Genomic DNA, 288,358 nt, shown 5'->3' on the forward strand with positions numbered 1-288,358 from the left:
GGGGTGGTCTGTGGGGTCGAGAAGGTGGCTTGTACACACTAAACATCTCTGGCTGAATCTACAGTCTAAACCCAAAATGCGGCGACATGGGCATCGGTGGCACGGGAGCCGAAGTGCGGGGATCGATCGGCCGCGCGCTCTCCCCTCCCCGACAGGCCGCGGCTTGCTGTGATTAATACCCGTCTCTGAGTGCCTGTCCTCTAGGTGTGAGAAGCAGTTAGTGTCTGAGCACCTGCAGGTGTCCTCAGCAGGTGAGGGTCTGAGGAGGGGGGCTGGGGTCGGAGGCCAGAGCCAAATCCTTACCTGGTTATTCAGCACCTGGGACCCGACGACAGAAGCATAAGTGTGAAATGTCACTGAATGTCGAGCCCATCCTTCTCCAATTAAAAGTGACAGGGTGAGTCCAATTAAACTGAGCCCATCAGACAGAGAAGGCAGTGAAAGAACGTGGGAGGAGGGTGGGGGGGGGCGGAGAACTTGTTGGAAAGAGATTTAATGGCGAAAATATGTTGTTTGGAGAAGTGGCGAAGCAACACCCGGACTTGAGCAGCAGAGAGGGCAGACAGCGAGGTCTGGTGCTGCCACGGTGCCCGATACCAACTCTCTTCCTGTTCAAAGGCAGTGGTGCTCTGTGAACTGGAGGAAACACATCCGCGTTGAAGAAGAAAAAAAAAACACGCCCGCGAGTGGTGCGCGCGCATCACAGTGAGCCATATGTGTTTTCAATTATCGTGCCCGTGTCTGGGCACAATAATTGAAACCACATGGGCTTTGGTGCGTGTAACAGACACCAATAGGCCATGGGCAGAGCAATGCGTCCGCCTTGGCCTATTGCATGCTCGGTTTAAAAAACATGCACGCAAAACCCAATTACGGAACCCAAAATGAAAAGCACACGCAAGAGCGTGTGCGATTCCAGGGTCCGTTTTGAAACCCCAGACAAAAGGGCTCTCGCCCCTGCGCAAGCACTGCTGCGCAGTGCAACCCAGGACGCGAGCCCTAAAAAGGTAAACAACCACCATCCCCTGGTGCCTTGGTTCACTGAGAAATTAAAAATGGAGAAAACTAAATGAAAGTTGTTGGAAAGATGTTGGAAGATGAGCTATGCACCAGATTCTAAACTTGCTTATAAGAGGGCCAAAAGAGAATATCATAATCTCTGTAAGTCCGCTCGTGCGGAATGTGTATCTGCAACCATCTCCAGTGCTCTGAACTGCTCCAAGACATTATTTAAAATGGTCAAGGAGCTTTCTGGCTCGGAATCTCAATCTCTGCCCGCTTCTTTGACCAATCAGCAATGCGAAGACCTAGCTACATTTTTTCTCCAGAAAGTGGAGAAAATGTATTCTGAAATAGAGGGGATGCAGTCTGACAATTCCCCCAGTCGCAACTGGACAATCCCCCCCAGACAGCATCTACACTGTCTCTAATAGACGATGCCTATTCTGATCACAATATGGCGACCTATGAATCCATGACAAAATTGAATACATGTTCTCCACTAGATATGGACTCTTTTAAACGTATTTTAGAGTGTTAAATCAGGCTTTCTTATAGACCCGCTCCCTATCTCTGTGCTCCAGCAGATTGAGCCGCCATCATTGATGATTATCATGGAACTCTTGAATGCCTCCCTACAGGAAGCAATAGTTCCACCAGAGTGGAAAAATGCTATGGTGCTCCCCTTCTGAAGTAGGCAGATCCTGATCTGCCCTCTAACTACCGGACTATGTATTTGCTACCAGCTTTTTCAAAGATTTTAGAGTGGCATATTAATCTACAGCTGTCCCAATTTGTAGTCACAAACGTTTTTACACCCATCTCAATCTGGCTTTTGAGCCAGCTTTTCAATGGAAACAACACTCCTTGGAGTCACAGAAAGACTGCGTTGCCACCTAGATTCTGGAGACACAGTGACCCTCATATTGCTTGATTTAAGCACAGCTTTCGACACGGTGTTGTACACCGTGTTAGGGAAAGCCTTAAGTTCAGTGGGCATCAGTAGGTCGGTTCTCAACCAGCTCATTTCTTTCCTTGCTAATCGGACCTTTCAGGTCTTCTCTACCACGTCCAGTTCCGATACCCATTCTTCATCTTATGGGGTTCCTCAAGGCTCCATTCTTAGTCCCCTATTGTTCAACTTATATGTCAGACCTTTGGCTGATGTTGCAGAGGAAGCTGGGCTGTCCTTGTTGTCTTAAGCAGACAGCACCCAAATTATCTTTTCTCTTTCAATGAAGAGAGTCGCTGGGATTTACCGCTCCTTAAGATGGGCTTGGGTAAAATTGCTTCATGGGTGCAGGCAAATTATCTCAAGCTCAGTGGAGAGAAGACCGAGGTCCTGGCTTTGAGGAACAATAAAGATCATTGGGGTCCCCAGCACTGTCCTATTGAAATGGGTGCCCTTCCTCAGCCCTCCCGCCAAGTTCGTAATTTAGGCTTTATCATCGAGGACTCATTAATTATGCAACATCAGTAGTAAAGGTAGCTGCTACATGTTTCACCATCTTCAAATGGCTTAAAAGGATTATTTGGATGCTGCCTGATCATACCCAGAGAACCGTATTCCAGGTTCTTGTCACCTCTAGACTGGACTACAGCAACATTCTGTATCTGGGAACCAACAAGGAGGTGACTCGTAAGCTGCAGATGGTCCAGAACTCTGCCTCCAGATTAATATGCCAGGTTCCTAGAATTGTTTCGGTCTCTGGCCACCTGCGTGATCTTCATTGGCTCAGGGTGGAGAACCATATTAAGTTCAAAGCCCTGAGCTATATAATCAAAACTGGAGTGGCCCCTCAGTATCTGCAGTCCTTGGTTTGTCCTTATGTGCCTTCTCGTCTTCTCCGCACATCGACTCAAGTGAAATTCTCGGTGCCCAAAATTAGACTGTCACAGATGCGCAGTCAATCCTTTGCATTTCTTGGTCCCTCCATATGGAACTCTCTTCCCATATCTATTCACGCTGAAACAGTGTATACCCAACTTCGCAAAAATTAAAAACGTCCTGTCTCGCATCGATTATTTCCTGCCACTGGGGGAAGCCCTTTGTCATGTAGACACCCTGGTGATTCACCCTCGCGGTATTTTGGACCACTCACCGCTCACACTGACACTTTCCCTACAGACGAGAGCACGTAAGCGCACATACCCCATGCACGCATCTTACTTTAAAATCCCACAGGTTCGCAAAGCACTCAAACACGCCACGAAACACTACTTTCTTGAAAATACCCATTCAGTGCGTTCCCCGGCAACGCTCTGGGAGGCCTATAAAACGGTTCTGCGGGGCCAAGCCATTAACACCGTAACCGGACATAAGAAACAACAGTCTCAGGAACTAGCTGACCTAAAGATTACGTTGAGGGAACGGACCGCGGCACATGAGTCTCACCCCTCACCCGCTGCCCTGCACGCACTCACTCTCCAGCAACAGCTGTACAATGATCACCTACGGGTGGTAGTCAAGGGTTTCTTAACCGACACTCAGAACAGGATTTATGAAGTGGGGGACAAAGCTGGGAAAATGCTGGCGTGGCTCGATAAACGCGATGGTAGCTTCAGGGGGATCCAACGTCTAAAAGATGAACAGGGAGTGACACACACTGATCCGAGGCGTATAACAGAACTACTTGCGACCCATTTTGAACGAGTGTACACCCCGGCGAGTAAAATTACACCTGAGAGTGCCAGGGCGCTCTTGGCACCGATCGAGGTTCGGACCCTCTCACCGGAGGCGTCGAGCGAGCTGGAGGCGGACATCACAGCCGATGAAATCCAGCTGGCCATCAAAGCACTAAACCCAGGCAAGGCATTGGGACCGAATGGGATACCCATAGAATGGTATCAAGTCATGCCAGACACCCTCAGCACACATCTACTGGGGATGTTCAAGGACTGTTTGGAGAGGGGTTCCCTTCCACCGGACCAGCGTGAGGCCACTATAGTACCAATCCCCAAGCCGGGTAAACCCCCAGAGGACTGCTCCTCCTATCGACCAATTTCCTTATTAAACGCGGAGGTGAAAATCTTGGCCAAGCTTCTGGCACAGAGGATCCTGCCCCATCTGTCTTCGATTATACACCCGGATCAGTCCGGGTTTATGCCGCACAGGAACACAGCGCTGAATTTGCGGCGACTATATGGTATCCTGGCCAGAGCGGACACCATCACCACGCCAGCAGTAATCCTGGCACTTGATGCCACAATGGCATTTGACCTGGTGGAGTGGGAGTACCTTTTCGAAACGCTGACACATATGGGGTTCGGGCCTCGCTTTCTAGCGTGGGTCAAACTGCTGTACAAAGCCCCGGTAGCTCAGGTGGTGGCGAACGGCCACATTTCCTGCACTTTCCCGCTGGGACGGGGCACGCGACAGGGTTGCCCTTTGTCACCCCTGTTATTTGCCATCTCGTTGGAACCCCTCGCGACTCTCATACGAGCCTCCCCCTCCTCAAGGGTATACCAGGGACCGGGGGTTGGGAAGACAGTCTGTCCCTCTATGCAGACGACATGCTACTGTATCTAACAGACCCCGAGGAGGGAATACCGGCCTTGTTACACATTTGTGACACGTACGGCAGGATTTCCGGATACACGCTAAATTGGTCCAAGTCAGAGATATATGTCCTACGGGGTCCGGTTCCGGACCTCGACGATAATTGCCCGCTGCGACTGGCGGGATCCTCTTTTAAATATCTAGGCATACACGTCACTAAGGACCCGGCTGAATTCATAGCTAAGAATCTGAAGCCGCCCCTGGAAAGACTCAAGCGGGATGTGGAGTTCGGGTCCGGCCTGCCGTTAACACTCCTCGGCAGGGCGGCGCTTTACAAGATGATGGCGTTACCACGCTTCTTGTACGTCCTCGACAATTCACCCTATCCTGTGCCACCCAAATTCTTCCAGAAAGTAGCGGCATTGGTCTCTAACCTACTTTGGGGTAACCTACCGGCGCGAGTGGCACAATCCAAGCTACACAGAGACTGGTATAGCGGGGGCATTGCACTACCAAATTTAAAACTGTATTATTGGGCTGCACAATTGAAACCCATTAATCAATGGATACACGCACCGCAGACTGAGCCAGCATTTCATTCGGACAGGGAGCAGTTGGGCGCTGATAGTCTGTTGGGTCCACTGTATGATCAACGCAAGATGCGCACTCTGCTCGGCCCCACCAAGTTAACGGTGCAGATATGGCACGCAGCTACGGCAGCTCTGGGCTGGAAGGGGAGAATCACAAGGATGACTCCGCTGTGGGACTCTCGCGCACTGGGCAACCTGAGGAACACCAAGGGGTTCGCACAATGGGACACAATAGGCATCTCCGTGGTGGGTGACCTATGGGAGGGAAATGAAGTGATCCCCTTTGCCCGACTAAAAGAACTCTACGAGCTCAACGACAGGGAACTCTACAGATACATTCAGGTCCGCCACGCATTGCTTAAAGCCATTCCAGCAGACGCACCACTACCAGAGTCCTCACCCTTGGAAGATCGCCTACTCACAGATTAAATGTTAGAACGGGCGACATCCCTCACCTACCGTAAGCTACTCAATGACAGCCCTGAACCCACATCACACCTGAAGGAGAAATGGGAGGGGGAGGTTAACGACATGGATGAACATGAATGGAACGCAGCACTTGGGTCCCCTAAAGAAGTAGGCATCTCGGCACGCATGCGGCTGGTGCAATTTAAGATACTGCACAGGGTTTACTATACACGGACAATGCTGCATCGCATACACAGGGCGCCCCATCCCTACTGTCTGCGTGGGTGTGGGGCGGAAGGTACGTTCTTCCATACCATATGGGACTGCCCCAAGATCCAGGAATACTGGAAACAAGTACTCCGCACAATTTCACAGGCATTAGAGCACTCCATACTACCTGACCCGAGGAGGTGCTTGCTAAATATATGGGAACCTACTGACTTGACCCGATACGAGCAACTTTGGGTCACGGCGAGGCTAATGGTAGCGAAACGTGACATAGCACAGCGTTGGGGGACAGCAGAACTGCCAACTAAGTCCCAGTGGTGCTTGAACATGGATCGGGTGATGTTGATCGAGCGAGCGGTGTACATCAACCGAGCCTGCCCCGGGAAATGGAATAAGATATGGTTGAAATGGAATGAGTACAGGGGGGTCATCTGCGAACCCTTGCGAGAGGAGGATCTGGATGAATCCGACGATGAGGGGGGAGAGGGCTAAACTTGGGCGGGAGGGGGGAGTGAGGTGTAGGCCTGGGCTGCTGCAGAGGGTTTCCTCGTAGAGCGTAGACAGATGAGTCAAAGGGGGTAGGGACGGGTGGGGTGAGTTGAGGCATGCGCGCACTGTGTAGGGCTGTCAGGTTCCCATACTTCCGAGAGGCACTGAAGACTTGAAATGCACTGATTCAAGTCAGACCACACTGTCATTCCTAACTGTTGTTGTTACGAGTTTGTTATTTTTAAAAAAAAAACGAAAAAACTCCATCAAAACCTCAATTCCTGCATTGAATAATTGCTTGATTGGCACTTTTATTGGTTCAGTATGCTCCGTCACAAATTCCTTGTTACTGTGGTATTGCTATCCTTTTTGCTGAAAGTCTATGTATACAACGATCCTCTGATAGCGGCCGGCCCTCAGGGTTGTAGGCATTCCGCTGTGTACTATGCAAAGTGCAATAAAGGTTTTGGAAAAAAAAAAAAAAAAAAAAAATTAAAACGTGGCTTTTTAACCAATTACCTTCAACTTGATTTGTTCTCTGTTCTGGCTGGCGCCGGGAAACCCTTTTTGGGTAGCTGTTGCACCTTATAAATTAAATATAACATAAGATAACAAAGTACTCTGGGATTGCATAGCAAGCCCTGGCCACTAGTAAGGGAACTACTGGACTCTACACAATAGATCAGATTATTGATATATCACATAAAGAGCTAGCTTTCTACAGAGTGAAACAAACATTTGCTAAACTCATGGTCTACTGCCACCGGTACCAACTTACCAAGACAGCGCTTTTACTGATGGTCAGGTTGGTGTGTGGGGTGAGGTTTGAGCACGAAGGCCAACAAACGTTTGCATTGTTCTGTTTTTTTCTGCATTGTCTGCACAATTATCGGTTTTGCACTCCTATATGATGGAGGAGTGCTTTCTTCACACCATTGCCTTTTTACTTTTGTTTCGTCACCTTACATGGTTTATCTACAACTAGTTGTGTCTGAGCCAACTTAGACCTTTAAATAAAACACTGATAACACATCTCTACTCTCTCTGGTCCTTGCCCATGGATGAGTTTACATATCATTTAAGTTCTACTTTTGCAACATGCTGCATCTTTTATAGCTTTTTTTAAAAAAAAAATCAGTATATATTAACCACCTAAAGTAATGTACTAGCCTTGCAATTTAATCCTCTAAATTAACTATCTTGAATTTTAACCACTTCTATGCTCATGATGGAATGGTTAAGTCATGAGCCATGGTGGGCGTGTACTCATGACGGAACGGTTCCGTCATGGAACCCACCCAAGGGGAAAGCACTGGTGCTCCTCCATGATCAGCCCATCTACACCCCCCAAGCAGGGATGGCAACCCCCTCCCTGGTGTTTCTGTGACATCAGCACGCAGAGTCATCAGGAGCAGCCTGATGTGCTGAAAGCCATTTGCGGGGGTTCTCGTTGCATTGGGGGGGAGGGGAGTGGGGGGGGGGGGGGGGGGGGGGGGGGCGAAGAAAGTTTTCCTCTCCCCTGATGTCTCTTTGCAGGGCATTTCTGCTGCACGATCGTGCATTGTACTAACGAACACAGTGTTCAGATAGATAGTTTTTTTAATCAATCATACGTGACTTCAGTGCTTTGTTCTAAAGCTTGTGTTTTTATTTTACTATTTATTGTACTTTTTTCAAACAATATTGGGCCATTATTCTCATGTCATCTTGTCAGGGCAACACATTTTTAACAGTAGTATTAAACATTCAAAACAGTAACTAGTAATGTAACACGAAAAATGCAAAACACAGTTCACAATACACTACGCATTCGGCGTAACTGCACCAGATGCGAGGATTTTGAACTACATGCAGACGTGCAGACTAAAAAAAACTCATTCAGAGAAGATACCCCAAAAGACTCCTCGAACAGTCGATGAAACATGCCTGATTCACACCCAGAGAAAATTGCCTAAAGAAAGAAAAACAGCCACCGAAGGACGGCATTGTATGCGTTACCACTTTTGGTCCTCACACACATGCTCTCAAGAAGATAGTCTGGAACAACTGGCATCTGATTGAAGGCTCGATACCTGGTGTAGGCCTCCTGTTATTCGCACTAAAGAAAAATCGTGGTATTGGTCAGCAAGTGATACGTACCCCTTTCCCTAAAGAAAGATGCAACACATTGAGGACAATGCTCAACCTACAACCAGTGCAGGGGCACCATAAATACGGTAGCTGGTCTGTGTGTGGCACTACAATAGAAGGAAACCTCTTCAGCGACGGTCAGAGACACTGGCGCCATAACGATTTCACCAACTGCAAGACTAGAAACGTAGTATATGCAATCCTTTGCCCTTGTGAAAAGATGTACATAGGAAAAACCAGTCAGGAAGCGAGACAAAGGATTATACAACACCGTTCTAGACTAAAGAACAAGATCTTAACTGCTCCTATGGTGAATCACTTCTTTGCAAACAACCACTCTGAGAATGAGTTCAAATTGACAGTCCTATGTTCCATCAAATCAAAGTCAAGAGGTGACCATGACACACTGTTTACTCAAAGAGAAGTATTTCTGATTATGAAATTTGATACAGCAATAAAAGGGCTGAATGAACTATAAGAAATCGCAAGGCAGTAAGACACCCGGCAGATACTACCACTATGTGCACTACGATACCCAGAATGCAATGAATCAAGTCATTTGTTTTTAGATCCAATCCGGGCTTTGTTTTTTGCTGACCTGATTTTCAAATCCAGCAAAACTGCAACTCAGCTTTTGGAGCTGAACGAGGGAGGACCGGTGAGCTGAAGGACATTCATGCAAAGATTTCCACAGGCAAGTGATTGGGAACTATGTGGGGATTGTGAAGGATGCAACAAAGCATACAAGTACTGAGACCCAATGCGAAAAATGAGAAGATTGCGCGTTCTCCACATGCTGAAAAGGCAGACGAATGTGTCTAGTTAAATCCCCCAACCTCATAGCAATCCCACGCTGATGAATGCAGGGACCCATTGTTTTAAAATGCGCTCAGATAACATGCGCTGATATGCTTTCTCAACTAAAAGGGAACAGATAAGCACATCGTATCCGTAACAGACCCCTGGTCACGTTCACTTGACTCCTAGCACATAAAAAACCCACACAGAATGTTTGGCTTACCATAAAGATAGCACAGCAACTTTCCAATCTGGAAGCCTTTCTCAGAAGTGCAATCTCTTGGTTTTTAGCAATGAGGACAGATCCTACAGAAGTTAGAGTGCCTCAAAGAATTGTGGCATCGACATACAAAGAAGGATTATGGTACAGGTCATATGTCCCTTTAAACTATCGATGATAACTGGCTGAATGTGCTCGGTCCTAGAGTATAATTATCTCTCATTTTAATTCAACAGTGATAACTGGAGAGAAACTGTGTCACAAGAAAACAGCCCACCAGTAGCTGAAACAAAGTAGGTTCTATTTTTTAATATACACAGGGTGGCTAGGTGTGTGTTTGGAGTATGGGGACACAATCCTAAAAGACACATTCTTTGGTTTTAATTTTTTAGTTGAACAAGCCCAAGTCCAGAGGGAAAACCCCCAAGCAGGACAAGGTTCGAAATGCGTTGGCTTGTGCTCCTGGGATAAACAGCTGGGTGTGCCACGAGGGAATACATACAGCAGAAAATCCCACTAGAGCCAGGGATTTTGTTTATATTGGGCATGGGGGCGATCCCTTAGGCAAGGATCGCCCCCTATTTTTTGGGAGGCACTTGGGGCTGTTTTCTGCTCCCCTTGGAGGCATATTGGCATGTTTTTTATGCCAATCTGCCCCCCAAACAGTCACAATCACTGGATCCAGTGATTTTCTTTTGTTTATGGAAGCAACCCCTTGGACAAGGGTAGTTTCCTAGGGACATATTTTATGTGTGTTTTTCCTGCCCCCCTGGGGGCAGATCGGGCCTTTTGGCCTTTCTGCACCCCCTCCCCCCCCCACTTCCCAGGGGCAAATCAGCCCTATTTGAAGATCCATCTGCCTCGGGGAGGAGGTTTGAAAACCCACTAGCACAAGGGATATGTATATATTTGTGTTTCGGCGTGGCCCTTTCAGTAAGAATTGCCCCAATGGGATGGGGCATCAGTTATTTACTTTCGGCTGTTTTTCTGTCCCCCCTGGAGGCAGATTGGCCATTTGAGTAGTGACATAGCGTGTTATAATGTTACTTGTTTTTTTTCTTGTGAATTGCGATTGTAATCTTTTACTTCTAGCTCAAGGCTTTTGACTGAAGTTCCAGGTTGCGGTTTTATCACTGGTGGTTCTGCAGTTTGCATGTGTTTGGTAAGAAAATGTTTTTTTGTACTATTTACTCATTTCCCTGCATGAATGTGTTTTTGTAAATGGTGTAATAGCAGTATGTTTAGCTTCTGTTTTATTGTGTGAAAAACGTTTTGCATTTGTGCTCGATGAGGAGTTGGTGAGTGTAGCTGTCTCTTGCAAGTGAATCGTATAGTTTTTGAGTACATAGATCATTGTGATAAAGCCACACTTTGTTTACTTGCTTATTTTGCAGTGTGGCTTGTTGACTTGTTTGTGAAGTCTCCTTTCTTAGTAAGGATTATGCCTAGCCACAGGATTACTGCTCTAGCAGGTTGTTGGTATGCTTTTTGAGTCCTCCTCTGACCATAGTTCAGAGACTGACTCTGCATCTGAGAAGGTGGAAGATTCAGGCAGTGAGTTTTCTGTGCACGAGGTATCATGGGATGAAGAAGCTACTCTCAGTGCGGATGAAGTGCCTGTTTTAGAGGACATTGATGTGCCGATAGTGCAGCAAGAGGCATCTGGGCTGTAGCCTGGAGCTGCAAGTCTTCCTGTTGGAACTGCTGACCTCTGGGTTGCCCCAGGCATGGTGCAGCAGGCATTGCCAGACTGTACTGATGTTCCAGGGTGTAGAGTGGATATTGAAAACGTTTTGCCTATAAACTTTCAGTTGTTTATGGACTATGTATTTTTGGCAGAGATGGTTGAGCAGACTAATTGGTCTGCTGAACAGTATTTGAGACAACACTACCAGCCTGAGGCCACACACTGGAGCTACCCAGTGGACTCCCACAAATCTGGATGAGGTGAAGTTCTTGGGTTTAACTTTTTTGATGGGCTTGCTAAGGAAGCCATCAATGTCTTCATATTGCTCTACTAGTCCCTTGATGGCAGCAGCTAAATTTCCCACAATCAGGAGTCGTGATCGGTATTTTCTTCTGCTTCAGATGCTGCATTTTGTCGAGAATGGTTTAGTGTTGCCACAGATCACCCTGATTGGGGCCTTCTTTTTAAGATTCGGCCTGTCATTGATCACTTTGTAGATCGATTTTCAGAGATCTATGCTCCAAGGAAAGAAATAGGTGTGTATGAGTCTTTGATCTTGTTAAAGGGCTGCTTGGTTTTTAGGAAGTACATTCCTAGAAAAAGGGCACACCATGGAATGAAGATGTATATGCTGTGTGGCTTAGGACTGGATGTCTCTAATTTCGGGGTGTACACCAGCAGGGATTCCAGGACTGACCCCCTGATTGTCCGTCCACTTTTGAAGTGAGTGAGAAAATTATGTGGGAACTTTGTAGAGGACTTTTTTTTAGACAAAGGCCACCATTTATATGTAGATAACTTCTACACTGGGTTGCAGTTCAGGGAATTGGCCAAAGCGGACACAGTTGCTTATGGCACAATCCACTCTAACAATAAAGGTTCCCCAAATTAACTTGTTTGTCAAAAGCTTGTACAGGGACAGCGGAGTGTGTTGCGTAGTGAGGAACTTCTAGCTGTGAAGTTTCCAGACATGAGAGATGGCTACATGCGGACTACCATCCATGATGAAAGCACTTCACCTGTGACTGTTTAGGGTCAGGTTGCTGAAGTGTTCAAACCTGTGTGCATTTTAGACTAGAATAGGCACATTGGTGGTGTTGGTAAAATAGATCAGAGGTCGGAACCTTACACTTCTCTTTGTAAGCCTTACATTTGGTATTAAAAAGTTGGCTATCCATCTTTTCCACTTAGAAACCTTTAATGCTTTTGTTGTATTTAAGGATTGTTGTCCTGGGCCAACAATGCCTTTTGTTAAGTTCAGGAGTCTGTAATAGGCAGCTTTGTTGTAATGGAACAGGCAAGTGTTCCTAGAGTTGGAGTGGTGGAGGATGTGGCTAGATTGAAAGATCGCCACATTCCTCCCAGGCCCTGAAAAGACTTTCCCAGTAGGAGATGTAGAGTTGGATTGTGAAAAAGTACACGGAAGGAGACTCAAATGTACTGCCCATGTGTTCTAAGCGTGCGCAGAGAGTGCTAGGCTGGCGGTGTGAATGGACTGGCGCTCGGCTGGCGGTGTGAATGGACTGGCGTTTGACTGATGCTGTGCGTGGCCTGGCGTTTGGCTGGCGGTGTGCGTGGGCTGGCAGTGTGCGAGTAGTGACTTGCTGCTGGTCACTACACACATAGGCAGCCACATGCCATTCCACACTGTCCGTCAGCTGGTGTGGTTGTTGTGTCAGGCATGTGGGAATGTGAAAGTGATAGGCCCTTGAATGGCGCGGTCTGCTGATGCGAGTATTGTGATGGGCCAGCAACTGGCGGAGTGAATGGTTTTGTATGTGTCACACGTATGAAAGGTGTATGAATGGCCTGTTAAAGAGGTTGGAGCCTTGACACTGCTTTACAGCTCACGAGCTGTGAGTCACAGGTTATGTTTTTAGACCTTTCAATTATTCACAGTGCATTTCATTTTTGTGATATCTCTTGTTAATAAAATTGTATATACTGAACCATCACTCACCCTCGTGATAAATCAAACCAGTATATGTGTGTGTTTGAGGAATAGATGGTTGTGCAGTAATATTTGTCTTTTCTGTCTTTCTCTGCCAAGGTCATTCTATCTAAGAAAAACCTACCAACTCTAGATATTCTCATAAACTAAAACACCTAGGGGAGTACATGGTGATGTCTCTCTCGTGGATCCCATCAAGTTATCTTACATGCAATGTCCTGCAAACCTCAAAATGTGACTCACATGTTCCTTTATTACTGTGCCATAAATTTCACACTTCAGAAAGAAACACCACATTTCCTACCACCCAGCATTTCCTCAAGTCTCCCGATAAAAATGGTATCTCTCTTGTGTGGGTGGGCTAAGTACCTGTGGCAGGGAAGGGCCCTAAACGCATTGTGGAGACATCAAAGTTACCAATCACAAAATTACGTTTTTGCAACAGGGGATTGGGGGGGTCCAGGGCACCAGGGTTTTTGGCCCCTGGTTCAGCGGCCCCCACACATTTCTGAAAACTAGACACCAAGGAGGCATGGCATATGTGGATCCCCCAATGCTTTCCTACCCAGAATCCCCTGCAAACCTAAAATTTAACTGAAAAAACAGTTTCTGCGTGGCAAAGGTGTGGGATCACCGAGTTGACACAAATGTCTTATGACCCAGCTTTCCCCCAGGTCCCCTGAAAAAAATGGTACCTCACTCGTGGGGGTGGGTCAAGTACCCACAACATGCAACGGCCCAAACCTATTGTGGAGACTTACACATTACCGATCATAAAACCTGGTTTTGCAGAGGGGGGGTTTGTCACCTGAGTGTTTGGCCCCGGGCTCACGTCCATCCCCATTTTCGTGTGGGATCACCGTGCTGGCACAAATGTCCTACCACCTAGCATTCCCCTTGTTCTCCAAAGTAAAATCATACCTTACTTGTGTGGCTGAACCAAAGGCCTGTGACTGGGAAGGGCCAAAAACATAGGGATTAAGGGTATAGCAGAACAAATTCCAAGCGCTATTTTTTTAAATAAAAAAAATACGTTTTAAGCTAATTTTGCATCGGGCAGCCACACAAGTGAGGTATCATTTTACTCCGGAGCTCAAGGGGAATGCTAGGTGGTAGGACATTTGTGCCGGCACGGTCATCCACACAAAAATGTGTGGGAAAAGTGAATTTTTTCAGCTAAATTTGAGGTTTACAGGAGATTCTGGGTAGGAAAATGTTGGGGGATCCACGCAAGCCCATTCCTCACTGGACTCCCCAGTGTCTAGTTTTCAGAAATTTGGGTGTTTGGTAGGTTTGCCTAGATGACCGCGACCCTGGGGCCTGCAAAACCAGGTGCCTGATCCACACAGATTCCAGAACTTTCCATCACAGAAATGAGGAAAATGTGTTTTTTTGGTAAATTTTTCTTATTATTATTATTATTATTATTTTTTTTTTTACAAAGTTTGAGGTTTGCAAGGGATTCTGAGTAATGGAACCTGGTGAGAGCCACACAAGTCACCCCATCCTGGATTCCTCTGGGGGTCTAGTTAAAAAGAAATGTATAGGTATGCTAGGTTTCCCTATGTGCTGGCTGAGCCAGGGTTCCAAATCCACAACTAGGCACTTTGCAAAGAAAGGGTCTGTTTTCACTGTACAAATGTGGAGTGTCCACGTTGCAGTTTTCTGTCGCAGGCACTAGGCCTACAATCAAGGTACCATTGGTATCGTGAGACTTAGGGGAACACAGAATTGTAAAGCAACTGCCATTACCTATTGGCTTTTTATGCATTTCTGCAAATGTCAAGTCAAGTCAAGGAATTTATATAGCGCACTACATACCCAGAGGGTCTCAAGGCGCTTAGGGAGGGGAGGAGGATTACTTGTCAAATATCCACGTTTTAAGTTGCTTTCTGAATGCTAGGTGGTTCTGGGTAAGGCGAAGGTAAGTGGGGAGTGAGTTCCATGTTTTAGCTGCCAGGTATGAGAAGGATCTTCCTCCCATGGTGGTCTTGTTGATGCGGGGTACAGTGGCGAGGGCTTGGCTGGAAGAACGTAGTTGGCGGGAGGGGGTGTAGAAGGACAGTCGTGAGTTGAGGCCTTCTGGTCCGATGTCGTAGAGTGATTTGTGTGCGTGGGTTAGCAGTCGGAAAGTGATCCTCTTATTGACGGGTAGCCAGTGGAGGTCTTTCAGGTGGCCAGAGATGTGTTCGTTACGCGGGATGTCTACTATGATCCTGGCTGAGGCGTTTTGGATTCGTTGGAGTTTCTTCTGGATTTTAGCGGTAGTACCTGCGTAGAGGGTGTTTCCGTAGTCCAGTCGGCTCGTGACCAGAGCATGGGTGACTGTTTTTCTGGTTTCGGTGGGGATCCAGCGAAATGTTTTTTTGAGCATGCGAAGAATGTTGAAGCAGGATGAGGATACGGCGCTGACTTGTCTGTTCATTGAAAGTGAAGAATCCAGGATAACGCCTAGGTTCCGTGCGTGGTCTGTCGGGATGGGTGCTTTTCCGAGGGCTTCCGGCCACCAAGAGTCGTCCCATGCAGAGGGGGATGTACCTAAGATGAGGACTTCTGTTTTATCTGAGTTCAGTTTCAGACGGCTGTGTTTCATCCATTCGGCAACTTCTTTCATTCCTTCGTGTAGGTTGGTTTTGGCGGTGCTGGGGTCATTGGTGAGAGAAAGGATCAGTTGAGTGTCATCCGCGTAGGAGATGATGTTGAGATTGTGTTGGCGAGCGATGGCCGCAAGGGGGCTCATGTATACGTTGAAGTGGGTGGGACTGAGTGAGGATCCTTGTGGTACGCCACAGATGACTTCAGTGGCCTCGGACTTGAATGGTGGAAGGCGGACTCTCTGGGTTCTTCCGGTGAGGAACGAGGTGATCCATTCAAGTGCTTTTCCTTGTATTCCGATGTTTCTGAGGCGTTGTAAAAGGGTGCTGTGGCAGACTGTGTCGAAGGCTGCAGAGAGGTCGAGGAGGATGAGGGCGACTGTGTCTCCATTGTCCAGTAGAGTTCGAATGTCGTCTGTTGCTGCGATGAGGGCGGTCTCAGTGCTGTGTTTTGCTCGGAAGCCAGATTGTGAGGAGTCGAGGGATTTGTTGGCTTCGAGGAAAGCGGCGAGTTGGTTGTTGACAGCTTTCTCGATGACTTTTTGGCAGGGAAAGGAAGGAGCGATATGGGGCGGTAATTTTTGAGTTCGGTGGGGTCCGCTGTGGGTTTTTTCAGAAGGGCGGTGAGTTCAGCGTGTTTCCAGCTTTCCGGGAAGGGGGCGGAGTTGAAGGAGCAGTTGATGACGTCTCGGAGGTGCGGTGCTATGACGGAGTCTGCTTTGTTGAAGATGTGGTGAGGACATGGGTCTGTGGGGGATCCTGAGTGGATGGAGTTCATCAGGCGGATGGTGTCCTCAGTGGAGATTGGGTTCCAGTCGTTGAGGGTGTTCAAGGGGGGAGAATGTTCAGCATATGGTTGGGTGGGTTGATCTCCGGGTTGGTTGTCGAAGCTGTTGTAGATGTCTGCAATTTTGTTGTGGAAGAATAAAGCCAGGGAGTCGCAGAGTGTTTGAGAGGGGGTGATGTCGTTGGAGTTGGCCGAGGGGTTGGTAAATTCCTTGACGATGTTGAAAAGTTCCTTGCTGTTGTGGGCGTTGTTGTCTAGTCGATCCTTGAATGCTGTTTTCTTGGCCTTTCGGATTAGTTGGTGGTGTGTGCGGGTGGCGTTTTTGAAGGCATCCTTGGTGCTAGTGGTTGGGTCTTTTTTCCAGGCCTTCTCAAGGGAGCGGCAGAGTTTCTTGGACTTCTTAAGATCATCGTTGAACCATGAGGCCTTCTTGCTGCCAGGTTTACTTTGACGTTTTTTCAGTGGTGCTAGGATGTCAGCGGTGTTGGATAACCATAGGGTGAAGTTGGCGGCGGCTTGGTCTGGGTTAGAAGAGTGGGCTGGGGTGTTTAGAAGGAGCGATGAGGAGATCTGGTCGATGGTGATTTTGTTCCAGTTTCTTTGCAGAGTTGGTTGGAGGTGGTTGATGGGTTTCGGCTTGTTGTAGGTGAAGTGAACGCAGCTGTGGTTAGTCCAGAGGAGATCCGTAGTGTGGCTGAAGGAGACATGATTGCTGGAGGTGAAGATGGGGTCGAGTGTGTGACCTGCGATGTGGGTGGGGGAAGTGACCAGTTGTTTAAGTCCGAGGTTGGCGAGGTTGTCTAAGAGGGTGGTGGTGTTGCGGTCGTTGTGCTTTTCAAGGTGAAAGTTGAGGTCTCCCAGAAGGATGTAATCTTTGGAGGGGAGCGCGTGTGGAGTGATGAAGTCCGTGATGTCTTCACTGAATTTTGCGCAGGGTCCTGGTGGTCTGTAGAGGAGGGTGCCTCTGAGTGTGGTCTTGGGGTCGATGTGGATCTGGAAGTGAAGGTGTTCAGAGTTGGCGAGGTTGACGTCAGAGCTGGTTGAGATGTGGATTGATTTTTTATGGACGATAGCGATTCCTCCTTCTGTGTGGCCGGTACGGTCCTTGCGTGTGATCTTATAATCTTCAGGGATGGCAATGGTGATGTCTGGGGCGGAGGAAGCGTTCATCCATGTTTCTGTTAGGAAGGCGACGTCTGGAGAGATGGTGTCTAGTAGATTCCATAGGTCAATGGCGTGTCTGTGGACCGATCGGGTGTTGAGAAGGATGCATTGTAGGTGGTTGGGGTCGGGAATCTGTGGTGTGGTCGTAGCGGAGATGTTGTCGGTGCCGCTGAATTTGCAGGAGTAGCAAGAGAAAGGTCCATGGGTGTGTCCAGGAGCGGCTTGGACGCAGTTGGGGACGCGACCGGGGTTAAGGGCTAGGAGGGTGGCGGCATCGTAGGTAATGCGAGAGAGCTGGGCAGCGCGAGGGGCAGGGGGTCTGGCGCTGGGCGCGGTCCAGGCGCGGACGGGCGTAGACTGGCTTACCTTTGGCGATTTACTTTTGACAATGTGTAAAAAAGAGGTCACTACAATTCACATGCTAGTATGGGTACCCACAATTTTGTGGATAGAAGTGCAAATAGCTACTGTTTCTAAACTCTATGTTTTGTTCTAATTTCGGAAAAAGATAGGTGTTGTTCATACCCATTTTTCACTCTATATATTTTACCAAATGAGTTGCTATATGCCAGGTACACAATGACAAGCACTGGCGTTGCCAATAGGTCTCGTAGTAGGAAAGTTGGAGCTATTACAATTGCAAATAACAATGCCTTTTATTTTTGTTTTCATTTTAAAAACATAAAGGGCTTTGTCATTTACAAAACCAATAGCTCCAACTTTCCTACTGCGAGACCTATTGGCAACGCCAGTGCTTGTTCTTGTTGGAATATCGCCAGCGGCCCAGTGGGTGTCTGAGTGGCCTTTCTAGTGGCAGATGGGCGCTCATTACCCCCGTTTAGCAACAGGAAGAGGTGTCACACTCCCGTTGTCTCGCTGAGCCGGCCCATTAATGTGTGCACATATTGAGCGGGGGCAGGGGGCCTGAATAGAAGGGGCCTCACTTGTTTTCAGGTGTGTTTCTCTAGTGCAAATGAATGTGTGCATTTTTTTTTACCCCCTTCTTTGAGGAAAGGCATTATGCAAATGTGGCCGATTTTTGTGTGTGCCCGGGCCGATTTTCAATCCCAATCCGACCCTGCCACTACATGAGTGACAAGAATAGAGCAACAGGGTTTGAGCTGCATATGTGATTAGAGGCAGGTAACGCTGTAAGAAACTGAGACCAGCTGAATAATGCCAGGACAGGACTCCGAGACAAAACCTTACATCATCACTAGTTACACAAGACTGCATGCTGTACCCGATCACCACTACAAAGGGGTCCAGCTCAGATCATTTGTACGCGCATGTATTTGAACAGCTGCGGAAATGCAACCACACGGAAATACTGGTGAAAACACGGACACTGCACTTCAAGCTCCAGGAGACACACCATTCCACCTAGGCACCGTCACATCTGTCTGCTTAGACCTTTTGCAGACGGAGAAATATTCTCTTTCATGGTATTTGTTGTTAATTTCCCGTCTAGAATTTCTAATATCCATTTTCTCAACATTCATCTTCCTTAAATCGCGTCCAATAGCATTCTGGTTTTCCGTCCTAAACCACATCGTCCGCGTTGAAATAATAGGCGTTGACATTAGTGTACTTTTCAGTGCAATGTGCGCACTGTGCTTTGAGAGCACGAGAGCTAAATGACGGGAAATAACCACAGTAAAATGTTGCTGCTCAGGGGTGAGAAGCAAAAAAGCCACAGGCTCGTGGCACCTGGAGAGCCCTCTGATGGCGCCAAGTGCACGACGGGAGCTCCATCCTGGTGAATGCAGATGTGTTAGTCAATCTCAAACAGCAATCACAAACTGTTAGCAACACGAACTCAATGTCAAAGCAAACCAACATAGTGCCTGAGACCAGAAAACCACCCGCACTGAAGTCAAAATGGACTGGAAAAAAATGTCCCTTGGATTACTGCAGGGATGTCAAAACCGCGTGTCACCCAACAATGTGAAACGTGAATAAAATGCGTACCACGCAGTATGTGATCGAGTAGCGTTGTATGGTGGTTATTGGCACTAGCGCCCCGTGCTCAAACCCCTTAAAACCTGGCCTAGAAAACAACGACAAATGAGATAAATCGACTGCGTGGAGTTCATGACACATAAAGAGCGGCTCCAGATGCCCAGCCTGCGCGGACGCCATGGTTTATTCAAGTGCGTGGACGTGGCAATTAATTTCAATAGTATACTTTGCCCTCGCGCTTTCGTGCGCGCCATTGCTCTGTTCATCATCACACGCATGAAAGCAATTTGTCCAAAAATGACACTTCAAACAATTGCTCTAAAGACCATTTGTGCTGAGATAGAAACGCGTTTTGCATGAGTGATGAGGCTGCGGGAGGTGCTGCATGAACGGACATGCATGAAGAGGCAAGGTGTTACAACCGGATTGGAAGATGAATGCACTAAAACGTTCGAGGCAAATGTGACGCTAAACCTCACAGTAATATACATATGGATTGCCTTAGGAGGATGTTTTAGGTGAGTACTGTTTAAGCCATGTTGTAAAGTGTCCTAAATGTACCAATTACAAGATTCTACAAGAAAATGTATACAAGTAAACTATTCTGAGACTATTTATTTAGAAATACAGTAACAGGGACCAAAGAGGCACACAGAAGCGAATGCAATGAAGCGACATTGCTTAATCTGTTATGTCCACAAGCCATCTTGGTCAGCTAAAGGATACAAGCTGGACAAGGAAAAGGGTTATCAGATGTTTTTCTTATGTGTCACTCAAATGCAGGCAATGCAAACACAAGCATGCACGTTTCGACAACAGCAACATTTTGTCAGGTGCACTATATCCACACACTTCAAGCTTAAGAAGAAAATATTATAGAAAACCTGATACATTCTCGCTTCAGTGAGCAACCGAGCAACTATCGGGGGCCGGGTGCAAATGCAATGCACGAGGCGTCTTGTGACGGAAGCCGGATGGGGGCGGGAGAGCCTGGGGCGTGATTCCGAGTGAGGGGAGGCAGGCGGATTAGGAGGGAAGCTGTATGGGGGCGGGAGAGCCTGGTGGGGGGGCGTGAATAAACAAGCGTTGCCGGGAAACTGAAAGTACGTCCGGCCTGCGGCCGGTCATGATTCAATTAGGGGAGGAGAAGCCGCAGAGCGCACGCTGGGCGAAGCCCTTTGATGTGCTCTGCGGCCGTGAATGCGCGTGCTTGTTTGGTCATGTGATTCACGTGAACTCAATGAAAACCGCAGCGCAAGAAGCCCTTGGTTTCACGAGGATTTTCGAGACATGAATTCTCGCTCCGCTCAATGCGCTTGCGCGCCTTGATAGGTCACGAGACCTAAAAAACCATTGCAAGACGCTGCTCAGTTATTGGCGAACCTACAAGTCCTACATATCCCCACAGCCAGAAGTGTCCAGCAGATGAAACTGTATATTGCTTTAAAACATCTGTCTTAGTTAGAAGATACAGAAGAAAACTGTGGCACAAATGTCAGTTGTTTTCAGCTCATTTTCAGTTTCTTATTTTCAATTGTTAGTTTCTATATAAAAACTTGAAGGATCTACACAAATGACCCCTTGCTGAATTCAGAATTGTGTCTACTTTTCTGAAATGTTTAGCTTTCCAGAATCCATTATTGCTTTCATACCCATTTATACTACTAACTGTAAGGAGGTTGAAAGCACAGAAAACAAAAATATGCTACGTCCCAGTAAAATGCCAAAACTGCCTTAAAAATGTTTGTTTTCTGACAAAAGTCTGTCAGTTCCTGAAAGCTGGGAAGATAGTGATTCCAGCAGCACAAACACTTTGTTGACACCATTTGCAGGGAAAAACAAACATTTTCTTCTGCAGCACTTTACAATTTTTCCAAATAAAATCAAAATGTAGCTGTATTTTAATTAATTTCTGGGTCCTCGAGGGGAATCAACAAACCATGGGTACCTTTAAAATGGCCATGATGCTGGAAGAAAAGGACGCACATTTGGCGTGGATACCTTATGTGGACAAAAAGTTACAGGGGGTTAAGCGCAAACTACCCCAAATAGACAGAAAAAAGGCTCGGGAGAGGGGGGCGGGTGGGCCTAGCAGCCAAGATATTAAGCGCCTCTAGTTATCTGTAGAGTGAAGGCATCAAGGTTGGTAGATCTACTTCATAAGTCCACAATACACTTCTGATCTCAGCGGGCCTGTGATTGAAGTGGACTACTAAAACCACGGTCCATTGAGGTCAAAAGTGCACCACTTTGGGGGTGGACTTTTTCCCTTGTTCTTCAACCTTTTGTTTAAAGAAACAATGGCCTGAACATTTTCGCCAAGCCTTTGATCGAAAGATGGGACCATGGGCACATCCACACACTATTTAGGAGACACCTTACTACTTGGGTTGATTTTTTACATTACTTTGACCACAAATGTTCTCCACTGCTGTACTCCTACCCCTATTGCATTAGTCACGTCTTGCCCCTCACCTCTTCTTCACATGGCATAACTTGCACTCGAGCTCACAGGAATGGTCTAATTCGCATTAGATTAAAACCAATACCATTACAATCTTAACTTTAGTTGACAACCTCTGTACAGCTACACAATTTAGGAAAAAACAGTTTAAGAAAATAAAGTTATGATAAGGAATAGTAACACTACAAAAGTTTGTGCTCAATGCAGTAAAATAACAGTTCTCAGTTGCATAGTCCCTACCACTGCACTATTGAAGGCCAAATAATCATTTTGTAAATTTACAAAGCATGTATTTATTGGCAGTACATACAAATCAATGATTAATTAAAAAAATTGACACCGCACTCGAGTAGGCCAAGCCACATTTTTTCCACTGCATTTATTGTTCATAATGCTTTTGCAGTAATCTTTCATAAGAAACTGTTCCTACAAAAATATAAATTAAACAATATAAAACAAAATTTACATCTGTGCATATATTAATAGGAAACATTATACAGTTATTTACAGGTACAAATACAAAAGTGGAAACAACGCTCACTATTTTCCCTGATTGGCTTATAGTACTGGGGTGGAGCATGTACAACTGTACAGTTTTCTTTTCTATTTTGTTCTTGGAAGGATATCAATAAGAAATCTGTTTCCAGAGCAACACATTTACCTTAAAGGACATGTTAAAAATGGACAAACCAGGCAACTCTTAAGACTAGTTTCATTGTTGGATGCCAATTATTCACCTAGTTATATTTCATTCTACCACTGTGACGGAATGCAACACTACTTTGATCGAGGAAAAAGACAGCAGTTGGGCTAAGCTGCCCAATTTCATATAGGTGTGGTACTTGTATTAGGAGTCTTGTGTAGACAATGTGCCTTGCATTTCAGCATGCAGCAGTCAACTGGATAATTTAGTTTCTTCAGTGTTGAGCTGCTGGACTAGCAAACAACATGAGGATAGAGGAAAGGCAGTGAAGCTTGCTTTTGATATATTCGGGTAACTTGTCGTTTTCACCGTACCTGCAAAAGAGTATTAAAATAGTTATAAGAAAAAGTCTCTTGTAAGTTACTTTTAATCCAACCTCTTGATAGGGTTGAATTGGGGGGTAGGAGGGGTGCGGCGGGGGCAACGTAAGACTATGGCAGGTCGCCACTCTGAAAATGGTAGGAAGCTGGCTTTGTATATGGTATTATCACAAGGAGGTTATACCAGAGTACAGGGATCCTCAAAAGTGTACAGGGCTCAGGGTAAAACCCAAAGTGCTCTATTAGTGGTAGTGTGGGCGAGCAGTCTTCGGCTTAACAGAGGAGTGTTAAGCATTTATTGCACAACAGTAATCAATAATGGACACAACTCAAAAAGGAGATTCAGATGAATTTTGTAAAAATATACTTTGCATTTTATTTTAGGACCAAGATCTTTGCAATAAGGTAAGTACATTTTTATAATAAAAATATTAATCACTTTGAAAAATCGACACTTGGAAACTTTTCAGAACAGTTCAAAGTTATCCTATGGGGAAAACATTGCGGTTAAACAGGTAAGTAATGCACTTACAAATCCAGTCTTCGAGACCAAAAGTTGCCACGGGTCAGGGGAGTATGATAACTGCACAACCAGCAGCACAGGGGCGTCCAGGTGCAGAGGTCAAAATCGGAGTTCAGACTAATGCTTTTCAATGGAGACTGGGGTTGCCTAGAGCCACACTGATTGCAGGTAAGTAGATTGGTTGCACGGAGCAAGCTTTGGGGGATAGATTAAGCACGAGGGCACATAGCAGCACAAAAGAACACCACCAGGGGCACTGGGGCGACCGGGTGCAGGGTGCAATTTCGATGTTGGGCACCCAATGCTTTTCAATGGGGATTTTTCTTTTGGCTAACAGGCTGAAGGCGTGGCACCAGAGGTTGCAGAAGGGAGACTAGCAGAAGTAAGTATAGATGTGGAGGGTACAGTTGGTTCAGCTCACCAAGGCCCAGGGGCTTCGGATGAGGGGGTGCATTCGACATCGGAGTCTTCTTACTGGAGCTGGTCGCCGTTGGGGGGAGCCTCTGGATTCACACTGCAGGAGCCCAGGAGAGGTAAGTCAACTTTTGACACAAAGTAAGGATCGCAGGGGAGCCTTCACTGCAAAGGGGAGCTACTCAGACTCGGGCCGTCTGGTGCAGAGCGGACAGGGATCGCAGTTCCAGCAGGATCCTGATTCCTTGGAGTCGGTTTCTTCTAGACAGGTCCACAGTCTACCCAAATTAGTGTCTTTGTTGAAGGCAGCAGTCCTTCCAGGGTTTTCAGAGGTTGCTGGCTGCAAGACAGGTCGTAGGTTTGCAGAAGCTGGAGACAGGCCTGTAGGGTTGGGGCCTAGGCAGTAGTATTTAGTCTTTTCTGCTTCTTAAGTCGTTGCAGATCTAGTTTCCAGGTCTGGGGGAGCCACCTAAATACTAACTTTAGGGGTGTTTTAGGGGAGTAGCAGGTAGGGCCAATAAGCACCTTATGTGGAGTGACTACACCCCCTATTATGCCACCCTCCTGGGGGAGGGGGCATAGACCGAGCCCTGATGGGAAGAGTCCCCTCATCTTCAAGATGAAGAGGACTAAAAAGTGTGCGTAACTTTGCCTCCTCCACCAGAGGCGTGGAGTCGGCAAAGGTGGGCACACCTCCTAGCCTTTTTAAGTTTTCCCGACTGCTTTCCCAACCTTCAAGCACTGGCCCATCCTGGGGGAGGAGGTTTGACCCCTCTGCCCAGGATGTGCATTGTTTCTGGTCCCAGAGAGCAGAGGCTCTCCACCCAAGGGTCCAGAAACATGTCTGTGTGGCAGGCTGCCTAAAGGCAGTCCGAGTCCACACAAGGGTCGGTAGGTTTTCAGGGGGCACCAGAGTACACAGTTTAATAAATCTCACACTGGCATTAGTGTGGATCTATTACAAGAAACTGTTTGGTACCAAACATTCCTGGGTCCAGTGAAGCAATCATGGTGCTGCGGAACTCAAGTTGTCGAGTTGAGTGGTGTTTCCAGCCCACCCTTTATGGCTTCCCTGGAACATACAATATTAAGGAATTGACCCTAATATTGTAGGGGCATATCCGTTCATGCAGATCTGCCCTCACCTGTGGAATGTTAGCAGACTCCCCAATAGTTCTAACAGGTTGATGTTCGCCTCGTTCCTCCACCAAACCATTTCAGCCACAGAACTGGGGGAGATCACGATATAAGAGGACAGGTCCCCCCCCCCCTCCAGTAGCCACCATCTGCGGAGGCACCATTGCCGGGCCCTCATGTGCCAACATGCATGCGTGGCTAGGAGAATGTAGGAATACAAGAGACCTAGGAGTCATAGTACCCTTGGGGCTGGAAAACTCATGCCTCTTTGGAAGGGCAGGACCATCTCCTTTATTTCTGCAATCCTTTCAGGTGAGGAAAAGCGCAGAGAAGGGCGTTGTTAAGCACTGATCCTATTAACTGAAGTTGTTGAGAGGGGCTCAGGTGAAATTTGGGCTCATTGATGGAAAAGCTCAGGTTGTACAGCAGGAACTAGGTTGACTGCAAAAGGTGCAACACCAGCTCTAGCAACCCAGCTTTAATCAGCCACTTGTCCAGGTACATATAAATTGGGATGCCCAGCCGTCTGAGATGGGCCAGAGCCACGGCGTTCACCTTGGTGAAGACTTGCGGTGCCAATTTCAAACCTAAGGGGAGTACTGAAAAATTGTAAAAAACAGAACCCGCTATAGATCACAAACCTCTGATGCAACTGTAGAATGGGGATGTGGAAATAAGCATCCTGCAGGTCGATTGACGCTATCCAGTCTCCAGCTTTAAATGCCAGCAACGCTTGGGCTAGGTTCAGCACTCGAACTCCCTCAACAAGGAGAAGGGAACTCGCGGAGGTCCAGGATCTAATGCAGACTGCGGTCTTTTTTGGCATTAGAAAATAATGAAAGTAAGCATCCTTGGCATTTTTCCTGCTCCAGCACTAACTCCATTTCTCCTTTCTGTAGGAGTGCTCCCATCTCTTGCTGATGGATGGCAAAATGGTCTGGAGTAACAAAAGCAGGCAGGGTTGGGAAAGCGGATGCTCTTGTTGGAGGGATCCATGGCCCTCACCTCAGCCTCTACCCTTGTACTAGCAAACTAGCAGGTTTAGAGCTGTTGCAGATAGGGCCGCCTCTGACCAGATGTAGAAACCCCTGGGAATCCGCAACAAGTGACAAAATTGCCTGTGGCCTCTTTGCGGTTGAGGCTGCTGAAAGATTCAAAGAGCAGGCACTTGCTTTGCTGGATTTAAAAATTCCAGGGTAGCATCCACTTTCTCTCCAAATAGACTAGTTATGTAAAAGGGCAGGTCCATCAAATTAAGACTGCAAGTCTGTTGAAAAGCTAGAGGTCCTGAGCCAGGTGCGGCCTCTAACAGAGCCTGAAGCACCCTTTGCACTTGCAATAGAGCCCTCCGTATCTGCGCTAGACTTGATGTTCCTACAAGCATGCTGCCCATCTTTCATAACGTCCTAAAAAGGTGCCTAGATGTCTTCTGGAACATATGGCACCATTTGAACCATGTCCCACAGGGCATGTACGCAGGAACTAATAGGCAATTAGCGTTCAGCGCCTTCAGGGCCATGCTTCCAACTGATGTTCTTTACCCATGCCTATTCTGGGAACAAATTGTGTTAGGTATTACGAACTCAATCGCCAGCCTCCTTTCACGGCCATCTGCTGCGAACGTGTCACTGCTGGAAGTGACACGTTTGCAGCAGATGGCTGCGTGGCTGGGTCTCAGCTATCGTAGGCTGCGCACTTGCGCAGTCTCGCTGGCAAGATTTAATGACTTGGAGTAGCGAGGTTAAGCCCAGCCCCTCTTCTCCATTGGCTGGCCTCCTAAACGGTGGCCAGCCATTGGAGAAGAGGTCCCAGTGACGTTATTTTTTCGATCTGGGGGCGTGTTTTTGACTTTTTCTCCCCTCTTCTCCATTGGCTGGAATGTAACAACAGTCAAAAACACGCCCGTTGTTTACATTCCAGCCAATGGAGAAGGGGGGCGAAAGAAAAACACGCCCCCCAGTCTGAAAAGGACGGGGCTTACAGACTCCTGCTGCCCGTCTCGCGGTTTAGTCGTGTCCGCTGTTTAGGCGTGAGCCTACACAATGGTTGATGGGTTTTTGCCAGAATCATTCCTCTGGATCAGCTGCCTCCTGCCTGGCACCAGAGCCTTAGCTCCGCACCCACCCAATGCCCCTACGCCCCCTTATGGGCAATATCGAGTTACCACGGTCATTGGATGAATACATTGTCATTGTGAACCACAAATGCATGGTGTGCGCAGCTCGAGGGGGCTAAGCCCCTGATCTGTGTGTTCAGGCTGCGATGCAGGAGTGACAGTGTTCAGATGGCTCTGCGTGTGAGCAGGCTCGGCTCCCCTGCGGGGACCGCTCTGGACTCCGGGAGAAGCGTGCAGACCGCCGAGCATCCCAGGCCCCTGCCCGTGCTTGAACTGCGTTACGGGCGCTGCAGTTGAACACATCTTATTTAATATTACACCTTTGCTTGTAATATAATTAACTAAATGGTGATATGTATTCTACTCAAGCATCACATGAAGAAAAGTGCTTCAATATATTTTCTAGTATTGAACGCTTAGGAATACTCTTACTAAATTATATGTAAAGTAAAATAAAAATACCATTATACTTTTGATTTGACTCCGTATTATCGGTTTTATTGTGTGCGGGATATGAAACTGCGCTATGAAATGGCCCGCGGGCTGAGGGCGGCATCGCAGCATTGATTTGGTCCCTCGTTGATGTCGCCAGTACTACCTTCCCAGTTTACCCCCTCCGTCTTGTGCAAAGGGAGCTAGAGCACATGCCACCAGCGCGCGCCGCGGCTGCCAAGGGGACAGCCCAGGATAGCAGCGCGAGACCAGCAACTCCAGCAGCGGCGAGAGCGGTGCGTGCAAGAACCCCCGGGGCGCACCTGTTAGGTGAGAGCGGCTCACGCCAGCGGTGTCCCGTCACCGACAGCTGGTCCCCAGGAGCGCTGTCCTGCAAGTGGGAGAGTGAGCATTAGTGTCAGCAATGCCCTGCAAGGAGGAAGGCTGAGCTGTCAGTGTCAGTGGGGAGGGAGGGCTGCGTCATCAGTGGAATGCTGCGACACCCTTGTAAGTGCCCAGTCAGTGAAGATGGCAGTGCGAGAATGCCTGGTCAGTGAGGGAATGGCATGCCAGTGGGGAGGGAGTGTGCTACAAGTGTGATAATGCCCATCAGTGCCCTACAGGGGGGAGACGGACCTGTCAGGGGGAGGGGGGGGGGGGGGGGGGGGGGAAATCGGAGAGCTACAAGTAGGAGAATGCCACTCAGTGTAAGCAGGAGGAGAGAATGCCATGCCAGTGGGGAGGGCAGTGTGCTACAAGTTGGAGAATGCCCTCCGTGTTAGCAGTGCCCTGCAAGTGGGAGAATGCCCTGCAAGTGGGAGAATGCCATGCCAGTGGGGGGCAGTGTGGCTGTGTGTGTGTGTGTGGGGCTCTGTGTGTGTGTGTGGGGAGGGGGCTCTGTGTGTGTGGGGGGGGCTGTGTGTGAGGGGGCTCTGTGTGTGTGTGTGTGGGGGGGGCTCTGTGTGTGTGGGGGGCTCTGTGTGTGTGTGGGGGGGGCTCTGTGTGTGTGTGTGGGGGGGGCTCTGTGTGTGTGTGTGGGGGGGCTCTGTGTGTGTGTGGGGGCTGTGTGTGTGTGGGTGTGGGGGGGCTGTGTGTGTGGGGGGCTCTGTGTGTGTGTGTGGGGGGGCTCTGTGTGTGTGTGTGGGGGGCTCTGTGTGTGTGTGGGGGGGGCTCTGTGTGTGTGTGTGGGGGGGCTCTGTGTGTGTGTGTGGGGGGGGCTCTGTGTGTGTGGGGGCTGTGTGTGTGTGGGTGTGGGGGGGGCTGTGTGTGTGGGGGGGGGTCTGTGTGTGTGTGTGGGGGGGGCTCTGTGTGTGTGTGGGGGGGCTCTGTGTGTGTGTGTGGGGGGGCTCTGTGTGTGTGTGGGGGGGGGGCTCTGTGTGTGTGTGTGTGTGTGTGTGTGAGGGGGGCTCTGTGTGTGTGTGCGTGGCGCTCCGTGTGCGTGCGTGGCGCTCCGTGTGCGTGCGTGGCGCTCCGTGTGCGTGTGTGGCGCTCCGTGTGCGTGTGTGGCGCTCCGTGTGCGTGTGTGGCGCTCCGTGTGCGTGTGTGGCTCTGTGTGTGTGATTGTAGATTCCCAGTATGGGTTCAGGAGAGGCAAAGGGACAACAGAACAATGTCTGAATTTGGCTCTAGTGATGGGTAAGTACATGAAGGCCAGGGGTGTTTCAATACACCTGACATTCATGGACTTATCCAGTCCAGTGTAGAGAAAAGTTATGGCGGATGATGGATTCTATGGGTTTTGAGGAACCTTTGGTTACCTTGCTTCGTAGATTACACGCTGCCACTACCATGTCGATTAGATATGGCCCGGGTGGGGGAAAAACAAGATCAATCCCTTCGACTGAAGGTGTACGTCAGGGCTGTATTTTGGCACCCCTTCTTGTTTTTAGTTTATACAAATGGTTTGGAAAAGTTTTTGTTAGAGAATTGTTCAGATTTTCCTAAAGTAAATGGCAGACAGTTACCATTGTTATCCTATGCTCATGACACTGTATTAATGACCCGAACAGCAAATAGTATGCAACAGTGTTTGATTGCATTTAATGATTTTATGGAGGACCTAGGTCTTCGGGTAAATTTCACAAAGTCCTTTGTAATGGCATGTGGCCCTAGAGCAGTGTTCTTCAATCTGTGGGGCGCGCCCCCCTGGGGGGGCGCGACACCTTCCCAGGGGGGGCGCGCACTCCACTTAAATCTCACCTTTGTTCCCATGGTCCGTGCAAGAAGACTCCGGTATGTGGAAGGGGGAGGGAGGGGAGATCGATGGGGCAGGAGGTGCCCGTTCTTTTGTCCTGTTAACTCTCCCAGGAGGGGGTTAATTCAACGAGCTGACAGATTCAGCTGCAGTGAGAGGCGAGGGGTCTCCTCTGCTAAAACAGAAAGCGTGTCTGTTTGTTTGCTTTCGGTTTTAGCAGAGGAGACTGCCTCCCACTGCAGCTGAATTAACCCTCTCCTGGGAGAGTTAGCTCTTCTCAGAACGGACACAAAGTTTCCAGAGTTCGAGTCTCTGCAATGAAACTCAATATCCTGTGATTCTGGGCAAATCACTTAATCTCCCCGCGCCTAACAAAAACAAGTGGCTAAAGAATCAGGTGACAAGACTAATACAGAGCCAACACATGCAGATTAGGTTAATGTATCAGAGGGATGCTACTCGAACACAGGGATAGCAATATACACCAATGCCATAGACCAGTCTTTGATTTAAGTAGCTTGATGGGCCTACATATGTGCACTGAAACTGGCTACTGAGAGACTGGTAAGCCTCACCAGTGGCAGCAAATAAATGAAATAAGGGACCAGAAAAGCACCCAAAGACAGGGAGAAAGATCACAAATGCCACTATATTATGCTTCATTTTCTCCCAGCCAGGGCTGCAGAGAACCCATTATTTTTTAATTTTTTTATTTTATGCGATTTTTAAAGCGCGCAAATACCCTTACGGGTGTCTCGGCGCTAGCGAACAGAACTCTCTCTTGAGGAAAAAAAAAAAGGTATTTTATGCTGAAAACAACCAGGTCTAAGATTCTTTCTAAAGTTAAGAAGCGTGGGAGCGGTTTTAATGTGGAATGGTAATGTATTCCACAGTTTAGCTGTCGCTGTGGTAAAACATCTGTCTCCCCAATTGGTCTTTCTAGTGCGTGGAACCTTCAGCAGATGGGCTGTTGATGATCGTAAGGTTCTTGAATTCTCAAGTGGGCAGAGGGCTTTTTTTTAAAAACAGTGGGCCTGGATTATTGATGGCTTTGTAGGCTATGCATAAAGCCTTAAATTTAATCCGACTCCTAACTGGGAGCCAATGCAGCTTTCTGATGTAGGGGGAAGTAGATGTGAATTTGGGGATGGTTAATAGAATCCTAGCCGCGGCATTTTGCACCGTCTGTAGTCTGTTGAGGACCTTTTCTTGGGCATTCAGAAGGAGGGCGTTACAGTAGTCTGTTCTCGAGAACACCAGGGTGCTAATTAGCGTTTTGCCCGCAGACGGCGGTAAGTATGGAAGTAGTTTTTTAATCCTTTTTAGAATATAGAAGGATGAAGATACCACCGAGTTGGCATGTTGGAGAAAAGTCATCTTGTTGTCGAATAAGACTCCCAGATTGCGTACCTTGACTACCGGTTGGGGGGGCGCTCCCATCTGAGGTGGCCACCACTGAGGGGACCAGATAGGTTGCAAGTTCCCGAATGTCATCACCTCTGTCTTATCAGAGTTTAATTTGAGACAGTTAGATGACGTCCAGGAACTTATTGCCTTCATTCCCTCTTGAAAGTTGGCTGCGACTGATGTAACGTCGTTGTGTACCGATAACACCAGTTGGGCGTCATCCGCATAAGTTGTTAGGGCAATTCCATAGGATTTTATAACCCTCGCTAAGTCCGAAACGTAGATGTTGAAAAGCGTCGGACTTAGCGAGGAGCCCTGTGGTACTCCGCAAGGGAGAGAAAAGGTCTGGGATGTATAATTGCCCATCTTAACTGTCTGCGGACGGTTGTCCAAGAATGAGGCAAGGAGTTCTTTGGCTTTGCCTCTTATTCCTAAGGCCGAGACACGGTCGATCAAGGTGACATGATCGACCGTGTCAAAAGCAGCGGAGAGATCTAAAAGTATTAGGACCGCAGAACCTCCCTTGTCCATTGTTGTCCTTATCTCATCTGCTGCTTTGAGTAGCACTGTCTCCGTTCCATGACCTTGTCTGAACCCAAATTGGGTGAACGTGCATCTGCATGTACTCAATCTGCTCCAAGCGGGATCCAAAGATAAACAAATGTTGCCACTCAATCCTTCAGAAGGACACCCAAGGCCGTTCCGAATAGTACAAGATACACTTCAAACTTGCCTGGAATTAAGTCCAAACTCCACATCTTTAAGATTTATGGGGGCTGTTCCAAGCCACAGGCAATGGAACTGGAATATAATTTGTGAAGCATAAGTAAAGATTTTGAGAGCCTGGTACATAAATGCCACGTGTTCAGGCTGCTCAGACATGTTCGGACTACTTCTGAATGCGCCAATTCATACATCTCAATTCTTTTCTCTCAGCATGAAGCCAAAAGTACAAAGGAGGAGATGGTTGGTAGTTCAACAGAGGACAATAGTGTGGCTTGAATTTAAAAGTGCACTGAAGTCCCCAAATTTGTACTGTTGTAAGTGGACAATCAAGGTTATTAACAGCAGCAGACTGGGGAAACCCTCATAAATGCCATGTAGATTCCATCCAAGGGGAATGGCAATGCAGAACAAGGTTGGGGAGACAGCTGCCTGAAATAAGCAGGAGGGCCAGCATGAGGAGACCCAGGGACTAAAATAAGAACAGGGCCAGGTAGTGCCATAAGGAGAGGGCCAGGCTGAGCCAGCGGCAGGTACAACTGCTAACTATCCCTGCTTTGTAAAACCTAAAAAACACCTCCCCCCATTTTTAGTCGACCCTCTCCAAAAACCGGGACATGAGCTAAATATGCCCGGAATGTGCGCGTGGCGGTCGAGTCCAGAAATTTTTGTCAGGTGGTGGGGGGGCCCCAACATCTAAAAAAAATTCAGCTGGGGGGGGCTCAAGCTACAAAAGTTTGAAGACCTCTGCCCTAGAGGGATAAAAACCCGGAGGTTTGTCGTAGACAACCTGACTATTGATAAAGTTGATAATTGTAATTATTTAGGCAATTTATTCAATAGAAACTTGAGTTGGGATCCACTAATAACGGCCCGTGTTCAAAAAGCCACAAGATCTATAGAGGCTCCGTTTCGCGAGCAAATTGGGCCAAAAACCAATTGTGGAATTAAAGACCCTATATAAAGCCAAATGTTTGCCCGTCGCTACTTATGGGGCGGCGGTGTGGGGGACACATAAATCTACCAAGATACAAGTTATGGAGAACAAGTTTTTAAAGCGGTTTTTATCACTCCCAACTAGTTCACCAAACAATTTCTCCCATATGGAAATGGGTATTGATTATGTGAGCGATACAATTCATCTTTCCCCATTGCTCTTGTGGGGGAAAATTTGGTTATCGGAGGATTTGCAGCTCAGGAAAGAAATTTTGAAAGATTGCCTAAGGTTGGATCACGCTATGCGGATCCCATGTTTGTCAATTGGGAAGGAAACTTTTCATAAAATTGGTCTAGGTCATATTTATGAATTCCCAGACTCTATTCAGCAGGATATAAAGACTGTACTAGGAATGCCTATCATGATACTTTGGGTAACTCAAAACACAATGAACAACTAGTATACCAAAAGGGTAAAATGCAGCACCAATTTTATTTATCTTTCACCGTACATACGCAATGGCGTTTTTACTTGACACGATTCCGTTTAAACACATTGAATTTTCTTTTAGCTTTCCCGACACAAGGGGGTTGGTGTGAGAGGCTACCCCTTGTCCATGTGATAAGGCGCACCAATGCACATTGCACTTTGTTCTCTTTTGCACCTTATATAAAAACCCAAGAAACCGGTTTATTAAACCTATATTAATGAATATTCGTCCCTGTAATTATAAAGAAGGCTATGAGTTTTTAAGATCGTTGCATACCGCTGCTATTTGTAGTGCTACGCTTAGCTTCATTAAATTGTCATTTTTTATTAGGAAGCGTTTCTGAAACTATTGAATTTACCGGAAATTTTGATACTCTAATGGGAATATTGAGTAAACATCCGATGTAATGATTGCAGGTTAACATGAAAGGTTTTATCGGTTGCTGTAGGTGATATTTAGAATAAGCAGATTGCACTTCACTAATGCATATTAGTGATTTTATATTTTTAGGATTGATTTTAATTTTTAGGGATTGTACATTTATTTTTTGGTGACTTGACGAAATACGGTTAAGAAATTTATTGTATATCAATAATTTGATTTTATAGACTTGAACACCATTTGTAGAACATGCATTATGAAAATGTATACATTTATGATTCTTTGTTTGAATCGAAATAAAGTTTTATGACTTATGTGTATGTGTGTGGCTGTGTGTGTGGGTGCAAATGCAATAGCTCTCGCATTTGCGAGAGATTAAGCTATTGCATTGTAAATGACAATGCCATTTATTTATCTGTTTTCAAAACCAACACATAAATAAAAATGTTGTCATTTACAATGCCAACAGCTTTAACTTTTGCAAAGGCGAGACCGTTGCATTGTATATGCTGGTTTTATTTTAGGAGTTGGTCATTCCATAGTGCTCCTAACAAAAGCCTCCAAGATTTAAACAAGGATTGGCAAAAAGGTCTCACCTTTCTAACATATTGGCTTTGCCAAAGCCTTTTAGCAATGCTGTCGAACAGAAAGCAAGAGGGTAGGTTTTGAAGCAGCATCAAAGGACGGATGGAGGAGCAGAAGGGGCAGGCAGGAAATGGAGCAGCAGCAGGAGCAGCAGCAGGGGCGGGGAGGGGAGCAGCAGCAACGGGTAAAGGGAGCGGCAGGTAGGGGAGCAGCAGCATGGGCGGGGTAGGGAAGCAGCAGCATGGGCGGGGTAGGGAAGCAGCAGCATGGGCGGGGTAGGGAAGCAGCAGCATGGGCGAGGTAGGGAAGCAGCAGCATGGGCGGGGTAGGGAAGCTGCAGCATGGGCGGGTGGGCAAGGGGAGCCGCAGCAGCCGGGAAGGGTGGGCAAGGGGAGCCGCAGCAGCCGGGGCGGGTGGGCAAGGGGAGCCGCAGCAGCCGGGGCGGGTGGGCAAGGGGAGCCGCAGCAGCCGGGGCGGGTGGGCAAGGGGAGCCGCAGCAGCCGGGGCGGGTGGGCAAGGGGAGCCGCAGCAGCCGGGGCGGGTGGGCAAGGGGAGCCGCAGCAGCCGGGGCGGGTGGGCAAGGGGAGCCGCAGCAGCCGGGGCGGGTGGGGAAGGGGAGCCGCAGCAGCCGGGGCGGGTGGGGAAGGGGAGCCGCAGCAGCATGGGCGGGCGGGGAAGGGGAGCCGCAGCATGGGCGGAAGGGGAGCCGCAGCATGGGCGGGCGGGGAAGGGGAGCCGCAGCATGGGTGGGGGGGAAGGGGAGCTGCAGCATGGGAGGAGGGGGGAAGGGGAGCTGCAGCATGGGAGGAGGGGGGAAGGGGAGCTGCAGCATGGGAGGAGGGGGGTAGGGGAGCTGCAGCATGGGAGGAGGGGGGAAGGGGAGCTGCAGCATGGGCGGGCGGGGAAGGGGAGCTGCAGCATGGGCGGGCAAGGGGAGCAGCAGCATGGGCGGGCAAGGGGAGCAGCAGCATGGGCGGGCAAGGGGAGCAGCAGCATGGGGGGGCAAGGGGAGCAGCAGCATGGGGGGGCAAGGGGAGCAGCAGCATGGGGGGGCAAGGGAAGCAGCAGCATGGGGGGGGCAAGGGAAGCAGCAGCATGGGGGGGGCAAGGGGAGCAGCAGCATGGGGGCAAGGGGAGCAGCAGCATGGGGGCAAGGGGAGCAGCAGCATGGGGGGCAAGGGGAGCAGCAGCACTAGGGGGCAAGGGGAGCAGCAGCACTAGGGGGCAAGGGGAGCAGCAGCACTAGGGGGCAAGGGGAGCAGCAGCATGGGGGGGCAAGGGGAGCAGCAGCATGGGGGGCAAGGGGAGCTGCAGCATGGGCGGACGGGGAAGGGGAGCTGCAGCATGGGCGGGCGGGGAAGGGGAGCTGCAGCCTGGGCGGGCGGGGAAGGGGAGCTGCAGCCTGGGCGGGCGGGGAAGGGGAGCTGCAGCCTGGGCGGGCGGGGAAGGGGAGCTGCAGCATGGGCGGGCGGGGAAGGGGAGCTGCAGCATGGGCAGGCGGGGAAGGGGAGCTGCAGCATGGGCGGACAAGGGGAGCTGCAGCATGGGCGGGCGGGCAAGGGGAGCTGCAGCATGGGCGGGCGGGCAAGGGGAGCTGCAGCATGGGCGGGCGGGCAAGGGGAGCTGCAGCATGGGCGGGCGGGCAAGGGGAGCTGCAGCATGGGCGGGCGGGCAAGGGGAGCTGCAGCATGGGCGGGCGGGCAAGGGGAGCTGCAGCATGGGCGGGCGGGCAAGGGGAGCTGCAGCATGGGCGGGCGGGCAAGGGGAGCTGCAGCATGGGCGGGCGGGCAAGGGGAGCTGCAGCATGGGCGGGCGAGAAAGGGGAGCAGCAGCGGGGAAGGGGCGCAGCATGGGCGGGGAAGCGGGCGGGCAAGGGGAGCTGCAGCATGGGCGGGCGGGCAAGGGGAGCTGCAGCATGGGCGGGCGGGCAAGGGGAGCTGCAGCATGGGCGGGCGGGCAAGGGGAGCTGCAGCATGGGAGGAGGGGGGGAAGGGGAGCTGCAGCATGGGCGGGCGAGAAAGGGGAGCAGCAGCGGGGAAGGGGCGCAGCATGGGCGGGGAAGGGGAGCAGCAGCATGGGCGGGGAAGGGGAGCAGCAGCATGGGCGGGGAAGGGGAGCAGCAGCATGGGCGGGGAAGGGGAGCAGCAGCATGGGCGGGGAAGGGGAGCAGCTGCAGGGGTGTGTGAGCAGCGGCAACGAGTGGCAGGGTCAGCGGGGAGGGGCCAATGGCAGAACACGAGGGGCCAATGGCAGAACATGAGGGGGCAACGGCAGAGCAGGATGTTGGGATGGGAAGAGCAGCACTTGAGGGAGAAGCACTTGAACATGAAAGCAATGCAGAGAGATGCATGCAAGGACAAGTGCAACCCAAAGGGGCTGGGGAAAGCACACCGGTGAGAGATCGCAGCATGGAGCACTGCAGGGCTAAGGGGCGGGAAAGAAATTCACAAGGGAGACCGCCGCAAAAGTGCATGTGCTCACATGCAGTGCTTCATCAAAAAGAAAAACGTACTTCCTGAATAGTGAGCAGTGGAAGGCCACAAGTAACACAGAAGAGGAAGGCAAGCCCACACAAGGCAACTGATAAATAGCAAGTTAGTGACGTCCTAACTAGTGAAGATAGTGAGTGACGAAGTCAACCAATGGTAAGCAATTTGTGAGCTCTTAGACCAATTAGTTCACAACAAGGACTAACGCACCCAGACAGCTTGCACTGTCTGGTAAGCAAGACCTGAAAAGTGCTAAATAGCCTTGTAAATTGAGCACTGAATTAAACAATCCCAAAAATGTTTTCTAGGATTCTTACATTCTGCTCCGAACTTACTCATGAACTATGCTTAAATGTTAGTAGTTCCCCTTAAAACCCAATTGCTTTTTATTGTTGAAGAGGTGGATTATCATTATATATGTGGAGGTTAGACCTGCTACGAACGCAACATTGTGAAAACCCTAAACAGAGTCATTCAATTTTAACTAAAGATTTTCAAGATATATATTCGTGTGCACACGCCATAACAATGAAAATAAATGTGCGACAATAACACATGCTATTTAGGGCAACTGTACTACTAAACGCAATTCAAAACTGTATTACTGAAGTGGAAGCGTCAAATTTCAAATTATTACCAAAGTACAACAAAACGTACATGAGAGAAACGGTTTAGTGATACAGATTTCATGCAACTTACTGTACAAAATGAAAAAATGAAAAACTTAAGTCACGCGGCTCTTTCAAAGTGGTTTTACCTTACTGCAAAATCTTATACCCTTGCATCTAGGTTTGTAAATACCTTTTGTCAAAGCAGATATACATGAAAAACTGCCATGGCATAGACATATATGATATATGCAGAGTATGATATGCAATTCATGAGGGAAGAGATATCCTGACCCCCTTGAGGCTTGACTGTCAAGTCATGGGCTCTCAACAAACAAACAAACAAACAAACAAACATATACATATATATATACACATATATATATACATGTGAAGAAATCCCCGCCTGTCAATGGATGACAGGCAGCAGCAGGGTGCAGACCTCACAGCGCCACAGCAGACAGGCAAGTGAAGCTCTCCAATAATCCAACTCGAGTGAGTAGCAGGTTCAAAAACATTTATTAAGAGGTAACGCGTTTCACTCCACTAGGGAGCTTGATCACACCTATATATACACATATATATACATATATATATACACATATATACACATACATATACATATATACATACATATACACATACATATACACATACACATACATATATATACATATATACATATATATATATATATATATATATATATATATATATATATATATATATATATATATATATATATATATATATATATATATATATATATATATATATATATATATATATAATTCCGCAGTCTAGTGGTTGGGTCCGGAATCGTAGTCTTTTCTTTGTTTTTTGAAGCCCAGGTGGGCGTTGACGTCTCACCTTTTGGTGTCCTTCCTGTGACGTCGGCACGCTTCCTGCGGAAGCTCCCATCCTTGGGCGCCATCTTCGGATTCTTTTTTTCTCGTTTGTGTTCTGTTTCCGAATCCATGGCAATGTTCAAGTAAGTTATTTACCCACTTTGACTTTTAAGTAGTCTGTTTCAGCATTGTCCTTGTTTTTACCACCCGTTTCTCCAGCCTCATCTTTCTGGCGGAGGTGGGTGGGTTCGCTAGTGAATCCAGGAAAGATCTTCAAGCTGCAAACCTACACCAACAGGTTAGAAACTATTAGTTTTGCAGCGTGAATCTTTCTGGTTTCAATATGCTGTGCATAGACTTTGTAGCGGTTTGTTACTTTTGTGGCGGCTGGGTGGAAGATGAGCGTTGGCTGTTGAATATATGTCTTTCTGTCCTACTTGTGCTTCCTTGTTCATTTGTATATCCACACAGTAGTGCTTTGGGAAGGTGTGCACTGAAGTCCATGTTGCCGCCAGGCATATGTCTTGATTGGGTGTGTTAGCCAGGAAGGCTATAGTAGCTCCCTTTTTCCTGGTGGAGTGGGCTTGTGGCCCCTCTGCTAGTTCCTGCCCTGCCTGCTTGTGGCAGAATTGTATGGTTTGCGCGATCCATCGTGCAATGGTTCCCTTAGTTACTGGTTTTCCCATGAAACAGTTTGTGAAGGACACAAAGAACTGTTTTGTTTTCCTGTGTTCCTTAGTTCTTATCTACGTAGTGCATGACTTCCATTCTGGCGTCCAGAGTGTGCAGTGCCCTTTCTGTGCTTGTTGCTGGTTTCTGGATGAAACTTGGAATTTGTATTGTCTGGTTGATGTGGAACCCTGACACCACCTTTGGCATAAAGTGTGGGTCCGTTCTCATCACCACCCTATCATTGTGAATTTGGATGTAGGGTTCTTGTAGCGTTAGCGCTTTTAGTTCGCTCACCCTGCGCAGCAAGGTGATTGCCACTAAGAATGCTGTTTTCATAGTTCGCAATTGTAGGGAGGCCTTATGAATTGGTTCAAAAGGCGCTTTCATGAGTTCCGTTAGGACTAAATTAAGGTTCCATGCTGGTGGTGGCAACCTCTTTGGCGGTGCAATCCTCTTTGTCCCTTCCAGGAATCTCTTTACCATCAGTGATGTAAAGCAGCTCTTGCCTGTTTCTCATCTTGTGTAAGCGACTATCGCTGCCAAGTGTACTCTTAGCGAGGATGAGCTCAATTTTGCTTCGAGCAGGTGCATGAGGTATTTATGCACTGTTGATTCCTTTGTCATCTTTTTGTGTAGCTTTTTCTTTTTGCACCATAGTGTGAACCTCTTCCATTTTGCCACATAGCACCTTCGTGTGCTGGGCCTTCTTGCCTCTCGTAGTACCCTTAGGGTGCTCTCCGGTAGTTTTAGAAGTGCAAATTCTATGTTTTCAGGAGCCATGCTGCTAGGCTGAGGCTCTCTGGTTCTGGGTGCAGCACCTCTCCGGTTTGCATGGAGAGTAGATCTTTTATTTTCCTGAATTTGTGGGGTGTACTCTGTGTCATCTCCATGATCTGCGAGTACCATGTCTGCCTGGCCAATTGGGGTGCGACCAGTATCAGGGTCATGTTGCTGGTTCTGCACTTGCTGAGCACTTTGTGTATCAGGGGAATCGGCGGAAAAGCGTAAGCAAATGTCTTCGACCAGCTTATCCATAGGGCATTCCACAGGGACCCTTGCCCTGGTTGCCTGGATGCGAAGTTTCAGCATTTTGCATTCTGGCGTTTTGCTAACAGGTCTATTGACAGTGTTCCCCACCTACCGAACAGCTTCCTTGTTTCCTGTGCATTGAGCTCCCATTCGTGGGATGCCGATGTTTGTCTGCTGAGCCAGTCGCTTCCACATTGTCCTTCCCTAGTAGGTGTATGGCTAGCAGGTCTATTTTGAGTGGGATGGCCCATCTCCATATTTCCTGTGCTAGTTTCGATAAAGGGCTGATTGTGTTCCTCCCTGCTTGTTGATGTAGAACATTGCTGTTGTGTTGTCTGTTTGGATCAACACTTTTGTCGTACAGCTTCGTCTGTAAGGCCTTTATTGCGAGGAAAACGGTCTTCAGTTCCAGGTAGTTGATGTGTTTGACCGCATCCGCTGGTGTCCACAGACCCCTCACTGAGTTTTTTCATGTGTGCTCCCCATCCCTTCTGGGATGCGTCTGTGGTGATTGTCACCGTTGGGGTCGGTGGTGTTAGAGGCCTCCCTTCTGTTATGTTCCCCTTGTTCCACCATGATATCTCTTCTTGCACTGAGTGCGTTACAACCACTAGATCTTCCCAACGACCTGTAGCTTATGACCATTGGTCCTGTAGCCATTCCTGAAATGGTCTCATGTGGAGCCGTACGTTTGGCACTAGATGTATGCATGAGGCAATCATACCCATTATTTTGCTCACCGTCCTCACTGTCAAAGCTCGCCCCTTCTGGTTGAGGCTTGTCTCCTTCAGCAGTGCCAGTGTTCTTTTCGCTGGGGAACACCTTGCTCTATAAGGTGTTGATCTGTGCTCCCAGGAACATTTTTACTTGTTCTGGTTTCACTGATTATTTCCCCCCTTGGATGGAGAATCCAAGGGCCATTAGTGTGCATGTCACTCACTGTGCGTGCTGTTTGCATGTCTTGTATGAACTTGCTTTTATTAGCCAATCGTCCAGGTAAGGGTAAACGTGGATCCCTTCCCTCCTTAGGTGCGCCGCAACTGCTGCAAGGCACTTTGTGAAGACCCTTGGGGCGGATTTTAGTCCAAAGGCTAGGGTCGTGAACTGGTAGTGATCTTTGTTGATGGTAAATCTCAGCAGATGTTTGTGCCCCCTGTTTATTGGGATGTTGAGGTAGGCATCCTTGAGGTCTATGGTGACCATGAAGTCTCGGCTTTGTATCTGAGGAAGTACCTCTTGTAGGGACGTCATCTTGAATGTTTGTGTTTTTATGCATTTGTTTAGGAACCTTAGGTCCAGGATGGGTCTCATTGTTTCGCCCACCTTTGGTACCAGGAAGTAAGTTGAGTACACTCCCCTGTTCCTTTCTCTGTAAGGTACTGGTTCGATAGCCTCCTTTTGCAGGAGTTCCTTTGCTTCCTTTTGAAGTAGTTCTAGCTCCTTCTCTGGTAGCACCCTTCTTTTTGGTCTTTTGTTTGGCGGTGTTCTTTCCAACTCCATCAGTACCCGAACTGAATGATGTTGAGTATCCATTTTCCTGTGGTTATTTTCTTCCAGTTCTGGAATAAAAGGTTTATTCTTCCTCCAACCGGTGTTACATGCTCGCTGATGTTTAGTCTGTGCAACTCCTTGTTGTTGTAGCTGTGCTCCACCCTGAGAGTTTTTGCATGGGTGTGCACCTGTTGCGTGACAGTCAATTGAAGGTGAGTTATTGTCCCCCTCTTCTATTCTGTCCAGGTTCATTCGCCCTCCCGCAAAAAGGATGGCCCCTTTGCTGGTATTGCCAGGGTTGCTTCTGTTGCCCTTGTTGTGTTTGGGTGTTGCCTTGGTGGGACTGCTGGAATGTCTGGTGGGACTGCTGGAATGTCTGGTGCGACGTGCCTGGCTGGTTTCCCCCTCTCCTGTTAGGTCTCCGTGACGGGGTGCCCCTCCTTGCTCCTCTGAATTGCAAGGCCCCCATGGATGTTGCAGTTTCGTTCTCTTTTTTCAGTTGGGTGAGCTTTTTATCCACTGGTGCCCCGAACAGTGTCTCTCCGTTGAACGGGGTGTTCAGAATGTTGTGTTGCACCTCCGGCTTGAAGCCTGAGATCCTGAGCCAGGCTTGTCTTCTCTCCGTGATGCCCAGCATCATTAGCCTGCTGGACATGTCATTTGAGGCAAGAATTTGTGACATTCTTCCCCTCCTCCACAAGGTGTGAAGCCCTCTGTTGGTATTCTTGTGGGAGGTGCTTAAGTAACTGGCCCAGCTCGTCCAGGATATGGTACTGGTGCCTGTTCAGCAGAGCTTTGGAAATCGCCATGGGCCAGTGCATTGCGGCATTCCTCTCAATTTTTCTGCCTGTCAGGTCCATCCTTCTGCTTTCCTTGTCTGGGGGTGGCCCTGAAGTAGTTGGCACATTGGCACTCTTCCTTGCAGTCTACGCAATAATGGAGTCTGCAGTGACCGATCCCTGAATGTAGGGTGGGTCCTTGGAGGAGTGCTTGTACTTCTCCGTTCTGGGAGTGACTGACTTGCAAGTTGCAGGCTCCTTGAAAGCCTCTCTCCCCTGTGCCTTGATGCTTTCGAGCATGGGTAGATACTGGCTTCTAGTTTGTGTTGGTAGCAGTGTTTCCAGGAGGAAATCCGCCTTAGGCTTTTCCTTGTCGAGTTTCACCCCGAAGGCTGTTGCTGCGTTTCTGATGACTGCATTGTATATTCCAATGTCATCAGGCGGCGAGGGCTTCGACGGATACGGGTCGACGCCTTCCTCTGGATTCTCAGTGTCGAGGGCCTGCCACTCCAGGTCCTGTGTCTCCGAGGATGCCGAGCAGAGTTGTCCTCTGGTCGTCATCTGCCTCCTCCTCGTAGTAGGTGGCTTCCTCTTCTGGATCTTCCAGTGGTTCTGGGGTTTCCGAAGCTCCTTCGACGTCGTATTCCTCTTCCTCGTCTATCTTGACGACCAATGGCTTTGGTTTCGACAGAATTAAAAAAGCTCTTCATCCTTTCGTCGAATTCTCACTTTCTCTGCAGGATGTTCTCCATCTCGGCCTCAAGCCGTCTCTTCTTCTTCTCCATTTGGACGGCCTGTTCGGCGTCAAATGGTTCTGCCGTTCTCTTCGGTGGCTACGTCGGTGCAGAGATGGGCTTCGGCGCCGAGACGGGCTATGGGTCTTTTATCGGCACCAAAGTGTTCTTCGGGTCCTTTCCTTTCAGCGTCGAACGTTCCCTTTCGGGGACGCTTTTCGACGACCTTGGCTGTTCGCCGGTCTTCGGCGCCTGGGAGTCCTTCTCGGAGGATCCGCTGGGCCTGGGCGCAGCCACGTACGCGAAGCTTTCGGCGCCTGTGCCTTCGAGGGCTTGCCCTCGTGTTTGAGAGTCTGGTTCAGACTGTCTAGAGTCTTTCGGGGCTTTATGGGCCGTCGAGTCTCCTACCTTTTTAGGAGTCTTCTTATCGGTCTCTACGACCGTGTAGTTGTCTTCTCCGGTGACGTGGTCTTCCTCGTCGGTCGAGAGCCCCAGGTCTCAAAGGGACAGTGGCTGGCCCTTGCCCTGCATGCTAAAGTTAGCTCTTCGCTGGCGCTATCCAACCCGGAGAGTCTTCGGCGTGAAGGCGGAGCAGGTGTTGCAGTCCTTGCTCTCGTGGTCGACCGGTAGGCAGAGGTTGCAAACCGGGTGCTGGTCCTTCTGCGCGTATTTGTGGTGGCAGTTACGGCAGAATTTAAACAAAGTGTTGTCCATGTCTTGCGTTCAGGGGGCCCCCTTAGCGTGCATTCTCCGTCGGGCGTCAAAGTTCTCCTTCTCATTCGTCGCCCCCTTCGATGGTGTAGTCTTTTGTCGTCTTCACAATCCCCTTCGTCCAAAAACTGGCTTTTGGCTTCTTCTTTTCTCCAAAACTCTGGAGCCCTCTCGGGAACGATCCAGACCCAACGGCGGAAAAAAGTATCTGAAGATGGTGCCCAAGGGTGGGAGCTTCCGCAGGAAGCGAGCCGACGTCACAGGAAGGACACCAAAAAATGGGACGTCGACGCCCACCTGGGCTACAAGAAAACAAAACAAAGAAAAGACTACGATTCCGGACCCAACCACTAGACTGCTGAATAATGCATAGCATAGTAAATCTAGAAAGATTCACGCTGCAAATATGTATATATATATATATATATATATATATATATATATATATATATATATATATATATATATATATATATATATATACACATACATATATACACACACAAACACCAGGGGTCTCTAACAAGTAGCTTGTTAGGTACTGTAGCTCTCCAGCTACCTCCGAGTAGGTCACCTGTGTGCAGCACAGCTTATTAAATTAGAAAGCTTTTGCTTGGTTGAAATATTATACACATACAAAATTTAAATTCTACCGCACTAATATATTAGCAGCTGTCAATGCGTATCATTGAACATAAGTAGCTCTTAGTCCAGAAAGGGTTAGAAACTCCTGATATATATACACATACACACACACACACCCCTACATACACATTTTTAAATATCAAAGACTAGTACTTACCTAGTTGTCTGACCATTAGGCGTTGTGTAAATAATCGAAGAGACACCCGCTTGCACCAATAATTGTGTTCCATCATTGAACTGAACCCATACAGCTCCGCTGCTCAACTGTAAAAACATTTTGAAAATTAGTCTTTTTTCCACTGCTGCGATCTGCTTTTAAGTAGCAGTGTATTATAATAAAAAGAGTGAAATGGAAACCAAGCATAGTAATTATCATGCTTTTTGATTATATGCCTTAGCAGAATATGCATCAGAGCTTCAGGAGGCCGATCCAGGAAAATTATTATTTACAATTAGCAAAACAGCATCCAAGTTAGAGTATTCTCTGCGGAAATAGGTTGTGATTTTGTACCCACAACCAGCCTCGACTTAGAAACACTTATTTAAAAAGAAAGCCTTAAAAAAACAAAATCAATCTCACCACCAATGAACAGGAAATTTGACTATGTGCCTTAAGATTTTGAGCATCACAGAGAAGCACCACCTACAAAGTTCAACACCCAACACTGCCATCTTTGTTTACAACACAAATGCAACACACTAGCAGAGCGGGTTGCACATGTATCGGATGATACCCTTGCCAAATAATATGTATAATAAAAAAAATAACCTTTCCTTCGCATGCAATCACCCCAGACAGTAGATGAAGGAGCTTAACCATTCCTTGCCCAATTTAGGGGAAGTTCAGACAATAATACTACGAAAATAAAAGGACTGAGGAAACTGCGAGCAACAAGGGGCCATGGGTAATGGAAGACCCAGTACAGTTCACTGGAATTAATAGCAGATTGAGCATGCAAGGCTTGAATGCAGCAGTTAACATGCAACTCACAGAGACAACCACAGGTTGCTGTACATCGCACTTCAGTTAAGGCAGTAATACAACAAATGTTGAGATCCCCTTGCGACACTAGTCGGGCCCATGGAGTGCATACAGAAGCGATGTCCTGCATGACTATGAAAGAATTTATTAAGCCTCTTGGGAGACTAATAACCCACAAGGTTCTCAAATGCCGGTAGGTGGACACGAGCTGTGGGAAAGGAACCTTGCAGAGTTTTGCACTTGACCTAAAGCATGTGGTGCATGAAGATGTCTAAAGTGTGCAGTGTAGGCGCTCCTGAAAAGCCTGCAGTGAGACGAATCTGCCATTGGAGATAGTTCGCTGAGGGAGGTTAATTTCAGGCACCTCGTCTGGGTGCCTACACCTCGATCCACAGTTGTGTTGTGTTCTAGAGCAGAGGAAGTCCTGCAACGAATAGGCAGTCTAACTTCGCTTGCTGTCTAAGACGGTTGCAGGCCCATACAGTGCACCTGGCCAGGCCAATGCTCGCTCTCTGACAACTGGCAGGGGAACAAAGTGCGGTGTTCACGGAGCATGATGCCATACAGACAATTGTGTCGAAAAGGCATGGGATGGCGCCAGAAGTGCACAAATTGTGCTTGAGCGCAGTAGTTTTGCAACTCCGTATCCGGAATGCACATACTCTACTCTGCCCCTCCATACAAAGCATCTGGCCATTTTGATGCCCATGTTGGGCGATTAGCAGAGAAACAAAGGGCGATGTTCACTGGCACATACACCATATTGTCAATTTCCATGTAGGGTAGAAAAGACATGGGTTGGTGCAAAGAAGAAATGCGTTGCTTACCTGTAACTGCAGTTATCCAGTATTGGTATCTTTCATAGATTCACATGCCTGAATCATTCCCCGTCGTCGGGGTGGGAGTCCCCGGTATATAAAAAAAGTAATGTCATAAAGACATATATACTCTAATAGGCCGGAGGCCTCACATTAGTAACCCGAGTCCTTTTGTAAAAAAGGACCAAACTTTGGCCAGGAGCCAATCAGCTACTACCACCCTCTAGAACCTTCCTGGAAGGAGCCCTAGTCCCTCAGATTTTCTACTGCACGTCATGCTAAGGGAGTCTCCACTGAGCTGTGCTCAGGTTTCTGGTATTTCTGGATTTATTCCATAATTTTCTCTTCATATTTACTCTTGTGGAGGAGTGCTAGTAGTACTCAGTGCACAGTGCTAAGTAGTACCTACTGAGAGAACCAAGGTGAGCCCTTCCAGGGGAGGCGGGTGGGTTGCATGCGAATCTATGAAAGATACCAATACTGGATAACTGCAGTTACAGGTAAGTAACGCATTTCTTATCCAGTATTATGGGTATCTTTCATAGATTCACATGCCTGAATCAGAGTAGCAAGTAGTAGGCAGCACATTTCGCATAATATAGCATGTAAGACACTTGATGATACCTTATCAATAGTGAAACAGAATAAACTGCAAACAGTAGCAGGATAAGAAATGTGCAATCAGGCAATAGGAAAGGTGGGATGAAAGGAAGAAGGCTCACCTCTAATGAAATAGATGACGGAGCACCGCCTGTCCACTGCTGAATCCTTCATAAGTTCTGAATCCAAGCAGTAGTGCTTGGTGAACGTATGTGGTGTCTTCCATGTCGCCGCTCTGCAAATGTCGACAATGGGCACCCCAGAAAAGAGCGCCATGGAAGTGGAAACCGCTCTAGTGGAATAAGCCGGAACTTTGGCGGCCAGCGGATGTCCCGCCTGTTGGTGGCAGAAGGCGATGGCCACAGAGATCCACCTTGAAATGCTCTGCTTTGTCAATGGTAGGCCCTTCCTGGGCCTGCTGAAGGCAATAAATAATTGGTTGGACTTGCAAAATTGTTCCGTTCTATGAAAGTAGAATTTCAGACATCTTTTCAGATCTAAGGAATGTAGAGATCTCTCCGCTGTTGAAGATGGATTAGGGAAGAAACATCTCAGGACAATAGGTTCGTTTAGATGAAAAGCAGACGGAACCTTTGGTATGAATTTGGGGTTAGTCCATAGAATGACTCTGTCCTGTTTAAACTGAAGGAACGGGTCCTGAATACAGAAAGCCTGCAGCTCACTCACCCTCCTTACTGACGTGAGAGCCAGCAAGAGAGCTGTTTTCCGTGACAAGTATTTGAGATCTGCTTTATGCATTGGCTCAAAGGGGTGTTTCATCAACTGCGCCAGGACAATATTGAGCTGCCATGTAGGTGGTAAAGGTCTCACCAGAGGATAAGTCCTGAATAAGCCTTTCAGAAACTGCTTGACCAGTCTATTGGACCATAGGGTAACACCAGACAAAGAGTGTCTGAACCGAGATATGGCTGCCAGGTGGACTTTGATTGAGGCATGAGCCAATCCAGAGTTGGCCAGGTGAAGCAGGTAGGGCATAAGTTGTGCCGGAGATGACGAGAAAGCGTGCAGTTTGTTAGCTTTACACCATAAACAGAATCTCTTCCACTTAAGAGAATATGTCTTATTGGTACTGTCAGCCCGGGCCCGGGCTAAGACAACCCTGCAGTCCTGCGTGATATCTAGGTCCTGGAATTCTCTGAACTCAGGAGCCAAGCCGATAATCTGAGAGATGTCAGATCTGGATGCTGGACTTGCCCCTGGTTCATAGTGAGGAGATGCGGGTAAGGCCTGAAAGGAATCGGAGGCTCCAGCGATAGAAGGTGGAGTTCTGTAAATCAGTGTTGGCGTGGCCACGCGGGGGCGACCAGGATCAGTGTGCAATGCTCTGCTTTCAGTTTCCGAGGGACCCTGGGGATCAGGGGAAATGGAAGAAAAGTGTAAGCAAAGACGTTGCACCATGCGATCGAAAATGCATCCCCTAGAGATCCTTTCTGGGGAAGCCAGCTTGTATAATGTTGGCATTTTGCGTTGATCTCCGTCGCAAATAGATCCAGGTGAGGTCTGCCCCATGGGGAGAATACTGCGCCGAGAGCATGTTGGTCGAGCTCCCACTCGTGGCAAATGGAGCGTTGCCTGCTTAGTGAGTCCGCCAGGGTGTTGACTGCTCCTGGGACGTACTCCGCCCTCAGCGAAATGTTGTGTTGGAGTAGCCACTTCCAAATTCGCTGCGATTCTTGAGACGTCATGGATCGAGTTCTCCCTTGCTTGTTTAAATAACGCATTGTGGTGGTGTTGTCAGTCCTCACAAGCACTGGGGAGTTCCTGATTCTGGGCAGGAAAGCTCGAAGAGCCAGGTATACTTCCCTCAACTCTAACAGGTTGATGTGGAGCAGTTTTTCTGCTGGCGACCACTGACCGTGTATCTGAAGTTCCTGCAGGAACGCACCCCATCCTTCCAATGATGCATCTGTTGTTATCACGTGTGGGGAGATTGGAAGCAGGAATGGAAGGCCCTGGTTCAGGTTTTTTGTTTGAAGCCACCAGTGCAAGGCCTTCACCATGAACGGAGTGATCCTGATTAGATCGTCGAAAGATCCCGTACACTGGATCCACTGAGATAACGCCTCCTGTAAGGGACGCATACGGAGGCGGCAGTGTGGTATTAGGAGGATGTTGGAGGACATCATTCCTAGCAGTGACTTGAAAAGTCGTACCTTGGTCTTTTTGACCTGAATGTGGGCTGCCAGCGACCTCAGTTTGCCCTGACGCTCCTGTGATGGAAAGGCCTTCTCCTGATGTGTGTCTAGAATTGCTCCCAGGAAAGTGAGGCGTTGAGAGGGCTGCAGTACTGACTTTTCCTGGTTGAGTGTAAGTCCTAGACTCTCGAAGAGCCGAAGACAGGCGTTGGAAGATCTGTTCACGCCTTCTAGAGTGGGAGACTTGATGAACCAGTCGTCCAAGTAGGGGAATACCTGGTGATGGTGCTGGCGAAGGTAAGCTGCCACTGGAGATAGGCATTTTGTAAAAATGCGTGGCGCCGACTTCAGGCCGAATGGCAACACTCTGAACTGGTAATGTCCGCCCGCCACAGTGAACCTTAGGTATTGGCGGTGACTTTTGTGGATGAGTATGTGAAAATAGGCGTCCTGGAGGTCTAAGGACACCATGAAATCCTTGGAATTGAGTAGCTGTAACACCTCCTGAATGGATACCATACGGAACGATTGTTTTTTTAAGTATCTGTTGAGGTTCCTTAGATCCAGTATAGGTCTCCATTATCACGAAGAACCGTGAATAGAATCCTTTCCCCTATGACCTCTGGAACTCTTTCTACGGCTCTTTCCTGAAGCATTAGTGAGAGTTCCGGTTGAAGGAGATGAAAATTCTTGTGTGACATGGGGGGTTCGAAGGAGGAGTGTCCACGAACTCCAGAGTATGCCCGAACCGAACCAGCTGGAGAACCCAACGATCAGTCGTTATTCTTTGCCAATTGTGGAGGAAGTTGGAAATTTTCCCTCCAACTACGTAACGTGGGGAAGAAGTGGAGGCCTGTTGGAGAAAGAAGTCATTGCCTTCTGGCGGAATCTTTCTTTCCTCCTCTGCCTCGAAAGGAAGACTTATTGTACGAAGACTGGCCTTGTTGCTGCCTCTGTTGGTATTGAGGCTTGTATTGCTGGGACGAGCCGTAGGAGGATTTGTATCCCTGATAGCCACCTCTTGTCTGCTGGCCTCTTCCTCTGGAGCCCCGAAAGGAAGTATTCTTGTACTGGAGGGTACTCGGGATTTTGCGGTCTCAGTATCCTTCTTGATACCCTGCAGCATCTCATCAATATGCTTCCCAAAGAGAAGCTCTCCGTCGAACAGCATGTTCAGTACCTTTGCTTGGACTTCCGGCCGGAAAGATGTAGCTTTCAGCCAGCCTTGGCGTCTAAGGACCGCTGCCCCCGCCAGCTGGCGAAATCCTGTAGAGGCGATATCCATCGCCACGCCAATAATCTCCGAGGCGGACCGCTCTCCCTCGAGGAGGATCTTCTTTACCTCTTCTTTCTGCTCCTCTGGCAGTGTGCCTAGGTATGGGGCAACATCTGGCGATTGTAACGCCCCAAGAGCGCAAGCGAGTTTGCCGCCCTGACATTAATGGCAGACATCGACAAGAACCTCTTCCCGATGTTATCCAGTTAACGGCCCTCCTTATCCGGAGGCGCAGTCAGTGCAGCAGCTGGGTTGTTGAATTTCCGCTGCGCGGCCTGTGTAATCACGGAGTCCGGTTTAGTATGGCCTGTAAGGCATGCCGGAGCCGTGTCCGGGGCCTTATACTTCTTATCAAGCCTGGTCGGCACTGGAAGTAGAGATGAGGGATTTTGCATTATCTTTACCCCCTGGTCCCAGATGTGTTCAATTATAGGGATTGACCGAACGGTCTTCTTGAATGGCTCCTTAAAGTCATATAGGAAGGAGTCCTGAGGTTGCGTGGTCATCTCTATTTTGAACCTTGCTGCTGCTCGCTCTATAACATTATAAACCCCCCGCCCCAATATCTTCTGGAGGTGAATCCGCCTGTGCCTGGTCTGGGGATGCCGGATGTGAAATGATATAGTCATTCCACTCATCATCCTGGATTTCTCCCTCTTCCTGTTGACCTTCGTCTTCTTCCACTGCTTCCTCTTTATCCGAAGATTGTTGAGGAGGCAAAGATACAGGATCCGGAATAATGACCAGCGAAGGTGGTCTAGGGTGAGGTGGAGGAGCTGGTGTCACAAGTTGTGGTGGCACTACTGAAGGTGGCGGAGTAGGCGGAAACCGCTGTTTGTAGTCCGCTATGAGTAATTGGAGGTCCGTGACTATTGAGGCCGGGAGGCACACCATAGGTTGTGAAGGAGGAGGAGATGGATATTCCTCCTGGTATGTGACTTCTGCCTGACCCATATCTTCGTAATCCGAACTCTCATGGAGCTTGACATTTAGCTGTGATGGACTTGTTTGTTTCGACTACGTCGACGAAGAAGCTGTCGTCGACGCTCTTTTGACAGGAATAATAGATGTTAGAGACCTACCTGACGACGACGATGTTGAGGTAGATGTCGTCAAGGTGGTGAAGGCCGATACTGTCGACGTAGAGATGGTTACTGTCGACGCTGTTACAGGCATGGCAGAAGACACCAGCACAGGCTTCTTGAAGGTGGCTTCCTGAAGAGGAGTCTTAACTGCCATGGCTTTTGGATGAGCCTCTGAAGACTTTGGCGTCTTCTTTTGAGGTGGCATATTAGACGGACCTGGAGATGTCTGTCTTGGCCTTTTGGAAGAGGAGTGTGAGCTCCTGAAGGAACACTCGCTCTCACCTGAAGAGACTGTTTGATCCTTGTCCTTCAGTCTCTGAAGCCACAGAAGCAGGCGTCCCTCTATCTTTTAGAGTCTTGACAGAGAAAGTGGGGCAGACCTTACAATCCTTGGCAGAATGGTCAGGGTAGAGACAGTAGAGGCAGTCTTCATGTTTGTCATCTACATGCAGTCTCAGCTTACTACACGAGGCACAAGGTCTAAAGAGCCCTTTTGTAGGAGTGGTAGACATAGTAGACTCTAGTACTCCTCCACAAGAGTAAATATGAAGAGAAAATTATGGAATAAATCCAGAAATACCAGAAACCTGAGCACAGCTCAGTGGAGACTCCCTTAGCATGACGTGCAGTAGAAAATCTGAGGGACTAGGGCTCCTTCCAGGAAGGTTCTAGAGGGTGGTAGTAGCTGATTGGCTCCTGGCCAAAGTTTGGTCCTTTTTTTTTTACAAAAGGACTCAGATATGTTACTAATGTGAGGCCTCCGGCCTATTAGTGTATATATGTCATTATGACATTACTTTTTTTATATACCGGGGACCCCCACCCCGACGACGGGGAATGATTCAGGCATGTGAATCTATGAAAGATACCCATAATACTGGATAAGTGGCAGCGTCAGCACTTACCATTTCAGGCTGGAATGTTTGCCCGCCCAAGGAAAGCTTACAAGGCAGGGATAGACATGCTGGGAGAAGTGTCTAGTGAGAAGTACAGGCACATTAACAAAAAGGTTTTTTGGCAACGGCGATTCTGCTGGCCATGGATAGGGGCAGTTTAGTCCATGCGGGCACTCTATCTTCAAGCCATGAGTACCCTGCTATATTGTTCAAGGCTAATGTAATTGAGCTCTGCTTATCCAGATGCTGAGGCACTTAACAGCAGTATCAGACCATTACAGCTGGTAGTCAAGAGTAAGTGTTTGTTGCTTCTGTAAGGAGGAAGGGGACTGATTTAGGCCAATTGATAGTGACGCCAGTGATACATCCAAATTTGATAAACTCCCTGAGTATTGGCAAGGTTTCAGCCGTCAAGTCCCTAATATAGAGCATGACTTAGTCCACGTACATGGAGACTATGAAGACGCCTAGTTGGGTAAATTAGACTTTTCTTATAGTGGTGTTGCCATAATCTGCCACCAGTGTTTCCATAGATATCGCAAATAGAGGCAAACGCAGACAGCCCTTAGAGGTGCCCCTGGCAAGAAGGAATGGAGAGGTCACTGCACCATTTATCCTTAAGCGGGCCGAGGGCTGCGCATAAAGAATCTTAATCCAATTAATGAATTAGGGACTGATGCAGAGTCTCTTCAGCAGAAAAAATAAGTTGCTTCCATTAGAGGTAATTAAACGCGTTAGTGACGTAGAGGAAGATGGCAGCGGACTAGGTAATGTATCAGCGCAAATAGGGAGCGCTGTGGAGCATCCCAGTATAAAGCCAGATTGGTCCGATCTAACGATGTTAGGTGATAATGGGAGTAACCTATTAGAATTCAGTTTGACCAGGATTTTATAAATACATTTAATAATATTTCTATAGGAGTCGCAGCTGCTGAGGGGCTTGTCAGGTTTCAAGATAACTACCAGGGCTTCTCGCTGGGATGTCAGAAGCGTACCTGCCTCGCGGGCCCCTTTATACATGGTGAGCACCAGCATATGCGAGTATTTTTTTGTAAAATAATGGTCAGACCAACTGAGCCTGGTGCTTTGTATCACCTCTCTGCCTTCACCCGTGAAGGGGTCCTCAAGATGCTGCCTGTGTGGGTCTTCTAGCCAAGGAAGCTTTATGGAGTAAAAGTACTCTAGTATGTATTCTGTATCGGAGTGTGAAGCAGTACGGTGCAAGCCAGTGTAATAATTCAAGAATGTCCAGTATTCTGCCGCCGATATAACAATGAATTTGCGCCTCACTACCAGCTTTAATGCTTCCCATACTAACAATAAGGGAGTGTACTCCACGCCATTGGTGCAGAGATAATCCGAAAGCACCATGCGCACTAGTGACATCGTTGTCAGAGACTGCAGCAACATGTCGTTTAGGTGCGGGCTGGAAGATGGCAGCCAGTCCATCCGTCCGTCCGTCCTGCCACAGCAATCTGGGACCCCCACCCCACTGCCAGAGGGGGCCCTTCCTCCCCAATGCCTCTGTCTCAGCTCTTGCCATTCTGTGGGATGACCCAGGGCGTTTCGCACCCCAAGGACCTGGCCTTACCAGCACCAGGGGTCCATTTGAGTCCCATAGCAGAGCCAGACTCTGAACACACCCTTTGGAGACAAAGTGCAGGCAACATAACCCTGAGGAGGGCCGCTCAGGGCAGAGCAGCTACAATCCAGGCGCCAAGTACTTGGTAGAGACCACTGCCGTTAGTTGTCTTGATAAGCCCTAAAGCCTGGCAGGGCAGTCTCCTTCAGTCGGGCCATATCCTCTCCGCATTTGACTGTTCCACTTGGTGCTCTCTCCCTTTTCCAGGTCAGGCACCACAGATGTTCAAGCGATGTGAGGGGCCAAGTCCCACCCCAAATTGTCCCACGGGGCATCCTTCCGGTTAGCCTATGTGTAGGAGCTGCTCGCCGCTGCCTCCGGCTGCACTGCTAGCACATGCGCCTAGTTGAGCACTGGGCCACCTCTCCTCTACCGCCTAGCACTAGACGGGGAAACTCCCGACCTGAGGTCTGTGCTCGATCCGGGTTGCTTGTGGGCACGCCAGGAATGGGGGGCGTCACAGTCTCACAGTTCTCACCCCCCCGCACTGTACCTGTGCTGCGGCCTACCTTCGTCACGTGCACAGCTGAGGGCCTCTCCACCTCCTCTTCTCCACCACAGTCTCTCCCGAGGCCAGTCTGACCATGCAGCCGCTGCAGGGCCCTGAAGGCTGTCCCCAACGTCAAACACGGCAGCAGCCAGTCCTCTTCAGGGCAGTGCCTCAAAGGCTACGCTACCGGCCTACCCCAGCCGCAGAAATCACCGTCAATTGGGTTGGTTGGGGACGGACGACTACTCCCTTCACACCCGGAACTGTTCTTTCGTGTCGGGACATTAGCCGGTCGGCGCAGCCCCCTCAGCCGGCCAGGCTACACGCTCAGCAGTGCCACTCGCCAGTCCAGCAGCTTCAGTGCTCTCTCGCTCATGGTTGCCGACGGTCCCTCCTGCCGCCAACCAACCACGCCGCCTGAAGGCCTAAACCCTGGTTCCCACTGCCAGGCTACCTTGGCTGCTGGTCGGCTCTCACTGTCAAGGAGGGGTGGGACAGACAGAACCTGCTCTCTGTTTGTTTTGTAAAGCGCATTGGCTACCCAAAGGCTTTCCCGCGCTGGTGAGTACTGTGCTGAAAGTACGGCTTCTGGTACATTAACAGGGAAACAGCCACGTCTTAAGTTTCCTCCTGAAGGAAAGTTCAACCATGCCAAAAAGGGGAACTTTCCTACACCTGGTAACTAATCAGTAGTCTATCCTGGTCTTGTGTTCATGGAAGATACAGGTGCCCTCTCGGTCGTCCAGGTATCTTAATCTGCAGACAATTGGGAGGTCATTGTCAGACACGATAGTTCTAAGCTGAAGTGCAGCAAGTGGGTGCAGTATTCAACCCAAGCCAGATTCATCAAGTATCCGATCTAGCACAACATTAATATCCCCAACGAAGAATATGGTCCTGGGACAAAGGTTGAATATATGCCCCCAGGCCTACAAGAAGAACTGCAGGTCACCATTATTGGGCCTAAAAGTGGTGGGAATAGTAACTTTATGACTGTAAAGCAGCTCTTTAACTATAGCACAAGTTACTACTTGTGTAACGATATATCTGTAAGAGACATTAGTTAGTGATAGATTCCTTACCTTAGAATATCCCCGGGCGTCAGACTGGATCCGGAAATTTTTGCGTAGCAATACCCCTGCGCGCTGGTAGGCGTCGTCTGCGGCTCCGCGTCCGTCGTCGGCGTCGTGAGCGCCGGGATGACGTCGTCGGAGTATATAGACGGCGCCCATGCGCGCTGACGTCAGTTCTGATAACACAGCTTTTCCGCGCCAGATACGCAGAGCCATGATAGAACTAACACTGGTGCCATGAAACTAGGGCCCTGAAAGGGGATGACCTTAACCCTAAATATCGGTTCGCAGAACGGGGAGGATGGGAGGGCGGTAAGGAATCTATCACTAACTAATGTCTCTTACAGATATATCGTTACACAAGTAGTAACTTGTGCATCTGAAAGAGACACGTTAGTGATAGATTCCTTACCTTAGAATAGATACCCCAGCAATACCAACCCCGGTGGTGGGTCTGCGAACCAATATCACACCAGAAAGTCCTGGAGGACGGAACGGCCAAAGAAGCCATCCCTCCGGACTTGACTGTCCAGGCAGTAGTGTCTTGCGAACGTGTGCAGCGAGGCCCACGTGGCTGCCTGACAGATGTCCTGCAGGGGGACACCGCGGCCCAGGGCAGTTGTCGTTGCCGTGGCCCGAGTGGAGTGAGCCCGCAATCCAGCCGGGGGCTCCTTCCTCGCCATGGAGTAGCATGCTTGGATGCACAAGATGATCCACCTGGAGATGGTCCTCTTGTGTACAGCCTCTCCCTTCTTCGCGCCCACGTAACCAACGAAGAGTTGGTCATCCACCCGGAATTGGCGAGTGCGGTCTAGGTAGTAGGAGAGCGCACGTTTTGGATCCAGACGGTGGAGCCTCTCCTCCTCTTTCGAGGGATGCGGAGGCGGAAAGAAGGTGGGCAAGGTGATGGACTGCCCGATGTGGAAGGCCGTGACAACCTTGGGCAGAAAGGAAGGTCGTGTACGCAACACCACCTTATCAGGATGAACAGACAGGAAAGGTGGAGAAGAAGAAAGAGCCTGGAGCTCACTCACCCTCCTGGCAGAGGTGATGGCAACCAGGAAGGCCGTCTTTAGAGTAAGGAGACGAAGAGGGCAGTTATGAAGTGGCTCAAAGGGAGCACACATCAGATAGGTGAGAACAAGATTCAAGTCCCACTGGGGCATCACGAAGGGAACAGGAGGGAAAATGTGCGTGATGCCCTTCAGAAATCTACTCACAATAGGGGACTTGAATAAAGAAGGCTGATCTGGTAGCCTCAAGAAGGCTGAAAGGGCAGAAAGGTACCCTTTAAGAGTGCCCAGAGCAGAGCCCTGCTGGGCAAGGGAAAGAAGAAAGAGCAGCACTTCCGAAAGGGGTGCAGAGAGGGGATCCACAGCCTTTGCTGCGCACCATGCCACAAATCTATTCCACCGGCAGGCGTATACCGACTTCGTGGAGGGACGCCTGGCTGCCAGAATGATGTCACAGACTTCGGGAGGCAAGTCAAATGGCCTCAACTGCCGCCGCTCAATCTCCAAGCTTGTAGGTGGAGACTGGACAGGTTCGGGTGCAGGACCGTCCCCTGCTGCTGCGACAGAAGGTCCTCTCGAAGAGGCAGACGAATCGGGGGATCGACTGACATGCGGAGTAGCTCGGGATACCAGTATCTTCGTGCCCAGTCCGGAGCCACAAGGACGACCTGGGCCCGGTCGCGCCTGATCTTCTTCAGCACTCTGTGCAGAAGTGGTATAGGCGGAAAGGCGTACAACAGACCGCAGCTCCACTCGCGACGAAAAGCGTCTCCGAGCGAGTGCCGCCTTGGAAACTCCAACGCGCAGAACTGCTGACATTGCGCGTTCTCTTCTGTGGCGAATAGATCTAACCAAGGCTCTCCCCACTGTAGAAAGAGACCTTGCGCCACGTCCGAGTTCAGACGCCATTCGTGATCCATCATGCACCGGCGGCTGAGTTCGTCCGCCCTGGCATTCAGAGAGCCTGCCAGGTGTTGAACCACCAGGGTCACGCCCTGATGTTCCAGCCACTGCCAGAGGCGCAGAGCCTCCTGGCAAAGGGTCCACGACCCCACACCGCCCTGTTTGTTGCAGTACCACATGGCGGTGGTGTTGTCGGTGAACACTTGCACCACGCTCCCCCTGACAGAGGGGAGGAATGCCTTCAGTGCAAGACGAATCGCCCGCAGCTCCAGAAGGTTGATGTGGAGCCGGGACTCCGCCGGAGACCAGAGGCCTCTGATCTCCGCCTCTCCCATGTGGCCTCCCCAGCCCTGGAGGGACGCGTCCGTCACAACTACGTGCTCCGGCTGGGGTAGAGAGAGGGGTCTGCCACTGACCCAGTCGCGGTCCGTGAGCCACCACTGCAGTTGCTTCGCAGTGCCCTCCGAGATCAGGACATGATCGGACAGGTTGCCCTGATGCTGGGCCCACTGAAACTTCAGGTCCCACTGCAGAGCCCGCATCCGCCACCTGGCGTGACGCACCAGAAGGATGCAGGAGGCCATCAGTCCCAGAAGCCGCAGCGTCAACCTGACCGAGACCCGGGATAACGGTCTGAAGACAGGAATCAGAGCCTGAATATCCCGAACCCGCTGCTCGGGTGGGTAAACCCGAAACTGCGCCGAGTCGAGAACCGCTCCGATGAAAAGGAGCTTCTGAGAGGGACACAGGTGTGACTTCGGCACATTGATGGAGAACCCCAGCAAGTGCAGGAGGTCGGCCGTAGTCTGGAGGTGGGTGACGACTGTCTGGGGCGAGCCCGCCTTCAACAACCAGTCGTCGAGGTAGGGGAAGACTGACACCCCTTGCCTGCGCAGATGGGCTGCGACCACCGCCATCACCTTCGTGAACACCCGTGGGGCGCTGGTAAGGCCGAAGGGGAGCACGGTAAACTGAAAGTGCTCTAGGCCTACCGTTAACCGCAGGTAACGCCGGTGGGCCGGCAGGACGGGGATGTGGAAATAGGCGTCCTGCAAGTCCAACGCTACCATCCAGTCTCCTGGGTCCAGGGCAGCCAGGACCTGAGCCAAAGTGAGCATCTTGAACTTCTCCGTCCGGAGGAAGCCGTTGACGTTCCGCAGATCCAAGATAGGGCGTAGGCCCCCTTTGCCCTTCTTGGGTACCAGAAAGTAGTGGGAGTAACAGCCACGTCCTACTTCTGGCCCAGGAACGCGCTCGATGGCCCTCTTGGCCAAGAGGGCCGAAACTTCCTCTTGCAGAAGTTGCAAGTGATCCCCCGACACACGGTGGTATTGAGGTGGCATGGATGGAGGGGAAGACTCGAAGGGGAGGGAGAAACCCCTTCGGACAATTTGCAGCACCCACCTGTCCGAAGTGACTGTATGCCAGTGGGAGAGGCGATGGCGAACCCTGCCTCCCACAGGCGTCACATGGGCCTGAAAACTCGGACTAGGAAGGTTTTGAGGCAGGGGCTGCTGAGGGAGGTGTGGACTGGCCTCGCCGCTGACCCCGACCACCGCCGCGGCGGTTCCCACGTCCGCCACCGCGCTGCTGGATATTTTGCGGCGTGTGGCTGGCGGTCCGTGGTGGGGCGCCCCTTCCGTGGCCACGAAAGGAGCGAAAGGCACCCGATTGCTGGCGTGGGGCCGTAAGGCCCAAGGACTTGGCCGTGGCTCTGGAGTCCTTGAAACGTTCCAGCGCATGGTCTGCCTTGTCGCCGAAGAGGCGACGGCCATCAAACGGCATGTCCAGGAGGGTGGCCTGGACATCGGCCGAGAAGTTGGCGGACCTCAACCAGGCGTGGCGTCGAACCGCCACCGTCGTTGCCATCGCCCTGCCCAGTGAGTCCGTGGTATCCAGCCCACACCGGATAGAAAAACGTGCCGCATCTCGGCCGTCCGCAAGGGTTTGGCTGAGTTTAGCCCTGACCTCCTCAGGGCATTGTGGCAGCACCTCCGCAACCGTGTCCCACAGAGTGTGGGTGTAGCGGCCCAAGAGACAGTTGGTGTTCACTGACCGTAGCCCTAGGCTCACAGACGAGAAGACCTTCTTCCCGAACTGCTCATATCTCTTGGATTCCCTGTCGGGCGGGGCCGACGGGAATGCGGTCTGGGAGTTGGAGGCCTGGATGACCAGACTCTCGGGGGTGGGGTGGGTGGACAAAAAGCAAGGGTCGCCCGGTGCCGGGCGGTAGCGTCTGGCCACGTTCCTGTCCACAGGGGGGCCTGTGGCGGGCTTGGACCAAGTGCCCAGAAGAACGTCACACAAGGCCTCGTTGAACGGCAGGAGGGGCTCCGCGGAGCCGGACTGCTGTTTGAGGACCTCAGTGAGGAGATTAGTCCTCACGGCCGCGACGGGGAGCTGAAGGTTTAAGGCCTTAGCTGCCTTCGTCAACACTACACTGTAAGCAGAACCCGCCTCCGAAGCCACAGTCGGGGGCGACGTAAATCCAGTGTCTGGCGAGGTGTCAATACCACTGGCCTCCCCAAGCTCATATGTCCAGTCCTGATACGACTGGCAATCACGTGCCAGAGGGTCCTCGGACCCCTCCCATTGCTCCTCGTCACCTGGCTCCTGGAGACCAGGATTAACAGCCAGGGCCTCCTCGTGGAGATAGAACTCTCCTAAGGCCGACGGAATCGGCGCCCAGCGGCGCCCCTCCGACTCCTGAGTAGGACCGTAGGAAGCATTGGGGTCGGCAACCACATCGGCTGCCGGGGACGACACCTGAAGGGACGGCGCCGGCGAGGTCGTAAGGTCGACCGGCGAGGTCCCGGATCCGGAGCCGGATCCAGCGAGGTCGCGCGGCGCCGGGACCGAAGTCGCCAGCGGCGCCGGGGCCGAAGCGCCCGACGTAGTCGGGGCCGAAGCGCCCGACCCGGAAGGACCTCCAGACGGAGCCGATCGGCCCGAAGGCGCCACGGGAACCGACTGAGGAGGGAGGGCCCTCATGGCCATGAGGTACCTCTCGACCTCCTCCTGCGACGCGCCGTGCCCAGGGACCCGAAGGTGTGGGGCAGGCGGCGACGCTTGCGACTCCCGCGGAGCCGCGTGGGCGGTGTCGCCCGAGTCCCCGGTCGCATCGTGCGAGCGACGGGGCGGGTCGGAGGACCGATGGTGTCGCTCCGACCTCTCATGCCTCTTACCTGAGGACTTGGAACCAGACGATCGGTGTCCACTCCCGGAACGTCGATGACTCCGACCTCGCGACCTGTCCCTCGACCTCCCGTGGGACCGGGACCGGGACCTGGAGCGGCGCGGGGCCGACTGCCTCAGCTCGAGACGCTTGCGGGACCGCTCCCGCCTAGCCTTCGACGTCAGGGCCCGGCAGTCGGAGCAGGTTCGATCGTCGTGGTCGAGGCCTAAGCACTTCAGGCACCGGCGATGGGGGTCCGTGACCGACATGAGTCGGCCGCACTTCGAGCAAGGCTTGAACCCGGGCATCCCTGGCACCGATAGTCGAGAATCGACTAAATAGAGGATCAAAAAGATCAAAAAAGTTTTCAGTCAAAAAGTGACTGGGGGTAGAGCTTCTTCCGGATCTGCGCTAGCTGGCGCGGAAAAAAGAAGAACTGACGTCAGCGCGCATGGGCGCCGTCTATATACTCCGACGACGTCATCCCGGCGCTCACGACGCCGACGACGGACGCGGAGCCGCAGACGACGCCTACCAGCGCGCAGGGGTATTGCTACGCAAAAATTTCCGGATCCAGTCTGACGCCTGGGGATATTCTAAGGTAAGGAATCTATCACTAACGTGTCTCTTTCAGATACATACCTACCCTCCCTGTACCAAATAGCGGCTAGCATGCGCCAAGGTTTGCCTTAGTGTATCACAACACCTCTGGCACAGTGAGTTTGTAACGTGGGCTTCTGCTATCCAGCTAGCCCCAATCCTAGTTTGTGTGTCAGGTGCCAAGTGCACTTCCTGAAGCAATCTTATATCTACATGATACCTAGAGGAAGACATGTCTAGCGCTACGTGGATTGTTCAAGCTGCGGATGTTCAACGTCATCAGTTTAACAGAGTGCATTTGAAAGGAATAATGGCATGAGACCAGGGGACCTTGAAGAGAGCAAACTTCAGCAGTTCCTGGCACAGGAGTCTTCAAAGTGGGAGGTGGGCCCCCTTGGGGGCCTTAACTGGCCCCAGGAAAGGGGCAGGGGGGGGGGGGGGCGTTTGGGTGCGCCAGGCTCTGGTTAAAAGAGCCATCAGGCTGACAACACTGCTTTGTTTTAATCTGGAAAAAATGAGCAGTAGTAAGCCTCTCTGTAATGGGCCATTTTTAACATTGTATATTATTTATATCTGGCTGGGAGTATGTGTCAATGTGAAGGGATTCTAAATATTCTTCAAACCTTCCCGCCCCAATTTCTGATTATCACACTGTGAATACTTTTACACCATCATGTATTTGATTGTATTTTTAACAGGGGCAACAGAACTTTACTGCAATGTTTTAACAAGTTTAGACATATTTAAACATCACCAATTTAATAAAATTGTGAAAACAGGGGCGGCAAAGATTTATTTTTTACACTGAGAGGGCGCGGCATTAACAAGTTTGACGACCACTGCTCAGGTGTGTGCAAAAGCATCTCGCATGGCACATATTCAATAGGTGTGGCTCAGTAGTAATGTTGTGGCATAGGAGTCCAGGTTGAAGTAGCAACTAGGCCCCCCTCCCACCCACACCATCATGCAAACTTGTAGAAGAGCTTGTACTCACCTTCCCAACCACAACAGCAAAAGCAACAAACATAACGGCAGCAAGGCCATGGTCAAACAAACCAATAACCAGTCATCGGTATGCATTCCTGATGTGGCCAGAGAGGCAGGAGGACATGCCATCTCACCAAAAGAAGCCAAGGTATAATGGTCTCAAAATGCTTTGCCGTGTATAACAGAGCATTTTTAAGGCCAACCTTACGTAGAAGCAGTTTGCCTGGAAGAAACTTCCACAGCACAGCTTGAACAGCTAGAGTTAAGTTGGGGTAAGTGGTTAGGCAGCAGGTGCAGTACAGTGTAGCTGTATAGTTTATCACTTTAGCGGTCTAACCCCAGAGGGGTATGAGAGCTCAGGAAGCGGTCTGCGGGCTTCACAGTAAACATGGACGTGAGCACCACCCAAACAGGGAACGGAACATCCTCCATGTAGTCTTCAATTCTGTTCATGGCTGTACACTCAGGGAGGCACATTATTGCGTCGAGAGCGTGCCTCCAAATCCTCATTCTTGGGCTTTGACTACAAGACCTTTCTCCATGTGTAGCAGGTGCTCGTTCTGAGATGTTGCCCCATCTTCAGCTTTTGATACTCCATGTTCTAATTGGCTACGGTGGCCGTCAGGATTGTCAAATCTTTCTTTCATGTGGTCAAGCCTCATAGTTAGAGAGTGAGTTTTGGATTCAATTGTGCCAAGGCTGAGCTTCACATCCACTATTGGGATTGTAATGCAGTCAATCGGGGGTGGGCGGAGGGAAGGGGGAGATAAGCTGGCAATGCCTAACCGGCTCCCACACACTCCCAAAAGGTTGGGATGATACATATAAGGGCCCCAGGGGCAGGTTTCACGGGTTTCTAGTGAACCAAGGTCAGGGAACACTAGCAACCAACCCCCCCCCCCCCCCCCCCCCCCCCCCCCCCCCCCCCCCTTATCCTCTGCCCTCAATACTTTAAACATGATAAATTACTATCCATTCTCGAACAAAGGATGGAGCTATCAGGGCCTGTACTGCAATTGTTTACACTATTCCTACAAAATAGAACCCAAAGAGTCAAGGTAAATCGATCCCTCTCTCAGCACATCAGCTGTCAATATCAGAATATCTCTGGTGTCTGCCCTTTCACCCAATCTCTTCAATGTATTCTTGGAACCACTTGCAAATGCTCTGAACACTGCAAACATTCTTTATAACATGTACGCAGATGACACAACTATCAGAAATGTCCGCCCCTGAAGACTTAATTTCCCTCAAATCTACTTTATTAAACACGCAAAATTGGCTCACTAACCAACTTAAGCTCTACACGGCCATAACGGAATTCCTCCTCATCGATTCCCCCAACCACACTCCCAAGATCGACGTCTGGAGGAAGCATCTAAAACCCTTCAACTATACACCTTACATTATGGAGTCCGCTAAATCTCTTGGAGTCACTCTAGACAAACACCTGAAAATGCAGAATCATATCAGCAATGCCACCTAGGGAGCTTATCACCAAAAGAGTATACTAAGGAAACTCAAACCCTTCCTACCACACGACAACTAAGATGGCGGTCCAAGCTCAGGTATTGCCTAGACTACAGTACGGAAGCCCCACTCTTTGTAGTCTTTCTAAATACAATACGGCCTCCCTAAAGGCCTCCCTTAATGCTGCAGCCAGACTGATAACCGGTACAAAAAGAAATTATTGCATATCTCCAGCTGTGAAATCTCTAAAATGACTTCCGTACAAAGAAAGAATTCAGCTAAAGATTGCTCGCATGACCCAAAATGATAAGAACCTCATATCTGGCACAAAATCTTGAGTTACCAGGGGGATGCAGACCCTCACAAAATGCAAATTCATTACTACTGAAACAACATATATATTTTTTTTTGAAAGAGGAACGAGCTACAGAGACTGGTAAGGCATCGACCGAAGATATGGAACTCTCTGCCACTGGATGTCTGTCGAATCGCATCTACCTCTTCATTCAAAAATGAAGTGAAAACAATACTAATGAACAAGTTTCTGCACTTAGATACATTATGTTTTATTGTTTATATATCTGCCTATTATTCAGACACCAGCTTTACCATGCTACTCCCAAATATGTAAGAAGTGTCTGTTCCTACTACTGTATCCTACATACCCTATAACGTGAAGCACTCCGATACCCTCTAGGGGGTCTTATTCGCGCTATACAAAACTCTATAAATAAATAAAATAGGGGCCGATAGTTTATGAGTTTATTCTACATCTATATATTGAGTCTCGTAAACTCAAGAATCAAATGTCCAAGTGGCAGGGGGCTTCATTTATGCCCCAAGCTCTCGGGTGTTAGTACACTAGCAGCACTACCATAATCAAGGCATCGGTGATCCAGGTCCCGCCTCAGGCGTGTGTCCAATAGCTGGATAGCCTAGGGAGGAGCCAGAGCTTTGTCCTTTCCCAGAGGAGTAAGATTATCCATCTTGGTGCCCTTCCCAACTGCTCCAGCAGCCCAAGAGGGTGGGGTGGGGGGGGGGAGAAATTAAATGCAGAGCCGAGAGATCTCCATGAGCGCAGCAAGACAGGGCAGCGACGTATCAAAAGACCTCCGCCTTTATGGCAGTAAACACCACAGCTCGCCGCCCTAGAGGTCAGAACTTCACCTTCAGATTTCTCAGCACAACAAACTCTGGCAGGCTCCACGCCTCCGACAATGTCAGGAGCACAGACACCAGTCCTCTAGCTGCTTTACACAGCCACCCCAGTCTCCTAAAGTGCCCTCAACGGCTTTACCGATGGACAGCGCTCACGCAGCCACAGAGTCCATGGGTCATCAACAATAGCCACCGGTGCAGGAGCACACAGGCTTGCATACCAAGGGACAATAGGCTGCAGTCGAGACATGGCCTCAAGGTTGACAAAGATAGCAGCATCAGGTTGCGAATGGCCTCACCAGTATCTTGGCCCCATAATCAAATATGCCCCAGCATGGGGGTGCAGAACTGGGCAGTTAAAGGCAAAATTTCTGTCCTGACCGACTGCTGACTTGGCCAGGAGAGCCTCACCGAAAGGTGGCCATCTTGCGACCCAGCTCTCTAGCTTCTCCTCGGAGCCATTAGAACCTTAGACAAACAGGGCGCTTTCAAATCAATACAAAATAGGCTTGTCAGGCAGTTTTTTCCTCCTAATTTATTTAGCGTGCAAGGCAACCGCTGGCCCTTCAGATGCTGCAATGTAGTTTTAAGAAAGAAGTTCTACTATTAAACAATCGAACATTCCGAAAATTTTGCTTTGAACAGGGTTTTGATGATTCTATTTCACACTCCCCTGATGCTAGATGTGAGTGTTCTGGGGTCACCGCAAGTAGCAAAGAATTATTATAACATTTATGACCATCAGTGCAGATCCTACGATTGGGAACACATTTTTATTATGCAATGAAACAGTACTCATTTTATCAACATCACAAGGATGAAAAGGCTGAATGAATCCACCAGGATTTGAACAGGTGACTGTGGAGTCAAACAGACCCATGCAGTGGCATTAGTCTGCTAAACAACCAGACCTAATAGAATTATTATTTTTAGCCCTTTATCAGTAATTCTGAACTTACCTGAGAAGCCCAGCCCACATTTTCCACAAAAACCGACTTAAGAACTTGACCTGGATCTGGAGTGCATGTGTTTTTGGGAGTGGATGAAGTGCTGCTTTTTGCTGCCACAGATGAACATACAGATCCTTCATACGAAATCATCTATAACGAGAGAAAAGCTGGTAAAAAGATGCTAATATTCACCCCTGTGAGTATAAGACGTCAATTCATCAAAATGCCTGGGGTAGCGGAAATGAGTCCTGACACACTGACCCCCCCCCCATACATCACAGGAAGTGACCTCACAAACTTTGACGTTTACATCATAGGAAGCTATGTCACATGAACCTTGGTCCTGTTAACATTCCAGAAGAGATATTTTTAAAGATATAAAAGTTAGGCAAAGTTGAAACATTTTACAGTAGTTAAAACTGTTAAAATTCCACCCATATTTTAATTACAGTGCAGTAATAGTAAACCAGTGGTGCAACCAAACTAGGCCAAAGGTAAAGCGATCAAACACTAGGGGCAACAATGAGGCCTGGTGCCATTACATTCCCAGGTATAGCCTTAAATGCCCCAGAAACAACATCTATATGCTCCGTCACAACCATCATATGGCTAGGTATAGCAACACAAGAGCAGAGTCATTGTTTAGAGACTGACCTGGATGGTGCTGTGCCTCAGTCGGAATTTCTCTCTTGGAACCAGTATGTGCACATGCTTCGAAATTAGTCTGTGTCCCACCCTTAACAATTGAGTGTGTTCTGGAAATTGTGTTGTTCTAGCAAATCAGAGGAGTTGGAAAGGCGGAGACTAGGAATGCAACTTGTGACTTCATGTTCTACACAGTTCCTCCACAGCATTTTCAGTGTTAATCTTATGAACTTCTGTTTCCACGCCAGAAGGGATCACACATTTGTATCAGTATCTTTCAGCCCTAACCATCAAACTCAAATAGTTATACAGACAAAGCAGCTAAATAGACTAAGACTGGACACGCTGTTTTGGCCGTACCTGACTCTCGTTGTTCTGACCTGCACTGCATTGCGCCGAAAGGGGAAGGCTCCCCTCAACAAACCTATCTTTGGGCTGTAGAGACCCCCCACAGTCTCCCTCCCGCCGTCCTGCTGTTTCCCTACACCTGACAGCGGGGCCGCCGAGTGGAGCGAGGCGAGGGGCTGCCTACAACCCCCGGCAGCCCTCGAGGTCTCCAGCCACACCCCCAGCACGCCGCGCCAGGAGGCGCATAAAGGGCGTCACTGCTACATGGAGCAGTGACACGCTGTTTTGGCCGTACCTGACTCTAGCTGTTCTGACCTGCACTGCATTGCGCCGAAAGGGGAAGGCTCCCCTCAACAAACCTATCTTTGGGCTGTAGAGACCCCCCCACCGTCCCCCTCCCGCCGTCCTGCTGTTTCCCTACACCTGACAGCGGGGCCGCCGAGTGAGGCGAGGGGCTGCCTACAACTCCCGGCAGCCCTCGAGGTCTCCAGCCACACCCCCAGCACGCCGCGCTAGGAGGCGCATAAAGGGCGTCACTGCTACATGGAGCAGTGACACGCTGTTTTGGCCGTACCTGACTCTCGCTGTTCTGACCTGCACTGCATTGCGCCGAAAGGGGAAGGCTCCCCTCAACAAACCTATCTTTGGGCTGTAGAGACCCCCCACCGTCTCCCTCCCGCCGTCCTGCTGTTTCCCTACACCTGACAGCGGGGCCGCCGAGTGGAGCGAGGCGAGGGGCTGCCTACAATTCCCGGCAGCCCTCGAGGTCTCCAGCCACACCCCCAGCACGCCGCGCCAGGAGGCGCATAAAGAGCGTCACTGTTCCCTCTCGCGGGACGCTGGGCGAAGCCTGGGCCAAGGGTGGGCCCGTCCTAGCCCGTCACAGACCGGAGGAGACTGGGCTGGGTCCACCCCCCTAACATCTGCTATCAGGTAAAACAAATCCACAACCTACACGCGCTTTTTGGGGAGGAACTGCTTAGCACTCACCTCTCCTCATTAAGAGCAATCCATCATCTATCACTTACCTGGTCAAACCAAACATAATGTCTACAAGAGGCTCCAGGAGTAAAACATTGAAAAATATGACGACTTCTACAGGCCCCATAGATCAATTCATCACCAAGGTGAACCAAACAATAGATCACACTGTTATGCTGATCGACAGACGTGTTTCTTACGAACTTGAGCAAGCAAGACGCTCATCAATGGGTCTGTTGGCACAAGCACGAACACCAAGTACACAATCTCATAATAATATCACTACATTAGATTCACAAGTTGATATTCAAGTAATTCCAAATACTGTTGATTTGTCGGTATCCTTACAAATGTCTGACTCACAACTGTCCCAGGGCCTTGAACAAACCCCTGATATTTTTGCAAGTCCGCAGTTACCTCAAAACGATCCCATACAGAGCGAAACTAGAGGGATAAGGGAAGGAGCAATCCCGAAACATCCAACGTGCAAAGAAACTCAACCAGGAAACCACGCAAAAACAGATGCTGTGACCTCTGAATCTAATCTACCATCCAATCTCTGTGACACAAATAAATTCCAGAGTTCAAACAATATCACCACCACAGCAGTGACAGTACATAACAGTAACATCAATACAAACGTACTTACAATAGAAGATCACAATAATGGAACCAATCCTAATCAAACTCATCATAAAAAAACAGCACCACCGCGAGTCAGAAACTTGAACAACGATAAGACTCTATCCTCTCTAACAAAAGAAATAGCGGAAATAGTAAAATATCAGCTACAACCTATCCAAAAAAGCTTAGAGCTGATAGAAAAACAAGTAGCGATATTAATCGCCCTTTCAAAAAAACCCACAATTCCAAGACTTTTAGATCCATCAACATCGGCAGGGCCTAAAGCCCCAACTGGAAACCCTAGTTCTGCTAATAATTCAAAACAATTAGACAACAACTCAATCACAGCAAACACTCTAAATACAAAAACAGGTAAATCAGAGAAAAATTCCAAAAATTACACCTCTTCAATTAAAACTGAGCCTCTTCAAGAACCCCCTAAAACAGCACCAGGCAGACAAAACCAACCATCAGTAAGTGCTCCCTCAGCTAAAGCCCCCCCCCCCAGTAATTGCGTCTCCCAGACCATCTGCATCTTCAGCCTCTCAGCCCGACCGCACACAAAGGCACTTTAACAAACCAGAACGACCAAAAAAAGATGGACCAAGTCAGCTAACCTCCCCACGGAGGCTGCCCCCTTTGTAGTCATTCTAACAGGGGTCCCAGAACTAAGCAACGATACAGACGAACCAACCTGGTCTCTGTTAAACAAAACCCGGTACTGGCTGAACATCAACAGACCTAATCATCCCAATAATATAACCAGAATCACCACAGTTAGAAGGGTTTCATGGATAGGTCATCAACCAAAAACGATCCCTGGCGACTGCATTATAGTCAACCTTGAAAATCCCCGTGCCGTGGACTACATATGCTCCTGGGATTCATTGGAAGGTAGTGGCGGAATTAAAACCAAACGCTTATCTTTCTTCTACCCTCGACAAGGTCATCATGCCGAGGACTCTAACTGGCCATCAAATTGGTCCTGGAATCACTACGAGCAAAGTAGCAGGAATCAGGGCGACTGGGGCTTTGGAAACAACCAAGGGAGCAGATTCCAAGGAGATTGGGGGTATGACCATAAAGATCGAGATGAATGGAACACCTACGACAGGAGGGCTCACCAAATACAACAGAGGGAACCATGGGCCGGAATACCAACCTTTAACACCTATAGTTGTCTAGAGATGGTCGACTGACCATCACCACGGATTAATGATAAGACTTTGTCGGAAAACAGTCTTCCACCAAACAACGTAGCAAGTCTCCCCTCAAGCAACTCACCTAATAAAGAACACCCCATGCTAAAGACTAGGACAAACGAACTAACTACGATGCAAAAACCCCAAATCAAGGTAAACATGGCACATGATTTACAATGCCTTTCCAAGGTGTATACGCGACCCTCATCAACAATACAAGCACCCCAAAAGATGCAGGCAACTGTCCTAAATACGACATTCGATCTGCAATCCATCCAACACGAAGAAACTACGGCTCAGAATTTGACATCTACTGCAACCCCAGAGAACCCCGACAAGAGGGTGCTCTTCTGGAATGTTGCTGGACTAGCGACCAAACATGCTGAAAAAAGCTTCCTTGACCTGATTAAATCAAATGATGTAATCTGTCTTCAGGAGACATGGCTTAACAATCCAATCCATTTATTGGGATATAAAACATTCTTCTCTCAAGCAATAAGATCAAACTCAGGGAGAAGCAAAGGAGGATTAACAGTATACGTTTCTAACCTCTGGCCACGTCTTGAAACAACTCTCACAGTACTTCATCAGAACTTTCAAATCATCAACCTTCAAGGAATCAATCGTGAGGTCTATACCATCATAAACTTTTACAATAATATGAATACGACGGAGTTGACCAACACCCTAAATGAAATTCTGAACCAGACCAACGATCTCAAAATAAAGCATGCCAAGGTATCTCATACAATAATCTGGGGAGGAGATTTTAACCTTCACATATGCAATGAAAACAACACCTTCATTTGTGGGACCCCAGACGAACAAGGACACTGCCTCACCCACTTCTCCCATACCACCGAAGGTAACAATATGCAGGCCATCATGGCCGAACTAGATATAGGGTTTGCCAACCTGTTAAAAACTCCTATAACTCAATTCACTCCCACTTTTCATGGAAGAGGTCTCGAAACTTTAATTGACTATATATTAATATCTACCAACAAAGCCACACGTATCAAGACCTTCAAGGTGCTCAATAACGTACTCCGTGACCATTTTCCATTAAGATTGACCTATCAAGAACTGATACACCGAACGAAAAAAGACAAGGTCAATTTCGGTTTGCTCAATCAGGAAGTTCTAACATTGGATAGACTAAATGGATATACCCTCAAATGGAGCAAAATAGATCAAGAAGCTGTCAGTACACGAATAATTAACACGTGTAAAAATCAAATTGATAAGTGCCTAGATCCCTTGACATCTTCATCAGAGATCATGGCTAATTACGAAGAGATTGTGCTGAACATAAGAAATGAACTAACTAAACCTTATAATTCCAATAAGGCAATAAGAACGGGATGGTTTGACACAGAATGTACCAAAGCCTACTCAGAACTAAAGAGGGCCCTAACAAAAAAAGACAAACAGACAAGAGGTAATAAACCTACGAAAAATTTATAAGCTAGCAATCAGGAAAAGGAAAAAGGACCTTAAAGCAAATCTCTGGATACAACTACTGAAAAGTAGCTCCCTAAAAGACAGCTCAACTTTCTGGGAGATAGTAAAAAAACCCTTCTTAAGAGACAATAATGATGATCCGTCCCTGGATGTAGCTATAAATGCACAGGACTGGGTGCAACATTTTTCAGGAGTATTTGGTGAGGATACATCTGCAGACCTAACCGCCCAGAAGTCTCGTCTTCCCGTGAATTACCCAATAGCTATTCACTTCACATTGAGCGAAACGACAAAAGCCATAAAGATGGCCAAAACAGGAAAAGCACCAGGACCTGATTCGGTCCCAATGGACTTATATAAGTTTTTACCTGACCTCTGGTCCCCCCTCCTTACCAAAGTATTGAACGCGGCAAAGAACACTAACCTCCCCGATTCCTGGTCCACTTCGATACTCGTCCCCATTTTTAAGAAGGGCAACAGGGACAGTCCTTCATGCTATCGCCCAATTTCCCTCCTGGACTCGATAGGAAAGATGGCGGGGCGTATACTTCTCGATCGTCTCCAGGAGTGGTCGAAAGAACATGGCGTGCTCTCAGATCTGCAATACGGATTTAGGGCAGGACTGAGTACAGTGGATCAAGTGCTAAACTTAACACTGTTGGTCGGAAAATACGTAAACGCAAAAAAATCTTCCCTACACATGGTTTACGTCGACCTAACTGCAGCATTTGACTGTGTGCAACATTCTAAACTCTGGACAATAATGCTGCAAATGGGGATTGAACCATCAATAGTTGACTTTCTCCGCGAACTATATACAGGAGCCACGGGAAAGGTTAGATTCGGGACAGGTGGACAATTGACAGACAGCTTTCCCATACAGAAGGGGGTCAGACAAGGGTGCGTACTGGCCCCCTTCTTATTCACGCTTTATACCAATGGCCTCGAGAGCGCAATGTTAAAGGATGTAAAAGATCTCCCTGAAGCCGGTCGTCGCCAGATTCCTGCGTTATTATACGCCGACGACGCGGTAATCCTCGTACAAACTCCTGTCCAACTTCAACGGGCTCTAAATCATTATTGCTCCTTCATGACCAGCTTAAATTTGAAAATTAACATAAAAAAAACGTATGTGATGCATGTGGGCACCAAGGGGAAAAAAGCAAAAACTATCTACGTAGACAATCTACCCCTTGAAAGAACAAACACGTACCCTTACCTAGGCATCACCATGGACGAGGCTTTCAACTGGAAAGAAGCAGTCCACTCCCGTAAACTGTCCCTCATAAGAACAGTCGGTGCATTAAAAGCCTTCTCTCTTCGTCTCGGAAAAAGACCTCCGACCGAAATGATTAAAATCTATAAAGCCAAATGCATAAGTACTGCAACTTTCGGAGCAGGGGTATGGGGAATGACAAACGTCGAACAAATCCAAAAAGTGGAAAATTCTTTTCTCAGATTTTTACTGGCCGTCCCGAGAAGCACAACCACATATGGTTGTCACCTCGAACTCGGGGTTGACTTCATCTCCGATATCATCAAAATCCAACCCATCATGTTATGGCGTAGAATATGGGCCACGGACGAGTGCCAGCTCACAAGAATAATAATTCAGGACTGTCTGAAATTAGACAACAAGAGAAAGATAAAATGGTTGGCTTACGTGGAATCCTTTTTTACAGACATTGGTTTCCCGAGGTTTTTTGATGATCCACCGTCAGTAACAGACATATCAAAAAAAGATCTCAAAATACTTTGTATGTCACATTTATCTCAACTTCGGCTGCTGACAGAAATAGGGAAGCCATCAGTTCAGCATTGTTTATTAATTCAGCTGGTTCCTACCATCCAACCCTATCTGCAGTATGATTTAACACAATTTGAAAAACTTCTTCTTACTCGTTTTAGGTTGAATTTATATCACTACTTGGTTTTGTTTCCCAAACAAAATGACTGGACACATAACACCTCAGTATGCCCTTGTGATTCAATGTCATCACAGTCCACAATCCATGTTTTATTCTTTTGTAAATTTTATACTCCATTACGCAGACGATGGATATTACCAGTATTAAAAGTTCTAAAAATTCGCAGATGCCGCCCAGCCTATTTGGCATTACAATTTTTGGAAAACAACATGATGACTAAATCGGTTGTTCAGTATCTCAAACTTTGTATTAGGCATCGATTGAACTTATAATTCCTGATGGTGAACCCTGTTTTGATATCTGATATAAGATGGAAGTCTAACAATAGTTCCTATGTACCGTCCGATTCAAATTGAATGTAACTTTTAATTATTTATTGTGTTTTTATGTACTTTTATGGTCTTCAAAAAAACGGAAACCGAATAAAGATGATTTGATTTGACTAAAACTACTAAACTCAAACTACAATGAGTTAAAACTGGCTAACACAACTTAATACAACTCCCAAATGTATTCATCCTAGGTCAGTTTTGCACTAGCTGCTTCGAAGAAAAGTATCACAAGTGTATTACTTTGTACATCCTTTCGTCCTTTCAGTTGAACAGAACCGTTTATTTACATAGCAGTACCAGGAGCAACTGCCTGAAAAAGCTGACGGGATAATAAACTTTGAATTACTGTACAATCTATATTTATGTATTGCATTACAAAGACAGACACTTTTTTCAGCCACTAGCGTAGTTGTCATTCGCATGTCAAATATTTCACTGCAGTGGAGATTGCTGCCACCCAAAGGGCATATCAGTGCAGGCATCTATGACAGGTAGGTACCTCTTTATGTAGCACACAACCCCAGACTGAGAACGCCAGTCTCAAATGCTAGGATCTGCACAGAAATGTCTTCCTGGGAAACACACCGCAAAGATAGCCATATCTGAGACACCAGGCTATTAGTTAAATGATTCCTACTTAGTCTTCACCTCCTTTTTTCCCACAATGTGGCTTAAAATGAGACTAAAAACTAGGCCTGGATCGCACCAAAGGAGTTCCATTTCTCTCTCATGTGATAACCTTTTGGTATAGCAGTTAAAAAACACAAAGATCTGGCTTAATACAGTCGTGTGCTGTTGATTTTACTTATATTTTTTTTTTAGCAGTTTCCAAAATCTTTGTAAAATAAACATCGCTGAACACAGTTCCCTTTCCGATCCTGGTGCTGCTCAGGTCTCCTTTGAGCTAGGTCGCAAGAGCAGCTCCAGGCGCAGCAAAAGGCAATCAAGGATGTTAGTTACTATTTAGTCAATAGTTCAACCAAGCGTATGTGCCTTTCCTTTTATTTCTCTTTCGTGCACCTTTAGCATCAACTTTGTTGGGAGCTAGGCTTGCAATGAATTTCTGAAGGAGGCTCTAGTGGTCTGGTAACATGGTTAACCATGCTCTTGTAAGAAATGTGCATTTCTAGCACGATTAAACATCTACCCTCCCATGGAATCAGCACAGGATAACTCCAGTCCTAAAGAAATTCATTTGTGGTGCAGCTATATCCAAACTGCAATAAAGTTAAATAATATTTCCAAATCTGAATGTCAACTCTCATTAAAAGTCAAAGTACTTTTTAAATGAATTTTCCATTTGGGAGGCCAGCATCTGACTTTTCAATTACACCAGCATCTTGATATTTTTCACTTCAGTGAAGTACAGAGCATAAAATAGTGTTTAATCTGCATACATTAACACCATGTGAAATGTTAACATTGTTGCAGTAATGAACATAAATAGTTGAGCCGACCTGAAATATAGGAGTCTACTTGTATGTTATTACAAATATATTGTTGCACTTTAGTCTCCATTGCCCCTAAAATGCGGATGATAAAAAATGCTCATGATAAAGTTTAGGAGGACTCGTTTACTGACCGAGGGCGTCTGGATGGGCGATTGGCCAGGGGATACTGAACTGCCTGCAGATGGACGATTCGATGATAGGTGTTCTCTCTGTGCCGACTCATCTTCAGCCACAACCTTTGGAGAATCTACGTTAATGGGTCTCCTGGAGAAATAAGTTGCAGACCAATCAGCATAAAAAAGTCACACAAAGGCTATAATAAATGTTGCTATTAAGGCAACTGCTTCATTTTACAGGACAGCAACCTGAAAGTTGAATAACTTCTAGAAGAAACTCCTCCAAATGCTACTACATTACTGTATTCAGGTCACAGTTTCTGTCAGACACTTAAAGATCTAACACAAAGCAAGTAATTAAGTAACATTTTTGAATACCCAAATGGCGCAATTTATAAGATGCAAAATATTTTTACAATCTGGGGAATTAGACCATACTTGCACGATGAGTTAATGATAGTTTTAAGTAAGTGAGCTCTATCTCCGAATAACAATTTCAAACAAAGAAAATGCAGTAGTATTTTCTGACAGCGGTCTGTAGATTGGTAAATAATTCAGAACGCTCAGTAGACTGACCAATAAAATGATTTGCAAAGGTAATATGGAAGCAAACGAAGAGGAGAGTTTTTACAAACCTAAATGGAAAACTAAGCACAAATACTTAACCTTACTTGCCACTGAAATAAAATATAGCTGTAGCAACCAGAACAGGGAATTTTCAGACCTTCAGAGAATCTAGTTATCTTCCTGAACAAGTTGATATAAATCCATCAGAGCGGAACTCTAGCACTACAGCATTTTCCAGCACGATTGTTTCTGAAACGGCTCTTTTTTTTTACACCAATGAAACGTTTGTCTTTGTGCCTGTTTTTATAGTTACTGTTCATGCACTAGTACACATTCACCAGCAAAATTACTTGTATGACTTTTATTCAAGCACTGATTCAGGTTACCCTTAACAGCACTACTATAGCCTTATAGCCTGCCGTAGAAGGCTATACCAGCTATTAAAGGCCCTCTCCAGCGTTCGGTTTGGGCCTTTAACAAGGGAGAGGGACTTTAATAGTATAGCCCAGCTACGAAGGGCTATAAGGCTATTAGAACATTCTTCCACCAGAAGGCAGAATGTTCTAACAAAAATAAAACAAAGCCTTATGGGAGCGTGAGGGGATTGGAATCCCCTTAGGCTCCCTGAAGCCTTTTTTCACAGCCAGAGCTGTGAACAAAGAAGCATTGGAATGTTGGAGCTCCAGGCTTATACCAGCCATTATAAGCCCCGAGCACTCCATTGTTTGCAATGGAGCATCCAACAATTCAATGTTCTAATAATACATCTAAAAGTAACCACAATATAATATGCTTGATCTGTGATCAACTGTTCTTCAGCTACTCATACAAAGCTCCCTTCAAAAGTCACCCCGTCCTCTCTCCTCTGCCTGGCTCGCATGTAGTCACCGCTGAGAGTAACCAAGGGCCTGGTTTGATAGCAATCTGTGCTTTAGCATAAGGCACTGCTCCTTTGGTCACATAATGCTGTATTGGCACTCTAATGCTGAAAAGTACAGAGCGCTGCTTCACATGTATATTTTAGTTGCTTCAAGATTGCTTCCTAAAAATTCTGTAAAAACACCAAGCATACTGCTATGGCTGCCAATGTCACTTTACACAATAACAGGAGCCCATCGTAACTTACAAAGAGAAATAGATAGGATTCATGGTGGTTAAAGAGAAGTTTTAGATTAAATCAACATTGGTCACCGCAGAATGAGTGATGTATGTCAAAGTGAATTAGTGAGAGGTACAGGGACATGGGCAGTAAAAAAAAAAAAGGACATTTCGATTTCTCTCGCGCAGGAATCTGAAGACAAGGTGTCTACAGAAAGAATGGGAACAGGGTAAAAAAAAGCATTGGGGATGCCCACATGTGAGGGATGAGGATAGAAATTTGGTTGGAAGAGGTTCTAGTCTACAGCCCATGTTAATGATAGAGGTCAGCCACCAAGGTAGGAGTACAAACCAGAAGACTAGTGCTAGTGATACCTGGATGAAACATAACTGAAGGAAGGAGTAGTTTCTGTCCTGTAACTCCAGTTCTGTAGTAGGGGTATCTCTGTTTTAGTCATAATCTAGTGAATAGTCCCTCCCATGTGCGTGGACCCGGCAATCAAAAATAATCTCTTAAGTTGTCAAATCATGCAGAAACTGCAAGACACTTAAGAGAGAATTTAAAGACAAATAATGCAGCCTATATCCACAGGCTACACTGTCCAGTACTTCAACTAGAAATTCCACCAAACACCACCACACACAACCCAGCCTGCAGTTTCTACCATAGAGAAACTTGCCTCCACCAGTAAAAGACTGGAATGATAGAGAGGAAGGCATGGACAGACAAGCCCCATAGGCTGTCATTATGTGGCTTAAATAGGATACTGTGCCTTTAAGAGAACTTTCCAGAACTTTCTCCCAGTATCCCAGAATGCATAGCAGGTCCCTCTTACTTTCAGTTCTTTTTGAAGGCGTAGCACGCCAGACCTGTAGCATTCCTTACAAGAAGAATCATCTCCACCGGGGAGTAGGGCGGGCGCTTATGACTATAACAGAGATACCCCTACTACAGAACTGGAGTTACAGGACAGAAACTACTCCTTCTGTAGTAGGGTATCTCTGTGTATAGTCAATCTAGCGAATAGAATGGCAAGCCCATCCCCACACCAAAGCGGCGGTGGAGAAAGAAATTAACACCACTATTGTGCGAACAAATTCCGCAGCGAAGCCTGTCCAACCTGAGCATCTGCCCTGGCATCAATGTCCAGACAGTAATGCTTAGCAAAGGTATGAACCGACTTCCAAGTGGCTGCTTTGCAGATTTCAGCTATCGGGACGTTACGGAACAAGGCTGTCGTGGCAGCTTTGCCCCTGGTGGAATGAGCCTTAGGCTTACCTCCTAAGGTCTTATTAGCTTTTTGGTAACACAATTGTATGCAGGACACAATCCACCTAGAAATGGACTGCTCAGAGGTAGCAAGACCCGTCCTGACTGATCCATAATTAATAAACAACTGGTCAGACCTACGAATATCTTTGGTTTTATCCAGATAAAATTTCAACACCCTCCTAACATCCAGGGAATGGAGAGACCTTTCCGCTGGAGATGAAGGATTCTGAAAAAACGTAGGCAAAGTTATGGTCTGGTTGACATGAAAATCAGAAATAACCTTGGGAAGAAATTTAGGGTGAGTACGCATAACAACCTTAGCAGCATGAAATACAGTATAAGGTTCTTGGCAACAACGCCTGAATTTCACTCACCCTGCGGGCCGATGTAACGGCCACGAGGAACGCCGCTTTCCAGGACAGGTGCTGCAACAAAGCCTTATGAATAGGTTCAAAAGGCTCCTTCATCAAATTGGACAGCACCACATTCAGTTCCGATGAAGGCGAAGGAAGCCTGACAGGAGGGAATACTTTCTTCAATCCTTCCAGAAAATCTTTGATCACAGGGATCTGGAAAAAGGAAGTCTGTGAAGGGCATTTTCTGTAGGCAGTCAATGCAGCGAGATGAACCTTAATGGAATGAACATCAAGTCCAGACTGCGCCAAATGTAGAAGGTAAGGAAGGATTACATCTTCCTTACACGTCGTCGGGTCATGGTTCTTAGACTGGCACCAGATACAGAACCTTTTCCACTTGTAAGCATAGGAAGTCAGAGTGGAAGGTCTCTTAGACTCCTTCAGTATGTTCATGCAATCCTCAGGCAGATTCAGATGGCCATATTGCACTATCTCAGGAGCCATGCCGCCAAACTCTAAAGACAAGAGGTTGGGGTGTAACATCCGTCCCCCAAACTTCGTGAGAAGGTCCGGCCTGCACGGCAGCCGAATGTGAGAAAGGAGAGACCGGTGAAGCAGGTCCGTGAACCACCACTGTCTGGGCCATTCCGGGGCAATGAGTATCATCCGAGCCCTGGACCGGGCCAGCTTGATGAGCACTGCCGGTATCAGGGGAATGGGAGGAAAAGCGTACAGAAAGCTGTTCCACCAGTTGATCCATAACGCATTCCCCAGCGTCCCCCGCTGGTAGTACCGGGAGGCGAAGTCTCTGCATTTGCTGTTTTCGGCAGTGGCGAACAAATCTACGTCTGGAGTTCCCCACCTTGCCAAGACTTCTCCTAGTACTTCGTCGTTTAGGACCCATTCGTGGTTTTCCTGAACCAGTCTGCTCAACGCGTCTGCCTGAACATTCTGCACACCTGGCAGATGGGTAGCCATTATCGTCAGTCCTCTGGCTAGGAGCCAGTTCCAGATCGCTTGCGCCTCCTGCGACAGAGTGCGTGATCTTGAGCCCCCCTGCTTGTTGAGGTAATACATCGTGGTGGTATTGTCCGTCTGTACAAGCAGAGAGTTGGTCTGGAAGGACGGAAGAAAGGCCTTCAGTGCCAAGTGAACAGCTCTGAGTTCCAGGAAATTGATGTGATACGTGGCCTCCATCGGTGACCACGTTCCTTGAATCTGTAGGTTCCAGGAGTGCGCTCCCCACCGCAGGAGAGAAGGATCCGTCACGACAGTCTGCGAGGGAATGTTCTTGTGAAAGGGAACCCCTCTGAGGAGATTCTCCGCTGAACACCACCACTTTAGAGACTGAAGAGCATGCAGAGACAGTCGCATCTTGTCGTCCCAAGATCCTTTCCTCTGATCCCACTGGTCTTCCAAGCACTCCTGCAGCAGTGTCATGTGCAGCCGTGCGATTGGCGTCAGGAAGATACAAGAGGCCATCGATCCCAGTAGAGAAGATACCGTCCTCACTGTTGTAGATGGAGTGGTCATAAGAGCCTGAGCCTTCCGAAGGAGAGATAATCGTCGCTCTTCCGAAGGAGACACGCTTGCTGACAGCGTATTGATGGAGGCTCCCAAGTACTGTATGCATTGGACCGGAGTCGGGACAGACTTGGACATGTTGATGTGCAACCCCAGCTTGTTCAAGAGAACGCATGTCTTCTAGAAGTGTGCTCGCGTTTCCGAGAAGGAGGATGCCTTGATCAACCAATCGTCCAGGTACGGGTAGACAAACACCTTGTTCCTCCGTAGGTGTGCTGCTACCACCGCCATGCACTTTGAGAATGTTCTCGGCGCAGACTTTAGTCCAAATGGGAGTACTGTGTATTGATAATGATTGGCGCCGACTTGGAACCGCAGGAACTTCCTGTGTTTGTGTGCAATGGGCACATGGAAGTACGCATCCTGTAGGTCTATAGCACATAGCCAGTCTCCCTGTTGCAACTGAGGATAAATCTGATGCAATGACAACATGCAAAACTTTTCCCTGCGAATCCATTTGTTTGCCTGTCGCAAGTCCAGAATGGGCCTGAACTCGTTCTTGTCCTTCTTGCGAACCAGGAAGAACCGGGAGTACAGACCTCTTCCTCTCTGAGACAGAGGTAAGTCTTCTATCGCCCTTTTCTTTAACAGGATATCCGCTTCTGCCTGAAGCTCGCGCAGCTGAAACTGCGAGCTGACCAGTGGAATTGCCGAAGGCGTGCTGGTAAACCGAAGACTGTATCCATTGCAAACAATATTCAGCACCCACTTGTCCTGAATAATTTTTCTCCACTCTGCCAGAAAAAATGTAATGCTTCCCCCTACCGGAGTGGGTAAAAGATCCGGGGGAAGTAGGTTCCTAGGGCCTAGACCCGGCCTGGCCCTTGGTCGCTGGAGCCGACTGCTGGCCTCCTCTGCCCTTCTGGCGTTTCTGGAACGGCTTACGGAACTGTTGTTGTTGTTGCGACTGTCCCGAAGCTTGGCCACGTCCTCTGCCCGCCGTTGGAATGGGCGGTACGATTTCTTCGTTTCTTTAGGCTTCTCCAGACCCACAGCCGTCACGCGTTTCGGCCTCCGCCTTCATGCGGGCCATCTCGTCATCCGCATGTTTCCCAAAAAGGGTCTCGCCAGAGAATGGAAGGTTGGCTACCCTCTGCTGTGCGTCCGGTTTCAGTGATGTAAGGCGGAGCCAGGCGTGACGTCGCTGGTTAACCCTATTGCAAAAACCATGTGCCGCTAATAGGGATGAGTCTGCTGCAGCGCTGATAATCTGATTCGCCACCAGCATCCCTTCATTCAGCACTTCTTGGAAGTCCTCCCGCTTCTCGCGAGGCAAGTGTTCCGCAAACTGCTGGAGGGAGTCCCAGAGGGCGTGGTCGTAGAGTCCCAACAAAGCCGTGGCACTCGCAGCCTTCATAGAAGTCGCCGATGTTCCACACACTTTCCTCCCTGCTGAATCCATCCATCTAGACTCCTTATCCGGGGGAACCGTGGATGACGGGGTGGTGGCATGTTGTTTGCGGGCCGCCGTCACAATCACAGAATCCGGAGGAGGTTCCGCCCTTAGAAAGGCCGGGTCCGAATCGGGAGCCCGGTACTTTTTCAGCAACCTCGATGGAGTCGCCTTCGTCACCGCAGGGGTGAGGAAAAGGGCCATGGCCGGTTCCTCCAGGCCCGGCACCAGAGGCAGCAGTGGACGAGACAGGTGTTTCTGATGCAATGTCTCGAAAATGACTGATGTCTTGGGTGTAGGCACCGTCAAAGATATGCCCAACTTTGCAGCGCCTCGCAAAAGAACATCATGGAACGCCACCAGGTCATCAATCGGAGACACCCTCGTGTCCGGTGATCCCGACAAGAACGGAGAGTAGTCCCTGAGGACCTCGTGTGAGAGCGAGATCTGTGCCTCCTATGGCGGCGTCTCGACCGCATGGACGATCTGTGGCGCGATCGCTCCTTCCTCCTAGAGCGAGAGCGAGATCTGCCAGCCCGTGGCCGCTCCACAGGTTTCCGTGGGGGAGTCTTCCTCGGTTCCTCCTGGGGTCTAGGTTTCTGTGTCCCCTTAGGAGGTGTTGGCAGAGGAGGTAATGACGTGGACCTCATGCGGAGGGACCGGAGGTATCACCGACCGAGGGGCAGGCCCACGCGGTGGAAGCGGTGGCAGTGGTCTGCCTGGTGGAAGTGGAGGGTTGGTGGGAGGGTCCTCCTTAGGTACAGGCGGAGGTGGCGACCTAGGCCGAGATGGTGTGTATACCACCGAGTACACCGAGCCCGGCGAAGGGGGCTGAGATCCAGCCCCTTCAGCAGGCGATCGCTTCCTCTTGCGTCCTCCACTAGATCCAGTCTGACTTCTGGGGCCAGAACTCCTCTTACGCCGTTTAGGAGAGGTGGAGCGACTCCTAGACGCCCATCTCTTCTTTCTCGACGCTGAGCATCGCTTTTCCGGCGTCGAACGCCGCCTCCGCGACTCCGGCGTCGAACGCCGCCTCCGCGACGTCTATCTCTTCTTCCACGACGTCGAACGCCGCCTCCGCGACATCGACCTCTTCTTTCGTGACGCCGTACGCCGCCTCCGCGACGTCGAACGTTCCGTTCTCGACGACTAGCGTCGATTCCTTCTTCTTGAGGTCCTCGACGTCGAGGAGCCCCTCGACGTCGACCGTTGTCTTGATGGCGATCGGCGGTGTCGCCTCGCCGGCGAGCGCCGATGCTTGGCGCTCCGTCTTCGACGTCGATCGGTCGACTCCGACGTAGACGACGATGCCGTCGACGGTGGTTTCGACGGCGGCCTCTCCAGGCCCTTCGACGTCGAGTCGTCACGCCTTCTCGACCCGGAGCCCCGGGGAGACAGGGAACACACCGTCGTCATCCCTCTCGACGTCGTCGATGCAATTGACGCCGACGGAGATCGGGACCGTTTGCTGGCCTTCCTGCCTCTGGGGAGCCCCCCAGAGGCCTCAGCAGAGGGAACCTTCCCAGCCTGCCCAGACCCACCTGCAGCCTGCAGACGTCTCTCTTCAAGGCCTTGAAGCCTAATCTTCAGCCTGTCCCTCAGGGTCCTTGCTGAAAACTGCTGGCAGATGTCACAGTCTTCAGGGACATGTTCTTCAGGGAGACAGACGATGCAGACGCCATGTGGATCACTCTTGGCCTTCTTCCTTCCACATGCTGGGCACTTGTCAATAAGACCAGGCCTCTTAGAGCCCTAAAACGCCTGAACCAACACACAGGAGAGAAGAAAAGCACCAAGAAAGCTAAACTCAAACACTTTTATACACAAAAGTGACAAAAATCCAATAAACCCTTGAAACAAGGGAGAGCTCAATGCCAGGGTCCTGTTAGCAGGCGCCGTAAAAAAGAACTGAAAGTAAGAGGGACCTGCTATGCATTCTGCGATACTGGGAGAAAGTTCTGGAAAGTTCTCTTAAAGGCACAGTATCCTATTTAAGCCACATAATGACAGCCTATGGGGCTTGTCTGTCCATGCCTTCCTCTCTATCATTCTAGAGTCTTTTACTGTTGGAGGCAAGTTTCTCTATGGTAGAAACTGCAGGCTGGGTTGTGTGTGGTGTTGTTTGGTGGAATTTCTAGTTGAAGTACTGGACAGTGTAGCCTGTGGATATAGGCTGCATTATTTGTCTTTAAATTCTCTCTTAAGTGTCTTGCAGGGTCTGCATGATTTGACAACTTAAGAGATTATTTTTGATTGCCGGGTCCACGCACATGGGCGGGACTATTCACTAGATTATGACTATACACAGAGATCCCCTACTACAGTAGCGAATATCTCTAGCAAAGTGACATGTTGATGGTTAAGAGTGGGTTGAAGGACATTTTGCAAACAAGCCAGCCCTAGAACACAAATTGTGGAATTCTTAAGTTGCTGGATTTCATAGAGCACTACTAGATAGGGGTTTGAAGTTAATCCATGCAAGGAAAGGCAGAGGTGAGAAGAGCGGTTATTTTCCAACATGAATAATTATACGAGCTGGAAGGGTCGGTGACAAAGTATAAAGGATCCTTGTACAAAGGAACACTGCAGGAAGACACAAGCCCAGACGTGCAGTACAACAGCAGTGTGCTGTGCAAGAGAAGACTGCACACCCTAAGCAGTCACAGCAACGTAAGAGGTCAGAATAGCACAACCTAGAGCTGTTGTGATGTATACTGCAACACTCAAAGCGGTTCCAAATTTCTCCTCCATAGAGTAGCAATTCCAACACCCTACATAAATGTGAGGTCAGGACAGAGTCACTGTCTTAGGACTTGTGCTTCTAGAAGTCAGTGTAAAGGCTGATCCCAAATTAGTTACTACAACATACCACAAGCCTGTTTTGGTTTTCAACTACAAATCCCAGAAACCTAAGAATGGTTCCAAAGTTGTATTTAAAGTCAAACAGAGGAAAAGAGTACCCTTGATATCTTTAGTGGTCATATTAGAGTTTTGCCTGCTGAACTGTCAGATGGGCAGAGCTATTTAGAGTTGGGTGACAGTCATGCTTTAGCTGGGAGTGATCTCACTGGAAGAAACCGCAGATCGGCAGCTCCAGAGACATCAGATCATTGGCCTCTGACTGACTGCTTTGTTCAGGCAAGACACTCTGATGTCCTTTAACAACAAATGGGTTCAGGCTCTTAAAATCAGTAAGGCTGAGCCTAATCAACAAAATTAACCACCAAACTGCCAATACGGATATAGATTTTTCTGTTATCTTTACTACGGCGCAAGAAATAATTTTATGCTACCATGGGATGTTTATTTCCACACCTTATTTATTTTTTCTATAAACTTTTTTATCTTTTAACTCATGTTTTTCAAACATAGTACAAAATTACAATATAAATTACTGTAAAACACCACATCAAGTATTTTGTATAAACTTTTATTGAATACATTTCTTAAAAATCTGACAAACATGTAACATTAAATGATAACATTCAATGACGTAGACATAAAGTAAACATTTAAAAGACAACGCACATTTTACCCTATACGGTTTTATGACCTTGCTTTAATTATCTATAACCTTATAATTACGGCAATTACAAAACAGTGATTTTGATGTTTTATTCAAACAAAGTATACCACAAAGACACAATAAATAAGGTAGGTGTGCGCGGTGTAATAGATTAACTTCAGCTTTTGTAGATTCAGTGTTATTGCAAAAGTGCCGTTTTGCCTACAAAAAGCCAATTAGGCGATAAGGAGGATCGGTTCAAGTTGTCCTTTTCATTTGTGGTCTGGAAAAAGTGAATACAACATTAGGCAATAGACATAAGTAAATCTAGTTTTGCTTTTCAAATACAGAAGCAGAAACAAGACCTGATAAAGGCAGCGTCCCGATGAAAGAAGAATCGAGATTCAGGGCCAGATGTATCAAAGGGTTTTGCCCATTCTGTGTCTATGGGGAAATGTGTTGATACATATGGCCCTCAGAAAGGTATGCGTAATTAAGAAAAACGCATTTCCTATTTTTATCACTATCCAAGATTAGTATACTAAACAATACCTCTTTCTCTCGATTAAGATACTGCTGTGATCTTCTACACAAAACTGAGCTGCAATATGAAAAAACCACGTCTAGAAAAAATAAGTCAGTAGGACTAATATGCTAAATTTAAACTTAGAGATTATGGACTGCCATAGATTTGAACTATCCTTTTATTTTCTTCCTTACTGTGTCTTTAACTAGGTCATATTTGATTGCATGATGAAGCACTGCGCACAGAGGAGATCTGTTGATCTCAAAGAATAGGAAAAAGTTATGTGAAACGTTATGAACATATATGAAAGAGGTGCAGTATGTTTTTAAAGTAGAGTAGTTTCTAATATTAGTTCGTGTTATTGTGTTCACAGTATTTGTTGGTCCTGAGGCAAAACCCTTGAAGGAAAGGAGGGTTCGAAACGTATTTACCTTTGTTAACCCAAACAAGTGCATAGGCATACATGTAAAGTACCCGTGGTTGCGTTTGGATTAGAACATAAAAAATAAAAAAAATTATAGGAATTCTACTGATGCTCGCAGCAGGGAGCTAAAAGTAAAACATCAAAAGCACTGTTTGGTAATTGCCCTAATTATAAGGTTATAAGCAAGGTCATAAAACTAAACGGGGCAAAATGTGTGTTTTATAAATGTTGTCATTTAATATTAAGTTTCTCAGATTTTAAAGATATTAATTTGATAAATGTACAAAATACTTGATCTGGTGTTTCACAGTACTTTATATTGAAATGGTGTATTATGTTTGAAAAACATGAGTTAAAAGACATAAGTTGATCGAAATAATAAATAAGAAGGTGTGGAAATAAACATCCCCATGTAGCATTAAATTACTTCTTGCGCCGTAATAAAGAAACAGAAAAATTAATATCTGTATTGGCAGTTTGGTGGTTAATTTTTTCTGATGTCCTTTAAGGCACAGACATCTCCACCAGGCAGGCAGAGATTTCCAAATATGTTTGTAGTAATCCGCCAGTGTGGAGCAGGCTATGACCTCTGCCACACTGACGGAACAGCCATAATTTAAATAATCCTCTTTGCAAGTAACTCCTTTGCTGTGACTTTAGGCAACAATCTTCACAGGTTTCTGCTGTAAAATTTGCGTGCTAATTATTACAGATCTCATCTATCATTTGCATTATGGTACATTGTAATCTATATTCTCGTTTCTAGTCAATGATGGGATTAAATGAATGTGTAATTAATTTAATTCTCACCTCGCTTGCATTTCTTTTACAGTGTTCTATGCTCATGAGATCAACAGCCAGGGGTCGAAGAGTGAATAAGAGGGGATTTCAGTACCTGTGGCATAGGTTTCTCAATATAACTTGGCATAACAATTCTCCACCGTTTCAGCTCTTTTTCCTGACTGTTTCCAGCCGTAATTCCTGTACTCCCATTTAGGATTCTGAACTGCTGTGCTCTAATAGCCAAGGAGAGTCAGAACTGCCTGAAGGTGGGCCTTTACGAGCATCAAGCTTTTAAAATGGAGTGGAATATGGCACAGCAGAGGATGTCTACAGAGAAGAATAAGTTACTTGTCTCTGGTAATGCTTTTTCTGGTAGAGTATTTAACCGCAAATTCCTCACCTTTTAAATAGTCACATTAGACTGGATCAGGAAAATAATCAGCAGTACCCTGTAAGCCGACAGGTGGCACAGATTGCTCTGCATCAAAATCTTTCTGTGCTGAAAGTGACATATGCGGGTCTATATAGGCCCCCTCCCCCAAGCGCTCACACAGCTGCTTTCTGATATGTTTGCGCCCGCAGACGCGAATCGGACTCGTAGTGATTATTGTGCAGTTCAGTAATTTGCGATCTTTTGAGGTGAAGACTCCAGTTCACAGAATGGGGAGGAGGGAATGCTTATGAGGAATCTGCGGTTAAATAGAGTCTCTACCAGAAAGAGTTACTGAAGGCAAGTTAACTGGTTCTGCTGATTGAGACTTCTAACCACAGCTTCCTCACCTTTTGAATTGGTAACTAAGTATATTCACAAGTGGTGGGTCTGTGAACGGATTCAAACAACATACTCCTGCATGACAGAGGAGACAACGTGCCCCTCTAAACAGACTTGGCTGTCCAGACAATACTGCTACATCTGTAGCCGCCTAACAATTGTCCAAGACAGGCACCTCGCAAGCCAGTGCAGTATTTGCACTGGCAGAATGAGCCCGCAAACCTTCAGGGGGCTACTCTTTTGCCAATGCATAACTGATCTTATTCTGGTTGTATGACCCAGCGAAGGATGGTCCTCTTCTGCACAGCGTTGCCTTTCTTTACTCCAGCACATCCAATAAAGAACTGATAGTCCATCCGGTGTTCTAGGTTACAATCAATATAGAAGCGGAGAGCCTTTTTCAGTTCCAGCTAGTGGATGTTAGAGCGACAAAAAGGATGGTTTTAAAGGTAAGAAATCTGAGAGAACAGCTGTGTAGTGGCTCAAAAGGGGCTGTGAGAACTAAATTTAGAGTCCCAGTGGGGCTATAGCAAATGGAGAAGGGGGAAACAAGTAGTTAACTGCGGAGTTGAACGTGGGCTGATCTGGCAACAGTAAAAAAAGCTGAAAGAGCCTACAGGTTTACTTAACAGTGCCCAAAAGCAAGACGTTGCTGGGCCAGGGACATGACAAACAACATACATGAAGTGGGTCGATCCGTTTAGAAGCCAACAAGGTCACAAACTCACCCCAACAGCAGTAGTATAAAGATTTTGTTGAGGGACACCCAGCTGCCAAGATGACATTAACAACTTCAGGAGGGTCGAAAGTACTTAACTGTCACCGCTCAATCTCCAAGCATGGAGGTGTAGGTTGCACAGGTTTTGGTGCAGAACCCTGGCCTGCTGCTGCAACAGAAAATCCTCTGATCGGAGGACAGATGATCACGAGTCCAGGGTTCCCCTCGAAGTGTAACACAGCTCAGATCAAAAGACGCCATGGACACTCAAACATGCAGAAGTGCTGCCATTGTGCTTTGTAATAGTGGCTAAAAGATAAGAGTCAGTGTTCCTCCCACTCACAGAAAGGACTGTGTGCCAACTCCGGATGTCAATGCCATTTGTGATTTGCAAGGGATCAACGATTGAGTTAGTCCACACTGGCTTTATAGGAACCAGTCTGATGGTGCATCACTAGAAAAGTTCTTAGATGGTCCAGCAACTTCCAGATATGCAAAGCCTCCTGACGTAGGGTAGACCACCCCTCCCCGCCCTGGTTGGTGCAGTACCACATGACCATGGTGTCTTCGAGCATCTGCATCAGCTTCCATTTGATGGATGGCAGGAAAGCTTTCAACGCTAAGCGAATGGCTCTCTACTTCAGAAGAATGATACAGAGCTGGGCCTCCACCGGAGCAGAAGCCTCTGATCTCCACTTCTCCCGGGTAGCCTCTCCAATGCACAAGCGATGCCTCGGGTACTACTATTAGCTCCGGGCAGGACAAGGAGAGGGGTGTGCCGCTGACTCAATCGCAGTCCCGCAGCAATCACTTCAGATCTTTTGCAGTCTCCTCCGAAATTTGGATCAGATTGGAAAGATGCTGTTAAGGGGTTCGCTATAGTCTGGCTGTGATAACGGACTGGAGCGAGCCTGCCTTCAACAGCCATAGGCAAGGTAGGGGGAAGAATGGGAACTCTGATATTTGACAATGTGCTGCAACCACCTCCATCCCCATCGTCAACACTGAGGGGCACTGGTGAGGCAAAAGGGTAACCACTGAAAATGCATCTAGCTCCTGGTGTACTGCAGGTAGTGCCTGTGGGCCAGAAGGACGGGGATGTGTAAATAAGAGTTCTGCAGGACCAACGCTACCATCCAGTCTACAGGGTTGAGGGCAGACAAGACTAGGGCCAAGGAAAGCATCTTGAAAATTATCCTTCAGCAGGAAACCATTGAAAGGGTGGAGATCCAAGATGAGATTGAGGCATCAGTCCTTTTTTGGTACAAGGAAGCAGCAAGAACGACCACCACAACCAACTTTTGGCATTGGCACCCTCTTTGGCTCCTGTGACCAAAAAAGCCTGTACTTCCTCCTTCTACAGAGAAAGGTGGACCTTCGTCAGTCGTTTTAGGGATGGTGGAAGGTGTGGTTGGAGTTTCGAGAAATGGTAGAGTAACCCCGTAAGACAATTTCCAGGACCCACTTGTCCGACTATCACCTGCCACCCTGGAAGAAAATGTCAGACCATGCCAGGGTGACTGTATGCCGACAAGGGCACGCTAAAGAGGCTTGGAGCTGGAGGAGTGGAAGACTGGATGCAAGCTGCCCTGGTTATCCACATACTCCGTTTCCCGTGGCTGCTAACAAATTGGGTCTATTACTATACTGACTGGATTGGTTGGCTATACTATAAGCCCCTATCATGGCCATGAAGGGCGAAACTGTTGATGTGGCTGGAGTGGCAGAGTGGATAGGCCCAGAAAACGGACTGTGGCCCTACAGTCTTTAAAGTGCTCCAGACCTAAATCTGCTTTGCCCCTAAAAAAGGCGGGAACCGAAGGGTATGTAAATAAGCCTTGCCTGAATATTCCAACAAAAGCCAATGGACTGCATCACGACTTGCCTACAAAGGGGCACACTGGTGCCTATAGCTCTACCAATTGAGTCCGTGGTGTCCAGTCCGCAGCAGATGTTAAACTTTAAAAATATATATATATATTTATTGAGCATTTTCATTAATGAACAACAACATTAACATATCAATGTCTAATACAGAGTAATCTGTTGCATTACTCATATGAAGCATCAATACACCACTCCAAAGTCTTTTACATCAATGGCATAACATGCAGAAACCACTACTCTTGATATAGATTTCACACACTTATATTATACAGCATTTTTGGTCAACAAATACGTAGCAAAAGGTTCCCACACATCCTGGGGCCTGGAAGACTGTGGAAGTTATTCAGCATAACATGTAGGCTGATCCAGACAATAAGTCATGTCTCAAATCCAATGATACACACCCCCTCCTCATCTCCCTTCGGGAGTCGAGACTCCCCGTTTTGACAAGAAGAGGGCAATAGCTATTAGATTACTGTGGGATGGGTGCACATATCCAGTCAATCCCAGCAGGCAGGCCTGCAGGTCACACTCCACCAGTTCCTGAACCATTGCATTAAGAGTGTTTAGGATTTCCCCCCCAGTATGTCTGTATCTTATGGCATACCCACGCTAAATGCATGAAAACTGCTTCTGGTGCTTTGCACCCAATACACTCCGCTGTCTCTCGTAAGCTAAATGTATTGAGCTGTACTGGTGTACAATATAACTGGTGCAGGTATTTTAAGTGTATAATTCGAAGGTTACCATTCGCTGTCAATTGCCCTGTCGAGATACAGCACTCGTTCCAGTTCTCCATACTAAGCGGTGTTGGAAGAGTGGTGTTTCACTTGGCCAGTGGGCCCTCTGCCAGTACTTGTGTTTCAATTTGTGACACACTGTATAGGGGTGTAATTAAGTGATACCGCGTAGGTGTTGTGAGTGCCAATTGAAGCGCACCTAAGGCTATCGGTTCTTCTGGGAACTGTGGGTATAATGTACAAAGTGCTGCTCTTAGTCTACTAAATATGAAATGGATAATAGGGGAGATAGACTCCTCTGAATTGCAAGTGGAAGGCAGTATGAACTTGTTATCATTGTAGACATCACCCATCGTGAAGAGCCCAGCTGCCTTTAAAGCTATTAATGAGCCCACCTCCCGTGACTGAAATATCCGAGTGATGTTCAAGTGGCATGGCGGGAGCATATAATGGCTCTATCTGTACTCTACGCCAAAGTGCTTTCTATGCATGCACTGTGCACTGCACTGTAACGATTTCACCACGTGTGAAAATAGTGTTGTTGTTAGAAATCATAGCTGTAAGAAGAATCTGGTGTACCGCATCGCTTCCACAGCTAAAATGCAGGATGTCATTCGGACGTTGGTACCAATAATAAATAAAATTCACTTGCACACAAGTAATATAATTGGAAGTCAAAGCTGATGTTAAGCTTGGCTGCATCAGGACTAACATGCTTCTTCTGAAACCTTAGTGAATAACCAAGCTACAGATCTCCACAAAACGCAAGAAGAGGCCTAGTAGACAGCTGTCATTCACTGAACGAAGGGCCAAACTTGCAGAGGAGAACCACCATTTCCCAAAGGTCTCTATCCAGTCAAGGGGAGTTGTTGAAAATGAATTTGGATGAGCTTTGGTCGCCAAAGTCAGTACCATGAGGTTTTCTGGAGTAAGGGTGTTGGGTGACAAAATCTGGGAAGTCAGAGAAGGGAGACGCCCCCTTGAAACATGCCAATTAACCAGTAGCCTGCGGACAGGTCCTTGCCCAGATCCCCAAAAGCCTACTGTAAGATAATCATTGAAAGGAAGGAGGGACTCTGAATTTCTTTGCCCAGGCTGCAGCATGTCAGTCAACACATTGGTCTTTACTGCCCAGGTAGAATGTTCAAGATCAAGAACCCCGCCAACCTCCGGAAGACCATTGTGAAGTAGGCACTTTCCTCCATGGCAAGGCCTGGAGGAAAACACCAGTCCAGCGTCTGGGGAGGAATACATACCACTAGCGTCCTGGGGGTCCTCAAACCAAGTATCCTCCTGATAGGGCTAGGTATACACATCCAAAGCATCATGCCAAACCATTTGTGTACGACATAAGCTCTTCCAGAGATCAAGGGCACTGTGCCAGAGTCGGGTAGCTAACTAAATGTTTACGGCATAGTTAAAACAGTGCACAGCCTCAGTTGGGGCGGCTACATCTGTGTCAGACAGCACTATTACTCTGTGGGTCGCGTTTCAGTGTGGGCAGTGGCGCCAGAGAGGGCCCTGGCACGGGGGTCATTCTGGAACCAAAGGGCCCAACTGGTACAGAGAGTGAACCTGCTGGGGAAGCCTAGTTGGGATGGCCTCTAGACTCCTTGGGGCTCAATAGAATGCCAGAGGGTGTCAGTAACCTGCCACAAAGCCGAAGCAAGGCCTCACAGAATTCCTTAATCTGCTGCAGCATTGTTGCCAGTCTTGGAAATTCAGGTCACGTGGAAAAAGGATCGGAATGGTCTCTGAATTATAATGACAGAGCGGGACAAAGAGGCACAATGACCCCATTCGCCTTCTATGGAGATCAAGACTGGCAGGACGAGGACGAGGCAGAGACCCATTTGGACCTATTGCGTTTTCACTTAGAATTACCAGAGGATGTGGATCACGATGATAAACAGTGGCAGGATCGGGACCTATTTTTGTACCACCACTGGATTTTGTGGTGCTTTGCCATTAACAGCTTCACTTTGCGATCCCAAATGGCTTTGGGATGCATCAAGGCCCAGCCCCTGCAGTCCTTACGAGTCATGGTCCAACAGCAGGCACACCACATGCAGATCAGTGACAGACATTTTTGCAACACTCACTACATGGTTTGAACCCTGTAGAGTTAGGGAGTGAACTGGTCTCTTCCACACTGAGGAATGACTGTTTTCTGTGCTTTTATGGCTGTAATAGCCGAAATAAAATTAATAAATGAAATGACTGTCTTTGAATGAGACATGGGGTAGCTCCGGATCTGTTGACATAGAAAGAAAGGAACAGAGATAAAAATCGCTTGGGTGGCGCATATGTAGGCCTGTGTACGTCACGTTTGGCACTCAACATAGACATGGAGAAATTGGTATCACCTGTCAGCACACAGGGGTACTGCTTAAGATATTACGTTTTTAGTCGGACACCTGGGGGAATATTCAATAGGTGAGGAATCTTTGGTTACAAGTCTAGCAGAACAAGGGTCACATTCAGCTGAAAAGTAGGATGAAAAGCGGTCCATAAGGTGCCCTATTTTACTTGGTTGGGAGACTATGAGGACACAAAGAAAGCATTTGTTTGGTGTGAAAAAAAATAATGGTGTACTAGTAAGCCATAGGACACACTAAATAGTTAGGCTGGAGCGAGGAGCACACATGGAGTCAAGACGATGCAGGGCATTAAGCTGGAGACCGAAAATATGTAGGGGATGAAAAGTCCAAAGGTGCACAACTTGAAGAAATTAGGGGACTTCTGGGATTTAACTGTAAGACCCCCCAGGATATAGCGGCATGGATTCGCAAATTTAGCGGCACAAAAATGGAAATTTAGCGGCACAAATAGGGAAATTTTTCAGCATTTTTGCGGCACTTTATTTTACTCATAATCATTCATTTTCAGCCTTAAATCAATGGAAACTGTTTTCGCAGAGTATTCCACTTTGAAAAGGCAACCTGGAATATTGAACAGAGGAAGCAGCCCACAGGTGAAGGCTGTTATCCCATGGAAATGCAATTCTCCATTTGCTTAGGCTCCCGGAGCTTGCCCCCCTCCCCACCCACTGCGGGGGAGGGGGGGGGGGGGGGGAGGGGGGCTGTTACCCCACTCTGTCGAATTTGTAAGTGGATTAAAAATGGCAAGAACCCAAAGGGTTAGAAAGAATAGTGGTATTAAAGAGTTAAATAAAAATATAATAATTTGTAAGTGCTTTTTAAATTGTTGAGTAATTAATCATACAGAGCCTCCTCATTTTGTGTATGGAGGTAACTATTCCACTTCTAGACATGATGGTACCCCACTTTCTATTTCAATAAAATATACCTCAATTGGTTTTTAACAACACAGTAGAAACTGTTTTCTATTACTTGATAGTCTTATAATAAATGCACATGCCTGGCTTGATAGCTTACTGTTTGAAGGTGTTTCTTGGAAAACGCCCTCAGGAGTCTAAGGAGAATGGATGGCTCTCAGTAAACCTTACATATCCTGCACAACTTCATTAAGTTGCCGAAATGCAGTTTGATACAGTACTTAGATACTTTCAGGCTCACTGTGTATATTTACCTCAAAAGTTCACAGAGGTAGCTCGCCCATTTTATGCAAGGGCACTGGAATTATTCGCGAGGTAGGCACAAATTAAGCAGCTGCTTTGTCTAAATTATTCATCAACAAAAGCAAAATATGTGGCGTAATGTGTGACATTTTGTGACAGTTTTGTAATTTTTACATTTTAAACACTCCCCGGGCAAAGGTGTCATTTTAATACTATCAGTTCGGCACCTAAATACTGCAGTCAGCGACTAAAAAGGCCCGGAGCGACTGTATCTGAAGCACAGGCTGTGCCTCTCACGCCCAGCAGTAGAAAGCCTCTCCTGGTGACCTTTCCTTTTACTAGGCTCATCTACCTGCCAGACCTTCTACCTGCCCAGTCTCCTCCGTCACCCTGGGCACTACCTCAACTTCCTCCTCTGCCATCACCATCGCTCCACCTCAGCTCCCCACCTGTCCCCGCTCATTACCTCACCCCTCCTGTAGAAGCAGCATCTCTCTTTCACAGTCCCTTTTATTGCATCTCTCCTTCTCACTCGCCTCCTTATCTACTGGTCCCCCTCTCACACCAGGCCCAGTCTTCACAGCTCCCCTCACCAGCTCTCCTCTCCAGCACCTCTCTACACAGCTCCCCTCTCCTCTCCTGCACCTCCCTTCACAGCTCCCCTCACCTCTCCTGCACCTCCCTTCACAGCTCCCCTCGCCTCTCCAGCACCTCTCCTCATTGGCCCCTCTACCTACAGAAAAGGAGCAGAGGTTGAGAGGGGACCTGGGATTTCAATGGTCACTTAAGTGAAAGCCAAAGTGACATGCCTAAAATGTTTGACCTGCCTGCTAATTGATTAGCGGGATTGCCACACGCACAGCCAGAGATCAGTTGCAGAGGGCAAAAGAATGCAAATGCTACTTACCAGTATGCATCTGTTCTTGGCATGTAGGGCTGCTGACATTCATATCTGTGCATAGATCGCCGCCTAGTGTTGGGTCCGGATGATTGCACATTGTTGTCCTGGAAGAGTCTTCGAAGTATCACGAGATAGGTGGCTCCTCCCCTGGACTACAGTGCGCATGGGCATCGCCTCCATCCCCAGATTGTTTTTAGCCATTGGCCGAGATGGAGTGAACTATGTGAGTGATGCCCATGCTATGAGCATATATAAATATGAATACTGCAGCTGCTACAGGCGCCGGGGAGGAGGGCGGGCGATATGAATGTCAGCAGCCCTACATGCCAAGAACAGATGCATACTGGTAAGTAGCATTTGCAGTTCGAGGCATGTGGGCTGCTGAATTCATATCTGTGCATAGAATACATAGCAGTCCTCCTATCATTGGCGGCCGCCCGTGCCAGCTGCAGCAGTTTGAAAAAGTGTTTTGAGAACAGCCTGACCAACAGCTGCCTGCTGTTTAGAGTGCACGTCTACACAGTAATGTTTAGTAAAAGTATGTGTGGTAGACCATGTGGCTGCTCTACAAATATCCTCTAAGGGAATGTTCCCAAGGAAAGCCACAGAGGCCCCCAACTTTCTGGTGGAGTGGGCTCTTGGTGGAATTGTGAGAGTGCGTTTAGCCTTAGCGTAACAGATCTGAATGCATTTCACGATCCACCTAGCAATACCAGCTTTGGAAATAGCGTTACCCTTGTGGTGTGAGGCAAATGCAACGAAAAGTTGCTTGGTCTTTCGAAAATCCTTTGTCCTGTCAATGTAGTACATTAACGCTCTTTTAACGTCAAGGGTGTGGAGCATCCGCTCCGCCAGCGATTCAGGGTTTTGAAAAAACACTGGCAACTCAATTGTTTGGTTTATGTGGAATTGAGAAACAACCTTGGGTAGAAATTTAGGGTTAGTGCGGAGCACCACCCTATTAGCATGTACTTGGAAAAAAGGTTCTTGGATGGTGAGTGCCTGTAACTCACTAACCCTCTGTAGCGATGTAATTGCTACTAAGAAAGCCACCTTCCAAGTCAGAAACTGAAGCTCACAAGAGTGCAGTGGCTCAAAGGGAGGACCCATCAGCCTTGTAAGAACCACATTGAGGTTCCATTCCGGAGCTGGTGGTGTCCGTGGTGGAATGACCCTTTTGAGTCCTTCCAGAAATGCCTTGATAGCAGGAACCTTGAAAAGTGATAGGTGTTGCCTATTCTGGAGGTATGCGGCCATTGCAGACAGGTGAATGCGGATGGAAGAATACGCCAAATTGCATTGGTACAGATGGAACAGGTAACAAATGATGTTCTGAATGGAAGCATCCAGCGGGTCAATGTCGTGGTTTACACAATAAACGACAAACCGCTTCCATTTAGCCGCATAACATGCTCTAGTAGTGGGCTTCCTTGCCTCCCGAATGATGTCCATGCAATCGGGGGGAAGATTGAGGTAGCCAAACTCTAGGACTTCAGGAGCCAGATCGCCAGGTTGAGCTGTTGCGGATCTGGGTGCTGAATGTCGCCATGGCTCTGCGTCAGAAGGCTGGGTGTGAGATGAAGCCTTTGATGCGGTACCACGGAAAGTTCCAGAAACGTGGTGTACCATGGCTGGCGAGCCCACGTTGGAGCAACCAGGATGAGAGTCATCGACTGCTGCCTGAGCTTGCGTGCCACCAGCGGTATCAGAGGTGCTGGGGGAAAAGCGTACGCAAATCTGCCTGACCAGTTCATCCACATCGCATTGCCCTGTGATTGCGGGTGTGGGAACCTGGCGGCGAAGCTTTGGCATTTTGCGTTCTCCCTTGTGGCGAACAGGTCTATCTCTGGATGACCCCACCTTTGGAAGTACGGTTGGAGTACTGATGGATGTATCTCCCACTCGTGCATTTGGTGGCTGTGCCTGCTGAGCAGGTCCGCCATCTGATTGTCCTTGCCTGGGAGATGCTCCGCCATGAGGAAGACGTTCCTCTGAATGGCCCACTTCCACATGTTCTGAGCCAGATGAGACAGCTGCGGAGAGTGTGTGCCTCCCTGCTTCTGAATGTAGTACATGGCCGTCATGTTGTCCGTCCGGATCAACACGACCTTGTTGCACAGATGTACTTTGAATGCCTTCAAGGCCATGAAGATCGCCATCAGTTCCAATACATTGATGTGCATCCTCCTTTGCTGTAGTGTCCATAGTCCCTGCACTGTGTAGTGGAGTACATGCGCTCCCCATCCTTGGAGAGAAGCGTCAGTCGTCAGGATAATCTGTGGCACAGGCTCTTGGAACGGTCGGCCCTTGCAAAGGTTTTGTGGATTCCACCAATGCAGAGAGTTGTACGCCCGACCGCTCACCAACACTAGGTCTGTTAGTTGCCCGTGAGCCTGAGTCCACTGACGTGCTAGGCACTCCTGGCGCGGAGGCATATGTAACCTCGCGTGCAGGACGATGGAGATGCAGGAGGCCATCATGCCTATCAACTGCATGAACACTCTCGCTGGAAGCGAGTGCTGAGGTCTGAATCGTTGGATCAGCGTCTGGATACTGGCGATTCTCACTGAAGTTGGCTGCGCAGTGGCTGCCAGAGTGTCTATTGTCGCGCCCAGATACTGCCGTATATGGGCGGGTTGGAGATGGGATTTTGGGTAATTCAGCGAGAATCCCAGATCGTGCAGGAGATGAATGGTGCGGGACATGTGGTCGGCGCACTGCTGTTCTGACTTTGCCTGAATGAGCCAGTCGTCCAGATAGGGATAAACGTGGATGTTCTGGCGTCGTAGATGCGCCGCCACAGTCGCCAGGCACTTTGTAAAAACTCTTGGCGCTGTGGTGACCCCGAAAGGCAGAACCCTGAACTGGTAGTGCTGGTCTTGAATTGTGAATCTGAGGTACTTCCTGTGTGAAGGATGCAGGGGAATGTGAAAGTATGCATCCTTGAGATCCAGCGTAGCCAGGAAGTCCCCTTGCTGAAGCAGAGGGAGAACCTGCTGCAACGTGAGCATATGGAAGTGTTCTGACAGAATGTACCAGTTGAGGGGCCTGAGGTCCAGGATGGGCCTGAGGGATCCGTCCTTTTTGGGGATTAGAAAGTACAGAGAGTAAACTCCTGTTCCCCTTTCTTGCAGTGGCACGAGCTCTATTGCCCCTTTTTGCAGCATGACTATGACCTCCTGCTGCAACAAGTGCAAGTGCTCGCCGGACATAGGACGGTTTCTTGGAGGTATGTTCGGTGGAGTGGAAGTAAGTTCCAGACAGTAACCGTACTGGATAAGAGATTTGACCCACCTGTCCGTGGTGATGGATTTCCACGCGGGCAGGAACTGCTGGAGTCTCCCCCCGACCGGTGTTGTGTGGTCGGGGGGCAGTGACAAGGCGTCACTGTTTGTTGGTGGTGGAGGACCTGGAGCTGTTGTTTCCACGTCCCCTGCCTTTGACGTTGTTGCCCCTGTAACCACCTCTACCCTTGTTGGTGTATGAGGTCTGGGTGTTGCTTTTATAGTACTGCGTGGATTGCGATGCCTGACCCCTTGAGGTGCCTCTGTTATTGGAGCGGCGAAAGGAACCACCCCGAAACTGCTGGGACTGGAGGGCCCCCATAGACTTGGCAGTGTCCGTGTCTTTTTTCATTTTTTCAAGGGTTGCATCCACTTCAGGGCCAAACAGGTGGTCTGGATTAACTGTTTGATTTAAGATGGTTGTCTGTATGTCTGGTTTGAAGCCTGATATTCTAAGCCATGCATGCCTACGCAGTAACACGCTAGTGTTTATAGCCCTGGAGGCGGTATCAGCCACGTCCAGTGCACACTTAATGGAAGCATTGGTGATTAGCTTCCCCTCCTGAATTAACATTTCAGCTCCCTCCTTGTACTGATCAGGTAAGTGCTGCAGAAGTGTTTCTAGGGTGTCGTAGAGCGCCCTATCGTAGCGTGCAAGTAAGGCCTGCGTGTTTGAAATGCGCCAAATATTAGCTGCCTGCGCAGCAATACGTTTTCCTGAGGCTTCAAAGATTTTCGATTCTTTGTCTGGGGGAGGAGCATCACCCGTGGTCTGCGAGTTTGCCCGCTTGCGTGCGTTGGATACAACCAAAGAATCCAGTGGCAGTGTCCCTTGATGTACGTTGGGTCAGTGGGCGCTGCCTTGTATTTTTTGTCAATACGAGGATTGATGACTCGCGCCCGAGTGGGCTCCCTGAAAACCTCTGGCGCGTACTTCAGCACTCCCTTGAGCATAGGCAATGTCTTGACCGACTTTTCAGCCACTGAGAAAGTGTCAAACAGAAAATCGACATCCACTGGGTCCGCATGGAGGTCGACATGATTAGCCGCAGCTCTCTCAATTAGAGCGTTGAAGGCTGCAGAGTCCTCTGTTGGAGAAGTTTTCGCTGCAAAAAGCTGCGGTTCGTGACCTGACTGAGGGTCCTCAGGGTCGCCTCCAGCAGACCAAGGTTCGTTGACCTCCTCTGGATCCGAGTACGCTGGATAATTGTACTCGTCCTCCTCATCTCCGTCACCTTCCCCAACGTTGGAATGAGTTGGTGAGAGTTCTAGATTTTGTGGAGATGCAGGCTCTATAGGGGCCGAAGTACCCGCAGAGTCCAACTTCTTTTTGAGTGGAATACGAAAATGTTCTAACACTGGCTCCGGGGTGATCTTCCTTTTAAGGAGAGAGAGTTTGCCTGTGTTGGCGTCGATGACAACCTCTCGACGCTCCTCGTCCGCGAGTGGCTGGAGCCGAGGCTTCGGCACTACCAATGACGCTTTAGGCGTCGACACCAGCTTCGAGGGCACCCCGGCCCCATGTCCTGGAGCGAAAGCCTTCGGCGTCGTCTTCGGCGGCAGCGCGAAGCGGATCGGCGTCTGCGCCTTTGCCGGTTTCTGTGGAGGCTTCGGCACCACATCCTTCGGTTCGGGAGCCAATGCGTCCTTCCGAATACGTTGAAGGGATTCCGTGACCTTTTTGGTTAAGGACGGGGAGGGCTGGCCTGGCCCGAGCGATTCCCCCGAGTCCGGAATAGGGTCGGCGATCAAAGGCACGGTCTTCGGAGCAGACACATCACCACCCTTGGCCTTGACGACCGGAATCGGCGCAGCCAGAGCTTTGGGGTCGTCTTGACGCTTCTTCGAGGCTTTTTTCGGGTCATCGACCTCGACCATCTTCGGCGCCGACGCGGCTGCGTCGGTCGTCTTCGCCTTCGACACCAGGGTCTTCGGGTCGGCCATCTTGGCTTGGCTCTTGATGTCGGCGGCCATTTTGGACCTTTTAGGCGCTGAGGCCTCAGGAGCCTTCTGTCCCACCAGTGCGACTTTCACTTTCGGTTTTGATACCGTTGGTGTGGACCCTGACGGCTTCACTTTCGGTTTCTTTACCGGGAGTGGCGCATCACCAATGTCCGTGGCCGGGCCCGGAGGCGGGGCCGTGGGACGAGTATTGAGGTCTTGGGTAAGGCCCGAAGGCGATCCCTCGACCTGGGCCGTATAATGGGGATTGACCCCTGAGTCAGTCTGAGGATGCTCCTCCTCTGAGCTATCCTCCACGGTGGCAATGGCCCCGTCGTCGTCCCCTACCTCTCCGACGACTTCCTCAAACTCCTCTTCCCCCGCGTCGTAGTTTTCATCCTCTGACGCCGGGCTGGAGTCCGAAACTTGTAAGACGGTGTCGTCATCAACGTCTTCCTCGAAGATGTTGTCTGGCGGGGGCGCTGATAACTGGGCCTGGAGTCTAGCGGCTCTACGAAGCTTGAGAGTCTTCTTACACCGGAACTTGGAGCAGGCCATACACCTGGCCTCATCGTGGTCCGGCGACAAACACTTGTTGCACACTGGGTGCACGTTGAGGTGTGAATACTTTGAGGTGCACACCGGGCACCTCTTAAAAGGAGTTCGTTCCATGTTAAGTAGTCTGGAGCGTCGTGTAGGCCCGTCCGCGCCGACAGCACGCGGAAGGGCAGCAAGTGTTCGGAGCTGAGGAATAAACAAACCCGAACGATGGACAATACCGACGCTAATCCTAAAGACCTTTTGGTCTCAAGTAAGGAAAGTTAAACAACTATCGATTCCGACAGAGGGAACCGAAACACATCCGAACCCAATGGCGGAAAAAAACAATCTGGGGATGGAGGCGATGCCCATGCGCACTGTAGTCCAGGGGAGGAGCCACCTATCTCGTGATACTTCGAAGACTCTTCCAGGACAACAATGTGCAATCATCCGGACCCAACACTAGGCGGCGATCTATACACAGATATGAATTCAGCAGCCCACATGCCGCGAACACAATAATTAAAATTAAAAACAGCAATAGATGCTACCTTTCATTTCATTCTCGCAGTCACCGAGTCAAAATTAAAGTATGTAAGGGTTTCCGCTGGCATCGATTGTACACAGTTATGATATGCTTGACAACATATACTGAACAGCATTTGAATTCACCAATTCAGAGTTCGCTAATGAAGGCACAGCAAATTGCTGATATAGTTTACAATGGTAAAAAAAAATAACTAACATGAATTTACATTTTGTAACTGTTGAATAAAAAGATATGTTAACCTTTGCAAAAGTTGAAGAAAATATGCACCCGCTCACACAATTGTGCCATTCCAATATCCGTCGCTTTTCCCAGGAGAACCATTGTAATCTAACGCCGGAGACATAGTTGTGATCGAGTTGCACTCACAGGGGACCTGTGGCCCTCAGCCACTAATCTGATGTTTTTCACCACACAGGTAGGCAGCGAATTTACAGCCGAGCCGGGTTTCTACAACGAGACTAATTCAGGAAATGCTTTTTCTCCAAAGACAAGCTCATAGCGCGCGCCGTGTTTTCAGTCTGTGCAGGACTACACTTGCCCTCCTTTCTCCATTGATGTTTGTGGACCCCATGTGCCAAATTGCCTGCTACTCTTGTGTACCTTTTACTCTGCCCATATCTCAATGCTGTACGGAAACAGGTAGTGACGTGTTTACGTACATCCAACGAGAAGCCACCATTTTTTTTAAATTGCCGCTGGGACACCTTTTTCGCTGCCGAAATGGTAAATATCGCGGCCATCACGCTTCTCAGCTAATTTCGCGATTTTTTCGTTAATCGCAAAATCGCGAAAAGCTGGAGGGTCTGACTGTTTACAATTTTGGGTACATTGATGGATGGCTGAATGGTTTGTAAGGAAAGAAAGTGCACAGGAGTACGTGAAATTAAGGCTGGTTAGAGAAGAAATTAACTTCCTTTCCTTTGACTGCAGTTATATAGTATTGGTATCTTTCATAGATACATATGCTTGTCTCATTCCTTCTCGAAGTAGCAATTCCATGGTACTATAATCAAGCAGTATGTAAAACTACCATAGGCTATAATGGCACTAGGCCATCAATTTAAAGTCTATTTATGTCGTTAAAAAATTAATTTAAAAAAGACCACATTTCAAAAACAATGAACCTGCTGCTAGCACCCTCAAGAACAGTCCCAAGAGAAGCTGGGTCCCTCAGATTTACTAGAACAAGTGGGAATACATGATCCGAAGCTACAAGGTAAGTAACTTGTTCTTCTGATAGATACATCTGCAAGTGGATTCCTCACCTTGTGAATCGATTCCCACAGCAGTCCCCACTCCCAGAAGAGGGTGTCCACTCTTCTATTCCAAGAAATCCTGGAGGACAGAGCGTGCAAAGCGGCCGTCCCCCCTCACTTCGGAATCCAAGCAGTAATGCTTTGCGAAAGTGTGGAGGGAGGCCCAAGTCGTAGCTCTGCAAATGTCCTCTACAGGTACCAAAGCAGATGTTGCAGACTTTGCTCTAGTGGAATGAGCCCTTATACCCTCTGGAGGTTCCTTACCCGCCAGGGAGTAGCAGATCTTGATCCATAAAATTATCCATCTTGATAGCGTGCGCTTGTGCACTGCCTTCCCCTTCTTGCAGCCAGCAAATCTGACAAACAGCTGGTCATCTGACCTGAACTCACTCGTTCTGTCCAGGTAAAAGCTCACCGCCCTTTTAGGGTCCAAGCGGTGAAGTCTCTCCTCCTCCTTGGAAGGGTGAGGATAAAAGGTAGGAAGGGTAATTGACTGCCCCAGGTGGAAAGGAGTTACCACCTTGGGCAGAAAAGCAGCCCTGGTCCTGAGAACCATCCGATCAGCATGAATGCATAAAAACGGGGGCTTTGAACTTAGAGCTTGAAGCTCACTTACCCTCCTTGCAAAGGTAATTGCTATCAGAAAAACAGTTTTAAAGGACAACAGCCTCAAAGGACACTTGTGTAATGGTTCGAAAGGCGAACCCATTAGAAAAGTTAGTACAAGGTTTAAGTCCCACTGAGGTACAATAAAAGGAGTCGGAGGAAACTTATTGGTTAGTCCCTTGATGAACCGTAAAACAATAGGTGACTTAAACAAAGAGGGCTGGTCTGGCAAACAAAGGAATGCCGACACGGCCGACAAATAACCCTTAATAGTAGCCACCGCAAAACCCTGCTGGGCCAAGGAGAGAGCAAATTGAAGAATATTGGACAAACAAGCCCTTAAAGGGTCAATGGAGTTCTCCCCACACCAAACAACGAACTTAGCCCATCTATAGGAATAAATGGACTTCGTGGAGTCACTCCTGGCTGACAAAATGACATCCACCACATCGTGTGGGAGAGAAAATGAATTCAGGTTGCCCCGTTCAATCTCCAGGCATGAAGGTGTACGGTCTGGAGGTGGGGTGTAGAACCTGCCCCTCCATCTGGGGGAGGAGATCTGCCCGGTGAGGGAGACGGAGCGGCGAGCAGGAGGACAGGTGGAGAAGATCTGTGTACCACACCCTTCTTGGCCAATCCGGGGCAATCAATATAACTTGGGCCCGGTCTTGGCAAACCTTCCTCAGAACCCGAGGAATCAAGGGTATGGGGGGAAACGCATAAAGGAGCCGTGAGTCCCAACTCAACTGAAACGTGTCCCCCAAGGCTCCCTGCATCGGAAACTGTAGGCTGCAGAATGACGGGCAGGGAGCATTCTCGTGAGTGGCAAATAGATCCACCAGAGGAGTTCCCCAAGTCCGAAAGACCCAACGAACTACCTCTGGATGGAGCCTCCACTCGTGGTCGGCCAAGAACTGCCGACAGAGTGTCTGCACGTACGTTAAGTACTCCGGCCAGATGACTTGCCATAAGACTAATATGATGGTCCTGAACCCAGGACCAGAGACGCAGAACCTCTCTGCAGAGACACTGCGACCCCACTCCTCCCTGCTTGTTGACATACCACATCGCGGTCGTGTTGTCCGTCAGAACTTGAACTGACTGACCGCGTAGGGAAGGGAGGAAGGCCTTGAGTGCCAAACGTATTGCCAGCAACTCTAGAAGGTTGATGTGAAGCAACCTTTCCTCTGAAGACCAAAGACCCTTGACCTCCAGATCCCCCAGATGAGCACCCCACCATAGAGTGGATGCATCCGTTATCACCGTGGCCACCGATGGAGGTAGATGAAAAGGCTTTCCTTGTGACAGATTGCCTTCCACACTCCACCAAGTCAGATCCGCTGCAGCTCCTCTGGAGATCCTCACTGACTACCTGAGATCTCTGTTGTGTTGATACCACTGCCTGCGGAGGCACCACTGGAGTGACCTCATGTGCCAGCGTGCATGGTTGACCAGCAGAATGCATGAAGCCATCAGACCGAGCAAGCGAAGGACCTTCAGGACTGGAACGACCGCTCCATTGTGAAACAAAGGAATCATTTCCTGTATGTCGCGAATCCTTTGAGGAGGGAATGCACGACATACAGTAGTGTCCAGTACCGCACCTATGAACAGGTTGCACTGGGAGGGCACCAGGTGAGATTTGGGTACATTTATCGAAAAACCCAACCTGTGCAACAACTGAGTTGTCTCCTGCAGGTGATGGAGCACCTTCTCCGGCGACTCCGCCTTGATCAGCCAGTCGTCCAGATACGGGAATACAGGAATCCCCGACGACCTGAGATGTGCCGCCACCACTGCAATCACCTTGGTGAAGACTCGTGGCGCAGTAGTAAGGCCAAACGGAAGGACCGCGAACTGGTAGTGTTGCGACCCAGCCGTAAAACGGAGATACTTTCTGTGCGACTTCAAGATGGGAATATGAAAATACGCATCTTGTAAGTCGATTGACACCATCCAGTCTTCTTCCATCAGCGCCTGAAGAACCTGAGCAAGGGTGGGCATCTTGAACTTCTCCTGCTTCAGAAACAAGTTCAAGATCCTGAGATCCAGGATTGGCCGAAGCCTGCCATCCTTCTTGGGGATCATCAAATACCGGGAGGAGCACCCCTGACCCCTTTCCTGCTCTGGAACAACCTCTATCGCACCCTTTATGAAAAGCGCCAGGACTTCTTCCTGCAAGCGAAGCAGGTGGTCCTCTGTACAATAACCCTGGCAAGGAGGGTAATTTGGGGGAAACTCCCGAAAAGGAAGAGCATACCCATTCCCCACGAGATTGAGAACCCAAAGATCCGATGTAATCAATTCCCAATCTCGTAGGAAATGGGTAAGCCGGCCCCCCACTGGGCCCGCATGATCGTGAATGGCGGATCTAGGGCTGCTTTGCTGCGTTGGCAGGGGGCTGGGAAGGAGAAGAGGAAGAGGTGACTTGACGACCTCTGGGGCGTGCTCTCTGTCGGCCTCTGTACGCCTTATACAGAGTGTTTTGCTGCTGCTGAGGCTGCTGCTGATTGGACTTGAAGGAACGAAAAGAAGTTCTGTCAAAACCTCTAAAGCGTTTTTCAAAGGATCCCCTGGACTGAAGGCCCAACAACTTAGCGGTTGCCCTGCTGTCTTTAAAACGTTCTAAGGCAGCATTCGCCTTCTTGCCAAACAGACCAGATCTGTCAAATGGCAGATCCAATAAAGCAGACTGGACATCCGTGGAAAACTCAGAAGACTTTAGCCATGCAGCTCTCCTCGTAGCCACCAAAGAGCCATGACCCTAGCCACAGAATCAGCGGTGTCTAAGCCACTCTGGATTACCTGCCTTGCTGCAGCCTGAGTGTCCGAAATTACCTCCTGGAAGTCCTTTCTATCATCTTCCGATAACTTTGGCACCAATTGTTTCACAGTGTCCATAAGGGCGTGGATGTAACGCCCCATCAGACAGGTCGCATTTGTGGACTTTAACGCCATGCTGGCAGAAGAGAAAATCTTTTTAGCAGCCTGATCCTGTTTTCTCGACTCCTTTTCTGCAGGTACCTATGGGAATGCTCCTGTTGACTTCCTGGAACAGGCAGCCTGCACCACTAAACTCTCAGGTAGAGGGTGTGTGGACAAAAATTCAGGGTATTCTGGAGCAACTCTGTATCTCCTGGCAACAGCCCTAGATACTGCAGGAGCAGACAAAGATTTCTTCCAAACATCCAAAATTGGCTCTGCCAGTGCATCATTAAACGGCAGAATTGGTTCAACCACTGGGGATGGAGAGTCGTTTCTTTCTGTAAGAAAGTTCGATTTAAACTCAGCAGTTGGCAGAGTAATGTTTAACAAACTTGCCGCCTTCCTTATCACCATATGGTAAGGAGCCACATCCTTAGAGGGTGCATCCGGCACTGAAACTAAATCCCACTCAGGAGACAGTTCAAGGCCACTAGCCACTGTTAGGTCATCAAATGGGTCCTCAGACTCCTGTACCTCACCCTCCTCCAAATTACCTTCTTGAAACCTTTCTTCCTCCAAAAGCCTCTGGGCTTCACGCCTCGACCTGTGCTTCAAATACGAGGCCGATGGATCCACTGTAGACTCCGACGGAGTCGCGCCGGCATCGACGTCGGACGAGCCATCTTCGTACGAGGTCGATCAGGGTTCGGTATTGGAGTTGATTGATTCGGCGTCAACGGCTTTGGCGTTGATGGCTTCGGAGTCGAAGGTCTCGCCGGCGTTGGAAAATGCCAATGCGGTGCCGGAGCCGGCATGAAGGGCGCAGGAGCATAGGTCTGGGAAACACCCAAACCATACGCCAACGGACCCGTGGGACCAGCAGGAGCCCCAGTGGGATACATAGCCCTGTTATATATATCCCAAACATTGAGTTCAGGAACTGCGATAGATCCTGACCTGGAGCCGGGAAGGCAGGGTACATATCCCCGGGCTGCTCATGAGGGCGTGGAGTCGATTCGACGTCGACCTCCTCTTCGGGATCGTGCACCGGAGTCGACGGACTCGCTGGCAACGGAGTCTCTAACTCACCAACCCCCTCCTCCTCACCTTCATCCTCCCGACCTGAAGGATGGGATGGTGCCGGAGATGGATTTTCTACCTGCCCCGGTGAACCTGACGAATTCGCAGAAGACACTTCACCCTCGCATCCTGCTCTTCCGAAGCCGAAGACACCACAACCTTTTCAACCAGCTTCACCTGCGACTTCAGCTTTGAACCAGAGTCCTTCCTCGAATGATGCCTGGACTCATGGGTTCTCTTCTTGCGTTTCTTCTTTGAAGAATGTGATGCATGGGCCGAGGTCGAGTCCGAGCGTGACCTCGATCGAGACTCCGACCGCCGAGTTCGCGACCTCAAACTTCTTCTCTTTTCTGCCTTTTAGTTTTGCTACGAGAAGCTTGGTTTCTCTCTCTCGGAGGGCCTTGGAAGTCATTTTCCTACAAGACTGGCAGTCCTCGACATCGTGGTCGGAGCTTAAATACCATATACAGCATTCATGTGGATCCTTAATGGACATAGTCTTCCCACACTCGCCACAAGCCTTAGACCCGGTCTTCTTCGAAGACATGTCGAGTGAAAAGACAAAGAAGCACAATTATCACAATGTAACAAAGTTACAGCAATTGCTACGGACGATCCCTAGAAAACAGTTAGCGTCGACGACGCGGAAAAAAGGGAACTGATGTCATCACGCCGGCGTGGGCCTAATATGGTGTCGGTGACGTCAGCGGAGTCGTGCGCAATGCCGTGCCTCTATGGCGGAGTCGTGCGCAATGCCGTGCCTCTAGGACGTTGCCCACGTCGGCGCGAAGCTACGAAAGAATTTCCGAATGTTGCTGACGCAAAGGGACATTTACAAGGTGAGGAATCCACTGGCAGATGTATCTATCACAAATTGCCTTGTAGGCTCAGGACAATAATGCTGATATTACCCCCCTCCTGATCGAAGTCCTCCTCCTCCTCCTGATATTTAACATGCTGCTCCAAAGGGCTGTGAGCTGGCCCATATGGGCCTTCACTTTTTGAAAAACAGGGGACCCCTACAAATACTCAGTTTGCTAGATGTAGGGAACAGGTAAACAATTATGGAAAGAGAGAGTGAAACACTCAATAGCAAACAATTATTACAAAACTGCCCTTTAAACAATATTTATGATTTATCTTGCACCATTTGTTTATTAGTGAACAAACCAACATATTTTTTCTTTTTTCTTTTAGTTTATTTGTATATTCATTGATGTATAAAAATAGTTTTTTTCTTTTTCTCTTTTTTTTTTCTTACAAATATTAATTATACAAAGAAGATATTAGTTATACAAACAAAAATCCCAGTAATTATATAACACATACATAGATAAAAAAAAAAATCAAGACAGACATGAAATTTGGTCGATGGAAAACTGAGGTAGGCAACAAGATGGAATAAAGCACAAACTTGAGGTAGGCAATGCGGTGGAATAAAACACTACGCGCGTTTCGGCCTGTGGCCTTCGTCAGGTGACCATCATTCGTGAAGTACAGACATACCAGTGTGTAATGTGCAACAAAAATCTACAGATATGGGCCTTCATCCTCAGAATCCTGCAGGTTGGGGGCAAAGGCGAGACTTCGCTTGGTGAAGTTAGCTCTGGGCATAGGAAGGTCCTAGCTACTTTTAATTGGTACCCACATAGACTGTGGTGTCCGCAGGATAGAGCTGTCTTTAGGCCTTGTCGACGGGACCACCATCAACGAAGCGGTCGTCAACAGGGTCAGAGATGTTATCGACCGTGCTATGGTCAATGCAGTAGTCGATTTAGAAAAGGGGGTGGTGATGAACAGAGTGTCTGAGTTAAACAGACCACTCTTACCCAGTCCAAAGATCAGGGCTTGATCCATCACCGTTATTTATCTCACTGCCCCATCCCAGCTCAGAACCTGGCTATATGCAAATCAGTCTGTCCCTGGCCCAGTGCATCATGGGAACAGGGCAGACTAAACTACCAAGCCAATTCTTCACCAGAAAGGAGACAAGCTACCGGGGACCGGTTTCTGGCATTTCAGCCTTCTTCGGCCCGGCTTGCTTGAATCCTGATGGAGCAGTGAGAAAGGGACTCATGTCTGAGTATACCCTGCCACACCTATAGTGGCCAAAAACGATTTAGAAAAGGGGGTGGTGATGAACAGAGTGTCTGAGTTAAACAGACCACTCTTACCCAGTCCAAAGATCAGGGCTTGATCCATCACCGTTATTTATCTCACTGCCCCATCCCAGCTCAGAACCTGGCTATATGCAAATCAGTCTGTCCCTGGCCCAGTGCATCATGGGAACAGGGCAGACTAAACTACCAAGCCAATTCTTCACCAGAAAGGAGACAAGCTACCGGGGAGCCAGCAGCATTGACATGACTTTCGTCAACGGTTGGATTCTTACCGATGAGATTGGGAGGAGGGGGTCGATGGGAGCCGTCAATGCTGCCGCCGTCAATGCTGCCGCCGTCAACCTTCTCGACGACGAAAGTAAGGTCCAGTGTGCACAGGTATGGCAGAGGTTAAAGTTAGATATAACCTTACTCTCTAATGTGGTAGCTTAGATGAGCAGTAAGGCAGTATCAGAGGACAGTGTAAAGCATCTGTTGTACACAGTCAGCAAATGGTCTCGCACAGTTCAGAACTGATCTCTAGGCCAATTGTTTCCTATATCCATACTAATATAATAAAGAGAGCCCAAACCTTTGAGGAGGGTAATCTCAGGAACCACAGCACCAATCATAACACCCAATACAGCGTTGGAAAGGGCAGTTGCAGCAGAATGACATAGCCTATGCAGACGCCCACCATATACATTTAAAAGGTAAAAGAACCGTGCCAGCAAATTAGTCCCTTGTGGGCGTGTCTGCGTTGTGCTGTGGGCGTGTGCTGGGGGCGTGTGGTACGTTCCGCCCTTCATGCCATGTCTCATATCGTGTGCTAATCCCACCCTGCTCCCTTTAAATACCCCTGCACCCCATAATCATAACCCACCATTACTCCTTAAAATACCCCAACACCCTTAAACACTAACCCATCTTAACACTATAAAAATATCCTGTACCCCAAAACCCAAACCTACCCCATACCCTAAAAATACCACTGTACCCCAAAACCCAAACCTACCCCATAACCCTAAAATACCCCTGTACCCCAAAACCCAAACCTAGCTCTGAACCCTTAAAATACCCCTGTACCCCAAACCCCAACCCTAGCCCTGAACCCTTAAAATACCTCTGTACCCCAAAACCCAAACCTTCCCCTGAGCCCTAAAGATACCCCTATACCCCAAAACCCAAACCTAGCCCTGAACCCTAAAAATACCCCTGTAGCCCAAAACCCATAACCAACCCTAAAACTACTCCTGTACCCCATAACCCAAAACTATATCTGAACCCTTAAAATAACCAAACACCCCAAAACATATACCTCAGTACCCCAAAACATATACCCCTATACCCATACTAACCTTATCCAAACATTTTTTTAAAAAACATGTTTTTACCATTCTTGCATTTACAACGAATTTCGTTGTAAATGTATGCATGATAAAAGCATATAAAATGTAATGCCATGCGTTATAATGGCATTGCGGAGTCATGGTATGCGGAAAGAAAGTTGGGGAATAATGGGTGTTTACCCTCCCCCGGTAAGTACATTGGTGGCACGGCGGCCCACATCTCCAGCAACATACTCATATTTTTTCACCACCCATTTGAAAAATGCACAGGTCTCTCTCATTGATGGCCAACGCAGACATACACTTTTAGACACACCTCCCGCCACAAGTTCTAGAATTGAGAACTTTAGAGCTGGGTAGCCACATTCGAATGTCATCATAAGCTCAACATCCTGTGATTCCAGGCAAATCGCTTTGTCTCCCTGTGCCTACTACAAATGAATGTGTTCTTCTGTATGTAAATTGTGCTCATGCCATGTTGTCGAGTTCGCGCTATATAATATTGCAAGGAAAAATAAAGTAGGGAAACTCGAGTCCACACACTACTGAACGTGCACTCTTAAGTGCACGGGCAGTGCACTGTGAATCGGAGCGTTTCACAGGCCTGTTACAGATCAGAAATGCTATCAAAACGAAATCCTACAAAACAATATACTACTGGCCGTAAGCAATTCATACCAGGACAACGTCGGGACGGGCTGCTAGTAAAATATATAGTTACTTTATTTTAGAACCACAGTAGGTAACAAATACTTTCGCAGAATGAGATGTTGGAATTGAATACTTTCAAGTAGCAATAGACTTTAGAATGCAATAGTTACAGTTGCAATATGAAACACAAGTTAAACGCAAAATAACATTGAGCTCAATAGGAGTTTAAGTAAATGCAATAAAATCACTTTATGTATGTTTTTCCAACTCAGGGATGGATCCTGGATTCAGCCCTGGTGCATTTCATGTAAACAGTTGAAAGAAATCGTTTTTGTTACACAGGGTGTAGTGTAGTTCCTAGTTTCCCACTAGGCCCTGCGCATTGGAATAACATAAACAGTAGTATCGACGTGGAACTGCTTATGTTCCAGGCCTCCACTGACTATGCTAAACTTAATTGGGTTGTGTTACCAACTAGCTCAGAGGTCACTGGAAACTTTCTTCTCTGCATAGGAAGTGATCAGCTTCCTTGGCACAGACAAGAAGGGATTCAGCTTTCCAACAACCGTGCAACATGACAACTTTGCTCCTCAGATCAAGAGTCGATCTCTAGGGTCGTGTGAAACAATAGACATAGATTTCACTCAGTCAGTCTAGTGCAGTTTACTTTCACAGTATGTAGAGAATAGAGAGACGGGCGTGTATCAATAAAGGTTAACATTTATTGAACAGTCTTTCTTCTCGTACAAGAGAAATGTATTGCCACAATTGCAATAACTGTTATTATAAAAAGTACGTACAGTAAGATAAGAATAGCGAAATAGAACTGTAAAAGCATTGATATGGTTTCTTAGCCATACAATGGTTTAAAAGTAATAAAACCTATATACAGTCATATATACATTAGGCTAACATACTCAACTGGTGCTTCTAACTAAGCCTACCCCAGTGTGCCTGACCTAAGCCTAACACGTGAGAAGGGGGAGTAAGTAAGTAGCTTAAGTTAAGTTGGTTTTGCCAAGGTTTGTTTCAAGAATTCTCGTCTAAGGGTTTAGTCAACACCATACCTCTGAATAGAATGATGGAGGATTGGTATCTCCTTCAGGGGTCTCTCTCGATATCCCAGTCACCTGCGAGGGTAAACCGGAAGCGCCGGGACTGGATTTCTCTGCACGAGAAAGGCAGCGGCTTCTCTCAGCGCGTCGAGGAAGGAGGGGTGACAGCGTCTGCGGGCAGCTGGGCTGGATGTCTTCGCAGAGGACGGCTGCACGGCTCCTCAAGCGTACTGCACCATAGGTCGCGCTGTAGCGGCGATAATGGTAATCAGTAGCTTCACCACCACAGGATAGCAGGCTGCAGCGACAGAGTGCTAGTTGTTACCAACACGGGGTCATGCAGGCAGCTGGCATCAGCAACATGTTCGCTCATTGCTTAAGGCAACGTTGGTAATATTTATACCTGACAGGTGCCGGGTTTGACGCAAGTTTGCTGGACATAAGACGTCAATTAAAGAGGTCACTAGGAAGTGATAGTTATCAGTTGCTCATTAGAGTTCCATTACTAATCAAAACATAGCAAGCGGGGATTTCCAGGTTTGCTAAGTTTTTATCTTGTTGAAGAACTCGGAGTGTTATCTAGGAATATCAGATAGTGACTGCTGCTCTGTCATTGCACTAATTGGTCGCAAAGGAAGTAGCAGAGAGTCATGCTGGAATGTGGCTCTGTGGCTCTGCTCGTGTGAGGCCAGAGATGACTTTTCAGAAAATCGCACTTGAACGGTTATGCCAATATAGGGAATAAATGGATTTATAGCCGAATAGGGGCATAAGGTCACAGTATCGATCAGGAACCTAGATAAGCACATGACAAGGGGATTTTTAAGGAATATATGTACTTTTTGAAAATCGACAGAAGAAATTCTGGTAAAAACCAGGCAATGTATTCCTATAGAGGAAAAATTAGTTCACAGTAAATAACGGTTATAATTACTTTTCAAGTTCAGTGCTGGGCTCAAAGATACAGCACTGGGATCTCCCCTGATAACAGGTGAGTAGTTTGCTTTCGTTGATCAGCTGATTTTTTATGAATATTTTAAAGTTGCAAAACTGGACACTTAAAAGACATTGTGAGTGAAACCCAGCCAATGTTACCCTTTGGAGAAAATCAAGTTATCTGTCTTTGGGTAAGTACTCGGCTGGCAGAGTTAAGGTTCCGGGGGGTAGACTTAGTGGTCTCCTAGGGTCAGGTAAGTACAGTTGTTACACCCTCAGCAGCACTGGGGCAGCCAGCTGCACAGTGAGTAGGCCCAATTCTATCCTATGAACAATAGGGTGCCTTCGGTTGGTGGCTGCTAGCAGGCAGACCACGCGACTGTGGGAGCTGAGCTCCTATTCATTTACTCAGGGCAAGTGGGGAAGTAGAGTAAATTAGATGCTGCACTCCCAATGGCACTCGGGCGGCTGGGTGGAGGGTGCTTTTGGACCTTTGGGCGCCCAATGTACTTCAACGGGAGACTTGGAAATTGAACAAAGGCTGCAGGCTCGGGGATGGAGATTCTTCAGGTGAAACCACCACTTCGAGAGGTCAGTTGGGGTCTTGGAGGATAGGTAGACACACAGGAGTTGGGCACAGGGAGCCGTGGGGCTCCGGGTGCAGGGGTGTCTTTTGGCGTCTAGAAATCTTACCCTCAGCTGGTCACGGTTGGAGGGGGTGCCTTGTGAGGCTGCAGGCGTCGTCAGGTGCGCCGAGGAGGGTACTTGGGCACGGGATTCGTTGTCACTGTTGTGAACATATCTAGGACGCTAATTAAATATTCCCGATTTATGCCCTTATGTGGTTATAACAAATCATATCCTTATAAAGGCATAAGAATCATATCCATATTTAGTCATAGCCAATGCAGTCCAAATACGGCAAGGCTACTTCCCTAGACTCCTAGAAAGTACAACGCGTTCTGAGATTCCGTGACGATTTGAACCCGTGTTTTCAACATTGTCGTAAACTCATAATTTTAGTACCAGTGAACCGCAAATGGTCCATTTAGCATATCCTGGTGTTTTCGCTATGCTACGAGCAAGAGCACTCTTGTTATAACCACATTTCTGATTCACCCATGGCATCCATCTTAGATTATGGCAGCCATTTTGTATTCTTGCCCTCACATAGTCAATGGACACACAGTGACCTCTGATCAATTCACTTCACTTAAGGACACGTAAGCTTTAGCCGGCGATTCACCTTGCTAGTGACACGTGCACCTTAGGACAGAAACGCTGTGGCCGCATGACTCGGCAAGAGCTGCCTCCCCGGCCTGAGGCCAGTCCTGCTATACTGGTTCTCGTGTTCGTTGGCCTGATCATGATTAGGCGGCCAAAGCTGGTAGCCTTGCCTATTTACGACCCACAAACATCTCTTATCCTGTTTTTCTATCTTCTGCACCTGGCTCTGCTCCTTTCCTTCTGGGCCTTTATTAGGGGGAGGTAACGAAATTTACAATGAGACGGTCCGGCTCTTGAGTGAAAAGTTGACATGGGATTATGATGGAACAGTGGGAACCCCTCGTTCGTAATGTTTTGACAGCAGATATTGTTGACGATTCCTGTGTAATGCCAAATATTTATTGTTTAGGACATGAAGGTTTAGAAACGTACTAGCATGTGAAGAATGTTGCCCCAAGCTAAATAATTCGTATTTAAGGAGCAACCCACTTTGTACAATTCGAACAGGCTCCTAGAATCTGCCCGTGTGTAGTTTCTGTGACTTCTGTGTCCCTGCAGTAATAAACCTTTGGTCTTTGACGCCACCATTGAGAAGCCCGTGTTTCTGTTTATTTGTGCACCGAGACAAGTAGAACTCAGGGGTCTTCGGGTGTTGTCCCTGACACCTCTGGACAGTACCAAAAAGTCCAGAACTCCAATTGGCGCCCAACGTCGGGCGACGTCATTCGGTACCGGTCCAAAAGCCTGAAGAGTTCGAGAAGCTTCGTGTGAAGATTCCAGAGGGAGGCGCCCCACTTCATCGATCCCGGCATATCGCAAAAGTGGCCCGACGTTCTCTTCCACGAGGGTTCCCGTTCGGACGGCTGCAGTGGTCCGCTGCCTTGACTGTCGCACTGTCTTGGACCCGAGGTGCAGACCTTAGTACGGCGAGACGAGACGGGTTTCTCCTTGGTTACGTCTTCAGTGCCTCAGTTAAGTATTGAGTGGTTGCTAGTTGTTTGGTTACTTCGTAAGGGTTTGCTCCTGTTTGGAAAATCCTTTTAGTTCTTGGTTTGGTTTTGTTTCGTAAGATTATCACTGGTTGTTCTAGTTACGATAATCTTTTGGTTTAGTTTGGGTATCGATACATTTGTTCGCTTTGGTAGGCCTAAGTTCTTAGTTCGAGCGCGCATCTTTGTTTGTGTTTTGTTCTGTGTTCCGGTTTATAATATGGTAAGTCGGAAAAATTGTATGTTGTCGTGTTTTGGTTGCAACAGGGATTCCCGGTTGGAGGACTCATGTCTGGTTCCTCCGATTGGAACTCCTCTTTATGATCTGTACTGTAAACATGGTGTGGGTCCTATATCTTATAATGAGGTGTGGATCCGATACACGGAGAAAGATGGTGTCCTTAGTTGGCCACTACATGGTAGTTTTGAACCCGAAATTCTTGATAATTTAGAAATAAAGTTGTTTAAGAAGAAAGCCCGGCCGGCAATGTTTGATTCTTTCTGTTATTGGCGAAAAGAATCCAAACAGAGAGAAACTAAAAAGTTAAAGAAAGAACAGAAAGAGCAAGAGTTGACTTTAGAACAGTCTGCCTAGCAGCTGCAACTCAATGAATCTGAGAAAGCGATGGAGGTGGCCAATAGAGAGCGTAATTTAGCGATGGACAAGTGTAACCTGCCTTGCCATCGAGTACAGCTAGGACAGTAGAGGACCCTGAAAAGGATCCCCTGTTGTCTTACTTGTTGAGATCACCCCCACCGTATGCACAGGGTGCTACGGCTCCACCTTTACCGAATGTTCAATTACCGGCTGCTGGACAGCCTGGTATACCTGCTCCTGCTCCCCTGAATCAAGCTCCTGTACTTCCTGTGGTCAATATTAATGTTCCTCCGGCACCCCCTCTTCCAGGGTTGCCAGCTCCTCTGCCTATGCCTGTACCACTGATACCTGTTGTTTCACAAGCTACTTTGCCTGCTACCCCTACTTTTGCTGTTTCTTCTGTCCCGACTACTACTCTCCTTCAAACTTCTGCAAGCTATGTGACTCCGCTTTCTGTTCGTCGGAGAATCACTGATTCCGTCACTAATATTCTATCTCCCTTTTACAAAACTTTGATTAGGAGTCCTGTCTCTGACTCCGTTCAGAAACGTAGTCAGCTTCCTAGCAGTGAAGAACGTGGAATATTAGACTCCACTGCCCTTAGGTGGATTTCGAAAGTTGGAAGGTATAGTGTACGAGATGTATTAGATACATTCATGCAATGGAAGGAACCGACACAGCGCTATGTGTTTGATGTCATGTGTTCTCTTTTACGTGAGGAATGGGAGGAGAGCGAATCTGAACAAGTACCGGATGAATTAATCCAAGTTCAACAAAAATTTGCTGCAGGTATGATAGTTGGTCAGGAAATAAAAGCAGCAATGGAATTAATTTTAGATTTTAGATTCGATCCTTCCCTCCATTCCCCAAGAGATTTAGACAAACGGAGTACGAGACAAGGTCGTCAATATCCTATGAGAGAAGTTCCTCCAATTTGGCGTGAAGCTGTGCAAGCTGATGCGGCCCATGGTATTGCAGCCGCTCCGGCCCAATTCCAACGAGTGTGGATGCACATTCCGTGGAAACGAGCTGAAGTGTTAGCAGTGAAACAGGCCTTGCCAGATCCGCGTAAAAATCCAGCTGGATATTACAAAGAGTTGGCGCAAACAGTTGAAGCTTGCGTAATGAATTTAGCGGACATTGACATGCTATTTGGCAATGTAGTACCACAACCAATTTGGGCTAAAATTCGTAAAGAAAATCATCCAGTTGCATTAGGTGGTGATTGGGCAGCTATAATAGCGGCTGATGGTCAACAGATTGGTGGTTCTAAACCCGAACCTCTAATTGCTGATTTGCCTGGTAGAATAATCGATTTAATGAAAACTCTGATGCCAGCATTGCGCGTTAACTGGGACAAGTTGTCCGCATGCAAGCAGAAGAAGGACGAAAGCGTCTCCGACTTTTTCACAAGATTTGAGGAAACTTTTGTAGATCACAGTGGTCAGGATATGAGCACGGAAGGAGGACAGAGATTATTTGTTGATAAATTTGTGCACAATCTGTTACCAGAGCTCAGTAATAAATTAAAAGACTCTGAAAGTGCGTGGGCTGTCTCTACGACTGCGCAAATACTTGCAACTGCCCAGTACTATGAAAATAGGGATAAAGAAGAGAAGGAAAAGTCAGATAAGAAAACAAAAGATTTAAAAACTAAAGTCCTTTTGCAGCAGGCATATCCGCCTCGCACGAATCAGACAAACACACAGCAAGGGCCATATCAGAGGACTGACTATGGTTCTCAGAGACCGCAATATCAATGGAATCAGTGTGCTTACTGCAAAAAGGAAGGTCATTATAAAAATGAGTGTCCAGTATTAGCACAAAATAATGCTGCTGCAGCTCAGAGAGGTCGTGGTGGTTCTACGCAAAATTCTAGAGGTCGAGGACGAGGTGCTATGCCTCCACAAACGAATGATCACCCTTCTAATTATTTTGATCAGCGAAACGGACAATCTACACAGCCAAATAGATCTCAACAGTATCATGTTGAAGATTACTGTGAAGTTAGTGAGGAATTTCAGCAAAATAATGAGTACTAGGACAGCCATGGACAAAGAGAGGGAGTAGTATCAGTTCCAGTAGATCAGAGTGGGCCTTATGTCGCAGTAGCAACATCAGGTGTAGTCGAACCGTTTCTGTTGGATACTGGTGCAGCAAAAAGTTCTATCATTCATGCGAAACTCCCTGGCGCACCTTTGTCTGGCTTAACAAATGTTTCAGTAGGTTTTTCAGGCGCCCCTGTTCACAACCCCGTTTCTGGTCCTTTGTCTATTTCTGTTGGACCTCGTCAATTGAAAGCACCCCTGATTTTGACGACTGGTTGTAATGAAAATCTGCTTGGTTTAGACTTGTTAAAACGCCTGTACGCGACTTTGTACTGTTCTCCGTCAGGAGTACAGCCTACATTAGGTAAGAGAATAATCTCCCCGATGTTCTTATCAATGGATGCGCTCCCACTGGAGCTGCGTTCTCTCCCTGATACTCTTTGGGCGACTGGTCCTAACGACGTAGGTCTTTTGGAAATTCCACCATATGTAGTCACTTTGAAAGCAAATGTCAAATTTCCACGAATCCCACAATACAAGATCTCTAGTGAAGGTGAACGTGCGCTCTTATTGATCGTGCAAGATCTGATCAAGAAAGACGTAATAGAGGAAATGTCTAACAGTCCTGTACTCCCAATTTTAAAACGCACTGATCCTTCAAAACCTCCAGTCTATAGATTTGTAATCGACCTTAGAGAGGTTAACAAAATTGTGATCCCACAGTTTCCTGTGGTTCCAGACATTACTGCATTGTTAACGTTGATTCCTGCTACAGCCGCGTGGTTTTCAGTTATCGACTTGAAGAATGCCTTTTTCAGCATTCCGATAGCCGAAGAAAGCAGAGATATTTTCGGCTTCTCTCTAGGAGGCCGAAGCTTTAGGTTTAAACGTGCTCCACAAGGCTATTGTGAAAGCCCATCCATCTACAGCCAAGCATTAAAAAGTCAGTTAGATTCCTTTGTACTTCCTCCTGGTTCTGCTTTGGTGCAATATGTCGATGATCTTCTAATGGCTGCCGATGACAAGGAAACTTGCAAAACAGCTACAATTTCCCTATTGCATCATTTGTCTAATTTAAATCACAAGGTGTCACCTTCCAAAATGCAATACTGTTGTCAAGAAGTGACCTACCTAGGTCATCTCTTGTCAAAGGAGGGAAGAAGGTTGACCCCAGAAAGAATAAAAGCAATTACGCAAATGAATGTTCCTAGCACACAGAGAGAAGTGCGTTCCTTCTTAGGTATTACCTCATACTGTAGGCAATGGATCCCAAAATTTTTCTCTTTTGGCAAAACCATTGGTGGCTTTGACTGGGTGTTGGTCACAGCACTACAGCACGCGAGCCTACCTGCCCGCCGGACCATCCACCAGCCTGCCTGTTAGCGTCCAGGGACCAAGGTGACTCCTCTGCTTCACAGAACGGGGACCCAGTGCCTCCTCCACCGCGCCTGCTGTCTCCTCCCCCCGCTGCAGCCCTCCACCACCGGGCCTGCAGCTGAGCAGGGGGAGTAGAGACTTCAACTCCCAGCAGCCTCCGCGACGCGAGCGGAAGTCGCGTAGAGGCTTGGCGCCCGGAGGCGCTGCTTAAGGGGCCGGACTTCCCGCGTCGCGGGTCCGCGCGCGGGGCTAAGCCCGGGCAAAGGGCGGGCCCTCTGTGGCCCTCAGAGGCCTGAGGAGTCTGGGCTGGGCACTACCCCCTGGCTAATTTCGCAGTGACCATCAAGGTACTACGTTCTGTGAGTTAATACATATTGCAAATGGCTCCAACTGCATCCAAATCCACCACCAAGAACATGGTTTAAAAAACGCCTATTAACACACGTTCTGTCGCAAGGACCACCGCCCAAACAAAAACACCGTTACCAACGCTAACTGCTATTGATCGCATGCTTCAACAGACAATCGTAGTGGTAGCAAATGCTATCGAAAACACTGAGAGACGACTGTCTCTACCACCTAGCGCTTGTCTAATTCACCGCACACCACAACCTGTTGACAGCACTGTATATAACATTAACATGACAGCATTATCAAACGACTCCATTCTGATGCAATCTTACTCAGGCCTTCCTGGAACTGTGCCCCCACCCACAGAAGACCTTCCCACACCCCCCATAATATTCCAAGACAGGGACAGTCGTCTGTCCCTAACCCCTAATCTACAGATCAATGCTACACCACCCGAGGAACTGGGCCCTAGTATTGCGCCTAGCGCATCATTGATTACCTGCGACAACGCAGATACCATGCATACAATAGATCTAGCCAACAATAGCAGCGACAATAGTACAACCAACCAGGGCACTGCCCATCGTAGAACCAGACGCACTCATATTAGGAAACTACAGGCTCCTTTCAGGGGATGTATGAAACAAAAGGGCAAAAGAAAGAAGATCATTTTACCAACACCCCCCATAGAACAATCTAATGGAAGTGTACAACCGGTGCCAAATCCAGGACCTGCAGTTAATATGGAGTCTATACTGGTCCAAATCATGGATGCTATGAAGCTCCTCATTGCTCCCCTAAACGACAAACTTGAGCAAATAGGTAAAAAGGTGGAAAATCTGGAAAAACTGGGCCTAGCCAAATTAGACATCCTTGAACACCTAGGCCCACAAACTACACAAACTACCCAATCCATCCCAAATGTACCGTCCATGAATAAGGCTAATACGACTGTCCATACCGTATCTAAACCACAGGCTCCACAAGTGAGAAATACGAATGCCCTAGCAGCTACCGGTAAAACTACAAATTTACAAAGTAGCGTCACCAACGGCCCATCCACCTCTCACAGAGTAACTGGGGAGGTGCCCAAGGACTATACCCCAGTAAGCAGGAACCCACCGGCGCGTAGCTACTATAATAATATTATCCCCGCCGTGATCAATCTCCCACCAGAAAGTAGGCCTTTGGTAGCAATTCTTGCCAACGTACCAAAACTCAAACCCTCCCAATTCGAAAACAGCGAAACCCTTAAAAACAAAATATTACACTGGCTTGTCCATAATTGTGGTTTCCCCTTAAGTGGTGCAGGCCAGATTATTTCAACTCAAAGGGTAGGGTGGGTGGGCCCTAGCAAAAAGGAAATAAACGGGGACTGCGTAATTATAAATTACAAAACCACTGAATGGGCACGAGATTCCATCCTGAACGCGCCCATCCCTTCCGAGAATGACTACAACACAACCCTGTTTCCTTTGGATTACTTTTATAGAAATCTGGTGGGGTTTAAGACTCCGGTGCAGAATTTTAAACATCCTAGAGCAACTAACACACCTTACCCACCTGTACAGCAGGCACCTGTACAATTAGCCGGGTATCCTTTGTACCCTTCGACCCCTCATGTTTTTAGCAATCAGCATGTTCCACATCCACATATGGAACTGTACAGAATGCCTAACCCCAACTACCTCAATTACCACAATACAATTGGGTCTGGAAATAACATCTTTGGTCAATTCGCTGTTCCAACATCAAACAGATTCCAGGTGTTCAACTCCCTTGATGAAAACGACTGACTCCCGGATACACTTGTTGGAGAAAGTGAATCCCATATAGACACTTCTGTTCTAAGTTCAAACAATCTAACCATGACAGTCAACACCACTTGCAACTGCCCGGTTGAAATCCATCTTGCAAATGAACCTCCCATAGAGAACCCTATAATCAGCCCTAACAACCTGTCTACGATAGTTAACAGCACCTGTACTGTCGTAAACCACTTAGGCGACCAAATACCACCGACAGCCACAACAGAAATTATTCCATCTCATGTATCCAGGGAAAGTTCATTGAGGGTTATCACGTGGAACATAGCGGGCTTAGCCTCCAAGGTAAATACACCCGCATGGGATGACTTTCTTAAACAAGGCTATGACATCATATGCCTACAAGAAACCTGGGACAGAGCTGAAGTATATGTCGAGGGATATACCTCCTTCAACGTGCTGGCTGTGGCTTCGCAAGCTGGCCGAGCCAAGGGGGGGTTAGTGACCCTGCTATCCACAACATTGACCGAGTTCTGGGTCAGTAACCATGCAGTCTTGGGAGATTATGCTTCCGTTTTGCGCGTGGCCCATAATGGACATAAAGACTTAATAATTGTGAACTTCTACAACAACATCGCCGGCCATAGACAGGGGTTGTTCATCTCTGATATCGAGCAGGCCATTGATGCAATGTTATTACGCTCCTCTAAACCAGCTGTAATCTTGTGGGCCGGAGATTTTAACATCAAAACGTGCACTTATGCACTTAAGGGGGCTTGTGGCCATAGGGAGGAATACTCAGGAAGGGAAACTACATGTGTTTTCAATCATTTTCCGCACAACATCCTAGGCAGTGCCTTGAATAACCTACTGGCCAAATATGATCTGGAACTTCTTGAATGTAATACGAATGCAAACAATGTCAGATGTCCAACATTCCATGGAAGGAATAGCCAATCCTTTATAGACCACATCATCGTATCCAGCTCTGCAACATATATAAATGTTTGGGTAATTGAACAAACGGTCAGTGACCACAACAGTGTATCTGTCGAATTACTGGGCTGGGGGTCAAAAAGGAACTCCTATGGTCAACCTATTCAGAACATCTCCGTAGGAAGGCCAAATGGGATGAGGGTGAAATGGACAAAAGTTGACCCTGCTAAAATTGTCACCAATGTAATTACTAACTGCTATGGAGAAGTGGAGTACTGTTTATCCCCAACACCATGCACAGAAACTTTGCTGTCTAAATTTCTAATCATTACACAAACTGTCGAGAAATCACGGACACGTAAATCACGGGAGCCAAGAAAAGTAAAGACAGTGTGGTTTGATGATAATTGTGCCCAGTCACTAAAAAGGCTAAAAATTTCGCTAGATGCCAAACCGAGAGACCCCTGTAAGATAAGGGAAGAGCGTTACAATTACAAAATCGCACTAGCCACTCGGAAGAGAGAACTACAGGACGAGGCATGGGCTAAATTAGATCAGGCTGCGGAAACAAAAGACCATAAACTCTTCTGGGACACTGTAAACAGCCCGTTCTTAAAGAACGACAACATTCCCGAACTTACTTCGCATGTCAGCTGTCAAGACTGGATTATACACTTCACTGGGATTTTTAACTCTGATTGTTCCTTTGATTGTATTTTGGTACCAGATCCTAATGTTCTAACTGTAATGCCAATCAATTTTAAATGGGAGAAATTATTGTTTACAGTATCTTTAAATGAGGTGCGGGATGCTATAGAGAAAAGCAAGGGGGGGAAGCCCCGGGCCCAGATGGGGTCCCTGTGGACTTTTTTAAATCCAAGATTGATTTATGGGCCCCTATTTTAACACGCTATTTCAATGCTGCTATTGAGGACGAACTACCTACATCATGGGGTCAATCTATTTTGGTGCCACTTTTTAAAAAAGGTTCAAGGGCTGAAGCACGTAATTATCGCCCAATTTCCCTTTTGTTCTCGTCACTAAAAATACTGAGTCGCGTGCTTCTGGGAAGATTAGAGTCCTGGGTCGAGGACAATAATGTCCTGTCACCAATCCAGTACGGGTTCCGTAGGGGCATAGGAACCATGGAGCAGTGTGTGAACCTTGAGCTTATCATCGGCAAGTACACAAGAGCAAAGGAAGGGAATTTGTTCATGTGCTTTGCCGATCTAAGCTCAGCGTTCGATCTAGTGGAACATACACTGCTCTGGCCAACATTACTTGCTATGGGCGCACCCCCCGAAATCATTCATTTGCTGGCCAGAATGTATAGCAGCTTATCAAGTAAAGTTAGATTCGGACCAAACGGAGAATGCACCCCCTTTTTTAAAATAGGCAGAGGGATTAGGCAAGGGTGTGTTCTCGCACCCTTGCTGTTCTCCCTTTTTATTAACCAGGTCGATCAGTCCCTACAAGAGTCTTTTGCTGATGCCCCTATGATAAATGGTAAACAAATACCCGTCCTCTTATACGCGGACGACGCGGTCCAGATTTCCAGGACCGCGAACGGGCTCCAAAAGCTAATCGACAAATTTAATGTTTTTATAAAGGGCAGAAAGCTTAAAATTAATAAGGGCAAGACTATGACTATGACCTGTGGGAAGAAACTAAAGAAAAGTAAGTCATTCTTCCTTGATGGGGATAAACTTGAGTCTGTGCAACATTTCTGTTACTTAGGCATTACTTTCTCAGGGGATGGGAGATGGGTAAACGAGCAATCCTGCATAGGCATGAAGATGATTAGAAATACAAACTGCATCTTCAGATTCGCTTCCAAACTAGGGGGGCGTAGAATAAGGGAGATGATTTCTATTTATAATTCCAGGTGCATGTCCTCTGCTCTATACGGAGCAGGGATATGGGGATATAACTCGCAGATCGCCCTCTCCATTCAGCAGGAAAAAAACAAGTATCTTAAACGCTTATTATGTCTTCCTGCTTCAGCCTCCAACGAAATCACTCATAGGGAGCTGGGCATACACCATGCCACAGACCTGATTGCACTACGCCCCCTCTCCCTCTGGCGATCCATTTGGGCTAAAGATGAAACCAAGTTTACCCAGGAAATAATTTTAGACTGCATTAAATTGGACCAGCACTTAAAAATCCCTTGGCTAAAACACATTTTTCACTGGTATAATTTCCTTTTTGGTCAAGATATTTTTAAAGACACCCCAACCGAATCAGTTTTAACGAAGCGTGACCTTAAATCCACCTACATGGATCATGCAAAAGGGATTAGAATGAAGGGGTATGCTACACAAAGTACTTTTAAATTGTACCTGGAATATAATTTAAGCACAGGATTCCCATCATACCTTACATTTGTCAGTATTAACTCCCATCGCTTCGTTCTGGCACGCCTGAGGCTGGGTATAGTCCACCATCTGGTGGCCTTCCCTACTGTAAAGAAGCCGGGGTCTTGCCCGTGCCCATGCGATGGGAAATCGAAACAGAGTATCTGCCATTTTTTACTACTTTGTAACTTTTATACTGGTTTTAGAAAGTTTTACCTAAAGCAACTATTTTTAGAATATAGTACGTGTGATATAAGAGCTGCAATGCAACTGTTGTTTGACCTGTCGTCCCCTAAGGTGTGTTACCGGGTAGCCACCTATGTTCTTAAATGCATCGGGCACAGGAAATCAATCATTATATGATCCCCGTTGGAAAAGACACCTATTGACCAACAGTGAGCTACTGCCAAACCTTTTGCATTTCTCTTATACATGAACTTTGGTTATTATTATGTTTTTAGATCCGGATATCGATTGTTCCCTTGGTTCTGTACCTCTCTGGAATTATACTTTTTAAACTTCTTGTACATAATTGCTGCTAAAATACGTAAGAGATTTTTATAGACATTGCACTTTAGTTATCCCTGCATATTTTGCACATACTATTGCACTTTATGCCCAGTTCAGGCCTCTTTTTGACTTGTACATAATTGCTGCTAAAATACGTAAGAGATTTTATAGACATTGCACTTTAGTCATCCTAGCATATTTTTGCACATATTATTGCACTTTATGCCCAGTTCAGGCCTCTCTTCGACTTGTACTACCTCACGTGGCATGTTTTACACTAGATTTCAAAATTGCTGCTAAATACAACGTTCAATTTTTGCATATTTTGCACACACTATTGCACTTTATGCCCAGCATAGGCCTTTTGTCTAGTACCATCTTATTTGCATGCCCTGTATCAAACGTTTAAACGGCTGCTACATATAAGTGATTATTCTACGGTATATATTAATGTGATATGTTTTGCACTAATTTGCTAAATTACTGTCAAATACTATGTCCAATTTTTGCATATTTTGCACACATTACTGCACTTTACGTCCAGCATAGGCCGCTTGTTTAGTACTATCCCACTTGGCATGCCTTGCACCAAACGTTTAAATTGACGCTACATTTAGTGATTATTTTCTATTTTTCAGGTTTTTTAACTTGATTGGCTGAATTAATGTAATTGTTTTATCAAGTTTCATCATTCTTTAATCTTTTATAAAAGTGACTTCAATTGTATTCATGAATGTTGCTATATGGTTGTACCTGTACAAACCGAATAAAGCATTTTGAAACGAAACGACTGGAAAAGGTGTTCCGAGTCCGGTGCCATGGTCTGCCGAATGTCAGCAAAGTTTTTCTGAGTTACGAAATGCACTGTGTTCAGCTCCTGTGTTGGGTACACCTGACTACAGTAAGCCATTTACACTCTATGTCCACGAGAGAGAAGGTTGCGCGCTGAGTGTTCTGACGCAACGATTTGGTGATAAACAACGCCCTTGTGCGTATTTTTCATCAACATTAGATCCGGTAGCCAGAGCGTTGCCTAGTTGCTTGAGAGCTACAGCCGCAGCTGCAGCGTCCATTCGACAATCTGCTGGTTTGGTCATGAACAACATGCTAGTGGTCATGGTTCCTCACGCCGTGGACACGCTCATGAACCGAACCAAGACACAGCACCTTACCAGTGCTAGATTATCAGGCTATGAGCTGACACTGCTAGCAAGTCATATTCAGATTAAAAGATGCAATGTATTGAATCCAGCAACATTGTTGCCGACTGGTCAGGAGTCGAGTGATTCTGAACCACATGACTGTTGTTTCAGAACCGAGGAAGAGACAAAAGGACGGATTGATCTTAAAGACACTGCATTATCAGATCCAGATGGCACGTTGTATGTTGACGGGTCTTGTTTTAAATTAGAGAATGGTGATGTAACAGCTGCTTACGCAGTAACGACTTTGAGTACGATTGTGGAAACTGCAAGAGTGAGTCAGAATTCTGCCCAAGCTGCAGAATTTATTGCATTGACTAGAGCGTGTGTTTTAGCTAAGGGAAAGAGAGTGAATGTGTTCACAGATAGTCAGTACGCGTTCGGTGTAGCGCATAGTTTTGGACGCTTGTGGAAGGAAAGAGGTTTCATTACGTCCCATGGGGCTAAGATCCAGCATGGTCAGCTAGTCAATGACTTGTTGGAATCTCTAACCTTACCGACTGAAGTTGCGATTGTGAAGTGCAGTGCTCATCGAGCAATCACGGATGATGTTGGTCGTGGAAATGCTTTTGCTGATGAGACCGCTAAACAGACAGCTAGGAATACGACGAGTAGAATGTATGTTGCAACGTCTGCAAGATGGATTACTGAATCAGGAATGTGTGAGGATACAGTGGAAAGTGTGAAAGCAATTCAGGAAGAAGCGACTGAAGAGGAAAAGCTTGCATGGAAAGAGAATACGGGTAAATTGGATTCGAATGGATGTTGGATTGATTTGACGGAACAACAGCGTTGGATGTTGCCTGATGCGTATGTGCTTGCGGTAGTAACGATGGCGCATGGAGCAGCGCACATCAGTTTGAAAGGGATTTGTAAGATGTTGGCTCCAGCCTGGAAGAATGATGGAATTAGTAAGTGTGCCGAAAGAGTGGTGAGAAATTGCATGATATGCCTGGTGCATAATCCTGGCAAGGGAATCCCCACACCCGCTGGTCACTTCGCTCCTCCTTCTTGCCCCTTCGAAGTGATTCAGTTAGACTTCATTCACATGGATCGGTGTAATAACCTTAAGTACGTTCTAGTGGTAGTATGTGCTTTTTCAAGGTGGATCGAAGCATATCCACTAAAAGACAATACTGCTTTGTCCACAGCCAAAATCCTTCTAAAAGAATACTTCCCCAGGTATGGCATGCCACGGATTGTATGGTCAGATAACGGAAGTGAATTCGTAGGGAAAGTTATGCAGAGTGTGTGTGCAGGTTTGAGTATTAAACAAAAATTTCACAGTGCGAATCACCCTCAGTCTGCTGGTTTAGTTGGAGGGTACAATGGCACCCTCAAGCTGAAACTGGCCAAGATACAAGCCTCCACGGGCTTGTCCTGGCCAGATGCACTACCTTTGGCCCTGTTATCCACAAGAGCGACTGTGCATTCTCGAGTAGGGCTTAGCCCCTATGAGATTGTGTTCGGTCGACCTGCAAATGTTTGGGGGGTACCTAGACCGAGAGAGTTCAAGCAACTGGAATACCCAATGCTAATTGATTATCTTTTTGACTTGACTGCTAAATTGAGTCTTATTCACCAACAGGTTTTCGATGCATTACCAAAGCCACCGGAAAGTCCAGGTCATCAGCTGAAGCCCGGCGACCAAGTCGTTATTAGGAACTTTGGACGGACCAGAAATCTCCAACCCAAGTTCGTCGGACCATTTCAAGTTCTTTTGACGATGAGGACTGCTATACGTGTGGCTGGCAGAAAGAATTGGGTCCACGCGACACATGCTAAGCATGTACCCCTTCCACTCCCTTATGATAACTGGGTGAGAAAAGGAATTGGTGCCTCTGAAACCGAACCAGTTCCTAGATATGTTCCTTTCAGCGATGCAGAACTGATTACTGATTCACCAAACTCTGACTCCCCTTCTGAAACTGCTCCTTTGAATGTTGAACACTTGTCCTCTGCATCAAACGAACATTTGCCATCTGCGAACTCGAACATTGTGACCCCTGCTGAAAATAGACTATTTCCGGATCAAACAACTCCAGGAAAATTGAGATACAACCTACGTTCTCATTCTAAGAACTAATAAAGCAGGGAACTGCCTATTTTACATATTTTAATTTGATACATTGCCTCCAGCCAGGAAGTTTGCTAATATTTTGTATTTTTCTATGTATGTTTTAATAACCTTGCCGTCTGGGTAGCCGTAGGGTCATGGCTTTGTGCCTAGTTGAATCTGCAGGGGTCAGACACAAGGTCGGTCTTTCTGTTAGTTCTGGGAACTCCCAGGACTGATAGAGGCATTTTCAACTACGTACATATCATCAGTGGTCGCGAGCGGTTGTAGAAGATGGAGCTTCCTGGGCTGCACCGAGAGAATGTAATTTATGTTCGCAGAAATAGACTCTACAAGATTATTCATAACAAATGTTTTCTGATGCAATGTGCAATTACGTTTTTGATTGTTTTAATAACGTTGGTGGGTGGAATCGTCTTTGGTATACATTTAATTTTTGCACCGATAACAACTACAGTACCTCCCCTTGATCTTGTTTCTTCTACTGTTGCTTCTTTTCATTCCCTTCATCCATTCCCTGAACATGAGCAAGCTCGACGCTCAGAATTTATAATGCAAATGCTACTTACCAGTATGCATCTGTTCTTGGCATGTAGGGCTGCTGACATTCATATCTGTGCATAGTCCGCCACCTAGTGTTGGGTCCGGATGATTGCACATTGTTGTCCTGGAAGAGTCTTCGAAGTATCACGAGATAGGTGGCTCCTCCCCTGGACTACAGTGCGCATGGGCATCGCCTCCATCCCCAGATTGTTTTTAGCCATAGGCAGAGATGGAGTGAAGAAGTGAGTGATGACCATGCTATGAGCATATGTGTGTATATGAATACATACTGCAGCTGCTACAGGCGCCGGGGAGGAGGGTGGGCGATATGAATGTCAGCAGCCCTACATGCCAAGAACAGATGCATACTGGTAAGTAGCATTTGCAGTTCGAGGCATGTGGGCTGCTGAATTCATATCTGTGCATAGAATACATAGCAGTCCCTCCATTAGCGGCGGCCGCCCGTGCCAGCTGCAGCAGTCTGAAAAAGCGTTTTTAGAACAGCCTGACCAACAGCTGCCTGTTGTTTTGAATGCACGTCTACACAGTAGTGCTTAGTGAAAGTATGAGTGGTAGACCATGTGGCTGCTCTACAGATGTCTTCTAAGGGAATGTTACCTAAGAACGCCATAGAGGCCCCCAACTTCCTAGTGGAGTGGGCCCTCGGTGGGATAGTGAGAGTGCGCTTAGCTTTAGCGTAGCAGATCTGAATGCACTTTACTATCCATCTAGCTATTCCTGCTTTGGAGATTGCATTTCCCTTGTGTTGTGTGGCAAAAGCAACAAAAAGTTGTTTGGTTTTGCGGAAATCTTTTGTCCTGTCCACATAATACATCAAGGCCCTCTTCACATCAAGGGTGTGGAGCATCCGCTCCGCCAGCGTCTCTGGGTTTTGGAAGAACACCGGCAATTCAATTGTTTGGTTTATGTGAAACTGCGAGACCACTTTGGGTAAGAACTTAGGGTTAGTGCGGAGCACCACCCTGTTGGCATGTACCTGGAAGAAAGGTTCTTGGATGGTGAGCGCCTGCAGTTCGCTAACCCTCCGTAGCGATGTAATTGCTACCAAGAACGCCACCTTCCAGGTCAAAAACTGCAGCTCGCAAGAGTGTAGTGGCTCAAAGGGAGGACCCATCAGCCTTGTAAGAACCACATTGAGGTTCCATTCCGGAGCTGGTGGAGTCCTTGGTGGAATGACTCTTTTGAGTCCTTCCAGAAAAGCCTTGATAGCAGGGACCTTAAAGAGTGACAGGTGTTGCCTATTTTGGAGGTATGCTGCCATAGCCGACAGGTGAATGCGGATGGAAGAGTAAGCTAGATTACACCGATACAGGTGAAAGAGGTAACATATGATGTTTTGAATGGAAGCGTCTAGCGGGTCAATGCTGTGCTCCACGCAGTAGACGACAAACCTCTTCCATTTAGCCGCATAACAAGCTCTAGTAGTGGGCTTTCTCGCCTCCCGAATGATGTCCATGCAATCGGGAGGAAGATTGAGGTAGCCAAACTCTAGGACTTCAGGAGCCAGATCGCCAGGTTGAGCTGTTGCGGATCTGGGTGCTGAATGTCGCCATGGCTCTGCGTCAGAAGGCTGGGAGTGAGATGAAGCCTTTGATGCGGTACCACGGAGAGTTCCAGAAACGTGGTGTACCATGGTTGGCGAGCCCACGTTGGAGCAACCAGGATGAGAGTCATCGAGTGTTGCCTGAGCTTGCGTGCCACCAGCGGTATCAGAGGTGCTGGGGGAAAAGCGTACGCAAATCTGCCTGACCAGTTCATCCACATCGCATTGCCCTGTGATTGGGGGTGTGGGAATCTGGCGGCGAAGCTTTGGCATTTTGCGTTCTCCTTTGTGGCGAACAGGTCGATCTCTGGATGACCCCACCTTTGGAAGTACGGTTGGAGTACTGATGGATGTAACTCCCACTCGTGCATCTGATGGCTGTGTCTGCTGAGCAGATCCGCCATTTGGTTGTCCTTGCCTGGGAGATGTTCTGCCATGAGGAAGATGTTCCTCTGAATGGCCCACTTCCACATGCTCTGAGCCAGATGAGACAGCTGTGGAGAGTGTGTTCCTCCCTGCTTCTGGATGTAGTACATGGCCGTCATGTTGTCCGTCCGGATCAACACGACCTTGTTGCACAGATGTACTTTGAACGCCTTTAAGGCCATGAAGATTGCCATCAGTTCCAACACATTGATGTGCATCTTCCTTTGCTGAAGTGTCCATAGTCCCTGCACCGTGTAATGGAGTACATGCGCTCCCCATCCCTGGAGAGAGGCGTCCGTTGTCAGGATGATCTGTGGGACAGGCTCTTGGAATGGTCGGCCCTTGCAAAGGTTTTGTGGATTCCACCAATGCAGAGAGTTGTACGCCCGACCGCTCACCAACACTAGGTCTGTCAGTTGCCCATGAGCCTGAGTCCACTGACGTGCCAGGCACTCCTGAAGCGGACGCATATGTAGTCTCGCGTGCGGGACAATGGAGACGCAGGTGGCCATCATGCCTATCAACTGCATGAACACCCTCGCTGGAAGCGAGTGTTGGGGTCTGAATCGTTGGATCAGCGCCTGGATACTGGCGATTCTCACTGAACTCGGCTGCGCAGTGGCTGCCAGAGTGTCGATTGTCGCGCCCAGATACTGTCGCACGTGGGCGGGCTGGAGATGGGACTTTGGGTAGTTCAGAGAGAATCCCAGATCGTGCAGGAGGTGAATGGTGCGTGACACGTGGTCTACGCACTGCTGTTCCGTCTTTGCCTGAATAAGCCAGTCGTCTAGGTAAGGAAAGACATGGACGTGCTGGCGACGGAGATGCGCCGCCACAGTCGCTAGGCATTTGGTAAAAACTCTCGGTGCCGTGGTGACCCCGAACGGCAGGACCCTGAACTGGTAATGCTGGTCTAAGATCGTGAATCTGAGATACTTTCTGTGGGAAGGATGCAGGGGAATATGAAAATAGGCATCCTTCAGATCCAGCGTTGCTAGGAAGTCCCCTGTTGAAGCAGGGGAAGCACCTGCTGCAATGTGAGCATATGGAAGTGCTCCGAGTTGATGTACCAGTTCAGGGGCCTGAGGTCCAGGATCGGTCTGAGTGATCCGTCCTTTTTGGGGATCAGAAAGTACAGGGAGTAAACCCCCGTTCCCCGTTCTTGCAATGGAACGAGCTCTATTGCCCCTTTTTGCAGCATGACCAGAACTTCTTGCTGCAACAAGGTCAAGTGCTCGTCGGACATAGCACGGCTTCTTGGCGGTATGTCCGGTGGAATGGACGTAAGTTCTAGACAGTACCCGTACTGGATAAGAGACCTCACCCACCTGTCCGTGGTGATGGACCTCCACGCCGGCAGGAACTGCTGGAGTCTCCCCCCGACAGGTGTCGTGTGATCGGGGGGAAGTGACAAGACGTCACTGCTTGTTGGAGGTGGTGGACCTGGAGGCATTGTTTCCACGTCCCCTGCCTTTGATATTATTGCCTCTGTAGCCACCCCTGCCCTTGTTGTTGTTATACGAGGACTGGGTGCTACCCTTGTAGTATTGAGTGGACTGGGATGCCTGGCCTCTCGAGGTGCCCCTTGAATTGGAGCGGCGAAAGGAACCACCCCGAAACTGCTGACTTTGTAAAGCCCCCATAGACTTGGCAGTTTCGGTATCTTTTTTCATCTTTTCTAGGGAGGCATCCACCTCAGGGCCGAACAGATGGTCAGGATTCACTGTTTGACCCAGTATTGTGGTTTGTATGTCGGGTTTGAACCCAGAAATTCGAAGCCAGGCATGGCGTCTAAGTAAAACGCTTGTATTGATAGCTCTGGAGGCAGTGTCTGCCACATCTAGGGCACATTTGATGGATGCATTTGTAATGAGTTTACCCTCCTGAATGAGCATCTCCCCCGCCTCCTTGTATTGGTCAGGCAAGTGTTGCAGGATGGCCTCTAATGTGTCATAATGGGCCCTATCATAACGTGCAAGCAGGGCTTGAGTGTTAGAGATCCTCCAGATGTTCGCTGCCTGTACAGCAATGCGTTTGCCTGATGCCTCAAAGACCTTGGACTCTTTGTCTGGGGGAGGAGCATCACCAGTAGTCTGCGAATTCGCCCTCTTTCGAGCGTTGGACACCACCAGGGAGTCCAATGGCAAGTGTCCCTTAATATACGTGGGATCCCTGGGCGCCGCTTTATATTTCCTGTCGATGCGAGGATTGACCACCCGTGCCCGGGTGGGTTCCTTGAATACCTCCTGTGCATGCTTCAGCACCCCTTTAAGCATCGGTAGTGTCTTGACTTGTTTTTCGGCTACCGAGAAGGTGTCGACCAAGAAATCCGCATCCACGGGGTCTGAGTGCAGTTCGACGTCATGGTTCGCTGCAGCTCTCTCTATCAAAGCATTGAATGCCGCCGAGTCCTCTGTCGGGGACGTCTTTGCGGCGAAAAGTTGAGTGTCCTGGCCCGACTGCGGGTCGTCTGTGTCGCCTCCTGCTGTCCAGGGCACATGCTCCTCTTCCGGATCCGAGTACGCAGGATAGTTGTACTCGGCCTCTTCCTCGTCCACGTCAGGCACGGGGGAACGGGCCGGCGAGTATTCCAGAGCTTGTGGAGACAGAGGTTCCATCAGAGCCGAAGATTCCGCCGAGTACCCTTTGTTCTTGAGTGGAATCCTGAAAGGTTCCATGGCCGGCTCCGACGTAATCTTTCGTTTGAGGAGCGACAATTTTCCGGTGTTGGCGTCGATGATCACCTCACGACGTTCCTCCACCGCAAGCGGTTGGAGCCGAAGCTTCGACACCACTAAGGCAGCCTTCGGCGTCAGTACTTCCTGAGAGTGTCCGCTCTGCTTAGGCGCGAAGGCTTTCGGCGCCGACTTGGGAGGAAGGGTAAAACGAATGGGCGTTTGTTCCTTGGCAGGCTTCGGCGTGGACCTAGGCACTACAGTGTCCTTGCTGGGAACCACAGTGGACTGTTGGATCCGCCGTAAGGATTCTCCCACTTTCTTTGTAAGGGATTCCGAGGGCTGAACAGTCTCGAGCGACTCTTTGTCTCCGAGAGCCCTGTCGCCGGTAGGTCTCTTCTTCGGTGCCGACGCTCCATGGCCTGGCGCACCGTCGGCGTGACGCTTCTTTGAAGCCGTCTTCGGGTCCGCGACCCCTTTCGGTGCCGACGCAGCCGCGTCGGGTGCCTTCACCTTCGGCGCCGACCCAGAGGGCTTCGGGTCGGCCATTTTGGCGCGGCTCTTCGGGTCGGCCATTTTGGCGTGGCTCTTCAAGTCGGCCATCTTGGGTTTTGTGGAAGTTGACGCCTCCAGAACCTTCTTCACCAACGCCACTTCCGGTTTCGGTTTCGCATCCGAGGGTGCGAGACCAGTTGGCATCACTTTCGGTTTCTTGTTAGAAATGTCCGTGACCGGGCCCGCAGGCGGGGACGTAGGACTCATAGTTAGATCTTGGGTAAGGCCCGAAGGCGATCCCTCGACCTGGGCCGTATGACGGGGAGTAACCCCGGAGTCTGGTTGGGGATGCTCTTCCTCTGAGCTATCTCCCATCGTGGCACAAATCAGTTCGTCGTCCCCTACCTCACCGGAGACTTCGTCGTAGGCCTCCTCATCCGCGTCATAGGTCTCTTCCTCGGACGCGGGGCCAGAGTCCGACCCTAGTACGTCGTCCTCTTCCTCGACCGATTCCTGAAAGATGTCATCAGGTGGGGGCGCCGAAGCCGACAACTGTGCCTGGAGTCGATTAGCCCGGCGAATCTTCAAAGTTTTCTTACTCCTAAACTTTGAACACGCCATGCAGGTGTCTTCACGGTGATCCGGTGACAAGCATGTGTTGCACACGGGGTGCACGTCGAGGTGCGAATATTTTGAGTGACACAGCGGACACTTCTTGAATGGAGTCCGCTCCATAGCAAAGGTTGTAGTGTAGGCCCGTCCGCGTCGAAGCACGTGGAAGGGCAGTAGGAGATCGGAGCTGAGAGTCAGTAAGAAAACCCGAACGCAACTATACCGACGCCCAGCCTAAAGACCTTTTGGTCTCAAGTAAAAATCGAACAACTATCGGTTCCGATGGAGGGAACCCAAAACACATCCGAACCCTATGGCGGAAAAAAACAATCTGGGGATGGAGGCGATGCCCATGCGCACTGTAGTCCAGGGGAGGAGCCACCTATCTCGTGATACTTCGAAGACTCTTCCAGGACAACAATGTGCAATCATCCGGACCCAACACTAGGTGGCGGACTATGCACAGATATGAATTCAGCAGCCCACATGCCTCGAACATAACACTTTTGTACAGCTCTTGCATCAACACCAACTGGTAGTTAACACAACAGACTGCTGGGTATGTGGTTTGATACCACACACTATGGATAAAGGCATTCCCTATCTGGTCTTGCCTTTTAGCTATAATGGATCATGTCGGGCCTTCCAAACTGTATTTGTCTATGCTCTCGAGACCTATCCCCCGCGTCCTCCACGTTCCGCTAGGTATAGCTCCGTTAATAAAGCCTTGATAAAGGGAATAACTGACATGATTAAAGACGTCAATAACTCCCCATCTGTCCCCAGAGATGAACTACGGGTTTATCTGAGTTGGAATTCTACGGAGTATAGTATTAGTTTGGGTGAAAGCAAGCGTAAAAGCTCAACTCCAGTCTGGGTCGTACCTCACCGAGGTCAATTCTGCTTGCAAGGAAATGGGAGAAATCCAAGAGCTCGGCTAGGGAGGAGTGACTGTGTTGAGACTTACGTGTATCCGTCGAACTCCTCCCCTGCCTTCCTAACTGCTAAGGGTACCTACTTCATCTGTCAGGATAGGGCATATACATGGCAGCCTGCTGACTTTTCAGGTTCATGCTATATTGCTCGACTGCTGCCTCCGACATACACTGCTTCCCCAGATTATCACAAGACCAGAGTAGCAAGAGGTGTTTTCAGTAAAGAAGATACCGCTGGTCAGGAAGCCGGAGACTTCAAGGGTTTTCTTCCGTTCTGGGGGCCTATGGCCAATAGTAGAAATCTACGTCAGCTAACACGGGTAGTTGAATCTACTATTACAGAAACTGCTGGTGCCCTTAGTAACTTAACAGGTGAGCTCCAGGCGGATCGTCTCATGACGTTGCAGAATCGTATGGTTCTTGACGTAATACTTGCAGATCGAGGTGGGGTATGCAGAATGATCCAATCGAGCTGCTGTGTTTTTATACCCAATAATGCTCCGACTGTATACGAAGCGATCTCTAAGCTACACAAGATTTCCGACTCTATTCACGTAGACAAGGGAAGTTGGTCCTTAATGGAGTGGCTTTGGACTCCATCAGCGTGGGGATGGAAGGTTCTGATGGTCGTTGGTATTATCCTAGTATTCCTGTTCTCGTGCTGCCTTATTATCCAATGTGGTCCCGCTCTGTGTAGCCTCTGTGCTGCAACCTGTTTCAGAAAACAGCCTGTGTTTGGAGACAAGGTACGAGAAAGGATGATGATACAACAACATATCACTGACCTAATGAACATCGAGATAGACTCTGACATAGACTGAGTAATTGCCTATGTAAGGGCAAAAGGAGGGTCTGAGGTTCCGTGACGATTTGAACCCGTGTTTTCAACATTGTCGTAAACTCATAATTTTAGTACCAGTGAACCGCAAATGGTCCATTTAGCATATCCTGGTGTTTTCGCTATGCTACGAGCAAGAGCACTCTTGTTATAACCACATTTCTGATTCACCCATGGCATCCATCTTAGATTATGGCAGCCATTTTGTATTCTTGCCCTCACATAGTCAATGGACACACAGTGACCTCTGATCAATTCACTTCACTTAAGGACACGTAAGCTTTAGCCGGCGATTCACCTTGCTAGTGACACGTGCACCTTAGGACAGAAACGCTGTGGCCGCATGACTCGGCAAGAGCTGCCTCCCCGGCCTGAGGCCAGTCCTGCTATACTGGTTCTCGTGTTCGTTGGCCTGATCATGATTAGGCGGCCGAAGCTGGTAGCCTTGCCCATTTACGACCCACAAACATCTCTTATCCTGTTTTTCTATCTTCTGCACCTGGCTCTGCTCCTTTCCTTCTGGGCCTTTATTAGGGGGAGGTAACGAAATTTACGATGAGACGGTCAGGCTCTTGAATGAAAAGTTGACATGGGATTATGATGGAACAGTGGGAACCCCTCGTTCGTAATGTTTTGACAGCAGATATTGTTGACGATTCCTGTGTAACGCCAAATATTTATTGTTTAGGACATGAAGGTTTAGAAACGTACTAGCATGTGAAGAATGTTGCCCCAAGCTAAATAATTTGTATTTAAGGAGCAACCCACTTTGTACAATTCGAACAGGCTCCTAGAATCTGCCCGTGTGTAGTTTCTGTGACTTCTGTGTCCCTGCAGTAATAAACCTTTGGTCTTTGACGCCACCATCGAGAAGCCAGTGTTTCTGTTTATTTGTGCACCGAGACAGGTAGAACTCAGGGGTCTTCGGGTGTTGTCCCTGACACCTCTGGACAGTACCAAAAAGTCCAGAACTCCAGTTCTTTAAACAAACCAAACCTCCAGCAGCCCGGGAATTCCCCCTGCTTTTGTTTTGATTTGTCCTAGAACTCCTGAGAGTCTTGAAAGAACTGCCAGTTCTTAGTGACGTCTTATGTCCAACCTTACGTCAAACACGGCACCTTCCAGGTATAAATATACCAGCATTTGCCTTAAGCAACACACGGTGGTTTGGAGCAGAGCGGCTTTCTACTTACTCAAAGCCCAGCTGATGCGAGTGCCGAAGGAAGCCGACCCTCCCATTTGACGCACTGAGAGAGACGCTGTCTTTTCTCCTGCAGAGAAATCCAGCTCCAGTGTTTCCAGTCATCCTTGCGGGTTGCTGGGAGATGGAGTCCTGAGAACGAGATACAAGACCTCCATTCTAGAACCAAGGTACGGAGCTGATTAGATCCTTAGAGAATTCTTGATTCAGATTCTTGGCAAAACCAACTTAACTTAAACTGCAGCTCACTTACTCCTTCCCACGTACTAGGCTTAGGTTAGGTACACCGGGGTAGGAGTATTTTAGAAGCACCATTTGAGTAGGTTTAGTCAACTTTTATCATTGTATGTAATTGTATATATTTAATCCATTTTAAGTATCATATGGCTCAGAAACCATATAAATGCTTTTACAGTATTATTTCATAATACTCCTTTTACTGTACGCACTTTACTTTATGACAAGTATTGCAATTGTGGCAATTCACTTCTCTTGCATGAGAAAGAAGACTGCTCAATAAATAACTTTTATTGAAAACGCCCGTCTCTCTATTTCTCTGCACTCTGGTGAAACTAAGCATGCACGATTGACTGAGTGGAATAGCTATCTATTGTTTTCACACGACTCTGGAGATATACTCCTTATTCTGGAGGGAGCAAAGTTGTCATGTTTATGCGGTTGTCAGAAACTAATCCCTTCTTGTCTAATCAGGAAAGTTAACTCCTTCCTGTTCATTCGAGAGTTTCTAGTGACCTCTGAGCTAGCTGGCATACCTAATTAAGTCTAACATATTCAGTAGAGACCTAGTCGACCTCAGTCCTACGTCTAAACTGCTGTTTATGTTATTCCAATGCGCAGAGCCTATTGGGAATATAGGAACTACACTACATCACAATCGCTGGGGGGACGTCTTCGTGGTCTTTGTCTACACGGGCCGGGCTCGGCGGGTGCAGAGTGTGCTGTATTTGCGGTTCCTAACTGGCACCAGGGGTTGTTGCTGTTTGAGCAGAACCACTACTCATGGGAGTCCCAGTCTATAGATGAGCAAGGTAGTCCGGTCCTCCGGGGTTTTCAAGGTTACTGACCACTGGAGACGCCGGGGTTTAGCAGATGCAGGTTCAAGATCAACAGGCCGGTAGGGCTGGGGCCAAGTGTCGTCCTCTTGTTAGCAGCTGCAAGGCAGGTCTTCTTTCTTCTTCTTCTTCTTCTTGTTTCAAAATCGGGATATGAGGAAGGAAGGGTTCAGGGTGCCCCTAAATACAAAATTTATGGGCGTTACAGGTAGGTCAACGGCAGGGACAAAAGGGGCCACGTCCTGGAGTGAGTAACCACCTATCCTGCCACTCTCTAGTGGGAGGGGGGCAGGGACCTAGCTCTGATTGGGTAGGGCTCTCTATCCTCAAGATGGCGGAAGCCCTGAGTTGTGCTTCACCTCACCTCTCCCACCTGAGGGGTGGGGTTGGCAGAGGCTAGCACCATCCCATTCCTAACTAAGGGTTTCCCGCCTGTCTTCCCGCCAGAGTGGGGGTCTGAACCGGTGAGGGCCATTTGCTGAGTACAGCAAGTGGCCTGGAGAAGCTCACAAAGGCTGCATGCCTTTGAAGCTTCCCCTGCCCATCCTGGGGGAGGAGGCTTAGCACCTCGTACCAGGATGTGCATTGTTTAAGGACGCTGAGAGTGGCAAGCTCTCGACCCAGGGGTGCAGAAAAATGTCTGGTGGTGGCAGCCTCGGTAGCCACGCAATCAGAACACTGGGATTTGGTTAGGTTTCAGGGGGCATCTCTAACATGCCCTCTGTCGTGCATTTGGCATTAAATACCACACCGGCATCAGTGCGGGTTTAATGTGCTGAGAAGTTTGATATCAACCTTCTCAGTCTTCAGTGTAGCCATTATGGTGCTGTGGAGTTCGTAATGACAACCTCCCAGCACTGTATACTCTTAATGGCATCACTGCACTTGCAGTGCCCAGGAATGGCCCTGGGTACTGTAGGGGCACAGGGCTCATGCACATGTGCCCTCACCACTGGCATAGTGCACCCAGCTAGAGGGGTGACTGAGGTATTCCAGGCCAGTGTGTTTATGGGTATGGCACACAGGGATGTGTGCCATGTCGACTGTTTAGTTCTGCACCAAGACACTCAGCCTGGAAAAAAGTGCGTGTGTGTCTGCGCGTGTGTGTCTGCGCGTGTGTGTGTCTGTGTCTGTGTGTGTGTTGTAGATGCAGTTTTTTCTTCCCACTGGTCTTGCAGGGACGGAAAAGACCTTTTCTGTCAGACATAGAATTTGTGAATCCAAAGCTGTAGAAAACTGAACAGAGCTCAGAAAATCGCTTCACACACTTTGGGCGGTGAAAATCTGAGGAACTCGGCCTCTCTTGGACTGTTGTTGAGGGAGCTGGCAGCTAATTTGGTTGTATATGAAGTTTGGTCTTTTTTTTAAAGGACATAGATAGGCTTTAAATTGGTGCCATTATAGCCTATGATAGTTTTACATGCGGCTTGATTATAGTATCATGGAACTTACACTTCGACGACCTGGAATGATTCAAGCATGTGAATCCATGAGAGAGAGCATAATACTGCATAACCAGCAACTCACCCAACACCTAGAAGACCACAACCTCCTGGTACCCTCCCAATTAGAATTTTGAGCTGAGCACAGATACGTCCCTGATTGCAGCCACAGACTACATCTGGACCCCCTTGGACCTCAGAGAAATTGCAGCCTTCTTCCTCCTGGACCGGTCAGTCGCGTTTGACACTGTCTCCCATCACATCTTCATCAACAGACTCCACAACATCGGGATCCAGGGAGACACCCACAAATGGATCGCCTCATACATCACCAGTAGAACCCAATATATCAGTTTCCCATCATTCACCTTGGAGCCCAAGAAGATCATCTGCGGAGGCCCACAAGGATCGTCCCTCTGCCCCATCCTCTCTAAATGACACCCCTGGCTGACACAGATAACACAGACTCAACATCATCTTCTTGGCAAACACCCACCTCATCTTCTCACTGTCCGAAGACCCCTCCACCACCAGAGCAAACTCCTCAGATGCATGGTGAACGTACTGACTGGATGAAGAACAAGTGTCTCAAATGCAACACTGACAAGCCGGAAGTCTTCATCTTCTGAAATACCTATCCAGGGAAAGACGCATGGTGGCTCACAGAACTCGTCTCACCCCCTCCAAAATACACTAGTAATCTCTGCATCATTCTGGACAGCAAGCTATCTATGAAAAACAAAGGGAAGCCAGTCTCATGGTCAAAAAGATCCTCAGCTGGCTCCCAGTCAACACCAGGACAGTCAGAGGCCCTTGTCACAAGCAGACTGTACTATGGAAACACTACGTAGGAATCATGGAACACCTCCTGAAAAAATTCCAGATAATACAAAACTTGGCAGCAAGACTCATACTCCGCCTCCTCAGAAGGACCCACATCACACCCCACCTTAAGAAGCTTCACTGGCTCCCGATCCAGGAAAGGTAAAAGCTCACGATGCTAACCCACGCTTACAAAGACCTGCACAACGAAGAACCAGTGTACATCAACAAACTCCTGACCTTCCACCAACTGACCAAACACCTTCGATCTGCCTACCTCGCTGACACCCCTCAGATCTGCCGAACCAAGATCAGAGAATGCTCCTTCTCGCACCTTGCGGCCAAGGCATGGAAGAACCTGCACCTCAGGACCACACCATCGCTTCAGCAGTTTAGAACAAAGCACTTGATACAAAGTCATTGAACCTCACCGTCCAAAAATGATTGGAAAGAATGAAACATCTTCATCCTTCATTTCCTCTGTTGTTATAGCAGATTCCAGTGAAAGGCAAATGCGATGACCCTATTCAACAAAAATACAATAAGGTAGTGTAAGTAGAATTTCGTAAAAAATTTCATTAAACTGGGAAATGGCTGTCCGAGTAAGTTACCTCATTTGCATGGTCTACGTAAGCTTGAACATTCTTATTCAGGGATTTGACCTTTTCTTCTTTGACAATATAGGATTTCCCACATTTCTCTATTACTCGAATAGAGTCTGAAGTCTTGTGTATTTTTGACCCTATAATTGATGAGAAAAAAGTCAGCAACAGAATCATGTTAAAATAAATACTGGTGATGAGGTTTCAAAATTGAGGTTTTGTTGCGCGGGTCATCAAATGTGCTACCACTTTTAGTCAACACACATTACTTTAGTTAATAATAGTTGAAAGTGGAAAAATACCCATCATCTATTTCCGCCGAGCACCAAAAACAATGTATGCATCAATCTGAAAAAGCAAACAATGCATGACACTTAAGAAAAAGGACTACAACCACCTATTCACACTATTAGATACTCAAATATGAAGGCACTGTCTTCGGAATGTGTTGTTGGTTTCATCTCTATGGTAGCATCTGTCTGCGACAGTTGTTACTAGGAGAGTCGACCAGGCTGGCAGCTGGAGTTGGTGGCTATCTTGAAGCAATAAAGAAGCTAAACTTACCTATCGCCTCTCAACAGAATGCATTCTCTCCCAGTGTGCTACTTACAAATGCAGAAACTGCTTGCATTCAGCTGAAAGGACTGGGTTGATGAGGGGATTCGGCATGGACGTTGTTAAAGGGGGAAAACAGAGTAAGATTCTTCACGAAAGCACAACACATATATCATGGGGAGTCTAAACAGCAACTTTGTTTTGCAAGCCCTTTATGGACTTCAATTAATTATTTTTGGGGCTGACTGTGAGATGAAGGAAGGTGAAAAAACAGCATTGTGCAGAACTGATACAGAAAGTTAATTTTCTGAGAACCATCCACCTGAAAGGTTACGGTACAGTGGGTGAGTCTAGTGAAAAAGGCTTACAGGAACACTAGGTTGACATGTGTAACTGCATTACAGTTAAGCATAGTTGAGAAAACGGAGTAAACAAAACTGTTCAAAAAGCAGAAGTCACAGAGACTGCTGCAATTAGAATGCTCTGCTGATACATAAAAAAAGAAACAAAATAAGTTGAACAGCCGAGCCACCAAAACCTTTGGCAATACACCAACGTAGGGACCTGCAAAGCCGTCATAAATGTAACATTTATAAGAGAATAAGCCAAAAACATGATGGAGGAGCACAGGGGAGTCTAAAGAGAAGGGGTTTACTGGGAGAGTTGGGGGGTGTCAACACATGAAAACAAATGTAACCAACATTAAACAAACATTTTTAACAACGATTATAGAGAAAATTAGTACATTAAAAATTGCAAAAATGTACAAAGGTAGATCAAATTTCACCATAATTAAAAGATTTGTAGAGTGCTTGGTGGCCCCTAGAGTATCCAGGCACTAACAAACGTAGAGGTATTGGCTAAATGGAAAAAGCAGCTAAAGACAACTGAAACCATCAGATGAAAATGGTTAGATGCTCCACACAGTAGGGCAGGTGAATTAAGAGGTTCTTAGCATTTTTCTAAATGTATGAATCTTTGTTTCTCTTTAGCAGACCGATCAGTTGATTCCTTGGTGTTTATTTGCAGAGCAGCAAGACTCATCCACTCAGTTAAAGCCACCATGCCCAACTGGAACTGCTGCAGAAGTAATTCAACCTAGTCCTGGGCATTGACAAAGATCAACTGCTTTAGTTGTGACCTATAGAGAGTGAGACAAGCTTGGGTACTCCTATCCAGGAAAGAAACAATCACTGGTGCTTAGCATCCAACCAAAGAAAGGATTAAATAAGGTGCAACAAGCGCCTTTAATTAAAATAAATATTGGGTTGTGGGGACCAGACTCCCCAAACTATTTAGGGAAAGAAATTAGTCTGGGTGATAGTTGCAGTTGGAGTTAAGTTGCAAGGCAGCTCGATATATTTGTTGTTGAATTGTACACATACCCTACCAGCAGGAATCAACATATGCAGTTTGAACCAATGCTAAAAAGATTTTCCCACTTTTAGGCTACAGTGAATTTTGAATATGCAAAAATATATAAAACCTCTGGTCTCTTCGGAATTGAATTTCATGCAACCTATTGACATTAGCCATGAAAGCAAACAGTACAAGACTTAAAACACTAATGAAAGCCCAAGACTTTGTAGAGCTCAGGGTGTCCATCAAAAATGTAAAACTTCAGAAAACACTATTTAAGATGCTGAAGATTCCAACTGTCATTGCCTAACGGTATCCTTAAACTGAGATCCTTCCTAGATACCAAATCTAGATTTGTATTTGTATTTGTGAGTATTTATTAAGCGCAGCCTATCGCTCCGGAAGGAGCATCTTGGCGCTGAGAAATTGTGTGTGGATGGGATTGGATGATGGAAGCTCTAGATGGCGGCCATAACATAAGCATCAGATTGCGGATAGACCCAGGTCTTCAGTTGTTTCCTGAAAAGACTCTCAGTCTCAACCAGTCTGAGATTTAAAGGCAAGTTGTTCCAGGCCCTTGCTGCTAGGACTGTGAAAGTTTTTCCGCCCCTTGTTTTATATTTATACCTCGGAATCTTGGTAAGGTTACCACCGGAGGATCTCAAACTTCGTACGGGGTCATAGTGAACAAAGCGGTTGACAAGGTATTTCGGACCGATGTTTTTTAGTGCTTTGAAAACTGTTAGTAGAAGTTTGAAGAGGATCCTCTTGTGCAGGGGCAACCAGTGAAGACGATTTAATGCTGCTGAGGCTGAGGATTTCCTGGGAAGTTTTAACACTAATCTTGCAGCTGCGTGCTGTACACTTTGCAACTTCTTCAGTGTGGACTTTTTCACTCCAGCCATCAACCCATTGCAGTAGTCGAGTCGGGAGAGTATTAATGCGACCACGACCGATTTCCTGGATGCAATGGGGAAGAAGTCAAAGAATTTTTTTAAAGATTTGATAAGTCCGAAACAGCAACCTGCCGTGATCCTGACGTGATCATCAAAGGAAAGGGCTGTATCAAATTGCACGCCAAGATTACGTGCAGAGGTCACTGCACTAGGCGGGGCCTCTGAGTCTTTGGGCCACCAATCCTTAGGACAGAAGGGCAGATCTTTACCTAATGGTATAATTTCAGTTTTCCCACTGTTGCACTTCAAGTGGTTTTTGTTCAACCACTGAAATACATCCGTGAGACAATTCTGGAAGCGCAGCTCTGTGTCCGTGCAGTTTTTGTCGATAGAGACGACAAGTTGTGTGTCGTCAGCGTAAGACGTGACTAGGATCTCATGGGACTATCACAGCTAGGAGGGGTGCCATGTAGATGTTAAACAATAATGGACTTAATATGGACCCCTGCGGTACTCCCGATGTAATGGTTTTTACGCTGGATAGATGGGGGCCCAGTGACACAGATTGGGACCTATTGGTCAGGAAAGATGTTACCCATGCCAAAGCTGTGTCTGTCACGCCAATCTCACGCATCCTGTCAATCAGGATGGCATGAGAAATTGTATCGAACGCTGCTGTGAGATCAAGCAGGATGAGGACGGCTTTCCTCCCCTCATCCTGCAAGAACTTGATGGAGTCGGAGAGTTCTATAAGGGCTGTTTCAGTGGAGTGGCTGGGGCGAAAGCCAGATTGCTGTGGATGCAGAATGTTATGGTCCTCCACAAAGGCTTTCAGCTCCCAGTACACTATCTGCTCCGTGATCTTTCCTAGGGCAGGCAGGAGTGAAATAGGGCGCATGTTGGTCAGGTCTGTGGGGGGTTTATTTTGTAAAACTCATCCCAAACAATGGGTTAGTCCTCATTAACAGATCCTTCAAGTGCCATCTCCATCAGTGTCAACAATAGATGTTAAATTGGTTTATATCCTACCTCATCACACCCACCAAAACCCACGGTTTCCATTCTGTGCTACATCCTTGGGCTCACAATCACCAACCCCACTATGTCCTTCAATGACCATATTAAGAGATGGGAAATGTAACAAATAAGTAGAAAATTCACAAACGTGATAGTTCCAGTTTACTGCTGAAACGCAAGCATTTCCTCACTCTCAAGAGCATCTGTTACACAGCCCAGAGCAGTGCCTAATTAGAGACGGTGCTTATTTTTGAGGACTAGCCCTTATTTCTTGTAATCAGAGCATAAGACTGAAAAACCCACAAAGGAGAAAGAATGAGCATGCGTTACCCTTGCTAAACAATTAATGAAGAATGCAAGGTCTAAAAACGTACTTTTCTGCAATCTTGCTACCATAATGTACTATATAACTCTCCCCCACCCCCCATGCCCGACTCACTAGAATGATGATGGAGTTTCTGATTTACAGCTGCATTTGTATGCATTTACTCATCAAGACGGGGCTGCTTAGAAAAAGTGTAGACCGCAGCCTAAGACGCTGCTTGGTAAATATAATAGATAAATATGCCTCAAATGGGTAAAAATGGCCACTTTGCCTCTCTAAGCTTTTAAGGTCAGAAGCCTTCAGGTGAATGTTTCCCACTATCTCATGACACTACTTTATGCAAAAAGACTTCTGCTTCCTAATTGCCTTGCCTACAAGTAGGCCATCAAAGCTGATAATGGTTGTCCTTTAGTCTCGACTCAGCAAATCAGTGAATGTTATAGCTCAGTATGTTATTTGGACCAAATTTACGGAGACACGCCATCCTTGGAAGAATGTTGAGAAGGATGTAAAGGAGGCTAAAAGATTCACACTGGTGACATTTCAACTACTTTGTATGGAAAACATAGCTTGACTTGAATGAATAGCTCATCTTTCAGGAAAAAATTAGAGATGGAAAGTCTTCAACTCATCCACCCTCCTGGCCAAAGTCATTGCTTCTAAGAATGCGGTTTTCCATGGAAACAACTTTAAGGGACACAAATGCACTGGTTCTTAAGAGTCAAAACCAAAAAAAATGATATCGGAGAGAATTTGCTCATGAGACCAGCAAGGACCCTGGACACCAAAGAATGTTGGACTTGTGAAAAGGAACGGGCAGAAATTGCTGCCAAACATCTTGAGATAATGCCAGTATTGAGACCTTTATTTGCTAGAGAGAAACAGAGGACGCTTAAGTCCAACCTGTAGCAGAACAATACCGTTCTAACACCGGGATGGAAAAAAAAACCAGCTAGAGTACAATGCAACAGTGGAAGGCCATCTGACACACAGAATGACATCTAGAACTTGACAGGAAATCATAACATAAGGTCAACTGTCAAGTACCAGACAAAAAGTCTCTGCTTGGAAAGTGTGTGATAAAGTAGACATATACTGGGCTGATAAGATCTTTTTGCAGAGGAACGTTCCAGAGTAGATCAGCGCTTAGGTAAAGGGCAGTGTACTATACCCATCTTGTGGACTGTGGGGCAATGAACATTAGATACACCTTAGGGCTTCAGATTTTGTGCATTTATTTATGGATTGGGGATGAGGAAATCAATGAATGGCAGCAGTGAAGCCCAAATATTTAATTAAGAGATACTACACCCTGGATACTATTCACCAACTCTTACAATACATTCTGGTGCTCCAAGTAGTCGCAAAGAGTGCAATTTATTCCTATCTGTAGAAGGAGTAGTAGTTCCCATTCATGACTGGCGGAAGCCAGCTGAAGTGAGCTGAGTCAACCTTTTGAGCAGCTATTAGATGTGCTGTTAATAGACCATTTTCCTGCACATCTCTAGTAGAGCCAGTGGTTATCATCTGTACAAGATGGCATATAGCCACTAAAGTGCTCATAAAGTGAGCTACTACTTGCTTCAGTCGTATATTTACACACAAACCTGCATTGCTTGCATTCCATCATGAATCGTAGACTAGAAGTCTTGCATATGTTCCACAACGCTAGGAATCCAAAGAATGTGCATGTTCTGGAGTGAATGCCGAGACTACAAGCAATGAAGACTTTCTACCTTGAGGTATCCCGATGGGGTGCACAGAAAGGAATTTACCATCTAAGAGGTAGTCTATATTTAATTACAGCAGACTTTCCCACAGCCGAATTGGACCAAGCGTTTACCCAAGCTTCCTTAATATGCAGAAGCAGGCCTTCATTAAAAAGGGAACATTTACTCTGAAAGTGTGTTTGCTTGCCAGGATCTCTGTGGAGAGAGTAGATACTGGGTGATCTGAATGGATCAATATTTCAAAGATGGATAAATAAGTTAAGTTTCCTCAACATGCACAATCATACATACTCTGCTGAAGTGAGACTCTTTTGCTTAGAGAATTCTTCCCCAGGACATGTCCAAACTACTAGTAGTTTCACAAAGTAGATTCAATCTGGAGAAGATCTGCAGCAATCGATCTGCCTCAAAAGAAAGTGAAGTGTGAATTGTTCGATTGGTAATTCCTCCAAGAAATTTCTTCTTGTTGAAGCAGTCGATCTGCACCATTGTCACATTCTCACATATAGAACAGGAGCAGTTTCAAACCACAGGTTGTCAGAATCGGACCGCACAAGTCTTGCATTCATTGGAATGTTTAATGACTTGCCACTTAAGGCATTAAGTGATACATCACCCGTCCGATATTAGGAATCCGTTTTCCGGAGGTACTCAAAATAAAATCTCATTAAAGACAGTACAGCTATTACAGAAGGTAACAGAACAAATGCGGGTGGCAAAGTGGTAGTTGAGTAGTCCCAAGGTATGGGAGTCACCTGTATGAATGGGTGCCAACTTTGGGTTCATGGTGCCTCAAGGACGAAGCCACTTAAGACAGTGCTAAAGTTGCAGTACTGCCAAACTTTGAATTCTATGAGGGCACGCATGGGAAAGTTTTTGGAACACTTCTTAAATTACTTTTTGAAACACAGAATGGTCAAAGAGGAAGGGTGAGGAGTTTGGTTGAACAGGTGCTTCAAATGAGGATGCCATTTCCCTAGCCAGCAGCCCGTTCTTTCTGCATTTCATGTAGACAGATCGGAATTAGTGTTCTCTTTGGCTTTCTTTCTTCTGATGCAGCTCAGAGGAATGGTTTTAGAAGTGCTACTTTGAAGAGGCTTTCAACCTCTTCCTCGGAGTGGCAAGGATTAGCTTGGCCTCCCCTTACCCTTAGAATGCATTCGGGCACATAGATCACAAGACACCCGTTATTAAAAAAACGCAAGAACCAGATACACTTCTTGTGTGGATCCCTTATGAGTCTATGCTTGTAGCAATGGCCACACAGCTGGATACTGGACTGATATTCTACAGTGAGATCTAGAATTGAGGCTTCCGACAAGGAGTCATGTAAAAAAAAAAAAAGCATGTGCCATTGGACTAGAATCAGCATACCACCACCTCAAGAAAACTCAATCTGAAATGAAGAGGTAGCAGCCACCCTCACTCATGTTGGAGCTAGGCTCTAATCGTTGACTTTTGAGCAAATCCAAGACCCCTGCAAATTGTTGAGTTCACTGGAGGACAAAAAACATGCAGGGCAGTAGGGCACACATTTTCCAAGCCATGCAAAGACCATTCATCCAAACACCAGGTACTAGAGTAATCGTCCGCAATTTTCAGCTTAGCACTACTCTACAATGTCAAGATTGCAGACTCATGCGCAAAGCTGCTTCAGTTTCCCAGATCCTGCTTGCATGTTTAAGTTGTCATGAAGCGTAGAAATAGAATACAATTGGACATGCTTTCACACAATGTTGGTTTATTTAGGGTCATAACTGAAGCAGCTAGTAGCTTGCAGGCTCTCCATGAATAGCTCACAAGAGTCTAGTTTTGGACTCTACCTAAGACTTCATAGACTTGGGTGGTCAGCTGCCTGCAGCATCTAATGGTACAGCACGTAATCATACACTTGTCTGTTACCATGAATAAAGAGGTGGAACACAGGCTGCAAACCTGCACTCAGACGTCTGTTTGAAGAACTATCAGCTTGGAGAACTCAATCTCTACAAACATGTGTCATATCCCGGAGGAACTCCAACTGCATCAGTACACAACTGCGGACTCCTTTCCCTGATGGACTGGAGCCTGCACTCCCCCGCCCCACCCACAGCAGCACCTTGAGACCCTTACGGGTGAGTAGTCGCACTTAATACACCCATGATTGATTGATTGATTGATTGAGAGCATAGACCGGACTCCCACAGTGCAGTCACTGCACACTTGGGGTACAGTGCCACAGGTGACAATGAGTGAAAAAGACAATTGTATGTGCACTGTGTAGTTGAGTGCTGCTGCAGACTTGGCATTCTATTCAAGGATAACAAGTGTGATTGTGGTCTTTTGCTTTTAAACCTGAAAAACCTTTGATACAGACTCTTTCCAGCCCGGACACAGGCTGCTATTGGAGACTACAATTACCTCTGCAAATCACAAGAACAGTATTTTTAGGCAGTAACCAAAAATTCCAAGTGTCATGAGAAGAGGAAAAAGGAGGTACTGGATAAGCCAAGGTTTGGAAGCCGGACCCAGGCTCACCAAGTACTTTATGAATAGGAGGGAAACCAGCAACCAATTCTGGGTTGGGCAGGGGCCCATATATATTAAATAGGGAGTGGGGTGGGGAGTTGTAGGGGTGTTTCTTTTCTGAATGAAGAAACATATTTGTCAATTACAGAACTCATTTCACTACAAGTACAGAGATGCAAGACTTCAAATAAAACCATATTTCTTTCTAGCTTGGATTATGAGGAGCGGAATTATTTTAACTAACCATCACTCTGCCCTGCTCAGTCCGAAAAGGAGAAATCATATGGAAGACAACAAATGTATTCCTAAGAGTGAAATCACTACCATTCGATTGTGCTGGAAAAAGCCTGAGAGAAAACTTAAGATCGAAAATTGTATGTAACCCTAGCTCTCCATCAGAGGGAACTTCACTAAAGTTGACAAGTCCCAGGCTTGCCTTGCAAACCCACTGGATTGGTGTAAAATAAAAACAGTTCTGAAATTGTTGATCCTGCAACAAAGAAAAAAGTTACCAAAAGGTAAACCTAAACTAAAGGATTGTGAATTATGTCAAACAGGCATCGGAGTTCAGTAACTTAAAAAGTTGTAAATCAGCTTTATGGCATACAGACCACCACCACCTTCATGCCTTACACTGGTGGTTGGTAGCTCAGTTGATTGTAAATGGGACAGTAGTCCATGTAATACCACTAGAACAGATATGACCATGTTACTAATGTTATGGAGGAGGGCCAACTGTTTAACCCCTTCTGTGTGTGTGACGGCCGGGAGCAGTCACGTGGGTGTGTGGGGAGGATGGCCCCCGGCCGTCCAAACCCCACCCACTCACTAAAACTCCAGCACCGCTGCGGAATTTGCGCTGCGGTCAAGGGGTTAAGAGTGAAGATTCCCATGACTGATATTTCATCGGAAAACCTATTTTGGGAAAAACTCTGGCCACTCCCAATTAATCAACGTTTAAGCAAAAAAGATTTGTGTCATGGTGTATGTGATAATTTTAGTACTGCAGTGTTTTGCACTGCATGTATTACTTACACCAGCGGTTCTTAACTCTGAATTCTGTGGGCCCCCACTGATTCACTACTGAAAGCTGGGGATCCCAGCCTAAGCAATTTATAGGACTTAAACATCAAAACAATATACAAAAGTACAGAATCAAGTATACCTGAAACCATACACAAGTATGGAGTATTCACAAAATAAATATGCAAAAATCGAAATTAATTTTAAGAAGGTTGAAACTTTTCAAAATTTAGATGAAGTGATTGTAGGAAAGTGACCTTTTTTACATGGTCACCCCCACTTTTTGCCTAGTATCTGATGCAATTTTGACAGACGTGCACGGTGTGCCTGCTATCCAGGGACCCAGAGCCAGACCTCGTTCCCTTAAACGGTACAACTGTTCCCTCATTTGGGAATCCCTTTAGCATCCCCCAAGTCCCTAGTAAATGGTACCTAGAGTAAATAGTACCCCTGGTACCTAGGGCAAGGAGGCTAAAGAGGGTCCCCAAGGATAGCATGCATTATGCCACCCTAAGTAGCCCTCAGCACCAACAGGCCAATTGCCATTGCATGCTGCGTGCCATTGAGCAGAGAAGTGATGACACGAAATGGCACACCTCCTAATGGATATGCTTGCAGACACTGCATGCAGATAAATCACGACTTCAGCAGGTCTCCTAGCCCTAAGGGGGTGAGGTGCACCATTATACAGGTTTGTGGACATATCTGCATGAGCAGACATGCCCCTGTAATGTCCAAATCGATTCTTAACTATTCCAAATGATTAGGGAACCCATTTTAAGTACATGTGTTGGACACTGGTAATTACGAGTTCCCCTGCTACACGACAGCTTCAATGAAACTAGAGATATTTGGTATCAAACTTCTTGTATTAATAAACCCACAATGATTTTAGTAATGGATTTATTAAAACATGCCCCCAGAGGGAAACTTAGAGGTGCCCCCTGAAAACCTACCGACTACTAGTGCTCTGGCTGACTGGAGTAGATTAGCCTGCCACCACAGACCGGTTTCTGACCCCCTGCAGGGGACAGCCCAAGCTCACTGAGGGAAAAAACAATGCCTGCTCCTGCCGGAAATGTCATCACCTCCTAAAGCTGGTAGCCACCCAGTAATCAGCATATCAAGCCAGGAGGCTTCAAAGGCCTTTGCCGCCTTTGATATGCAACCAGGCTTCCCCAGACAGGGGAAAGGGCACCCCCTGCCCATGCTCATTTGGCATCAGGACTGGTGGGTACATGGCTAGCTAGGTGTCCCCCTCTCAGGCTAGTACCACCCCTAAGGTGGGCGAGCTGATGTGGGCACAACTTCAGAAAACCCACCATTTTAGTTTTGGCGTAATTAGGCTCTCTGGGTCGGGGTTATGGCCACTTTCCACAGGCAGTAGTCATGTACAGGGTGTAGACACCCTAAATGTAAGTAGCCCATTGGCTTCTACCAGTCACTCCCCTTAAAGCCCCTAAATTGAGTGCTTAGGTGGCACCCGGAACACAGATTTGATAGATCCTGGGGAGACGGACACAAAGAGCTGAAAAAAGAAAAAAAGAGACCTATAGACTGCTTTGGACTTTTGGCACCAAACCTCACTTGCCACACTAAGTCTCGACAATCGCGACCCATTCTACAGCAGACTTGGTTCCAAAAACCATGGGAGTCTACATGCCTCCACAAATTGCCAAGCAATCTCCCTTTGAGCACAGGAGCTAATCTCCTGCAAGCACCCAAATGCAGTCTAGTCTACTGAGTTGCCACTTCGAGGCCAGCCCGACACAGCAACCCCCCAGATTAGATATGTCCCCCAACCAAGTGAGAGGACACTTGGACCGACCAGAGCCGCACAGGACAAATAACTGGGGTACCGGATCCCTTCCAGCAAGCAGGGACTTAGAGTCGTTGGAGTCCCAACTGGACTAAGACAAAGTAGCTGTTGAGGGACATCAGCACTGCAGAGACCCACTTCCAGAGTGGGCGAGCTGTCAAATTTGCACCCTCAACTGGCGACACCGACGATTGCAAGGTTCCATGACGCGCAGAGCCCAGCCGAACTCTGCTCTGCATTGGAGCGCCCCAGCCCAGGTACCGACGAACCATCAATGTCCCCAGGACACTTGTGGCCTGAGCCGCCTGTAGTGAGCCCACGGATTTGCCCTAAGTCCTCCTTTGCAGCCTATTTCTAGCCCCCCCCCTCTTTCGACCGGCATAGCAAGCAGAGCTACCAACCTGACCAGCACCTCTGAAACCAGACACGCTAGGGCAGGTAACTAGAAACTGCTGGTGGTACTTTGGACCTTGGTCGCCTACATCCCCAGGTCCCGAAGGAGACCCCAGAAACCAAAAGTAAATTACCGTTTGCTATACATGCCCTCCGACCCTACCAATAGGAATGCTTTGTGCGGAAAAGTGCATTGAAGTGAACATTTTACTTCCTTGCTAAAATCCATATTTTAAAAAAGTACTTGTGGTAACGAAGTTCTTGGCATCAAAATTTATAGAAAAAATACACATTTTTCTTAAATTGGTCTTGAATTTATTTTTGAGTGTGTGTGTCTCATTTATTGATTTTGAATGGGTCAACAAATGCTTAGCACTACCCTCGATACGTTCAACTTCTCGCTCACACTACCACAAGAAAGCATTTGGGGTATCATTTGTGCCCCTGTATACCAAATGGGGTCTGCCGGGACACTTTACACAGTGTACCTCCTTTTGGTCCACTATATGAAGAGCCAGCTTCCTACATTGGTGGTTCAATAGTGTGTTACAAGACTTTGCATTTGCTGAGACCACTTGGTCAATAGGTGATTCCACAAAGTAAGTCCACAACTGACATTAGTTGGAAAGTGATTTTGTTGGTTTTTGCAATTTGTTTACAACTGTAGTGTTAAAGGCTTGGTTAAGTCACCCAATCCAACTGTTTTAGATTCCTAAAGTATCCTAGACAGATGGGTCTAAAGAGTATAGATTTTTTGTATCTTACTAATAAGGTCCCAACTGATCTAATACTATGTCTGAAGCAAAGGGTAACACCCAGGTGCTCAATCTGGGTCCTTAAAAGAAACTTAAGTTGGCCCGACTTAAGGACTTCGGCAAAGCATGGAACCTTGACAAGGTGTCTACACCTAGCAAGGCTCATTTACAGACCATGCTTGCTGAGCATGATGGAGCCATGGCAATGGAAAAATGCCCTGAACATGCATGGGATGTAAATGTAAATGTGTTTGTATTTATATAGCGCACTTCTACCATGAGGTCTCGTAGCGCTGTATTCATACCGCTGTGGAACCCTTCCTGGCTTTCCTGTGAGATGTCCACTCCTGGGCACCCCCAAGGTGAAGCCAGGCATCCAAGCGCTGCTGGGGCCGTTGTGGAGATTAAGCAAGCTATTGCCCAGAGTCACAGAGTGGGACCCATGATTAGACTAGGCACCGAGGCGAGAATTATCAGGTCCAGGGAGATTGAGTCCAAGAGCCGCCGAGGCGGGAATTGAACCCTGGTCCCGGGCCAGACCTCTGCATCAGGGTCTGCCGCTCTAACCATTGAGCCATGCTTCTCCACATGAACATGTAAGTGAGGATAAGAAGTTCTCCAATTCCACCACTGGGAGCTCCTCCACTGGGAATACTTCTGGTAGCACCCAAGATGAAGTTGGGGAGGATGATCCTGAACTTCAGAAGTTAGGTAGGAGAATAGCCTTAGTGGCTAAAATCTAGAAAAAGAGCAGCAAAAATGTAAATAGGAAGAAAGAGAAAGCTTTTGACCCTAAAATCCTAATTGTTCCCAAATATGCAGAGGGTGGTGATATAACCAAGTGTTTTAAAGCCTATGAGAGGGCTTGTTAGATGAGCAGACTCAGCCAGAAGTATTAGGTCTGTCTACTCTGGGAGCTGTTTTCAGGAAAGTGAAGTAATAGACTCCCGACACTGAATGAGACAGCTGCAGAGTCCTATAACCTGATGAAAGACACCTTAATTGAAGGCTTTGGACTCGCCACTGAGGAGTACAGGATCAGGGAAACTCGCAAAACATTGAGTCAGACTGGTTAGATTTTGTTGACTTCTCATTCAAAACACAAGGTGGCTGGTTAAAAGGTAACAAGGTGCAAGACTATGATGGGTTTTAAGATCTTATTATAAAAGAGCATCTGTTTAGTAACAGGTGGATCTAGGTGCAGTCTCTCCCTAAGAATTGGGAAAGAATGCTGACCATTGGGTCAATACTAGGGTAACTAACAACTCAAGAAGGTGCCCAAAAGAAAGGGGTTGCTAAGCCCCCCAAAGAAAAGATGGTGAAAAGTGTGAAGACCAAAAAAAAAAAAAGTCTTCTAGAGGCCCCCAAAAACCTGTTCAGGAGGGTGGGCCCCAAGACTAGACAGCCCAAGGATGGGTACCTGGGTAAGAAGGGGATCCCAAGTAAGCTTGGTACTTAATTGCACAAGCATTGAGCACCGAACTGGAGAATCCATCTGTCCCAAAAAGAATCCCCCAAGTTCACCTGCAGTTCCTGGAGTGGTGAGTCTCCAGACAGGATCATTGGTGTGCCCTGACCATGTCACACAGCAAATTGAAGTCACTTTAGTTTCAGAGGGCAGGGTGGATGTAGCTGCCATGGCTGTCTGGTCCAGTAATCTGGTGAATTATAGGAAACAGCCTCATAATAATGGAATTAGAGTGGAAGCACAGAGATACAGGTGCATCACCATGATGACTGACAAACTAGACCTAGTGGGAGGAGGGACTCTTGTACACAAAGACCAGAAACGCCAAACCTGGTGCCACTAGGAGAGTGGTAGTGCCTCAGCAGTAAAGATAGCTTTTACTCTCATTGGCCCATAACACTCACTAGTTGGGCATTGTAGGACATGGCCCTTTCCCCAGAATTTTTCGTTTTTTATTCCTTTAATTTAGGGTGCCCCCCATTGTAACAAAAGTGAATAGGCCTTGTGTAATGGAGAAAGCCCTGTGTAATGTTAAACTAATGTTAAGGTGCAGGTGCTTTCTTCCCCTAACATGGCTGCCACTGACCCCTGCTACTGCAGCGCGGTCTTTGTGGGCGCATTCTAGTGGCCAGGAGCTGGCTGGAACCCTTCAAACAATGTATCCATACTAGCCTGCCAGCCTGTCCATAGCCATAATGGTGGAACCTCCTGGAACCTTGAGGAACAGGTGAGGTTGCACCAACTGCCACTGCCAACTGTCAACTGAGACTAAATAAGGAAAGGGAGGGAAACTTTCCTGTCAGACTGAGGGAGCGCAGACCTGGGGGAGAACCTACGCAGGAGCTTTAGGCGGTGGGGCCTAGACAGGGGCCTATGACACTGGTAGAAACAGGGCCTAGGTGCTGCCTATCAAGTGTTGAGGTATCCTGAATTTGCCCCTCTGACCTGGCCCGGCGGAAGGGGAACCCCAGGTCTGCTTGAAGGGAACTGGCTGAGGAGACTTGATACCAGCCATCATCTCCACCCCCCCCCCCCTCTCAAGGAACCCAGAGACTGCAATTTACAAGGGCGCAAGAAATATAAAGCGCCAAGAAGAAACCAAATCACCACAGGACTTTTGAGAAATCAACCAGGTATTGGCGCTGTAACACTCCCTGGCCTCCCTGACGCCACCTGGGATCCCTTTTTCTGGATTGCCACTGTTGTGTGAACTGTCCTGTGGAACCTGCTGATCTGACTCCAACTTATATAAACTGTCTGCTGGCTAAGCGCTCTTATTCCCTGGCGCTAGCACCCTGCACTACCTGTCCTGAGGAAAGTGCCCCACTGAAGTGAATGCTAAGCGCTATCTCTGCGTAGCGCTAGCCTCCTGAACTGCTAGCCTGACTGAATTGCCTGAGGCTCAAGCACTGTAACTGCCTGCAGAAGCGCTAGAACCCTGAAGCGCTATGACTGCCTGAAGTGCTGTCCTGCATCATTTGAACTGGCTAATCTACTTCAGCTTGCTGAACTGGACAGAGCGCTGTGTCCCAGGCGCTATCCCTCCGATCACCTGCTGAAGAGCTGTGCCTCCTTGAGAAGCGCTTATGTCCTGCAGACTGTTGGGCCCTGAAGCGCTATACTCTAAAAGCGCCACGAAGCTCCTGGGAGCTATTCTTGCCCGAAGCGCTTTTGCCCTGATGAGCGCTGACTCTGCCTGAGACGGCTGTTGTGCCTTCAAGCGCTGTCGCCCCCAGAGAAGCGCTGCCATTCGTGACCTGCTGACTGAGCCCAGCGCCGTGAAACCCCTGGCGCTAGGCCCCTTTGAAGAGCGCTGTGATGCCCCTTCAAGCGCTCACCTGCTGGCCCTGAGAACCTGTGAGACTGGGAACACTGTCAATGAGACCCGTGGGTCCTAATTATTTATAGAAGGCCTCCCCTTTTTGACATGGACAATAGCCCTTAATGACAGGATAAGAAACCCCAAAATTGCTCATTTCGTGACTGGACTGAGGAGGAAGTAGTCCCTAGCTGTGGAATTACTTCAGTCAGATTGCTTCTCGGCAGGGACTGAGTTTCACAAGGAGAAATCCCCCTGCGGGTTCATTGATTTATCCATGCCTAATGGAATGTTTTATACTCCTGCCCCAGTGTTCTAACTTCTACCTACCAACAGGGATACTCTTGAATACTGAAATGTTTTATCCCTGCGTCAAGAACTGCAGAGCAAGGAATTGGTTAATGGTGCCTGTCTAATGAAAGGTTTTGTTCCAACCTGAGAATACCTGCTCATGTGCCATTGTCTTACTGGTTCTTAGGCACAGGGTTTAGATATAATTAATGGAAGGTTGATCCCTGCTTGAGGAGAATGTTATTCTGGGTAAATTAAATGTTTAGTCCTACATAAGGGGCTGTTATTTTTAAGCTGCAGGAGCTAGGAAAGGAATATGCTACTTACCAGTATGCATCTGTTCTTGGCATAGAGGGCTGCAGAGTGGTACATTATGAATAGATCGCCATCTGGTGTTGGGCTCGGATGATTGCACTTTGCTTTTCTCTTGGAGAGTCTTTTGTATCTTGGTGACTCCTCCTTTGGTTGGTAGTGCGCATGGGCATCGGCTCCATCCTTAGATTGTTTTGCCATAGTAGGGTTAGATGGAGTAGTATGATAGAATACAGATAGGAATGCCCATGTAAGTGTATCTAAATAGAGATAATGTTGGAACAGACACAGGTTTCCGGGGAGGCTGGGAGGGCATGTACCACTCTGCAGTCCTCTATGCCAAGAACAGATGCATACTGGTAAGTAGCATATTCCGTTCAAGGCATATGGGCTGCAGATTATGAAAAGACTATACAGCAGTTCTCTCCCTAGCGGTGGTCGCCCGTGTCTGTTGCAACTGTCTGAAATAAAGTCTTTAATACAGCTTGTCCCACTCTAGCTTGTTGTGTTGTGTGCACATCTACACAATAGTGCTTTGTGAAGGTGTGCGGTGTAACCCAGGTAGCTGCTTTGCATATGTCATCTAGTGGAATGTTTCCCAAAAATGCCATAGATGCTCCTAGTTTACGTGTAGAGTGAGCTCTAGGAGGAACAGTTAATGTTCTCTTTGCTTTTAAGTAGCATATTTGAATACATTTTACAATCCATCTGGCAATGCCCGCTTTAGAGATGGGATTGCCCTTATGTGTAGGAGAAAACGCAACAAATAGCGGTTTTGTCTTTCTGAAAGTTTGTGTTCTTTCTATATAGTACAATATTGCCCTTCTGACATCCAATGTATGTAGGGCCCTTTCCGCTACCGTCTGTGGTTTTGGAAAGAAAACCGGTAATTCCACTGACTGATTGATGTGGAATGCAGAAATTACCTTTGGTAAGAATTTTGGGTTTGTTCTAAGAACCACTTTGTTTTGGTGTAACTGCATGAATGGTTCTTGAATCGTAAAAGCCTGCAACTCACTTACTCTAAGTGACGTGATAGCTATGAGGAAGGCCACCTTCCATGTGAGGAATTGTATTTCACACCTATGCATAGGTTCAAATGGTGGCCCCATTAGTCTGGTAAGTACTATGTTGAGATTCCAGACTGGGGAAGGTGGTTGTCTTGGTGGAATGACTCTTTTGAGTCCCTCCATGAAAGCTTTAATTGCTGGTACTTTAAACAGGGAAAGATGTTGCCTGTTTTGTAGGTATGCCGCTATAGCTGCGAGATGAACTCTGATAGAGGTGTATGCTAAGTTACATTGCTGCAAGTGTAGTAAATGGCAAATTATCTGTTTAGTGGATGCGTCCAGAGGGTTGATGTGCTTACTGTTAGTGTATAGCAAACCTCTTCCATTTTGCTGCATAGCATGCTCTGGTGGTAGGACGTCTTGCTTGTTTAATGATTTCCATACATTCTGGTGGTAAATCTAAATATCCAAATTCTATGACCTCAGGAGCCAGATCGCTAGGTTCAATTGTTTGGGATCTGGGTGCATTATTTCTCCATGGTTCTGTGTAAGGTGCATGGGTAATAATCTTAGCTTTTGATGTGGCACCTGTGAGAGTTGTAGTAGCGTGGTGAACCACGGCTGTCTTGCCCACGTGGGTGCCACTAGTATCATTGTCATTGAGTGCTGCTGCAGTTTCCGAACCACTAACGGAATTAGTGGGAGAGGGGGGAAAGCGTAAGCAAATCTGTTGGACCAATTTATCCATAGTGCATTGCCCTGGGACCGGTGGTGTGGGTACCTGGATGCGAAGTTTTGGCATTTTGCGTTCTGATGATTGGCAAACAGATCTATCTCTGGTTGCCCCCATCTTTGGAAGAATGGCTGCAGTATTTGGTCGTGCAGCTCCCATTCGTGTACTTGTTCTGACTGTCTGCTTAGGATGTCTGCTATCTGATTTTGAACTCCTGGTAGGTGTTCTGCTAACAGATAGATCTTTTGAGGAATGGCCCATCTCCAAATGTCCTGTGCTAGTTTGGATAGCTGGAGAGAGTGTGTCCCCCCCCCTGTTTTTGAATATAATACATTGCAGTCATGTTGTCTGTTCTGATCAGGACTGCCTTGTTCGTTATTTGCATTTGGAAAGCTTTTAGTGCTAGAAATACCGCTAATAGTTCCAAGTAGTTGATGTGCAGTTTCTTTTGCTGCACACTCCACTTCCCCTGCACTGTGTATTTGTCCATATGCGCTCCCCATCCGGAGAGCGATGCGTCCGCTGTTATCATCACTTGTGGAATCGGTTCTAGGTACGACCGTCCCTTGGAAATGTTTGTTGTGTTCCACCACTTCAGAGAGCGATGCGTACGGTCGTCTACCAACACCAGATCTGTAATCTGACCTTGAGCCTGATTCCACTGTGTCGCCAGACACTCCTGTAGTGGACGCATTTGTAGTCTGGCATGTGGTATTAGCAGTATGCAGGAGGACATCATGCCTAACAGTTGCATAAACACTCGTGCTGGTAGTGAGTGTTGTGGTTGAAATCTTTGTATTAACCCGACCATTGCTTGTACCCTGATCGGATTGGGGTATGCTATTGCTCTTTCTGTGTCTATAGTAGCCCCCAGGTATTGCTGAATCTTGTTTGGTTGCAGGTGTGATTTTTTGTAGTTCACCGTAAACCCTAGGTGGTGCAGCAATTGAATCGTCTTCTGTGTGTTGTGAAGACATTCTTCTTGTGACTTGGCCTTTATTAACCAATCGTCCAAGTAGGGGAAGACATGTATTTGTTGTCTTCTTAGGTGTGCTGCCACCACAGCTAGGCATTTTGTGAACACTCTTGGTGCCGTTGTGAGCCCGAACGGAAGGACTTTGAATTGATAATGTTGTCCTTCCACTACAAACCTTAGGTATTTCCTGTGGGCTTTGTGAATTGGGATATGAAAGTAAGCGTCTTTTAGATCCAGTGTAGAAAGAAAGTCCCCTTTCTTCAGTAAAGGGAGTACCTGTTGGAGCGTGACCATGTGGAAATGTTCCGAATTTATGTATGCATTGAGAGGTCTTAGGTCTAAGATTGGTCTTAGAGACCCATCTTTTTTGGGGATTAGGAAGTATAGGGAGTATACTCCTGTCCCTTGTTGATGTTTTGGAACCTTCTCTATTGCATGTTTTTGTAGCAGTGCTAGTACTTCTTCCTTTAACAATGTCAGATGATCTTGACTCATTGGACGCTGTTTGGGGGGGATGTTTGGTGGGGTAGCTGTGAGTTCTAGGCAAGAACCATGTTGGATAATTTGCCTCACCCACTTGTCTGATGTGATGTTTTCCCAGACAGGTAGGAACTGTGATAGACGTCCCCCGACCGGTGTTATGTGGTCTGGGGGAAGTTGTATTAAGTCACTGTTTTGGGGTTGAGGAGTTGCGGTTGTTATTATTTCCGCGGCCTCTACCCTTGTTGTTGTTACCCCTGTAACTACCTCTTGAATTACCCTTGGATGACGTAGGTGTGAAAGAGGTGGATTGCTGATTTGTTCATGTATTTTTTGAGCCTCCTCTATAGGTGGATCTACGAAAGGAACCTCTTTGTGTTGGCTGTTGCAATGCTCCCATTGACTTAGCCGTTTCTGTATCTTTCTTCATTTTGTCTAAGGTCTCATCTGTGCTTGAGCCAAAAAGTGTTTTTTGATCAAAGGGTTGGTTCAATAAGGATGTTTGTACTTCCTGTTTGAATCCTGAGATTCTAAGCCATGCATGTCTCCTTAACATGACACTGGTGTTGATAGATCTTGCTGCAGTGTCTGCTGCGTCTAGGGCGCACTTAATGGAAGTATTAGTGATTAGCTTTCCTTCCCGTATTAACTGATCTGCCCTTTTCTGATGTTCTTTGGGGAGATGTGTGATGAGTTTTTCTAATTCATCATAATGTGCCCTGTCATAACGTGCAAGTAGTGCCTGTGTATTGGCTATACGCCAGCTATTTGCCGCTTGTGATGCTACTCTCTTGCCTGATGCATCTATTAATTTTGACTCTTTATCAGGTGGAGGAGCCTCTCCTGTAGATAATGAGTTCGCTCTTTTAGGAGCGTTTGAAACTACAAGCGAGTCCAGAGGTACCTGCCCTTTGATAAATATTGGATCCTTTGGAGCCGCCTTATATTTTTTATCAATTCTTGGGTTTAACACCCTAGCCCTCACTGGATCTTTGAATATTTCTTCTGTGTGACTGAGAAGACCCTTCAGCATAGGTAGAGTACCTGATGTTCTTTGTGCATTAGGTAGCGTCTCTAATAGGAAGTCCTCTATTTGAGGTTCTGTATGTAGATCTACCTTATGATATTTTGCTGCCCTATTAATGAGCTGTACAAACCCTGTGTTATCATCAGGTGGTGAAGGCTTTGAGGGATATAACTCTGGGTCGTTATCATCTGACCCTGCGTTATAATTTTCCCATGGGTCATCCTCATCTGGGATAATTTCATCATCCCCTTGAGGTTCTCCCTCCCCTGGATCACTGTCTACATCAGACTGAGGTGTAGATGGTCTTGGTGTAGAAGGTGCAGGAATATTTGGCATAGTGTGAGGAATAGGAGAAGAGGGTGTGACTTTAGGTCGAGGAGAAGTAGGAGGAGTTGTATTTGTCCCCAGTGTTCTCTTTTTTGAAGGAAGAGATTTGTCTTCTATCTGTTCATTCTTCCTCTTCTTCGTCACTACTTTGCCAGTTTGCGGATCGATAAACAAAACCTTTTGTTTGGGATCTGTCTGCTGCTTCTGTATCGGTACCGAAGCCCTCGGTTCCGAAAGGTGCCTTTGTTTTCGATCGTCAATGTTCGGTGTTTTCGGCACCGAGTGTTTACTCGATTCCGACTTTTTTGGTGTCGAGTGAGTCTTCGACGTCGAATCATGTTTCTGTTTCGACATGGAATGTTTCGATGCCGAGCTTTCCTTTGCATGGGTCTTCGGCGTCGAAGTCGATGTCGACCTCTTCTCGGATCCGACATGGTGGCAGACAGAGTGTTTCGGTTTCAGTTTCGGTTTCGTTGCCGGGCCCGAAGGCGGGGCGTCGGAAACTTTTTTCTGCGGTTTGACCGGGCTCGAAGGCGGGGTCGTTACCACACGGGGTCGGTTTTTTGGTAAGGGGACGTCGTCACTCACGGTTTGTTGCACGTCGAGTTCTTCGACATCCGACTCGTCCCCTTCCGACCCCGACTGATCCTCATGATCCTCTTCTTCCTCAAGTTGCTCGTCTCCGAACAGCTCCGGGATCGCCTCCGACTGCATTCTGGAAACCCCATGTCTTCGAGCTCGACGATTTCTAATAGTCGACTTGGAGGAGAATGCTGTGCAAGCTTCGCAGTCCCTGGATTCGTGTTCAGGCGATAGGCAGAGGTTGCGCACCTCGTGTAGGTCCTTGTGTGGGAACTTAGCACCACACGTTGGACATTTCTTGAATGGAGTCCTTTCCATGGACTCCGGGCTTGACTGCGTCGAGAAAGGCCTCCTGTTAGTCGACATAGATCAAAGTTTTTTCTTCGATGTTGAAGTCGAAACGCGCCGAAATGGAAATGAAAACGCGTTCGATAACAATACCGTCGAATTGGAAAGGGAATATGCGCTGATAAGTCACTTCTTTTCGAAGTCGATCTGGAGCGTCTCAATCCTCATCCGAACCCGATGGCAGAAAAAACAATCTAAGGATGGAGCCGATGCCCATGCGCACTACCAACCAAAGGAGGAGTCACCAAGATACAAAAGACTCTCCAAGAGAAAAACAAAGTGCAATCATCCGAGCCCAACACCAGATGGCGATCTATTCATAATGTACCATCTGCAGCCCATATGCCTCGAACACCTTATTACAGGCCCTGCCGATTCGAGAAGCTTGCTGGGCAAAATTGCTAATGGGGCTTGGGTTCTAATGACCTGTTTATTCCTGATTAAGGAAATGGTTACTTCTGCTACTTGAATGTTTTAACCTTTATTGAAATAAGTTATTACTATTGAGAATATGAATGGCTCTACATGAAATGTTGTTCTCACCTTCGAACAGGATAATTCCTAATGAAAGGTCCCTACTAGATTAAGGGGGTGTTTACCCTGGTATTGGACTGTTTTAGAGGTCCCAAGGCCCACAGTTTATAGGCCTCAAGTCATAAAAGGATAGCCCCTGATTAGAGGATGTAATAGGATGCCTACAGTACCAGGATGAAGAGTATTAAGCAAAGGCTCGGCCCAAACCCAGAGATTATCCATATTTCGCCTAGTGTCCTACTCAGCCTAGGCCTTATGCATGGTTTACCTGTTATTAAATGTTTACTTCTGCTTAGAGAAGTGGTTACTTCCTGGAAGAAATGTTGATGCATTGCCTACCAGTGTAAAATGAAATGCTGATTAGGAAGTAATGAAAGGCTATGCCTTTATTGTATGTGTTGCATTGGTGAATTGCTCCCTTTACTCTAACCCAATGGGATATTTACCTAAGGGGATGCCTATTCTTGCTCAGGAAATGTTGTGCCTTTTTATGGGGTACTTACCTGATAGAATGTTTGTTTAACAACTAAAATGGAAATGTTTATTCAAGTTACTGACCTGTTAATAGCCCACGGATATCCCCTGGGGTAAATGGTTAATGTGGTCAAGGGAATGACCGCCTCTGCTGAATCAGCCAGCTTAATGCCCTGTTGGCTCCTGAGTAAGGGAATTCTATTATCCCTGCCTGATTCCCAGTGGAATGTTTTATTCTGACCTAATGGGATATTCGTGCTCCTGCAAAAGGAGATGTTTCTATTTACATAAGGAAATGTTTTAAAGGCGTAAGCCAAGCCCAGGATGCTCATGCTCATCTGTTGAAATGTTTAGCCCTACATAGGGATCTGTTATTAATTTCCATAAAGCTGGTCTGAATCTGGATGACATGTTTTACGTTGGCTTCATAGGAAGTTCTTCATCTGCTTAAGGAGAATATTCTTTCTGGTCTACTGAAATGTATTATAACTAAGGAAATGTGTAGCCTTAATCTAGGAAATGCTTACTCTTGCTGGGAGTGATTCTTAAAATGGCTAATCCTGCACAAGGGGATGTTTATTCTTAATGAAATGTTTTTCTCCCACTTAGTGCTACATTTACTAGAAGCCTACAGTTATTTATTTACATGTTTTCTGTTGTAAAACACTCACCCTTGCTTGGTGAGAAGTGGGTAAAATGCCTACAGATCTAACATGATGTAATGTCATTTAGTTGCCTTTTGTGATTATTCCTTACAGGTGTTGACAAGAAGCAAGGCTACGGTCAGGCCTGTGGTTATCTACATATCTAATATTCAGTATTTATCTTATATTTAGTAGTTATTCACCTAGTATTTATTGCCAAGTGTTGAAATACATGTATTTGAAAGGAAGGCTGATAAGGTAATAATACTGTGAATTCTTGAATACCCTGACTCTGCTCTATATATGAAAGTTATTTAATTTTTATACATACTCACTGGAGTGGTGTCGCGCATTGCGTGCCCAGTTTTCTGTCTCAGTGGTTGCGTGTGCTGTATGGTCGCTTTACACATAAGCTTTCGGATGCCTACCCGCTCGTGCCATGCTACCCTAAGGGAGCTGGTGACCCCAGTTCCAACAGGCATCTTACCTAGAGCAAAACTTGAAGCAGGCTAGTTAGCTACTTCTACTGGCCAAACATATACCAGAAGGTGTAGAAGTTTTGTAACTCCTGTGCAACCTGCCATGCCAGCAGCAAAGCAGTTATCTACGGAAAGGGCGTCTTAATTCCACTTACAGTGGTTGGGGTTCCTTTTCAAAGGATAGGGGTTGACATGGCTGGCCCCAATGGACCCTCCAACAGCTTCAGGGAACGGATTCACACTGGTGGTAGTGGATCATGCCACTAGGTACCCTGAAGCTATACCCATTAGGATTTTCCTGCTCCTGCAGTTGCCAGAGCCCTCAAGTATTTTTACAAGAGGGGGTTTACCTAAGGAGGTGGGGTTAGGCAGAGGTAGTAACTTCATGTCTGGCTGCCTAAAGGCAACGTGGAATGAATGTGGTGTGCCTTACAAGTTAACTACCCACATCATCCACAAACAAATGGTTCAGTTGAGAGATTTAAACAAAACTATGAAAGTTAGGATCATGGGACTCCCTGAAAAACTCAGAAGGAGTGTCATTTTGCAATGCCTGATTTTTCGCTAACAGATCAGTACCACAGAAGGGTGTAGATTTTTCCTTCATTGAACGTTTTGATCATCCTGTGAGGGGATCATTGTGTCTAGTGAAGGAAGGCTGGGAGAGACCACTCAAAAAGCCTAAACAAGACATTGTGGACTGTGTACTAAGCCTACATTTCAGGATGTCAGAGTACACAGAGAAGCATCCAAAAACCTTGAGACAATCCAAGAGCTCCAGAAGCTTTGGTATGACTAAAAGGCTGCACTGGCTGGTGCAATTACAACCAGGGTAGAAAATATGGGTTTTGGAGCCTTTGGCAAGTGGAGCGGTCCCTATCCTATCCTTGAGAAATAAAGTGAGGTCACCTATCTGGTAGATCAAGGCACTAGCACCTTCCAAGAACCCTGGGAGCGTGCCAGCCTCCACACATGGCCAAGCAATCTTCCCTGGAGTAGAGGAACTACTCGCCTGCAATCTGCAGGCACCGAAACACAAAGTCCGGAATACCGAGTCACTGCTCTCAAACCAGCCGAACAAAGCAGCTCCCCAGCAAGTTGTGCCCCTGATCTCCCAAAGGTCAGATCTGTCACTCAGGTGAGCACCCAGAATTTGATAGTTCTAGTACTCTCATTATTTTCCTTGTCGGAGTCCGGTGCATGAGGCATTCGGCCCCAGTTTGGAGTTGCCTGGCTCCCAGTCAACAGCAGACGCCATCGTTAAGGGCCATTTTTAGCTTTTGCTTAATGTAGGTTGTAAATTTATAACCATTTATTTGTTTTCACTTGTTTTCCATTAATATTCTTTCAGTGGGGAGCCTGAGTGGGGTTTGAAGAGTAGTTGGAATCTAGGTTTCCCCCCTTTTCATTTGACCATCTGTTTTTAGGCTACCTTTGCGCTTTAGCACTTGGGTGGCAAACACGCCCGCTTCGTGAAAGGCTACATAATTCCCACAACACCATGTCCGCACAGCGGGCGCGCCAAAGGCAAGCTGGTCTGCGCTACCAACCCATAAACCTAAGGATATATTCCAGAAACCAACTGCTCGACTGGAATTCTAGAGGAAAGCATTTCTTGAGTCCCTCCTTTCGCTTAGACAGAAACCCAAAGTCGACTCACTGTCCAGATTGCAAACTCACTCTTTTGAACTCAAAGATTAAAACCTCTACAGCAAAATCAGCCTCCACTTTGAATACACGACCCCCTGCAAAGTCAGTTTGTTGCACGCTAATTAATGCGCGTTCCTTGATCAAGCACTCGCTGGGAGTTCACTGATTTCATGGATACGCAAACTATCGACTTCGCGTTGGTAACGCAGTCCTGGGCAGATGACACATCGGGCCCAGATCTACGATTAACCGTTCAAGCAGGCTTTGCTATCTTTAGGCAAGATCGTGTGGGAAAGAGGCGGAGGTATAGCCGTGATATATCTGAGTGTCTTTGTAAATCCAAGTAATGCCAAAGTTTTAGATGCATTATCCTTTAAGATCTAACTCAATAACCATTATTCGTTTAATGGCATGCTTATCTATCGCCCCCCTGGATATTATCTCCCAGTCTTCCGACCTTACATTTCTGGGGGATTACAAACTTCACTTAGAAGACACTCAAAATGGAGATGCTGTCCATCTCATAGATGTAATGGAAAGAATAGGGCTTACTTAACATGTTATTGGTGATACACATTTGGCAGGCATCTTTTGAATGGGTTATTCTCGAACAACGACTCCCTCCAGACCCTACCCTCCCTCCTGCTGGGCTGACCATAAAGCGGTCACGTTTACTCTTAACGCATATATATCACTACCAAATGGTGATCAGGCAGCAACCCACAAGTGGACTCGCACTTGGAACACTTAGTGCAGTAGCCTTGGATAGATTCCTGGCTCAGAATCCTCCGACATTTAGCAATGACCCAAATGAGGCTGCTATCGCTTTTAATCAATGGTTGCATAGATCAGAAAAAAACATTTAAACCGAAGATTTAAACTCTCAGAACTGTAGCTTCAAAAACAAACCTGTCGACTGGAGAGGAAATGGAGACTCCATTATGGCTCCAGTGAAAAGTAAGCATACAAACAGCCCTTGACGACCTACAAAGAGCTAATTCTTAATTAAAAAACACGATTTTATACTACATCTATCGAAGCTTCAAATAATTCTTCCAAGGAACTGTTCGCTACAGTGAAAAAGCTAGCCAAACCCCCAGAGGCCATAAACGCTAATGTGAGCCAAGAATTTTGCAACTCTTTAAGGAAGTTTACAGCAATTTCGCAAATACCTGCCCCTGGTGGTGTCCAGGCTTGATTATTTTAATGGTCTTTTTGTTAATATCAGGGGGAAAAAATTTAATAAAATTCAGATAGTTCAAAATGTTGCAGCTCGCTTGTTGTTGGGCTCAGATAACTTCAATGGCTTTTGGTGAAGAAACGCATTGACTTTAAGGCTCTTTGCATTGATTTTAAAGCTGTATACAGTATGGGTCTAATCTGTTTTGAACAATTTTAAACAGTACTTTTGAGCTGGGACGCTGAGGTCTACCTCAGCCCACAACCTTATTGTGCCCACATTTAAAAAAGCGGGATGCAGTGGCAGATGCCTTCTGGTGGGAACCACAAGACTCTGGAACTCTCTCCCACTAGAACTAAAAAAGGAAACCCAATTGCTGGCTTTAGAAAAGCATTACAAACTTGACTTTTTACTCTCTGACCAGTTGGGTTAGCCTCTGCAGTTCTCTAATTGAGTCAGCACCTAGAGACCCCTGGGTATTAGCTGCACACCGCAGAGAACGACTTTTTGAGTGGCCCAGCTGTCCTGATTTGGCACCCTCAACCAGTGACCACAAGGTTCCAAGACACAGAGCCCAGCCGACCCTCCATTCTACACAGAGCGCCTTAGCCCAGGTACCGACGTACCGGCTGTGCCCCCCTTTTCCCCCAGGTCCCTTCTAAACCCCACCTCCATTGAGAGCTCCTGGACGTATCCTGAAGTGCCCCTTCTTTTGACCGGTGTAGCATGCACAGCAACAAACACGAACCAGCACCTCTGCAACTGGATGCCCCAGGGCAGATAACTGGTAACTGCTGGTGGTACTTTGGACCTTGGCCCCCAAGTCCCAAGAGAGATCCCCAGAACCCAAACGAAAATAACTTTGTTATACATGTCTTTTTCCCCCCAATAGGAAAGCATTGTGCCTAAAAGTGCATTTAAGTGAACTTTTAACATACTGTTAGATTTGGGGGTCTCTAATTGGCACAGGTAGGTACTTGTGACAAATAGGGACCCTTGCATCTAGTCAGGGTAAGGGGGTACACTCCTAAAATAACTCCTGCTCACCCCCTTGGTAGCTTGGCACGAGCAGACAGGCTTATCTCAGAGGCAGTGTGTAAAGTATTTGTGAGCATATACAGTAATCAAGTGACAACACTACAGATGGACACCACACCAGTTTTATATCAAAAATAAGTATTCTTTATATAGATTTAACACAAGACCACAAACGACAAAAATCCACAATACTGTACTTAAAATGGTAGAATTACCTTAGTTCTCTTTAGAACTTAAAATGAGACACTTTGAGTCAATGCAACATTAGATGCGTAATGCTTCTACAGCTAAAGTGTTGCAGGGATGGTGATTCGGTAGTTCCTTACACACAAAGACAGTGATGCGTTGAAGATCTGGTGCAAAGAAACAAAGATGTCGCTTCCTTCGTGATGCGACACTCCTCCGATGTTGCGAGATGTCCCGACTCTATGCAACAGCTGCAGCGGCGACACCCTTGTTCCGTGATGCGACGGCAGCGGCTTTGGTGGCGACACTAGTCTCAGACGATGCGAGAGACTTTAATTCGATGCGACAACTGCAGCGCAACACCCTTGGTTGGCACGCTTCTCCGTGGATGCGAGACGCTTCTGCGGTGCAATACGACAGCTACAGCAGCGTCATCTCTGTGATGCAGCAGCTGTGACGCGCTTCTTCGAGGTTGCAAGATGTTTCTTGTGATGCGGTGCAATGAGACTACAGCGGCACCATCTCAGTAATGAGATTGCAGTGGCTGCGACAGCGACACTCTTCTCCTTTGTGAGTAGCGCTTCCAGCTCCTTGCGAGACGCAGTCCCTAAGAAGGCCCAAAACAGCTGCAGCCACTTCCAAAGAAGTCTTGGGGAGCTGGTGGTTGAAGTCTGTTGTCCCCGAGACTTCAGTAGGAGGGAAGCTCTTCTCTCAAGCCCTTGGAGATCTTCACAAGTTGAATAAAGCACACAAAGTTCCTTTCTCCTTTCTTTAGCAGTCAGGCAACCACTGCAGGCCAATCCCCCAAGCAGCACTTCAGCTTAGGGATAGTCCCTCCTCGGTTTCTTCAGGTTCCTCTCCTCAGCAAAGGTTTCTTGTTGTTGTCCAAAGTGATCTAAATTCTTGGGATCAGGGTCCCAATACTTATACCCCAAAACCCATTGTTCTCAGAGGGGCCTTTGCCTAGTCCAAACCAGTTCTGGTCAGTCCTGGAGCACTCTGTTTACACAACTCTTTTCCTTTCACAGTGCAGGGCAGAGACATCAGACACGCCGCAGGAGGTGGAGCCTGCATTGTGGAGTGAAGGCACAGTCCTATTCAGGTCCCAGGTGCAACTCCTCCCTTCCTTCAATCTAGATGCAGATCTCTATTCACCCCTGGGCTGACTCACCCTGTCTCCTGGAATCCCCAGACAAGGAATACACAACCTAGCAGAGGCAGGCTTGGATAGTTAGACAAGAAAATACCTACTTTCTAAAAGTGGTATTTTCAAACATAGAATGTTTGAATCAACTTCACTGAAAGATGTATTTTATCATTCTGAGTTCAGGCATACTAAACGCAAATTTCTACCTAGTTCCCTGAGTCAGTTAGTATTATAAAATGTAATAATCTAACTGCCCATTTTGGCCTATGGGAATAGCTATACTTGCAATAGGGAAAAACGAAAATGGCTGTAATTCACCATTAGGACATGCCACACACACATCAGGGCTTGTCCTAGCTTATACTTACAGTGCTCCCTGCCCTAGGGCCTACCATAGGGGTGTCGGACATGTAGAAAAGGGAAGGTTTAGGGACTGGCAAGTGGGTGCACGTGCCCAGTCAACATGGCAGTACCAGACTGCACACAGACTCTGCAATGGCAGACCGGAGACACTTTTACAGGATGCTTCTGTGGGTGGCATAACCAGTGCTGCAAGCCCACTAGCACCATTTGATTTACAAGCCCTGGGCACACTCAGTTCACTGTACTAGGGTCTGACCAGTAAACCAAATCGGCCAATCGTGAAATCACAAAACCATACATTAATTTACAATAGGGAGCACTTGCACTGTGGCACTGGACAGCAGTGGCACAGTGGCCAAAGCATCTAACACCAGCAAAAACAAATGAGGCAACAGCAAAAATGGAAGGGAGACCCACGACAAGGTGCAAGGTCTAACACATACCTGCTAAAATCCCTATGTAAAAAAGTACTTACTTGATAACTAAGTTCTTGGTATCCAAATTTATATAAAAATAAGGCGGTTTTCTAAATTGGTTTTGGATTCATTCTAGATTGTGTCTCTCATTTGTTGCTTGCGAGTGTAAACAAATGCTTCACACTACCCTCTGATACATAACTAACCACCCAGGCTATCACAAGAGATCATTTGGGTTATCATTGGTGCCTATGTAAACCAATTTGGGTTTGCCTGGACTCTTTACACAGCGTACCTCATTTTTGTCCACTATATAAAAAACAGCTGCCTACAATGGTATGCTAGAGGGTAGCATATCACACTTTTTTTGCTCCTGATGCAATCTCTCTATCAGTGCATACTATTGCTGCTTCAATTAACCCACCAACTGGCAAAACTAGATTTCATCTGCTGGACTTGCACTACTCGACCAACCCCCCCCCCCCCCCCCCCCCCCCCCCCCCGAGTAGATGGTGTGGGCCTCCAGGGGTCCCTTGACCACATCTGACTAATGCTCTTTAAAGTACAAGTAGTAGAAATTTTGAAGATGGGATCAACTTCATGTTAAAAAGATATTTGAAATAAGTAAAAGAACTGGATAATCTGTTTATACTGAAAGATTCAATTGCTTGCAAGCACCCCTCTGACATACAACACAGCAGTGTTTAAGCTAGCAAGTCCAGAAATACATTTTATTTAAATGATTTTTTATAACAGTTGGTCCAGCTATAGCTTGTAGTTAGAAACAAGTTTACCAATGGGAGTTTCAAACTTCAGTCTCACAAAAATGGACAGTCTGTGTTCATTAGAAAAACGTGTATCCATACCATAAACCATATCTAAAAAGCCTCAAAAAGAAAAAGCTAAACAGTTAAACGTTATCTAAGTTCTAGTGCTAAATGAACATTCATACATGTATTGCAGTTCACTTTGAAACGAATCACGTGAACAAAACCAACTTACCATCATAAAAACAAACTTCAACATCTGCACTGGGGGAATTCTCCATCAACATGCACTTTGCATATTTTGTGTAGTATGTGACTTTCGGTGTCTTGGATCTTACCAGCTGTATAAATTTAGCAGCATATTGGTACTTCTTCCAGTACTTCTCTGAAATTAAAAGTTCCAAGAATATTAATTACAAAAAGGTGGAATTTTGAAAGAAAGTTTGGAGATATCGCAGCTCTCATTCTACTTGACCTCTCAGCTGCCTTCGAACCCCTGTCTCACCACACCCCTATCAGAAAATTGCGAGACAAAAGGTATCCAAGGACCAGTCATCAACTGGATTTGTTCCTTCCTCACAGGAAGGGCACAGAATCCGACTACCACCCTACACAACGGAACTCACAAACCTGATCTGCTGGATTTATCGATATGCCCAACCCTGTTTAACATTTCATGTCAGTGATCGCTAACTGTCAAATCATATGGCATCGCCATCATTTCCTAAAGCAACGACACCCAATTCATCCTATCGCTAATCGACGGATGTATGATGGAACCACGCATGCCATTACTGTGCAATGCCTTTACCATGCATACCTTTACAACGAAAATATAAGTAGCTCAGGTAAGTGAAAACCCTATTTGACCTTATCGACCCCAACCCGTAAACTCAACCAGCCCTAAACCTGAAATATACCCTTACTTCCCAATGCCCTTACCAGTCCATAAACCCTAAAAACACACAACTCAATACACCTACCAACCATAAACCCTAAAAATACACTCACCGCTTAATAACCCTACCCACTCTAAATATACCCACCCAATACCCTGTTGATTGGATAAGAATGTATCCTGAAAAAACAAAGACAAGACGTGTTTGGCATAACAGGAATGGTTGGTTTAATCAAGCACTTCGGCCAGGAGCACAGTTACAGAGGCGGTGTGAGAAAGTGCCTCTTTTGCATGAGAAAGGGCCTCTTTTGCATGGTTAGCCCCCCACTGTTTGCCTGGTTTTGCACCCTGCACCCGACCGCTCCTAGTGGTGTATGTGTGGTGCTGCTTTGTGCCGCCACACACCTGTGCTACACTTAACCCACAAAGCTTGGCCCCCTGAAACCGATCTACTACCTGCAAGCAGTATGGCTCCAAGCATCACCGGTCTACATTGGAAAGCACTGGGTCTATCTCAGATTTTGACATCAGCACCTGGCTGACCCTGTGCCATTGGTGGTGCAGTTTTGGTACTTTCCTGACCACCATGGCCCTAGCTGACTTTGGCTCAGAAGACTGGGATTGTAAGTTTAATAGTTACTGATTTAACCACATTATTGTTTTCCCCATAGAAGAACACTGGACTGTGTTAAAAACTTTCTAAGTGGCGATTTTTTAAAGTGAAAAGTATTTTTAATGTACTTACTTGATTACCAAGATCTTGGTCTAAAAATAAAATACAAAGTGTATTTTTCTCAAATTGGTCTGGATCTCCTTCTTGGGCTGTGTGTCCATTATGTATCACTGTTGTGCAATACATTTCTTACACTCCTCTGTGTTAGGCCTAAGGCTGCTCACCGACACTACCACTAATAGAGCACTTTGGGTTTTACATTGAGTCCTGTACACCTTTGGGGAACGCCTGGACTCTGCATGGTATTACCACTTAGAGGTAATATAGACAGAGTCCGCTTCCTACAAGGGGTCTGAGGACTGTCTCAAAGTACAATCATTTGAACGCCTTTATATACATTTCTTGGCGCATCATAAAACAAATCATAATTCCTGTTTAGGGAGAGGAATGTGGGCCTTGTCATGGAGCCATACTCGTACCGGATGACAAATGCAGGTGGGTCTCTACCTTGCGCGGGCACAATGAGGGTTAGTGGGCAATGAGTCCAGCTGTCCGACATGGGGAGCGAACGATCAGTGTGTGTGCGGATTGGCTGAGTGTCCCCAACTTCATGTGGCATCTAACTTTATGGTGTTTTGAGAACGTGCGCCCCTCCTACCATGCGTGTTTTATTGGGGCCAATATCCCTGGACCATTGTGGTGTTGTTGCCTATCTGTGGGACTAATCGGGTTTTCCCAGTTTGCATGCTTGTCCTGCTGGTTACGTGAACACCCCCCCCCCCCACACCCCCGTCCCCCCGATGATCAAGAATGTCGCAGCGAGACATCCTCTTCCTCCCACGAAGCATCTACATCACACCACATCTCAGAGCTTCACTGGCTCTCCATATGTAAGAAAGTGGCTCTTTATATACTGGATCAAAGTAAGGTACAGTGTATAGAGTTCACAATCTCCAGAGGTATAACAGAGGTTAAAGCAGATCTGACCTTACTCTCTAAAGTGGTAGCTTGGTCGAGCAGTAGGGCAGTATCAGAGGATAGTGTAAAGCATTTGTTGTACACACTCAGTCAGCAAAAGGCTTCACACACTCAAGAACTGAACTCCAGGCCATTTGTTTTTATATCCAAAGATATAGTTGTTTTATTTTTAGAACCAACAGGTATCAAAATATACTTTTCTCAATATGAGTGACTTTAGGTAGTTACTTTGCAGAAAGGCAATAAACTTTGAAAGCACAATAGTTACAGTGGTTGCAATAGGCAACACAAGTCTAAACACAATTTAACATTGAGCTCAATGGGTTTTTCAACATAAATGCAGCGGATTACTTTAAGCATTACTTTTCTAACCCCAGGACTGGATCCTGGCTTCAGTCCCAGGACTAAGCTGCAAACAGTTAAGTACAAGCGTTTTGGTTACAGTTGTGATTTTCAAAGAATATAAATGTATTATCAAAGTTGACACTTAGAAACTTTTAATTGAAAAACTAGCAATGTTATCCTATGGAAGGAAAGTCAAGTCACGGGTAAAGTAGGCTCTCGTTACTTTTGTAATCCAGTACTGGACTCCTAGGTTCAGCACTGGGATCTCTACCTAAGGCAGGCAACTATTTACGTTTTAGCAGTTGGTACGATTTTTAAGAAATATTTGTAGTTTGCAAAAATAGACAAATAGAAAAAATTTCATAGGAAAACAGTCAATGGTTTCCTATTGAAGAAAATTCAGGTTACTAGCAAGTACAGTTATAATTATTTCTGAGGTTCAGTACTGGGCTAAAAGGTACAGTACTGGCTTCTCTCCTGATCACATGTGACCAATTAGTTATTCGGCTGATTATAGATGAATATTTTAAAGTTTCAAAACTTCACACTTAGATTTTTCGAGTCAAACCAGTCAATGTTATCCTATGGAAGGAAAGTGAGTTATCGGCTTTCAGGTGAGTACTCAAATGGTGAAGGTAAGGTTCTGGGCATCGACCCAGGGGTCTCCAAGGGTCGGAAAGGTACAGTAGTTATACCCTAAGCGGTACTGGGGCAGCCGGGTGAAGAGAGAGTAGGCCCAATGCAATCCAATGGAGGGTAGGGGAGCTGGTGTTGGTGGCTGCAAGCAAGCAGGCAGGCCATACCGCTGTGGGAGCTGAGCTCCTGGTCACTTACTCAGGGCAAGTGGGGAAGTAGAGTAGGGTAGTAGTTGCACTTCCAGCGGCACTCGGGCAGCTGGGTGCAGGGTGCTTTTGAGCAGTCGGGCGTCAATTTTATCCAATGGGAAAGTTAAAAAGTGAACAAAGGCTGCAGGCTCGGGGACGGAGATTCTTCAGGTGTGACCACCACTTCGAGAGGTAAGTTTGGATCTTGGAGAAGAGATAGGTACCCCAAAGGAAGGCACAGGGGACGGTGGGCGCCGGGAAATCTTACCCTCAGCTGGTCGCAGTTGGAGGTCTCCCTGGTTCTGAGGCTGAAGGAGTGATCTGGGTTCTCGAGGAGGGTCTTTGGGCGCTGGACTTCGGGTCCCAGTCGCCGGGGGGACGTCCTTGTGTGGTTTTAGTTTACTCAGGCACAGGCATGCTCGGCGGGTGCAGAGTGGGCTGGGTTCGTGGTTCCTGGTTGGCACCAGGGGTGGTGGTGTTGGAGCAGAGCTTCTGCTCATGGGAGTCCCAGTCTCTAAGAGGGTCAAGGCAGGCAGGTCCTCCGGGGTTCTTGAGGTTGCTGTCCGCAGGAGACGCCGGGTTTAAGCAGGAGCAGGTTCAAGGATACACAGGCCGGTAGGGTTAGGGCCTTTGTTCGTTAGCACTGTTCATAATTCAGCAGAAAGGGTGAAGCATCCAACATATTCTTATTTTACTGATCACTTTCTAACAGCCTATATTAGCATAGTTGTCCAAATCGTTAAAACATGAGAACATTTTCTCAGACTACACTGGAAAAGAAATGCAGAAAAGCACAGCCCGATCGGCTTGCATTAGGAAAGTCTGAAACATTCACCCTTTATGCTTAATTGAGAGAGTTGCCAGATCCCTGAAAGCAGCAGGTAATTAATGTAACTTTAAGGGCCATCAACGAAAACCCTACAATGCACAACTTGTGCTTTCTTACATTCAGAATGTGGAAATATATCCTAAATCAAATATGAACATCTGGATAATAATTGGGATAAAAAGAAAAATAACTATTGGGAATACATTCCCTTACTACCACATTTCTCTAACAATTGCAGTTTTTTGCTCCAGCTGTTAAAGGGGATGCCAGAAAACCAATTCTAGTGGTTCTTAAACCTCAAAGCACAACGATTATGCACAACATACAGCACTAATCTCAGTTGCATTATGTGCCACTCTCTAATACACCCCTCTTCCTCAAGTTGAGGTGATGGAAGAAGAGGTGGGGTCGCAAGGGAGGTAAAGGCGTCCCTACTTCATACTGAAGTCTTCCCTGTAGAAGCAAGCAGGTGTCTGTTAACCAAATACACCAACTAGTTGCCTTCTTTGGTGGCACAGATTTAGTTGAAATGGCTGATGATGCTTCTGTCAGAAAAAGTGGTGAACCATTTTGCTCCTCTGTCAATTACATGGCAACTGGTTTAAAAATGGAAGACCCTGACCCCATTTGGTGCTGTAAATACGTGGGTGAAATCAAAGTTGAGAGCCAGCATAGCTGGCAGAGCATGGCACAGACTGGGTCTTCTGCTGGTAATGGCATCTCCTCAATACACACCTTATCTGAAAGGAGCAGTACATTTGTTGGGGCACCTTGTGCACTGCAAGGCAGCTTCGGTCACTACTGCTGGGGTCTAGAATAGCCACAGATGAACAAGTTACTTGCCTTCGGTAACGCTTTTTCTGATAGATACAGTATCTGCCTGTGGATTCCTCACCTTGTGAATATCCCCCTGCGTCAGCAACGTTCGGAAAATTCTTTTGTAGCACGCCGGCGCGGACGACGTCATAGGAGCACGGCATCGCACGCGACTGACTGACGTCACCGACCCCTTATTAGGCCTACGTCGGCGTGATGACATCAGTTCCGCCCTTTTTTCCATGCCTTCGAGGCACCCGGACGGACTAATGACAGTAGATATACACATATACAATGTACATAGTACATACAATTCAAAAATACACACACACAGTGCGTAGCAAAGGTATAAAAAACTCAAAATATATATATAAATATACATAAAATACATAAATACAGGTATAGAAGAGTGGACAAACGGGGAGGCGGGTGGGCATATGAGGAATCCACAGGCAGATACTGTATCTACCAGAAAAAGCGTTACCGAAGGTAAGTAACCTGTTCTTCTGATAGATACATCTGCCAGTGGATTCCTCACCTTGTGAATAGAGTCCTACATCAGTTCCCACTCCCGGAGGAGGTTGTCCACTCTCCTATACCAGAAAATCTTGCAGGACAGAGCGTGCACAATGGCCATCCCTCCTCACCTCGCTATCCAAGCAGTAATGCTTTGCAAAAGTGTGAAGGGAGGCCCATGTCGCTGCTCTACAAATGTCCTCCACAGGAACACCCCTAGACAAAGCAGATGTTGATGACTTTGCTCTAGTAGAATGAGCCCTTCTACCCGCTGGGGGTTCCTTACCAGCCAGGGCGTAGCAGATCTTGATGCAAAGTATGATCCATCTTGAGAGTGTGTGCTTGTGCACACCCCGTCCTTTCTTGTAGCCAGCAAATCCCACAAAGAGCTGGTCATCCACTCGATAGTCTTATGTTCTATCAAGGTAAAAGCTCACCGCCCTCTTAGGGTCCAGACGGTGAAGACACTCCTCCTCCTTGGAAGGGTGAGGGGGAGGATAGAAGGTAGGAAGGGTAACGGACTGTCCTAAATGGAATGGAGTAACCACCTTAGGCAGAAAAGCAGCCCTGGTCCAAAGAACCATTCGTTCAGCATGAATGGTCAAGAATGGGGGCTTTGAACTAAGAGCTTGAAACTCACTTACCCTCCTTGCCGAGGTAATCGCAACTAGGAAAACCGTCTTAAAAGACAACAACCTCAAGGGACAATTATGCAGAGGTTCGAAAGGAGAACCCATTAGATAAGTAAGTACCAGATTCAAGTCCCATTGAGGCACAATAAAGGGAGTAGGCGGAAACTTATTTGTAAGCCCCTTCAGAAATCTCAAAACAATAGGAGATTTAAACAAGGACGGCTGATCCGGCAGGCAGAGAAAAGCAGACAACGCCAAAAGATAGCCCTTAACTGTTGCCACAGCAAAACCTTTCTGCGCTAAAGAAAGCGCAAAAAGAAGTATATCTGACAAGCGAGCCCTCAAAGGATCGATGGACTTCTCTCCGCACCAGACAACAAATTTGGACCATCTATAAGAATAAATGGATTTAGTGGAGTCCCGCCTAGCCGATAAAATGGCATCCACCACATCGTGCGGGAGAGAAAAGGAATTCAGGTTGCCCCGTTCAATCTCCAGGCATGAAGGTGTAAGGTCTGGAGATGGAGGTGTAGAACCTGCCCCTCCATCCGAGAGAGGAGATCTGCCCTGAAAGGGAGACGGAGCGGCGGGCACGAGGAGAGGTGAAGAAGATCTGTGTACCACACCCTTTTTGGCCAATCCGAGGCGATCAATATTACTTGTGCCCGGTCTTGGCGAATCTTCCTCAGAACCCGAGGAATCAAGGGTATGGGAGGAAACGCGTAAAGGAGTTGTGAGTTTCAACTCAACTGAAATGCGTCCCCCAAAGCTCCCTGCATCGGATACCGGAGACTGCAGAATGACGGGTACTGAGCATTCTCGCAAGTGGCGAACAGGTCCATCTGAGGAGTTCCCCATGTCCGAAAGACGTGACGAACTACCTCCGGATGGAGCCTCCACTCGTGGTCGGCTGAGAACTGCCGACTGAGACGGTCTGCACGTACGTTTAGAACTCCGGCCAGATGATTTGCCATCAGACAAATCTGATGGTCCTGAACCCAGGACCAGAGACGCAGAGCCTCTCTGCAGACACTGTGACCCTACTCTTCCCGGTTTGTTGACATACCACATCGCGGTGGTGTTGTCCATCAGGACTTGAACCGACCGACCGCGAAGGGAGGGGAGGAAGGCCTTGAGAGCCAAACGTATCGCCCGCAATTCCAAAAGGTTGATGTGAAGCAACCTTTCCTCTGGAGACCCTTGACCTCCAGATCCCCCAGATGAGCACCCCACCCTAGAGTGGATGCATCAGTTATCACTGTGGCCACAGCTGGAGGCAGATTAAAGGGCTTCCCTTGAGACAGGTTGCCTTCCACTCCCCACCAAGTCAGATCCGCTGCAGTTTCTCTGGAGATCCTCACAGACTCCGAGATCTCCGTTGTGTTGATACCACAGCCTGCGGAGGCACCACTGGAGTGCCCTCATGTGCAAGCGTGCATTGTTGACAAACAGAATGCAGGAAGCCATCAGAACGAGCAGGCAAAGGACCTACAGGACTGGAACGACCACTCCATTGAAAAATAAAGGCATCAACTCCTGTATGTCGCAAATCCTTTGAGGAGGAGGAATACACAACATACAGTTGTATCCAGTTCAGCACCTATGAACAGGTTGTGCTGGGAGGGCACCAGGTGATATTTGGGTACATTTATCGAAAAACCCAACCTGTGTAACAACTGAGTTGTCTCTTGCAAATGATGGAGCACCATCTCTGGAGACTCTGCTTTGGTCAGGCAGCCGTCCAGATAAGGGAATACCGGAATCCCTGACCTTCTGAGATGTGCAGCCACCACAGCCATCACCTTGGTGAAGACTCGAGGCGCAATAGTAAGACAAACGGAAGCACCGCAAACTGGTAGTGTTGCGAGCCCACCGTAAAACGGAGACACTTCCTGTGCAACTTCAGGATTGGGATGTGAAAATACACATCCTGCAAGTCGATCAACACCATCCAGTCCTCTTCCAGCAGCGCCTGAAGAACCTGTGCAAGGGTGAGCATCTTGAACTTCTGCTGCTTCAGGTAAAAGTTCAAGATCCTGAGATCCAGGATTGGACGAAGCCTGCCATCCTTCTTGGGGATCAAGAAATACCGGGAGTAGCACCCCTGACCCCTTTCCTGCTCTGGAACCACCTCTATCGCACCCTTTCTAACAGTACCTGTACGTCTTCCTGAAGGAGCAACAGGTGGTCCTCCGAGCAAAAACCCTGGCAAGGAGGGTAATTGGGAGGGAATTCCCGAAAGGGAAGAGCATACCCATTCTCTACGAGATTGAGAACCCAAAGATCTGATGTAACCGATTTTCAATCCGTAGAAAATAAGTAAGCCGACCCCCTACAGGACCCACATGATCCGGAATGGCGGATCTAGGGCTGCTTTGCTGTTGTAGGTGGGGGTGGGTATTAGAGGGGGAAGTAGAGGAGGAGGAGGCTTGACGTCCACGAGGACGACTCCTTTGTCTGCCCCTGTAGGACTTGTACAAAGGATTTGGCTGCTGCTGGTTCTGCTTATAGGTACGAAAAGTAGACATTCCAAAACCCTTGTACTTCTTGGTGAAAGAGCCTCTAGTCTGCAGAGCCAAAGATCTTGCTGTCGCTCTGCTATCTTTAAACCTTTCCAAGGCAGCATCAGCTTTCTTTCCGAAAAGGTCTATGCCATCATAAGGCAAATCCATCAGAGCAGCCTGGACATCAGCTGAAAACTCGGAAGTCTTTAACCAAGCAGCTCTTCTAATGGCAATCTAAGACCCCATGATCCTAGCCACTGAATCCGCTGTGTCCATACCACTTTGTATGACCTGACGAGCTGCAGCCTGCGTGTCAGATATCACTTCACTAAAGTTCTTCCTATCCTCCTCAGGAAGCTTAGATGATAGCTGCTTCACTGTGTCCATCAAAGCATTAACATATCTGCCTAGCAGACAAGCAACATTCGTGGATTTAAGGGCCATACTACTTGACGAAAACACCTTTTTCGCATTTTGATCTTGCTTTTTTAAAGTCTTTATCTCCAGGAACCTGGGGAAAAGCACCAGCCGATTTGAGAAAGCAGCTTGGACCACCAAACTCTGGCAGAGAATGAATAGATAAGAATTCAGGATCTCCAGGTGTTACCCTATAGCGTCTTGCAACTGATTTTGACACCGCAGGAGCAGTAAGAGGCCTCTTCCAGACTTTCAATATAGGTTCAGTTAGACCCTCAGTAAATGGTAGAGTGGGATCAACCACAGAGGACGGAGAACCTCCGTAAGGATGTTAGACTTGAACTCCACAGATGGTAAAGTCAAATGTAAGAGTTCTGCAGCTTTCTTAATTACCAAATGGTAAGGAACCACATCTTTTGAAGGTGTACCCATTCGGGAGAAAGGTCCAAACCACTTGCATCCTGCAACTCTTTAAAGTAATCCTCCTGATCCTGAAGTTCGCCTTCTTCAACCTCAGGTTCCTCATAATTTCTCTCCTCCATAAGGCGCTGTGCTCTACGCCTCAACCACTCCATCCGAACAGACGTCGTCGGATCCGGTAAGGACTCAGACGGAGTCAGGGCCGGCGTCGAACGAGGAGCTGGAGCCGCCTTAGAATGAGAAGCTGGAACCGCCGTCGAACCTCGATCTTGATCCCGAGGTCGCCCCGGCGCCAGCGACGCCGTGTAAGGAGCCGATGATCTCGGTGGAGCCGAGCTATGCCACGGTGGAATCGGCACCGGCATCTACGGCAAGAAAGGCACCAGAGGGGTACATTGCCCTCACATATACGCCATACATGGCATTTAGAAAATGCGAAGGGTCCTGACCTGGACCAGGAAACTGAGGGTACGAACCCACTGGTTGCTCCTGAGGAAGCTGTACCGGATTAGACTCCTCTTGTTCCTCGGGTTGGTGAACCGGAGTCGCCGAAACCGGAGGAGCTTCAACTTCCTCTTCTTCATGCACCAAAGACTGGTACGGATCCGGAAACGTATTCGAATCCGGATTCGGTGTCGGCTCCCGAGATTGTAAAGGCGAGGCCTCACCTTCAGGCTTACGCGCTGGAGAGGGAGATATTATGTCCTTATGATGTCTTCGAGATGATAACTTCTTTTTCGAGTCCAACTCCCTGCAGCAATGGTGTCTCGAACTGCGCTTCTTCCTCTTATGTTTCTTCTTCGAGGAACCTGAAGCATGCCCCGAAGCAGACTTCGAAGCCGACTCAGACCTCGACCGACTTGATCTTGAAGTCAAAGTCCTCTTCGCATTCTTACCCTTAATTTTGGCAAGAAAGAGTTTCGCCTCCCGCTCTTGAAGAGCCTTTGGATTCATCGTCGACCAGGAACGACAACCCTGGACGTCGTGATCAGAGCACAGACACCACAAACAGTCACCATGTGGATCAGTAATGGACATCATCCTGGCACACGAGTCGCATGGCTTAAATCCCGCTTTCTTTGATGACATCTTCGATGGAAGACAGCACTCCAACAGATACAGAATAAAAGTTCACAATAATAACAAAGTTACTATCTACACAATAGAAGAGCCCAAGAAACTGTTAGCGTCGACGACGCGGAAAAAAGGGAACTAATGTCATCACGCAGACGTAGGCCTAATAAGGGGTCGGTGACTTCAGTCTGAGTCGCGCGCGATGATATGCTCCTATGACGTCGTCCACGCCGACGTGCTGCAAAAGAGTTTTCCGAACGTTGCTGACGCAGGGGGATATTCACAAGGTGAGGAATCCACTGGCAGATGTATCTATCAGAAGTTCCTTTACTGCGGGCTGGCCTCTTGCTAAAGAGACCAAGAGGGCCATAGCTCTGCTATTCTTGAAGCATTCAATAAAGAAATCTGCCTTCTCTCCATAGTGGATTCTCATTAAAGGGCATGTTCACGAGGGCCACCTGGACAGCTCTTGAAAATCCAGTAAAGCACATCCAGGCACAATAACTCAGTGTGATGGCCTTGCCAAAGGATCAGGCAATGATGTTTGCAGAATCTAGAACACTTCTCAGAAAAGGCTTCAAATCATCCAAGTCATCACCGATCAAGCCAGAAAGGCATTTTTCACATTGCCTGGAGGGCTTATTTTAATATCCAGTTTCACAATTCCCATATAGTGTGGATAATCAAAAGCACAACATTTGATGTGCGAAACTTCATAAAGTAAAGAGTTTCCTTCCCATGGCATTCATTCTCAATCTCTGGACACATGAGCTGTAGTGAATTTACTTTGGTTCAGTTTGGAGTACGAAAATTGAACTATAGGGTTCTCTAATGACAGTTGCGAGGACAAGAATTTTGGGTCACCTGGAGCCGGCCTTTGTCACCTGGTTATTAGTCTAGACTGCCAGGCCTGAAAAAATATTCTTCCAGACAGCCAGGACAGGCAAGGTTGTGCCTCATTAAAGAGGAGCTAGGAATCAGCAGCTGAAGAGCAAGGTTAGAAGATTTAATTCAGAAAGTTAGATTCAGACTCCTCTGAAAAACAGGTGAACTTTTGTGCTTCTGCAGCCTTTTCTACCAATGTGGTAAATTAAGACACTTCTTCTATAAGAAAGGATGTCACCTACTGGTGACGTATCGAAACTACTGGTATTTTGTATGTCAAGGGAAAGGCTAGCATCTGGATTATAATGAAGGAGTAGTTTGGCATCATCAGCCATTTTCTGATTTTGTCATAATTTAGCAAGGCTAAAGCATTAGATTCCACTACCTCTGCCAATGGCAGAAAATCACTGGGCCAAGATGAAAAAAAATGTTGCAACTCTTGATACCTGGAATTTACGAGACAAATTAGAGGGCGCCGTCCAAAAAGACAGATCGGTTCCAGGAGCAAAATTGTGGATGTGCTAAAGAAACTGGGGGCCGAATTGTGGGCAGAGATTTTTCTCAAGGTGTTAAGACCAGAATCTAATGAGCAGCAGAATTGGTAGGGTCAAAGCCACTGAAATCAAACCCAAACTATCTGGTCCACTTTTGGGGCGGGGCGAAGACTGTATCTGAGCCACCCTAAACAAGTCTACCAGAGCAAGACGGATGGCACCAACCTGCATGGGATCAGAAGTCGAAGCATAGAATTCTGACTGGATCTTTTGTGTCTGATTCTGCTGCGAAAACATGGAAGAACCTGCTGTCTGGGATCGCTGCCAGGACTCTGAACTGTCCAGCAGGAGTCGTCATGGCTGAAACCACCTTGTTCTATACTGGTGGGGATTGAGAGCTATTGCTAGGGAAAGGTTTTCAAAACCAGTCCAACGCCAGCAATGATATTCTTAAGGTGAGGAACTGGATAGAAGACGTATCCATCAGAATGTCATATCAGACATTAATCCAGCGTGTAATGTTAGTGTCTTGAGTTCAAGTCCAATTCTATATAGGTTTATATACAGGCAAAAACCACCAATGGCAATTTACATTTCATGGCAACTACTACAAGCCACCTTCAACCACACAAATGTTAACACAAAAAAGTTTAAGCAGCATTACCTGGTAAATTGTCGAAGTTGTAAACACAGCAGTCATTTGGGGGGGATGGTGGTCTATCCTCTAGTGGGAAGCCTCTTCCTTCATTGGGGTGATAAACCATAATCTGTCAAGAAAGCCATGTCAAATAGGTTCAACTGATTTATTGCCATTTTAACAGTACTAACAGAGTGCAAATTACAACAGAAAAGTAATGCTTTGTTTGTAGCATTCAAAACCTTGCAGTTTAAACAGAAATAGTTTAGATGAGGTTTAGAAAAAGAAACCAGTGGTCAGCAGACTGTAAGCATACAAGATGGGCACCAGTTCTGTAACAATGCGGTAACAAGGCCTAGGTGCTACCGCAAGAATACCAACCTTGTGTAACGGCTCAGCCCATCTGAGCCCAATTCACAGGTTTTCTTGACATTTGAGGTTGCAGTCCTACATATATTCTACAAGGGGATATCATGGAGGGTTTTTGGAACATAAGAACACAACTATGTACTGGAATCAAAATGATACTAAATGACTTCAGTGTGTCATCCTGACTTTCTCTTGCTTGATAATTGATGGGTAAGTCCTTTCATAGACCTGATCATGCTAACAGCAGTAGAATGCACATGCCACAAAAGGCCTCAAGAAAACAAGTTAAGGAAGAACTTAATCGCCAAAACATTTGTCATACTGGTGAGATAAACTAAGAGTAATTCTTATAAAAAGGAATGCAGGTTAACTTCAGCTGTATACAAGGCTGGTTCTGCCTTAGCTCAGCAGGACTGAGCAGGAATCCACAGATAAGGTTCAACTATTTGTGCATAGTACATTTTTGATATATACACAAGGCTATCCACCTATTGGAAGCAGTGTTTGCTTGGAGTGAGTACAGCATAAGAAATCAAAAGTCGATCTTCATTTTCACACAATTTTTTTATGGGTGCTGGGTCAAAAGGATGGTTGGAGGATGCACCAAGAAAGGTGATCTGTTCTTTTGACCAAGATGTAGCTTTAGGAGATACTGCTTTAAAGAGTACCTCTGGCACCTCCAGGTACTACCTTTTCTGCACAAGTCCCTGTGGGAAAGTGCCCATTTTTTAATGGTTGCCCCCCACTTTTAGCCTGATGTTGATGCTCTTTAACTAAGTGTGCCCAGGGTTCCTGCTAACCAGGTACCCAGGGTCTGTGTTTTCTCCCCCAAACCTTTACCTTTGCACCCTTAATTGGCACCTCTCTGGCCTCATGCATGTCCCTTGTAAAATGTACCATGGATACCAAGGGCACTGTGACCAGGGAAGGCCTCTAAGGACTGCAGCACATATTGTGCCGCCCTTAGAGGCCCGGTACCTTAAAACACACACGCTGCCCTTGCAGGTTGCTTGTTTTGGCACAGAGAAAAAAGAAGAGTCCACAAGGTATACATACCTGTGTGCCATGACTACAAACCACTGCCTGTGGCATAGGTAAGACACCAATCTAGCTGGGTGCACTACACCACCTGTACCCCTAGAGTGTCTTAGTCCATTCTTAGACATTGTAAGTGCAGTGAACCCATAAAGAGTATATGGCCTGGGAGTTTGTCATTACGAAATCCAAAGCACCATAATAGATATACTGAATTCTGGGAAGTTTGGTATCAAACTTATCAGCCCACTAAACCAACACTGATGCCAGTGTGGGATTTAATGCCAAATGCACTCAGAGGGCATCTTAGAGATACCCCCTGAAAAACGACCTAACCCTGGGGTCCTGGCTGAGTGGCTGCTCGCCAGCTGCCACACCTAGACAGGTTTCTGGACCCCTGGGTCAAGAGCCTCCCGCTCTCGGGGTCCTGAAACACAGCACAACCTGGGCAGAGGTGCCAAGCCTCCTCCACCAGGATGGGCAGGGTCCACGAAGGAGAAACTTCAAAGGCTTGCCGCCTTTGTGAGCTGACCCAGCCATTTGCTGCTCCCATCAACTGGCCCCCACTGGTTCTAACCCCCACTTTGGGAGGGAGCATTAGTGGAAAAAACAAGATAGGAGGAGAGGTGTGCCCACATCTGCCAACTCCACCCCTCAGGTGGAGGTGGTGAGGCAAAGCACAACTATCAGTCCCTGCCATCTTAAAGATAGGGGAACCCAGCAAACCAGAGGCTTATGCCCCCCTCCCACTAGAGGGTGGCATAATAGGGGGTGTACCCACCCCAAAGAAGGGGGCCCATTGGTTCCAACGTTTACTTACCTGAAAACACACCTAAATTTACTAATTAGGGGACACCCCCAAACCTTGCCTCCTAAGACAAGCAAAAAGGACAGAAGAGCTGTGAAGGAAGAAGAGGAGAAGGACACCAACTGCCTTGGCCCCAGCACTACTGGCCTGTCACAACCTTGACCTGCTCCAGCGAAATCCCAGAGTGCCCTGCAGCCCCCCAGAACCCAGAGGACCTTCCCTGCCTTAATACATAAGAGCACAGGTGCACCACATAAATCCAGAGTCAATAATCACAGACGTAGGTTTCTCTTAGTAGTGATTTTCTTTATTCCAAAAAAGAAGGTGTACAGTCAAAACACGGATGCTTGCAGTCGACGCGTTTCGTCCTCATGGGACTTCTTCAGGGCAAGGTCTTTTGTATTTGTGCGTATACAATGGAAAGTTTCTTTGCGAATGGGCGTGTCCAAACGATTTCTAAATGGGAAGTATTGAGAAGCCAAAGAGTCGTCTATATGTGCAGATAGGGAGTCACAGTGTATATCGTATTCAAAGTTTTTCAGAATTCTGCGAGTAGTCCTCTCTAATCATAGTATGGGTTAGAATTCAGAGGAGGATGGACTGAAGGATAAGTATTCCATCAGGGATGACTCTTGATAAAGCGAGAAAATCCCCACATCCTCCTCCTTAATACCGCATTGCGTGAAGGTTCAGCTTCCTTCCCGGACAAGGGCGCGACCTGCCCTGCCTTCCCTACAAAGACTGTCTCCTGTGAGCACCAGACTTGCTCAAGAATCAGACTCTGGTGGCCAAATCCGTGAGTCTGCACCAATCTGCACCAGACGCCAATGGCCCGAATTAGAGAGGCCCAACACCACAAGGAGGTCCCCCCAGCAATCATGACCCACAATCTGGTGATCCCCGACCTACCTACCTCAAGCCTCCCTATGATGCCTACAGCCTCTATCTGGAGGCCCCCCGACTGGAGCTGGTAAGGAAACTACCCTGGTGGCCCAACCAACTGTGTCCAGACAACCCCCTGCATCCCAACTTACGTCTCCAACCGGTGATCACCTCCAGGAAGTCTCCCTGCCTGAACCTGCAGTGTTTGTTCCAACCGCAGATCTCCCATTGAAAACAGGGCAACCAAGACAAAAACAGCACCCTGCACCCGGCCACCCCTGTGCCGATGTGGGTGCAACTCGTGTGCTAACTTGGATCCCCTTTGCCCTGAGCTTAACCCTAGGAGCTTTGCTCCCTTAACCCAGTGGCCTGCCCGAGAGCAGCCACCAACCGATGATCCCCTAGGCTAAAATTAGGCCTCAGCACTCTACAAACAGCTGCCCTAGTGCCACTGAGGGTGCTTTTGAGTGCATCCTTTACCCTGGAGGAACCCTTGTTCTAACTCCAGAAACTCCACCCTAAAGACCGATTGCTTACCTGCAAACTGATAATCTCCTTTTTCTCCATAGGATTGCATTGACTGATTTCCTCTGAAAAAGTTCCAAGTGTTGAGTTGTGTTTGTGTGGTAATCTAATTAACTGTCTTTTAATGAAAAACTGTTTACTTACCTTTATCTTGGAAATGTCCCAGTGTGATATCTATGCATATCACACTAAGTAGAAAATGTGATCTAAAAGGTACTCAAGAGTAATATGAAAAGTAACCACAAAGTAATTAAAATTACCCATTGTATTAAAATATTTTACAAACCTGTAATAAAAGTCAATTTCATTCAGCTTGCTTGTTTTGATCAACCGGTCTTTAAAAGTACAATTCTACTTACCTGTACCAAGTCCTGCTTAGTTCTAAACATAAAATACAACAAACAAAATATATTTGACACAAATGGTCAGAGTTCAGTCTTTGAGCGAGTGACAATTTCTTGTCTGAGTGTGCACAATAAATGCTTAACACTACCCTCTGAAAAAGCCTTACTGATCACCCACGCCATCACAAAAAGAGAGAAAGGTATTAGCTAATTTGACCTCTGTAAACCTTTAGGGAACCACTGGACTCTGCACACGATACCTTACTTTGGTATAGTATATACAGAGCCAGCTTCATACAGTTCCCAAATTAGCACTTCATGTAGAATCATACCCTGACAAATGCACATCTCCGGAGGCAAGGGCATCTGTCTTGTACTCTTGTATGTCAAGTCAAGTCAAAACCACTTTATTCGATTAGTTAAAATCATAAAAGTATGCTATACAATAATACAAACAGTTAAAAGCATGTTAAGAGAATTAAAATTATACAATTACATTCAAAATACATTTCCATAAAAAGCCCAAATTAGTAAACCTATTACGATTATTCTTCAAGGGCATTTTTCCCAGGTACGAGAGCTCATCTAAAGGAAATTAGCTTACAGCATTAAATATCCAGTCTAGACATCCTTATTCTAACAGATGCTGCCAAAAAGCTGGCCACACAGTACATATTTTCAGGCGTTTCCATCATTTGGAGAAATAATAGGGCAGGTTTATATTGTTTAAAGTTCATCTTTTTCAGTAATGCTGTAATAAACCGTTTCCGAGGCATAGAAAACAAACTGCAGAAAAGCAAAAAATGTACAGTATCTTGGGGAGAAAGATCATCATATTTACAAGGGGGAATGTCCTCCGGCCTACCCCAGCCTTTCACATCCCATAATACCATAAACATTTGATTGAATCGAAATTGTCAATAACCATCTGTGAAAGAAATTTGTCACGACCGACAAATAGGGAGCCAACATTAACGACGTGGTAACCAGTACGTGGGCCCTTACTGAAGGTTTACCTAGCTCAACCACTTCTCGCTCGGCTTCACAAAGCCTGATAAAGTTAATCTTGACCCACACTAAATCAGCTTTACACAGAGAATCTGGTCTGGAAAAAATCTCTGGGCGCCCAAGCTTCTCAGCCAGGCTCTTGATATAGGACAACCACTGGATTTCCCTCACATGATCTAAGTTAAGATAATCAATTATAATTTTACATTTAGGGAAAGTTTCGGATTCAGCCAAATCTTGATCCAAAGCAGGATAGGTGCTAATTTAATTATATCTATGATGTATCCCAGACCCAGCTCAAGATGAATAGAATAAGTGGCTGTAGACGATGGAAGGCCAAGAAGAGACCGCAAAAACTTGTTTTCCTCAATTTGAATGCGGTCAGAATTAATGGTCCCCCAGATTGCTGCCCCATACCTTGCAATTGAGACGGTCTTGGCTTTATAGATTGCCAGGATTGCCTCGGTTGGTTTCCCCCATAGTCTTTTGGCAAACCCCAATACTGCAGCGGAAGAGCTTCTCACGGCATTCGATTTTGTAGTAAGCTGTGGGGTCCAACTACTCCTGTCATCGAATAATACTCCCAATAGGTAAATACCTTTACTCTGCTGATAACCTCGGTGCCACAATGGAAAGTTTTAACATTGTTTTTTAAACTTCCCATAGACATTATGTGGGATTTCCCACTATTAATCACCAAATCAAGACTATTCATAAAATTACCGAAGGAGTCAAGCAGCCTCTGCAGTCCGATTGGGGTCCTTGCCAATAAAACCGCATGGTCGGCATAAAGGAGCACCGGGATTGGTGTTCCGCCCATGCGCGGAGTATCCTGCGTAGCTGCTGTCAGGTCAGTCTCTAACGAGTTCACGTACAACGTGAACAACATTGGGGCTAGGATGCAGCCTTGGCGCACCCCCCTACTGGACTTAAAACTTGCTGTACATTTCCCCTCATTTGTCATCCTAATTGAGGCGTTTAAATCCTTATGCAACTCTGCCAAAAAGTACACCAGCGAACAATCAAGGCCCATCTTAAGCAGCATGGTCCACAGCCTTGATCTATTAACTAGATCAAAAGCTGTGGACAGGTCCATAAAACCCAAGAAAATAGAGCCCCTTTTCGCCCTCGTGTATTTGGCTATAATACGGTTAAGATTGAGACATTGGTCCTCCGTGCTCCTCCCAGCTCTAAAACCATATTGAACATGTGTCAAAATGTTATTCTCCGAGGCCCAAGATGTTATTCTGGCCAAGACAACCTTCCCCAAGATTTTTAATAGAGGAGTCTAGCAATGAAATAGGCCTATAAAATCTCGGGTCTCCCCTCTGACCTTTCTTGAACACAGGGATTATGATCGATCTGGACCAAGATTTGGGGAACCCTACAGTTGCTGAGGCATTAAAGACTTTAGTCAGGATATCAGCCCAGTACACCGGGTTAGCCTTGTACATGTTGGAGGGAACCCCATCCGGACCTGGAGCCTTATGCCCCGCCGTACTCTCAATTGCTTTAACCACTTCGGCTGTCTCAAACCTTACTGGAGCCACAGTGGAATCAGGAACAGGGACCACCAAGGTTTCCAGCTCCAAATGGCTACCATATATTTTTTCAAAATGACTAAGCCAGTCTTCTTCAGAGATATTTAATTCTAAGACTGAGTTTTGATCTCTAGAAAACAGGGGGGTGTTGATAATTGACCAAAACTTGGCACTGTCTTTTAGGGTAGCTTTGTCCATGAGCTCGGCCCAGGCTTCATGTTTTAACACCCTTTTTCGCTCCTGAGTTGCCTTCGAGTACTCCCATCTAAGCTGAGATACCAAAGCTTTGTTCCTCGGGCAAACATTAAGGGCCTTTTTTAAAATATTATGGGCTTTACTGCATTTTTGGTCGAACCAGCCCTTTGCCGGTCTATTTCTTGCTACTTGACAATTAAGCGTAAGTTCCTGTGACACTTTAGAACAGATGGCCTCATACGATGTTATTACGTCCTCCCCCCTGGAGAGAGGATTTATACAGGTATTTAATTCCTGTGCAGCTTTAGATGTTATAGTGAGGAAAAAGTCACCGGGCACGATCTTACCCCATTTGATCCTTCTCCCCTGGTCTTTAGCTTTAACCGACAGAACAGCCTGGGGCGGGACAGAAATGTTTAATAGAGAAAACCAGTTAAGTAGCTCAATCACCACGGGGTTATGGTCACTTAAAGGCATCGGTATAGCATTATAAAAGATTACATACTTTAAAAGACCTAGTGATAAGAAGATGTAATCAATGATCGTTTGGCAGTCCCTACCAGTATAAGTAGCAACCCGAGTATCAAAAAACTCAGCTTCAAACAGGTCGTTACTGGACAATAGGTTTTCAAGAGCCTCCCCCTTCTGGCTATGTTCAAAATGCTGGGGGGATATACTATCCGGACCGTCTGGATCAGTTAGGTCACATTTTAAACATAAATGTACATTAAAATCACCCAACAAAATTAGATGACAAAAAGTGGTTTGCTTTTCTTTATAAGAAGTTAAAAAATCGTTTAGCCATACTAAATGCTCATCTGCAGAGACCCCTTGCTGTGAATTATAACAGTTCACTAGGATTAGTTTGGTGTTATTAACCAAGGTTACCTCCACAATGAGAAAATTATGTGAGACACAATCAACCTTTACAATTTTACCCCTAACATTCACCGAGACCAACAGCACAAGACCACCTCTACTTCTTCCGGCCGTCGAACTCAAAGCAGGGACAAAAAATGAGGTAAAGCCATCCACCCAGAAATCGCAGTCCTTATCCCAGGTCTCCTGTAGGGCGACAGTGTCGTGTTGTTTAATAAAATTAAGCCAGTTGGGGTCTCCTATCTTAGAGCGCAGATCGGCGATGTTCCAACTTAACAGCCTGACTTTGTCCCCCGATTCAAGGTTCCCTTTTACGGGGATAACGCTACCACTCATAGGTGAAGATACAGGAGCCATGGGGGTCAGATCAACAGTTGCCTCACCACCCGGTCCCTCACAAGCCTCCCGTCAATCACACAAATCTAGCCCAGAGAGAGCATCGAATCTATTTTGAGTTACAATGTTCGGTCCAAGATTTATTTATGCCCCACCTATTATTCATATTAGTGCCCCAACCTGGAACTGGGGTTTTAGGATAAGTAAAATGTTGTTCACCATAAAAGAATTTTAGGGTGAGTGGGACAACAGTACCGCTTCTTTGTTGAGGCGGGAGTAAATTTGCAAGGACATTAGGCAGAACTGCCGGATGTGAAAAGGTCACCGCCACACAGTTGCCTTTAAACTTTTTGGGTCGGTTCCCTATCCACGGGACCCTTTTCGCTGTCTTAATCTCTCTCGCCAGTTACTGTTTCCCTCCTGGAGCTAACTTCATGTTACCTGTTAACCAGAGTAAAGCCTTACTCAACAAGGATGCGGGTGGCTCTACCAGGCCGCGATCTAGGAGTGGAACATTAGCCAACGCCAGTACCACAGGTGAGGCTTCAAATATAAATTGAAGAGGGTCTGTTTCCTAACCTTGAGCAGGGGGAATATTACCTGTTAATAATTGGTGGGGCACATTGCCAGTAAATGACTAAGCCACAACCAGAACTGGATTTAAAGAAAGATTTCTTATCTATCTGGCCCAGTGACCAAATTACTCACAAACAACTCACTGTGAACCAAAGACAGCCAATTATCTAGGTTGTGAGAAGGTGAAATAAATGTAGCAATGCAGAGCTCTGGGAACTCACTACAATTCACAAATCAGAGCTATAATGGTCTCCAGGTACAGTCAGAGGTGGTGAATTCAGCGGACTGGTTAATGTGAGGATGCTTTTCAGAAGTGTGAATGTGCTAAAATAACACTCGTCTTGGGCCCGTGGCCATGTTAGTAGTGTTAATTGTGCCTATAATCTACCAAGGATATCCAGCCTGATGACCAGGATTCATTCCAGCATGTCAATCGATGAACGATCCAATAGTGGATTATATCCAGTTAAGATAATAAGCAGGGATTATTCAGCAATACTATGGATGTGCTTGTTCTATTGACTCTGAAGTATAAATTCACTTCAAGATGACTAGAATATGAAATGACAGCAATGTCAGGATACATTTAATTTGGAACTATTTATCTGAACTTTTGTTTGAAACTCTATGATCGCAAGGATACCCTTCAAATATTAATCCTATCAAATGCGTAGCTTTAAAAATAATTTCGGGGGTGTGGCTTGGACGCCGAGACAGGATGGTGGCCACCTCGTGAGCTCCGTCCGGACACAGAGCTTTTCTTCGCTTAAAGCGCCTCTGGACAAAGGATTTCGGGTCTCCAGGTACAGATTGGAGTGCATGAAGCGGCGGGGAGTGTTTGTGCCGCTTCGTTTTGCACTCACCATTGTTTGGCGCCCGGGAAATGCGGCTGTGTTTTTCGCCCTTCATATTTACTCGCGACCAGCTGCCATTTTGATTTACTGTGCTCGCGCGATTTTTTTTTCCCCAGTCAACTGAATCCTAATCTTGTTCTGGAATGCTTTTCACTGCTGCCTACAAACAATTACTATTTGTTATATTATCTCCTCATGTGATCATGTAGTTATGGTGGTGGCTCCTCTTCACTACCACAACCTTATTTATTACTTGATTCAATGTAAATGTATAGGCATTTATATAGCGCACTACTTACCCGGAGGGTCCCAAGGCGCTTCGACCGCTGCGAAACCCTTCCTGGCTTCCCTGAGAGATGGTCCCTTAATGGGTATCTCCAGGGTGAGACCAGGCATCCCCGGCGGTCTGGTGGGGCCGTTAGTGAAGACGAGGCAAGCTAATGCCCAGAGTTGCCGAGTGTGATCGCTGATCAGAGTGGGCACCGAGGCGAGAGAATTATCGAGTCCGCTGACCCTGGTCCAGAAACCTGCCGCGCCGGGAATCGAACCCTGGTCCCGGGCCGTCCTCTGCTCTCGGGTCTGCCGCCTCTAACCAGTGAGCCACACTACTTCACTGAGGATTCTTCATATCACAAAGTACTTTAACCTCCCTATTCTGCGCGGACTGCGCTTTCTTCTGCTCTTTAATCTGGTTGGTGAATTTCTATACACTTTTTACCAGCGTCTGTTCACTTTCTGTGGGGTTGTATCCTCTCCACACTGAGGTCATTGTTACTACACTCTTCTCCTTTGATGTATGGGCAAGATTCGCCCTGATCCCTACTATGCATCGCTCACTTCAATAATTCAAAATGGCAAGTGATCTTCACGCCACTTCTAAACCATTGTCTTCGGGGGCCAAACCCAAACGACACAAGAATGACCCACCTTCTCCCATTCCCTCCTTACAAAACACTGTTCTCGACTATTCTTGAGGAAGTACGCGGTCTTCAACCTTTTATGTCCGCTACCAATGAAAAGCTACAACAAATTGAAGGCTGGTGGATAGTAATGGAGGGGAAGGTGTTGGAACTTGAGCAACGTGTTGGAGACCTTCATGATATCTCTACAGAAATTCCTCTGCTAGAACAAGAGAACTTACAATCCACACCGAAGACCTCGAAAATCGAAATCGTAGGAACAATCTTCGCCTTTATGGTCTTCCGGAAAATATTGGAGGGACCTGATATTGTTATCCTTCCTGAAGAAGTTCCCCCCAGATCTCTTAGACCTTCAACCCTCATGTCTTCTCAATATACAGCGTGCGCATCGTTTGGGTCGTCTTCGACCTAATTCAAATAAGCCACATGGTATCATAATGCTTTTCCTGGAATTTACTGAACTTATGCATGTTCTGAAGGCTGTTAAAATTAAGACAGCTCAATTGGTCAGGTCAATATCTTCATTTCGCAAGATGTCTCCAATGCAACGAATGCCCATCGTAAAGAATTTCTGGCTCTTCGCCCGCAGATGAGACATTTGAACATTCAATATGGCATTCTCCATCCAAGCCTTTGCAAAATCACTCATGAAAGAAGATCATGTTCTTTCGACAACCCTAACAAACGGAAACTCTTATTAAACAGTATTTTTCTCGTATTATGGAAACTAATGCTTAACTTTGTCTCAGTTTCATCGGTTTATGGGTTGATGGTACTCTTATAATTATATCTCAACCTTCTTTGCTACTACTCGTTATTCTTTCCTATTTTCCTTGAGCTCTTTTACCTTTTATTCTTCTATGTTCTATACTAGTTAAACTATTCTTATTTCTTCATTTCTATCCTTCATTACTCATTTCCTACTATTTGTTATTTCTTTACTTTAAGAGGCCTTTCATTGTCTATTCACTCGTATCGTTGTCCTTGCGATCGACGTTACCTTGCCCTTCTCATATTTGTCGCTTATTTATTTCCAGGTCTAGATTCTTTTCCTTGACTGGTTTACTTTCTTTATTTTCCTTTATATTTCTCTGTATCCTCTTACGTTCTACCTCTGTTTTCCTGTTTCTCAGTTACTTTACTTAACAGTGTTTATTTATTATTATTTTTCTGTTTATAGGAGTATTTGTCTCTACTTTTATGGTTTTCTCTTTTTTCTAAAAATTGATTGGTGGGATTGCTCCTTTTACTTTAATTTTGCCGCTCGTTGTTCCTGTCTCCATGTTACCTCATCCTTCAACATGTTTAACGTTGTCTTGTGGAATGTACGTGGTCTAGGTCATCCTGTCAAACGCCAAAAGGTATTGTCTCACTTATCTAAACTTAATGCTTATGTTGCCTTTTTACAGGAGACTCGTAATATCGTCTGAATGTGACCCCAATGGGTGATGAGCTTTGGTTGATGCGGTTATACATAAGAAAGCAAAATACTTTATTCAGCATTCATGGATCGGTCAAACCGGACCCCCAATTTTGGCATGGTATTAAATTTAAATCATCCTCCATTTCTAACCCCAATATAATTGTTGGTGGTGATTTTAATAATTGGTTAGACCCTTTTTTCTGATAGAAAATCTAAATGCAAATTTAAACCTGATAAGACTTACAAATCATTTCAATTTGCCATGGCCTCTCGCCCTTTGTATGATGTGTGGAAAACATGTAATCCAGATATTAACAAATTAACTTTTTTTTCATCTGTCCACCACACTATGTCCCGTAATGATTATATTCTTGCCTCTAAATCATTACTACCTTGTATTCATTCATTCATCTGAAATAAGGTTCATTTTTTATTTCTGATCACGAACCTATGTCTGCCTCTTTTGATTTATCCCTTAACATTTGCCAACAAGGCTGTTGGCGCTTTAACAATTTCCTCTTCTCAGACCAAACCTTCAGAAGCGACCTCCTTCATTATTGATTTTTTTCAAATGAACCATTCTTTGCATACGTCCGTTAATAACAATTGGGATGCTTTTAAAGCCTCATTTAGAACCTTTACAATTGCCTACTCTGCAAGGAAAAAGAAGCTACTCAATGCGGAGTATCGCGAGACTCTCCAAAAGATTAAGATCCTGGAACATAATTACTTTCCCCCTAAATCTTCTTCTACTTTACAAGAATGGATTAAGGCCAAATCTACTTTTAATAAAATTGCCACTGTTAATGCTTGCAACATTCTCCTTAAAATTAAATCTAAATTTCATGGAGGCCAAAATAAGACGAGGAAAATGCTTCCCAATTATTTAAAAATCAAATCAGAACGTGAAACTATTGGGCCTATCCATTCAGAAACAACTAACAAACTTTATTCCTCCGATTCATATATTATAGATACATTTCAATCCTATTATGAACTCTTATATACGGATGACATCTCCCTTCGAAACAGATTTTGAAACTTTTTTCCAAGGTATTCCTAAACCCTCCTCTCTTCCTGATACTTTTTTACCTCTTGAAGATGACATCTCTAGTCAAGAAATCACTGATGCTCATAAATCTTTAAAAAAAGGCCAAAGCTCCAGGACTGGATGGTTTCTCAGTTTAACTTCTCAGCCTTCTCCACAATCTTTGCCCCAAAATTATTTGACATTTTTAACTCATTCCTTTCCAATTCTAGCATGTGGTTCTTTTTTAGAAGCCCTTATTGTGGTGATTCCCAAACTGGACAGAGATTATGTCTTGTACTATTTCACTGATTAAGTATGATTGTAAAATGTATGAAGATTTTAGCTTCCTGATTAGAAAAGATTATCCATGCCTCATTAAAGCAGATCAAGCTGGCTTTGTAAAAGGCCAACTTGCCTCTGATAATGCTAGAATAATTTCCAACATGCTCGCTCTTGGAAAAAAGTACTCTTTCCTTTTAGCTGCCCTCTCACTTGATGCTAAAAAAGATTTTGGCCGCATAAGTTGGCAATGCATGTTTTATACTCTTAAATTGTTTGGTTTTGGTCAAAGATGCATTTCTTATATCAAACTACTATACACTGCCCTACGTGCATGTGTCTTTGTCAATGGTCTTTTTTCCTCATATTTTCCACTTACAAAGAGGCACTAGTCAGGGCTGCCCCCTTTCCCCATTACTTTTTCTCCTTTGCTTAGAACACTTTCGTGAACGTCTTAGACATAACCCAGACATTACTGGTTTTAAACTCAACTCCCATGAAATTAAACTTTCTGCATATGCAGATGGCATCCTTATTATTATGTCCAATCCCTGTAATTCCCTCCCTCACTTTGTACAATAGATTTATTTATTTTCACCTGTGTTTGGTTAAAAACTCAGTTTTTCCAAAACTAAGAATTTACCTTTAAATTCAACATGTTATTATATGTGTGATGCTACTAATTTTACTTGGTGCCCCCTAAAGTTTAAATACTTAGAAAGATGGTTCTCCTCAAATATTCCCGATTCTTTATCCCATAATTTTTCTGCTTTAAAACTTATGCTCACTAACTTACTGTCTTCCTGGCCCCCATTATTTTTATCCTGGTGGGGCAGGCTTTACACAATTAAAATGATGATTGTTCCCCAGATCCTTTTCACACTCTCAATGTTACCTTTTAAAATTCATAATTACTATTTTTCTCAGATCATTTCTATTTGTACAACATTTTTATGGAATAACAAACTTACTCTTATTGCTTTATCTAAACTAATTCGTCCAAAATCGGAGGGTGGTGTCAGTTGTCCTAATTTTACACTATATTACACTGCATTTTTGATTCTTCAATTTTATGCCATGTCTAAAGATTATCAAGATTCTTCTATGCCAGCATGGGTTGCTGTTGAACGCTCATTGTTAAATGACTTTTCTTTTCAGGATACTGAGTTTATGAACAATTGTAATTTTATTTCTAATTACCGAATCTTACAATACTCTCACCATCTACTGCACACCCTTTATTTCCAAGGATTTAATCCCTATCTACTGCACACCCTTTATTTCCAAGGATTTAATCCCCATCAATCTTTTCAGTCCTCTTCTTTATGGTTCAATAATTCTCAAATTTCGTCACAAGTCTTTCTACTACAAACATTGGAAGGAGAAGGGCATTTTTTATGTACACCAGTTGATTGCTAATAATTTGATTCTACCCTTTACCCAATCACAAGAGACATTTAACCTTCTTAACTATTGTATTAATCAATATAATATATTATCCCCTACTCTCAAAACTTTTTTACAAAACTATAACTCCAACCCTGCTCCTACTTCATTCAGTCCTGTAACACCCTTATTTCAAGTTCTCTTTGACCCCACTCCCAGTACCTCTTATTTAGAAAACTCTATTCTCACCTATCACCACTCGAAGTAAATCTCCTATTAACCTCCTTTAGGAACAAGATTTAGCTCAATCACTCTGTTCATCAATGGGACCAATTGGGGCAAAAGATTTTCAAAACATCTAAAGCTGCTAATATTACACAATCCCTGTATTTCATCTAGAAAAGAGTTATTACTCCCCTCTTTTTACACAAAATTGACCACTCTGTTTCTCCCTTTTGGTGGTCATGTCTCTCCACTGAAGGTTTGCTAATACACTTGTATGGTGCGAAATGTCTTGATTTTTTCTTGTGATTTTCCATTTGCTATTCACAATATCTTTTAGGTACCATATCTGCTGACTTCGACCATCTTCCATCCAAAACTATTTTACTTGACTTTTTTATTGCTATCGCCTTTAAAGTCATATTAACCTATTGGAAAGATAACTCTAAAATAATATTTTTGCTTTGGTGGAATTTGATATGTGATGAACACAGAATTGCCTCAGTTTCCCACTCTTCTATTTCTCTAGGGATTAAATCTGATTTATTATGGTTGCCTTTTACTACATGTCTATCTTCATCCCTCTTATAACACCCATTTAAAAAAAAAAATTCTCTGTTCTCTCCATTTTCTTCTGTTCGTTCCTTCTTTCCATATTTTACAACAAAATACACAAACAAAACATCTTTCCTTATAGAAAACATGTTTATTATGCTGATGTAACGTTCACACATCTCTTCTTACAGTATTGCTTTTTATTATCAGATTTGCCGATATTACTAAATATTATTCTTGTTCAAACAGAATTTACCATTCTTTGATGTCTTTATACTGCTTACATCTCCTACTAGTTATATAATATTTTAATTCTGTGTTTTATTCTCTCAATAGAAATGAATTTACAAACAAAATGTATTTTGTTTGCTTTTGTAAACTATCAGCTTCTATTGGTTACCCAATGATTATTTATATTTTATAAACTGTTCTTAATGTTTTACTCTTCGCTTGGTGAGTGATGCACACTTTTCTAAAAATCTACCTATTAAATTGATAAGCATGTTTTTTAAACAAAAAAGGATTCTCTTTCAAAATACACTGGTATGCAGCACACAGTTGAAGATACCCTTGTTCATAAATCAATGAAGAGCCCAAGCTGAAGAATAGCCTCAAATTACAGCTCGAGCACAGGACTTTAGCAGAGCACTTCACCATTTGATCTACTACTTTCAGAGCCACCACCCACATGTTTAGGCACTACTGCTGTCCCTAAGTACCAAGGTCACTGCTTTCTCAAAGATTGGAAATGTCCATTCACCGTGCGTTGTGGCAGTGTTCAACCCTTTAGTCCGTTTTTTTAGTTTATTGGAATTTAATATACCTGGCCACCATACCTCACAGCAGTACTCATCCTCATTGTGCCTTTTCCTTTTGTTCACAACCCTCCCCATCAGGTTCACATGCAGTGTGATAACTGTTGTGGCTCTTTGTCAGTCTTCCTTAATACAATTTAAGCTCTCCCACCATCTGTTGTAGGACTTACTGTGTGCCTCTCGCCAGTATATGCATTTTTGATCTACATGTACTTAGATTTCCTATTCATCTGTAATTTAGCTATTCCCATTTGACTTATACAATACCGCCATTGATGCTTTAAGATTAAGCACACTGGTAGTCTTCACCTCATAAGCAACTAAGAAAAAACTTATTGAAAAAATAAAATAAAATTCAGCCTTAACGAAATCACAGCATTCACAAGGATGTCCAGTGCTGAAAATATTATTTCTTACCTGACAACCATCACAAGATATCCGTAGCACCTCCTTAACACATTCCCGAGAGCTCTGATCTTTTAGAAACTCCATACAAACTTCACCTGTATCGAGGATGCTCACCTAAAAATTTAAATACCATTCAAAAGGATACATTTAAAATCTCAAGTTCACACAAAATTACACACACTAAATACTGAACAGAAAGACGCCTTTGCGCCAATTCTGTTAACAGCACTTTAGATAAGCACATATTTTGGGAATATGAATATATCTTGCAGTAGCTTTTGCGTGTTTATTGGCAACATATATTCATGCATGTCAATCAGACTTTATGGACACCGTGTCAACAGGAGTGCTGAACTCACTGTTTTGTTACAGATGCTTTTTACCTGGGCACATTCTTATGGGAATCATTACAGACAGCATTGACTTCGCACACAGTGGTTTCACTGTCAACACGCACCAAAGCCTTCCCTTCAGACATGAGCTTGCCAACGGAGATCCACTCCGATGCACAATTGTTGTCAGCACAACCTAATCTTTGGAGATTGGGCTGAGCAAATTAGTAAAAGCAAGTGAGTGGTGGCCTCCCCAGGCAGGTGTGAATGTTACACACCTCTGGCCAGGACAACCACAGTAGGATTGTGAACTACATGTAATGGAATCATATTTTAGCAAGAGTGCATCTCTAACAGCTTCATTAAAGGAATTAGTGGCTAGTTCAAGAAACATTTGAAAATGTTTGGAGATAATGCTTCAATCATCCAGTGTAGACCAGGATAAGGAACCCTCAGATTATTCTGAACAAAAAGCATTCCATCTAGTAACCTCCCTATATTGGGCCATCCCTCAGGAAAGAGTGAGTTTGAGCATCATCCTTGTTATACTATTAGTATTACAAATAGTAGCCATCCTCATGTCTGAAAGTTGGCTTTCTTTGTAGGGATGTTTTTTAAATAGTGTATTCTTCCATAATTCCATGCATGTGCTCAAGCTATCCACTCAGACTCCCTTCTTGTGCATTAACATTCATGTATCCTGACAAACACCTCCACTCAAACGCTCAAAACCCAGTCAAAAACTATTTCGCTCTCTTAATTCTCCTAATATTAGTCCATGCCACAGTCGAACTCCTTCGTCAGATTGTGTCCTTTTTTCCTTCATATGCCACACACTCCACAAGGCAGTCATACTGGTCCATGGGGCAAAAAGGGAGGACGAGCTTACGCTGCACACCTACTACTAAACCACTCGTGAAGCAATATCACTTGCTCAGTATTTGGGGACCAAGGGTGGAAGTCTCTCCACCTCTCCCCCAATGTCAGACATTTGCCGTTAAGACTACACAACAGTGATCGCTCCATTAAGAATGTTAATATAGCAATAGGTGCATAATGCCCCAATGACAAGGTTAATGGCACAATATGCATCCCTCATCTTGGTTTACATACACGTTTTGGTGCCAAGTCACAAAACAATATTATTATAAACCACAAGAGTGACCCATAGACCCAAAAGGACAAGGATGTGAAATAGTTAAATACAATAATTTCCAATTAGGTATTAATTAAAATCATACTTGTCAATACCACAATATATTGTACAGTGACCAACAGTCTAATATATGAAACATAATAAAAGATATTTAAATATTTTATTAACACATATAGTACATGTATTCATAATATCAGTAAAGTGGTCAGTGTTATGTGAAAACACAATGCTCACATTACACCTAGGGAGGAGGGTTTGCCACTTCAGATCAGTGCAACCACACTTAGCGAACAGACTCACATGTCAAAATACCTCATTCCATCACTGTCTTCCTCATTCAATCACTGGCAAATAATCCATCCGCAATCATTATTGCAACAGAGCATTGATGCATGTGCATACATTAGAATTAATAAAGCATTGCAGACTTTTTGGAATAACCATAACGGTCAGCAATAATACCTTTAAATAAAGCTTTCACAAAAAGCAATGTTTATAACATTGTGAATAGTGCATTTAAATCAAACTGGACTACCTCAAGGATGTTTTAAGTTCGACAGCTGACTAGATGCCCTTCATCAACTTCCAGGTACATGCTACCTTCCCTTAAGGGCATATACATTTGTGACTGAGGGAAAACGCTGCAAAGAAAACGTCGATCATAATGGATCCCCTTCCACTTCACATCGGCTCCAAACTGGGACACATGAAGTAAATCAAAGTTGTGAAGTTTGACATTTTGCCGAGTCTACTGCGGCCAAAGGACTTGCTCACACCTGCCTGTCCTTAGAGAGTAAAAGCATTCAGTAGAAACATGTGGCACTGACATAAGTTTGCATGTTAAAGTACCATTCACTCACAGAGATCAAAATCTTATTTTTGTTTTCAGTTTCTTATAAACTGAAATGAACAGGCTACCACTTTGGCATTCACTGCTCCTTTGGTATCTAATATAACGTACCCCTTCATTTCACACACAACTTGGATACTGTTACCAGTACCCTATACTTAACTGGAGATCTTTTTGTATCCCCAACTTGCGTAAAAAACACTTACTGTAAGTTTTGAAAATCACAGGCAGATTCATTTACATTCAGGCACACCTTTAGCGAACAAAAAACACTCCGCCTCGCTCCCTCTACCCACATGCTTCCGCAATGTCTTGTCATTGCATCTAGTCACTGAAATATCATTCCTGTGCTTGAAGGCGAGGAATTCCTGGACGTTCAAGTTTACAAGCAAGAACATACAGCTGGTGGGTTCACGGAGCAAAAGATGGCAACTTGGAGACAAGGTAAATTTGGGGGAGAAATGTCTGTCGGGATAGCCCACCCAAATTGAAATTCTAGGGCACAGTGGCAAAGGAGAATGGGGGTGGGGTTGGATGTAAGTTGTAATATGGGGAGAAATGCTGGAAGTGTACAACACTACTGTAAAGCCCCCCAACACTGCACAAGTGGAGATGGTGTCACGCTCACCGCCTCCTTCAACATTTAAATGATGGTTATTTTTAGACATATTTGCCGGGCAGACATACAAACAGGCAGTCTTAAAGTGAAATGGATCAAAGACGAAAAAAAGCAGATTTTGATTTTCAGAAAGAAGCAGGTGACAAGTGGCTTTACTTGTGTGTTACTTCACTGAAAAAAGCATATGAATATGCAAGCCTGGGGAGCAACGTTCTCTGGTGAGCAGTGTAAATGCTGAACTTGTTGCATCCAACAGAGGAAGCATGAACCTTGGGCATGGCCCATGGATAATCAGTGATTTGTATAGGAGAGGTGTGCATTTTAAGACTAGTCTAGCAAGTATGAGCCAGAGGCAGGAAACTTAAAATCAACCAGAGATCATTGCGATACCAAAAGGGATGATGGACGGAGCGCTTGAGCAAATCAAACACTCACCCCCAGTCAACTGATCTGGGTTTCAACCACCATTATTCTTTAGTTCACTCCACCACCCCAGTTCAGACATGGCCATATGCAAATCAGTCTGACCTTGTGCCTCATGGGAACAGTCCAGCGCGAACTGCCAAGCCAGGTCTTCCCTGGACCGGAAACAAGCATGCTGGGACCGGTTTCTGGTTAATCAACCGTCATCAGCCAGGCTAGCTTGAATCCAATGGCAAAGTGAGCAAGGAAGCCAAGTCTGGGCATACCCTGCCAACTTAGGGCAAACAAAGCGATACCAAAGGGGATAAAGGATGGATTCAAGCTAGCCTGGCTGATGACGGCCCAATAGCCAGAAACTGGTCCCAGGATGCTCGTTTCAGGCCCAGGGAAGACATGGCTTGGCAGTTCGGGCAGGACTGTTCCCATGAGGCAGAGGGTCAGACTGATTTGCATAGGACCATGTCTGAACTGGGGTGGCGGAGTGAGCTAAAGAATGATGATGGATTAAACCCACATCATTTGACTGGGGGTGAGTGCTTGTTTTGTTCTACACTCAGTCCATCATCCCCTTTGGTTTTGCTTAAGAGAGCATTAAATGGCCGCGCAGAGAGACAAATCCTGAATTTGATTTTCTTAAAAAAAGTGATCGTACACACAAACATGACTGAAGGAAGCAGTCTCTGTAAGTGGTTATACCGTGCACAGAGTTCAGGGGTTCATCAAAAGTGTACAGGGTTCAATGCAAAACCCAAAGTGCTCTATTAGTGTTAGTGTGGGTGAGCAGCCTTAGGCCTAACACAGAGGAGTGTAAGACATTTATTACACAACATTGACCAATAATGGACTCAGGACTGAAGAAGCAGATCCACACCAATTTTAGAAAAATGCTTAGTTTGTACTTTATTTTGAGACCACGATCCTCGTGATAAGGTAAGTACGTTTTTAAATAAAAATACTTGTCAGTTTCAAAAGTCAATACTTAGTGCAAATTCTGAACAGTTCAATGTTATCCTATGGGGAAAACAATATTACGGCTAAACGGGTAAGAATCATACTTACATTTCAGTCTTCGGGACCAAAAGTCGGTAAGGGGAATACCAAAACTGCAGCACCAGCAGCTGGGTGCAGAGTTCAAAATTGGAGTTCGGCCCAGTGCGTTTCAAAGGACACTGGGGGTGCTCGAAGCCACACTGCTTGCCAGTAGGTAAATCGGTTGCATAGGCCAAGCTTTCGGAGTTAGGTTAAGCATGGGGACTCAAAGCAGCACCAAACATACACCACCAGCGGCACAGGGTCAGCTGGGTGCAATTTCAGTGTAAGGCACCCAGGGCTCTAAAGTGAGGATTCTATTGTCAACAAACAGGCCTGCAGGCGCTGTACCAGAGATTGCAAAAAAAGAGATCAACAATAGTAGAGGTAAGTAGAGATTTAGGGGTTCGTAAGGACACCATCGCTTTTCGACGCCGTGTCTTTTTACCAGAGCCAGTCGCGTTCAGGGAGAGCCTCTGAATTCACGCTGCATGTACCCTTGTGAAGGGCAGGAGAGGAGAGCCAAAGCTGGACATGAGGTCAGGATAGCCAGGGAGACTTCACTGCACAGGTGAGCCACTCAGACTTGGGCTGTGGGCGTTGGGTGCAGAGTGGGCAAGAGACGTATATCCGCCTGGATTCAGGATCCTTGGAGTAGGTCTCTTTTTGGACAGGTACGCTGTCCACAGAAGATTGGAGTCTTTTTCCAAAAGCAGCAGTGCTACCAGTGGTTTCAGAGGTCGATGGCTGCAAGAGAGGTCTCTTTTGGTTGCAGATTCTTCGGAGCTTGAGACATGCCGGTAGGGCTGAAGCCAAGGCAGTCGTCCTCTTCAGGCTTCTCTGCAGGGCTGTCGTCGCCTTCTATGGTCGCTGCAGATCTAGTTTCCAGGTTTGAGGGAGACACCTAAATACTAGATTTAGGGGTGTTTTAGGGAGTAGCAAATAGGGCCAATGGGCACCTTACCTGGGATGACTACACCCTCTATTTGCATATAGCTGGGTCTGAACTGAGGTGGCAAATTGAGCTAAAGAATGATGGATTCAACACAGATCTGTGACTGGGGTGTGTGTCTGAAAGGTTTCAGCGCTCAGTCCATCATCTCCTTGCATTTGCTTTGTTTGCCCTAACTTGGCAGGGTATGACCAGAAGTGGGTTCCTTGCTCACTTTGCCACTGGATTCAAGCTAGCCTGGCAGATGAAGGGCGTTACCTAGAAACGGTCCCAGGAAGCTTGTTTCCAGTTCATGGAAGACCTGGCTTAGCAGTTCGGGCTGGACTGTTCCCATGAGGCACATGGTCAAGACTGATTTGCATATAGCTAAGCCTGAACTAAGGTGGCGAATGGAGCTAACGAATGAAGGATTCTACCCAGATCTGTGACTGGGGGGGGGGTGTCTGAAAAGTTTCAGCGCTCAGTCTATCATCTCCATGTGTTAGCTTTGTTCACCCTCTATTATGATACCCTCCTGTAGGAGGGAGGCATAAACCCCCATAATGGGAGAAGAGGCCAGACACCTCTGCCCAGGATGTGCATTGTTTCTGGCTCCAGAGATCAGAGGATCTCCGCCCAAGGGTCCTGAAACATGTATGTGTGTGTGGCAGGCTGCCTAAAGCCAGCCAGTGCCCACACACCATGGTTGGTAGGTTTACAGGGGGCACCTCTGAGGTGCCCTCTCAGTACAGGTTTTAATAAATCTCACAGTGGACTTAAGTACCGTAGGGGCATAACTACTCATGCAGATAGGCCCTCACCTGTGGCATAGTGCACCCTGCCTTAGGGCTGTAAGGCCTGCTAGAGGGGTGACTTACCTATACCTACAGGCAGTGCTGTCTGGTATGCTGACTGTCGTTTTTTGCCTCACAAGGGCATGCAAACTGCAAGGGAAGTGGCATGGTCCTAGTGAGGGGGTCCCAAGGGACCCTCTTCAACTCCCAGGCCTTAGGTACCCAAGGTATCACTTACTAGGGACTTACAGGGGGTATAAGTAGTAATTGGGGATATGTTTTAGAGAAGCGGCACAGGGAACCTGGTTGGCAGGGACCCTGTGCACTACAGTAAAAACCACATCTAATACCAGGCAAAAAGTGGGGGCCAACCATGTCAAAAAAGGCACTTTCTCACAATGAACATCAATTAAGATGGGTGTCCAGGAATCATTAACTCAGTTCACTGGCATTTCAACATAAGCACCTTCATAAGGTAAACAGCAGAAAAAAATAGTTGACAGCTTTGAAGACAGGCAAAACTTACAGAAATTTGCTTTTGTTGTTAATCTTGAGAGTGGATGTACCTGGGTATCAAGATCCTGTGTGCCGGGTTATTGTGAGATAGGTGGATTGGATTGGAGATGTGTTGAGAAAGGTTGACTGCATATGAGTAAATATAACCTCAGTCAGTGTGAAGACCTACTTGTGAGTAAGGGTAGAGTGAAGATAGGTTGCCTATGACACTAGTAAACATATTGTATAAGCGAGGCGTTTCCACTGCACAAAACCAGCAAAAAGACAGTGAAGCGCTGCACAAAGTTCAAGTAAAGCACAACATCGAGTGAGAGGAGTGGTAGCTGGGCCCTGGACTGTAATGCATAATTATCACTTGTATGGGTAAATTGTTTTTGAGTAAGAATGGCTGAGGACCAGTTTAGTAGGATACTGAAAGCAAATGAGTGGGACGGGCTAATACTGTGGGAAACCTATGTGAGCGTGAGTGAAATGTGCAGCCTGCGAGTGTGAAGTATGCGAGGTTGAACGGAATAGGATATTTGTGAGTTTGGTGTCAGAATGAGCAGAATGTACTACATGTAAGAGAGGAAAGTATACATTGTTGCCTGCAAGTGAGAAAAGTGCTAGAGGCCAGCAAACTGGGAGTGAAGATGGAGGACGCAAAAGGTGGCTGGGATGCATGTGATGATTGTGAAAGGGTAAGTTGGGAAGGTTCTCTGCATAAAAAATGTGAGGGCGAGTGCAGTGTCCACCAGTGATTAAAGAGAGTGCAAGGATAAGTGGGGTGGTCTTTTGGTGAGTGAGCATAGTGTCCGAGTGTTTGGTTACCACAATAGAGGTGCGAGTGGGTGGGCAGGGCAGGGCTGCAAGTTATTCAGGTGTTTTATCTCCAAATTAGTCTGTGCTCGAAGATAGAGGGATGAGCTACTTCTGAGTGAGAACAGTGAGAGATGAGTGAGCTCTGTTAGTAGGGTGAAGGTGAGTGGAGATTGCTGGTTAAAGATCTGTTAGTGAGAACAGAGTCAGGGCAATCTGAACATACCTGCCTGTAGGTGAGTGAAATGCACAGGTGTGCGGGGTCAGCTTCCTATGAGTGAGACGAAAGAGGATAAAGGGTGCGACAAATGTGAGCAAGTATACTATAAAAGGGGTGGGCTCACTGAGTTGGGGCTGGCTAGTTGTTTGTAAATGAGAGTAGGGTGAAGGTGAGCGAGTAGGTAGGTAGGTGCCCTTTAATGGGATGGTAGCATGAGGGGGAGAAAGTTGGTACCTGTGTGCTGGGATACTACGAGCAGGAATGTAAACATAGGAGGCATGAGGGAAAATGAATGTGTCATCTGTCCCCAATGAACGAACCCTGGCTGAGAAAGTGCAACTCAGCCCACCTACTTGTTGTCTACAGGCCCTGGACCTGGACGCTCTCGCAGCTAGCACCCTCTATCTGCTCACTCCCACTTATGGCACCAAACTGTGTACCATTTGACACATCAAAAATTTTAACTACAAAGCAAGAAGTGTCACTCCAGTGTTAAACTTGCCCCTGTTTGGCCAAGCCAGTAATGCATTTTGTTTTTGCTTTACAAGAGGCTACTCTAGCCTTCCAGGAAGATAATTTACACTGTGGTAAATAGATTTATTCTTAAGAAATGCGCTTCTCTATGTTTGCATCAAGTTGGAAAGTTTCTTAGTGCAACTTTAAAGTGTTAACACAAATGGTCCTTTAGGTTTATGACAGTATGAAATAGCCACCTCAATATAAACTAGCAGTAGGTGCTGTTTCAATGGAACTTGAATAATGTTTTAATGAGCACTTAAATATTTGTTTTATTGCTCAAATCCTCTTCAAATTAAGATGCACTATTTTGCATTAGAGCTAGGCACAAAGAATCTGGAGAGGCTCCATCATACCAACAATGTGAAATAGAAACACACATTATACATACCACAGCGTTTTTGGTCTTCTGTCGAATAGGTTTCAGACGGCAAGCATTTAAGGGGGATGTAGTGGCTCTCAGGCAATTTGCTCCAGTGTCTTGTGTACGTTTGTGAACAATGATCTTGTTTTTTCCAGATGGGAGAAGACAATTTGCAGGATCTAGATGTTTTTCTGGTTTGCACTGCTCCAGGGGGTCAAATTTCTGTACTTGCCACTGTTTTTCATGCTTTTCAGAGTGACCCATTTCAAAGGAGCCATCAGTGTTCTTCACATCACTCCATGAACGACCTGTCACCTGGTACTGCACAACTGGAATACAGCCAACTCCATTAGCATTACTAATGACATCATGGCCCGCAACTATTTTCAATAGGGATACAAAACAAAATTAAAGACAATGTGAGGTTTGGAAAATTCAATGGCAATCACTGAAAAGCTCACATTGTAGCCTCCTATTTATCAGTAACAACTCTAAAATTTGGAAGCCACCTATTAAACACTTCATGCTAATCCAGACGACAACTGGATTCAACAAGTTCTTCTCATTTGGAAATAAGTCGAAAATTCTAAACTCAACCATCAGCAAAAACACAAATAATTGCTCAGTTTACAAGTCAGTAAACAAGTAGGAAAGACTTCCACAGTCGCATTCCTGTTCTAAATGAAACACAGCCACTTCTGTCAAGTACGAGGCAAACCTCTAAGATGACAGACGTATCATGGTCTCATTACATGTCAATTGACTGTTAATAAAGGTAAACTGCTACCTGATGGCCATTCAAAGTCCTGACAGATCAGGTCTCCAGGTGCTGCTGAGTGGACCACATACTAATGGTATGTTCTTACCGGTTCCCCATTGAGTACAGCCCATATATTATGCCCTGCTCAACAAACAGAGACCCTGAACAGTCACTTCCATTTACACACTCTCCAAGTAAAGATGGTGGGTATCATTGCATGATCGGCTTTCGTTTACACTTTTTACTGCATTCCATGCTTTTGTACCCTACCACACTTCAAGCACTCTAAACAACTGATCCCTGTAGCCCACACTGCAACTGCCCCCTTTCTACCAGGCACTCGAAGCGGAAGTAGGAACCCAAAGAGCACTGTATGACCTTGTCAGGACTATGAAGCACTAAATTCATTATATATACAGAAAAGCTACTTGGGCACAAACAAGAAAGCACTTTGGACCTAGCAATGGGCAGGAAAGTGTTACATAAACACCAACACAATACAATTAAGGGATCCTATAATGAAGCAAGTCATTAAACAGTGCAAGTTTGTTTTTCTACTCTACTCATATGGCACAGCCAATGCAATTAAGTCGTTTGATCAAATTCAAATAGGTTGCTGTATATTTACTCTGGGTAAAGGTGACATGTAGCAATCTAACAAAATCTCTACCTTTCGATAGGAGAGCATGCTACCAGCTCCTTAAACTACAAAACTTCACTCAGAAAAGTCTTGCACAAGGCAACAGTTTTCTAAAAACTTGGGAAATGTGAATTTTTGTTTTTGCACCAACTTCCGAGCTTGGGAAATTCCTTCTTCTGAAACATAGACCTCTGTTCTGCCTCCTCCAGTCCAAACTAATCCAATCACACCTGCTAGCCTCACCTTTTACATTTTTATATGCACCATGCCAAAGTAGGAGAATAAGAAAAAAACAAGTTTCAGAGGCCTTGTCACTTATTTTGAGATATCTTCTATACACTGTAGTAACAACTGCATGGTGTTATGGCTTTAAGGTAAGCAGTACTGGCCCATAAGGTGCCACTCGCAAAACGATGCTGCAGATAGTTTCGAGTTACCTGTAAGAGAAGACCAGAATGGCTACAAGTTTAACAAACTGATCACCCCTTCATTAAAGAATTCCATGCAATCTAGAAGAAAATGGGAATGCTGCCACTCCAATCCAAAAATCAATCTGCTAAACTCATCGATTTTATGTTAATAACCCTTGCTTTCTCCAAGAATAAAGGGGTCCATTGTGTATAGCAACTAGACAGGGTGCAAATACAGATATTAAAAAGAAATTGATCCTTCCTGTACTCCACGATTAAGTCCGATTTAAGTAGAAATTGTCTATTTTAACCCTATGGTAGCAAGGCCCCAGGACTATCTGACTATGCAGTGACAAGTTTAAGTATAGCACAGCTGGTAGATATGCAGTTTATAGCAAACACTATAAATAACTTCGACATGGGTGACTGCTAGAAGTATAGATAACAAACAGTGGTTCCAGAATCCTGAAGTAAATGTTGGTTTACTTTCAACTGCTCTTTTCCCTAAAAATATCAAAAGACAATCTGATATAGGTGAAGTAATGTTATCACGTTAACGTGGGTGAGCTTTAAGTATGCTATTTCACAATGTACGTTAATATTATTGACTTTACTAAAGAAGGACGTGTTATATGCTCATCAATGCACTTAAAAACTCAATTGGGTAAAATGGTTCATAATAGAAATTCATGAAAATAAAAGAAAATTCATACCGTTCGCTTGTATGTTTCCGATCCACTGCTGTATTGTATCAGGTTTGGACTGCATTAGGGCGCCCCCTTTTTTTTGACAGGGCAAATTGGAGCTAAAAGGTAAAGTGTACAAAAATAAACATGGTTGAAGAACACCGAAATGGCAATATTACTGTATAAATCGGGTTGAATAATCGTAAAAAATAGGTCTTAAAACAGGCCATGACATGCAGAAAACAGTAAAACTAAACCTGTAGTCTTTGGAATTAGTAAAGAAAAATAAAAGGATCAAGCTATTACAGAATTCTAAAAAATATCCAAATCATACAACCAAGGGCTGTGTGACTGATTAGGGTGTTAACTGGATGCCTCAATGCGCAACTCAGACTCTCCAATATCAATCACATTTCTAAGCTTTGTAAAACTTTATCATTGTCAATTATTATTTTTAAACTAGTTCAGTCACAATTGAAAAGGTTTGTGAAACAATCACAAATTCCATGTCGGCAACCACAACTACAGACAGCAAGGATCTCCCACCAAAGAGCTTCAACTACCTATGCATAGGGAGATAAAGCTACAAGGCACATTCGGATTCTTAGACGTGTTGGGAAACTGGCCCAGAAAAAAAGACCAAAATCAGTTGTTTTAAAAGTACATACCTTGTCTTCTTCAGAAGTTAGCAGGTTTGAAAATTTTAGATTACAAGTTTGTGTCATATATTCCGATCTTCTAGTCTGCAAACTAGTGCAAACAGAGAACGATTTCAAGCAGTATTTTGTTCGTGTGAAAAACATAATTATGCCAGGTTGCGATTACCACTGCAAGCTCCCCGATTGAGGCCATAAGTAGTCCATAGGGATGGTATGTATGATAAATGGCCATAGCTCCGTCACAAGGTAATTAATGCCTCATGGGTTCAGTTGCAATTAAGAAATCATTCATAATAGGGAAATTACTTGTTTTTCACGGCCCCCGCATAATTGGTGTTAAATTACAGCTCTTGCTGAAACACTAGACAGGGCAACGATCCACGGCACTCGCCATGAGAGTAATTAAGAAAGACGGCACATGTCATAACAAGTAGTATGGAACTCGATTCGTCTGCCACCTCCCTAATGGATACTATGTTCACTAGAAAAACGTATTATTTAGGTCAAAAAATAAACTACCAACCAAAACAGAAAGGGTGCATTTTAAGCATTTTCATTTAGGAGTGGTGAGTTACAGAAAATCACAAATCACATCTCTGTGCATAGTTATAGTTTAGAAATACCACTGCAATTGATCCAATACCTATTGAACCCTTATGGTGATATTATTCTATTTGCATAGGCCATATTTCATACTCAAAGTCATTATAACAGAAATTCAGAACAAAGTGCTTATAGCTGCAGTCCGATATCAACTTAACTAGCATTAAAAAGTGACGGCAGATTGTACAGCTTCACGAATCTTGTATAGCTCATTTCTAGTAGTTTAAGCTTGATAGTTCTAGCATCAGTGAGGAGCTATAAGCGACGAAATGACTGAACGACTCAAAGAAATATTTTACTTCATAAGGGGGGTGAGGGGATTTCCAATAAATATTCACATGCCTGCTTATTCTTTCAGTGTCCTAATTAGCCGAGAAAACGTCATTAAGGGCTTGAAACTGGGCTAAGCCCTTCACCCATAAACTGGTGAATGGCAAATGGTGAGCTGCTGCTGGCTTTGAGGGTATCGCTGGAGATCACTGCAACAGACTAACTAAGGGCCTAGGCTGCATTCCACCCTGAGGTTTTGATGAATCCATCTCGTGGCAAGGTCCACTGCCTGCTAACGACACGCCAGGGACCATGCACACATCCTTGAACTCATGAATCACTTACACAATGTAGGGCTTTGGCTGGTACCAGCCTTTCCTAATTTCAGTTATCCATCAATCCAACATATAGGCACCACAATTGTACATGATCATAGAGACAAACTAAGGTCTTACACTAATTTCATTCTCTCAGGCAACAGCAAAATTAACAGAGCAAGCTGAACCAACCAACTTCTTGTCCATCAGGAACAATTCTTTTTCGCCAAGGGCGGCCAGTACCCATGCAAGACGCATGGATTTCTTAGCCAGCTCCAAAGAGATATCAACTCACCTGGCTTCTGCATCCAGTGAACTGATGATGGATCCACCGGAATAGAATGGACAGTCTTCTAAAATACTGCTACAAACTGTCAAACCACCAAATACCAAAGTCCTCCCCAGGGGATTCTACTTAATGTGGAAACGATGAATGAGCGAGCAGTTAATGAGCGAACGCCCTGTATGAATGAGTTCTATCCTCCTTACTCCTCTACATTGAAAAACTCTCAAGCACACTGGCCTTCCACAGTACTCTAGGAACGTCTTTGAGCCTTACCTAACATACTCCTCCCCAAGAATGACAAAACTCCCAACAAATCACTAAAGTTCGAGCTTGCTAATTACTAAACAAGTCAAGAATATTAAAGACTGCGAGTAATTGGACAAGAGAGAACTGCAATATGAAACTGGTGGTATAAACACACTATGCACATGACCAGCAACATAACATATCTCTGACTCTTCACCACAGATCTTATTACCAGATGATCACGGGCCATTTCATATTTTTTAACCCCTTGCCTGCTGATGACGGAACCGCTCCGTCATCAGCTGCGGTGGCGCTGTGCTGATGACGGAGCGGTTCCGTCATGGCCCGCTCGGCGCTCCTGCGCGGCGTGAATTCCGCGCTTGCGCTGAGCGTTCCATTGAGCGGGGCGGGCCATGACGGAACCGCTCCGTCATAAGCACAGCACCACCGACGCTGGTGACGGAGCGGTTCCGTCACCAGCAAGCGGCCGCCGCGCCCCCTTAGCACTGCGGCGGAATAGCCGCCTCAGTGAAGGGGTTAAAGGAAGATTTGAAATTCATCTATTAAGAAACAGTCAAAGAACTGTGTTTGTCCTGTGTAAAACATTCTTCCCCTAACTACTACACAGAAAGCCCTTTTAAGTGCTTAAGGTACAGTCCCTGCCCAAGGGCCATGTCAAATGAGAGTTCAGATCACGTACGCCCCGTTAAGGACAGATTTTCTGCACTGCACATTGGTGACAGTAATTTCACTATATCATCACAGTGATTCTCTTTCCCCGCACCGCTGCAATGCTGGCAATAGCTGCTTTATAAAGGAGTATTTGACAGCTGCCAAATTCCCCAGGGCCCACATTCTTAATAGATGGTAAAATGTATTCAATATATTTTCATGTTTCCAGAAGAATCACACTTACCGTGCATTTTCTTTAACAGGTGGAGAGGTATGCCGGCCCAACGAGCCATAGCCACTTGAAGCATTGTCTTTAAATATGTGGGGAATATCTCCAAGGCTGTGAGCAGGTGAAGCACTGCCTACATGTCCGGTGCCTGTAGGTCGACTAGACAACCTGGTAAGGATTTCAACAGAATGCCATCGCTCTACAGAGGCAGGCATTCCCTGAGGTTGGCTTTGTGAGCTGCCAGACCGGTCAGAAGAGTGGGCCCTCCGAAGGTAGCGGGAGCGTGGCCTTTCATCTGTGATCTGTCCTTTCCTTCCCCTGCTTGAGCAGTCACTTTCATCCCGGTGACTGGTAGTTCTGTGGTCACACAAGTTGCCTTCATCCACAGATGAACTTGAGGGTTTTCGATCGTTGAACACAGTCATTTTGTTTGGGAGAGGCGGACCAGCCAAAATTTTATTATCCTGAATACGTCCACTTTTACTGGCATAGGAGGACCCAGTAAAGGCAGTAGAGATGGTTGCATGTCCACTGTCCATGGAGTCTTCCACAGCCACAGATTCTTTGCTTCTCGACAATGAGCTTTTGGTCATAAAAGGATGATCCAACACCGAGGAAAGGCTAAGGCGATCTGCTGGGTTTTTCCGCAGCAACTGGCAAATTAGGTCCCGAGACTCCTTTGAAAGAAAACTTGGAAATTCATAGTCTGCAAGGACCACTTTATTTAATGTGTTCTTAACAGTGTCTGTGTCAAAAGGAGGCCGACCCACTAAGAAAGTGTACAACATACACCCCAACGACCACACATCAGATTCCAGTCCATGTGCGCTTCGAGTGGCAATCTCAGGAGAAATGTAATTTGGAGTCCCACACATAGTGAAATGCTTCTCTGTAGGCATTTTTAACTGAGCCGCAAGACCAAAATCAGCAATTTTGATATTCATGTTGCTGGACAGCAGAAGGTTGGAAAGAGTAAGATCTCGATGTAGTATGCCGTGTGAATGCAGGTACAACATTCCAGTTACAATCTGATGCATGAAGTGCTGAGCTGGAAAAATAAAAACATATTTAGTATTTTCAAAAACCCAAGCGAATATCATGCATGAGAAACTTGCATCTAAATATTTTACGCGACCATGAATAATATACCAAATTCCTTAATTACAACTTGGGAAAAGACTAACAAACGTGATCTCTCCATTTGTTGGTGTAAATTTAGTTTCAACTAAAATGTCAGAAAGCACTCTGATAACCCCCTCAGTTTTAACAAAAATGTCTTAAAAGTGGTGCACGAAAAAAAAAACCCACCACTGAAGAGCCGCCTTACCAATGCATACATTACTACCGCTGTCGTACTGTTAATGGGTATTACACCTCCTCAGCAATGAAGCTACCTAAACTATGCCTGCTTTCCCCACCCTTACCACACGCTGAGCAGCTTAAAGCTACAATCAAGGAAGACTACACGTGAACTTTCCTCAAAGGATCCTGTCCAATCTCAGACTTTTCTATGTTTGCCGAGGTGTAGGGTTTTTACAATCTGACTAGAACCTGCAACAGCAGTAGAAGTGGTTTTCAACACATACCTGCCCTTTTCTAAACTTTAAATAAAGCTTAGGTAAATGTCGGTTTAAGTTGGCTTCACAAAATATTTCCTCACAAATTAACTAATGCTCAAAAGACTGGATTAACGGAGAACCTAAGGCTCAAGTGGGGGTGAGTGTTATCTTTCAGCAAAGATTAAACATGCATATGATGTGTTCGTTGGTCAATCTGAGTAGTAGCTATTCTAAGAGGGTCAACTATAACTCTGCTACTGCTTATGGCAGAGAGTGAACAGCCAAAGGACACACCCAATGCCAATTAGGTCCCCAGGGCACATCACGGGGTAAAAAGAGTGGATGAAGGGTACATCTGCACACAGTGGCTAGAGGAAGTGGCCTAAGTGCGTGTGCTGAAGATTCAGGGGCATGCGAATGAGTACAAAAGGTGCTAGGGTTACTGGATAGGGAGCAAACAAAAGGGATCTGAATAGGCACACTTGGCAACTGTGAAGCACAGTCATTCGAAGCACAGTCAATCAATCAACTCGGATTTGCAGAGCACCGCTAATCACCCTTGAGGGTATCCAGACAGGATCAGTCGAAGAATACAAGGAAAAGACAGGGAGAAAGCAATGAAATCAAGGGGAAATCAGGAAGAGAGCACTCCAAAAACGAGTGAAAAAGGAAGGAGACAGGACTGAAAACGAGGTAAAAACAAGGTGAAGGCACTCAAAACAAGCATTTACAATGCAATGGTCTCAGCATTATTAAAGGTAGAGCTATTGGCTTTGCTCAGGACTTTTTTTATCATAAATAAATGCCATTGTCATTTACAATGCCAATAGCTTAATCGCTCCCAAATGCATGACCTATTGCATTAACACCCACACAGAGCCACACGCACAAAGCCACCTACACAGAGCCACCCTCACATAGAGCCACCCCCACACAGAGCCACCTACAAAAAAGCTATCCACACAGAGCCACACACCCAGAGCCTCCCCACACACACACCCAGAGCCTCCACACACACACACCCAGAGCCTCCACACACACACACCCAGAGCCTCCACACACACACACACACACCCAGAGCCTCCACACACACACACAGAGCCTCCACACACACACCCAGAGCCTCCACACACACACACACACACCCAGAGCCTCCACACACACACACACACCCAGAGCCTCCACACACACACACACACCCAGAGCCTCCACACACACACACCCAGAGCCTCCACACACACACACCCAGAGCCTCCACACACACACACACACCCAGAGCCTCCACACACACACACACACACACACACACACACACCCAGAGCCTCCACACACACACACACACACACACACACACACACACACACACACACAGAGCCTCCACACACACACACACACACACACACAGAGCCTCCACACACACACACACACACACACACATAGAGCCACATACACACAGGGGAGCAAGCACAGCCAGGGGGCAAGGGGAGCAAGCACAGCCAGGGGGCGGGGCAGGGGAGCAAGCACAGCCAGGGGGCGGGGCAGGGGAGCAAGCACAGCCAGGGGGCGGGGCAGGGGAGCAAGCACAGCCAGGGGGCGGGGCAGGGGAGCAAGCACAGCCAGGGGGCGAGGCAGGGGAGCAAGCACAGCCAGGGGGCGAGGCAGGGGAGCAAGCACAGCCAGGGGGCGGGGCAGGGAAGCAAGCACAGCCAGGGGGCGGGGCAGGGAGGCAAGCACAGCCAGGGGGCAGGGAGGCAAGCACAGCCAGGGGGCAGGGAGGCAAGCACAGCCAGGGGGCAGGGAGGCAAGCACAGCCAGGGGGCAGGGAGGCAAGCACAGCCAGGGGGCAGGGAGGCAAGCACAGCCAGGGGGCAGGGAGGCAAGCACAGCCAGGGGGCAGGGAGGCAAGCAAAGCCAGGGGGAAGAAAGCAAGCAAAGCCAGGGGGCAGGGAAGAAAGCAAGCACAGCCAGGGGGCAGGGAAGAAAGCAAGCACAGCCAGGGGGCAGGGAAGAAAGCAAGCACAGCCAGGGGGCAGGGAAGAAAGCAAGCACAGCCAGGGGGCAGGGAAGAAAGCAAGCACAGCCAGGGGGCAGGGAAGAAAGCAAGCACAGCCAGGGGGCAGGGAAGAAAGCAAGCACAGCCAGGGGGCAGGGAAGAAAGCAAGCACAGCCAGGGGGCAGGGAAGAAAGCAAGCACAGCCAGGGGGCAGGGAAGCAAGCAAGCACAGCCAGGGGGCAGGGAAGCAAGCAAGCACAGCCAGGGGGCAGGGAAGCAAGCAAGCACAGCCAGGGGGCAGGGAAGCAAGCAAGCACAGCCAGGGGGCAGGGAAGCTAGCAAGCACAGCCAGGGGGCAGGGAAGCAAGCAAGCACAGCCAGGGGGCAGGGAAGCAAGCACAGCCAAGGGGCAGGGAAGCAAGCACAGCCAAGGGGCAGGGAAGCAAGCACAGCCAAGGGGCAGGGAAGCAAGCACAGCCAAGGGGCAGGGAAGCAAGCACAGCCAAGGGGCAGGGAAGCAAGCACAGCCAAGGGGCAGGGAAGCAAGCACAGCCAGGGGGCAGGGAAGCAAGCACAGCCAGGGGGCTGGGAAGCGAGCACAGCCAAGGGGCAGGGAAGCGCGCACAGCCAGGGGGCAGGGAAGCGTGCACAGCCAGGGGGCTGGGAAGCGAGCACAGCCAGGGGGCTGGGAAGCAAGCACAGCCAGGGGGCAGGGAAGAAAGCAGGCACAGTCAGGGGGCAGGGAATAAAGCAGGCACAGCCAGGGGGCAGGGAATAAAGCAGGCACAGCCAGGGTGCAGGGAATAAAGCAGGCACAGCCAGGGGGCAGGGAAGCAGGCACAGCCAGGGGGCAGGGAAGCAAGCACAGCCAGGGGGTAGGGAAGCAAGCACAGCCAGGGGGTAGGGAAGCAAGCACAGCCAGGTGGCAGGGAAGCAAGCACAGCCAGGGGCTGCCTGGGATGCCGCTCAGAGCCGGGGCCATGGGAGGAAGCAGCCGAGAGTGGCGACCGAAGCGGCGCACGCCGTGTTTTCCACCGACCTCCATCCACCACTGCTCCCTATTCTCCATCACTTCCACCCCTGCCCCGCCCTCACCCCCGCCAGGAGTCCGCTCCCCGTCTGGGTCTGTCTGTGATGAGGAGGCAGTCTGAGCACGTCCCCGGGCCCCGACAGCCCCGGTTTTACCGCTCTGTAACTCCTTCGGTCTGGATACCGTCCCTCATCCTGACACCGACGGGGGCACTCCGCACCCCCCTCCCCTCCGTCACCAGAACATCTGGTCTATACTCACAGATTGTCCTCTCTCGAGCACGGGGGAGGCTTTAATTAGGTAGGATATGAGTTGTATGTAAGACAAGATCAATCAATCAATCAAAGCATTTATATAGCGCACTACTCATCCGGAGGGTCTCAAGGCGCTAGGGGAGGGGGGGGTCCGCTACTGCTCGAACAGCCAGGTCTTGAGCTGCTTTCTGAAGGAGAGGTGGGCATTGGTCTGGCGGAGATGGGTCGGGAGGGAGTTCCAAGTCTTGGCGGCGAGGTAGGAGAAGGACCTTCCCCCTGTGGTGGCTCTTTGGATGCGGGGGACGGCGGCGAGGGCGAGGCCGGTCGATCGAAGCTGGCGTTTGGGAGCGTAGAAGTTGAGGCGGCTGTTGAGGTATCCTGGGCCTTGGTTGTGTAGGGCTTTGTGTGCGTGGGTGAGGAGACGGAAGGTGATTCTCTTGTTGACCGGGAGCCAGTGCAGGTCTCTCAGGTGTCCGGAGATGTGGTTGCGGCGGGGGATGTCCAGGATGAGTCGTGCTGAGGCGTTCTGGATCCGCTGGAGTCTCTTCTGGAGTTTGGCAGTGGTTCCGGCGTAGAGGGAGTTGCCGTAGTCCAGACGGCTGGTGACGAGGGCCTGGGTGACCGTCTTCCTGGTCTCGGTGGGGATCCACCGGAAGATCTTCCGTAGCATGCGCAGGATGTTGAAGCATGACGAGGAGACGGCGTTGACTTGCCTGGTCATGGAGAGGGAGGAGTCCAGGATGAAGCCCAGGTTGCGTGCGTGCGTGATCTGTCGGTTTGGGTGCGGTGCCCAGGGCGGGGGGCCACCAGGAGTCGTCCCAGGCGAGGAGCCCAGGATGAGGACTTCCGTCTTGCCTGAGTTCAGTTTCAGGCGGCTGTTCTTCATCCATTCGGCTACCTCTTTCATCCCATCGTGTAGGTTGGCTCTGGTGGTGGTGGGGTCGTTGGTGAGGGAGAGGATAAGCTGGGTGTCGTCGGCGTAGTAGATGATGTTGAGGTTGTGCTGGCGTGCGATGGCTGCGAGGGGGCTCATGTAGATGTTGAAGAGGGTTGGGCTGAGCGAGGAGCCTTGAGGAACGCCGCAGATGACTTCGGTGGCTTCTGATCTGAACGGGGCGAGGTGAACTCTCTGTGTTCTTCCGGCGAGGAAGGAGATGATCCACTCCAGTGCCTTCTCCTTGATTCCGACGTTGCTGAGGCGCTGCACTAGGGTAAGGTGGCAGACCGTGTCGAAGGCCGCGGAGAGTTCCAGGAGGATGAGGGCCGCTGTTTCCCCGTTGTCGAGCAGGGCTCGGATGTCATCGGTTGCTGCGATCAGGGCGGTCTCGGTGCTGTGGTTGGCCCGGAAGCCAGACTGCGAGAGGTCGAGGGATCCGTTCGTCTCGAGGAAGGCGGCCAACTGCTTGTTGACTGTCTTCTCGATGACTTTTGCAGGAAACGGGAGCAGCGAGATGGGGCGGTAGTTCTTGAGGTCGGCTGATGGCTTCTTTAGTAGAGCGCTGAGTTCGGCGTGCTTCCAGCTCTCCGGGAAGGTGGCGGTGTCGAAGGAGGTGTTGATGATGTCCCGTAGGTGGGGTGCGATGACAGCGTCTGCCTTGTTGAAGACGTGGTGAGGGCAGGGGTTGGTCGGAGATCCTGAGTGGATGGAGTTCATCGTGCGGATGGTGTCTTCGGTGCTGATCGGGGTCAGGCGCGGAGGGTGGTGGCGGTGGTTCGGTCGTGGCGTGCGTCGGTTGAGTGCTGAAGCTGTTGTGTATATCCGCGATCTTGTTGTGGAAGTAGGAGGCAAGGGAGTTGCAGAGGTCTTGCGAAGGGGTGATGTCGTTTCCGGCGTTGGGGTTGGAGAGCTCTTTGACGATGTTGAAGAGTTCCTTGCTGTTGTGTGCGTTGTTGTCCAGTCGATCCTTGAATGCAGTTTTCTTGGTGGCGTGGATCAGTTGGTGGTGTTTCCGGGTGGCGAGCTTGAGGGCAGTCATGTTGTCCAGTGTTGGGTCTCTGCGCCAGGCTTTCTCGAGGGCTCTGCAGTTCTTCTTGGAGCTCTTGAGTTCGTTGGTAAACCATGGGGCTTTCTTGCTGCCGGGTCTGCTGGGCGGGGTCTTCAGAGGGGCGAGGTCGTCTGCGCAGTCGCTGATCCACTTCGTGAGGTTGGTGGCCGCTTGGCTGGGGTTCTTTGCGCTGGTGGGTGGGTTCTTGCTCAGGGAAGTCGCGAGCTGGTCGGCTGTGATCTTGTTCCAGCTTCTGCGTGCAACCTGTTCCTGGTGGTGGTGGATCGTGGTCCTTCTGAAGCTGAAGTGGACGCAGCTGTGGTCCGTCCAGTGGAGTCCGGTGGCGTGGCTGAAGGCGATGTCCTTGCTGGATGAGAAGACGGGGTCGAGGGTGTGTCCGGCGTAGTGGGTGGGGGTGGTTACCAGTTGCTTGAGTCCGAGGTTAGCGAGGTTGTCCAGCAGGGTGGCGGTGTTGCGGTCGTTGTTGTTCTCCAGGTGGAAGTTGAGGTCCCCGAGGAGGATGTAGTCAGCGGAGGGGAGGGCGTGCGGGCTGATGAAGTCGGCGATGTCTTCGCTGAATTGTGAGCGTGGTCCCGGGGGTCTGTAGATGAGGGTGCCTCTAAGGGTCGTCTTGGGGTTGATGTGGATCTGGAAGTGCAGGTGTTCGGCGGGTGCGAGGGTGTCGTCGTGATGCGGATGGAGTTCCTGTGGATGATGGCGATGCCTCCTCCTGTCTGGTTGGCGCGGTCCCTCCGGGTGATCTTGTAGCCGTCCGCGATGGCGATGTCGGGCGCTGAGGAGGCGTTCATCCAGGTTTCCGTGAGGAAGGCGGCGTCTGGGGCTGTGGTGTCGAGCAGGTTCCAGAGCTTGACGGCGTGTCTGTGGACGGAGCGGGTGTTGAGCAGGATGCACTTGAGGTGGTTGCTGCTGGAGTTCGGCTTGGTCGGTGCTGGTGTGGTGCAGGTGAACTTGCAGGAGTGGCAGCAGAAGGGTCCGGGGGTGCGTCTCAGGGTGGCTCGATAGCAGCCCGGGATTCTACCGGCGTTGAGTGAGTCGGTGGCGTCGTAGGTCCGGCGGGTGGGCTGGTGTCTGCGGGGGCCAGGGGTCCTGGCACTGGGCGCGGTCGGGCGCAGACGATTTACCTTTGGCGCACTTTTGGCGCTCAAACGGCGCGCCCGCTGCGCGTCAACGCTGCGCGTTTGCCACTCTGCCATATGTGGAGAGTGGGGGGGGGCAGAGCGAGGGAGGGTCAGCTGGGAGGCAGGAGCGGGGTGGCGAATGGGAAGGGCGAGCGAGGGAAGGGTGCGGGGCAGCAATGGGGGCAGCGGCGGGGAGCGGGGAGGTGGCGGGAAACGCGGCAGGGGCTGGGCACAGCAAAAAAAGGGGTAACAGCGGACGAAGGATATCACAGAATAAAACTAAGTACACACGGCGAAGATGTAGCAAAGTAGGCAGAAGTACAAAATACGCAGGGGGATGACGCGGCAGGGGCCGAGCACAACAACAAGGGGGAAGCAGGAGGAGAGTCACAGAGAGCAAGGCGGAGAAAACACGGAGGCAAAATGCAGCACAACAACAGGGGAGAGCAAAGCAAAGATTACACGGAGGCAAAATGCGAGGTTAGCAGGAGTACAAAAATACAAATAGGGCAGAAGCAGCTCCGGCGGTCGAGGGCCGAGCACAGCTGCGAGCAGTGGCGGCACTTGGCGGGAGAGGGCTCACTCACGGGGAGTGCGCACGGTGCGTGGGGTGACCGGCCCAGAGGGACGAAGGTCACTGCTCACCACCGTGTTCACTCTTCCATTTATGGTCCAGTGGGAGGGAGGGTCAGCTGGGAGGCGGGAGCAGGGTGGCGAATGGGAAGGGCGAGCGAGGGAAGGGGCGGGGCCGCAGGGGGAGCAGCGACGGGGAGCGGGGAGGTGGCGGGAAACGCAGCAGGGGCTGGGCACAGCAAAAAAAGGGGTAACAGCGGACGAAGGATATCACAGAAAAAAACTAAGTACACACGGCGAAGATGTAGCAAAGTAGGCAGAAGTACAAATTACGCAGGGGGATGACGCGGCAGAGGCCGAGCACAACAACAAGGGGGAAGCAGGAGGAGAGTCACAGAGAGCAAGGCGGAGAAAACACGGAGGCAAAATGCAGCACAACAACAGGGGAGAGCAAAGCAAAGATTACACGGAGGCAAAATGCGAGGTTAGCAGGAGTACAAAAATACAAATAGGGCAGAAGCAGCTCCGGCGGTCGAGGGCCGAGCACAGCTGCAAGCAGTGGCGGCACTTGGCGGGAGCGGGCTCACTCACGGGGAGTGCGCACGGTGGGTTGACCGGCCCAGATGTAAAACAAATGTGTGTCCGTGTCTTCTAACATAGTTACTACCACCGAGGTGTTATCTAACGGTGATTTCCACTTCAAGGCGCTGCGCTCAGCTTATTACCTCAGCTGAACTCTGGGGCTCCTGTAATCTTCAGGCGAGGTCCCGACTTGCTTACAGCAAACCGGGGATTTCATATTTGGGTTGCGCAATGATGCCTGAGTACGCGACAGATATGCGTCAAAACATGCCGCTGCTTAAGACTCTATAATGTAGGTCGATGCGAGCAAGGGGGGCGTGGTCCTGAGGCAGAGGTGGTATCCTGCTGCCAGCCTCGCCGCTTCTCGTTTCCCTGGAGAGAGGAGGGGGCCCCTCCGTGCAGCACTAAAACGGCGCCTCTGCCTTATCTGGACGCAGCTTCCCCCAGTGAGGCTCCCGCCCTTCACTCCCCCATCGGAAGACCATTTTCGACTGTCTGCCACAGGTCCTGTGATCAGCGTGACCGATGGAAGTCATATTTACACTAAACGTGGCCGATAACCTCACCTGGAGCTTTTGAGCTACAGTGCCAAATTAACTGCTTCCAAAACGCCCCTCATCTCCCTGCCCCAGGTGGCTCGCGCGGAAGTGCCTGCTTGAAGCTTTAAAATGCAAGATCGCTTTCCCAGTACCTTGCTTTTAACTGCTGCATACTGACTGCAGGCACCTACTCGGAGGGCTGCGTAGACATGCCTACAGCTTTATGTTGTTTCCTTTGAACCCAGAAGGAACAAGCACTCACCTGAGGACGACTTCTGGCGGCGGTCAGCCTGAAATGGCTGCCGCAAAGCTTCGACATTTTCGCAATGCGGGGCGTGTTTTTAGCAGTTGAGTGACGGATGACGTCACGGCTTCAAAACTGCAAAAAACACGCCCCCGAATCGCAAAAAGACGGGGCTTGAACAGAGTGACACCCCTCTCCTCTAATGGCTGGCCTCCGTTTAGGAAGCCAGCTAATGGAGAAGAGGGGTGGGTTCAAGCCGCACTGTAGCCAAAACATAAAATCTCGGACTCTGCCCACTGCTTATGCAGTGCGACGCAGGCCGAGACCTAAAAATAGGGGGGTGTGGGGGGAACGAAATCAGGAGAAAGCAGTAAAAAGAAATGTTTTAATGAATGTGCCCTCATATAACGCAACTGGTGCTTGTGTAAAGCGCTCTGATACCTGATTTCCGGTCAAAACGTGCTATATAAAACTTCGGGAAAAGGTAGTGGAAATGAGGGAAAAGCAAGGAGACAGCGCTCCAAAAATGGGGAAAAGCAAGGAGAAGACAGGAGCAAGAGTGATGCAGCAGTACAGGGAGAGCTGGGCCTGGGACCTGGAGTAATAAGGAACATGCACGAAAATCACAGAAGATGCTACTGTATATATAAAGGGATTCCGCGAAGTTGCATTTAGGTTAGAGGTTCTGAGCACAAAGCCTGACAGAAACTAAAAGGTCCAGCACCAAGAGTCCAGCATCCAAAGGACTTGCCTGGTGGACACTGGGGGAACCAGGTGATAAACTATGGATCTTGTTGAAGGTCGATGTACACTGGACACCGCTAAAAACTGTGCTCAATGGGCTGCATAAAGAGACCTCTGGTCACTTCTGAAGGCTAAACCCAGTGGGCTTTTGGAGAGGAACCTCAAGGGCAGACACTGCAATGAGAGCCCACAGGGAATGGCTGAAGGACAGGTCCAGTGGGCTGTAGAAATAGGAGTTCTTGATGCAAGACTTAAGCAGAGCACCTGGCTAAAAACACTGTCCAGGAAGATCATGCAGAGAGAACACATGGTCTGGCAAAGGTCAGGGCATGAATTAGCACCTCATCACACACCGCACAAGGCCAAGCAAAAGGCCAGTTAATGAACCAAGAAACATCTGGACAAGACCAAAGACTGAGCACAATGGAATCTGGTGAGCAGTGTGCTTGAATTGCTTTAGGAATACCATCAGTGTTACGGTGGATGTGATATTACCAGTTAGGTCATGAACAGATAGTGGAGGGTTGGGTATGCAAGAGGTTGGAATTGTTATAGAGCTCACCACAATTGGGGAATTTCATGTTTAGGAAAGCAAAAATAGCTTTCTTGTAAATAAACTTTCCCCATTTAGAGTACAGAACAGAGACTTGCCACCACCCAATATAAATATGTCCGTAAACTAGATAACTGCTTTAAAACGGTTTGACTGTTTCTCCAACTCCAGACTGCAATGTGGGTGATTCTGTGGGCCTTGGTTGATAAAGATTAAATCACTGGTGAATGAGTACACAAATTTAAATGCAGAACGAATGCAAAGTATAATTTGTAAGCTCTTGAACCTTGTGCTTCAACACACAATGCCAACTGGATAGAGATCAAGAACTAGTAATAGAGTCTTACTGGAATGGTGTTAGTGCTCTAAGTGTACCTTTGCAAAACTTAATAGTCGCACGAAGAAAGTTTGGCTTACCTTCTTCTTCAGAGAATGGTTTCTTCCGACTCTTTAAATGCCTACTCATTTCTCCATTATGACACATCTCTAAAATCAAGTATACATAGTTGCTGTCTTCAAAATAGTTGTAAAGCTGAAAGAGCGAAACAATATCTTGTAAATAAACTTAACACTAAGCTATACAAACTAAACATGTTTTCCCACTGGGTCAAATAAATCCCTTACCTCCAGTATTGAGGGATGTTTTAACTGACAGTGTATTTCCACTTCATTTCGGACTCGTTGCACCATTCCAACTTTTTTCATGGCACTTTTATCAATCTGTAGGGGCGAAATATTAGAGTATACTAATCAAAATTAAAGTCCTGAACTGCCAAAACAATTTAGCATTAAATAATTTTAGCATCTTTTTGCAGACAGACAATTGTAAATACAACACCTGTACAGTTCCAAGCACAGTTTTGGCTGCATCAAACTTTTTGCTTTCTCTACAGCTTTGACAGGAGAGGTTTGGGGCTTATGAACAGGCACGAGTACTCACTTTTTTTTTAAAGCAGCTGGCCGAGCCTGCAATAATTTTAGACCCATTTCTCTTCTGCTCTTTTCCTGCATTTTGGCAACCCACAGCGACTTACGGGATCAATCTCCTGGACTTATGGCAGGTATGGGACAAGAGTCAAGGCCACACCAACAGGTCACCTAGGGAGTCCCCGGGGCATCCAGGTAGAGAGGTGTGTTATGGTGTCAGCTGTCCTATTCACTGTAATGAGGGGAACGGTCCAGTTGCAAAGAGGCTGCAAGCTGGGACTGGGAGACCAGACAGGCTGAACCAACAAGGGGGCTCAGGTCTCACGGTGCTGGAGAACGTGAGGACACTTAGTTTTCTTCTCCTGAGGCCAGGGCAGTGCAGAGGTGTAGTGCAAAAGTGTTCCGAGGCATTGGGTTTCCTTAACCGGAGACACTCACTGTAGAAGGGGCCTGCACAAAGAGGCTGCAGGCAGCGTCGGCGAGTTCACTGTGGGCAAACCCAGGGTGGGCTTTGTCTCTGGAGGGTCAGGGGACCACGTTGGCACAATTGGCCCACTTCATATCGGGCTACGGGGCGCGGTGTGGAGGGGCTTTCCGGTGCAAGGTTTGCGGTGGTCTGGAGTTCTCACAGTTCTTTTGGGGTGCATGCAGGGAAGTAGCTCCGCTACTCCACAGAAGTTGCTGGCTCTTTGTTGAAGGCAGGCAGTCCTTCCAGGCCTTTGGAGACCCAGCAGATGCGGGAGAAGACGATTTGATGCAAGTTTGTTGGGAACAGCAGACAGGCCGGCAGGGATGGCACCAAGTCAGTTGCTTTCCACAGTCCTTGCTTCTCACGGATCTTCGGTGTCCTTCTTAGGTTGGCAGGAATCTGAAGTCCTGGTATCAGGCGGTGCCTAAATGCTCAAATTAGGGGTGTTAAGGAGAGTGAGTGGTAGTAGCCATTGGGCTACCTACCCCTGGGGTCACCGCACCCCCTAGATGACCACTTTCTTTGGAGAGGGGGCATCACCCTGTCCCAGAGTTCTCAATTCAACCACACACAAGATAGTGGGCCTTCTAATTTTGTGTTCCCTTCAGTCTGGTCACCCTAAAGGTGTGTACAGCCTGGCAGTGCAACACCTCCTGCTGGTCTTATTTTCCCACCTGCCCTGGTGCCAGATGGCCCAGGGCAGGGGGTGGCATCTCCTGTCTGAGGAGGCCTTGGGTCACATACCAGAGGCAGCAGGGACTTTTGCTAATTTACCATCCTTCCTGGGGAAGGCAGTGATAACACCTCTCCCCAGAGCAGGAATCGTTCTGTCCTACGAGAGCAGGGCTCTCACCTTCTAAGGTGTCAGAAACTTGTCTAAGGTCGCAGACTAGACCAGTCAGCCAGCACACTAGAGGACTGGTAGGTTTCAGGGGGTACTTATAAGGTGTCCTTTGAGTGCATGTATTAATAAATCCATCACTGAAATAAGTGTGGATGTATTAACAGAAGTTGTTTGAAACTAATCTCCACAGGTTTCAGTGAAGCCATTGTGTAGTTGTGGAGACTCTTTCAGACCAGTGTCCAGTACATGCCATCCAGTACATGGCGTCCCTGCTCACTTGCAATATCTAGTAATAGAACTAGACATCACATGAGCATATCCGCTCATACAGATATATCCTCTCATAAAATCGAATGGACCCTGCCTTGCGGCTCAAAAGCCTGATGTAGGTGTGACTTACATAAATTAGATGCAGTGACTCTGGCAAGACACACAGGAGTGGCTCGTGTCATTCTGACACATGGTTTGCACCATGTCACCCAGCCTGCAATGGCAATCTGTGTGGTATTTGTATGTGGGTCCCTTAGGGTGGCTTAAGATATGCTGCAGCCCTTTCGGACCCTCTTTATCAACAATGCCCTAGATAACTGAGGTGTATTTGCTAGGGACTTAAAGGGGTGCTAAAGTCCTTAACCAATTGTAGCACAATTACACAACACCTTGTTTTGGGGGAAGGAGCACTGGCACTGAGGTCTGGCTTGAAGGCCGAAGTGCACTGAGAGAGTCAAAAATCAGCATCCAGTACCTCGAAACGGGCCGAAAAGTGAGGGATAACTTCAAAAAAAGCCCATGCAGTCAGCCGTTCTGGATTCTCTTCACTGGCTCCCCATGGTCAAGGACAAGTACAAATAATACCGCAACATATAAAGTACAGTTTAAAAGCCAAGGGAGTAGGCCCACAGTTGGTTAAAAGCCAGATATAGCTGCAAATGCATGCTCTGTGGGAGGCAAAGAAATGGGATATTCAGACCAAGCACTCGCCGAGCTGGCTCACAGCCTGAAATTATCTGCTGCTAGATAGATATAATTGCCATCAAGTTTACACTGAAATCCTGGAAGAGTGTTTGCAAGAGACCACGTGCCTGATCTAGAAAACAATACCTGGAATAAAATCTGACATCGACAGTCTGCCTTAAATGCATAAGGACGAGATTATTATGGTTCACCCAATTTATGCAGCCCTAGGAGCAGCAGAGCACAAAACTTCAAAAGTGCACATTTTGTGGAAAGGAGTAATAATTTTGCCTCACATGGTTTGTCTGTCTCCTACTTAAGGAATATGTGTTATTATCTTAGGCCATTTTGTATTAGTAAGTTCATACTGTAAAATAGGCTTTAGAACACTGTTGAACATTCTAAAACCTCAACTAACAGCAGTGCGTTCATACGGAAAAAAGGACTATGGCCTAGATGTAGGTAATAGCAATTTACCGAATGGTAAATACCGAATTTTACAGATTCGGTATTCACTATTCGGTAATTGCTATGTAGGTAAAATAATCGGTAAAAATACCGAATCTGTATGATTCGGTAATTACCGATTCTGTAATTACAGAATCGGTATTTGCCATTGATTCCTATGGGCCTTGAAGCCCATAGGTATCAATGGCAAATACCGATTCTGTAATTACAGAATCGGTAAAATTACCGATTTTGCAAGGGTGACAGGGTGTCACTTTGACACCCTGTTGCACCCCTGTTTCTGGCTTGTGTGCCATTTGACACACAGACATGCCCTTAGGGCATGTCTGTGTGCCACATGGCACAGGTGTACATGCACAGATGTGCATGTACACTGGAATTCGTTATTTACCATGGAATAGTATTCCATGGTAAATAACGATTCGGTAAGGGCATGTGGCACTGATTACAGTGCCACCTACATCTTGATTAACAGAATCGGTAAATTTACCGATTCGGTATTTTACCGATTCTGTATATTTACCGAATCGGTAAATATACCGATTCTGTAAATAAAATGCCGCCTACATCGCAAAAGCCAAACACCGGTCGGAAACGGCCGAAATCGGCCGTTTCCGACCGGTATTAAGGCTCCTACATCTGGCCCTATATATTTTCCTGGTTATGACAGCCCCTTGCAGCCATTAAATCAAGGGCTTATTCATGGCTGTGGCCTGAATGCAGGCTTTGCCGTGCCTGCTCCCATCAGGCTTGTAGTGCTAACCTACTATGGGCCCGATGTAGGTAAATCCCATTTACCGAATTTGAAATACAGAATTTTACCGATTCGGTATTTCAAAATCGGTAAATGGGATGTAGGTCCCAACATCTGGAATCGTTACCGATTCCTTACAAATTCGGTATTTACCGATTCGGTAAATACTGAATCGGTATTTGCTATTGAATCCTATGGGCCTTTGAAGCCCATAGGATTAAAGTCAAATACCGAATCGGTATTTACCGAATCGGTAAATACAGAATTTGGCAAGGGTGCAGGGGGTGTCACTTTGACACCCTCTAGCACCCCCAAAACGGGCATGTGTGCAATGTGGCACACAGACATGCCCTAAGGGCACGTCTGTCTGTCACATGGCACGTGTACATGCACAGATGTGCATGTACACAGGAATCGGTATTTTACCATGGATTTATATTCCTTGGTAAAATACCGATTCTGTAAGCCATGTGCTGATGGAACATTGGCTACCTTCATTGCATTTTCGGTAAATTTACCGATTCGGTAATGATAACGATTCGGTAAAATTACTGAAAATGTGCCCCTACATCTCGATAGCCCTTTACCGATCGGAAACGGCCGAAAATCGGTATTTTCGGCCGATTCCGATCGGTAAAGGGCTACCTACATCGGGCCCTATGTGACTAATCAAAGGCCACTTTGGTTACAAACCACACTCTATACCTTTGGTCTGCATTATAAATGTAACATTGAGTAACAAGTCTTCAACACATCTCCTGCCCCCAGAATAACCAATCCATATTACTTCAGACATCAATAATACAAGATGGTGGAAAAGGTATGAAATTCCTCATCTTAAAGTGTGTGCTACAGGTGCACTTATGCCTGGGATAGGAGTGCATTATTTCCAACAGTCAAAGACGATCAACATTTCTGGAAAACTTCTGGTTTGGCTACACTTAACATTGCAATAGTTCTACTGTAACAAAACGGTATCACCCAACGAAATTGTTAGCTTACTTTGTTTCACTCGAGGAGAAAATCCTTCTAAAGCGTTCAAGGTTATGCTCAATATTGTCTTTCTTTCTGCGTTCAATGTTCTATCCCCAACTACTGAATGGTAAGAGGCGAGCACTGCAAGTGACAACCGCCTGCACCCTTACGACTGAATGTGGAGTGGAAATACCACTGATTTGGACCAGTGCGTATTAGAAGAAAGGACACAAACTTATTTACCAATATTAAGGAATGCAGATACGGTTACGTTAGTTTCTCGTAAACATACCACAATCCCTAGATCTCTGAGAAATAATTTGACAGTCAAAAAGCATCAGTACCAAAAGATGCAGAGCAAAGGAGATAAAAACACCAAAACAAATAAATAATAATGCCACTCCAAATCCATCTTGAGTGGGGATGCTATTAATATGCATGTTAGCATTTGGGGAAGTTTACAGCAGTTCACTCATCACTCAGTGTCACGGCAACTCAGGCACTATATAAAACTGCGCATTTTGCAACTTCCTGACCATCCAGGTATAATTTCAATCAAGATTCACCTCCTTAGATGTACCTGGGCTAAATCTATCAGAAATATTCTTGGCCAGTCCCTTTGAGTTTGTATTTATGAGCAATGACCACTGGCACTGTCTCAACTGTTTACATTTTCAATAGGATTGGGATTTCCTAGAATTCTAACCTCCCTTGTCTGTCTAGTAGTTGCTACCCTCAGCCAAGAAAGACACAAATGTTTCATAATGCGACTCGCAGTCTATCTGAGCCTCCGCTAGAGTTCATTAATTAAGGTACCTACTTCTTCCTCGACAACAGGTGTACGTTAACTAGCAACAATGTAATCAATTAAATTTGCTTTATCTGCACATACTGTCTGACCTATAGGAGTTAGACAGAATTCCTTACAACTCAATTTTCACTGCTATCATTCTCACTTTGAGTAACATGTTTGCAGCCAAGCTTCTTCTCGATTACCAGGCAGGAATATTTCCGATCGATCCATAAGAGCAATTTTCTCACCGTTATATTTTAAAGGGGGGGGGGGTCAAATTTCTCCAGCGGATGCCCTGTTAAAGACATCTGTGTCCTATTATCCTCAAATATACCATTATATCAGAGTTCTAAAGATACCAATGCATGTACATACGTCTTTGTATTTCTAAAGTGCTAACCTTGCTGGCTAGCAACAGTGTGCAGAGAGCACCCCCCAATGGGGATACTCAAGGACAGTATTAGGGAGGAGGTAGAGCTAATATAAAGTGTGAGATGTGAGCCTATCTGGGATTGTTCCTTGAAGAGTTGAGTTTTCAGTTTCGTCCTGAATTGTATGAGGAAGTGGTGCTGTTATGATATCGGAGGGGATGTTTTTCGAGACCCCGGGGGCATAAATTGAGAAGACTTGTTCTCTCGTTCCTCCGGTGTTCAGCCTTTAATCTAAAGAGGTCAGAGATCTTCCTCTGGCGAAAACCTCAAATTTCCTTTCATAACCATATGCTCTACTACCTTTTATACAGCTTACCCAACATTGAATTACCTATTATCACTTAATTTACATGTTCAGCAACTTAATTAGTGCTCCCAAAATTCGGATAAAGTGGCCCCATGAATTGGGCGATTTGGCAAAGAGGTGTGCTTGTCTCATCTATACTGGAAACTCAAGCGCCCTACTCACAGTACCAGGGACATTCGAGCAACCTGCTACTCACCTCGACATAAATCCATGTGCAGACCAATCAATGGACGACTCGTGGTGGCCAGAGTCCCTTGGAAAAGCACTGATCCCCACAGACCACGCACGGAACCTGGGCGTCATTCTGGACTCCTCACTCTCGATGACCAGACAAGTCAACACCGTTTCATCATCCTGCTTCAACATTCTTCGCATGCTCAAAAAAACATTTCGCTGGATCCCCACCGAAACTAGAAAAACGGTCACCCACGCACTGGTGACAAGCCGCCTGGACTACGGAAACACCCTATATGCCGGTACCACCGCAAAACTTCAGAAAAAACTCCAACGCATCCAGAACGCATCAGCCAGACTCATACTAGACATCCCGCGTAAAGACCACATTTCTGGTCACCTGAAAAACCTCCACTGGCTCCCCGTCAATAAGAGGATAACATTCCGCCTTCTAACCCACGCACACAAAGCACTTTACAAACTTGGACCTGAATGCCTCAACACACAACTTTCCTTCTACACCCCCTCCCGCCAGCTACGCTCCTCCCACCAAGCCCTTGCTGCTGTACCTCGCATCAACAAAACCACCATGGGAGGAAGATCCTTCTCCTACCTGGCGGCAAAAACCTGGAACTCACTTCCCATTCACCGTCGCCTCACTCAGAACCACCTAGCATTCAGAAAGCAACTTAAAACCTGGATATTCGACAAGTAATTCCCCACCCTTCTCCAAGCGCCTTGAGACCCTCTGGGTATGTAGAGCGCTATATAAATTAACTGAATTGAATTGAATATCTCAAAAATAAGCACCAGAACACCCCATTCTCACTGACGCTTTGGAAATCAGTTTGATCAGTGCATGAAATGTTTCTCTTGAACAGACATTACACATGCCAGAAGTAGACGCAGTCCCACTATACTGTTCTGTACTTTCCCACCACTTTATAATGTCATGAGATGGGAGAGGTCCACTAGAACAAAGCGCCACAATAGCTTGGCATCAAGTCGTTCTCTAAACTAATTTAATTATGGCTACTTCTTTTAGTTCCCATATAGAAAGAAAACATTATTGCATGTTTCTGCCCACCATAAAATACTTAAAGGACCAGAACAGTGTCACTGCAACTACATTTAATTCTGTTCATGTGCCAATTGACTCACTTTCTGAATACATTACAAGGCTATTCTATTTCGGTGAAGACTCAGTTTCTCAATTCGTCTTTTTTTTTTCAGATCACTTCAGAGTTGGTATTAGTTATCATTCATAGCAAGATCTTTAAAAAAAATGGCACTTGGACCTTAAATGTAAACTCGGCAATCAGAACTGAAATTATAGTTATGAAATCTACACGGACAAAAGACTGTCATAAAGATAGCATTTAGAGTTTTATTTACTTTTTTTTTTTTTTTAACTTTTTTTTTATTGATGTTGACAGGATGACAGAAAAAAAAACAAGAGAGCAAAAATCAGCAAACATTCGTAAGACAATCGTAAGTTGTTTACAGAAAGGAAACTAGCGAAATTAAATAATTAAAAAAAAAAAAAAAACAGATTAGTTATGGTGTGTGGTCATCTTAATTAAAGTTGCAGTTACATTTTTAATACATGAGAGTTTCACATTTCAACAGTATGAAAACAAATTCCTGATTTTAATCTATGAAGCTACCCCAGATTCTATCGAATTTTTTTAAAGATCGTGCTCCCCTGAGATTAGCTAGAGCCAGTTCCATAGCATGTACCTCTGTTACCAATGTCCACCATTTCCAAACCGTCGGAGTATCTAGATCTATCCAAGCCCTAGCTAAAGTTAATTTAGCACATGAAAACAAAATAGTCGTTAAAGGAGATAATGGAGATGTAGATAAATTAAAATCTATCAGAACCGAAGCGGCCGTGATGGTGGGCAGTGGGATATTTTTTATTCTTAAAACCCTCAGTATATCATCCCAAAAGCTCTTACGTTTGGGGCATGAGTACAAGATATGAACTAGATTAGCTGCTACAGCCAAACATTTGGGACATTTGGTACGGCTACTAAACGTAGGGTTCGGAGACCATCTAGCGATCCTTTCAGGTGTGTAGTAGAGCATACAAGTCGTTCGATATTGTTGGAGCCTAAGGCTAGATGAGCGTACCAGTTTATTAATGTTAGTAAGAGAATTCTCTATCTGCTTGGGCGTAACATTTAGATTTAAATGTATGCTCCATTTCAAAGCCAGTTTGTCATTATCATTTGTTTTGAATGTGTTGAATATTCGATAAGCTTCACTGATAGTGGATTTGTTCCTATTTGTATAAAGGCATGCCCATATATCTCATTCAGACAAAGTTAGTATCTTTTTTTTATTAATCAAATAATCGTGGATTTGCATATATTTAAATCTTGAAGTTTCAGGTAAATCATATATTTGTTAAAGCGTGTTAAAATCTAGAAACCCTTGCCCGCCATATAAGTCCATTAAAATATTAATCCCTGAAGAAGCCCAGCTGTTGATGGTGGAATCTGTAAATATAGCCGGGAGACCTGGGTTGCCCCACAATGGTAATTTTGAGTGGAAAAAAGTTGTTTTACAGAATTTTAATATGTTTTCCCATATTTTAATGATATCTCTAGCAGTCTTAAATCTTACCCTTTTGTAATAATTTGGGTCGTTGATTCTGAACAAAAAGGATAATGAGTCTTGTTTTAACATAAAATAATGAAAAAAAAGTGTACTACCCCCATGCAGTAAAGAGCGTATGCGTGTAATAAATGAAGACCAAAAATATAGTTTGAAGTCTGGGGCATTCAACCCTCCCTTATTTATATTGTTTTTCAGCATTTTTAGTGACCTTCTGATTTTTTTGTAACCCCAAATAAAGCTACTAAAAATCCCATCTAAGTGTTGGAAGAATTTATTATTTAATGCCAGTGGAATCGATCGGAATAAATAAACATATTTAGGGAGTATTTTCATTTTTATAAGGTTTATCCTGCTAATCATATTCAGAGGCAGTTTGTTCCATTTTTTCAATATGAGAGTAGTCTTTTTAGTCAGGTCATTATAGTTTAGAGTTTTATTTACAAGTAATTGCAATACTCACTAATCGATTAATGCAATATAGGCTACAGCTTTTTCTATTTGATACATAAGCCTAACACTGTTAAAATAAAAAAATAAGCAAAAGTTTAGCAACTTACTAAAATAATGCTATTTTTTTTAGTGAAGAGCAGCCTGCACAACTGGGGGTTTTAATCAAGTAAACAGGCACCCAGAACTTCCCCTTCTACTATCACTACTAACAGCGGCAAACAACAGACAAACCAAAGAAACCACCACAGCAGCGGTCTTGCTTATTTTAAACAACACTTTCTTCTGCAACAAGGTATCATGGGCAGATAGAAAAAAATGCAGCACACTATTCATGAAATGGCAAAAATAAAGATAATTAGCAGTTCAAATGCGATGATAACAAGTGGATAGTAAAATAGTGATCCTGTTGAGATCTTACGTTTATGTGTTCATACATCACTGAGGATCATTGGTCGAGATTTCTTAGCACTACAGGTACCATGCAGGATGTGATTCTAAATTCACCTTCAACAATTTACAGTGGATTCCCAGATTACAAGCCCCGTATCCCACCGCCGAAAAATGATTAGAATAGAGAACGGAAGTACACCAGTCGGGAACATGTATGTTCCATAGAAAGTTTGCAAACCCGTCTTGTAGCTTCCAGGCACTAAGAATAACCTGAATTTTAATGGCCCAACCCAACAAGACTGGTATTGACCCTAGATGAGAAAGTTGCCTCTTTCAGTTACAGAACTATGACCTAGAGGTTGCTTTCATTTATCTGCAGCAGGTACATCATCGGATAAGCTCTTCAGCTGTCTAGATCAAATGCACTTAGTTACCTTAAATCATTCATATTATTAAAATGCCATCAGATAGAAAGTAAAAATAAGCAAACATGTTTCATTAAAAACTCTTTTGGAGTTTCTAGCAGGAAGAGGCGTAAAAAGAAAACAATAACTGCCGATGTTAGTCAACAGACACTGAAGATCCAATTCAGGATCAGCACGCCACACACAGTTACAGCAATTAATAGCATTTGAGGTTGCAATGCTTACCATTTTGATGGCAACTTCCAAGCCAGTATTAATTGACTTGGCTCTATATACGCAGGCGAAGGAGCCCTTGCCGAGTAGATTCAGTACCTTGAAATCCTTAAAAACAAAGAAATGGTGATGGGTCATTTTTTAAGCGCAGGTACAACAGCATTATGATATAAATACTATACAAGTTTCATGGTGTACAACGAGAAGCCCTGCTACTGGAAGCAAGATGTGTGCTGGGTGAGGGCAAAGCTACAAGTGGGGCTCTTAAGGCTGCACGTAGAGTCCTAATACAGCACTGGAGGTTCCCGGCTAGGAGTATATGGTGTGCAAGAAATCACAGGCTGTGGTGTGGGTATGAAAGGGGCAACTGCACCTCTATGCTGTTCTCGGAGGATAGCCTGACAGGGTTCCCCCCAGCCCCGCAATCGTGGCTGGGGTGCTGCAGAAAGTACTCCAGCACTCGTTCCCTCATGATGTCGCCGACAGACTGCCGATGCCGCAACTCTGTGCATGGTAAACCCGATGAGCAGGGGGTCGGCTCCCGGTGCAATTCCCGCTCCAGCACCGGCGTCCCTAGTCTCCCAGCAACACAACAGCTCCTGTGGGGCGAGACACTCCAGCTGTCACCATCAGGGCGCCGGGAGCCCTGCCGCGCACCTTACCGCTTACAGCACAGACACACCCCCAAAACATTGCGGGCTGCACCGTTTGTGTCACAGAGGGCAGTTGTCAAAGGATGCAGCTGAGAACTTGAGAGAATGCAAGAACCTATGGTCCACAGACAGACACTGGGCAGTTTTTAACTAAAATTAATAATTTTAAATGACGACCCACACTAAGGCTCCAGTCAACGGTGCTAGGGGAACAACTAGGGTAACAAGAGCTGATAAGTTTGGGACTGTTCCATAGGAAATGAACCGCAGTCGTGGAATAACATTTCAGGTGACCGGGGACGTCATGTGTAGGGTGACCAGATGGATCAGTATCACCGGACACCGCGTTTCCATTCCTGAGCTTTGCTTTTATGTATCAGCGCATTCTGGGAGTTGTAGTCTTGATGCGCTTCAATTGAGCCATTGACCAAATCACCTGATCACAAAGACAGGTCACAGTCCAGGTACAGAAAAGTAGTGTCAAGCAACAAGGAGCGATCTAGTCACCCATGATGTTGTCCGAGTGTTCGGGGCAGTTTTTTTCTTGAACTTGTAGTAGGTTCTTGCGAACAAAATGTCCCGAGTGACATATGAGGGGAAGAGGAGCACAGCATTATGGGTTAGTGGGGTTTCAGGGTAGTGTTTGAGTCACAGCATCGTACCTCTCGCTTGTCTCCAATGGCGCTCCCCATCCTGACTCTTGGGGGCCGTGTCCCCCCGCGCGTCACTGTGGAGCGGTTTCCATGATACTTTCTTCTTCTCTCGACTTGGCCGGGCACCGGGGCGCATCGTTCCTTAGCTCACAGGCGGGCCCCGCGGCACTGGGCCGCAGGGCACCGCCTCTTCCTACCGGTTTGGCTACCGCGGGCCGAGTCCCGCCGCGGCACCATTTTCGAAAAATTCCGCCAGTTGAAAAAAATGCGACAGTCGCTTCCACAATGACGTCTCACACGGCAGCGCTCGATACGCATGCGCTGAACTACAGGATGACAAACAACAAACGAATGCCATGAAATACTGGAATAAAGAACAAAATATCAGAGAACCCATTGAACGCTTAATAACGAAGCCCGCTGCTCTAATTTAAATTCCTTCGAATGAAAATACTATGAACACAATGAAAGGGTCTTTTAAATAATAAAAGTATGCATTCATACAGCATTCGATCCACCTACTCGTCTCACGTAATCATTAGAAATGTTTAATCTTATGGTGGTTCTTTTTACTTAGTTTTCATTTTATATCAGCGTTTCACAAATCAATGAGCGAACAGAAATAGAATTCGAAAATGGCCGATCGGTTAGAACGTTTCAAAGCAAGGCTTAATGCGAAAGTGTTCTTATAGCTACGCTCTTTTTTGCGGTTTCATATAACACTCGAATCGTGGGTATTGAGCTCTTTACCAGGTCAACAGTTACATTGTAATGCAGATTTATATAGCGCGAACTCCTCCCGAATGTATAGGAGCGCTTTACATGAACGCCGGTTACGTTACAAGGACACATTCAGGCACAGGGAGCATACATGCCAACATTTCAACTTCGCTAAGAGGGAGAAATATGCGCGCACGCGCGCGCACAACGACCTCAATAAAGTGTAACGTGAAACGGGTCAGGCATAACAGTAAATGTCAGTGGCGGCTGGTGAGATATGCTCCTGGTGCCCTGTAAAATTTGTGGTGTAGCACACCCCAGCGAGCGTGCAAGCCCGAACTACCCAATGGGGTTCGGGGGGTACCCCCCTTGAGATTTTTTTTTGAATGAGTGGGCAAAGGGTGCATTTCCAAGCAAATTTGTGTAGAATAATGCTCACCTCCTTTTTGACTGTGAAGAGTAAAGTGCATGAGGTTATGTAGATATTTCAGACACTGTTGTACATGGTATTTAGCGACTTGCAAATTGTGACTCACAATTGAGCGCAATTTGTAAGTTGCTAAATGCCACAGTCGTACATCCGGCCCCAAATCTGCTTATGGTGACCTGCAATTTTGACAGCCATGGTAGACTACCAGCACAGTCAGATTTATCAAAGCAGCACAACTCTATGGAACCTGAGGGAGAAATACAAAAATACCACATCTAATGCCTGGTAGTCGTCTGAGCTAAGAGATGTGTGCATAGCAATCAACAGCTAAACAGGCAATACCGAAACGGCGGACCAAGCTCCAATACTAAAATACATATTCAACATTGAACAAGAACCTATAAAGCCAAATGCTTGAAGGCATTTTATAGCCTAATTCACAATATAATTTAATCAGAGAAATCAACATACTCAATGAATGAACAAGCCTGGGAGGTTTATTTATTAAACCTCTACCATGAGCAACTAAGGACATGAAAGCAATCAATTGTTTGCAATAACATTTTATTAAGGTTTCAGAAATAAACATATTCAAGCAACAATGTGTTGCAAACTCTTGGAGCACTGAGCAGAGTGATATTCATCAGTGTATCATATCCTACGTAAAATACACTTCCTTAGGAACTATTTTGATAGAGTTCTAAGACCTACTTGAGAGACCTGAGTATGTGGCTTTTTTTGCTGCCTGCAAGAGAGGTTTTGGTGGCTGCCACTGACAGCATGCAGTTTTTTGCGACTTGAAGACATTCAGTTTTGAGACGAGTATTCCAACCAAGCTGTTTCTCGTTCCTGTCAGTTCAGCGTAAACAGAGGTCGAAGCATGACCCCCTTTGATGTCCTTGCCTAGGTTGTGCCTTGAATCTGAACAGATTTTTTTTACTGTACTAAATAGTCCTTCACAATAGGCATTGCTATGCGGCAATAGTAAAAGAAACTTTGCAAGTTTGGCAAGGCTTGGAAATAAAGGCAGCTTAGTAACACAATGTTTTAATTTGGATAGGCTCTCCCAAAACTCATCAATTCTTTCCCATTTCGGCATATCACGGTCTGCCATGCACTGATATTGACGGAATTGTTGATGCAGACTCTCTAACTCTTCCGCTTCAATCACATCTGGAAATCGCGACACTAGAATTTCGATTTGTTCGGATGTGGCTTGTAGTCTGGTGTCAGGGTTCAAGAATGTGAGTGACGTGAGGATGTCATCCTTTAATGCAGGCATTGACTTAATCATATATTTTACAGCATTTATGTAAAAATACTTAGCTTCATTCAGAAATTTGTTGAACTCTGCTGAACCCAGAAGATCCTCTTTCCTGGCCTCCTGTTTGGTCATGAGGCCAATGTAAATTTCATTTAATGGCAAATGATTGTCTGGATTCTCAATGTCAATTTGTAGCAAATCTGACGCTGTAGCCATAACTTGAGGCTTTATAAAGTTGGCCATCAAATTTTGGAACAGATACATTGCTGACGAGTGGAGAACATGTATCATTGGAGCCTCACTTTGAAGTAGTGTATTGAAATAATCAAAAGTTGGAAGCACAGCCTGAACAAACATGAAATAAAGTTTTGTCATTGGGTTTTTGAAGTGCTTTACAAGTCGTAGCTCTCGATCACCAGATTTTCCCTTTTTCTTATTGCCTTCAGCATCCTCATCAAAGTTTGACAGAAAGTAAGACTTTAGTGAGTCCCATTGCTTTAGCGTTCTCTCTGCAGACTTTCCCAAGCTTAGCCACCTAGTACTGACATGTTTAATCACTTTCCTGACTTCTGTCTCAGTAAAATGCATAAACTCTCGGAGTACACCTTTGCGCTTCACACTTTTGTCAAAGTGGTAATAGATGTCTATGAGCAAATCATCAACTTTGACAGACAGTGCTTTGGATGCTTTTTGTGCACTCAAATGACATAAATGACAAGGACAACCAACATCATACACTTTTTGTTTCTCATCTTTTTGTTCACTCCTGATTTTACTGAGTAGACTGTTGTGCTTACCATTCATGGAATTAGTGTTATCAGAGGAATATGTTGCACAGTTGTCCCAACTGAGATTTTTTTCTCTGATAACATGGTTGCATGTGTCAAACAAAGTCTGGGCATCTCCTGCAACAATAGAAGGCATATCAAGCAACGATGTAACTATGTGCCCAGTATTTGGATCTTCATGGCGCACTAAAACAGGAAGATATTTATCATTTCCATCATTACTTCCGTCAGTTGCTAGGCCAAACCAAGTTTTCTTCTCTAGAGCCTTTTTTACCTCATCAATACAGTATGGGGCAATAGCTCCATTAACTATGTGACTGGCTTTTGTCCTTCCACAGGAGAATTTTGAAGCTATTTTTGAATCCGGAAACATTAATTTGAAAAGTGAACTGGCGTGATCAGAGACTGCTAGGGGTATGTTATGTTCGATTAGGAAGCCAAGAAACAAAACTTCAGCTTTTATCACCTTTTCATCAATATCCTCTGTTGCTCGGCCTCCAACCCAATCAGTCATTTTTTTTGTCTGAGTCTGTGACAGTTCACTACTTTTGTGTTTTGGTGTATTAACATGCTTTAGTACATCATTCCTGCCCCCATGAGTAATGCTGAAATCGGACGCACAAATTTCACAAAATGCACTGCCATGCCCATTTCTAGATTTCAAAATGAATGGAAAGTCTTTTTGCCATGTCTCTTTGAATGTACACTCGTACTTCCTTTTTTTTTCTCCCCTTGGAGGTGTGCGATCTGATCGTTTCAAACTCATGATCAAACACTATTGTTATCCAATCAAAATAAAGGGGTGTGGGTCAAGTTGAAGTGCAAGCTGCGTCCAGGGATGAGGCTGCTGCGTATCCAAGACGAGGCTGCTGCGTCCCAGCTGAGAGGAGGGCGTCCTTAGGCAGTGAAGAGGCTCCGGGGCGAGAAGAGGCTGCGGGCAGAGAGGACGTCGTCGGCACCACGGACACAGGAAGCTTCACAAAAGGCCCTTTAAAAGTCAGCTATAAAAGCGCTTACAACTGACTTTTAATGTGACCTGCGCCTTTATACGGTACCTATATGGACTATAACAGGATACGTTTGTATTTCACACTGGCATCTATTTACACTGAAATGGTAGGCAAAGTTCAAATCCTGTTCATGTTCATGCTGCCATAAATAACTTGCATGAGCAACGCAATTAGGGTGAGAGTGTGGCATAACAACCATTGCTGCCAACTTTAGAGCTGGGGAGTGTGGTTCGAGTCTCAGCTTAACAGACGGTGATTCTGGGCACATCACGTAATCTCCCTGTGCCTACAAAAAATGCTTGTGTCCTTGTGTAATGTAACTGGTGCTCACTTTAAGCGCTCCAATACCTTCGGGTTGAGTTTGTGCTATACAAGTCTGCTCCTTGCGCTTGCATATTACAGCCTGCCTCGACACTAAAAGGGTTTCACACTAGTCTTTAGTGCCCGCAAACAAGCTTGGATCAGGGTAGGGAGGCAAGAAATGAGACACCTTGGGGGGTGGGGGGGGTGGAGGGTGGAGCAGTGGGTGAGAACTTTAATATGTTTACCACTTCAAAGATCACTATGAGTTGAGGATAAGAACCAACTTGCTTGAGACCACCACCAGCATCATAATCTGAACCCTCCTCAGCCCTTCCAATGATCAATTAGCTGCAAAACACAGTCAGGGACAGCAGTTCTTCCAATTGACTCCCCTCCAATATCTTTTATAATGATTTGTTATAAGACTCCCAGAGACCTGGCATGTTCTAAGAGGCCCTAGCCAGCAGTGTGAGCCTGCTAGAAGGTGAGGCAGAAGGGTGTTGAAATACAAAGGAGCAATTGACAGAAAGCATTGACTGAAGTTTAAAAAGTAAAGTGTAAATTGGCCATGTGCAAAACAAAAAAAAACACAGGGTGAGGAAAATGGGAAGCAGATCTCAAAGAAGGTGAAATTGAAAGCTTTGAATAAGCTGGGCAGGCATGAAGGAATTTCAACATAGGTTACAGTCTACCATCACACAGACCAGGACAATCCTGCATAGATTCAATGCAGGAAAGCATCTGATGTTTTCAGAATATTTGGCCACATTTCTGAACACTTGCACTAAAGTAGTTAACTGTAGATAAATTGCATGCCTTGTTAACTATTAAAATAAAGCCTCCTACAGTAAAAGAAACGCTGCGTATACAACTACAAATTCAGTGTGCAATTTACTATACGATTAAGAAGCAAAATAGTCTCCACTGGGCTCAAGAGGATGAACGATACACACCCCAGCCCAGCATGAGGGAAGTTAATACTGGGCAGGGGCAAAACCTATAATTACATATTGGTAAATGCAGATAACTGCACTGTCAAACCAGATCAAAAACGATGAACTTTAGTTTTGGAAGGTTTGTAAGTTTAAACTAATGCCCAAAGCAAGTACCCAAGACAAGCTACTAGAATAAAGTGACTATTCTGGTTAAATGTTCACAACTACTGCTGGCCACAGTAAGCATAAATGCTATCAGTACGCATCACACAAATAATTTGCTAGAAGTCTTACCCCAATGTCAAAATAGTATTTTATTTCTTCAGAAATGGAGCCTATTTAGATTTTTTTTGTTAAATGTAAAGGCAGGGCAATATGCAATTCCATTTCGCCGACAATAGAAATGAGCGGACGACATTGCCCACATAAAGTTAACATTAAGAATCTACATTTGAAAATAATATAGCAGAACGTTTCTGAAAGCTTTAGCACAGGCTTTAAACAAATAATGAACAAGCAAGAGAAAAATAGTTTCTACGACGCATGGAAAGAATATTTGCACGAACGCTGCAAATAGAAAGAAATGAAAGCACTTTAAACTTACCTGTTGGTGGTTTAAATCTTCCGACAGCAGCAGGAGAGCACCAGTCTGAATCAGCAGAAGAATCCTTCACAGCGAGGAAGAAAAATGTAGATCTCGGACCAGGAGAACCTCGACAGGACAGCAAACGGCAGCAGTGAAGAAAGCCACATATCCCAAAAAGTAAATGGAATTCAGGAGCTTTATGCTCCCGATTTCGCGGCACTTCCTGCCTTCTGTGTTGCTGTCCTCTTCATTGGTGTAACGTCAGTGATGACGTTGCTAAGTGCTGATTGGCTGCTGAGCAGGAGTTAGCCAATCCAAAAGCCCCATTTGAAATGGGGAAGAAATGCAGGAAGTAAACGTACTTTCGACGTGGGACATTTAAAAAAAACAAAGGTGAGATTTTCGGAATCGGGTTTCTGGATGCTTGAATCGGGAGGCGGGAGACTAGCCTTCAAATCGGTAGTCTCACGCCTGAATCGGGAGGGTTGGCATGTATGAGGGAGATAACGTGATTTGCCCGGAATCAATGGACGTGGACGTGACACCGAGGTTCAAACCTTTGTTTCTAACACCAAAGTGGGCAATCTAGCCGTCAGACCACATCCATTACTGAAGTGCACATTCATTCTAAGCTAGAGAAGGCTTGGACATTTCGAAAGTTGTTTATGTTCAGAGCTTTTTACAGTTCTGCATAACAGCATGGTGTTAGAAGTGGACACATTACTGCCTAGATTTCAGTTTATGTATGTGTGACAGTTCCACGTTATTTATTTATATGTGAAACATTTTGGTGTTATGTGTAACTGACATTTTTATCGTGAGTAGAACAAAGCAGTTAGCCATTTAAACCTAGACAATTATTGCATACATGCAAACATTTTAGGACAAGGAAGTGGGAGATTTTGAAATAGAAATAGGTAGAATGTAATTTCCCCATAGACTTTTATTGAACAAGATGCAATTTCAGGTGGGAGATAGTTAAAGGAAACCCATTGATGGAGCAAGGTTTCACACGTACAGAAACTTGTTGTATTCAACCCTCTCGAAATAACATATAACATATTAACATGTTTTGTCTATTAATATTTGCTTTACACGACACATATTTAGCAAACTGGGGAAGCTTGTCAATGTGCTTTTACTAACAGTAACCTGAGTGTCTTAATAAGGACGCCGAAAACACAGGAACTTTACGGCGCATGCGTCCGTCACATTTACGTGGTGTGACGTACCTTTGCTTTTGGTGGGAACTTCTTGCTTCTGCTCACTAGTGCCAAGATGACCGCTTCTTGCTTACTCATACTAATGCACATGCTGCTGCTTGTACTAAACATTGTTCGTTCTCAGGGGCGGTGGGTGACATTTCAAAGTGGTGAGGCGCAAAGTGATTAGCATACAGCATCCTATCGAGCGCAGCGAGCGAGCCCGAACCCTAAAAGGGGGGTTTGGGGGGGTTACCCCCACCCCCCCCCCCCCAAGAAAATGAAGAAAAATGTGCATTTTCAAGCAAATTTGAGAAAGCAGGAAGGTTAATAAAGCAATTGTGAAAGTGCAGTTATTACAATAATAGATGGCATAACATGGGTAGCTGCTTATTCAGTATAACCACAGAATGACCATGCACGGTTTTACAGCATATTCTAAAGCAGAACAAAACAAGGGGAACTACCCCTCCCTTAAACCATACAAAAGAGGATGAATGAACTAGTCAAATAACAAAAAACAGGGGAGGAATAGGAAACATACATGGGCAAAAAAGCGAAATGACAGAGCAAAATTTACAGCGTGATAAAGAAACCTGTAAAATTAATAAAATATCAGATATGCATGTAATAGCAACCCAGCAGTAGGCTGCTCTCCCTCCTAGAGAGGGTAGAAGAACTACAAGGGCTGGCTACAGAGCCATGAACACAGTTGGACGGCTCTCCAGAAGAACCAGTGCACAAATCTGGGGGAGACCCTAAGATTATGTGGTTTTAATGCATTCACCGCAATGTATCTGCAGCAGAAATGCTCTGGGTTTGAGAGAAGCCCTGGCTTTTGAGAGATTTTGTTGCTGCTGTCTCTTGCTCAGGAATGTGTGTGTTCTCTTGCTCTCTCCTCTGTGTGCTGCTTCCCCTTTAGTTTCCCCCACCTCGTCACTTTCATTGTTGCTTCCCTCTACTCGTCCATAGCTTCCATCCCGCTCAACTTATTATAAAATATTTCACCCTTTCCCCCTAGCCATTTGTTTCCTGTAACACCTTCCCATGCCTTCTAACCCTTTCCCAATACTCCTCTTCCATTTTTTCAAACCTTTCAGTGCCTCCTGCACTATCTCTGAGTTTTTTTTTGTTTTTATTTCCATTTCGAGGTTGCTTTGTGCGGGTGTGCTTGCACAACCGGGAGCCGGGGGCACTTAGGAATACTTTGGTAATACTTTAGCATATCCCATTAAAAGCGTACATCCATCCATCCCATTAAAAACCACATCCACTTTGGGAACTGATGCTTGTCACACAAGTACTTTCAGCCAGTGAGAGATCAGTGGTCGTTCAATACTCAAGAGGCAAACTTGAGGCGAAGTTGGCAGGGTATGCTCAGACGTGAGTCCCTTGCTCACTTTGCCACTGGAGTCAAGCAAGCCCGGCTGAAGACGGCTGTAATGCCAGAAACCGGTCCTGGGAAGCTTGATTCCAGTCCAGGGAAGACATGGCTTGGTAGTTCGGGCTGGACTGTTCCCATGAGGCACAGGGTCAGACTGATTTGCATATGGCCATGTCTGAACTAGGGTGGCGGAGTGAGCTAAAAAACGGTGATGGATTAAACCCAGATCAGTTGACTGGGGGTGAGTGTTTGTATTGTCAACACTCCGTCCATCACCATCTTTGGTTTTTCTTTATAAATGAAGGGAAGCATTTTTTAAATACAAAACACTCACAATTTAATGTTCACATGGAACCTGTGTTGCACAAACTACCTTTAGATGTATTTCCTGTTTTTTCTTAACTCACATTACCAGAAAGACATGGGAGGTGTACTTTCTCAAAGAATGTGACTGGGCTGCAAGATGGCTACTAAATTCAAGAGACCTGTAATTTTCAAAATACACATGATTGTGTTTTTCCTCCTTTGGATCGTCTAACTCTCAAAAATAGCCAACAACTTTCAAAAGCAAGATCAAAGTCCTGAAATACTCTCCTAGACTGCAGTGGTTCTAAAATATCACTTCCAGCTGTGAGCCTCAGAAATATTCTTAAACCTGCTGGTTGATGTTTTATTACTGAGTCACCTGCTTTACTTCCTATGCCCTTATGGGACTCTAACAAGTCCAAGAGGCAGTCTGGCTCTCCACTCAGATCTCAGGCGTATGAAACGTAGAGTTGAGTGATTGCAAGCGGCATCCTGCACTATTATTGCCTTACACTGAATTTTATCACAACAGCTAACATTTTACACACTGAAGTAGCCAGACTTTCAAAAACTAGGCTCCCTTCCAATTTCAGTCTTAGCATTTTTCTCACAAACTGATTAATTCTGGAACTATGTTAGAAAACAGGTACGTGCTGGGAGGGCAAGATGGCCGCTGACAGACCGTAGGAGTCGGTCGCTACCCACCTATGCTCCTGCCTGGTGATGTAGTAAGAAGGAGGAAAAAATGCCGATAACTGCTTTGTGGATATCTATGGATGGTTGCATTTAGTATGCTGCTGCTTTCTGCAAGCCTTTTGAGCCGACTTCGTAATTGGCTTTTAAAAAGTACTCCGGATTTGCAGACTATTCTCTCCTGGTTGGGGTCTCCACGGCGCCACCTGAATCAAAAGATGGCTCCACGCGGACCAAGACCTCAGAAAGAGAAGGAGAAGGATGCTGCGACCTTGAGCGACCCGGGGGTCTCAAGCCCTAATTTTCGAAGAGCAGCAGCACAGACCCGGACACGGAGAAACCTGACAAAAGAAAACGCAGAGAAAGCGGGACACGAGGATGTATTTGACCCGCTCGAGAAAATGCAAACCAGTTTAAAATTGAAAGCAAAGGATAAAAAAGAAAAAGAAAAGGGTCAGTCAACAAAGAAAACGATGAAAAGAGTAAATAACGAGACTGTCGGCAAAATGCTGAGTAAAGAAGGGAACATGCGCCAGCCTACCCTTAAAGAATCGTTTGCAGTGCCGGTTACGATTCACCCCTCTACCATCAGGAATGAAGAACGCACAGAGTCGACATCGGAAGCAGCACCCGCCTCACTACAGGCAGGCACAGGACCCGACGGAACTGACAAGGTGCGTGGAGCTGCGCTGGGGCTGGAGCTGCCAGAATCAAACACAGAGTCTGGAGAGGATCGTACGGGGAAGGCAGGGAAGGCAGTGGAAACTGACGGTCGGACAACAACAGAAGGTTCCTGCACATCGGGGATGCTGGAAAATGGAAGTGTGGTGAGTCAAGGTAGTGACGTGCAGGAGAATCAACAAGCTGCCGCCGCACTGGAAGCCCAAGAAGTAACGAAATACCCCGAGGGACACCACACTAATCCTTATGATTTGGCTGCCGGTAAGGTGGGAAGAGAGGGTGGTGACAAAAGCTGTAACGTGCACAGTGGCAAGACTCAGACTCAGACGCTGGAATATGAGGGGAGAGTAGATGGAGCAGACGGTTGGATTACAGCTCTGAGTGCGTCGGTGGTAGAGGCAGAGACAGTGGTTGTGGCCCTGAATGAATCTATGAATGATGAACCACTGAGAGATGGGCTAAAGGTGGTCTCTCCCCTTGACTCTAATGACTCTAATGTTATAATAGAGGGGGGTTCCCCGCCTCTACAACAGAACTTACAGAATGATGATAGGCGGAGTCTGGTGTCTGCAGGGAAAGAAGGCGGACCAGTATCTATTATTCAGTCCCCTCTAGGCCCCTCTACAAATCTGGGGTCCCCCAGTGACGAATGCTTCTTTTCAGTCAATGATGAGGAGGGTGAGGAGGGCAATAATGAGAGTGAGGACTCCATATCAGAGAGTGAAGTGGGGAACTCAGAGACAGCATCTGAACTAGAGTCTGAAGTCACAACCTCGGATAGTGAGGTAAATCGGAAAGTGAATACAAAAAAAAGAGGGAAAAGTTTAAGAAACAGATCTCGCAGATCGCGCAGTATGTCAGGAATTAGTATGACTATGTCACATACAGATGTCTCTAAAAGATTGGACTGGGATTATGCAGCAACGTCACAACTCTATCAAGAAGGGGCAGCAGCGCCAGTAGTAGCACCAAGTACACAGACGCAAAGTAATACCTCTGCACAGGAACAAACGCAAGCCACTACGATGGATATGTTGTATTCAACATTGAAACAGATGCAGGGAGAAGCGAGAACGGAGTCTCGGAGAGCAAAGCACGCCAATCAAAAGATACAAGCATCTTTACGTAAAGTTAACAAGTTATATACGGACATGGCATCAAGGGTTACTGAGGTAGAATCAAGAACTGAGAAATTGGAGGAAGAAGTAGGGAGCTGGAATGAGTATCGGAAGGAACAAGAACAGTTGACAACTGATGTACAATGGAAGCTAGAGGATTATGAGAACCGCCAACGGCGTAATAATATAAGATTACTGGGAGTGGAAGAAGGGAGGGAACGGCAGGATGTGCGGACCTTTGTTATTGAGCTGCTTAAGGGGGCTTTTCCAGAGTTAACAGGCTGGGAATGGGAGAAGGAGGTACAAAGAGCACACAGGTTTCCTATGTTTCAAAAAAGAGCACCACCTACAGATAAGCCCAGGGCTATTTTGATTTTCGTAGGGAATTTTCTTTTAAGACAGGAAATTATGGACAAAGCAAAGCCTGAAGCAAGACGAACATATAATGGTGTAACATTTTTCGCCCGCCCCGACTTCTGCCACACCACAGTGGAAAGGAGGTGGCGTATGAGGAAATTGATAACTCCCTTCCAAAATTTGGGATGCGAAGCATATCTCATGTTCCCATCTCGGTTAAAGGTAATAGACAAGGGACAAACTAAAATCTTTTTTTCTGAGATAAAAGCACAGGAATATCTCGAGGAGATTAAGAAAAGAAAAGAAAGTGCAAATAACATGGCGGTTGCACTAATCAGGACAAAGAAACCCTAATAGCAAAAAATGTACTCTCTTAATGCTTGAAAATAGTGGGAAAAAAAAAAAAAATCCACGTGTGAATTAAGATAACAAATGGTAGAATGGCATAAGGATCTAGACGGTAACCAGAGCAGGGGGGCGGGGGGGAGTAGCGATTGACACCTGGGATGACAGCTGTCACGTATAGGTCAGGACTGACCTATTTGCCTGTAAGGGGGGGGTGGGGGGTGGGTGGGGGGTGGGGGAGAGGTACATGGCACTTGGAGGACTTTTGTTTGAATATATATATATACAGGAAAGAGTTCAAGAAATATGTAAAATATGTAAAATACAAGGATTGAGGAGTTTAATTTCAAGAGATGTTAATAAGGCACGGTGTAGGAAAAATGGTAACTTGTTGGGACAGATAACTGATGTACATTAATGGGTACACGTATAATTACGGTAAATGTGTGTGGGTTAAATGATCGGGTTAAGAGGCAGCGAGTGGCAATGTGGTTAAGAACTCTAAATGTGGATTTTGTGTGCCTACAGGAAACTCATATAGAGGGAGGTCAGGCTTATCTCTTAGACCAGCTGGGATATCAAGTATTAGCCCATACTAAGCAGGGTGCAAGGAATAGAGGGGTGGCAGTTTTGTCCAAGCAAAGAGACCTTATTATAAGAAAAAAACTTGAAGATCAATGGGGGAGGTGGGTCATTATAGAGGTCAAAATGAAGGAAGAGTGGGTTACTCTAGTGTGTGTTTATGGCTCAACAGAAGATGATCCGGACATTTTTGACTTTCTGGACTTGGAATTGGTCACATGGTCACCAATTGTAATCCTGGCCGGAGATTTAAATATTAATGGGGCAGGAGGGCTTGGTCTGATGTCTAATCTGGGTTACCAGGGTAGAAAAAGGAGAGTTTGGTCATCATTATGTAACCTTGTAAGGAACAATGCACTGATAGATCTGTGGGGGACAATCTATCCAGATAAACAAGGGTTTACTTATTATTCAGCGCCCCATAGGGTCTGTGCTAGGCTTGATTACTTTTTGGTATCAAACTCACTTCAGTCAAAAGTAAAAATTGAAAAGCTACCACGAATAATGTCTGATCATAACCCTCTAGTTTTAACAGTAAATCTTGGTAGTAGGAGACCGGAACGTACTTGGACATTTGAGAGGGGACTGCTGAAGGATGAGGCATATCTAGCACATATGAAAGAGTGGATCATTGAGTTTTTAAATATCAACAGGGGCAGCACGGAAGTTGGGAATGTCTGGGATGCATTCAAGGCAGCCATTCGGGGGGAGACACTAAGTTATAGTGCAGCGAGGAGGAGGAAAGAAAGACAAAAAGAGGAGGAACTTATTAAAAGGGTAATAGAAGCAGAGGACGAGTTAACAGATACTGTTACAAGGGGGGCTCCTCTTGACCAGGTATTAATAAAAATAGCCAAGGCAAAGATGGAGGCACAGGAGAGTGTAGCCAACAAAGCTGCGAAAATATACCTAGCGAACAGAGAGAGATGCTATGAGTTTAATGAGTCAGTGGGGCGCACTTTAGCTATAAGGACCAGGCAGAATGCATCTATAGTGCAAGTGCGAGGAGTACAGGATGAAGCTGGAAGAGTAATCTCAGAAACAGAGGGTATTAGAGAAGTATTCAGAAAATACTATACCTCATTATATGATCAAGAAACGCAAACTGATACTTCTAGGATAGGTGATTATCTTAGAGAAGTACCATTAACAAAGCTATTGGAGAATGAGGTAAAAGGATTAGAGGAGCCCTTGACCCCTGAAGAAATTTTTATTGCCTTGACCAGCTTGCCATCCGGGAAGGCTGCTGGTCCTGATCAGATTCCAGTTGAATTCTTTAAGACTTTTTGGGACATAATCAAACAGGATTTTACACATACACTACAGCAGGCTCAGGGAGGGACATCAATTCCGAAAAGCTGGGCAGGTGCCGATATCGTTATAATTTTGAAGAAGGATAAGCCAACTGAACAACCTGGATCATATAGACCTATAACATTAATGAATGCGGACACAAAAATATATTCAAAAGCGTTAGCTCTTAGAATAGCAAAAGTAATCAACAGACTTGTCAGCATTAATCAACACGGGTTTATACCAGGGAGAGGCACTATTCACCACATACGAAAAGCGATTACCCTTCTTGATGTTGCAGAGGTATCAGGAGACCCGATGGCAATTATGCTATTGGATGCCGAGAAAGCTTTCGATCGGGTCTCCTGGGACTTTTTATGGTTCATATTGAGAAGGCTGGGCTTTGGAGAAGGTATGGTGAAAGCAATTCAAGTGTTGTATGAGAATCCAACTGCCCGCATAAGAGTAAATGCAGGGTATACTCTCCCATTTAAAATAAAGAGGGGAACGCGGCAGGGTTGCCCCTGCTCCCCTCTCTTATTTGCTTTATATATGGACCCCTATATACGTCGTATACAATTAAATAATAATATCTGTCCAGTAGAGACCTATGGAACTCAATGTAAAATTCTAGCCTACGCGGATGACGTGGCAATTGTGACTACTAAACCCACTGAAGCAATGGCAATGGTAGAGATTGAAGCCGAACGATTTGGAGAAGTGTCTGGTTATGCTCTCAATACTAGTAAAACGCAGATTATTAAAAACTGTAAAACACATTGTCTAGATAATAGGGTGGTAGAAAGTGGAGTTTATTTAGGGGTAAAAATCACAGCAAAGCTAGATAAATTGGTGGAGTTAAATATTACACCTATAATAAGTAAAGCGAAAAAGGAATTAGACAGGCTGCATAACATACATTTCTCAATAGTTGGGCGAACAAATATAATTAAAATGATTTTTTTACCAAAGTTTTTGTATATATTCAGAGCTATACCTCTATTATTTGAACCAAAATGGTTTAAAATACTTGAACATATGATAAATAGATTTGTTTGGGCCCATGGAAAGACCCGAAGGGCATTAAGATTTATGGCTTTACCTAGGGAGCGTGGAGGATGGGCCCTGCCAGATTTAAAAATATATTACTGGGCGGCATCTCTGCAATGGATGGCAGGACTGTTAGGAGGGGGAGAAAAAGAAGGACAAAATCAGCTAGGAACCTTAGCAATATATACATTGGCTCTGGGAGAACAAGCTGAAAACCTGTTCTTGAAAATTACTGATCATGGCTATTTTATGAGGACTAAATTTAAAACGATTATAGCAGCGCATAGAATATGGACTTCATTTGCTAAAAAATTTGGATTAGGAAGGTATAATGCCTATACTAGGTTTAGAGGGAATCCCAATCTACCTGATGAAATATTTGCAGGGGCGGTCTTTAACGACTGGCTAAGTCACGGGATCACAAAGGTGGGGGATATTATGGGGCCGCAGGGGGTAATGCAATTTGGTGACTTACAGGCAATATATGGTTTGGATACAACACACTTTTTTAAGTATCTGCAAATAAGAAGCTTTATCAGGACAAAAACTGGAGGGGTGGAGGGGTTTAGTTTAAATCGAATTCTGGATATTATAGAAAATGGAACGGAGGGTTCAATAGGAAGATTTTACTCGGAGCTGATAGAACACCAGGCTGATGATCTGATTAAATTTGAGAATAAATGGATACAGAAACTGGGAGTTGAAAAGAACTGCTTTTATAGATCACTGGAATTAGGTCAGAGACTCCTATGTTCTGCACCACTGCAAGCTCAACATTATAAGACTCTCTATTTCTTATATCATACGCCAGCCAGGATAGCACAGTGGGGTGGTACAAATGGGATTACATGTCCAAGGTGTGATAGCGACGAAGCTGACCTCATCCATATGCTTGCGAGCTGCACTCATTTGAAAACCACCTGTGAGGAAATAGAAACATTTCTTAATAATACATTGAGGATAGAAATCATACTTACTCCAGCAGTGGTGATGCTTGGAATTAATCAAAATGCTTCCAGTGCAGCTTATGAATACTTTATATTTGTAGCTATGGCCGTTTTGAGATTGTGTATTACTTCAGCTTGGCTGGATCGCGTACCTCCTACATTCCACCAATGGTTAATGAGGCTTTTGAATATATACAATCTTGAAAAAGCTATTTATGCTAGGAAAGGGGCAACCAGTAAGAAAATTGGTAAGGAAATATGGGATCCTATTCAAAGATGGAGAGATATAGATCCAGGGTAGGTTTATTAAAGCTGTGAATCCTTGATTGATTTATCTGTCTAAGGTATATGATTTAATTATGTCTTTATGTTTAAATGAAAATATAAGGGATTATAGTATGAATGTTTAAGTTTTCAAATTGTACATACGTGTGGACCATCTAAATCTGGATCTGATAGTATTTTGCGTTATTATTAGTTGGTTTTTTTTGTTTATATTCCTTTATCGATTTGGATGTTAACTTCTAATATCCTGTATGTATATTCTTCTTTTTCATTGATGTGCTATGTACCCATATAAAATGGGGGAAAAAAACCCAATAAAAATACTTTAAAAAAAAAAGAAAACAGGTACGTACAGCTGTCAATGACATCAAAGAGTAATTAATAAATGTATGTATATTCTCTCCAGGGCCACCTCAAAGGAATTTATAGATGTTACTGATATGATGTGATCATTCAGTACAGCAAAATTGCAAAGGACTGTTGTGGACGTGGTAAATATCAAGATGTACAGGCAACATGTCAACTTTAATTGGAGAACCGTGGTTTTGTTTGGCAAAAAATGATGATAGTCTAGATTTTACTGTCTTAAAACTTTCTTCTTGTCAGTGAAAGTTAATTTGTAAAAAATACATTTCCCATTATCCCATTCTCTAAATTCACAATTCCAGATTCTGGCAAACACAGATCACAGCCTACATTTAGAGATATCAGCTTGCCCCATGTCAGTGAGTAGGCCTTGCCTTGATTTGAGTTTTAGTAGTTGTAACCTTGCACTTATAAATGTAAAATAACTAAAATTACATTCAAGTGTTTCAAAATGCAAAGTGAAGTAAACAGCCTTTCCTTGGTTTTTAATGTGCTTGCAAATCTATTGTGTTGCATTTATCCAGTTCATACCAAAATACCAAATACCAAATACCAAAGCTGGGATCCGATTTAGAAACATTGTGGTTCTTGTCAAGCAGCATGTTAATCTAATTCTATTGTAATACAACGAGAATTTGCATAACTTCACATATGATCAGGCAGGTAAGCCAGAACTACATAAATCGACAACTCACTGGATATATTTCATAAATGTAACTGTAACAGCTCATTCTTGATTGACAATAATTCGTCTTTATTTCAGTTCTGTGACATTATTTTATATAACTGAAGCAAATTGTGGTTTTGATTTTCAAATGTTTTTTCTCTTCGCACTTTTCAAATGCAAAGCTCGCAGACAGCCTTTGGGCTAACTTCGGCGCTATACAAAAAAATAAATAAAAATAAACTGTGGTCTGGAGGTTCTTTAATCAGCGCCATGGACACTACTCACCGAGACCTCACATTGTCACGATTGGTAACAGCAATTTTGTTTTCTTTGCATTCTGACACCTGCAGGAATGCAAAGAAAAAACAACACCGATCTGAAGGAGCTACACAGGCCTGAGAAGGGTGAACTTGAGACGGCTGCAGCCTTAAATGCCTAAATCAGATTAACAATGCTAACGGTTTAACAGCGCGGGAATACGTGATCCGAGGTCTAGCTATTAAATGGGAAAATGAGTCACTGAAATGACAGTCATCCGTCACTCACCACAGCAGAACAACACGTGCATTATGCAGTTTTCTATTACAGGAAAGCGGTTCAAGGCTTACTGGCAAATTTGGGATGGGGGGCTGGGAGTGGAGAGGAAAACAATCCGCATTCACAAGTCTTGTTCCTGACTTTCATTTTAACATTTGCTTGCCAAAAATGTGCTTCCTCAGTCCACAGCTAGGAATTTATTGGTGGTCTGTTTGAACTTTTTTATTTTTTTAAGTTAACAAAAAAAAAAAAGAAAAAAAAAAGCAGACAACTAAGAGCACGAGCCGGTGACATTTGCAGGCTTGCTAACGAGAAATGCACATGTCCTGAGCGGCTCTCAGCGTGGAGCTGCCGGGCGCCGAGTTCGGCCAGGCCCGCAGTAATCACTGCCAGATTCGCGCGGGAGGTCAGGGCCTGGGGGGGACGCGCCATGTCAGTTTTATAAACACTGCAGTTTTTCCAGATGGCCGCTGGCTCCAGCCTGAATGTCTGTCCCCACCAATGATGTACCCGTCTCCCCCCAATGCTTTAATGACCCCGGTCCGCATCTATTGTACTGAACAAACAGTGCCCATATCTTTCTGTACCTCAATCCCGTGCCTCACCACTCACCCTGTGACCCTCGCCAGCCGACAGACTCACCATATTCCAAGGAGCTCTTCGTCTTCTTCCACTCGGTGCAAGCCTGAGTTCCTGAGCATCTTAAGGCCGAAATCTGGAGCACACGACACGAAAGAGACGCCAACCCCGGCCGTGACAGAGCTCTTTCCTTGACAGGATGTCCCCACCCACGCGCGGCATCCAATGGGATGCTGCGCCGGTGGACTAGCCAATCCTGGCGCTGCATGCAGCGCCAGGATTGGCTAGGGGGGGCACATTTGATGCTCGCCCTGTCGCCTCTTGTAAACCCGGGCTGTGGCAGGCTAACAAGGTCCCGCTGGGGACCTTACAGTGCGGTGAGTGCGCATGCTTGTGCAAGTTGCCATCCAACTTGCACTTGCGCACTACGGTCTGCTGCAGCCTGAATGTGTGGACTGTCTGTCACTCAAGGTGCAGCAGGCCACCCCCCTGCGCAATTCCCGGCGGCTGGTATTATGTTTTGTTTATCATGTACAGTCTGTCACAGTAATTTTATGTAGATAGGATTGCGGCCGCGATGCGGGTCCATGTGGCTGGTGGGGCTACGCCCCTGCGCCCCAATGGACGCACCGCGGCTGTACGTTCTGCTTAACTAATAATGCTGTAGTATAAATAAAGAAATGGGGTAAGAGTAGGGATAAGTGGTATACAGTGCATTCATTTATTTTTGTATTCTAATGTGCTTCTCTTTGATTTTGCTATTAGCTCGTATTTGGGACCGAAAATGACTTGCAACGGAGTCATTGCGGGGGGACTCACCCTTTGCTGCCGCCATCGCCAAGAGTCAAAGACGCCACTAACAGCGCTGTCGCCCCCCGGGACTACTATTCCCGGCGTGCTCTGACGACGTGGACAGCAACGCCAGGAGGCGCATATAGCCCCCACAAGCCATCCGCGTCACGGGACGAGCCGGGTGGTGCCCGGGCCAAGGTTGGGCCCGTCCGAGACTGGAGAAGCTGGGCTGGGCTGGGTCAGGACTCTTGGTCCCTAACCTAACCTAACCTTTTTCAATTTGATTTAATCGGAGGAAGACTGAAGACTGTCTGGCGGGTAAGGACTACTTGAACTATACCCGTCGGGACTGGACTGGTTTAGGGTCTGTATACAGCACGCATTTTTTCTTTTCTTTTTAAAAATTTTAACTTTATCTAACATTTATAGTATTGTACTGTGTATATGGTTCATTTCATTAGCTTTTTCTTTTTTAAAAGGTATAACATTCTATCATCATAATGTCGCGGCGTAAGGGATGCAAAACACCAGTCGAGCATGCCAGCTCTACCCTTGATAACTATCTCGTGAGAGCGGTGAGCGTTATCAATGACCAAATAGTTAGAGCAGAGCGGCGACTCTCGCTTGATCTGGGTAGTCCAACAGTATTACCAGCAGCCCTCCCAGTATCATCTGATAAAAGCAGGGGGGGTGACAGCATAGACACTACTTCACAAATTAGTTTAGCTGAGATACATACAGTGTCTGCTGCTCCCCCTAATCCATCACCTGCTCCGAGAACCAGAAGGGGCTGTAGGAAAGCTCAAACCAAGTGAGGTCCAATTAATTTGGACAAAGGTACAAAAAAAACAGTAGAGTATGCATCCTCTGTAGATGATCATCTGGGTAATACTAATTCAGTGGTATTATCCGATGCACAGGTTGAGCGACTTATGAACATCTTTGTTGCCAAAATTGAAGGATCTATTAAACCCCTATCCGATAGATTGGACAACTTAACTAACGAGTTCAAGAGGGTGGGGGATGAGATTACCCTTCAAAACCAATTGTTAAAAACCCAAGTGAAAGCCCTGGATAATTGTCAGGTTAGCATGGTAAGAGGAGGAGACTACTTGATGCACGCTGCTGTGACCAGGGCTATACAGGTACACTGGGGAGAGGGACTACTAGAGCCAGCCACTTCCATGGCATGTCAGTACACCATGATGGCATCCGGTACATTCAAGGCAGTGACGTGTCTTTATTCTAGAATGGTGCGAGAACCTCTAAAGCCTCTGACAACGCTGAAGGCCAAATGGGAGCTAGACCTCCAGATGGAGATCCCTGACACAACGTGGGGCCAATTATTAAGGCGGGCAAGGGAGAGTACGAGAAACGCACGCTTCCAATTGATACATTTTTATATCCTCCATAGAGCCTACCTCACGCCAAGTAAAATTTGGAAGTACTTTTGGATTGAGGATGGGGCCTGCCCCAGATGCAACGCAGCGGGGCGGACTTAGGACATATGTTGTGGGACTGCCCACACCTACGTGATTACTGGCAGGAGGTTGGCGAGACATTGAATAACGCAACGGACAGAGAACTACAATACACTAAAGCAGTAGGAGTGCTACATTGGTTTCCACATACACCCAAGAATTGGATGACGAGCACGTTCATTGATATGGGACTGATATTGACTAAGAGGTAAATAACCAGAAATTGGAAATCCAAAAAGGGGCCTACGCACAAACGGTGGCTCAATGAATGTCTCAAGTAGGCGGCGAGCGAAAGTACTTTAAGATATGAACTGGCCCGACGCAAAGCTGACGATAGGGCGCTAGAAGCGGCAGCAGCATGGGAGGCGTTAGTGCAGGCATTACGGGATAGCATGATCGAAGAGGAGGAAGAGCATACCAACTCAGGAACTGACGACCCCACAAACACACCAGGAACACTTTCTTTGAATATCCCAGATCACTCCTGATAGAGTTCAAACACACACACTACTAGCGAATCCAGGCGTAGGAGCAGGCACAGGGAGTTGAGGGGGGGGGGGGCGGCCGGGGAGTATAGGAGTTGGGGGGAGGAGGGGGTTTGGGGGGGAAGGAGAGATAAAAAAATACAAAAGCAGATTGAAGAAAGTCTTGCGTGGGATATCGAAAGCGCTCAAGTATAATGATGAGTAGAGAATCGTAGGTTGACGCCGCCTGACCCCCGGGTTGTGGGCTTATATGCTATGTAAACGAATTATCCAGACAGGAAACAAGTATTGATAATGACCATGCAAGACGCTCATAAATGTAAGATATGAATGTGATTTGATTCTGCAATAAAAACGGTTTTACAAAAAAAAATAAAAAATCCCCCTTTATCGTATGGTTGCGGTATGACGGTCCACTTTAAGCGCGGCTGTTTACCACCCCAGAACAGTCTGAGCAATTCCGAACGCAATGTATTGAAGAAAAAAGTTCCTGGGTAATAAGGAACATTGAGGAAAAGGTATAGGAAGCGAGGCAGTACTACCATCTTGATCAGGGACGCTCTGCCTGCCATGGAGAGTGGTAAGGATATCCAACGGGTAACATTATCCGCTAACTTGGTAATTGCCGTGCCATAGTTTAGTCTAAGCGTCTCCTCTCTATCCTTAGAGACCTGAATTCCCAGATAGCGGAGGTCCATACTACACCACTCCAGCGGGTAGTCCAGCTGAAACTCTGTAACTGCAGCAGTGAGTGGAAAGAATTGCGACTTTCCCCAATTTATCTGTATGCCCGATAGCCGGCCAAATACTAAGAATTCGCGCAGCACTGGATTCAGGTTTGTTTGAGGGTCAACAACATATAATGTCAGATCGTCTGCATAGAGCGAAACTCCTATTTGACGTTGAAAGCATTTGAACGCGCTGGCTTTGTGAAGTTGTCGTATACGACATGCTAGTGGTTCTATTACGGTAGCGAAAAGTAAGGGGGACAGTGGGCACCCCTGACGGATACCCCTGGTAATCGACAATGGAGTAGATAATCGCCCGTTGATAAGTACTTTGGCAGTAGGGCGGGTATAGAGCAATTGAATCCATGCAAAAAATATTTTAGGAAACCCCATTCTATGCAATATGTAGAATAAATACTGCCATTCGACCGAGTCGAATTCTTTAGTCGCATCTAAAAAGACTGCAGCTACTCGGGGGCTATGGTTTGGATCAATGAAAACAGGGTGCGCAAGTTATGATTCGTGGATCTTCCAGGAACAAACCCTGCCTGATCCGGAAGCACTATTTTCGTCATAAGAAGGGAAAGTCGCGTGGCCAGCACTTTGGCCAAAATTTTAGCGTCGCAATTAATAAGGGATAATGGGCGGTAGGAATCGCAATCTGAGGGGTTCTTCCCGGGTTTGACCAGGGACGTGATGATCACCTCTCACATCGAACCTGGTAAAATCCCTATCTCTAATGATTCCTCATAGACTCCTTGAGTACAGGGGCCATTATATTGATGGATTGTTTATAGAATTCAGCAGGTAGTCTATCACTTCCTCATGCCTTACCGTTTTTTAGTGACATTATTGCCTCCCTAATCTCATCTAACTCCAGAGGAGCGCAAAGGAATGTTCTATGCAAGTCGCTTAGCCAGCACAGTGCAATGTCATCTAAAAAGGGTCAAACCCCTTTTTCGTCTAGCCTCTGTGTCGAATATAGAGATTCTTAATGTGCCTTGAACACTTGTAATATGCCTCCTGTGTCTTGGCATAGCTCACCTCCCTATTTGTTTATTTCCAGTATATTGGTGCCAAATCGAGAATTCCTAATGCGTTCTGCTAACGCCCTACCCGGTCTTTCTCCCTCACAGTATCTCCTGGCAACCCAATGTTTACCTCTGAATTTCGCCTCCATCGCCGCCTCTTCTTCATATTTTGATAATGTAGCCCTAAAATCTTTTTGAAGTCTCCCATCATTCCCTCTTGCCATCTGTAGCTCCAGCTATTTTAACTCCTGTTCCAGTTTGCGTATGGTGCCTTTTATGTCCCGTAGCACACCAAAGCTTTTGGAAATGCAGTAACCCCCTAATCGTGACTTTGAATGCTTCCCATACTACCTCTACGCTTTCTACCGACCCTTTATTACGAGGGAAGAACGCAGCAATTTCGTCTCCTAGTTCTGTCTTGAAAACTTCATCTAGCAGCGCCGTGGGCTGTTGCCTCCACGAGGGGCGGCTCTGATCGTAGCCGGGCATTCGTAGCTGCACTAAAACCGGGCAATGATCTGAATACGTCCTGGCTAAATGGATAGCCTTCCCCATATCTATGCTCAGCCCTCGGGTCAGGAGACAATAATCAAGTCGGGCCCATGTGCCAGTATATGACGTAAAGTGTGTCCCTTCTCTTCGCATAGGGTGTAAAAAACGCCAGCTATCAATTAACCCTCCCTCCTCTATTATGCCTTGTAACACATCCCTTGCCTTGCGGTTGTATTGCATACATCCATCAGCCCTATCCAGATTAGGTGCCAGAGCTACGTTGAAATCTCCTCCCCATATAATATGCATCGAGCCAATATTTACAACCTTCCCCCATAATATTGTGAAGAACTCTGGCGTGTCAACATTTGGTGCATAGCAATTGACAATGGTTACCGTGTCAGTCCAGGATAATAATGACAAATAAGGTGTTGTATGCAAAATCAAAGGAGAGAGTTAGGGAAAACACATGTAAAATGTGTAGCGGGAACTCCTGGTCCACTGTACTAAATAATACCAACATTGGAGGAGTACCCCCTATGCAACAGTACAGAGAAAGGCCTCTGTTGTTTAGAGCTTGGTGCTCGGGTTAGCACAATGTGCCCCAACCTGTTACTGGACAGTGGCTGTCCTTTTAGAAGACCCCTCACTCTCCAACCTAGTTGGAGACATGCTTCATCATCGGGGTCCCACCCCGTAGGCCGAATGCCCACAGGGTGTGCTGCGACACCTGACTACAGTGGAGCGGGTTTTTTTCTTTTATATGTGGCCTTGAAACCTACTTGGTTACAGGTCTGGATGCCCACGGGGCATCCAGACCTGTAACCAAGTAGGTTTCAAGGCCAGACGAACAGAACAAGCAAGTGACATACATTTGCCGTCTTGGAATCCTGGATGCCCATGAAGCCGGTAGTACCCGCTTCGAATGTTTTTTCCTGAATGAGGAAGAGACACACCTTTTTACACCTGATCGCATTTTTGCGATCTTGAATATTGAGCGAGGGCTAGGGCGCACCTTAGCGTGTGCGGACCACCCAGTTCAATCAGCACGGTCCTGATGAAAACCTTACACTTATATTTTGGTTGAAACATGTAGACCTCATTTTCTTTTCCTTATCAGTCACATAGCACACTACGCTATTTTTAAATCAGTACACTTTTTGAGACACCAAAGCCTACCTAATTAGGCACAGGTGCCACACTGTTTTTATCCAGGGGTCCAAGCACTCAAGAATAAAGTCTTGTGGTGAGTAGTTTTGGTACCCTTTTTAATACATTTTCACTGTAAATCCTATGCACATATAAAAGAAAAAAACCCGCTCCACTGTAGTCAGGTGTCGCAGCACACCCTGTGGGCATTCGGCCTACGGGGTGGGACTCCGATGATGAAGCATGTCTCCAACTAGGTTGGAGAGTGAGGGGTCTTCTAAAAGGACATCCACTGTCCAGTAACAAGTTGGGGCACATTGTGCTAACCCGAGCACCAAACTCTAAACAACAGAGGCCTTTCTCTGTACTGTTGCATAGGGGGTACTCCTCCATTGTTGGTATTAAATAAGGTGTTGTCCCATCCTCAGCCATTCCTGCCTATCTCATCCCGCAGCAGTCCTGCGAGATCGTCATGCTCTATCAAGTCGTCTCATCTTCGTGTCTGGTTATGTACCTGATATTTTACCATTTCTCTGAACCCAGTAAACTTGAACTTCCCCTCCCCTCCCTTTCCCCCTCCCACTGACACTCCCAACAAGTGTCAGACACTCCCTTCTCTTCCCCCTCCCCCTCCCAGCATATACCCAAACCAAGACTTAACAGGGGTTTTCCCATCAGGGCGATCTCTCCCAGGTGGCACACCGTGTTCCTTACTTTGCTCCGAGTTCCGCACATTCTGCGCAGTGTCTCAGAGCCAGCAAGGTTGTCCAACTAAACTTCTTCGTACTTCAGATCCTAAACATAAGTATGGCAAACTGTCGTATCATATCGCCACCTCCCAACATACTGTTCCAGCCTTTGTTTTTTCCAGCAAACAAGTGTCTCGCTATAATAAGCATAACTATACATTACAACTAAACAACCGTGCATCTTCCTCTCTGCGATCCTCTGCGCATGTATCTTAATCCGTTCGTCGCGCCTCTGCTTATTCCATCTGCCTTTCCCAGCTTATTCAACGTCCGAAAGCAGTGTTTCTTCCTGTGCATTCTGGTCTGAGGTTCCGTGAATTCTGAACCCATTCTATAAAGGTCATGGTTTCGTTACAAATTTGATAGTAGCAAACCGTAACTAGTGAGTGCGGCAAGTACGAGTGTTTTTGCCATGTTAGACCGATGGATTCACTACGTATTTAGGGATTTTGTTCTGAACCCTTGGGTTCCATTTTGTGCATGGTAGCCATTTTGTGGTTTCCCTCACATAGGCCGATGACTATGGCCGAGCGAGTCTTTAGTACACGTACATGTTAGCTGACTTCTGAATGACCTGAGTGAACTGACCCCGTTGCCTGAAGCTGACCTTGTTAAGCCAGTTCCTTGCCCGGTAGCTGATCGAGATTAAGGATCAGAGCTCAGGAGATTGTAAAGTTTGGTATGTACATACACACCCCTTATCCTACTTCTCATCTGTTTCTGTTCCTTCTTTTATGGTCTATTTATGATATGGGTTGTGGTCCTTTATTATGGGTTTGTCCCGCCTGTCCGAGAAAGAATGTTGGGCTTTCCCGTGTAATTGATGGTGGGCTGGACAACTGAAGAGTGGGTTTGTCGATATGCAGGTATTACATTTGCCGCTTTCTTTTTCCGGGCCGTGTGTCATCCGCTGCTATACTTTTGTAATATATTAATAAACATATTGTATCTATGTTTATTTGAAATGTAGTGTCGATGCGCCAAACGTTGATTACATACTCCGTCTACCGCCATTTCAGTAGTTTTTCTCCGTTATTTTTATTATACCTGTTACTTTCATTTTACTCTCCCCTTATCTTCTCTAAGATCCATGAGATTTTCTGGCACAGACAACACAGTGTTTGTCCTTTGCCTCGAATCTTATGACTTGGTCACACGTATACCTAAAAACTGATTTGAAGGACGTCAGCCAGAGCAATTACAACGCGTGTTTGTCAACACAAAGATATTATTAAGATTATGCGTTTCTCATGCGTGGTAAAGTCATGCGTGGTAAAGCCATATGCGTGCTAATGGCTTCGTGGTGTCGATCACGCGTGGTTATGACTGCGTTGTAATGGCTGTTTCCCCCAGGACATTGCAGGAACCGGGTCAGGGCGTGGTGGACTCCAGGACACTAGTCGGAGGGCACGCAGCCCCTCTCATACAATATAGACATTTTTGTGGGGTGATTGTTTCCGTGGTTTGAGGGGCATCATTGAGGGTCACACTTAATTTTGTAGGGTGGTAGGTTTGCATGGGAAAATGTCGCAATAGGTTTGTAAATGTGGTACACATTGTTTCGTATTAGTTTGATTTCTTTACCATGTTGTAGTGTACCCAGAGAAAATATAAGTCAGTACTTTTCACTCTTACTCTTGAACATTTTATTATAGTACTTCAACATTATAAATATTATTTTTATTGTGGACAGTCAACCACACCACAAAAAAATAAGAAGTATGTCGTTTTTTAAATTAACTTTTATTAAAAGAATAACTGTAAACTAAACTTAATGATAACTATATTATAAAGAACTAGAAAAGTAACTTTAAAAAAACAATATTATAAACAAATTGTGAAGCGGACTCCAAAGGACGTTGGATTGGTAATCTGCAAAATAAAAAAGAAAATTAGAGTTTAGAATTATGTAGATGTGAGTAAATGAGATGAAGCATTACAAGTGAAGGTAAAAGTACGATTTTACGTGTGCAGTGTGCCTGGTACATTTTACTTCTGTTATAGTGTCGCGTTCAAGTGGTGTCTATATGGAAGTGCCTACTGCGTCACAGACAGAAAAGTGGCACAACGGGATTCTAATGCATTGTAATGAATGCATTGTATATCTAGGCCTCTGTGCTTACCGTTGTATAAACACTGCAGTCATACACTGCAGCCAGTGGAATTCACAACTTCACTTTAGCTGTTGTTCTACAAGTCAAAGCAGACTGCAGTATCTATAAGTTTAAAAGAGAAAGAGAAATTATGTCACAGAAAGTGAGAGAGAGAAAGAAAGAGAAAACAACATTAAAACTGTTTCGCAGAGTCTGGAGTTGAGATTTTTTTTCAAAAGTTAGACGTAGATTTGCTTGCATCACTTTTCCCATGTTAAAAGTGATACAAAAGTGGCGTAATAAGCTTGTAGATATGTTTGTCAGACTGTTGTAACCTATCTGTTGTCAGTGCTTGGAGGTAATTATACATTTTAGACAGTGAAGCTGCTGCACACTACCTCCTTTCACAAATGAAGGTAACACTACCGTTTTACGTGTTCAGTGTGCCTAGTACATTTCAGTTCTGTTATAGTTCCGCGATCAAGTGGTGTCTATATGGAAGTGCCTACTGCGTTACTGCGTTACTGACACAAAAGTGGCTCAAGGGGATTGTAAATATGCCAACTTATTTCTATTGCATTGTAATGAAGGCATTGTATATTTAGGCCTCTGTGCTTACCGTTGTATAAACACTGCGGCCAAACACCGCGGCCAGTGGAAGTCACAACTTGAAGACACATTTTGTTCTACAGGTCGAAGCAGATAGAATTTTCTATAAGTTTAAAAGAGAAAGAGAAATGATGTCACAGAGAGTGAGAGAGACAAAACAACATTAAAACTGTCTCGGAGAGACTGGAGTTGAGATTTTGTCTTGAAAAGTTAGATGTAGATTTACAAGCTGTATGCGTCACTTTTCCCATGTTAAAAGTGATTAAAAAGTGGTGTAATAAGCTTGTAGATCTGTTTGTCAGACTGTTGTAACCTATCTGTTGTCAGTGCTCGGAGGTAATTATATATTTTACACAGTGAAGCTGGTGCACACCACCCACTCACTCCTTTCATAGATAATTTGTTGTTTCGGAAGCAAAATTCTGTGTCACCTAGTGCCATTGGCGTTATTGAAAGATGGCGCTCTACGTGTGGAAGAAGCTTTCACTGTAATCAAGAGAGTTAATCATTTCAATTCAGATATGGTTGTATACAGCAGAGTGGAGATAGCAGTGTCAGAATCTTTAAAAAAGAAAGAGAAATGATGTGAGAGAGTAAGAAAGGGAAAAAAGGACATTAAAACGTGGGAGAGACACACACGACAGGGGAGGGGTACGTGAAGCCAGAGGCGCAACCACAATCAAAAATATCGGGGGTGGCAGGCTAGAAAAAATTTGGGGTGGGTGTTTAGTTCAAGCAAAAAGAAGAGTGGAGCTGCAGGGGCTGTAAGAGGGGGGATTATCAAAGCCTTATTAACAAGGAAAATGTCTTTAAAAGATCTGTGACGTACTCAGGTGCGACTGTGTGTAGGCTCAGGAAGCTATCTCATCCTAGGTGAAGCCCTGTTAGCCCAATGTTTTTTTTGTGCCTGCTGCATACTACACATTCTCTCCTTTCACAGATAACATGTTGTTTCAGAAACAAGGTTCTTTGCTCACCTTGTGCTATTGCCGTCATCCGTGTTACATAATCCATCCTGAAGCTGTACATCTGAAAGGTATTAAAAGAAAGATGCTATGATTGGTAATTCTTGCTATATTAATTTGGAGTTAGATAATATCGCGCTTTTATAGACGCTGATTGTCAGAGTTCTACGAACTGTTTGTATTGTGAATATATTCCGGACATTTCAGTGATTATAAAAACGTTACTGCTATTGGGAAAAAAAATTAAACATGTAAATTAATACATTATGTAGGAGTGCATTTGTATAAAATACTAAGTCGCATTTTTGTATGTAGTCAGCTACAACCCTTTGACCCTTTCCGATGCATACTCAAGCCTCACGGCTCACCTTTTCGTGGAAAAGACACCTTCTGCATGATGTAGTCCCGATCTCCAACAAAGAAGTCTCACATATGGTGCTGAGTCTTGATATGTCTATGGCTAAAGACATATTCGTGCTCCCATCATCATCATCGCAGGTACTTCACCTGCTCAGTGCTTCGGGCACCACTAACTCAGTGACCAAAGAGGCCACGCATGTGGTAGTGGGCCCCTTGTTTGGTGCTTTGGGAACAACTCTAAAATGGCGTACAACACGTGCGCTCCGTTTTTTTATACATAGGGTCACTGTGTAGTGACGGATACGCTGAATGGGTGTGGTGTGGGTGTATACCAGTCATGAGGGAGTGTGTGTGTTGATCCGACAACTAGACCTGCAACTAAGAAATCACTACAATGGAAATTTGGGCTTTATAGTGTTGTTGTGTTTTCTTGGTACCGTAAGAAATGGCTTAATTTTTGTATGTGATGTTACGATACAGTCACCATGTATGTAGCCTATTTTGAGACGCATTTTATTGTATAATGCGTTTCAAAAACTAGTTGTGGTAGCGTGCTTTTAAATTAAACTGTGAAGTCTGCTTACGAGTTTGTTGAGTGTGGAAGTATTTTTATTTTTTTCTATTTTCTATTCTATTAAAATTGTGCTGACTTTCCTCCTTTAGTGTGCAGTACTATATTATTTTATAAAATGTATAAGTGTTGAAATCGTCTCTGAAAGTAGAATGTAAGCATGTAAGCTGCTGTTTGTGACAAAAAGCAATGACGGTTCTCGCAGGAAGTGGGGAGCCGGCTGGGACCGAGGAGGCCTTGGGGTCTTCCCATGGTCCGCAACGTTACATTTGAGCCCCGGGGGATGGGGTCATCGGGGATTATGAAAAATTAGTGATAAAGGCTATTTTTTAATGGCTGATTTATGGTACGCGTACCAAGCATGTATGTACGACGTACGGTGCGAAGATTGAAAGTCATCCCATAAGCGCCTGGGCTTACATGTTCACATTTATGTGTTTGTGCTTAGAGCGGGGCCTCAATCTCCGAGCCGTTGCCGGGTGAGGTGAGGCTTGACTCCCACATACTGCTGGGTAAGTCTTGTTTACTTTTTGCGGAATTTGTATTCAGCAATGTCTGTGGTTTACTCTAAATGCAACCTATATTATATGGATTAGTCGTTCTAATATGGACTGGCTTCGCTGAGTCTTATAATGGTCCTCATGACACAATAAGCTTGTTATGTTTGAAGAACACACAATAGTTTTTGTCTTTCTGTTTTTGTTCACAGGACTGCATCCTCTATCGACAAATGGTTCAAGAGGATACGGTAGGATGGTCCATGTGACCACACAATTAGTCTGACAGTCCTTTATTATAATTTGGTCTGCTTTTTTCACTTTACATATTACTATTAGAGTGTACCTATGCAGTAGCAACATCTTTTATATGTGGCCCTGAAGAATGCCGGTGTAGTTTCACCTGTTGGCAGAAACATGTTGGCCTATTTAAACAACACAGCAAAGTAAACAGTGATTTTGTCACACTGTTCTACATCTCTTTTTAATCTGGCGTCCTGGTGAATATCAATAAAAAACTTTTCTTTTGCCTCGACCGCCATTTTAACATCACTTATTCACCCATTTTTGTTTGCACTGCACTTTACCAGCACCGCCCAGAGGCATGGACACTTCCACTGTATGAACCGGAACTGTGTGCTGTCTAGCCAACTCATCTGGGCTTGGACACACCATCCTGGTTCTAGACGTCCTACATGACGAGGCTCCGCCGAGTGGGTGGGCTGATAGGATATCTATCATACACTTAGTGTCTTGTGACCACTTGGTCTGGTTCAGTGCAATCCAAAAGTTTGGTTTTCTAATGAGGACCTCATAGGCTCGGCTTTTTGGTTCACAGACCCTCCAACTCTCCTTGTTCTTCGTTACGATACAGTCACCATGTATGTAGCCTATTTTGAGACGCATTTTATTGTATAATGCGTTTCAAAAACTAGTTGTGGTAGCGTGCTTTTAAATTAAACTGTGAAGTCTGCTTACGAGTTTGTTGAGTGTGGAAGTATTTTTATTTTTTTCTATTTTCTATTCTATTAAAATTGTGCTGACTTTCCTCCTTTAGTGTGCAGTACTATATTATTTTATAAAATGTATAAGTGTTGAAATCGTCTCTGAAAGTAGAATGTAAGCATGTAAGCTGCTGTTTGTGACAAAAAGCAATGACGGTTCTCGCAGGAAGTGGGGAGCCGGCTGGGACCGAGGAGGCCTTGGGGTCTTCCCATGGTCCGCAACGTTACATTTGAGCCCCGGGGGATGGGGTCATCGGGGATTATGAAAAATTAGTGATAAAGGCTATTTTTTTAATGGTTGATTTATGGTACGCGTACCAAGCATGTATGTACGACGTACGGTGCGAAGATTGAAAGTCATCCCATAAGCGTACTGAAGGAAGAAAAAGAAGAATATTTATCAGATATTTATGAAGTGTATGTGTTTAGATGTTGGGTGGCTCTAAAAAGAGCCCTTGTGTTTATTGGTAGATTTTAGTACCTACAAGTAAGTACCAATGCAGAGTCTAACGCTCAAGAGGAATACTCTGTTTCCCTCATTTGTAAAATGTACACCGTCTCTCCTATAGATGCCATCCATATTAAAACGTGATTGTTGTGGTAGATGGACCCCATTCTATAGTCTCGGAGAAAGGCAGAAACACATTTATTCACATGTTTCCTTGCTTTTTCAATCTGTGGACAATAGTGATTGGACCATTTCCATTTCTGCCTTTGGCAAATATTGGAATATACAAAGGCAGTTTTGGGTAACAGTGTCATCAATTGTTGAAAGGTGTCCTCCATAAGCATTTCCAGAACTACCCCAGTCAAATTGCCTAGGTCATTGCCACCACAGTGCACAATTATAAGGTCAGGGTGTTGGAGATGTAAAAAGGATTTCACCAATGGTATCAATTGATGCCACTTTAATCCTCTCTGTCCAATCCATTTAATGTCTACATTTGGTAAACGTAGGTCTTTGTGAATTCTTTTCTGTTGTGCGTACCTTTGGCTCCAGAAAATATAGCTGTGTCCCACAATCCACACTGTACACAGTTTGAAGAGAAATCTGGATGCACTCTGAAGGTCTCTGTAAATGAAATGTCAGTTTGAAAAGTAAGATTTTTCTAAAATGGTGGACAACATGCAGTTTTGAAAAAAGAAAAGAAATGATTTGTTGTTCGACAATATTGTACACTAAGCTAGGATGCATGTTTCTGTTTTTTAAAAGCCTGATTTTTATTGGTTAAGAAAAAACTAATAGAAAAGAATGTTATATAATATAAGCTGGTATATTCTCAAGTCAAGCACACTTGCTGTTTTAATTTGCAACAATGTACGATGAACTTGTCACCTGTGTGCTGAGTTAGATGTTTTCTGAAGTGATTCTATGGTAACTGGCAGATTGTGGAATGGGGGAATGGTTGAAAGTTTTTGTCAGTTGGAAAGGGTGCAAAAGTTCAAGCAATATAAAAGTGTGTTTCGTTTTGATTTAATGTGGGAATAAATGTGATTTTTTTCTTTTTGTTTGTATATGTGTGTAGATTGAGTGTGCAGATTGACAGGAAAAGTTTGCTATTTGCTATAGGACTTCCTGTCCCACTAGGAGTGCTTAGGGGAGTTTAGAATGATCTGCAAGGTCAACGTTTTGGATGGGCTTTGTTGAGCCTCTGATAGCCGTGGGGACGTCCACTTAACAGGGCCGGCTCCTGTAGTGTTATGGGGTGCCTATCCCTGGGACACAGCTGTTTGCTATGGTAGTGCGAGAGTTCTTTTTCAAGTAGGAAAGTAGATTGCTTTTTGTCTGAGAGAGCAGCCTGTAAGCTGGTCTCTCTGACAAAAAGGAATGCTGGCTCCCGAAGGACGCAGGGAGTCCTTTTGGGACCATGGGGGTTTTTGGGTCTCCTCATGGTGCTGAACGTTATAATTGAGCATCAGGGGATGCGGTCCCCAGGGATTAAAAAAAATGAGTGATAGATGCTACTTTTTACGGTACATTTAGTGTACGTGTACTGTGCGAACTCTGAAAGTCGTTTCACATAAGCGTACGTCAGCAAGAAAAAATCTATAAAAAATATATATTTTTCAGATATCTATCAAGTTTATGTGTTTATATGCTAGTTGCTTGAAATGAGACCTTTTCTCTTTATTGGTACTTATAAGTAAGTGCTTATGCATAGTCTAAAATTGTTGAGGAGCAGAGTTTTATACAGTGCTGAACTTTTGACCTCTGTTCACAGTTGACTTTTGCATGATCTGTTGGGGGTAGGGTGGAAGCTATGTCAGTTGGAAAGGTTTGCAATGTTAAAGCAGTAGACATGTGTGTTTTGTTTTGAATTAATGTGTGAAGGATGTTAATTGGTTGTTAATATGTATGTATGTGTAAAATGAGAGAGAACATTTTCCATTTCGTGGTTTTGATGGAAACAGTGAACTAGAGAGATTCTGTATAAGAATATCTACTGTGTGAGTGGTATTCTTTTCAATCTGGAAATCAATTTGAAAGGTGAGTTGATAAATTGTATGGGAATGTGTGTGGTGCATCTTTGTACATTAAGGAATTATGGGGCATATTATCAAGACAGGTGATAACTTTTTTGCCGGTTTATCGGTAGAAAACTCCAAATAAAGTGGCGATAATGGGCTTGATAATATGCTCTATGGAATTCCAATCCAAGCCCCTGTTAGATGTCCTTCACATCTAACATGGGCTTCAATTGGTATTCCATAGAGGATATTATCAAGGCCATTATGGCCGCTTTATCAGCAGTTTTCTGTCGATAAAGCGGCGATTATTTTATCGCCTGTCTTGAAATGCCGCTATATCCATCTCTTGTTAAACGTTTTATGGTCGTAAATGTGTTTTGCTATAATGCATGCTGTTATGTTTTTTGTTTAATATCACATTGTGTGTCTGTGTTGATTAACACTTTCCGTGCGGTCCCGATTTACCGCCAGTGCTGAGCCCTAATGAAAACGGGCGGGGTCATGACGGAACGGTTCCTTCATGAGCACAGCTCAACCGATGCTCATGACGGAACCGTTCCGTCATGAGCATCGAAGGAGTTAAGGAATTATGGGTGATATTATCAAGAAAGGGCAATACATTTTCGCCGCTTTTATCGTCAGGAAACTGCTGCTAAAGTGGCGATAATGGCTTTGATAATATGCCCTTGTGAATTCCGATGGAAGTCCAGGTTATAGTGTTCACCTGGGCTTCAACGGGAATTCACAAGGGCATATTATGAAACCCATTTTCGCTGCTTTAGCAGTAGTTTCCCGCCGATTAAAGCGGCGATAATGTGTCGCCCTTTCTTCATAATATGGCCCTATACTTGTTCCTTTTTCCATAATTTCTATCCTTTCTTTTTATACTTCCCTCTCTCTTTTCTTACTGTTTTCTCTCTCTCTACTACTGTGTTCTTCTTTTATTGTCCTCTGTGGTCATATTGCCCTGGTTTGTATTTATATTTTTCTGTTTCTTCTCTTATTTCTTCTGTCTCCTCATTTTCTTCCCTTTCTCTTCATATTTAATTTTTTTCTAGTTACTCCCGGTTCTGTCCTCTTTCTTGTTTCTTTCCCTCTGTGTATAGTCTGAGTTGATTTACAAGCCTCTTGTGTGTCTTTGTTGTTGTATTGTGTTAGGGGCATATTATCAAGGAGCGGTGTTAAAATTATCCCCTTTTTATCGGCAGGAAACTGCTGATAAAACGGCGGTAATGGGCGTGATAATACTCTCTTGTTAATTTCCATAGAAGCCCATGTTCTGATGTTAACATGGGCTTCCTGGCGATAATTTTAACACCGGTCCTTGATAATATGCCTCTTAGTTTTTTTGATGTAATAGTGGCCGAAAAAATGTGTTAAATTGTATATGTATTTGGAAAATGAGTCAGTGCTGTTTATTGAAATGTTGTAAGTATATATATGGAATATGTATAGTTATTCAAACGTTTTTCAGTAGTAAATGGTAAAATGCATGGTCTCATTTTTTGTGTCTAATATCACACTGTGCATGTGTGTACATTAAGGAGTTATGTTCACACCTTTTTAAACGTTTTACAGTAGTTAATGTGTTTTGGTAAAATGTATGGTCTTATACATTTTTGGGTAATATCACACTGTGCATTTGTGTATATTAAGGAATTATGGCCATATTATCAAGCCTGGGCGATAAAATTATCGTCTCTTTATCGGCAGGAAACTGCCCCTAAAGTGGCGATAATGGCCTTGATTATAGGCTCTATGGAATTCCAATCGAAGCCCATGTTAGATGTGAAGGACATGTAACATGAGCTTCAATTGGAATTCCATAGAGCCGATTATCCAGCCCATTATCGCCATTTTAGCGGCAGTTTCCTGCCGATAAACCAGCGATAATTTTATCGCCCAGGCTTAATAATATGGCCCTATATTCGAACATTTTTGCATATTTTCTACACTCTCTTGTTATACTCGCTGCTGTTTCGTCTTACTCCTTCCTCCATTATTATACTATCGTCTTTTTCATATACTCTACTCTCTTTTTATACTTTGTTTTTCATACTTGCTCCTCTTTTTGCATATTTGTCCTCCTCTTTATATTCTCTTTTGTCTTTATATTTACCACTGTTGTCATAGTCCTTATTGCCTTCTCATAGTACTCCCTCTCTCCTTATATGGTCAGTCTTCCTTTATAATTGCCTTTGGTCCACATTTTTGTGTCTGTGTCTTTTTACAGTCTTTCCTCATATATACTTTTCGGTTCTTATATTCTCTGTTTTTTTTATTCTCGCTGTTCTTTGTAGGTACACTCTATTGTTTTCGCACACTTTTCTTTTTTTCTAATACTCTTCTCTCTGTACTCATATTTCTCCTCTCTTTTCTTATACTTTGCATTCTGTACTAATATTGCCATCTTCTCTTTTTGTCATATTTGTCTCCTCATTTTCCCCCTGTTCTTATAGTCCCCCCTGTTTTCATATTCTCCTCTCTTTTCTCTTACTTGTGCATGTCCCCTTGCAGTATTGAGTTTTTCTTATATTTCTTTTTGTCCTATACTCCTTCTCAATGTGTTCATATTTTCTTCTTTCTTCATATTCCTTTTCTCTTTTCATTTTCTGTCCTCTCTGTTTTTACTTCTTAAATCTGTTGATATTGTTTGCTCTCTTCTCTTCCTCCTCCTTGACTCCCTGCAAACACTCTGCAGCACTTTCCTCATATTCTTTGTGTTTTCAAATTGATCTCTCTCTTTGTATTTGTTTCTCTTGTCATACGTCTGCCTCTTTCCTCATACACTTATCACCCTTCATAATATTCCATCTGTTTGTACTCCTTCTTTTCTCCTCAGACTGTATCCTCTGTTCTTGTACATCCCTTTTTTCCTTATGCTCTACTTTTCTCCACATTCTTCGTGCTCTCTTCTTGTACTGTTATGTCTGTACTTATACACACTGTCCTTTGCTAGTATTCGTTTTTTGTTCTTATAGTTGCGTGTCTTTTCACATATTCCTTCTTTTTTCTTTAGAGTCTTTCTCTGTCTTATTATAGTGCTCCCTCTGTCTTCTTAGTTTCTTTTTTTATACTCTTTCTTCTCTCCTCATATTTCCATCTTTCTCTTCATAGTCTCCCTTACCTATTGATACTTTCCAGTTTATTCATACTTCCTTTATCCCTTTATATTGCAGTGTCTGTTTATACTCCCCTTTTTCGTTATATTTTCCCTTGTTTCATACTTCTTCCTCTCTTGTTGTAAGTACTTTTATTTTCATAGTCTCACGTTTCTCGTCATAATCGTCCCTCTGTTCTTATAAGTAATATTATAGAATATTCATATATTTATTTTTGTAATGTTATATATATTTTTTTATTAGATTCTGATTATCAATACTGAAAAAACTGTATCATGCCTACCAAATGTCAAAAGAAGAAACAATGAAAGAAAGGTGTTCATTTGAAGAGAAGTGATCCACAAGATTTACATGAAGAACCATGTGTTGAGAAAAATAAAAAAAGTCCTGGTATGAGAAGGAACACGTTTCTGAGGAAAATATTAGAGACTAAGGGGTCGATTAGGATTGCGGACGTAAACGTGTTCCGTCCGCCGAGGAAGGTGGCACGATACTCCGGACCGGTCCGCGGATAAACCGCAATAGCGATTAGGATAATATATGAATGAAACACCAATCGCGGCGGACGGAGCACACCAAACCCCGTCCACGGCGGTCGAAGTACACCTGAGACCGCCGCAAGCGGATGGAACCGAAAGAACACCGACCGCCGCGTACGCACATGACCGCGAGAACATCCACTTCTCCCGCTATACCTGCGTAGTGTCCGTGTCCGCAATTAGCATAACCCCGCAAGTACCCCGGTAGCCACCGCGATCCACGTCCGCTGCGGTACCAATGCAACGAGAAACCGTGCTCCACAGCGGAAGGCCAACACGAACAACATCCCTACCGTCAAACCAATGCCATACAGTGCGACGGAAGTTAATACCAAACACAGGAAAATGAACGACCACCCACCTGAAACATCAAAACCAATCACAAGACACAATGACCCACCCCTAAGTACCACATAATGCACACCTGGCAACACACCCACCTAGCACCTGACTGCTCTAGGGCCCCGAATAAGTGGGGTTCTACACGTATTATTTCATCTACCATAACCTTTAACTCGGTGTCTGTGAATTTGGGGTTCTTTTTTGGTGCCATGGTGTGTGGTGCTCGGCCGCCGCGGACGGGGTTTGGTGTGCTCCGTCCGCCGCGGTCGAAGTACACCTGAGACCGCCGCAAGCGGACGGAACTGAAAGAACACCGACCGCCGCGTACGCACATGACCGCGAGAACATCCACTTCTCCCGCTATACCTGCGTAGTGTCCGTGTCCGCAATTAGCATAACTCCGCAAGTACCCCGGTAGCCACCGCGATCCACGTCCGCTGCGGTACCAATGCAACGAGAAACCGTGCTCCACAGCGGAAGGCCAACACGAACAACATCCCTACCGTCAAACCAATGCCATACAGTGCGACGGAAGTTAATACCAAACACAGGAAAATGAACGACCACTCACCTGAAACATCAAAACCAATCACAAGGCACAATGACTCACCCCTAAGTACCACATAATGCACACCTGGCAACACACCCACCTAGCACCTGACTGCCAATAACCATTCAGACAGGACCAAGACACAGACTATAAAATAACTCCCACCCACTCCCGAAATCCTCTGCATCACAGCATAGCTGCTAGCAGGAGACACCACAGAACATACAGCAAACACCGATATCTTACACATAACCAACACCCAAACACACCCACTACACAAAGACCCACCACACTATTCCTACACACCACACACCTGCACCTCCCAATTCACTCAAACCCACACCCCGAGCACCACACACCATGGCACCAAAAAAGAACCCCAAATTCACAGACACAGAGTTAAAGGTTATGGTAGATGAAATAATACGTGTAGAACCCCACTTATTCGGGGCCCTAGTGCAGCAGACCAGCGTAGACAGGAAAAACAACATGTGGGACCGGATAGTCACCAGGGTGAATACGTCTGGGACCGTCCCGAGGACGAAGCAGGAGATTTAGAGGCGGTGGCATGACCTCAAAACCCGAGTCAAATCCATCCGTGCAAAGAACTATCTCCGGGCAAATCACACAGGCGGTGGAACCCCCCCGGAGCCCTTACCGTACACCGACTGGGAGGACAAGGTGCTGAGCATCCTGCACCCAGAGACCCTTGATGGACTTGAGGATGGAGAAGAGGCTGGTAAGTACAAACCAAGCACCATGAGCACAACAACATGGTGTGCCTCACACAACTCAGAAGACACATCTCCCAGACCCCAACCCATGCATGCAGTCCACATACTCACCAACGTCTAAACCACTCCAACAGGCCCCCATGTCCATAGGGATGGCGGTGGTGGTGGGTGGGGTGTGTGAGAGGTCACTAGTCCAACTCCCAACAGGCCCCCATGTCCATAGGGATGGTGGTGGTGGTGGGTGGGGTGTGTGAGCGGACGGCACTACAACTCCCACCAGGCCCCCATGTCCATAGGGATGGCGGTGGTGGTGGGTGGGGTGTGTGAGAGGTCACTAGTCCAACTCCCACCAGGCCCCCATGTCCATAGGGATGGCGGTGGTGGTGGGTGGGGTGTGTGAGAGGTCACTAGTCCAACTCCCACCAGGCCCCCATGTCCATAGGGATGGCGGTGGTGGTGGGTGGGGTGTGTGAGAGGTCACTAGTCCAACTCCCAACAGGCCCCCATGTCCATAGGGATGGCAGTGGTGGTGGGTGGGGTGTGTGAGAGGACGGCACTACAACTCCCAAAAGGCCCCCATGTCCATAGGGATGGCGGTGGTGGTGGGTGAGGTGTGTGAGAGGTCACTAGTCCAACTCCCACCAGGCCCCCATGTCTATAGGGATGGCGGTGGTGGTGGGTGGGGTGTGTGAGAGGACGGCACTACAACTCCCAACAGGCCCCCATGTCCGTAGGGATGGCGGTGGTGGTGGGTGGGGTGTGTGAGAGGACGGCACTACAACTCCCAACAGGCCCCCATGTCCATAGGGATGGCGGTGGTGGTGGGTGGGGTGTGTGAGAGGTCACTAGTCCAACTGAATAGTCAACAAAATGAAAATAACACGTAATGCCCACAGTACTCATCTTCACATTTTTGTGTTGCAGGTGATCGTAATCTGACAGGTGGAACCACCACCCGGCCTCCAGACTCGCCTCACTCAGGACTCTCTGGGGACGATTGCCCAGCCAGCTCCGGTGCGGAGGATGGTGCGGGCACAAGCAGGCAGCCAGGGCCATCTGGCTCTCAGGTGATACCAGCACCGACTACTACGGCCTCTGCTATTCCCACCACACCGGCCACTGTGACCTGCACAGCCACCACCAGCACCACCACCACCACCACCTCCACCACCACCAGTACCACCACTCCTGCCCCTGCGACCCTGGCCAACCCACCGTACGACGCCGGACCTGCGCCATCCCAGCCACGCAGGGAGAGTGTGCGGCAAAGCAGAGAGGCAAGGCTACATCCGGTAGGCAGGAGCACAGCACAAAGACGTTCTGAGGAAGGACCCTGTGGGCTGGTGGGGGTAGCAGACCGGAATAACAAGCGTGGAGGCCGTATGTAGTGGGCTATTTCGTAGCCGGTGTTTATTAATGTACAAAGGTGCAATGGTATAATACAAGGAAATAGAGAGTTCCAAAGGATTGCGGGTTCCGGGTCCGAGGTAGGGAGTCGTCCGGGGTGGTCTTCCAGGGACAGCAGTTGGTCTTGACTGTAGTCGGGCCGATCCTCGAGGGGTCAATAGGCTCAGCTCCCGGACGGTGGTTCCTCGGAGGGGGGGAAAAGGAGAGAGAAAATAGGGCTGTTAGCTCTGTCGGTGGATCTAAGGATAAGATCCTGTTCCTTCACCGGAGTGTTGGGGCTAGAACGACTGTGAGGAAAGGGAGGGGGAAGGTAAGAGGGGTGCAGATATAGCGCGGTCAGGGAATAGGGTGACGTTGGTGTCGGGACGTGCAAGGGTATTTTATCTACAGTCGTGATAGTGCCACTCTCACACGTATATACAGTCTATACACAGTGCACGGTGAATCGTGAGGAGGGGACTATCTTGTACACGGATGTATTTACAGACTACTTATTTACAGACTCTCGTAACGCCTAATATTTACACACACACGGAACTGGTACTCACTTGGCCCGCCGCAACTCCGTCCTTGAGTTGCGGCCGCTCTCCAGCGTCCTCCTCTGGACTCCACCAGTCCTCCGTCCAGACCTCGTCTCCTGGTTCCGGATCGTCTCTCTTCTCCGGGGGTTCTTCGCACGCCGTCTCCTGCCACGAGTCTTCCTGCTTGAACGCTGTGTTGTTGGTTCTTCCGGCTTTTCTGTGATCCGCCTCCGGAAAGGGGGAGGGTCTTCTGGGGTCGCGGGGATGTACTTCCGCTGTGTCCCGCGTTGGTACTGGTTCCTGCAGGGAAAGAGAAAGGGGTGGAGTCCGGGTTGTTTTGGTAGTCCGGGCAACAGGGGATTGTGGTGGTGATGGAAGGGAAGACGTGATATCCGGGCTGACGGGGCCGTGCTCCCATCACATCCCCTTCCCCTAGCTGTCTTTCTTGATCGGGTAATCCGGCAAGGATATCGAGAAAGATAGTCAGCGTTGGCTTGATCCGCGCCCTTCCTGTGGAGAGTCTTGAACCTGAAGGGTTGTAGGGAAAGGAACCAACGAAGGACTCTTTCGTTGTGTCCCTTGTTACGGGCCATCCATTCCAGTGGGGCATGGTCAGTGTACAGTATGAATTCTCTGCCTTCAAGATAGTAGCGGAGGCTGTCTACCGCCCATTTGATGGCGAGGGCCTCCTTCTCCACTACAGCGTAGTTTCTCTCCCGGGGAAACAGTTTTCTACTTAGGAAAAGGATGGGCCGTTCGTCTCCATTAAGATCTTTCTGAGAGAGAGCTGCTCCCAGCCCCTGCTCGGAAGCGTCAGTCTGGAGTATAAAGGGCTTTGAATAGTCTGGGCTGATGAGAACGGGACTGGATAATAGGATGTCTTTCAATCGGCGGAAGGCATCCAACAAGGAGGGGTGTGGTTGTCTCAGGGCTTCTTCGGTTTTTATGGTTTTCTTTAATAGGTCTGTGAGGGGAGCTGCTATCTGGGAAAACCGGGGAATAAAGCGTCTGTAATACCCTAAAAGGCCTAGGAAGGCTCGTAGCTCTTTCTGGGTCTGGGGAAAAGGAATGGAGTGGATAGCGGCGATTTTGTTGTTTTGAGGGCGGATCAGTCCTTCCCCCAACAGGTAACCCAAGTATTTCACCGTCTGAGCAGCCAAGGTGGTTTTCAAGGGGTTGATCGTGAACCCATAGGACCCCAGAGAGTGTATGACTTTACTCAGGTGACATAAGTGCTGGTCCCAGTCATCACTATAGATGATTATGTCATCCAGATAGGCCCCGGCGTAAGAAACATGGGGCCGTAATACCAAATTCATAGCCCGCTGAAATGTGGCTGGGGCCCCGTGAAGCCCAAAGGGCATCACCGTGAATTGGTATAGGCCTTCGGGGGTGGAGAAGGCCGTCTTCTTCTTGTCTTCAGGACGTAAGGGGATCTGCCAATAACCTTTACAAAGGTCTAGCGTGCTGATGAATTTGGCCCTACCGATACGCTCAATCATTTCATCAACCCGGGGTAGAGGGTATGTATCGAAGGAGGAGATCTTGTTGATTTCTCTGAAATCGATACAAAAACGGACCGACCCGTCTGGTTTGGGGACTAATACTATCGGCGAGTTCCAATCGCTACTGGAAGGCTCGATGATCCCCATGTGGAGCATCTGGACTAACTCGTCTCTGATAATGGGTCTACGAGCCTCAGGGAGCCGGTAAGGCCGCTGACGGACCGTTTTCCCGGGTTCCGTGATGATGGCATGTTCGACTACTGAGGTGAGGCCAGGAGAGGAGGAGAATACCTGCTGTAAGGGGTGAAGGGTGGACCGAAGTTCCTGTTTCCGTTGATCCCCGAGTTCTGAGTCTATACAGACCTCATAGGGGAGTTCCGGTTCTGGACGGTTGTTCAGGAGGACAGGACGGGGTCCCACCCACTCCTTTAGTAGATTTACATGGAAGATTTGTGTGGTTCGACGGACAGGGTCGAGCTCGATTTCATAGGTCACGGGAGTGACCTGTCTCAGGATCGGAAAGGGACCTTGCCATTGCCCTAACAGTTTGTGGTCGGAAGAGGGCATTAAAAGAAGGACCAATTGGCCAGGAAGAAAGGAACGAGGTTTGGTACCCTTATCATATTGCTGCTTTTGTTTGGCTTGGGCGGCTACCAGATTCTGGCGTACAATGTCTCTTATTTGCCCCAGGTGGGTTCTGAGGTTTTGTACGTACTCCGGCAGAGGTCGGGTACGGTCGGGTTCGGCCTCCCAGGCCTCTTTGGCCATATCCAGTAGGGTCCGAGGGGGTCTGCCATACAGAAGTTCATAAGGGGAAAAACCCGTGCTGCTTTGGACCTTGCAGCGGATGGCAAAGAGGGCTAGCGGTAGCATTTCCTCCCATCTCTTACTCTCCAAGGCCAAGAGTTTTTTCAGGGTAGTTTTCAGGGTGGCGTTATACCGCTCCACCAGACCATCCGTTTGGGGGTGGTATGCGGATGTTCTGATTTGTTTCACACCTAGTTGGGAGCATACCTGCTTCATGAGGGAGGATACAAAGGGAGTTCCCTGATCAGTCAGAATTTCTCTGGGAAAGCCTACCCGAGAAAAGATGGATATTAGAGCTTTAGCAATATTCTGACTGGTAGGCTGGCGGAGAGGTATGGCTTCAGGGAAGCGGGTGGCGTAATCCACTAGGACTAACGCATACCGACAACCGCTTCGGGATGGGAGCATGGGACCTATAATATCCATCCCTACCCTACTGAAGGGGATGTCTATCAGAGGAAGGGGTTGTAGAGGGACTCTAGGAGGGCGATACCGGCTATTCTTCTGGCAAATGGGGCAGGCCCTACAGTACTGTTTGACTTGCTGATGGATGCCTGGCCAATAGAACTTTTCTAGGATGGCCTGACTCGTCTTTTCGTCACTGAAGTGACCCCCGAGTAAATGGCTGTGAGCAAGAAACAATACTTTGTCCCGGAAGGGTCCTGGAACTATTAACTGGGACGGTTGTTGGGGTCCCCCTTTTCTGTACAAGAGACCGTTCTTTTTATAAAAGTGGGGACCTACATGCAGTGGATCTTCGTGGTCCAGGGCCCTTCCCCAGGCTTCTTGCAGAATAGGGTCTTCCTGCTGTGCAGCCCGAAATTCCTGGTCGACTTCCCAGGGATGTTCTTCTACTCTTACTGGGAAAGCTGTAGAGTAGTTCCTTTTTTCTTTTTTCTTTTGGGTTTTAGTCTTGGTCATCCGAATGGGGTTTGTTCCGACTACTGGGGAGCTGTCGGAAAAAGGAGCCTCAGACCACCACTTCTCTAAGCTGGTGGTGGTGTCCTGGAGAAGGCGAGGAAGACCAGGGTAATCGCTGCCCAAGATAACCTGTTCAGGCAGGGAAGGAACAAGCCCGACATTCAGGGTACTTCCCGGATCCAGGGAGTGTTGTACTTGAACCTCGGCCGTCGGGTAAACCTTTGTGTCTCCATGTACACACTGAATGGCCACTGTACCGGTTATGGGCCCTATCGGGTGGGGTATCTCTTGAGGCCTGAGCACACTCTGTCTACATCCCGTGTCTGCGAGGGCCGACACCCGATGTCCATCTATTCGTACAGGGCGATGGAAAGCGGGAGGAGACGGTCCAGAGGATAGACACACATAGTTTCGGGCCATTCCCACCTCCATCGGCTCTTCTTTTTGAGGACAAACCCGAGCAATGTGCCCGTAACCTCCACAATGGTAGCACTGGGGGCCAGGCGGTGGGGGTCTGGACATCACTGGATAAGGGAACAACGGGGGAGGATCAGGTTTCTTGGCCAGGAATGGACGGGGCCCTCGGGGTGGGCCATGGGGCTGTGTTCGGTGACCATGATCTTCCTTAGGTTTCTGCAAGTCCTGGGCGCGACTGTACGTGCTGGCAATTTCAATAGCATTGTCTAGTGTCAGACGTGCATGCTGACGGACCCACTTTTGAGTGGCAGGATGGAGGGAAGCCAGAAACTGCTCCAAATACATTTTTGAAAGTATTTCTTCTTTAGTAGCGGTCGCGGACTTCAACCACCGGTCAGCCAGATCTTTAATCCTGAAGGAGAGGGCTCTTGGTGTCTCCTGTGGTCCCTCTTTTGCTTGGCGGAGCCGCACCCGATAGGTCTCATCATCGATACCTAATCTTTCAAGGATACAGGTCTTGATGTCGGCATAGGGGGTCAGTCCCTGTACATTAGCCTGTTGGAAGGCTGCCTGCAGTTCACCAGTCAGTAAAGGACCCAGATAATGACCCCAGCGGTCGGGTGGCCAGGCAGCGGCTAGGGCCAGCCGTTCGAAATTAGTAAAAAAGAAATCCGGGTCTTCACCCGGTACATATTTCTGGAGAACCACTGAAGGAAGAGACGCGGTGGGTCGCTGTTGGCCTAAGACATCTGTGAGCTTCCCCAGAGCCTGGTCCTGAGCGGTTCCCTGCCCCTTCAAGACATCGTGCAGTTGCCCACGGTCTTCTTCGGCCGTCTTCAAGAAGAGTTCCATCATCTTCCCGAGTTGTTCTTGGGAATCTGCTAACTTTTGCACCGCGGCCTCCATGCTTCCGGTTAATCCCACTTCTGACACCACTTGTGGGCTGGTGGGGGTAGCAGACCGGAATAACAAGCGTGGAGGCCGTATGTAGTGGGCTATTTCGTAGCCGGTGTTTATTAATGTACAAAGGTGCAATGGTATAATACAAGGAAATAGAGAGTTCCAAAGGATTGCGGGTTCCGGGTCCGAGGTAGGGAGTCGTCCGGGGTGGTCTTCCAGGGACAGCAGTTGGTCTTGACTGTAGTCGGGCCGATCCTCGAGGGGTCAATAGGCTCAGCTCCCGGACGGTGGTTCCTCGGAGGGGGGGAAAAGGAGAGAGAAAATAGGGCCGTTAGCTCTGTCGGTGGATCTAAGGATAAGATCCTGTTCCTTCACCGGAGTGTTGGGGCTAGAACGACTGTGAGGAAAGGGAGGGGGAAGGTAAGAGGGGTGCAGATATAGCGCGGACAGGGAATAGGGTGACGTTGGTGTCGGGACGTGCAAGGGTATTTTATCTACAGTCGTGATAGTGCCACTCTCACACGTATATACAGTCTATACACAGTGCACAGTGAATCGTGAGGAGGGGCCTATCTTGTACACGGATGTATTTACAGACTACTTATTTACAGACTCTCGTAACGCCTAATATTTACACACACACGGAACTGGTACTCACTTGGCCCGCCGCAACTCCGTCCTTGAGTTGCGGCCGCTCTCCAGCGTCCTCCTCTGGACTCCACCAGTCCTCCGTCCAGACCTCGTCTCCTGGTTCCGGATCGTCTCTCTTCTCCGGGGGTTCTTCGCACGCCGTCTCCTGCCACGAGTCTTCCTGCTTGAACGCTGTGTTGTTGGTTCTTCCGGCTTTTCTGTGATCCGCCTCCGGAAAGGGGGAGGGTCTTCCGGGGTCGCGGGGATGTACTTCCGCTGTGTCCCGCGTTGGTACTGGTTCCTGCAGGGAAAGAGAAAGGGGTGGAGTCCGGGTTGTTTTGGTAGTCCGGGCAACAGGGGATTGTGGTGGTGATCGGGAGGGAAGACGTGATATCCGGGCTGACGGGGCCGTGCTCCCATCACAGACCCCCACCCAATGCCGTGGCACAGTCATTGGAAGCCCTAGCCAGGGTCCAGGAAACCTATGAACGTGGCCAGGCACAGGCTGATCGTGCCCACCAGGACTCTGTTGAGAACACTGCAATGTTGGGGACCATTGAGAGGCGGCTTGGCCAACTAGTGGACATCATGTCCCAGAACACTACCATGTGGATGGGATGGATAGCCGCCAACACCACCCTCCCCACACCCCCTCAAACAACGCAACGGGCACCAACACCACCGCCACCGCCACCTGCGCCCCTGGCGACGGATGTGGTACCAGATCAGCCTGCGCCCCCAGCTGACTCCGTCCCGACTCAAAGACGGAGGGGCCGTCCGAGGCTGGAAATGGGCGAGAGCAGTGTGGATGCTCCTTCCACACGCTCCAAGAGGAGCCAACAATGACTGTCACACTACCTGAGCCAGCCATTCACACTGCCAACTATCCTGTCCCACCTAGCCAATCATTGGCACAGGCCTGCTGCACTAGGCAGACACCACCCTATGTGGTGTCAGCACGGACATTTCATCTGCCATAACCTTTAACTCACACTCCCCCACCCCTTCACTCATTTGTAAATATGCACCAACACCAATGCACAATCTGTAAATAAATACCACTTACTCACTCAATGATGTGTTGCCTCCATGTTTATTCACATGATTGCATCAGAAACAGACGTTACCAGGTTCAGGGATCCAAGTCGTACAGAATCATGCCGCAGCGGGAGTGACCTAGGGAAATATAGAAACCGCAAAGACACGTCAGGAAACAGATTCACACTCATCACAACACACTGCAGTGCAACATTCCACAAACCACACTGATCACAACATGATTGGATGAGAGTACACACATCATGGAGACTTGCATGTGCAAATAAATAAACACACACACACACACACATGCATACATCACATTGCAGAACACATAGATGATGCACACCACAATGACACAACACCAGCAAACATACACAGGGCATACACAAGCAGCACAAGAGGAGCACACTCACATTCAAGGGAAGTAGCGATCAATGAGCTGGCGCCTCTGGTCCACACCTTCCTCCTCACCACTATCCTCATCAGTCGACATGGGTGGGTCGGGAGGGCGAGGAACTTGCTGTTCATCAGGGTCCAAGAGCAGTTCAATGTTATTGCGCACAGCCAGGTTGTGGAGCATGCAGCAGGCAATCACGATCCTGCATACTTTGCCTGGTGAGTAAGGCAGGGCCCCTCCAGTCTTATCCAGGCACCGAAACCTAGACTTAAGCAGGCCAAATGTACGTTCTACCACTCGACGTGTCCTTCCATGGGCATCATTGTATCGCATTTCTCCCGCTGTAGTTGGATTGCGTATGGGACTCAGCAGCCAAGGCCTGTTTGGGTAAGCCGAGTCGCCTATGTTGGTGGAAGAGAGAGAGAGACAGAAACATCACAACCAGAATTGGTGGGCACACCATGCCACACAGATATCACTCCTGTCACCACAGCATACTCACCAACAAGCCACGCTTGTGCCGGACGCAGATTTGCCATCAGTTGGGGGACAATGCTGCTCCGCATGATGTGGGCGTCATGTGCAGAGCCTGGAAATCTTGAAAACACATGTGATATTATGTTGTCGGCCTGGCACACCACCTGCACGTTGAGGGAATGGAAGTGCTTCCGATTCCTAAACACCTGCTCACGTGCCCGTGGTGGAATGATTGCGATATGCGTGCCATCAATGGAACCCACAACGTGTGGTATCCGACCTAGTGCATAGAAGTCTGCTTTGACCGCTGCCAACTCTGCCGCCTGTGGGAAATGAATGTAGTCATGCTTGTACAGCATCATGGCTCTCAGTACATCCCGAAGTACCATGCTGAACATGGACTGTGACATCCCCCTGGCATGTCCAACTGTGTACTGAAATGTGCCT

At 46.6% G+C, this 288,358-nt stretch overlaps 1 protein-coding gene across 2 annotated transcripts; it reads right to left on the reverse strand.

Annotated features, from left to right (window-relative positions):
- Positions 1-22,324: 22,324 nt before the first annotated feature.
- PLK4 (polo like kinase 4) lies at positions 22,325-239,955 on the reverse strand. 2 transcript variants are annotated; one of them, XM_086962183.1, is made up of 16 exons: positions 239,708-239,955; positions 238,405-238,500; positions 227,818-227,913; positions 227,611-227,725; positions 216,014-217,046; positions 212,744-212,835; positions 210,248-210,600; positions 201,682-201,786; positions 185,310-185,412; positions 172,576-172,725; positions 141,719-141,849; positions 141,539-141,630; positions 74,719-74,851; positions 65,622-65,762; positions 44,496-44,602; positions 22,325-22,987 (listed from the first exon to the last, which is right to left on the reverse strand). In XM_086962183.1, exons 1-16 carry the CDS (start codon positions 239,735-239,737, stop codon positions 22,888-22,890), a joined length of 2,877 nt encoding a protein of 958 aa, XP_086818309.1. In that variant the 5' UTR covers positions 239,738-239,955; the 3' UTR covers positions 22,325-22,887. The 2 variants fall into 2 exon arrangements, with proteins under 2 accessions (XP_086818309.1, XP_086818308.1); XM_086962182.1 differs by lacking the exon at positions 239,708-239,955 and adding an exon at positions 238,766-238,925.
- Positions 239,956-288,358: the final 48,403 nt, after the last annotated feature.

The sequence above is a fragment of the Lissotriton vulgaris genome, chromosome 3_1 (assembly GCF_964263255.1).
Source record: "Lissotriton vulgaris chromosome 3_1, aLisVul1.2, whole genome shotgun sequence".
In the NCBI taxonomy this organism is placed as follows: Eukaryota; Metazoa; Chordata; class Amphibia; order Caudata; family Salamandridae; genus Lissotriton; species Lissotriton vulgaris.

Excerpts from the sequence above, each read along its gene's own strand:
- PLK4 (XM_086962182.1), bottom strand. The coding sequence starts at position 238,864 with ATGAGGGAACGAGTGCTGGAGTACTTTCTGCAGCACCCCAGCCACGAT. Across the intron at positions 185,413-201,681 it reads TATCTTGTGATGGTTGTCAG|ATTATGGTTTATCACCCCAA; the intron begins GTAAGAAATAAT and ends CTTTCTTGACAG. Across the intron at positions 74,852-141,538 it reads TTTCCAATCATTTTTGGACG|GAGACCCATTAACGTAGATT; the intron begins GTGAGGTTCAAT and ends TTATTTCTCCAG.